This window comes from Lepeophtheirus salmonis, chromosome 6 (genome assembly GCF_016086655.4).
Source record: "Lepeophtheirus salmonis chromosome 6, UVic_Lsal_1.4, whole genome shotgun sequence".
NCBI classification, from domain to species: Eukaryota; Metazoa; Arthropoda; class Copepoda; order Siphonostomatoida; family Caligidae; genus Lepeophtheirus; species Lepeophtheirus salmonis.
Genome location: NC_052136.2, coordinates 18,988,796 through 19,277,153, shown reverse-complemented (window position 1 = coordinate 19,277,153; position 288,358 = coordinate 18,988,796). Strand labels below are relative to the sequence as shown.

Here is a 288,358-nt window from a genome sequence, read left to right as displayed (position 1 = left end):
CTTTAAAAGAACAATCGACTGTTGTTGATTGTTTGTGTCTGTGGTTTAAATAGTTTGAATCATCATGGATTCTTTTGCTATCATTAAATATGATTGTTTCAAAATTCCCTCAATGAGAAATAAATTTGAGAATTGCTAACACTCAGTTCAAAGGGTTTATTTGCAACAAGTGTTATCATTTGCCTCGTAATGGTAATTGTTCTTTATTATTTTTATGTATTTACTCTTTATAACAAACATGTCTGTTAGTTAGGACGTGGATCTGAAGGGCTTTGCAAGAGCCAATCTCATGATATCTTAATCTATTAGAATACAATAAAAGCTAACTATTCAAGACATTGACAGGTTTAGTTTTTTATTCTTTAAAAATTATTATTTACTCTATTTTTCTAAATTTCTAAATCAAATTAGTTTTTTATAAACGTTGCAAACACCTTTTGGTCACAGAAACAGTTACAACATTTGGCATATAATAGGTCCGGAAAAAAGTAATTTTGTATTCTTTACATTATTTAAATGCTTTATAAGAAGTGCTACAATCATCCGATTTAAGGAAAGTAATAATAATTAAAATCCAATTTGTGGGAAAACTACCGACAGATATAATCTCAAAATATGTTAAACTATGACAAATACTCGATAGAGTACGATGAACATTCTAAATTGGATTTGGTTGCTACATAAAGCAGCTTTATTAAACATACATGATGACATCAATTGGAGCTCTGTACCTCCATATGCTCCGAAGTTATAGTCGATTATGCATTTTCAATTAACGTACTGTTATACAATGACGTCTCAAAATTCAATAGCCTTTAACTCTGAGCATATATGTATAATCTTCAACTCAGTTTGATCAAAATCGGTCTGCAACTTTTGTCGTAATCCTTGTGAATAATAACAAACAGAGGCGAAAACATTACCTCCGTACAACTTCGTTGCAGAGGTAACAATTAGTGATGGGACGATTTAAAAAAAAATCCCGCTGCCGAAGCCTTAATATTTTATATGATAGGTTTTATTTGATGTAAACACTATTTACATCAAATAAATCCTGAATTGCTATCAACAAAATACCCTTGTTAACCCTTTGAGTGCGTTACTAATTGCACTTCTAAAAGTAACTCAAATTGATTGTCACAATTATCAATGGATGCTTTTTATTTGAAAACGTCATATCTTTTATATCAAAGAAAGGCTTACTACAGTAGGTTAGACTCTTTGTTATCTTGAAGTATAACTCTGAAATTGAAGTATATAGCAATTGACTCAAATATGTACGAGGTGTTTTCAAAAAGTAAGGCGACTTTTCAAATTTTGCAGACATCGTACAATTCGTATGTTCGCTTTTTTATGTTAGTACACTCGTCACAAACATATATTTACTGATTCAGCTATATCACATTTTTAGTTTGTTTATGGGAAGTATTTTGCGTGTTCAGCGATTTTTTGCTATTGACAATATTTGGACGATTGGGATTTGGTTTTGATATTATAACCATATACACAAGATTTGTCAGCAGTTATGACTCTTTTGAGCATATCAGGATCATCATTTACGTCTCATCGCTCATGAGCAATGCTCATCCGACGATTATTTTGAACAAAATTAAGCAGTTTCGAAACAAATTTCCCCGACACTCGTATCATGCAAAGAAAGCTCGAAATTTTTTTTATGGCACAAGCCAACTGATGTATCAATATCCTCAGCTGCATTGCTGATAGTAATTCGACAGTTTTCAAAAAACAATTTTCTTCACGCCTCAACGTTTTCATATATTTTTTATAGCCATTTTCCCAGGCATATTCAAAGTTTGTGTACCACTTGTAAGCATTTTTTTTTTTACTCTGAATAGTTTTACCGTATGACATTGTCAACAATTAAAGTGTTTTGATCCGCCTAATGTCATTTTTGACACAAAGTTTTGATGCAAATTCTTTGGTCATTGTTTTTCAATAGCAAAAAATAGCCATACACACACAATACTTCCAAGCGTTATGCCTCGCACCAACAAACTAAACCTATAACATAGCTAAAATAGTACATATATGTTCGTGGTGAGAGTACTAACATGAAAAAAAAACAAAAAAACAGAACATCCCAAATTTACCTCGTACGCAAAATTTGAAAAGTGATCAAACTTTTTTTCAAGACAACTCTTATTTAAAATATTGGCCTGTATTTATGTATAACACGCGGAATGAAAAGTCCTGGGCTTCACCAATAGGTAACACTATTTTTTTATTTATCTCATTTTCAGTGTGGAACAACCTTCAAAAGACAGTTGTCAAAATTTCACAGCAATTTCTTGATTAGTTTGTGAGTTATTTTGCTAAGTGTGAGCCTATTTAAATTGTTTTTGATCCATTGTTTTTGAAATAACAGTGTTTTAATTTTACAATCCTTCGTGATGGGGAAAACATACCGTTCAAGCTAATCAATGTGCTGAAAGGCTTATGGGGACTCCTCTCCATAAAGCGAATAGAAAAATAATAATTAAAAAAAACCCAACTTTGAATTTAAAAAAAGTACCGTGTTTTCTTTGTTAAGCCCGGTACATTTTAGCTCATGTGTTACATGAAGTAAAGAACTATCTATATTCCTTTCCTTGATCCTCGTTCGAGATTGTTTTATGTTGACACACAGTATAACGTTATAGCGTACGTCTGAGTCAATGCATCTCCGGGTAATTGAACGAAAATAAAAAGTCGTCTTTATAGGAGTATATTCCTAGTAAAATGTATCTTTGAGGTGTATATATGTCTACCTTTATGACTGTTCTTCGGTGCATGACCCTTGGGCTAACAGTGAATGTCAATAATGAGTCATCAATAATATTGACCATCGATTTTTTTTCTTCCTTTTGTTGTAAGGTGTATTATATACTTAAATAATATTCCTTTATCTCAAGAGATGGGCAACTCAAACATTTGATCATGACTCTGTGAGAAAAGGACAGGTCTCAGAAAATGTATTGTACATTAACATCACTAAGGGATAATTTTGTCCTGAAATACAAAATAAATAAATTCTTACGAGCATACCTAAAAGTGGGTTTCTCATTTTTTGGAAAATTCTCGTTGAATGGAATCCCGGGAAATAATAAAAACTGTGAGATTTAAGTATTTCTGTCTATATTTTAAGAATAAATTAGATTGGTTAAGTGTGTCTTACTCATTCTTAAAGGAGTATAAAATATGTCCTAAAAAGAGAGAGTAGCGAAACGAAGACAACATGATTGATATTAGTACAAAAACAGTTGTCAGAGCAACATTTTTTGCCCACTAGGAGCACCACAGTATAAGTAAAGTTGTATCTGAACACTTTAAACTTCAACAAGATATCTTTTATTAAAGAACAATTGAATTTCAACAAAATTAATACAATAAGTAGATGTGTGTCTGAGCTGGGATCTTTTTTCTGGGATAGCTATTAGCCAAAGAATGTTTCATTAGAGATTCAAATTCTTATTAACTAATAGTATTTAGCCATTTATTAATTTTCTAAGTTATGAAAAAAAAAAAAAAAACTGCCCCCAAAATAATGTGAAATTTTTTTTGTAAAAAGCAAAAAATTACATTTGAAATATTTTATCAAAAATTTCAATATCAGAAATTTGAATTAATCTTTTGGATTTTTTTTTTTCAAAAAATTTAATATTTGAAATTAAGTTTAATTTTTCAAATTTTTTTCTAAAACATTTAATTTTCTGTAAATGACTATGTATTTTTTAAATGTATTAAACAAAAATTTAATATTTCAAGTTTCATTTAATTTTTATTAGAAATTTCATGTGTAAGTTTTTTTTTAAAAAATCAATTTTTCTGAGAACAACTGATAATTTTGGAATTTTTTCTTCAAAAAAATTAATTTTCTGTTAATGACTATCTAGTTTTTAAATTTTTTGACAAAAAATTTAGTATTTGAATTTATTTTTTCTTTAATTTTTTAATACAAATTTAAAGTTTGAAATTTTTTTGAGAGCAGTTGTGAATTTTTGAACTTATTATTAATTTTTTTTTATTTTATGAATAGCAAAAAAACATTTGAAATTGTTTCCAAAAAGCTTAACTTTTTGTTAATAGCTATGAATTTTGAAATTTTTTTCAAAAAAAATAATATTTTGACAATAACTTTTGAATTTCCTAATTGAAAAATTATTTCATGATAAAATTTTAAATTTTATTTTTTACATTTTTTCAAACAAATTTCAAAAACCAAGCTTCCCTAAAATAGAATCATGTGGACGCCCCTGATAGTAAAATGGTATTTTTTAACTATTATTTAAAATATAAAATAATCGGAATCGGGATCTTTTTTTTCCGTCCCATCACTATTTTTAAGGAATAAATCCGCCTTAATGAATGTCAATGCCTTTATTTTTTTTGTACTGGTCAGTAGTATTTGGGTTTTGATTCCCTTCCTCCATTGTGTTGATTTTTCAAGGAAGGAAAATGATTTTTTCCCTGACGACAAAAACAGAATATATGAGGACTCCACCTTATTCTTCCTTATATGGTCCATGCATGAGTCAAAAAGCCATCAAATTAACTGTAATACCTTCTTTCTCCAATACTGGTCATTGTAAATACAATATATTATATCTATTTTGACAAAATATATTTATAGATAACTTCCCAATCTATTCATCTCAGACAGTACACACTAAGGTTTTAAATGTTGGGATATTGTGAAATATCCACTTAGAAAGTAATAAATAATGCGAAAATTATTAATTTCTGTGTATGTTATAAGAGGATATACTATATTTTAAACAATTTTTACCCACATGTTCTCATTTTTATTCTTTGAGCAGCGGGAATCAGTATAAAAGTCAGCACTGGAATCAGTAGAATCTATGTAAAAAATTTAGAATAGCCATAGCTGTAGTAATCTCTTGGCGGCCAAGTGAAGGCTGGCCCTAGGTTTGAGGACCTCGTTGTTGGATAACGGACACTGCAAGCCTTTCCCTCGAAATCCGTCCAAAAGTTGAAGTCGAGGAGGGCGGCATCAGGGCTGTAGGAGGGCCAAAAGTGTCAAAAAAGGGTTCAAACGTGTCTTGCAAAGGAAGAGATGGGTTTCTATCATTGCAGGTATCAAAAGTGGCCCCTCACAGGGCTATTTCCAACCACTTTTTTGATAGATCGGGGTTGTACAGCAACAGTCTCGTGTGCAATTTTGGGATCTCTTGCATGGGTACTATTGGACTTGAGGGGATTGACCTTGGCTGTTTTCTTTAACTCCTTGGGGAAGAGTTTGACCTCTTTAGGAGAACCCTTCATCCCCTCCAACTTTTCGAGCTTGCTGACGGTGTAGACGTTGTTAATGGAGACGCCAACTGCTTGGAGTGTGGGAATGGAAATTCATTGATCACGCTCAAGTGCCCTTTTTTCGATTTGTACATAAGCTGGAGAGCTCAGGTTTGTTTTGTTTTGCAACTAATTGTTTTTATGCTATATTTATCGATATATAAATTGATATCCATCACTCAAATTTCATTGATTATTGAAGTAGTTTGTATTTATATTTTGATGATTAAGCTAAAATGGGCATTCGGTAGAAAGCAAACCGCCACTTAAAATCTTTCCGTCTAAAAATTAACATTTATTTAAGTTAGGTTCAATTAGTTAAAAAGTTTTGTTAAATCATTTGGCATTTTTAATGTTTTTTACGACGTTTCAAAACTTAATTTGGGTTATGACCTTTATATTTGACTGGTACTTTCCAAAATATAAAGTATTTTACTGTAAACATATATAAACTTCATACAAAGTTTTTATGAAAATCTCAAAGTAACCCTTACCATAACTTTTTTCTTATATGAATAATATTTTGTGTAACATTGACCTTAAAGATTAGTTTGATCTCTCTTAATTAAATAACTTCATAATGTTAACATGTATGTAATTTTTACAGAGTTTGACCAAAATCAATCCGTTTCTGATCAATTTTTTAGAACAAAAATATTTATGCTTTGTTTTAAATAGGTCAAAATCAAAGATTTTTAAGTTTTTGTTAAGGAATTGAAAATTGTATTCTGTTCATAATTACCTGACAGACATTTTTTGCCTAAAAAAAAGAATAATTTTCTCCATATTAGATAGTATAAAATTAGATTTGTATTTTTTGCAACAGGGATTACTCATAGAACACCACAAGCGTTTTTGCAACAGTTGAAGGTCATAAGTAAGTTGTTTGCATTTTTCCTGTTTTATGATCCATTAATTAATTATATATGTATTTGCTATTGAGTTTATTATGTTTTTGAGCCAAAAAATGGTCTAAAATAATCCTTGACATGAGCAGTTTAACAATGTATCAAATCTGCTGTAAAAGTTACAAGAACCCATCTCACTAACACAAAAATATACAGTGTATCTTGTTGTCAGCTGTGGAGGATTCTCCTTCCGCTCCCTTAACTAGAGTACTGAAAGTTGATGGGTTAAAATAGAATTAGCTCTTGTTAAGTTGTGAACACTTATCATCAATAACAAAATAATAATTCCTTAGTTGAGAATGATAGGCCAAGAATTGGCTGACTTACAACTGATATGGGCCTTTTTTCTTGTTCTTTTTGTATGAAGGTTTACATGATACAATGAGCATAATGAGGTGATGGCATGTCATTTGTCTAAATAAAGACCTTTTGGTCTATAATCCGATGTTTTAAATGCATCATGATATCATTTCTCAAACTCCTCCAGTTTATTTGAGAAAAAATGAAATAAAATATTTTTTACTTACATTGAAATGACAAATTTTTGCTATGATATCAAATGAAGCGACAATATTTTCATTAGTGGCAATAATTGACATTAAAAGTAAGAAACTCGTTAAAAAAGTTTCTTTGTTTTAACAAAAAAAAAGTTAAACTCTATTTGAAGTGATATGAACAAAAAAAAAAAAAAAAAGAAGAAGATTATCTTTGATAAAACAGGGAAACTACAAAAATACACGAACACCAATTAAATTATCAAAAATTAGGCTTTCAATATGTTTTACTCATGAAGCATCTAGATTACAACTTTTGATTCTTAGCTAAACCCGTCCTTTAGAACAATCCTTGCTAAATGACGTTATTATACATATTAATCAGCAATGTCATCATTTATCAATCTTGACACATTTTATATATGATTAGTATATTTTAAAAATAATTATTTAAGAATAATGGCAATCTGTTCTTGCGCTTGAACGATTATTAATACTTTGTTTAATGAATTCAAATGGTAAACTGAAGTAATTAACTTTAGTATTAGCCTAAATTATGAGTTGTTATGGGCACTTTAAAATACAGGGTAGGAATTGTACGATTTTTAAGTTCCCGTATTAGGGACCTATTCAACCATATCGTATACATTGGAAGAATGAAACCTTGCAATCCTTCCACTAGTGGCAATATTTGTCATTAAAGGAAACAGTTTCAAAATTTTAACGTACAGGGTGATGACAAAAAAATTAGAAAATTTAAATAGCCGTTTTCACTTCTCCATATTTTTATTTTATGCCATTTTTATGGCAAACTTTTGAGTCACTGGTTTGTAATTCAATCATTTTCTACACTTTTTATTCAATATGTTCCCCTCCATTCTGAATGATGACATCAATACGGGTAGAACAGAAGCACAGCTCACCTTGATGAAGTCCAAGGACAAATTGTTCCACTCCTCAGTGATCACGGCTTTCAGGGCATCGAAATTCGTGTGAGAAGTCTTGTTCATCATACCCTCAAGATTTACTAAACAGCAAAGTCCAGTAGGTTAACATCGGATAAGGACGAAGGCTAAAAATTGTCCATTCAGAAGGCAGCCAAGTTCTCTGCAGAAATGCTGCCCTTACTTGGACGTGTGTGCCAGGGCACCGTCTTAAATAAAAACATAGTTGTCCCTGGGGAACATGCTCTTCAGCCATGGGAAGACAGGGTACCTGAGGACCTTGTAGTGGACGTCCATGTTGACTTTCTCGTTGGCATTTAAGAAGTAGAGATGTAACTTGCTGTGGTCGGACGCCACGACGCTAAGAGTCATGACCCGACCTGGATATTTGTCCTGAAGGTTAGCTCTACCTAAGTTCTTGATTCACCGATGAAGCAATCATTTATCCTGTTCAGAACTGTGTCCACTTGTGTGTGGAGGAGACCCTCTGCGTTTGGCTTGTTGTTCGAACATTTTTGATCGCACAAAAAACGCCAAGTACAAATTTGTCAGACTTTTGGAACTGAGACTAAACGGCCTCGAAACGAATTCTTATTTTTGAGTTCTCACTCTGTACATTTACAGATAAACCGGGTCTAACAACCACTTATTTTAAGGATGTCAAGCTCAGTTTTCAAACATATAATTGTAAAAAATATGAAACTTGGTTTAAAAGGTTATCTACACTAAGCAGTTGCTTTATAAGTTTACCTTCTCTGACCGCTTAATACAGGTTTGACCGTATATAGCGTGCGGTCGTAGTTTAACATCATACTTTTAGTGCCTGCAACAACTAGACATTCGTATGTGGGACTTTTTTGTAGTTGTGGAGACTACGCCAGAAGCGTTTGGCGTCAGTTTAAAAATGGCATCGAATGGCACAGTATTTATTCCCCAATCGTGGAGAAGGAAGTGTGTCCTTGTTGCGATGCACGCCAGGGGAGGCAATATTGAGATTTAAAAATTCTTAAACATAGCCAAGTCCTCTGTCTGGAGAGACAAGATCACACTCTGTACCTGTTTTCCTATTTCAAATAAGATATGTAATGACCTTTCCTTCAATTCAAAGCTGTTGTCAAGACTTTTCTGTATTTCTTATATTTCCCCTGGAATAATTTCAAACGTAGAGGTCCTTTGTTTATGTAAATATGTACAACTTTGTTGCAATGAAGGATAATTCACGTCATTGAGTTGGATACTTGCCAGGCAAGCGTCTTGCTTGATATTCAATAAAAAGTACTTGGAGTGAAAAATCATTGCACTATAGGTGTAGTAATAGGAAAAACAAATAAAAAATCGGAAATGTTTGTAAGTATATATTTCTGTATATTTTAAAAAACGAAATATTTGAGCTACAGAAATTACATTAGGAGTAAGATAAAGGTTTACACATAACATCTTCTAACACATGATCATAGCAATTTTTTTTACTAATATAGGAATATATATATGAGTGATTTACATAATAAAATATGTATGCACAATTTAAATGAATATCATTTGACTTCTTTCAAGTCACTATCATAAGAATAACTCTATCAATTTCCTAGAAGAAAATAATAAAGAACGGATATCCAGGATTAAAAAATCCTTTGTCCCTCCTCAAAAAAAAAAAAAAAAAAAAAGAATCCGCGTCATCATAAGTCCAGAGATGGGGAAGAGTCCTTCTACTTCAAGTCCAAGTCGAGTATCAAGACATTGAGCACATGCCCTTGAATATTTACTGATTTTTGAGTCCTCATATTTCTTTTGAGAGCTCATTGCAAGTCCAATATTTTAATATAAGCTCCATAGTAGCGTAAAGGCTTTTCTTGAGTTACATATAAAAATAAATTTTTGAGTCCAAACCAAGTCATAAATCTTAGATAGTGAGATCAATTCGAGTTGCACAAGACTTTGAAATATGGACTCTTGTCCGAATCGAGTTTTTATATCTCGAGTCCAATTACCCACCTCAGGAAAGAATATTATAATTCAAAGACGTCTTTTCATTTTACTGACACTCAGCGTACATGAACAGGGTGTCAATGACCAGGTTGATGTATCCTCTAATGTAATTAAACGTGGACATCTCTGACTAATAAGACTAACTGACTTCTCAGTCAATTTAACATCCCCACAATGTCTTCCTCTGATACTCAAATGTCTCAAATAATATAGAGCATCTTTGGAGACCTCAAAGACAGATGATGTTAGAGTAATGTCCTCGAGGTCCTCGCAGGTTGTTAGTTCCAGAGACTCGAGGTGTGTACAGTGAATCATGATGGATGTCCATATGTCTTTGGCTATAATGGCGTGAATGTTTAAATGAATGAATTTTAATGTTGTTGGAGATAGAGAGAGAGGCTGGGCGGGGATATAAGGCGAGAAATAGAGGATTTGTGCATTGATGGAGAGGGATTCCAGATTCGGAAGTAGTATGAAGATCCTTGTTAAATAGGGAGGATTATCTTCTCCATAGTAACAGTATTTAAAGCTCTTTAAACGATGACCGATCTCACTTAGAAGAGGGCTTAGTTTGGGATAGCCAACGTATCCAATGGCTAGTTTGTTTAAATACTCTAGCTTTGCCAAATTTACTAATCCAGAGACTTGACTTCGATGTAAAAATTCAATATTAATCTCCTCAAGGTAGGGACAGGCACATGCAAGAATCCCTAGGTAGTAGTTATCTCCATAATAATCTCTTTTGACTGCAAGACTGATTCGACGAATAGGGAGCTCTTTATCATCATGAACGTTGAGCAAATAGTCCTCAAAGATACGCTCGTCAACTAGGAGCCTTTCAAGAAAAGGCTGTGACTCAAATATGGTTTTAAGGGAGGCGGAAGTGAGGGATGTTCCATCAGCAAAAAATGTTCGTAGGCCTCTGTTAATAAATTGATCCTCAAATACGTGCGCTATAGAGGAGTCATCCACGTTCACACTAAAATTGATATTCAAATCCTTCAACTTTCGACAATATCTCATGATAAGATACATCATACTATCATTGACAACATTTGGAATTATTAGATCTGTGATGGAACAAGAGATGGAAGGAGACACTAAAACGCCATAGAGAGTCTCTTTTTCTTCATCATCTAAGGAAAATCTTTTTTTAGAATCTTTGTAGGAATCTCTGAGTCCATTTTGTCCACATGTTGACTTTTGCCTTTGGTAAAATGTGTACATATCCAAGACTAGAGTGCATGTTTGAATTGACTTGAGCCTTTCAAGAATGATCAATCTAGCGGATTTATCTCCGTAGATATATCGAGGAGTTCGAATAGTGTTCCATTTGTGACTATCAACTAGGAATAACCAGAAACGTAGTAGAGCCTTGACACCTCGCTGATGATCCCATTTCCGATAGGCTAGAGTAAAGAGTTCTTCCTTTAGGGGCTGAGGTAGATTAAAGTAATGAATGATATCCTCGTTTTGTGAGGCATCCAAATCATCTTGAAGGTGGCGGTTGAGTGAGAGTACAGCCTCTGCACTCGTGTTTTTCAAGGAACTGGGTCTCTTGTTCATTCCTGGAGTTCATCATATGTCGTGTAGTCACAATTTCAAACAAATATCTTACTGACTTAATTACTATTCACACGAGGGGGAAATATGGCAATTTCCCTCCTCAAATTGGGTAGAGAAATTGAGTGTTTGTGTGCGCGTACTCATATGTACGTGGGCTATTCCCCCTTTCAAGCTTTCATTAATACATATACGCATGTTAAACTCACTAATGACTTTCCCAGGCGTGATTGAGGGTCAAATTCCTTACCTTAGAATATTAAATTTGCAGAGCTTTCTACGAAAAACATGATGTTTCATTTTTCTTTTCTTGAGTGCTGAATAAAAAAAAAAAGAGGAATCGGAATATTTAACTATTCATTACAACCTCTCCTTCCCTCTTTATTTGAACTCAAAAAATATATATTTTCTTTAAAAAAAATATGTAGGTCTAATAATTACATTGATAGATATCAACATGCATATTCTAAAAAGAGAAATCATTTTCTTTTTACTTTTCTGTGATGATGGAATGAATTTATGTATAGTATTGATTTTGTATCATATGTATATATATATATATAATATGTAGTTCATCAACACAAAAGCAAACTAGAGTGACTTTTCTCAAAAGTAAATATGAATGATATATTCTTCAACAAATTACACTCAACTTCTATCAATTAATTATTCTAATTAATCATTTGGGTGTACTGCAAATTGTATTTAGAGTAGCAAAAATTATTTGACACAATGAAAAAAAAAATTACAAATAGAAACTGATATTCTATTTGAATGGACATAATATCGGGGTCAAATTAAGTAACATAAATTAAAGGAAGATTCTAAACTATAGTTAATATTTGTGAGTATCTCAATTTATCCCACCAATTTGAATAAAGCCTAATAGTGATCAAAATTTGTCAATTATATTATATAAGGCTATATAAAGGATATATGATATTTAAGCAAAATTTGGACAATTCTTCAAATATTTTTAATGAGTTTTCAAGATTGTTTGTGTCCTTACATAACATTTTTGTATTCTTTGACTAATTATCGTCAATTTATTAAAATAAATTGACGATAATCCTTTGGGTGTGCCGTAAACAGTTTTCAAAGTACCAAAAATTAATCCACACAATGGATTGTATGTAAAAAAGATTAATTGAACCTTTATCAATTTTAATTATTTGTGTTCAAAATTGTATTAGTCACTACATTTAACGGGTGGTCAATTGAAATATAAACATTTACTAATTCAATAATTAATGAAGCTGGAGTGATTGAAATTAACTCATATTTCATTATATTAAAGTATTATTAATTAGTTATCAAACAAAATAAAACTTAGCTGTCTAGCTTAAATATAAGTCGAAAACATTACACTTGAACGTAATCGACGAATTTCTTTTTACGCACCGCAAGCAGTTGGGCGTCTCCTTGACCATCAGCAATTCTGAAGCGTAGGGGAGGAAGAAAGGCTTTGGCAAAAAGGCCAAACTGGATATGGGAGGAGTTAAATATAACCTCCAGGGCCAATTCCCTCAAGTGCTTGAGGGTTAGGGCAAGAGATCTTGGGGTTTCACACCAGACTACCCAAAGAGATATAAAAAAATGGGTAAACAGAACCTTGTAGAGATGGACCCCCTATAGCCCTGATATCAATCTCCTTGATACACCTTGTGAGGTCCTCATAGCCACTATCAGCCAATACTGGGACGTCATGACAAAGGACTACACCAGCAGCGGGGGCCAGACTTAACACCCCACCTGGAAGCTACCATTGCCACTAAACCCTCACCTGGAAACCATCATTGCCACAAGGGGCGGCTAAATTAATGATTGAAGAGAGCTCATAGAAACATTTATTTATAATATTAATTTTGTCGAAATTCTATTGTTAATTATATCTGGTTGAAGTTTAAAATTCAAAGTGTTCAGGGTGTAATGGATCATTCGGTAGTACTATTTGAATATATATGACCAATATTTATTTTTTTACATTTTCACAATAGCAGAGTAGTTTAACAGTTTTTAACAAACATTTTAAGACAAAGAGTTACAATATTACGTCAGGGATGCTACATATTATAATACCTATCTTGGAACAAATAGGCCCATTATGAATATACATGTACCTATAGGCTTCATTCTTTAAGAATAATTATATTTCATTAGGCACTTGACTAGGTCTATAGTATGTTGTAAGCACACTATCACCTCAAGTGATAAACATACACACACGAAAAAAGAGTGCGTTCCTCGTTAAGGAGGGACTTTGTTCCATGTAGAGAAAAAGAAGGCAACTTACTTCCCTGAACACATAGGTTTTACATATATATATATATAAATGGTTCTCACAGGTAGAATAAAGAAACCTTTGCCTTCGCGTTCACGGGTGAGGAACCGAGTACGAGTACAGGGAAGCGGGTTTCGTAAAATGAAATATTAAATTGATTTTAGTACTTATTTTGTTTCGTATCGGGTCGTACAGATAGAAAGTAGTAGTTGGTTTTATATTGGTTATCTTGGACTTATTTTTATATATATAATAAGTGAAACGTCTGATCCGTTCCTTCAAACAAGGGTCATTGAAAGGATTATTCAGTCAAGGAACTTATATAATATACACACACATCATATCCAAATATAAGAAAACGAAAAAATGATTCTGCCCAAGGATCTCATGCTTGGAGGAGAATTGGTAAGTGATCTCTGACGTAACATCATACGTCATAAGTGTAATTTGAATAGCATATTATGATTCCTCTTTGACTGACGTAGTTGAATGCCTTGTTTTGAATCTCCGTTTTCATTGCAAATGTTGAAATCTGATCTAAATTATATGAATGCACGAAGAATTATTCTAATATAAAATCATCAATAATGATAAAATAAAGCAGTAAGCAGCAGCCAAGGCCACTTGTTTTTTTCTTTTTTTCTTCATGCCCACTTTTTTCCCTTTTTTTATCAGGTTCGAAAATAAAAAGTATCTTCAAGGTCTTTTTCCTTTCTTCAATATATGTATTAATAGTGTCTTGGTACCTGAAGCGCGTGTTTCAGTACCTTTTTTTTACGACTATCTATACTTACATTAGTATGAGAATAATGAAAGTTTTTTTGCCTTGCGCTGCCTTAGAAAAATGCTACCAAGCAAGTAGCCTACTTATAATATATTTTTAATATGGTAGTACATAAAAATTCATGAAAACTGCACCAGAGTTTTTTCTGCGCGTGCATTAAGACAATTTATATAATCATACAAGTTGCAACTTGTACGTCTTACTCCATTTCAACATCTGCTGTGTCAATTACTAACCATATTAGTGTTATTATTTCATTTTAAATGTATGCAAATCCCGAATTTATTATGTATTTAGAAGTTAAATAATGACTGTTGGCGTTTCTGCAATGTAAAACTAACCCATTTGTTTCGAATTATCAATAAAAAGCATAAAAAGACATAATTAATAAATCAAAATAATCTAACAAATCCTCAATTAATGCATTATCCTTTGATTACAAGTAAAACTATTCATTCGTAATTTACAATTACTCATCTAATTTTGAGCTTGTTGCAATTTGATCCTTTAAAATTACTTAGTAGGGACAAGTAATATATGTATCTTTATAACTCTGGGCATTTGAACTTTATAAAGTGCCACAGAATACTTATTAACAATGAGTGTTGTTGATTAATATATCAATTATAATATTCCTCTGCATCAAAAGTGTACTCTTCTCATTTACAAGTTGTTTCAAATTGTAGAATCTGCTTATACCAATTACAACTTCTACACAACACTAACTTATGCAATGTCTGTAGGAGTTGCAACTTGTACAAGCAAATTGTACAGGTGGCAATTGAGTTTCCCATGGGTAGTTAACTACAAAGTAGGTGGTTCATTAATACTCTCATTTCATTTTGATCCCTTACAATCAAATGGTTATTATGAATTTGTGGGCTTTGAACTTTATAGTGTGCCATATAACACTTATATTTTTATTTATTTGTAATCAAATAGTCAAAAGTTACAGGATTAGTTATTAATCATCCATGGAATATTCAATTGTTGCATCTCTCCAAACTCTTCAATTAAACTATTCATCTCAATTTTTTGTTTCCAACTTGTATAATTGGTTTGTACAAGTCACAACTTGTACAACATCGCAACTTGTACACAATATATATTCTTGTATATATTTTTTACACTTTAGAAAATAAAAAAAGAAAAAGAAATGGCCAATATTCTTCGAGGTCAACGGGTTTTTGTTGAGGAGTTTTGCATGCATAGTATATATTATTTGTACATGGACAGGGAATTGGTTGTTCGTGGGTTGACTTTAGGCATGTAGGTGGGGAGAGACTAACTAATATAATATGTAATCCTTTTCCTGATTTTATGACATTGAGAGAAGCCCCTTAGTTCCTGTTTCATGATTTATATACGAGTAAAGACCTGTATACATATATACAGGGTGTAGGCTTACAATTAAGAATTTCTTAACCCAGGGTTTCTTGGGAACCCTTAGGCGTACAGCTTTACAAACAAGTTTATCAGATTTAAAAGACAATTTTGTTTAAGTTATGTTTATGAAACGTTGAAAATGTTTTCCGTCGTTGTACGACCGTCGTACAGCGATCATTGTCGCCCTCCGTGAAACGATCATCGATTTTCTCAAGTTGTCCTCTGCCACCGTGTACAATGCGCAAAGGAGCTCTAGGAGTCTGGAGGGGATGGGACCGCAAGTAAGGAAGAAGGCAGATCGATTTGCGTACAAAATTGGCTTTTGGATAATTTGGAGAGGTTCTGGTCCAAGGGAATGTAGCCCCCTGGCTCCCCAGACAGTTCAATTTTTGAAACTTTTTTCCAACAAATTGAATTTTTAGTGAACAGTTGTGAATTTTTCTTTTAATATTTGATATTTCAATTTTTTAATACAAATTTAATTTTTCTAACTTATTTTCAAAAGAAAATCCAAAAGCCAAGCCCTCCCCCATCCAAAATAAAATCCTGTAAACGCCCCTGAACACGACACACAACAAACAAATAATTTGTCATGAACATGCTTAATATTAGTGAATCAAACTTATATTATTAAATAATTAAACTCAAGATTCCCCAAGAATTTTCCGTAGGGTTGAACACCCAATAAGTTCCGGGGAAATGGGATCACGGGATTCTGAGAGAGAACCCTAGATATGACGTCATTTGGAGTATCTCTTATCAATGCATACAATACCATCACGGCTTATCTCCTTAGCTTTTATTACCCAAAAATAAAGTGTGTTGATACAAATTATATATAAACGTCTATAATTATAGATATTCGTTATCATTACTCATTCGATATGAGTGAATCTCCCATTGGAGTAAATAACCCCCTTGGCAGCAAATAGTTCCAGGTTGAAGAAAAGACACCTTCATTTGCTTTGTCTCTTTGACCTCTCTCTTCAAGGACGTTCATGCGAGTATGTATATATCCACCTGTCTCGGTGGATGGACTCTTTACATAAAAAGATTAAAAACAAAACACAAATACAACTCGTACTATCTTAAAGATAGCCAATGAAGAATATTTATATTTAACTTATTTATGTTAAAATTCTAAAGTAAAACGATTTACTATAAATAAACGATGATTATATAATAGGTAAACTTCTTTTGACACTCTTGAAAATACAACAGATAATTCAACACATGAAAATACTGATATTGGGAAATATAAAGCAATTTTTCAAATATTTGACCCTTTGATTTATTTATTGTCATTGGCATTACTAACTTGCCACATTCCTTTTTCGACCATAATGAAGATATGTACATACTAAGACTAACTCACTAATCCTCTTCCTAGTTCCCTATTTTAATTCGTATTTAAAATATATTCTCCCTTTTCCGTTTATTCAATAATTCGTTTATTGGATTTTTAATAGCCTTTGGTGCATTTTTAAATTGACAACCTATCCTTAAAAAAGACTTTGAGACACGGGGAATCGATCTTGTTTTATGAAAAAAAAAACCAACTACTTTGAAGAAAAAACTTGCGTTCTAGAACCCAGTAATCTGGTCTGATTAAATATAGCCTTACGTACGTAACTTAAAATTCTGACATAACTTTTATTTTGTATTTGTCTCCGTTTTGGAAATAAATGTGGTTTTTTTTCAAAGAAATTAATTTTCTGCTAATGACTATGGATGTTTGAAGTTTTTTCCAAAAAAATTACCGTATTAAATTTAATTTCAAAAATTTTATATTATAACTTTTGTATTTTTTCCAAAAAATTTAATTTTTTGTGAACAGCCGTAGATTTTTGAAATTTTTTAAATAAAAATTTAATATTTGTTTATTTTTTCTTAAAAAATTCAAATATTTGATATTCAATTTTTATACTTTTTTGTAATCGGTTGTAGATTTTTAAATTTTTTCCCAAAAAATATATCAATGTCTAATTCTTTCATAGTGACGATGAAAGTGCAATTTGCCGCACACCTTAAGTAATAATAGGAATAATTATTTGTTGATAGAAACAAACGATAATTATTCATCAAAGAATACAAAATCCAGGCTGAATTTAAAGAAAAAAAACCTCAATCTTTGTTTTGTGTTGACTGACTACATATGATGCTGTGGCCCAAACATTTGAAATAATGCAATTTATGTTTATATCTTTTTTTTAAAAGAAATATTTAATGTGTGCATACAAATGTTGTTATGTAATCGTAAGTTCATGATTTTAATCTAAAAAAATTTACGATAATGATTGTCATAAATAACATCATAATACCTATCATATTCAGACAAACATCAGTAGAAAAAAGAAAACAACTTCACCACCTTTGCACAATATAACCTGAAGTACTCACACCCATTTTTTTACCCATGAGCTGCTGTTGGAAACTTGAAACTTAGACACTTTGAAAGAAAAAATAAAATAGCAAGTCATTCTTTAGTTATACATCTTATAAAAATCTTTATTAATATTTTCTGATACATAGCCAATGTCAAATTGATTTAATCTATTCGGTTACCATTGGTCTCATAGATGGCGACAAGCCTCTTGCGATAATAGATGCAAGTATTGTAGATGAAGTTCGAGTCCGAGGCAACCCACTCCTTGTTGACAGAAGCCTTTATGGTTTCAACGTTCGGGTGACGGATGCTAACGGTCCTCCTCTCTATGTACGGACAGAAAGAAAAGTCGAGATGATTGTCATTCAGAATTGTTGGGTCCACATTCTCTTGTCCATGAAAGCAAGGTTGTTAGCTAAGAAGGTCTGAGTAATGTTGGCAGTGTGAGTGGGGTCACATCTTACTGAAAGATGACATTATCGTAGGGGTAATTTGCTTGGGGCTAGGAATTGCATGTTTTATAATATTTTGTTAAAAATCATCGAAAAATATCTTTAATATAAAAGCAAGTCGTTAAAAAAATGTATTTTATATTTAGGTCATAAAAGTAATGTTTCTTTTTTTAAATAATAAAAGGTCATAAATTATGTCTTTTAAATAAAAAGGTCATCAACATAATGATCATCAAACAAAGTATTTTACATAAAAATAATGTTATTTATATGATAAATGGTAATAAAATATGTCTTTAATACTGATAAAGATATCAAAATAATGTACTTCATTGAAAAAATTATCAAAAATGTATTTGACATAAAAATAATGTTATTTAAATAATAAAAGTTTATAAAATATGTTTTATTATCTCTTTAAATCCAAAAAATTCAAAAATTAACAGTCCAAAATTAAATTTGTTGGAAAAAAATTTCAAAAATTCACTGGTATTTACAAAAATCTAAACTCTTTCCAAAATATTATTTTTTTTTTCGAAAAAAATTTAAAGCTATTTTCAAAAACAATTTCAAATATAAAATTTTGTAGCAAAAAGGAAAAAATCCTTTTTTTTTTTTGGGGGGTTCTACAGTTCCTTGAGCCCACACCCTGCGGACATCACTGCCAAAATATTAATGACCATCTCTTTTTAAGCCAATGGTTAATATTGTCAAAACAAAATTATAGTATTTCATTTCTTATACACGTTAAAGATAAATAAGTTGTAAGAATAAAGGGATCATTTTACCTGTCGTCATTGATATGAATACTTACGTCAAACACCCTTTTATTACAAGAAGTAGTATTGATATTCTACAATAATTGTAGTATTTGTTAGAAACACACCAAAAATTAGATAAAAAGGCGTGCGAATTTCGTATTGAGAGCGATATTCCCAAAATAATACACATTATTAATAATAGCACATAATTATTTTCTGTCAGTTATTGTAATTGATTCAGTTGAACAAAGTCTTTTCTCTCTCAATCCTCATTAATTAACATAACTTTTTTGCTAAGTTTCATTTAAAGGATTTGAAATATTTTTTCAAACTGGGCAACAACGTTTCCTCAATCATTAGTTCCTATCTTGAAAATCCTATTTCAAATTGTGAGGATTCAACAGAAAGGATGTTTCACAATCCTTTTGATCAAAGAGCTTCTGGAGGAGTAATACCCTACGGTCAATTCCCATCCACACCAACTGTAAGTGTGTATTTCCACACTCCCTTGATAATACCCAATTATTTAACCATCTACGAATTTGCTAAAAGATCTTTATTATGTATTATTACTTAATTGACTATTTATGTAGGATCCTCTCAATTCCAATGCATGCCACCTGTAATCATGTATATCTCTAAACCTTCTGTCCCCCTATAATTATTTAACCAACAAAATATACTTAGGAATTCCATTATTCTTTTAACCAAAGATTTTCTTCTTCCAGAGTGTTCAAGGAACTCATCTCGGAAACTTGAGCAGTTTTCAATATCATAGCAATCGGCTTGACCTGTTGTCTGATCGCACGGATTTTGAATTTGATTTAAATCTATTGGATTGTGAAGTACCAAGTTTGGAAATCACGGATCCACTCCCTACCTTGAATTTAGATTGCCAAGTTCCATCTCCTTCAGGTTCTTATGATCATTATTCTTCGTCGTCGGATATGATGAGTCCAATGATGTTTTCTCCTGGATCCACTTCCTCTATTTCATCTACTACATCCGCAATCAAGTCATCCCCAATCAAGTCGCGACCAAATCCCTATCAGAGAGTATTTTCATCTCTGGATTCTCCGTTCTCCCCCTTGGTAATGTCGGATTCCGTGAAAGAATTCAGACAATTGCAAGCATCAGTCAATGTCAAGATTGAACCCATTAATCAAATGAAAAATGACACTCCTTTACTGAGACAATATCTTATACAAGAGCGAATCCCAGTAGTGGATGAGGATGTTAAGATTGAGCCAGTTATTTCCATGGCTGTTGAGCAAGTCAAAAGAGACATTCAAGCTACTTGTAATTTACTTTGCATCGGACACGGTACTTATACTATTTCTATTAAAATATGCAATTAAATTAATTTTGAATTGATTATTTAAACTTGGTAGATCCTTGCCTCTGGAGTAAGGAAGACGTTGCACGATGGATACAATGGACTATGCAACATTACGGTATTCTAGCTGAAAATCCATTTGATTGTGATGGATCAGATCTTGTAAAACTTACAGAGAACGACTTTTTACTCAGACTACCAGAGGTAAGTTTCGACAAATTAAATAAGTGTGATGGGATTTCACAACCTTTTAATAAAATAAAAAAGTTATGTGATTGAAAATAATGCTTCTTGCATGTAGAGGAAGCAGAATCGATGGAAGCACGTCGATAGTTACTAACATACCATTTTATCTTCTCCCTCACAAACAAGAAACATTTGAAATATCTCAACCTCTTTATTTTGAAAGGGATAATTGTTGAGGTTTGAAAATTATGGCAATTTGTACATTTCCAAACGCGTTGTTTACGTCTTCATGTATGATTCATGTGGAAACTCTATTTAAAAGTTCCTTCGATATAATATTTGTAATATATATATTTTTTTTAGGGTGGGGATCTTTTATATGCCCAAATGGATATATGGCGGAGCTCTGCAGAGTATAACCGATCCGAAATGGAACAAATTCTACCTCCCCCAGAGCAATTTGTCCATTCATCGGGTAATGAAGGCTACTCCAGCAGTTCAAGTAGTATCAAAAACGAGTCAAGATTTGATATATCTGCTGTTTTGGATATCCTTGATGCAAACTCACCCTCTACAAACATGTACGAAACCAATGGATGTATGAGTGATACCACCCTGGGATCCCCTTGTTCCATGGATGGAATGAACACATCCTCAGTCAATTCCCCCTCTTCAATCTGCACTTCCCCGCCTCCGCCGTATTCAATGGCTATCAGTCAATTGAATAGAAACAATGCAGTGAATGTCGTCAAACCCGCCTCCAATATACCTCCAGAGGATGAAGGTAGATTTCTACAATTCAATTACAAATTGAATTTAGCGTAACATATCTTAATCTTATTCCAGAAACAGATGATACGGACGATGACGACATTGCTGTCAAAATCCCAACTATCAAAACCTCCACAACGAATATTCACCTTTGGCAGTTTGTTAAGGAGCTTCTTCTCCATCCGGATTTATATTCGGGTTGTATCCATTGGATGGATCGAGAAAAAGGTATATTTAAAATTGTGGATTCAGTCAAAGTAGCCACTCTTTGGGGAAAGAGGAAGAATCGTCCAGCAATGAACTATGATAAGCTCTCAAGATCTCTGAGACAATATTATAAAAAGGGGATTATGAAGAAAACTGAGCGCTCTCAGAGACTTGTCTACCAATTTTGTCATCCTTATCATTTGTAATATTGGGAAGTGGAGCATATTTAAAAAAAAAAAATCAAGTACAAAGAAATATTCAGGCGGATTTGTAATTCATTCTATCACCTTTTTTTTTCTGTATATATGTCTATAAAAAAATTTTAAATTTAGAGATGCTACCCATTGTTGGTAAGGAGTCTTTAACCTTTTATATTAAAAATTTATACAAATATTTTATCTATATATATTGTTAAGGACCAGTTAGGTCTATATGTATTTTTCAAGCAAATGTATTTAATTAATTGATATGTTACAAAGTTGACACGAAGAGGTAATTCTTTGTGTACAGACTAAGTTTGGATTGAATGTACCAAAACAAACTTAATTCATTATTAATTATTAACATGTTATTTTAAAACTTTTTTATCGAGTCTGTGTCTACCCTTTGTTAAACTTCTTCTTTTTTTTCCTTTTCAATTCCATTTTGAGAAGTGATGATGTTAGTCATGTTTGTTTTTCGAGTGGTTGCTCGAGTATCAAATACTCTTTGAGCTCTCAAATCAATTCAATGTGCCTTCATCCATTTTTCACTCTGTTATTATGAGCACTCATTTATGTATGTTTGAATAATGAGTGACTGTTTTCAAAATGGTAGTTTTTTATTCCCATATATCTAAGATATATTGAGTAGTATGTTCTGTGAACAAAAAAAAATAATATTAATGCTAATATATATAATAATGTCTTTATGTTAATGTGTTTGTAAAAAAGTATATTGATATGTATTTTGGGGCCTTTTCCCCATGTTTCTTTAATGGGGAAAGGTTGCAATCTACAATAAATGTAACACCGTGTATAATATTATACTAATTAACATATTTATTATATGTTTTTAGTATGATTTGTAGCCTTATGTTAATAGGTTGAATTTCTTTCGTTTATATTCTATCTATGATTTTGATTATATTTCTAATAAATTGTCTATTAATAAATCAAATTATATTGTTCATTCCTTTAGTCTTTTTGAACGGAGGTTCTGTATGAATAAATATTTATTGACAAATATACAATTAGTTATAATATATACTTATCATTAATCAGAATTGTATACTAATATTGTATATGGTGTATGTAGATCAAATTTAGCAGCTGTGCAGTGTTACTAATATATCATATACTACCGTTTTATGGAAATAGGTCCACAAAATAGTATGAATTATGATGAAATATATACAGGGCTTTGCATATAAATTGAGAGTTTTTTAAATGGCTATATCTCTGCTTCACTTTGAATTTCCACGGAGTCATGGTTTTTGGAACGGTCACATTTCTCAGAGGCTGGTCTTGGGATAACAGCAGAGTACCTGAAGATCCTCAAGGACATCTTGCTACCCTGGATGGAGGCTGAGTTTGGCTTTAACAATGTGATACTTGGACAGAACTCTGCCCGTTCCATACCTCCAAGACTACTCAGTCATTGCTATATGAGAGGGTTCCATTTTTTGTGAATGCTGAAAATTGGCCTAGCCAAAATTCAAATTTGAAATTCTCGATTATTATTTGAGGTAACATCCTGAAAGAACAGGTCAACTCCTACATAAGTGTTAACTCCCTAAAGGCTAGCATCACCAAGAACTACAGGATGATTTTAACTGAACATGCATTAAAGGCTAAAGCACGATTCAAGCAAAGGATCAAAAAGATTATTGACGCTGGAAGAAGTCCCATCGAATGAACAAAAACACAAGATCAACGCCAGAAACTTCAAATCTTTTGATTAGATTTGATCAATAAATATTCATCTGTAAAGTCCTGTAGAATAATATCCATTACTGTTTAATTTAAAGTTGTACTGAGCAAATTTAAAACAGATTCTTACTCAATGTTTATTGAAAGAAAGGCCAGTACTAATAGTCCCTTTTCATTATAAAAAATGTACTCTGCCAAAATGTAAAATCCCAAATTTCTGAACGAAAATTGTTGTTTTTAAGACAAAACAAAAATGAAAATGTTCTTTTACAGTGTCTATCAGATAAATTCAGACATAGCTTGACTTCATCAACATCAATAAAAAAGTAATATGGTCAAAGTTCTACGACATTTATTTAATAATATAAGTATAGAAATGTAATTTATTTCGATTCGGGTACCTTTATCCACCAATCCGCAATCAATTATTTACCCAAAGTGGGACATACGTTTCTGGCCTGAGCAAGATCTACCTTCTTGGCCTCATGCACGATGCTAGGATTTACGAAGGAGTGGGACTTGATCCAGGTCTTGTCCTCTAAGTGTCTCTAGACATGGAATTCCAAGGATTTTATGTTGGGAGAGCTGAGTACCAGGTCTTGACGTCCAATAAAGCTGAAAAATTGTCTTGGATGGAATCTTGGAAATTTTGGTGTCATGCGCCGGCATAGAATACTGTTGGAACCAACACGGGTGCGATGTTACCACCTTGTTAATCATCAGAAGAACAGTTTTCTTGCTCTCTGAGATCCACCTGTTCCTCCTCCTGTGGCTGAGGGTGTTGACGGCGAATTATTATTCTCGTCTGAGGAGCACCATGGCCAATCTTCAATTGTTTCAAGATCTTGGGGGTTCTTAAATGGTGTTACCCCTTTGGATATTTGGAGGTACACCAGGGGGTACTTAAGATTTTAAAAGAAAATTCAACAAGTACAAGACAATATAGCCCCCTCCAGCTCTGACCTAAAGTCATGGATTACTCCCAGTGGTCCATTCTTGAAAGCAGAGCCAGTGTGATCCCCAGCAAGAATTTGGATAACCTGAAGACCAAACTTGTGGGTGCATGGGACTCCATCCCTGTGATATGGTGTGTGCAGTATGCATGCCCTTTCCAGATATACTTTGGGCTCTGGTCAAGGCTAAAGGTCACCATTTCGAAAGAAAGTTATGTCACATGTTTTTGGAACTTGTGTCGACGTATGTCTATAATTATATTCAAATTATGTAATTAGTTTTATCGTTAGTACTTTAATAAACATTTAACAGAACTTTCCGTGGATTCTGTAAGTATCTAAGTATACGACAATAGCTCTACTTCACCCAGATCTACTGAAACGACTACTTGCAGTCCAAAAATGTACCTTTTTAATATTGCAGTTGAACCCCAGGCTTCCCAAGAGTAGAAAATATTGTTAAATAATATAGAAATACAGATGGCAAACTTAAGGACATTTGAACGTGTCTAATTGGATCTATTGCTCGTGACTTATAAAAGTTGATTAGCCCAACTATATTTATACATACATTTATGAAAAAAACAAACCTATTATAAGCAAGACACCTTATACTTAAGGTCACAAAAGTAGCCTACTTATTTTGATAAAATGTTTGTTATTTAGTTATTCTGGATTGATTTGAACACTTGTCAATACCTTAAGTATTGAACAACTATTATTGTACATAAATATCCACTTTTCTTTACATGATTGCTTCTGAATATATTATGAATGTCACTTATCTTTTATGAACGTCACTATTCATAGTCTAAGTCTTTATATACACATAGTCATTAATCATTATGTAACACTTGTCTCGTTACATGAAGGTTTTGAGTATGGTTATTCCCGGTTCAGATTCAGCAATTCTATCTGTTCCATACTTGGTTATTTTATTTCGCCGGTTTCGATCTCTGTTCAGCGTTATCGGTCTCGGCATTCGGTCCCCGTTCTTTTTTATAGATTATCAGTTTTCGGCCCAGGAAATGATATTGAATGAATTTGCAAGATGGAGAATTCAGGATTATTTACAGTCTAAACATACATAGTACATATGCCTCAGCTAAAATTGTATTAATGTAGGGGGCCTTGGAATAGTACAATTATGTAGATGGAATATTAAAAGGTTCTCAACAATTATGAGAATCCAGTGTAGAATGGGCATGTAGAAAAAAAATGAAACCGAAAATCAACATGGTAACCCTGACAATTTGAAAAATATTTTGGAGGAGAGAGAGAATATTGCTCATGACGTTTCATTAGATCAGCTGTGACAAGGGAGGAAGGAGAAAATTATATAAATAAGGACGTTTGGTAGAATTACTCCGATGTCGATCCTCAATTCAACTCTGAGTCCAAGTCTCCCTAACAAATCCTCAGGGTTACGCTACGTCTTTTATGAGCACAAACAAATGTTCAGTAAGGTTTTGAATATATGTAATTAAATCTATTTAGAAAAAGATGTACACTACTCAGGAATTAAATAATAATGACAGCTTCTAAGGGGAAAACAAAACAAAACATTCTGTATGTTAGCAATTACAAATCAACGGGCCACCTAAAAAACACACTGGATTTTTTAGCATTGTTTATAAATATACCAAAAATTTAAGAAACGAAAATAATCATAATAACTGAGAACAATAAATCTCTGTTTCAGTCTCACTTCGACTTTGTTGGTTCCAGTTAAAGAGGTTCAAGAACTGGAACCACTTGAACCACTAGAAATGCTAGACTGATAAGGGAACAATCTAGGTCTTGAGGGGGTAGGAATGATATATTGACTTCTGAGAGCTTCTTGGAAAATATATTTTCCCTCTTTCAATTTAATAATGGATTGAAGGGAATTGGATTAGAGGATCTGCATTCTGAATCTTACAGTGAGATCGATATACAGTCAAATCTGAATTAAGCGGCCGGGAACAGGAAACAAAGAAAAATGTTTAGAATGTATTTGAATTTTTTTTTGTCAATAGTTATGTATTTTTGAATTTTTTTCCAAAAATTTTAATTTTTTCTTTCTTTTTATTAAAAAAAAAAATTCCAAAAACTAATCCCCACTAAAATATATATATATATAATAGTGCAGATACCCCTGATTGTGGTGAAGCGCTTAAACCAGGTTGGAGTTAGACCAAACAATATATAATTTTAAGTTAGATTTTGAAGGGGATCAAGCTCTTTTGACCGTAAAGATTTAAAACGAGTACAATGGTTATCCATAAAAAAAAAGAATTACTCAAAGATTACAGTTTATATTATAATTTCAACTTTTTTTTTGTTCACGTTCAAGTGTCATTTTCTCAATTTGTGCGTAAGCAAATGAGCTTGGGCTCATTTTGTTTTGTAATTAATTGCTTATGCTTTAATATGTTGAAATATTTATTAATTTCAATCACCAAACCTTCATAAGTTTTTGAATCATTAAGTATTCAGATTTCAGTGGACCACCCGGTACATTATTGAATAATAATAAAAATGTCCCAAGAATATGGAGTTCAAACTCAGCCAATGAATTTTAGGTCATGTATACATGTTAAGAGCAGTTAAATATAAGAAGTAATAATACTTTATGGATAATTTGCTTTTTCAAAAAGATAAGACGAAAAAAAGGGGAGATAAATCCACATTTACCATTACTTTTTATTAGTTGATTGTTGCAAACTAGAAAAAACAATCGACTGAAGATATGGTCTAACACTTATATTCATTACTTTTTATATGACAATAGGTAAGGAAACTAAAGCTTTATAGGGTATAATTTGTAAATATTTAGTGAGGAGTTATTCATAGGTATAGCATGTATTTATCGACTTTTAAAAAGATAGATAAAAATTGTAAAAATAGACGTAAAGCTTTATCTATCTCCAAGTCCTGCAAATAGATTGCAGTAATGTACCCTTTCTTAGTTCACTATAACAAGTATTGTGTAGTACTATATTGCTGGCTTGTTATAAAGAATCGAATTAAAGATATTCAATCCCACTCAAATGTCGGAATGATTTAATAACAAAATATCTCACAACCTCGAATAATACCAGGTCTTCCATTGAAATCTGAAAGCCACGTTTCACCAATTTTGTGTGCAAAAAACAATAATTTTGGCTTTTTTATTTAATAACTTTAATGAAACTTTAGCTAAAAAATACAATGATGCAAAAACTAATTTACTTGGTTGGATATAGACGGAGTAATTATATTTTTTTCTTAGCAAAAATTAAAACCTTATATCACACGAAATAAACACACTTCTTTTTTTGTTTGTTTAGTCTATTTGAACACTAGATGGCGCATCAAATTTCAAAACAACGTCATAACAAACACAACAACTCATGCTCTAGGGAAAAAGCGGTTAAGGGAAAAATAAGCAATTCAATCAAACGACAAGGAAGACTATGTTCCTAACACCGACCTATAATAACGTGTTATTGCTATGACGTAGTTGCTCTTATTCTTCTCTTTTCACTAGGGGGGAGACGGCTTGGTCAAACTGGCTGTGTGTCTGGAGGAACATGTAGAAGCTTCTAATTTTAAGCCAATCAAAATTGAGAACTACTAAATCCTGCCTTCCTTGCCTTGAGTGTCCACTCTTTGCCTAGAGTCCTTCACTCCTACCTACTTTTTAATAAAATACTACTAAGCAATATCATAATACAGTAGCGAATAAAATATTGTATAGATTTTAATAATATGTAATTCATATTATAAATGGTGAAGAAATAAGATGACATCTATAATTTTCATAATTGCATATTTTGCTAGATGTCTTTAGTGAGCTATATCTCCAGATTAATAAATTGCATATAAAAAAGCTTAAGGTTAAGCGTACAGATAAAAAAAGTTAATATACATTTTTGTATTTGGTCATGCCATTTGTAAGTTAAGACGTTTCAAAATGGAAGTAAAAAAAAAGAGAAAATTCGATACATTATTCAGTGTCACAACGACCAAGGTGAAAAGGCAGAACATGCACCCAAAATATTTGTGCTGTTTATGAACCTAATAGAGTATCGAATGCAACAGCCAAGCAGTGGTTCCAATCATTCATTTCTGGTATTATGGACGTCGAATATGAGGCACAATCTGGTAGGTCAATCATCGAATATGTGTATAAAATAATGAAAATTGTGGAGTTGGACCGGATTGTTAATTACATATATATATTTAAATTAAACGTTTAATTAAATTTGTCAAATTTCAATGCAAACTTTCGTACAAATCTACAAATTGTTCCCATGACGAAATCATACATTAATTATATTTACGATCCAATCTTTCAAATATCATAGCACTGTTATTTTGTACTAAAAATCATATTTTTTTCTAGGTTTATATCTAAATTAGTAGTTTAAATTTCGAAGGTAGCACATCTCACTTAATTAAATTCCTTTTATATTTTCCATTATGAATTGCATATCAGATGGATATTAGTTAAGTAATTATTTGGGTCAGGAAAGGCCATGTCTATGGAAAATAAGTGATCTATCTGAATCACCCTACTGAAAATTTATCACATCGTAAGTAACATATATTGTCTGAGATATAGATTTAATTTCATTAAAACCATATGAAGATAAAGGTTGATTTGGAAATAATTAAAAAAAAAATGGAAATGTTTTAATGATATATGGGCATGTTTGAAGATTGGACCACAGTTTCATAAAATAAAAGTGTAAAAAAAAAATATTTAAGATAGAAAATAAACATTGAAAATTATTTAATAAGTCTTTTCTAGGGTTAAAATGTCTGTCGAGTTTGATATTTTAAGTTTCAATCCTTTATTTTGTGCAATTTAGCCTAGAAATTTGAATTTGTAACCAATTTCTCCTTAAAATGACAGCTTTTGCGAGACAATAATTTTGAATTCCGAATTTTGTAGACCTATAAAATTTACAATGTACATTAAAAAAAACACCATTATTTATGTTTGAATGAAAGATAGTGCCCAGGGCTTTAAAATAAAACTGTTTTTTCAGTTGTTTCTTCCATAACTTTTGTGAAATTTGTGATATAAATCCCTGACTTTAGGTTGTCATATCTACTGATAGAAAAGGACTAGAGGTTTGATTTACATATCATTTTATTTTAAATTTAATAAGCTTTAAATTGATATCTAATTTATTATATTTCTGGTACAGGAACGTTTAAACAAATAAAAATATAACGCCCTTTCCCTAATTTTATTGACGTATAAAAAAATACTATTATTCATAAAAATAGATTGTACATAATACGTACGAAATGTCGTATACGAAAGACTATTAAAAAACAAATGCACCAGAAGTGGCAGCGAGGGTCCGCCAATTAAAAGTAATTGGTCACACTTCAATTACCTTTGATTATTAAAAAGCAAAATAGTTGATAGAATTTAATAACGATTAACTAAGCCTTATTTGATCTTATTTTACTTCATCAAATTACTCGTCTCCTTCATTAATAATAAAGAAAGATTATTACGATATAAGCATTGTCCTGTATTATTCAGCATTCAACAATAATATTTAAATATTAGGATAAAAATTTAAATCTTTATGATATAATGTTTATTATATTTGTAGTGAATTGGAACCTGGAAAAAACTGACCCCTCATTTAAACAAACACGGGAAATAAAATAAATAAATAATTTTTTTTTTTTTTTTGAAAAATCCTCAAAAAGTTGACTTCATTATATTAAAAGAACCTAAATTTAATTTTGAACCACATGAATGGCTCTATATACATACACTTTTGATACAAAATCTATTAACTGTTTCGTATTACACAATATACTTTATGTAATCAAATTTGATTAAGCAAATCTTATACAAAGAAGGCACTGTTCTCTGAGGTAACACATAGATCAAACATTAAGATGCTAAAGTGTAATACAAGTGAGGCATCACTCGTTTATAAATGATGAAAAATATACTACAAAGAATTAAATTAAAATGATTTAATTCCACTGCACAAAAGATTATTTATAAAACATTTATATAAATTGTAGGAAGGTTTTTTTTTTAAATATATGCTGTCATATTGAAGTTCCCTATATAATATATTATATGGAACAATAAAGTATCCTGAAGAATCTTCATAACTCCTCAATGAAAATAATATTGAATCTTGACTTTTCATTGAGCTCTATTTATCACTTTCCTCGCAGCTTCGAGTTGTTCTCAATCGTTGAACTGTAATGCAAGGACACCTAAAACAATATAAAAATAGGAGAGATAAAAACAGATAAATTATTCTAAAGATAACAAACTTCTTGGATATTATGAACCTACATGTGATACAAAAGAATCCCAACTACTCCAAGGAGGTAGGATTCCACTGAGGTAACACTCTTGTTTAGAAATTTTTGAAAGTTCCAATCGTTCTCTATCTATATAGCTGATAATCTAATTAATTGCAGAGATATGTAATTACCTTTAGTATATGTAATTAGTAATGATGCTTTTAAACGTTACGGAATAACAGCCTTGATGATCTTCTCTAGAATTTTAGATCGACATTGGAGTAATTCCGGCCTATATCTTTACTACATAAGGAGTGGGGCTATGTTTATTTGCTTTATCTTACAGATCCTTGCAGCTAATTTAGTCAAATGTCATGAGAGCAATAATACTTTTCTCCGAAACATTATTCAAAAAATTCCAAGAGCCAAAAATTTGCCTACAGTCTGCGAAAACCAGAGTCTATCATATAACGTCTTGAGCATTGATGAAAATCCAACGTAGAATGGACATGTTAAAAAATAAAGAAGCCGAAAATCAACATGGTAACCCTGATAATTTGAAAAATGTCTTGGAGGAGAGAAATAATAATGCTCATAATGTTTCCTAAAATCAGCTAGAATCAGCATATCAAGAGAGATATATCAATAAAGAAGACCTGTGATAAAGCCTCAATATTGTATTCCTTTTCATTCTTTGAAAAGTTTAGTCTATTTTTTCAGAATCAAAAAGTCAACAATTTTACCTCAAACACAATATACAATATTTTTCAATAATTGTTGATAAATGGCATACACATCTTAACAAGAACTGATTCAAATGTATCCAATCAACGTTAAGAACACTAATTAGGGAAAATAAATAGAAAGACCGATAGCTGATAATAAAAAAAAATGTTTGTGAGGTAACCGAAAATATATTTATGATTTGATACACGTTACTCAATACGTCACAAATCAAAGGTTTGTCTAATTTGAAATATTTCCTTAGCTGACACATTATTAATGATTCATCTCGCAAATAATACAGTAGTAATTAAAGAGAGTTTAAAACGACTTTCAAAATAAACACGCAGGCTTTTTTTTTTTGGAAGGTTGTCAAAAAGTGGTGGAAATATTGTATTTTAAGTCATCTTATTTACCAATCACACTGTATTTTCATATATGTAGATAATCCTATTCGGACTTAAATGAGTGTATTTTTCCCCCAGTTTCTTAATCAACACTTATTTTGAGGGATATTATGTATCGATATGAATATTTGATTTTGACTTATAAATTGAGAAGAAAGTCAAAATAAGATTAATTTATTATCTACAAGGGATATAGTTTTGGCATTTGAATAAGTCCATCAAATTGTTGTATAATAAAAAACTTATTATAATTGTGTGTTTTTATTTGTTTATAATATATATTATGCTAAATGTGTATAAAGCCTATAGGTAACAAAGGCTTAGAAAGACGGCGCACTTAGTTTTACTTAGGGCATGAAAGCAAGAAGATGTAAGACTTAAGCATTCTTTTTTAACATAGTAAAGTTCTATTATTTCTAATAGACAAAGTGTATGAGGGAAGTTGTTATTTTTCTCAAGTGTTTTCCTATATGCAACTACCCACTATAATTGACAGCTAAATTAACCCAATAGCTACATTATGGAACAAGACGATTTGGAAGAGCAGGTCGTGTATCAGTCTTTACTTTCTAATTTGGAACTGCTTCGAAAACTCATCGTTTACCATCCCACGATTTCAAATTGTCTTCGACCTGAAATCCTACTTGTCATTGCTCTTCTTGTATTTATTCAGTCGGGACGGTGGGTCCTGCAGAGGTCTCTAGTGAGTGGATCTGGTGAAGGGATGTTTGGAAACTCCACTCCGGATATTTCATGGGTAGATTCTCAAGGACATATATACATACATGCAGCTCAAGGAAAACGACCGTCCATGGAAGATCGTTTTCTTACATTGGATGTGGTTGATCCGGGGGACAGTCAAAAATTTGTGAAGGTGAATGCCGTGCTAGATGGACACGGGGGTGAGGTGAGGATAATCGTATTATGTTTTGACTCGACTGATTAGTTATAATTATCAGTTTGATTTTAATCGGTAAAACTTTAAAAAAAAATTTAATAAGATCAAAAGTCTTAAATAATTGAACCCTTAAAAATTCGGATTTTGTCGGAACATTAAATTTTTGAAAGTTCCAATCGTTCTCTATCTATATACCTGATAATCTAACTAATTGCAGATATATGTAATTACCTCTAGTATATGTAATATTAGTAATGATGCTTTTAAACGTTACGGGATAACACCCTTGATGATCTTATCTAGTGGTACACGGGATATGTTTCCAATTATTGAAGAGTAAAATTTACAGAAGGTGTTTTGTGAGGGCATTTATTTTACAAAATCATCTCAAAATAATGCTTCACACAACTTTTATTCAATATGTGAGACCTCAAGTCTAATAATTGCCTCAATAAGAGGCCCAAATTCCTTGCAGGCCAAACTATGTAGTCAGACTCGAGCTTTTACCACTCTTTCTTAAGCCTCTAGGAACTGGACACTCCTTTGAGGAGTAGAAACCACCCTCTTCTCCAGATAGTTACACCTAGATAGTGTATTCCAAGAGGTTTAGGTCGGGAGAGGAAGGTGGGCAAATGTTGAGATCCCCAAAGTTTGGGAAGTTGTCCAGGAAGCCCTAGGGCATAGCAGTACTATGGCACGGAGCTCCGTTTTGAGGGAAAACAAAGTTATCCCCGAACTTTTCTCATGCCTAAGGTAGCACTTCCTTAGGCGATAAGTTCGATGTAAGGATCTGCATTAAGCCGCTTCATCATTTCCACAAAAATGGGAGGACAGACTTCGCCATTTCTGGCCACGAGTTTTTTTTTTTCTGAAGACATGCCTCACTGAAGCTGAGACATTGTACAAATTTTCGGTTTGGATGTAGCGGCTGTTCCGCTTATTCACAGTGCCATCAATGTATAACTTTGCCAAAAAATTTGTTGGGCTTGCGAAAATTTTGAATCTTATTTGCTCTTACCAGCTTGCTCTGTTCAGAGATAAAATGTGTCCTCCTCCAGGATTTTCAAATTCATTCTGGATTGAAAATAATAAAATGTGTACCACTAGATAAGATCAACCCTGTACATAGTGACATGATTGGAACGGAGTAGTGTTGATACAATACCAATATTTTCGAAGTAGTTCCAATAGTAGGTACCATTATTTTGGTACATTTTACATCAAAAATTTACCTTAAGTCCAATTAAACATCCATCTGGGAGCTGGTTCAGAGAAATGAGGATTTTTTATTTATTTAGAACAACTTCATTATTGCTAGCTTTATAAGCGTATATATTTTTTAGTGTGAGGTGAAGAGAGGCTGTTACGGTTACGATATCGGCTCTATAAGTACAGATTATAATTTCAATTTTGTATAGCACCGTTTCAAACGGTTCAATAGGCCTTTTCATACTATACAAAATAACACTAGAACAGAGTAAAACTTTCTTAATAAATGGATATCACTAGATAAATCCCATTTTTCATTTGCTATTATATTTTTTAGCTGTATTATATGCATAGTTTATCAGCTGATGAGTGATGACATGATATTGTCGAGGTCAAAATCACTTTATAAACATGATATTGGGGCAATATCAAGGTATTCCATTCATATATAATTATTTGTGAAATTCAAGTATCAGCATTCTCCATCTTGGCTAAATATTTGACTAAAAAGATCACTCTGTATTATGTATTCTGCCACGGAGATTATGCATAAGAGGACGCAATGGAGACAAGCAGCCTTAACTTTTAGAAAAGGGGCATCTTGACTACAATTCTGAGGATGAGATTTCGAAGAATTTTAATGTTGTAGTAATTGTTACTGCATTCCTGTTCGATGACAATTTAACCGGGGATATTTCATTATATTCAGATGCCATTATTCAGGGGCGTCCACAGGGGTTGGCTGCAGGGTCTCCCAAATTAAGGAAATATTGTTTTTTCCTAAAAAATATAATATTTGAAATTTAATTTTTGAAACTTTTTCCTTAAAGTTTAATGGCTATTTTATTTTATTATTTCCAATTTTTCAATAGTAAAATTTAAACGAGAGGTTTTGTCAGGACATTATTTTAACACAATCATCTGAAAATAGTGCTCCGCACAACTTTTATTCGTTATGTGAGCTCTCACCTACTAGGCATAAATCCTTTGCAGACCTTGACACTGTAGTAAGACTCGGGTTTTGACCACTCCTTCTTGATGGAAGTCCATAGAGACTAGACACTCCTGTGAGGAGTAGCACACAACCCCTCCATAAATGCGTCTGGATAGGGTATCCCAAGGAGTTAACGCTCGAGAGGAAGGTGAACATATGTTGAGGTCTTAAAAGTACAGAAAGTTGTCCCTAAGGAAGGTGTGAGCCTGAGTACAACTCTGTTGAAAGCTATAAATTTCTAACCTAAAGTGGAAATTAGTACATGTGTGGAGGCTTTTCTTTAAGATGGTACCCACGTAATGAATGCTGTTATCTTTGTGCCCCTAGGGCACAGAGATAAGGTGCACTTTAGCGGTTTTGCATCTAATATATCCTATAGGGTGAATTTAACCTTTTATTAATTAAAATATCATCATTTTGTAAGGTTGAATAGAGCCTCAATAGAAAAAAAATTATCATCACTAACACAATGTTAGGAAGCGTGCCAGACTTCAACAAGCTGAGGAATTTCTGGCATCTCTCTACTTTGAAAAATGACCAATATATGTTTTAATCACACTTTGTTGACAATTAATCAATAATTTACTATGAAATTTTTCACAATCACATCTCTAAATTTCTATGAGATATATAAGTTTAACTAACATTTATCTTTTAATTGATTCATACTCAAGATTGTTTATGTATTAAATCACCACTCATGTCGAATCATATCTTTGTTTTTTTAGTTTGCTGCAGACTTTGTTCGAAAGTACTTGGTTGAGGAGTTCACACGAAAGCTTCGAGGACTTCTCCTTTTGAGGAATTTTAAAAAATCGCAGAGCTTCCTTGGCACTCAAAAAGCCATAGAGCTACTAGAAAAATCCCAAAAACATGCGCTTTCCAAACAATTGCTGGATTTTATTGAATTGTCAGAGACGGACTATCGTAACTTTTCAGGAATTACACAGAGGGAGCAGGGAGCAGAATCAACATCACCGCTAGAGCAAACCTCAAAGTCTTCTTTGACTACATCAGAAGAACCAGTTGATTTTGGTTCCTCACTTAAAACATCCATAAAGAATAGATCATCTAGCCCTGACATAAAAAAATTGAAAGTCAAGCGAAATGCTCCCCTTCCGCCCTCTTTAAAATCCCAAAAATCCCCTTTGATTTCACCTCGAGGAAAGCCATACACTTCTTCAGGGCATGACCCCACACCCAATCAACTATCAGAGAATACTAGTTTGCTAGTTCCAAAAAAGTCACACAAATCCAAGAAGACTTATTCATCCTCCACAACAAAAGGTCCCTGTCTTATGGAATATCTTTCATCAAATAATGCAATTCTGTATGCAAAGCTTTTAAGCAAAGAGATTAATAATGTTGACTTACTTTTGCTGGATGCTTCCAAGGAAAAACCCTCTTATTCAGGTCTATTTATGACTTAGAAAGTCTTTCTTTTTAAATATTACAACTTACAATTATATTTACAGGAACGACACTCATTTTATCCGTACTGGATGAGGAAAACCTCTGGGTTGCAAATGTGGGAGATTCAAGAGGAGTTTTGTGCAATGAGAACGGAGCAACAATTCCTCTCTCTTATGACCACAAGCCCTCTCAGGTACGTAGGTCCATTGTTTTGAATCATACAGATTGGTCCATTAAAATCCAAACACATTGAATTTTAAACTTCAACAAGATGTAATTTATTAATTAACTTTAGAATTTCAACAAAATTAATACTTTAAATAGATGTGAGTCTGAGCTCTCTTAATTATTTGCTGCTTTTCACGGTAATTATAGCTGCCAAGGAGACGAGGAAGTCCTGACACCCACTGCGGATGTAGAAATTTATGAAGGGTTCCTAATGCTGACTGACAGTGGTTTTGAGGGCCTCAGAGTTTGGATAAAGGACACTGCTGGCCTTCTCATTGGCATGCAAACTAAAGGTGTAGGCATTGGCATTAGGGCAGTACCCTACTAACAAAATTGTAAAAAAAGAGTTCAAAAGAACTAAAAAGATTCATTCAAAACTAATTTAAAAGAGTCTTGTAACGGTGTAGACGGTGGTCCTTGAGACACCCTACTGCTTGGAGTGAGCGAATGGAAATTCACAGATTACGTTCAAGGGTCATTTTCTCGACCTGTACGTAAGCTAGAAAGCTAGAGTTTCTTTTATTTTGCAACTAATGCTTTAAAATATCGAAATATTAATTAATTCCAATCAATCAACCTTCATTAATTATTAAATTCATAAGTGTTCAGATTTCAATGTACCACCTGTTAGCTAACCGAGGCATTTGGACATTTTATTTTATAGCTTTGATCCTTCGATTTGATGATTTTGGCCTAAACTATACTTTTTTATTTCTAGCTCAAAGAAAAAAAGAGAATCGAGGAAGCAGGAGGTTTCGTTTCAATGAACGGAGTCTGGCGCGTTCAAGGTATTCTGGCAACATCACGAGCACTAGGTGACTTTCCCTTAAAAGACAAGAAACTCATTAATTGTGAGCCAGATATATTGAGTTTCTCTCTCCTGGAGCATAAACCTAGATTTATGATACTTGCATCTGATGGACTATGGGATACACATTCTAATGAGGAGGCCCTCAAAAGTATTTCTCGACATTGTAATACCTTGGGTGGCATCAAAGTAGGATTAAAACATTTATGTAATGATGCAATTTCTAAAGGATCCTTTGATAATATTACTATACTTGTTCATAAATTTTAAATTAATTTGTCAATATATTTTAACTTATCACAAAAAAAAACACACATTTCCTTAAAGAAAAATTATTTTTCTTTATTAATAATCATATATTACGCACAATGACTTATTTGTATAATCACAGTATTTCCTGTTGAATTTTTTGAATTTGAAAATTGAAAGAATGTTCATTAGTCAGGAATTTAATATTTAATTATTATATTACCAATTACAAATGAACGGGGCAATTTAAAAAAAAAACACCGGTTTACATCATTACCTATATCTCTAAGTGTAAAACTGTCAGAACACTTTTAAAAAAGGCAAAGCGTCTGCAATCTCCTCTACACCCGTGTCCGTTACAAAAAGGCATCAGAGACCATTGGCATCTACATCCAGTCTACCTACATAATTAAGAAATTCATTACAGCACCATGGAGCCAAGAAAAATCAAAACTTATGCAGCAACAAAATGGCTGACTTCTGACTTCCAGCTCTAACCTCAACCCCCTATACATTGCAGTGTAGGATGTATTGAGAAAAATATCTGCTACAACATTCATCCAAATTTGGATTCGCTTCGAATTGCCATTATGTCAATATTGTACCCTATGGATACGTCTTTCGGCGACAAGAGCTGCCAATCTGTTTTCAAGCATTGCTTGTGTAAGAGGACATTAGACCTATTCAATAATATATTTTTTTGAATTATGATATTTTGCCGTATTTTTTCCCATGCTTTAAGATGTGAGAAGCTGGAAAATTATTTTTTATGGATCCAAATATGTCCTGTACCCTGCTTCATCAGCCTTAAAGTTTTTCCAAAATGTTTTTCTTGATGATTTGGCGTAGTTTTTCGACAAAAAGTATAGGTAAAACAAACCATGGAATGCAAAAAAAAAAAAGACATCAAACTAAAATATAACCATTTTTGAGTACTACTTTATATATATTTTATTATCTAAGTATCCAAATTCTTCAGTGTAATGAAAGTTAAAAAAAATATCTAAGTGCACGGACGCAGTACTAAAATTGTATACCCCATCTATCAATGTCATTTTCTCTTACATTTAGCCATTTTTGTAATATTATGTACATACCTCAATTTCTTATATCTTAATAACTTTTCTAATAACAGTTTGAAAATCAGAATGGTATACCTTTTATGTTATTTTACATATTTTCTTAGAGTTCTATAATTAAAAACGTAAAATTAAGACAAGAAGTTATTGATTAAGGTTATTTATAAACTAGTTTAGCAATTTATTTGTTTTTATTAATGAATTAAGATAATTGAAAATACCTGGCAAAAGTGATTTACACTGGGAATGATTTACCCCCAAAAAATTATGAAATGTGAGATAATATGCAATATAGCTAAATTTAATGTTTTAACATATCAAAAATTGGTTTTGAGTTGACTTTTCTTGATTCGATAAAAATCCCATTTTTCTTAACAAAGTCATGCTACTGTAAGTTTTAGATTCCCACTTTCTACATATAAATTTCAGTCAATTATATGTTGTGTATTCAAATTTTGGGAACAATTTGATATGCCCTGGAGTGCTTTTACTATTGTTTTAAGCCTTAATTTTATTTATGGGGCTTAATTTAGCCCCAACATCATGGTCCCTTTTGAATGATATCCCCAAATTTGGAATTATTTCAACGGGACGATTAATTTTTGCTACTTTACAATAATCCTTGTTGATAGAAATTGCGTATAACGATTTGCTAAAGTATACAAATGTATTCCAAACTCAATTTTTGTCGGAAGTTTTATGGCTTGCCTTTGTTTTTACAAATGTCATTTTTATACGTATAAACGTCTAACTATAGTTTTTAATTTTATGACATTTACTTTATGATTAATTAAATTTTTATTCATAGGTATGTGACTTTTAGTATTTAAACATATTTCGCCAATTACTCAAATATTTATTAAAATCGTAAGTCATATTCAGGACAAGATGATGATTGTATTGAAACATTACGATTTAATGAACTACGCAATCAAAATTAATTGTCAGACACGTACATACTTGATAGTGGATTGTGACAATTGAAAAATATATCTGTTTTCTTATCGGACATTGTCAGACATTATAGTAGTACATTTAGTTCCAGGAAGCATATTTTTATTGACTACCGGCAAATTTTAAACTTTCTAAGGAAAAACATTTCCTCCAAATATAAAGTGAGTGTTGTATTTCTTTTTACATACTTTATTCTAATTCCTTTGTCCAACTCTTGGGATTTTTTATGTATGACCAAAGCAATACATATTTTATTTAGTTGGTCATTTACTAAACTCACGATCTTGTGTCTGTAAATGTTTAGTTAGTTAGTAGTGATCCTATAACACACAGCATTACTTTACATTTTATTAGCAACTGTCGATTGTTCTGCAACTATTCTTTAAATTAGTATTTTGAATGTTTTAAATTGATTGAATTCGAATTCACTCTTTTTAAGCTATTGTGAACCATTCTCGACAACTATTGAATAGATGTGACGATTCCACAAAAAAAATTCAAAAATTAATTTCTAATATTAAAACATTTGAAAAAAACAAACCTCAAATATCCACTTTCATATTTCAATTTTTTTCCACAAATCCACAGCTATTCACACAAAAATAAATTTTTGAGCAAACATTTCCAACTGTTCTCAAAAAAAAAAAATTGGAAAAAAATGTCATAAATTAAATTTCTAATATAACATTTAAAAAAAAAAAAAAAATCAAAAATTATGTTTCTTATATACCATATTTTGAAGAAAAAAAATTGAAAAAAACATTTTTATGGAGAAAAAGTTCAAAAATACATATTTATTCACAGAAAATCAAAAATTATATTTATAATATAATACTTAAATAAAACAATTTACTTAAGAATTTCAATAAAATATTAAATTTTCTAGTAAAAAGGCAAAAATTCTTTAATTTGGAGGGAAGGGGTCATTTTTTTCATAACTTAAAAAAAATAATTAAATACCATTCATAAATAAGAAACAGAATTACTAATTAAACATTATTGTATCGATTCCAGGAGAAATACCCGATTCTGATTTCTGTTTCCAATAGAAAGGAACAGAAAGAAGGATCAAATCAGTTAATAGCATTGAGCTACTTACTTCTAACTTTGGAATTATTCTTTAATAATTGTTCAGACCATAGCAAGAGCTAATTGGAATTAAATGTTCAGAACACTGATATGGAGAAAAATATGAAGACAAAATGACAGCTAAGAATAAAATACATTGTAAATTTCGTATTTAGTGAGGTAACGTCGTGATCCCCTCTATTTCGACTACCAGATTTGTTAGAATTGGATTATTGTTACTAACGAATCTTTGGTTTCTTTTGGGGTAAAAGATTGAGAGATACAATAAAGTGTCTCAGTCACACTCAACGACATGATTTGATTATTATTTATTCAAGTGACTAATTACCACAACGTCATCATTCGTCAATTAATGTTATGTTCGTTTGTGCATGTTCTACATGGATATAACGTTATTTCATTCCCTACAATTACTTAAACCAGTGATTCTTAATGCTTCGATTAGTGTGGAGCCCAATATCAATTTCAATATCTTATGGCATGTAAATATCTTCAACCAAATGTTTTATTTATTGTTCATGTAACCTCTCGCAGAGCCCTTGTCGATACACCACGTAACAAAAAGACTCCGAGAAGTACTGGCTGCTAACAACCCTCTTAGAGTATGAGTATTTATTTCCTAAAAACATGAGCACGCCCAGGGCAGGTATTAACATTTAATTTTGGAACAACTTTTGTTTTTTCAAATTTTTTGAATCCCGTCTTATTTTATAATGACTTTTTTTCTTCCAGTTTTTTCCCAAAATTGATAAATAGTCTTTCTTAATAAACTTATGACACTTGTCCAATTTTCTTATTGGTAAATTGTATAGAAATCTAGAAAATCTTTTAACCTCACCAACCAAATAAAGTTCAAGACCTTTCATGTTTCATTTGGGTCATTTTTAACAGAATAACGTTTTTGTGAAAAAAATACGACTGTTTATTTAATGGGCTTTATTCACAGAAGATAAACCCCTTTTCGGCTCCATTTTCCAAAATGAACCCTAGAAGTAATAACTTATACTAGAATATCCCGTTTTAAGTTACTCTGATACTCCATGAGAGGTGTTAACCCACCCATCTACCAACCCCTGGTACTAGCCCTGATCTTTGCACCATCATACTACTATGAATAGTAATATTATACATATATCATGCCTAATTAAGAATGCCAAATGAGTATTATCACTCCTGGCCAACTTAAGAAAAGAATGTGAGCACATGTCATGTCCTGAGTAAATATAACAAAGTTAATACTCAAAATAGCATTTTGTTAAAGAATAAATCAGCTTTCTTTTTCAAAATATACGACAATTATATCATCATAAGTATTAAAGATTTTCATATATTTTTTTGTTGACACTTGACATGATTTAAGCCCTTGACATAATGTATACTCTATTGTTGTAAGACAATTGTCACATTAATCTGATTTTTTAATGTTTACTTTTTGTTTGAATCATTTAAGATAAGTTATGGATGATAGTTTAATTTATTAAATGTATTAAGAAGTGTTATATATATATATATATATTTTAATGATTAACATCTGTTGCGTCGCAAGTCTTTTTGTTATTAAAATTTAAGAATAATATATACTCAAAATTAATTCAGGCATTCACAAATCCTTTCCTCTTACATGACGTGTTCCATAATCAGGTCAATCAATGAAACCAACCACCTACAGTTTCAACCAAAGCCTCTAGCTAGGCTCTGTATCTGGCAAACGGCTGGAAGGAAACTCCTTTTCCATGATTGCCAATCCTCAAGAATGGAAGCCTGCAAAAAGTCCGGAGTGTTACACACAATTTTATCAGACACTCTTTCGAATACACCCCACACATAATAGTCCAAGGGGTTCAGATCCATCGAGCTAGAAATTCACCTTTCCTCTAAATAAAAAATGGAGGTCTTTTGTCATAAATCTGGATCTGTTAACATCCATTTAAGCTCTCCAACATAATTATCTATGGTTTTATTTGTGTCATTAGGCACAGAGGGACAAATTAATGAGGGCACGGATTTCTGAAGAAATGTCAAGGATTTTGATAAGTAGGATGAAAACACTTTCATAAACATAGATCTCAGGGTTGCCAGATATTCAGGTCTTTACTTGTTCTAGATTAAAAACCCTAATCCTACATGTATATTTAAAAAATAAACCTATATACATGAACATTGAAATGTGACATTGACATTGTGGACCAGAATAAAAAATTCCAGTTGCATAAGGAATATTGTGTGTAGAAATTTCGTTATTCAAGTCGGAAATATTGGGATAGGGACTTGTCAGAAAATATTTGAATTGCAAGGATGACGCAAAGACAATTTTGAGCACTTTTAGCCTCCCTTTATTCCGATTAAATGTATTTATTTTTTGGTACATAAATTGTTTCATTTCCAAAGTAAGGTGAAAATGAATATGGATGGACAAACCTTATATTTGGTACATATATTTGTTGGGATACAGGACTGTAAAAAAATAAATAAAAAATAAAAGTTATAAAAATAATGAAATACATTTTTAAATAAACGTTAGGGTTTAAAATTAACCATTTAGATTCGGGGTTCCCAACCATTTTGTAATATAGCTACGTATCTCTAAATTTTAAAACTAAAAAAAGAAAGTCAAATAACCATTTGTTTTTTATATGATACAGTTTTAATGCCTTTAAATTAATTAGCATTCATTATGAAAAATAAAATAGAAAATAATTTAAAAATTAACTTGCATAACAGATATGTAAATTGTTTTAAATTCGATCCGTGACTCTGTTTTTGATTTGTCAGTTTATCAATTTGATGTTTTATTTTTGAGAATAATTGCAGTATATAAACATTATATTCAAGAGGCCAAGTCGACTTAGAAAGAAGCGGAGCTCTATCGTCAGATTGTGTAATTATAATGTACGACATTAATCCAAAGATTTATAATTATATTCATAAATTTGCTGCGCACACATTTTCATCTGTGGTATTTAAGTTGAATCAAATACATCTCTAAAAACTTATTGTATATATTAACAATATATTACTAATTCACATATAAAAATTTGAGTGAAATTGAAAATGGACATATTTCCTTTTTTTTTCTTATGGGTAAAAACTCATTGGATTATTCAATAAAATACAACAAAAGGATAAAGCAATGATCTAATAAATGTTTTTTAAAGTTCATCGATATCTTCAAAAACATTCAAAATACAGTTATTTAAAATTAAGGTAGGTGGTGTCGAGGCCAAACTTTAGAAGCCTCTAAATCCTAAACCGGAGAACATAAAAAGCTCATAGGAATGTTTGTTTTTGAATATAGATATGCTTTTAAATTTTTTTTTGGGAAAAATTTAATTGGAATATCTGGAATTTTAGAGTTTTGAACTAACATTACAATATATGGCAAATTTGAAAAAAAAATTCGAAGATGTTGATGTCAAAAATGTCTTTTTTTTTATTGATTTCACTTGGAATGGCCTTAAAATATTTTTTTTATACAAAATAGGACTTTTGATATCAATAGTTAACGAAATAGAAATATTGTATATTGATATGTTAAATTTGAAAAATAGAGATTAAAAAGATAGTTTTGTTTTCTTTTACTGAAACCTTAAATGTACCTTAGTTTGGGAAACCATGCACTATATCAAAGCCCAGCCCTTCAATATCAGCACTTTTGTCTTACAGACCATCTAAAAATAACATAAGTTTACAGCGACAAAGTAACAACCGGGAGATTATCAAGAGGTTCAAACTAGAGGTGCTGAGTTGAGAGTTTTAAATGCCGGACTTCAACTCGTCCTCCAGTATTTTTAAAATCACCGACTTTGACTCCAACTCCAACTTACAATTTCTTAATAATACATATATTTTATAGCCTATATAAGTAGTATAGAGTCATTTGATTCTGGAGACTATAAATTTAGATTTAATTTATAGCTATAGGTAGTTATTTGTTATATGTAGCAAATAATTGGAACGGGTAAATTTATTGTTTTATACTAAAAAATGTAATATTTGAAATTTAATTTAATTTTCTTTGAATAGCAATGGATTTATAAATTTTTCTCCAAAGAATTTAATATTCAAAAATTCTTTTGGAAAGTTTGGAATTCTTTCCAAATAAACTTATTCTTTTTAAAAATGGATATGGAATTTTGAATTTTTTTCCCAAAAAATTAAATTTTTTGAGATGAAATAAGGATTTTTTAAATTTTTTTCCGTATTTTTTTTTTTTTGTCAATTGCTACGGTTTTTTTAAATTTTCTTTTGAAAAAAATGTAATATTTTCAATTTTCTTTCTAAAATAAATTTAATTATAGAAATTTTTTACGAAAAATATACATTTTTCGATTTCTTTAAAAAAAAAAAAAATCTAAAAACCAAGACCCACTCCAAAATATATTCCTACGGACGCCCTTATCGTTGAGTTTAAAAATGCTTTGTGTTGGTAAGGGAGTACTTGGGTTAAATAAATATTTTAGATGTGGTACATCACAAAAAAAAAAAACGGTTGAGAGCACGTTTGAAATTTGTGAAGTTAATGAGTTCAAATAAATTTACTATCATAATATAAAAAAACGCATTATGCAGTAGTTGAAACTTGGTTATGCATGGACCTCCTGTAGCATATATAATCTTCTTACAATCTTACTTAATCTTACCAGAATAGGCCCGAAATGTAGTCCGTAATAGTGCCTACAAACAGACAAACTTCGCGAAGGTAAAACATGACTTTTGAAAAGTGCATACTAATTCCACAGAAAAAAACTAACACCTATAAAATAAATATAAAAACATATATTGCGCAATTGATTTAAAACTTAAAATAGATAAATGCTCATACAAAATAAGTTTTTTAATAGAAACAATAGAAAAAAAAGCCGTTATGTATGTATGTATGATTTTAAACATGAAGGTATCATAATATACAAATATGAATGAATAATTAAGACACAGCCTTTCACTCCACGACTACATAAATACATACCTAATTAATTTATATAGTAAATAAAATAACAATCATTTAAATTTTAAAAATTGTATAGTATACACACTGTAAGTAGGACGTCCAACTGTTTTCAAATTAACTATATACACGTATGGCTTACTATTTTTTTAAAACCCCAACAATTATATTAAAATATCACACTAGAAAGAAGAAAAAAAAATATCTAAAGTTTTTTAAGGAGAACTATAAGGCAGTGGTTTCTACTGCGGTCTCGGGTCCTTCTTCATCGTTTACAAATTCAGCATCCTCAGACATTCCCTTTTGTTCGCTTGCGAAGCGAATAAATACCTAATGGAAGAAAAAAGGATTTTTTATTTATTATAAATAATATTTAAAGTAGAATTGTATAAAATATAACCAACCGATATGCTAAAATAAAGGAAACCAAATATTTAGTTAAGTGCAGCTATACACAGACAAGGGCTTATATATATATATTATTATTATTATTTTTTTTTTTGGGGGACGTATTTGGAATTTTTTTGAGAAAAAAATTCCAAAAATCCGGAGCTATTCACGACGATAAAATTTTTTGGAAAAAAATTTGTACATGTAATATGTAACATGTAATTTGTTGAAAAAAAATTTTTTGGAGATAAATTTCAATAATTCATAGCGACTTACAGAATATTAAAAATTCAAAAATGTATAGTTATTTACAAAAAATAAATCCACAGCTATTGAAAAAAAATATAATAAAATTTAATTTTAAATGTTTCGTAATTTTTTTTTAAAAATGCACAGCAATTAAAAAAAAAACTAAATTTTAATTGAAAAAAAACTTTCAAATATTAAAATTCCCAGGAAAAAGTAAAAAATTATTATTTTAGTGGGGCTACAGCCTCTCAGAACTACCCACTACCAACCCCCCGTGGACGCCCCTGCCATATCTTTATTTTTCATAGCTGTTCGCAACTAATCTATGAGCCACCATGACAGCTAATCTGCTTCCCTCTTAAACATTCCTTAAATTGTCAGGATTACCATGTTGCTTTTATATATATATATTTTTTTTTAACATACCAAAAATTTTTTACAACTATAAATATAATCCGTATTACCTCGTCTAATGTAGTTTGAGTCAAGGAGTAGTCTTCTAACAATAAATGTTTCATGGACTTTGCTCTTTCCATTTCGTGAAAAATAGTGGACAATTTGATTGTTTTAAGAGGTATTTGATATGTGAGTTGATTGTAGTGCTCTTCTTTAATTTCAGAGAAAGGAAATGCATTTAATACAAAGTCTTTTAAAGAGTCAAGATTTCCATCTGTGGTTCCACTTCGTATGGTTAGAGAATACCCAGATCCAAAGCGACTTTTAAGATGTTGAGCAGTTCCAAGACATTTAAACTTTCCATTGACCATTATCCCTAGTCGTGAACATAGTACCTCACATTCTTCCATTGAGTGAGATGTGAGCACAACAGATTGACCTCCTCGTATTACGTCTAAAACGCAGTTCCATAAAAATCGTCTGGAACCAGGATCCATGCCACTTGTTGGTTCATCCTATAAAAAAATAAAAAATTTGTTCACATTGAAAATGTAAAAAAGATGCGCTCTATACGTGGATCATCAAATTTCCCTAACTTTCATCTCTTTTTTCAACTCAAGAAATACAATTTTAGAAAAAAACTTTTTAAATACTTACGAAAAGGTTAGAAAAATGTCTATCAAAACTATTGAAAAATCTAAAAATGACCTCGTAGGACAATGCAATTTTACATGGATAGTTTTCATACCATATGATAACTTTTCCGTACTACCCCTAATCAAAATTCGAAAAAAGTTGACAATCGAACCGCAATAATATACAATGCTTTATGTGATTTATATAAGTGAGTATATTATACAAGAAGCAAAGTATAAAATTACTAAAATCTTGCAGGGATTTTGTTCAACTAATATAAAAAAAGAAGCTGGAAGTTAAAAAAATAATGTGATTGTAGATGAGGTTTAGCAAGGATATAAAGTACTTCTTGGCTTGGTTCTCAATCAGTAATTATACTTTTTTTCTTCTTAAGGAGAGAATGTCAAAGTATTCAAGGGCGTCCGCAGGATCATAATTGGGGGCTTGGTTTTTTAAATTAAAAATATTTGGGAAAAAACATTAATTTTTTTCGAAAAAAACTTCAAAAATCCAGAGTTATTAACAGAAAAAAAAATAATTAGAATAAAATATTACATATTTTGAAAAAGAAAATTTCAAATATTAAATTTTGTGGAAAAAAATTTCAAACATACAAAAAAAAGTATATTTTTTTTGAAGAAGTTTCAAAAATCCACACTTCTCAAAAAAGTTCAAAACTGAAAGTTATAAATGTTACACTTTTAAAAAAAAATCGAAAATTCATAGCTATTTACAGAAATTTAATTTTTTTTCCAAAAAATTTTAAAAATCTACAGATATTTACAAAATATGTCATATTTGAAATTTATTTCCAACAAATTCAATTTTACAAAAAGTTTCAAAATTTAGAGATTGGAGGAGCCAGAGCCTGCAGATGCCCTCAGTATTGAGTGAGTAGCTACGTGTGCTCATGAAAGAAAGAGGGTAACACCAAGGATTTGTTGGGGTGTTATCTTCTATATTATAAAAGTGAAATTTGTATGTTCGTCGACGCCTATCAACTTCGGTCAATAACTACTGCTAGTTAAATTCTAAATCTCAAACTTTTATTATCGAAATTTCATTCTAAAGGAGTCACGAGTTATCTTCTACTTTAATAAAGTAAAGTTTGTACGTTCGTCGACGTGACAATGCCGGGTGCTACCGATATTATATTTATATATTAAATTAAGACTTACCAAAAATACAGTGGAAGGTTTGCCAATGAGGGAAATGGCTGTGCATAATTTTCTTTTGTTTCCCCCAGAATAAGTATGTGTGAGTTGGTCACAGTATGAGATGAGACCAAGTTCTTTGAGAAAATAATTGACTATTTTAATTTCAGACTTTTTGTTGACTCCTCTGAGCCTGGAATACAACTCAAGATGCTCCCGCCCTGTAAGTAAAGGATGTAAAGCATCCTCTTGAGGACAATAGCCCAAACTTTGACGACATCGGCCCATTTCGTTAAAAATACTATATCCGTTGATAAAAGCATCTCCTGAAGTAGGATTGATGTCCCCTGTAAGCATCTTAAAAGTTGTTGTCTTTCCAGCACCATTGATTCCCAATAAACCAAAACATTCTCCGCGTCGAACTCCAAATGAAAGCTTGTCAACAGCACTGTTTTTCTGTCTCCAGTAGCGCTTTGACAGTTCCTTTACTAACAAAGCATTTTCATCATTGTTAGGGTCCTGAAAATAATGTTGAATTAATCCTAAAGAGTATTGATATAGGTATGATGTGGGGATGTGTTTTGGGTATTTTTGGGGGAAATCGGTTAGACACGGATAATTGAGCTTCGGACTCGGATCAAACTGATGTTTTAATAGCCTCCAATAACTTGTAGCTAATTATAAATTACACAGACCCTTTGAGAAGTATAGAATAGTATACTATGTTACTGATAAGTGAAGAAGGGATCAGTCGAAAGAAACAACTAACTTTAGTGATTAGAATAGTAGGAAAGACGGTTGATACGCGTGCTCTTTTTTTTCTTTTTTTTGTTCATTATTTAATAAGTAGTTGCCCGTTAACATCTCCCTCTAAAAGAAGAATTCTTTGCTATCTTTGGTGTAAATTGTTTTAAAAATGCCCTAACAAAATAGATATAAATGAATTAAAATATAATGACAATATTTCCCCTGCACTAATGGTAAATTAAACTCTTTATAGCAGAAGTTCATTTTCTCTCCCCAAAATCATATAATAGCCAACTAATATTAAAATTAATATATTATTTAAATATATCAATATTATGTTTCGCTTTCACCTTCCCCTTGCGCTCTTTTTTTATAACAAATTACTCAACTCTACGGATGAGTGATAGGACCCAACAACAAGGAGTAAGGATCACACACTGTTTGAATTTCTCTAACAATAAAAAATTTGTTTCGATAATATGACGCCATTTCTATGAAACTTCTACATCTTTTTGGAGTATAAGCAGAGAGATACAATAAAATAAACAACGTTAGCATCTAGAAAATAATAATTACATCGATAACTTGTTTTTATAAGACAATTTCACTGGTTAAACTCTGAGAAAAGTTGGGAGTGTCAAAATATCATTTTTGTTAAAGGAGGAGTGTGAGACTTGATGTGAAATGACCCATATTGCAAACCTATAAACTTACATTATATGCGTTCATAACTCTTTGATATTCTTCATAAACATCTTCATCCATCACCTCATCATCTGTTTCTTTTTGTGCTTTCGTAAATGCGTCTGGCAAAATTTTTAAGCGCCATGATTCGAAAATCCTCACTTCCATCATGATATTTGCAATAAAGAAAATGACAGCTTCAAAGAATAGAAATAGATAGTTTTGTCCAAGGTAATTCCAATCAAAAGTGCTTGCCGTGGAAGTAAATCCCAGGTCTTCATATGTAATAGATTTTATGTTTTCGATAAACATTTGAAATAAACCATGGATGAGACAGAATTGAGGGAAAATCATAAATAATGTTTCCAAAACGTAGTAGAGCTTTTCATCCTCATTCACATATTTAACGAGAAGGGTAGTCAGAAAAGGAATAATTCCAATCATGAGATTTAAGTTTAAAAGTGCGAATAAGGCTGAGCTTTGCTTTTTAAAAAAGAAGCTTAAAATATACATGAGTGGCATAATTGCTAAGCTGAAATTATAAAAAGATTTTATAAATAATTATAAATGAGAGATATATCATAGGAGAACATCCAAAAATTTCAAAAAAAACGTCAACACATACCTCGGGAATAGCTATATATTTTTTTAATGTTCCTTAAATTGGTCATGTGGAGTGCACTGATTAAGTATAAGTAAACATTAAATTATTACATTTACTCAATCTGGCCTAGTAACTTTTTATTGAAGGAAATATACATAAAGTATATTTACTTCTCTTCGAACGGCCGAAACGCAAACCTACGCAGATTGAGTTCAAGAGAATAATTTTCCCTGAACGCAATAATGTTCATTGAGCTTGTCGGAGTCTATATTAATAAAGGCACTTATGTCTGTCTATGTGTACCTATGCTGAAAGGAAGTCGTTTTTAGTCTAGATACTTGATCTATTTAATAAAAGTACTACAAAAATTTGAGCATGATTAAAAAATATTTAGAGGTAGTAGTACATCTCCAAAAAATATACAAATATACTACATTTTCAATAAAATAAATATTTGAGGTGTGAATTTTATCCATAAAAAAATATTAAAACAACTATTCCTTTAAATCGAAGACTGACTATCAAAAAACTATTATAAAATATAGAAACATTATTATTAAAGCAAAGTGTCTTTTTGTCAACGCCGAATAACTCCAAACAATTCTGGGGATTCCCACTAGTACATATGAAGTCTGTGTGTCTATGCAAGCAGGGTCGTTGCTAGCTTTCATCGTTGGGGGATGTTAGCCCCAAAAGTTATCAACACTATAATATACCTATTGATATAAATAGGTTTATTTTATATATAAATTATAAAATTTTCAGAAGGCTTCAGAAACTATTTTAAGGAAGGAGCTAGCAACGCCACTGCTGTGGAATCTTGATTTTTTACAACAAGCATCAGTAGCTAAAGCTTAGCATCTAATATTAAGAAAAAAATAGTATCATAATAAGTTATAAATAAAGTATATGACTTGTTTTGTTTTTTTGTCTGTTCATCATCAATTCTGAGACATGTCGAGTACTTACGCAAGGAGATAATAAATTTAAAAAAATAAATCTAATTCTGAGATATGTGTTAACATACATTCCATTGTCATTTTCGCATAGAATGGCCCATAAATATTTGCAAAATGTTTCATAATTACCTATATAAGATAATAAGAGTAGCAAATCCATAAAAGTTTGCATCCGAAATAAGACTTGACGCATCAATTGCAATTAAGGCAACAGTGATGAAAACCAAATTTATGCAGAAAATGATTGTATCGAATATATAGCCTGTAATCCAGTATGTTGTAATTTTGACCCCATAGACAAAATGAAGATGCTTAATTTTCAAATTATTCTCTAAAACATAGTTCAATACATATGATGCAGGCAGTATGCTTAATACCAGCAAAATATTTACACTATTAAGTAAGGCTTCTACAATTCCATTTCTGTGAAACAAAAAAACAAAAAAATTATAACTTAAATATCTAATATCCATGAAGAACAAATTATTTCATTTGTCTTATAGGCCCTTTTTATAATGTAACATAACGCGGAATATACTCGTATATATATATAAAGCAAAAATTATCTTTCGTTCGGAAGAAAGTAATTTTTGATCCATGGAATAACTATGCAGTCATATAAATAAATTTCATTTTGCATGTAGTATCGAGCGTGTATATAGGGTGCACTGTGTATATTGATCCCAGATGTATATCATATTCATACAAATATTTTTGATCTACAAAATTTCAATTTAGTCCTTTTAATGAAATATCCCAGTCGTTTTGCATGTACCATAGAGTAGTGATTCCCAGAGTGAGGGTCGCTGGAAACAACAGAGGGGTAGCGACATGATTTCCAAACAAAAAAGAAAACAATTTAAATTTTGCTTACCAAACTTAAATAATTTTGAAAGTTCATATTTTGTATAAGTCTCTCCCAGATAACTTTCCAAAGTATTTCCCCAAAAAAAGTGCTCCACAAAAACATATTGAACAAGTGAGGTAAAAAAATTTTTTTACGGATTTCTTTCCTACAAAAAGCTTATTTGATGTATATCATATAGATATACACATTTCTGATCAAATAAATTACAATACAGTCATATTAATGAAGTCGGGCTGGCGTTTCGTATGTAGTATCGACCGTGAATATTGTATTTATTGTAAACAGTGCTACTTGATGTATATCATATTCATAGGTTGTTCTAAGAAATAGTAATATAGTCATATTAATGAAATTTCCCTGGCGTTTCATATGTAGTATAGAGCATGTGTAGCTATGGCTCAACCAGGTAGCACAATAGAAACTAAAGTACTCCCTGGCTGATCCATCGTAATGATATATTTATATACACTCGTGGTAACTTAATATTTAGAGGTTGCTTCCTGTTTCCTCATAATCATAGCAGCCTTGAAAAATAAAAACACCGTTTAGTCGTGACGGACTTAGAGTCTTGATTTCAGATCTGGGTAGTTTTAGTTCTTTATAAAAAGTATTAGGCTAATTGACATAATTTGAACATTTACGATAGTAGACATTGTACATTTTTCTTGATTATATTTTCTTATTATTACAAATTATATTCTTTGGTCTTTTTCAAATTGACTAGTATTAAAGATCAAATTGACAAAAGTCTATATAGACTCGCATTAGAATCTTCAGACTGACGAATGACTCGATACAGGGCTTGTTAACTACAGGTCAAAACTGCAGTTTCGGCCTTTTACGGTTATTCCTAATCATATAGAGCGGGAACCGAGTTTTGGGACATCATATATACCCAAGATGCTTCACTACTGTTTAGAATACTTACTACAAGCAAAAATCACACTCGTTTCAGGTCATATTTTTTTTAAATATCTAGCTAAAGCTAAATAAATATATATCTTATAACAAGGCGCCAATTTTTTTAAATTCAACTTACAACTGGTGATTTGAAAACTGGTCTGAAGTATAATTCATGGGATGATTGATGGCTGCTATTCCATATTTTGATGAATCCACAAGTTCATGCATTCTTTCTGATTTTTCTTCTATGGTTGCTCTTAAAACCATGTTGTTAACAGCGTTCATGTAAGACACCGAAGATGCCCATCCCTTGTTGTTGAACCAAACCCGAATATAATCAAAGGTTGATGAGGAGTATGCCATGTCAACAAGTGCCTCTTTCGCAAAAGTGGACGTAAATGCATCCACACGAGATTCATTCATATTTGTTGCCTATTAATAAAAAAAAAAAAACAAACATGGATATAGAATTTTATAAACAGACGTATTAACATCTGCAGAACATAAAACATAAACATATTCAAAAATAATTTTTCTTTAACATTGATATGATTTTGTACTTGCTTCTAGAGTATGAATATAAGTACCAAGTGGTTTATTAAGATCTGAACGCTTAGAATTTTAAACTTCAACAAGAAATAATTTATTAGTTAATAATAGAATTTCAACACAATTAATACAATGAATAGATGTGTGTCTGAGCTCTCTTAGTCATTAATGTAGACTCCCTTAGAGGCAATGGTTTGCTTCCAGGCTGTGCACCACTGCAGCGGAAGGTCTTTCACCCGCTTCGGATGCATTCATATGTCTTTGCGTCCCAGTGCTGGCTGACAATTGCTTTTAGGGCCTCAGTGTGTGGATAAAGGAAACTGCAAGCCATCCCCATATGACATACACCCAATGCTATAGGTGGCCAAAAGAGTCCAAAATAACTCATAAGTGTCTTACAATGAATAATATACGTTTTTTTTTTATTGCTGGTGTCAAACGTGGCCTCTCTATCCTTACAAGGCTCTTTTCACCCACTTTTTTTTATTGTTCTTTACACTCTGGAGTAAACTCCCGAGATCATGGGCATGAGAGGATTGGCTTGGCAGTTTTCTGTAACTCATCGTGGTCCAGTTTGGTCTTTTTGACAGATTTATTCTTCCTCTCTATCGTTTTGGAATGGCTGACGGCGTAGACGGTGGTACTGGAGACCCCATACTGCTTTGTGTGCGCTAATGGAAATTCGTCAATCACGTTCAAGTGCCATTTTCTCAACTTGTACGTAAGCTAGAGAGCTCAAATTTATTTTGTTTTATAACTAATTGTGTATGCTTTAATATATTGAAAAATGAATTAATTTCCATCACTAAAACTTTATTACTTATTTATATAGTAAGTGTTCAGATTTCAATTGACCAACCGGTATTTTTAGAGTATCATAGGCCTCAAAGATGTGCAAATGAAGAGAAAATATCAAAACAACATTTTGAGGAAATATTCAAGACTTTATGAAGTGAAAATTACAAAAAAAAACCATCATCTTTATGCTGCATATTGTTTCTTTCGCAAAAAGTTTTATTAATATTTTTATAGGTTAAAAAATGTCAATCAAAATGGTTTTATGTAACATACAGAATAAGGTTTTATTTTAATCCTAATTGTCTAAATAACTAATTATTGTCTTTTTCCACACTTTAATCAAGATGTGGGGCCTTAAAGATGACTTAATCGAATATTGATCTTTTCCATAGATTCTTGGTTTACCGCATGAAAAAAGTTAACGGAATTGACAATCCGTCTACAGATAAGGTGGCACATTTATTCACTTTCAAAAATATTTAATAAATGATGTAAAGCAAATGAATTTAGGGTTAGCATTGTATCAATTACCTTAGAAATTTTTTGAAAAGAATCTGCCCATTGATCAAAATTCCGACCTGCGAGGGGATTCAATATGCCAAACTCAAATCCACCAAACCTTTTACCTTCAAATTCAAAACGAGTTTTAATTAGATAGTCTGAAATGTTCCTTCCATTCAAATTCTGTAAAATGTCTCCAGAAGGCAGCTAAATGACAAGGAACAAAGATAATTATTATTATAATAATTATAACAAATTAGATAATAAGTTAAAAAACAATAGCCAATACGTAAAAAATCATGAAATTAAATAATCATATAAATTAATTACAAATTACTGACCTTAACTTCTGGAGGATAGTAATTGGGAGGAGGTTTATCACAGGCTTCATACATAGTCTGACATTTGCAAACTGGGGATATTTCCATGTAATCCATGGAACTATCAGGACTAAAGTTACTCGTATCCGGCTTGCCTCCTGTGCAATTGTGACTGCCACTATAACAAAGATAATCATAGATTTACTCAATGCCCTTTGTCAATTTTACAAAAGCAAATTTTGGTTCTGAGTCCCAAAACAATGCAAAATATTAGAAATTAACTCAAGGAAGTAAAAAATAGTATAAGGAAGATCGTAGAGGAAAAAAGTGATGATTTGGATGGGATAACTGGCAAAACGGTGGATGGGGTCAAAAGTAAGCATAAGATTTTCTAAGACTATTAATTTTTGCTTTTTAATAGAATTTTTTTTGGGGACAGGTTGTGAAAATAGGAGGAAAGTTTGTTTTTTAAAGATTGATATTCTAAAAAAAAAAAAAAAAAAAATCATTTGGTCAAATTACGTAGCAAAGGAAAAAGTTTAATATATGAATTTTTACCAAAAAAATTAATTTATATTTTAAAAACTATAGATTTTTTTATTTTTATGAATAGCTGTAGATTTTTTTTTTTTTTTCGAGAAAATTTAATACTTTAAATTTGCATCCAGAAATTGAATCTTTTGTGAACCTCAGTGGGTTTCTGAAAAAAAAATTTTTTTTTTGAATAGGAGTGGATTTTAAAATTTGTTTCCAAATATTTTTTTTTTGTTATATATTAATGTTTAAAATTTTTTGTGAATAGGTATGGATTTTTGAAACTTTTTATGAATAGCTGTAGAATTCTGAATTTTTTTTCAATAAAATTTAATATTTGAAATATAATCTATGAATTTTTATTTCTAAAAGTTTAATATTTGAAATTTCATTTATGAATTGCTTTTTCAAAAAATTAAATATTTGAAATTTCTTTCCAAAAATTAAATCTTTTGTGAACATCTGTGAATTTTTGGAAAAAACAAACTATATTGCTTTTTTTTTTTTAATAGGTGAGAATTTATTTTTTTATCTTTCCTATTTTTTTCAAAAAAACAAGAAAAAAAATCCTGCGGATGTCCCCGCAAATAATAACTTTTTCTTAAGCAATGGATAGTAGAACATTTCAATGCGTCATCCTGTATATATAAGTAATTTAAGTAAGAATGTACTTACTCTATCTTTGTAACACACTTGTCACCCATGCCAATTTTTGAAAGAAGCTGTTCCTCATAGCGCCTAGGCCAATCAGCTTCCTTGTGTGCATTGGAATAAAATGTGTAAGTATTAAAATCTTGCGTTATGGGATAAATCCACGGATTAAGAGGTAATTGCGGCTCGCTTGTTTCTTCAGGGTATCTTGAAATGCACATTGCACTGAGTACGATATAGAAAAATGGAATCACAATCTGTAGAAATAATGAGAATAAATGTAACAGTAATTATGGTAATTTTGAACATTAGTAATAAAAATAAATTTTTAATTGTCGGATCTTTTCTTTTATTGTTTTCCACAAAACCTCTTTTTTACTCAAATCCCAACATTTATATTTTTTTCTTGCATCACAAGATTAAATTTCTAATAATCTTGCTATATCCCAAGATTTCTATTGATATTTTTTTTTATTGGCATTGTCTTCAATTCCAATTACTTTTCTTTATTATAAACTTTTTTATTTACCTATTTAACGAATTACATGGAAATTACAAGTGCCTATAGTGAAAAGTATACATTTTTTACTATTTCTACACCTCATTCAAAAGGTTCATCGAATTCATAAATAGGTGGTCCATCAATACATAAGCAAGCTTTAATATTTTTTCGCAAAATTGACGTTGGATTGCATTTAAATTATTCGTATATTTCTGTGGAAAAATTTGCCTTATTAACCTTTTAGAGGACTTGCAAATTGGACTTGAAGTTGTACAAAATTGATATACACAATAATAGAATCAGAATTTGATATATTTTATTTGAAAGGGGCCATTTTGTAGCCAATCATTCTTTCTTAAATGAAAGTAAGGATTTTTAACTTTAGATAATATGATAGAGTATCCTAACTCATTCACAAATTAGAATACGAAGCCTATAATTGACTAAAACATGTCTATAATATATTAGGGAGTAAAATACATATATAAAGTAAAAAAAATAATTAGGATATTCTCCTTTTTTTTATTCATGTTCCAGATTGCTTTTTGGATCCTTGGGTACATTAGAAATCTATTAACCGTTAGATTTATTTCAATCGTCACCTTTAATGCTTCACACAACCTTTCCTCAAAAATGAAACTGAAAAAAGGCCCGAAATCATCTCATGATTATCCAAATAAGTCAATCATACTCATTTCTATTTATTTCTTAAGTACTCTCAGGCTATTATTGTCCTATTCTCTCTTCACAATTTTTTAAGTGAATTAGTTATATAAATATATATATATTTCATTATATTAAAATCCTGCATAGTATTTTCTTAGATACTGTTTATAATCAGTACTGGGGAGTCGATACATAAGATCCCCGACCTCGACTTTAACTCCGACATACAATTTCTTAATAATATATTTTATTTCATATTTATGTACTATTGAGACATTTGAGTCTGGAGACTATAAATATAGATTCAATTTATAGCTATAGGTAGTTATTTGTTAATGTAACAAATAATTGTGACAGGTATGAAGAAAATATTTAGAATATCTGATATTTAACAAGATGGACAACAAATGAAATGGATCAAAATCTATCTATTGCTAATACATTCTTAAGTTTATGAACATAATTCATGCACTCGTAATCAAGTAACAACAATATACACAATTTACAATGATTATATAAACAATAAACAAGGTTAAAAAATAAAATAGCATGGCTAGTCGCTATCCTCTACCCAACATAATAAGTTAGGCTCTAGAAATGTTCAGGAATTGTGATTGTATAGACAATAGAGCACGTTTGACATTTGTGAAGTTAATTTATAAATGAATTAGTATTTAATCATAAATTACTTACAGTACTTAATACCTTTAATTTACAACATTTATGATAACTTTTGTAGCCAGATTCGGAGTCGGTACAAATTTTACGAGTTCGACTCCACCAAAAAAGGTACAAACTCCGACTCTGTAGCTCTAATTATAATATTGCTATGTAATATTTAATTAAAAACGTAACAATACATTTGTATTTTTATACGCTAGCCAAAACTTCTTCATAGAAATCGTAAAATGGCTGATATATTTACGAAGAGGAAATAATAAGAAATTGTATTCCAGTCATTTTGGAAACGGGCCCATTAACTTACTAATTCGTGTATTCATGAAAAAATAAGTATAAAATAGCCGGTGTACAGTAACTTCTTATAAAACAGATTCGTATAAGGACAATTCGTATAAACCCCAACATTTGGTGTATAAAATGACAGATGACAATCAAATGCAGGGTAAATTTTTGTGATCGTGAGTTTAGACCATGGGATTTGTTTTCTCATGTATTGATATATAAAACTACAAGAATATTATTTTATTTAAAAGTAATACGCAATACAGAGTACAAAGAAAACCTCATTTTCTTTTTTTCTTTGTTTGTTTTTAACTTCATTTTACTGCCATATTTCTGTCTAATAATGGTTCCTTCATTTAGTCAGTAAAGATCTTATAGAACTTTATTAAATATCTTAACACTATTTGTAAAAATAGATCGTAAAGTACAACATTAAGCATGTAAGTGTCCATGTTTGACCAATAAAGGTTCCATAAATGAATCATAAAATATATTCAATATAACATAACGATCCATGTCGTTCTTCAATCCCAATAAACTTTCTAAATCATTATCTAATACATATTTTTTTATAAACATTATTACTTTAAATATTGAACAACACTCTTGCCATGTTTTAAGATTATTAAACTGTATATACATCCTCACCTTTAATATAGGGATACACTTTTTAAATTAGTGATAGATGTAGACCAATTTTTCTAGTGTACAATATTTCTTGTATCTAGTATTGAAAATCGTTCTTAAGCGGTTCCGGTTCTTGAACCTCTAGAACTTGAACAGAGTTCTGCAATATATGATTTATAGGTCTCGGTTTTTTTCCTTATTTTCGTTTCTTGTATTTTTTTTTGGTATATGTATAACCTTTTCATATTCCATTTGTATAAGTTTATGTAAATTAAACACGTCGTTACCTTTAGTGTATCACACAACCTTTCCTCCAAACAAAAACTTGAAAAAAAAACCAAAATCATCTGGTAGTTGGCCAAATAAGTCAACCATATTCCTGAACTACCCCCCTGCCCCCCCGCTAGCCTCCCCTCGTGGCTCCATTTTATTACCATTAAGCAACCTTAGTTTTCGGAGCCCCTGCTGGAGCTCGGGAGACTACACACTCTGTGTATAAGGTAGCTGCGGCCCTGTTTTTATCTAATATAATTTCCAGCATACCCGAATTTTCTAGCAACGCCTCTTGTTTTAAGTGCCATTTACCAAACTGAGCCTGTAAGAAAAAGAACCAGGACCAATAAAGCTATGATCGGCACCGATAGAACCGCTAAATCTGAACCGGACACAACCTTGCCGTCGACCGATTTGGTCAGTCTCATATTTTAAAACAATGCTTCATTTCTTTTATTTGAACTCAAACAGTGTATCGTCCCTCTAGAAAGAAATCTGTTTAATCCGAACCCATTAAGATTATTCATCTAATGTCTATGAAAATTATCTCTGTAAATTGGCATTGTCCTACGAGGTCATCTTTAGGTCACACATCTCATTCAGATTTTCAAAAAGGTAAAAACTCATTTCTTAGAGAATTTTGATATTAAGGAGACATTTTTAGATATTTTGGAAATAATAATTTTAATCGACATTTTCTTAACCTGTAAAAAGAGTAAGAAAATATATGTTTTCTAAAATTGTTTCATTGAACAATAAAAGAGAAAAAAGTTAGGTAAATTCGATGATATTTGTAGAGCTGGCATTCTTTTTTTTTATATTTTTAGAAAGGAAACATAATATTTTTCTTATTCTATTTTCTCTTTTTGGTCTATACAGTAGCTCCAGAAAAAAACTTTATAAATATTTTTTATGGGTTAGAATAATTCCGATCACAATTAATAAATCCAAAATCATCATTAATATTGCATTTTAATCTTTATTGACAAAATAAATAACTTTTGTCTCCTTTTAAACTTTGAACAAGATGTGCTACTTAAACATGACATTATTGAGCAATGACAATTTGTATACGTCATTTTCATAAAGTATCACAGATTTCCTAACTAACCGTAATAGAAATTCAAAAATAGTTGAAATCCCTACTGTACAAGTTATTTTACGTGCAAACGTTATTCTTCCATTCCAGAAGCCATTTCAACAAATATAATATTAGGTTCAACGAAATGCAGGCTTCGTGTTGATGCAAGCCAAAATTTGTAAAATATTTTATGTTTGCATCAGAAAATGCTTACTCTTAGGAGGGGCCTCGCTCAATTGATAGATATTCTCCCCTGCGTATGCAGTTATACAAGCTGTACACATAGCAATTTTAGACTTCATATGACGTTATGAACACGATGCTCACTATTTGGAAACACAAAGGACGTTATTAAAGGCTGTATTTTAAATGAAAAGGAAGAAGAACGATTTTTTTATGGAGCCGACACAAAGGACGTTATTAAAGGCTGTATTTTAAATGAAAAGGAAGAAGAACGATTTTTTTATGGAGCCGATCTAAACTGTAATTTTTTTATAAGATCGATCCAGATCAAATTTCATTAAAGGGCCAAAACAGTTTGGTTCAGCAAAAGTTATAACGGTCTGAGACCAAAACCCAACACTGTAAAAATCCACAGCTGTATATATATATATCTATATAATCTGCATACGCCCCTAGTCTCTGAAATCAAATACAAGTTCTAAACAATTTCTAAAATTCTTGGGTTCCTCTACTGATTCCAGTAAATTGAATAAAAAGTATATTATTGACTCAAATATGTTATGCTTAAGTAATGTTTATTTTTATTTTTGTTTCAGTCTGTTTTTAAATAGATTTATAAGTAAAATAAGCTAGTCTAACCAACTCACCGATAAATATATCAAAACTCATTACATTGACTTACCTCTGCAAGTACAATTTTCTTATCTCGTCGATGTTGATGAAATCTTTTGATAAACAAAGCTATGGCATGCTTGACCACCGTTCTTTTTTTTATTCGAGGAAGACGAAGTTTTTTTCTTTCATTTGTGCCTTTGGTATATACTTCTGGTGTATCGTCCACCTTTTCGTAATCTTCATAACCTATTCTTATATTTGTATCTAAAGAAATTGAAAAGGGAATAATATGTTATGAATGTATGTCAAAAATGGGCTTAAACTGTCCCGTTTCCGGCCTAATTTTTTTATCCTCCGGCACAATTTATTTTTCTGACAGGGAAACTTTAAAAATCTGAGCTTTGAGAAATTCTGAGGTTTGTCAAGCTATTTGTAGAGTGGTAAATGCCATTTTAGTGTGGAAAATAATTGTATTTTTTTGGTAAAAATTGGCAATTTTTACACCTCTTGTAATACGTTAACAATATGATGCTAAGAGTAAGATATTGTAGTTTCTATTTTTTTAGTATTCGATTTACTAGGTACAAATAAGTAACACCTTCTCTTAATTCATATAATGGGCATAGGATAAGCTCAGCTATTTGCGATGTGTCATAGTTTTATCAAATATATATCAAAGTGAACACAAATTGATACTTAAATGGGCACTCGATAGAGCGCAAAAACTCAGTCTTTAGTCAGATTGAGTTATGTATCTTAATTTGTTCAAAAATTATGGCCGATTATGTTTTTTTTACGTTTTGTATTACTTGAACTAGACAATCAAAATCTTAGAACTCGATATATTTTGATTGTTAGGGTAAAAAATGATGAAAAACAAGACTCTTCTTTAGACCCTTATAAATGATTCATAATACATAGTGATGAAGAATATCTTAGCTTATATTATGGAAAAGTATTCAATGTATAAATTTAAAAAAAGTTATACATCTCCAAGAATTTTGGTTCGATTTTTATATTTTTTGAGTAATCTTATTTTTTATGGGGGTGTACTAGCAAAGATGCAACTTTATCTTAATAATGTATATAGTTTCAAGCCAACAATAATGATGTCATACCCCGTAATAAATAATAATAATAAATATCACAATAATTATAGTCAGTTTACAAACATAGAGGGTGCTACAATACTTCTCTCATAGATACATTCGATTATTGTCCTCAACTCATTTGTATAAAATTCCCCCTCCCCTTACTTGATCCCCTGTGTAAAGTTTGTACCAAGTTTGATCAAAATCGAAGAGTAACTTTTGCCAGAATCCTGCTGACTAACAAACTAACTAACAGATGCCAAAACATAACCTCTGTTTAACTTGTTAACTCTGTTGGTCGAGGTAAACGTATAAAAAGAACAATTTTTAACTCATAGCCATCATTAACAAATTTCCACACAATCACCCCGTTTTCTTTCCAAATTAAAATAGCATTACCTCAAATAGAAAAAATACAGCTGCAGATTGGGATAATATTAATATTGCGCGTGCTACCTATTATGGGTTCCACTGAAGAAGTATGGGTGTTGTTCGATTCATGTTTAGGCTCTTTAATGGAATAGTTTTTAGCTGGTAAGGAGCTAGATGACGTAAGTCGGTGACGACTAGAGCTTTTCCCATCATACACAGGTTGTCTCTGTACTTCCATCGCATTCGTGTTTTTAACGACAGTTAGAAAAATCTAAAATATAAATACAAATTAAGAACCTGAATGTATATTTTTGGTGTACTTAAAAACAAAAATATATATATATATTTTTTTTTTACTTTTGTTATTTAAAATTAATAATAAGGGATGTCAATATTACCTAATTTGGTATGAGTGTAAAAACTTCACTAGTGAGATCATCATAGAAAATATAGTAACTTTGCAAGACGGCACATATATATATATATACTTAATGAGGAGCCATTCTAAATAAAATCCTGACCTACAGGTTGAAAAAGGCAACAGCAGGCCGTATGACATGATAAATACAACCCATTACTACTTGTAAGCCCGTTAAAGGGTCATTATAAATTTCCAAAATGTACCCAAGGTCTATGAACATTTCATACGTAGATTAAGGATTTTCGAAAAATTGAAATATGCAATACGTTTTTTTTTCTATTTCGGAGTGATTTAAAAGAAAAATTAAGTTGGCGGCAGTTATTCTTATCATGTTTGATCCCCTGCGGTTGACTTACCAAACCTTTGGATTTGCTCTATTGAATATTTTGTCAATTGCCCATTTTACATAATGCCCGAGTAATTTGCAAAATTCCCAATTCCCTACATTGCCCGTAACATATACTAGCTGATACGTTATAATTTTCAAAATAGAGTGAAATAAGGAATAATAGAACCCATCTCTTACTTTTATTAATAATTCTTTTTTTAAATTACGCTCACCGCAATAAAGCCAATATTCTCATCCCTTTTAATAATATTATACATATATATTAATCAGCTTACCTCCTCCATTGTTGTGTTTGATAGTCCATAACTTCGAATTTGAAAGGTTTTTAAGTGATTTTCAAGCTCTAAAAACAATCCTTCAAATCTAGGATTTAAAAATTTATATATATGCAATTAAGAACATGATATTTATAGATTTGGATTAATCCCAGGACTGATTTCTTAAAGGATCTTACATTCCCACCCTACTTTTCAAAAGACAAAAATATATTTTGCCATCATTTTCATAAATAATATTGTAAAGTACAACTTTTACAACCAATTAAGACATGTCCTTAGGATTTAGGACGGGACTTTAATACAATCATTATAAGATGGTTTAAAGTAAATTTTCTCTTTTATTTCTTTACTATGTTAATAATAAAAAATGTTTAGTCAAAAAAAAAAAAAAAGGAGATACGTTTCATTCATAGAATATTGTATGACTAAACAGATCATCATCCGTTTCTCTATTAAATCAACTTCCCTTAAGCCATTTTCTTCCTCAATTATCTAATTTGCAAAAAAATAGTGGTGACTGGAAATTCCCTATTTATCCAGGATTTTACATAAAAAGAATAGAGTAGTTAAACTAAAACAATTGTGTAAAAAATGTCTAAAGGAGTTAAAATACTGTTTGTTTATATTGCTTCATGATGTATATCGAAAGTATATTTCGATTTAAGGAATAATAATATAATCGTATTAGTGAAATATTGGAGACGTGTGGATAAAGTAGAGTAGTTAAACTAAAACAATTGTGTAAAGAGTGTTCAAAGGAGTTGAAATACTATTTGTTTATATTGCTCCATGATGTATATCGAAAGTAAATTTTGATTTAAGGAATAACAATATAATCGTATTAGTGAAATATTGGAGACGTGTGGATAAAGTAAAATATATACATTTTGATCTCCTTTCAAACATTGACCAAGATATGCTACTTAAAGATGAAAATGAAATTTTGCATAAGTAATTGTATGACAACTTTTCCGTTCTACCCGTAATCGAAATTCGATAAAATTTGAAAATCAAACCGGCCTAATATGCATGTAACATTGAATATGTAGGACTGTTTCTGTTAATTTTTCTTATTGCACTTTCATGTACCACTAAAATTATTTTGCATTTTCAGTATATGTTAATATTTGAATATAATATAAACGCTATTATGTAAAAATGAATTAATTATCACAGGCGTTTTGTATATAGCATCCGGGGAGCAGTGTTTTGTTTTTTTTGTTAGTGAGCACTCTAGAAACTAAAATACTCAACACATTATATTATTTTTTTCCTGAAACAACTTCTTATTATTCTTTGGACTGAGTACATATGAAATGATATCAATATTGAGTATTATATATTTTTTTGGGGAGTTCTCTTCTATATTATTAAAGAAAAAATTATCCTTTAGCCGACAGCTAATTACTCTGGGAAATGCAGGGTACTACCACTAGTTATTAATTAATTAAGTTCCTTTTATTCATGAAGACATAAATTACACGATTGTTTTAATTAGACTATCTCTTTCATTTCAAAACATATTTTACAAAAAGACGAAAAAAGAGTGTGGTTCTTTATAAAAAGTATTCTTTGGTTCGATCCAACTCTAACTAGTTTGATTAAAATATAATTAATCAATGAATTTATTTCTTACTTTTTGATGCTATTTTCATAATCTTCAGTTGGGAGAAGATATAAAATTTCTGATCCCAGTTGCTCAAATAATCTAGCATCAGGGATATGTTTTTGAATAAATTTGGTTAGAGCAATTGTCCTTGCTCGTGGATTTGATGAGGAGGGATTGATAATCACTCCATTCACTTTGGATACATCGGATATTCCCTCATCATCTATTAACATCCCATTAGGCAAACTACAATCATTCAGTTCTTTGTCTTCTTCCTCATCTTCAATTGATGAAAAAACCTCATGGTGATTGTCCTCTGGGATATATCGATCAATAGTTAAATAGTAGCCATTCCCAAATCGATTACGAAGAAACAAAGAGCTGCCACATGTTATCAATTTACCCTCACTTATTATTGCTATTCGATCTCCTAGCAGGTCTGCCTCATCCATGAAATGAGTAGTTAGAATAATTGTGCGACCAGTTTTATATCGAATGAGAATATCCCATATTGATCGGCGACTAAAGGGATCTACTCCAGCTGTAGGCTCATCCAAAATAATGACTCGGGAACCTCCAACTAAGGCTAGTCCAATACATAATTTTCTTTTCATTCCTCCACTCAATTGGGCAGGAAACGCGTTTTTTTTCTTGTTTAATCCAATTTCAGAAATCAGACTGTCGATTTCTGGATCATCTGCTCTGTTGTCTGTGTTTTTTAATAGTGAAAAGAGTATGAAGTGTTCTTTGACGGTTAGGCTGAAATAAAATAATACAAAATATAAGATACTAAACTATTAATTACTTTTCTAAGTTATAAACAAAAAATTGCCCCCCCCCCAAAAAAAAAAAAGAAGGAATGTTTGCTTTATACAAGAAAATTTATATATCTGAATTTATTTTTTCAAAAATGAAAGAATTTTGCTAAATACTAGAAAATTTATTTATTTGAAATTTAATTTGATTTTTCAAATTATTTAACCAAAAAATTAATTTTCTAAACTATGTATTTTTTTTTAAATTTCTCCTTTTTTTTAATAGCTGTGGATTTTGAACATTTTTTTTCCAAAATATTTATTTTTTCGGTAAAAGTTGTGAATTTAAAAAAAAAAATGAACATTAATTGTATACTTGAAATTTCTTTTCGAAAAATTTAATTTTTGAAATTGTTTACGGCAAAAAAAATATACAACTGTGGACGATGCTCATGGCAAAATGGTATTTTTCAAATATCATTTAAATATTAAAGAGTCTGAATTGGGATAGGGGTGGATAATTTTTACTAAAATCGCAACAGAATCGCACAAGGATTTTTTTTTTAATCGTCCCATTCTTAGAAATATATACTGGATTTGAGCATTCCTAAACTTTTAGGGGTGGTCAAGCCTCCCCCTTCTAAAAAAAGGGGGCTAGTGATTCTATTGGTCACAAATATACTTTTTTTTTCTAAGGAAACAACATACATGTCTGAGAAAACTCTCCTATCGAAACTAAAAAATAATTATCTGACCCTCTATTGCACTGTCTAATCGTATTAATAATATAAATTGTCTTTACTATTGAAAAAGTACGTTGTGCTGAGGACAGATACCGAGATAGCGTCGAACAGATTCCGTTTCTTTTTGGATGTCACGTCCATAAACTTTGATGGTGCCCGCACTGGGTGGAAAGAGTCCTGTTATTATATTTCTGAAAAATAAATTTACATCATGTTGTTTACAATGTTTAAAAAAATAATACTCAAACATATTTATAGATATATTACAAAATCATGTATAATGGGAAAATATTTACGCAAGGATATGTCTATTTTGAAATTATTTTATCATATTTTACTGCAGGTCAAATTATGTAAACGTCAAAGCTACAAAAAATATAAATACAAAAACACAAATTTGACACCTGCATTAACCATGACAATAATTAATTACTTCATTTAATTTTTAATTAGAAGCTGTATAATACTCAAAGTTCATTGGATATTCATAGGATGGAAGGCAGGGAACAGTTTCAACACTATTTACTTTTGGCTCAATTATCTGAAGCTTGTTAGATTAAGGCAAACCCAAATTTAACAAAACTGTATTGTATAGGACAGAAGTTGGCAAGTTGGCAACCCACGAGTAAATTTTGGCAGGCCCACCATCTTATCATCTAAAAATAGTCATACTAATCCAAAATGAAAGTTATTATAATTAAACGACACTAAGAAACTTGACATAACCAGTCTTAAAGTTTTTCTCCTGTCATAGATAAATATTTCATCTGAGATAGAACAAATATCACAAAATAAGCAGAAACAAGTGTCTTATTAAATAATGTGTATTTTTCCTACTTTCCTATTTCTTTAATATTTTATTTCTTTATAAAAATTCCTGTAGTAAAAAAAATAAGGGTATTTTGTAAATAAAATTATATTAAATCCGTTTTTTTCTCTAAACACCCAGAAAAACAATTATATATATTCAATAACATGGGTTCCACCATGACTCTGCAGCGATAGCTGTTTGATCTCTACTCTACAAAAGGTTGCCGATCCCTGGTACAGGGGGCTCCCATGGAATCTTTTGTACATTTTTCACAGGTCTAGTAAAAAAAAATTTACTATCCCTTTTGGCTAGTGGCTAATTTTAATGATTGTCGAGGCCTAGGTACAACACCTAAAATTATGACTTTGACAAACCCTTGGTCAACTATGATGAATTAATATGACAGAGTCAAAACGTCAACCCCAAAAAAATACACGACGCTTAAATATATATAGTAAATGCGAATGTCTGTGTGTGTTTGTCGGTCAATCACGCACCACCAATGAAGGAATTTCCCTGAAATTTTTGATGTAGGTTCTTAAGGTTCCAGAAACGGTTCGAGTATCAACTTTTAAGGCCTTTATGGGCCTGGGAGCCTTAAAACAGCAACGAATATTATGACTAAGAAACGACTTTTTCCTATAAAACAAAAATATAGACCTTAAGATTTTAAGAATGATTCTTCCTGTATCTCGATATGTATCTTAGCAATCTTTTTTATAAAAGGAAATTATAAGATTTAGAGAAGAAAAGAAAAAAGAGAAAATAAAACAAAGGATTTTTGACAATAATAAGAAAAATAAGCAAACAATAGATTAACTTTTTTCAGGTCTACACCTTATAATCTCCGTTAAATATTCAGAGAGAATAATTCTTAAAATTTTACAATTTTAATTTCTTAATGTCCCGTGCAACGCCGGGCAAACATACTCTATCATCTTTCAAAAAAGTGTGTAAAAATATATGCAAACTTGCAGCAAGAATCATTCTTAAAATTAGACGGTCATATTTTTTTGTTTTTTAAGAGTTCAGCATTCATTTGAATTTCTTAATGTCCCTGGCAACGTCGGGAAAACTTACTCTAGTATTATATTAAAGGTTGAATATACGTACATTGTAGTTGTTTTTCCAGCTCCATTGTGTCCAAGAAAGGATGTAATTTGATCTTCATAGAAATTCAATGATAAATCATCAACTGCAACTTTACCCTTTGGATATACTTTATGCAAATTTTGAACAGATATTCCACAAGGTAAATGCTTTGGCTCTTCTTCAATATCCTTTTTGTTTTGACTTGAATCATCCAAATTTTCTTTACTATTTGTTTCAACCAAAGCCGGCTTTGTACCCCTCCAATAAGATATCGAAAAAGGGAAATGGCTAAAATCGATAAACAAACAAAGTCATTTAGATTAATGTTTTTTTTTTTTTTATTAATGGGACAATCTATAACTGCTCATCATTTTAAAATTTTCTCATTAATTTTAATAAATTAAAGAGTTGGATGCGAATATTCTTCGAATATTTTCTGACAATTATTCGAATTCGCGCAAAAATATACATTACTTGAAATTGAATAACCACAACAAAACTAGAACGTGGTCTCGTTACATCGCAAAACCTCCTCCTAAAATCATATTGAGACATGTATCTCAATTTGTTCTAAAGTTATGGTCGATTATGTAATTTTAACATATGATCTTGAACTATTAAAAGTAAACAGTAACTTTTGGCGTAATATTGGTGACTAACAAGTAAACAGATGCAAAAACATAACCTCCGTTCAACTTCTTTGGCGGAGGTAAATATTCGAGTTATATTAATTAGTCACAATTTCATGTAGTATGACTCCAGTGTTCAGTTCCTTTTGTTTAATGGCATTTAATCAAAATGCCATTGTCACATTTAGTTTCGTTTTTACTTTGTCATAAAAACAAACAGGTTCAGTGAAATTAACAGTGCATAACTCATAAGTCAATAAAAAACTACAGACGCTCCTTTCTAATTGAAAAAAAAAGAAAAAAAAAAAGAGTTGATATACCATTAAAAAAGGAGAAACCCACAAATTATGTAGAAATTCACAAAAACTTAAATTCAACTGAACTCGAAAATTGGTATATTGTGTCTAATACGAAGTAGAAGACTCAGTAAAGAACTCTTAAAACTCAAACTGGAGTTATTTGAAAATTTGACTCGAATCCAAATCTATATATAGCGCAACTAGTAGAAATGTGAAAAGTGTCAAAATCCTGGTGGGCATAGAAAGCGTGAAATAATGTTATTTAATATGGTAACATTTAGAGACAACATATATCTTGACAAAGATAACTATAAATCAACAAGGTTCTTTGCTACTTGATTCGTTTACATTTAAAAAAATAGATAGGAATAATTTATAAGCAGAGTTGATGTATTTGTAATGAAAAAAACTAAGTTAAAAAATTTGAAAAGGATAAAAGGTTGTTATCTTTCATCTTTTTGTTCACTATTTAGTAGGTTGTCAAGGTAATAATCTCCCTCTAAAGTAAGTATGATTGCCTATATTTGGTGTGATTTAAAAAAAAACACAATAAAATATATATATAATAATTAAAAAATAATTATTATATTTTCCCGCCATAAGAATTAATTCATTCCATCCCCCAATATCATATAACATGGAGCTGATGTTAACAAAAGTATTAATTCAGCAGTACTATATGTGTCACTCCCACCTTTTCCTTGCAAAAATTTAAACTTTATAATAAGAACACATTTTGTAGGTTACAAACATCTAACTATAGGGGGTCCTTACTTATTGCGGGGTTTCGGAACAAGAACAATCTGCGTTATGTGAAATCCGCGGTGATAAAAATCGCGTTATACGAAATATGCAGTGTTAGAAACTGCTTTATATGGGAACCTTCTATTATAGTTTCTTTTTAATTTTCTTGCCAGGATTTCCACACTTTTTACATCTCTAGCTCATTAGTATCATTTTGAAATGAAAGATATAAATTACAATGGTTTTGGTATTCCAAACTCTCCTGGAAATACGTTTCCAATATACCAAGCAAGTAGTAAGTAGATAAAAGCATCCAACCACAGGAATCCAATAGACAGACCCAGTGAGAAGTTATCTGAGTCAAATGGAGTCTTCATAAAATTTGCCCATTGAATTCCAAAGCCGGTTTTTTCGTAAGCATTGATATAGTCCAACCCTGTTCCAAATGCAACATTCGAAAGCAAACACTAAAAAGATTTGAAACAATTTTGTTAAAGTTATATCTAAATCAAAAACACCATTATAATTTAAGATGTTTAACATCAATGTGGTATTTTTTCCCTACCTGATTTTATTATGGGTTTATTTAAAAAGGAAAATTAGGCTCTAACGAGATGCAAATTTCAAAAAAAAAATAGTCAAAAGTATTTTTAAATAATGCTGCCATAACAATGAACACAAACTACTAATGCAAGGGTTGACTTTTAAGCCTCTGGAACATCTGTGGCGGGTTGTGTATTTTACAGTTATTCAACGTGTTTTTTAACAAAAATCAGCTTGTTCATAAATTAGTAGATATTTTTTTTTTATTCTTTATATATCATATTTATTACAAAACAAAAGAGTAACCATTCTTTCAGGCCTCAATCAGTAGGCTAGAAATCTCAACCAAATCCACACTTTCTTGCTGATCCTTGTAAGCCACACATTTTTTCAAACGTATAGAAAAGACTATATTGAATTCGAATTAAGGTATTTTGTATGGAAAAGGAAAAGTCATATTGTATTTAACTTGAAAAACTATTTTTACCAAAATTAATAATACATTTTAAATGAGGCCTTTTTGTAGAAACATAATATTACATAAGAAGTGAATGGCTTCAAAGAGGTTTGCCATTCTTGAATCCAATAACGCCTACTAAGTTCATAAATAAGTAAATCCTTCTGATTTTTTGAGTTATTCTCCAGCTTTAATATATTTTTTTAAATCGTTGAAAATCAAAGATTTTTAAATTTTTTAATGCTAAAATCAACAGACGGACTACTTGAGCTGATGTTTATAGAAAAAATAAATGATTTTCACGATAAAGCACCTTTAAAATTTGATTTGTTATTTTATCAAAAAAAAAAAAAAAAAAAAAAAAAAAACACGTGGTTTTAGCCCTTTTTCGATGACGTAAAACGTTTGCAACACAATAAGGTCATAAAAATAAATTTGCTTTTTTTTTTCTTAAGATATTGGTATTTTTTTTTTCTTTTGTTGAATGATCTATTGATTATATACAGATTGGGGACCCAAACCTTGTAGTAACATTTAATCTTAACTTTATACCCGTTATTTTTCATTACGATGTTTCATTATGGAACCAAACGACAGTTAAAAAAAAAGTGTAGAAGTTTTAGTTTTATCCCATGTCTATTAGTGTGAAAAATTATCCGTATAATATTATAAAAGGCACTGCATGTGCCAGTGTCAGTTCCAAGAAGGCAGTCAAGCTGACAGCTGCCTACAACTTGAAGAAGTCCAATACAACCCTATGCCCAAAGAACCAACACTTCTGCGACAACAATATGGCTGACTTCCGGCCTGTCTCCATGTGGTGCTCCTCCAGCACTGACCTCAACTCATTGTCCTTTTCAGCTTGTGTTGCCTTAGAGAAGATTTTGTAATGTACTTCTCACCCAAAATTTGTATTCGGTCCTAGTTGCCATCATGACAGCGTAGTATACATAAGACATTGCTTTATTCGTCAAGAGCTACCAATCTGTTTGCCAGTGTGTCAACACTGTTATTGCCACTAAATCTAAATACAGTTTTTAAACATATCAAAATGGGATTTGAGTTGTCTTGTGTTGAATCCATAAAAATCACGTTTTTCGTAATTATGTCATGCTACTGCTAGTTTCGGGTCCCTATTCTGTATGTATTTTTATGGAATGGCATCCACAAAAATATTGTCAACAGCTCAAAAAATAGGTTTAAAAGACGCATTTATGGAATATATATATATATAAGCATATATATTACATCACTAGAATATACAAATAAGTAAGAGACAAATAATACTTATTGCCTCTTACTTAAAAACTAATTATCTTTAATTTTGGCGTATAATATACATCTGTAGGTTTTGCAATTTCTGATTGAAATGACGAAATCAACTTACTGCAACCATTTTAGTATTGAACTCTACTTTAACGTTTTTCATTAAGGATAGAGGAAAAGAAGTGACGATAAATATGATTCCTCCAGAAAATCCTGCAGAATTTGATTTTGAGAAAAGGGTTGAAACAAAGAAGGAAAAACAGATGGTGGATATGCCATAAGACGCGAAAAAAATGAAGAAAATCAAAATGTTGGCATAGTAATACACTCCTCCCACCTATATATAATGTATGGAAAAAGAAAATTAGAGTTTTAAGCATATTGTATATGTATTGTGTACAAATTGTCATAGTGTACAAGTTAGACAAGTCGATAAATGAATCCCACGTCATCAATATTTCCCCCCAAATATGTAGGCTATGTGATCACTTCAAATTAATGACATTAATGGGCAAATTAATGAAAAATTGATTTTGTTATCTTTCAAACGAGATATTACAAAAAACAAATATATCTCACTTCTGCACAAAGAAGGAAAGCAAAAGATTGGAGATTGCAACTCTAATCCTCGCTCCCCATAACACCAAAGACATCATCCAACACCTCAATATCAACCGTCACACCATCTATCGCGTTTGCAAGCACCTGGAAGATGTTTCCAGCCTCAAAGATTGTTCTATACGTGGTAAGCCACATAAGTTAATCCCTGAAGCTGTCAAACACTCTTTTGAGGCCAACTTGAGAAGAAGAAGTCCCTAGACTGGTCAAAAATAGTTAAGGCGGTTGAGAGGAAGTCAAAGAGGTTTAAGGGGATGCATTTTTGACTCAAAAACATCCGTATTACCGTATGTAACACATGGACGGATGGGAAAAAAAATTTATTCCCCCCATTTTCAGCTAGTTTTTATTTTTTTAAATTATTTTTATTTCTTTTATAAAGATGAGTCCCCATAAATACTTTTCAAACCATTGCTTAGCTTGAATGGTATTCCCCCCCCCCTCCCCAATCAAGAAGCAGTGCATAAGTAGAACAAAAAATTATTTTTTATCCATATTTTTGTAAATACTTAGCACAATAACTCACAAACTAAAGAATAGATTGTTGTAAAATTGTGTAAAATCAATTCCTAATTCAGATGGAGTAAATGTGATTCTATAATGATTACTTATACTTAATCAGAGCAACTCCATCTCACCAATAAAAGGAACATTAAAAATGCGCTATATATGTGTTAAGTCCTGGACTTTTAAGCTCATATGTTAAGTAGTTTTCATGGTGTTAGGTAGTTTTTTTCTAAAACTGTTTTGCCTAAGGACATTTTGTTTTAAACAATTTAGCCTTGGGACATTGCATCTTACAACTATTGTGCCTTAATGATATATCATCTTAATATATAATTAAATGAGGTTTATTTTTGGTTTAAGTTGATGTTCCCCTTCAATTTTTAAATCAAAATATGTAATTTTAATTGTTATAAAACGCATTAAATGGTTGTTCTCTGAAGAACAAATTATAGAATTATGCCCCTAAATTCGAATTTAATTCGTAATAAAATTAGTATAATAATAATAAAATACAAATATTACAATTATTCGAATGGAAGAAGTGCTAATCACTTCTCCATTATTATTTGACATATGGATTATTCACATTGGAAAGACTCGTGGATTGACGAACAAACATTATATGAGGTAGGAGTCTAAATCCATCATAATTCCAACAGAAAACAACAATTGAATGTTTGTAAATGCAATGAACATTTTATAACTTGATTTGAAAAGTTTTAAACAGACCTTAATTTCAACCAAAAATAAAAATTAACGACGTATAAACCTCATTTAGTAGTGTATTTAAGTGAAATACCCTTGTGGCAAAACTACTTTAAGGCAAAATGTCCTAATAAAAAATGTCCTGAGGCTAAATAATTTAAGGCAAAAGTACAGGGCCCTGTTTTAATAGATTGAAAGGATGTAATAGCAACAGTTAATCAGGGGTATCCACGGGATTATAGATATATATATTCTAAAAAAAAAAGAAAAGATGCAAATTATAATTTTTAGGAAAAAAAAAATGAAAATTAAATGTTTTAGTAAATTTAATTGTTTGAAAAACAATTTCTGATATTACATTTTTTGAAAAAAAAATTCAAAAACCTGCAGATATTCATTGAGATAAAAAAAATTAATCAATCCATAGCTATTCAGAGAAAGTTGAACTTTTTGGGGAAAAAAAATCAAATATTAAATTTTGTATTACAAAGCAAAACATCGTTAATTCAGCTCACCCCCTGCGAATGCCTCTGATAATACACTTGGTCATTAAAATGACGGCTATTGTCAATTAAATCAGGCATTATGATACGAACTAAATATAACTTGTACATTCATCTCCAACTTGTACATAACACCAAACTACTCACAGTTAACAAGAATGTTAAAATGACAACAGTTGGCCCTGTAATAAAGATACTGTCCAAAAAGAAGGACATCCAATACGCTGCACTTCCCATCCCCATTGCTTTCATTGTTTCCTTCAGACGCGCCTCTTTTTCATAGATAATGCTCTTAATCAAGCCAGAAACTGGCATTATCCACGATAGAAATATCATAGTTCTCAACAATTCCCCTATATTATCGATGACATTATTTTTGACATAGCAGGGATACGGCATTTGCTGTAATGATATTCCTGGGAGCTCTGAGGACTCCCTTCCACTATGAATGGATATGATTGCATGCTCAGTCATGTCTTGTAAAAATGCAAAGCCAAAAGTTAAATATTTCAGATCAACGGTTGGATTCTTTCTTGGGCCCAGAGAAGGAAAGCGATCTTGAATTTGTCGTGTATTATCAACAGTAACACTATTCATTCGTATTTTGTAAGTGATGAATTCCGGGAGTGTATCGTCTTTTTGGTCGGGAGGAAAATCCTGGAATACTAGGCCTGCCCATAAATTATTGTTTCCAATCAAATTAAGTCCCATTTTTTCCAATTCATACTCTGAAGAGACACCCACAAACTTATCAGTCTCAAAGCAACTTAGGTATACAGATAAATTTTCCAATAGTTCATCTAGTCCATCAAAGGATTTAGCCCAGGCTTTTGATATATCACTTTGGAAATATTCATTGACTTGTTGACGAACATCACTTGCATTCACGACATGGTACTCTCCTTCTCCATTCAAAACATCAACAATGCGATTATTAAGGATCAAATCTATAAAATTTCCTTCCGAATCATCCGTGAATAGATCCTATCATGAATGAAAGAGATAAAAGATTAGAAGTAGCTTGCTTTCACTACATTTGAAGTATAAATGCATTTTAGACAACTCATCCGTTTTCGGGATTAATAATCTCCCCCCAGCCAAAAAATTGAGTCATTTTCAGCTCATTTTTGTAAGTGTACAAACTATTTTAATCTTTAAAAAAATTTGGGATAATTTAGCAATTTTAAAGAAAGTAAGATTTGGACCAAAAATCACTAGAATCACTATTGTTCTTTTGTCAAAATCATTGAGCGAGCTCTTGCTCATAAATATTGAGCTCCGCTCCGAGTGTCGTTCACCAACCTATGGAGCATGAGCTTCGTTTACTTGTTAGTAGTTGGTTTACATAATCGAGGATAGTGGAGCCATTCTGCTTCTATGACAAAATTTAATAATTAACTAATTATTTACGCATTAATATATCAAAATATGAATTAATTTCAATCACTCAAACTGCATTAATTATTGAACCCAAAAATCCCTTTTTTTTTTAAATAAAATGACATGTACCACGCTGAAAATGGCTTGAAAGGCCTCAAAATTTGCCTAAGTCAGTTTTTATTTTCTCTCCCGCAGAAAAAGTATATGTACAGAGAGATATAAATAGCAACACGTAAAAGAGACAGTTTAATTATAATAATGATCATAGTTGATTACCTCTATAAAATTTTGATTTTCTCCGTTAAGAAAAAATGCCCTAAATTGAGAAGAATACTGATTGGTCCATAATTCCATAATTTTAATTGTTTTTATAATGGGGAAAAAAGTTTTTTCGATGGCACTAATAATTTTCCTTGTTGCTGGTGTATCAGGGGTGTATACTATTTTTCCTCGAACCAGGGGCTTCAATTGTTTCCATATTAATGCAAAAATGGGATCATTTTCAAGCATTTGCATGATTTCATTGCACTGTTTACTAGTAGTTTCATCATACAAGTATTCAAATTCTTCCTTTTTCTCCGCTTTCATACTCTCTCGAAATTCATCCAAACTGCAAATCAAAACAAAAGTACACATAATTATATATATTTTACAATCCTTTTTTCAATTTATTTTCAAATTCTAGGTTTACTTGACGCACATATCATGAATCAGTAATTAGCTTTTTTGTAACAAATAAGATTCTCGAAAATTATCAATTTGAGTATTTAGATTCATTATATAGGCTTGATCCTACATTAGACATAAGAAAAAAAATCATTAATCCAAATAAATGACAAATTTTATGTAAACTTCCGACATGGATTTTATATGTGATTATCCCATTCTAAGAAATTGCAATTTATAAGTGAAAAAACCACAACTTACTAATTCGTTTAAAAAACAACGGAGCTCATTTAAGGCGTGGGTAACTGACCTTTCATTAACAAAAGATAATTTTCTTTTAAGAAAAGGATTAGTTCAGCTGTACTATTGATTTAATTTGTAAATGTTGTATACGGAAATTACTCAAGGTTAGTAACTGATTTGTATGAAATTCCGTTATAAAATTGTACATTTATATTTGATTAAAAAATAAATATTTTTAACTAGGATAAATAGGGGAAAAACTACGGAGTTTTTTTATTAAGTAACATCCCCCTCGAGGCAAATATTCATTTGTAAATGAAAATCAATTAATTAATCAGACTTTAAATTATTCTCTTTGACTTATAAGCAAATTAAAGACATTGCGCCTTAGTTTTTATTAGGTTTGCACTCATTTACACTTTTTTTGTTTTTTTCTTAAAAATTTCCGTTCAGGCCTATTTTCTTATCAGTTTTATTTTCATTTTTTTAAATCAAAACGAGGACCACGTGATCGATTTTTGTCCAATTTAAGCTGACTAGGAAAAGATATGACATGTAACGGGACTTAATCATTTGACGTAAGCCATTTTGTTTTTCCCTTTGCAGAATTCACCAACTGAATTCAATTAAAAGGGCGAATTAATTGAAATGGAGTTGTTTCTTCTCATTGCAGACAAAAAAGTTTTCTTGTAGGCAATCAAATTTGGACAAGGATTGATCACGCAGTCTTCATTTAGCTACTAGAAAAAGAAAAAATGTACATGAAGAACACTAGAAAAAAGAAAAGAAATGAACGGCTAAATGAATGTCATTCATAAAAAATCCATTAATTGTCCAATTTTCCCCCTTCTGCACACAGGTCTATTATTGGGTTAATTGTTATTATTATTTTTTTCCCCTTTAAAACTCGGCTCAAAGTTTTTCTCAAAATAAAAATGATCAAGAAATCAAATAGATACGTAAAAAATTAGTTCCATATTTGTACTCAGCACGTCAATTAGTATAAGAATTAGATATGAAATCAAATATAGATTATACTAATTAAGTAATTGTCATATTTACAAAACCATATTAAATAATACGATATGTACCTCCATAATTATCAAGGAAAATAATACTTAAATAGAGCCTTCCATTAGCTGAATCAGTTGTGTGAATCGTCAAAAAAAAATTATTATTTAAAAAAAAACTTACTAAGATGCTTCTCCTTCCTTTGAAAAAATATTCTTGATGGATGACCTTTTACGACTGCATAAAAGTCTGTACAAAAGTGCAATTTGTGTCTCCAGCTTCATTTTATATGAAGGTTTTTCACGAAGATATCCAAAGTCAACGGACTCACTATATTCTCTGAGTATATTTGATACATCCCTAATTTATATAAAATACAAAATTGTATATTTAAATCTTATAACATTTGCACTAGCAATAATAACATGTCAATTCTAAGCATTTTCGATATTTAAAATAAAGAAAGTAACCAAAAATTCCCATGGTAATCCTGACATTTTGAAAAATGTTTGTAAAAAGAGCAGGTTATATTAGATAAGCTACAAGTAGCATTGGGAGGAGAACTGGTTTTAAAATGGGCACTCGGGACCCTTGACAAAGGCCCTGCTCTAAGACTGGGTAAAATTTTGTAATTTGTATAGATATAAACTAAGAAGAAATAATATTAAAATCACCATAATTTAGAAAAAGGATTGAACTTATTTTATGAGAAGGGCCCTTTAAAAAATAGAAAGAAATATACATGTTTTTTAAATGTAATTAAATGAAATATAGGCACAATTAATTAAAAAAAAACCATAAGAAGACTTGGCTTTATCTTTAATCACATGCGAGTAAAAGATGACTAGTTACACTGAAGATTTGTTAGCAAGCTATAAGTGAAAGTCCTTGTTGGAGCCAGGGTAGAATTAAGGATCGATATTGGAGTAATTCAGGCTTATATCACTAGTAGATAAGGAGTGGAGTGTGTGCGTATTTCCTTCATATCATAGCTAATAGCAGCTAATTTGAATATCGTCATGAAAACTAGGCTGTTTTTCTCGCAAAAATGCTTCAAATTGTCAGGGTAACCACTCTCATTTTGGGGATTATTTTAGCATACTGGTAGATTATATTATTTCTTAACCATTGCAAATCACACTTCGCATGTTGCAGAATAATTGTGGGCAACAATTACTCAGATGTCGATCTTTAATTCTAGTCGGAGTCCAAAGAGGGCTTACATATACAATTAACTACCTTGCAAATCATGTGTTTTACTCACCGTCTTTTATCCGCACATTCACTAGTAATTACTTTACTTTATATTTGAATATTTTCTCCCGTAGAATTAAAGAATAGAGATAAAAGATTCAGAAAAAACAATGTTCAAACTAAAAATTACCAAAAAAAAAAAAAAAATACATGCAAGCAAATGCTTAGAATTTACGACTCTACTTATGAACTAAATATAGATATCCTCTTGAATATGGTCAATAAGTAAATAAATGCATTCTTACCCCATCACAGACTTGAATGAGCTTTGGTTCAAAAGATTATTCTGTAGTTCTTGTACAGTTTTTATAAAAAGACTCCAATCTGTTATGTTGAATGGATTGATTTGACCATGAACATTCATTAGTTCATCAAACTAAATAATATAATTTTTTTTAGAAAACATTGAAAACAAAACCGACTAGTGATTTAAAAGTGTATAAGTATTTAAAGAAAATAGTATTTACAAAAATTATATGTACTTAGAGTGGTTTCTTTTTCAACTACTTTTTTCGAATTGCTATTACGGCTAGAACAGAAAAGTTGTAGTGTGGTCAGAAAATAACCTATGTAAAATTGCATTGTTTTACAATGTCATCTTAAGGTCGCACGTTCAAAGTTTGAAAAAATGCCAAGTTAGTTATTTAGCCAATAAACCTTAAAATAAAGCATTCTTCTTTATTTTACAGAAATTTGATTTTGAAAGATATTTTTATAACCAATAAAAATATTTATTAAGTATTTGTTTCTTCTAAAGACATCCTTTAGAGCAAACAGAGATACTAAAGCAATTAAATTTTGAGCATACTCTCAAATTTGTTCTAACGGGCACTTGCAATAAACGGTTGTTTTTTCAATTTCCCTTGTTTTATCGCTTAATACAACTTTGACTGTATATTTGATCTTTCCTTGCTAAAAATGAAAAATAAAAGATACAGGTGTGCGCGTCTAAAACTGACTACTCCTTTAAATTTTATGCCATACACATATTTGGGATTTTATTGAGTTGAAACGGGTTTATACTCCGAGGCAAGGGTATTGACTGGTTATGAACAAAACTTCAGCAAAATCTTAATAGCAACAATGAACCAACAGCCGATAATATGGAGAGACGTCGAGTCGCCCTTTTGGAAATTTTCCGGCCGGGGAAAAACTCCCACTGAAATTGCCAAGGTTCTGAAATGCAGCCGCACCACTGTTTACAGCGTGGTAGCCAAAGGGAATCCTGAGGCCACCCCAGGATCTAAGTCAAGACCACGTAGGTTGGACGAAATAGTTGATGCCGTGAAAAAAGTCTTGTCAAGGACAAGAGAGACAAGGTCACTCTTAGCGGCCTCTCCAGGGAGTTCAACGTCAACAGAAGGACCATGGACCGGCCACTTAAGAAATATCTTGGCCTTAAGGTCTACAAGAGAACCCCTTGACATACTTTTTCACGGCAGCAACCATTTCGTCCGACCTTCGAGGCCATGACTTAGATAGATCAAGGTAGTTTATAAATATTATGCCATACAAGTCCCAAAATACAAGACAATCTCCTTTCCAGCTGATTGTTGTGCTTTTGGATGCTTTGAACGAGGTTCACCAGTTGCTGTCCACTCAGATGATGAGAGAAGTGATGGATCCATGTTTCATCCATTGTCACATACCGAATCAAGAATTACAGTTTGTTACGTTAAAACATGGTCAAAGCATCAGCACGTTTTTTTTTTTTTTTTGTCAAAAGTGAGTAAACAAGGCACTCACTTTGAACAGAGCTTTCTCATTGACAAACGTTAATGAAATATATATATTGGTATCTTTACAACTACGTTTGAAGTAAGCATAATGACGTTTAATTATGAAACAGAGTCCCTATAACACTTTCCAAACCATTGCTAAGCTTGAACGGTGCCCCCCCCCCCAATTAAAAAGCAGTGTAAAATTAAAACACGAAATTGTTTTTGATCCATTGTTTTGGAAGGTTGTGCATAGGTTATCTTTGCTGAATTAGATTTTTGTAACATGAAACATCTTTACTAAACCTATATAAAGACATCAATTTGAGCTTTGTACCTTAATATGTTTGAATGCTACGGTCCATTATGTATTTTTAACGTTTTGTGCTTCCTTGAACATGACCTTTGGTCTTTTACAGTGACCCTACATAACCTTCCTGCCAAGTTGGCTCAAAATTGATTTGCCATAACTCTGGTGACTAACAAACATAGGCAAAAACATAACTTCCCTTCAACTTCTTATTCGGAGATAATAACAAAAAGTATTTTTATAAAAATCTGTATTTACTAAATAACTGATTTTTACCATTTTTCCAACTTACACCGAGATGCCCCACCTAAAGATGACATTGTAGAACATAAAATGTTCCTTATATTATTGTCTTAACGCAAAGTGTATTTTACAGCACTAGTCGTAATTGAAATTCGAAAAAAGTTGAAAAACAAACCACCCTAATCTATAATGCTTAATATATATTTAAAAAAGGATTTGAATAGAAAAACAAAAACTCACCTGTTCCATATTTATCTATGTATGTATGGAAATATGACATAAAAAGTACATAAATTATTATGTTTCAAAAAAGATTTATTGGGAAAAAAATTGTTGATCAGAACATAGTCGTTAGTCAATATAAAAATATATGATATTCACATTTAAAGTGAAATTTTCTTCAGAAAACTAACAACCATGTCCATAGAATGAACGTTTACAAATCAATTTAGCAAGATGGGATACAAGAAAACTCGCCGTAGAAAATTATTTGTAAAGATGTTAATAAGGGCTATTAATATTATTTTTTTATCGTATTATCTGAAAACTTGAACGTATTCAAGGTTTTGTACATGTGAGCAACGACTTTAGACTTGCAGTATGAGAACTTTCCGCCATTTGTGAACATTAAAGTAATGGCACATGTTCTAAATTACATTAATTGTTAAAGTCCAGATGTATTTAGAATAAAAGTAGTCAACCAAGGTATGTATAACTTTTCTTGAATATAGTAACTCATACCCAATGTTTAAATACAAGGCCTAGAATTATGCTCTGTTCAGGCAAAACACACCAACATCCACTTTCTTAAATGATGATAAAGTTGAAATTTAGAGTGTCTTTTGCAAGATATTCAAGTGTGCCCTGCCCTGCCTTCCTCATCAAAAAATTTCTGATGGAATAATTTCGTTGAAAATTTGTATTTTCAATATCAGGGAGTCTCATAAATATACAAAAGTGAAGTTTCAAAAACTTATCAGTGTGTTTCCCTTTGAATGGTGGAATTGACTCAAATAATTTTATGATATATTGGGCAGTGTGTATATTTGATATACTACTATATATTTTCTTGATTTTTGTTCAAGATAGTCTTTGTGTTAACTCAACAAATTTGTAAATGATAGACGTAATTAAACAGGTATAAAAAATAAAAATAAATACTCACCTCACGTTGAAGGGAATCTCTATTGAAATGGCCATTTGCCAAAATCACCAATTCTCGCAATTCAGACACGTTTAAATTGCAAATACCATCAAGTTCCTTCTAAAAATACAAATGAATGATTATATTATTTTTCTCATTCTATTGAGTAAGAATATTTTATAAATAAAACCTGAACACTTTGTTCTCCGACCTTCTTTGACCAAGTAAAGGCTATTTGTAGAATGGCCATAAAAAGAAGGAGGGATCCAAATTTAAAAAATCTTAAGGAATTATATGGTTTTTTTTATTAACATTATGATCAGATAAAGTTAATTGATCAACCCAAAAAAGTATTTTAAAACATTAATTACGCGATTATTTTTATTCAACTCCCTCTTACATTAAATAACAATTCTACCTATAAAATTATTAACCTACAAAGGGTGAAAACAGAAGAAAAAGAAAGAGTGCATCGTCGATTATGGTGGCTCTTATTGTGTACATAAAAAAATCATAGTTTTTATTTTCATCATCCCTCCCTCTCAATTGGTTCTAATAAGTGTTGGATCGGTATAAAAATAAAACAAAATAGACCATAGTTCTATCAGTCCGGCTATAATAAAATAAATCAGTATTTTGAGTTTTATGAGAACTTCAATAGCTGAAATAACGTAGTTAGAAACGATGTCTTTTCAGCCGTTAAAGTTTTATATTAACCCCTTTTCAAAGGGGTTAGATATTTGAAGTTTTACGTAGGAGATGTTTGGCTAGGGATCATACGTTTATGACTAAACGTTGACCAGAAAGATTTTTTTAGGATGAGAGTAAGGGAGGGGATATGGGATATTTCGGAGACTACTTTATTGAAAAATGTTCCATGCTTCACTGATTAACAAACCCTTTTCAATATGTAGTATATTAGCAGGGGTATCTGCAGGCTGGAGGTGCTGTAGCACCTCCCAAACGAAGGAATTTTTGTACAAAAAGAAGAAGAGCCGGCCTCCCCCAATATAATCTCGGGGACGCCCCTAATCAGTAGCCTTCAAGGTAATCAATATATTTGATCTAAAAATACATTGAGGGAGGGAGATATAAAAATTTAGGACGTCCAATCGGATGAGAGTATCAAGTTTTGGAAAAAACATAATTTTGTTTTACTTTTTTCCAGAGACCATAAATTTATGACACCCTAGCACGTGGAAATTACACTGATTAAGTTTAAGTAAACATTATAGTATTACATTTACATATTTACATTTGAAGTCCATTTTTACATAATGTATATTTTCTTCTATAGGAAAGGCCAGAGCGAGAACTTACGCACATTGATTTGAAGAGATTAATTTCTCCCGATTGCGTTGTCTATTATGCTAAAAACCAATCCAATATGTATTAGTTCTAAAATATATAATAGTCTCCCGAAAATAGTAACATTTAAACAGTAATCGAAGTTGGCACTTGGCTCTTTAACATTTGATTAAAATTGTTAATTTCTCAACATTTGCTGACGTTTTTATTTTTGAAAAAAATATCAAGCGTAGAAATAGTTAAAATTTCCCCACTATCGAGAAGAGAAGAGTGTACCAAATAATGGTTCGTCTTGTAGATTAAGCACTTTGTAATACAATAAATATTAAGTTATTTAATTAATGTTAAAAAGGATTAAATATTCAAAGAGCAAAAACTACTAAATCAGTAAAAGTATTGGTATAGAGTGTTTTCTGTCACGCCATAAATTGCATTATATGTAATTGAAGGAGATACCATTTTGGGGACTCAAAGGGGATATTTTAACTACAAAAATGGACAAAGTTTCAATATATCTTGAAGGAACTTTATGAAATGCCCTTAAGAAACGAAAAAGACTAAATATCTCCATTGAATCCTACTTGATACAAATGATAAAAATTGATATTTTAATTAAATTAAACTGATATGTACTACAAATCCCTTAAAATGGCTTTTTTTTTTGTTGGATTGGGAAAATAGAAGTAGGATAATTCGAAAAAAATATCTGATGCTTCCATTGTAATAAAATAAGATTGTTTAACGAAGTAATAGCATATTTTTAGGAGAGATACATGATAAAACTGGCCAAAAGAGGGATAGATTTTTCATAGACAGTAAGGTTTAAATCCTTTTATTTGTTGATCTCATTTGAACATCGAATAATTAACTATTTGCCTTAATAATAATCAAAGCAGATTTGTATTGTTATAAAATATGGTTGTATAGGCCACCAAAATGACCGGCATCAACAATGGAGATGCCACGTGAATATGCTCTATTGGCATAAGATTTATTTATCTCTACAGACGACATATAAAGTTGGTCTTGAAACCTAACGACATTAGAAAAAGTTGTAAATATCAAACTTTTTGACACCTAAATTAGCAATATATGACAAAACATTCAAAAGTGAGGGCCCCGTTTAATATTAAGTAAAATAAAAAAAACAAAAAAGTTGCAGAGCAAATTTACTTTATGAAGGGTAAGACAAATAAAATATATAATTCCTTTTTTAAGGGCCACCTTAATGTTCCATGTAAAGAGTATTCCTTGTAGTAAAATGAACCAACCTGAATTGGATTGTTTAATTTTTGACGAAAATGAAAAAGCTTTGACGTCACGGATGGTTTACACAGAACTGAAACAGGATTACCAATGATAGACAATATATCAGATCCACTAAGATTGCTAACATCAATTGAGGCATCAAGTAAAGATTGAAGAACATTTTCTTTCACTGATATATTTTTAATCTTCATCCACGTATTCATACTTCCAATGAATTCTTCTTCGTCATTCAAAAGAACGCTTAGCCTTGAAACATTAAATCCTATGGAGAAAAAAAAATTGTGTTAAACAGAAGATTTTGTCAGTTTTGTATTTAACTTGACACTCAGAATATAAAAAAAAATAAAAAATGTCATATATACGGAATAAAAATTAATAAAATGAGAAACCTTATAAAGTAACCATGTAATATCTTAAGTAATGTTTAAATTAGAATCGAATCTTTTAACATTTGAAGGTTATGGTCAGATTAACATAAACATTACACAGGTTATTTATTGGATTATTGTAATCATACATTTATAGTATATTTATAAAAAAACATTCAATCGATTAGTATTTTAATTCTTCATTTATTTTTCTCTTTTTTCTCAGACTGTATAAACTATAAAAAATTACTTGGAATAGTCTGTTGAATGAAGTATTAAGTGTCATTGTCATGACACCATTGTGTGGATATTTCACTGAATATATAATTGAGAGGATTTTAATCACACATACATAACTTCGGCATTAGGGGATCGTATCAGTAAAGGCATTGACTGTGGCCATCAACTGAAGCACAATTTAAACTTTATTCCTCTAAAAGATCATAATTTTGAATACATTCAAAATTATTGAGTTTAAAAATTGTTTATTTTTAAATGTGCTCTTGCTCAGATCTGTCACTAGAACTGAGGGATATAGTTGCAAAATAAATGTTAAATAAATTATTTTTATACAAAAAATATTTAAACAGTTCCCCATTTTTTAAAATCTGGTCATTAAAAAATTCAAGAAAAATAACCAAAAAGGTCATCCCCAGCTAATCAAAATCAATGACCAGTCTGAGACCGTTACTTTTTAGTCCTTTAAAAATTTGGTCTGATCCGTATCATAGAAAGATTCGGGTAGGATAAATCTCATCTAAAATTCGGTTTAGGCCGATTCACTACAAAGTAATCCCCAAAACTTGCAGAAGTATTTAATAACGATTTTATCTCCACTATTTTTTTACTACGAGGTTTCACTACGCAAGCAAACGTAAATATCCAAGTTTTGTTTTTATCCCATGTCTCTAAGTGTAAAAATCTGGGAAGAAAAACAAAAATTCAAACCCTTGTAAAAATTTTCACTGTGCATTTGTCAGTGCCAAGAAGGACATCTCCATCTGGACTGCCTACAACATCAAAAAGTACATTACAGCCCCACAGAGGCAAGAATAACCAAAACAAGCAACAATATGGTTCACTTCTGGCCAGCCTGCGTCTGTGTGGCCCTCCTCCTTCCTTTACCTTGAACACGTGGACTTTGTAGTTTGGGGCCTTGGAGAAGAATGTCTGCCTCACGGCCTCCATCGTGAAGAGCTGCCAATAACATACTGAATAAAAAATATAACTAAATATAGTGTTTCTACACATCACAAATTAGTATTGAATTATTTTTTCTTGATTCCATAAATGTCATGTATTTTGTAATTAAGTCAAGCTAAGGCAAGTTTCGGGTACCCACACTGTGAAAAAATTGTTAATGGGGTCAGTTATTTATCAAAATTGTAAACATGGAGCTACAATAACGCCATATGAAGTTAAAAGTGTTGCATATATCATATTGGTATACCTCATCATGGGCGTCCGCAGGATTATATTTTGAGGAAGGAATTAAATTTCAGATATTTTTTTTTCGAAAACATTTCTCAATTCTATAGCTAGTCACAGAAAATTTTAGTTTTTGAGAAAAGTTCAAAAATTAGACCTTAAATTTTTAATTTTTTTGAATTCTTTTTTTTTTTAATTAACATTTTTTTCACAAAAAATTAAGTTTTAAAAAAATTTTAGAAAAAAAATAATAACTATTGACAAAAATTAAATTTAAAAAAAAACAATTAAAAAAACCATATATATTGAGAAAAAAATTAATTTTATGCAAAACAATTTCAAATACAAAATTTTAAAATCATTCAAAAATTCACGGTTATTCACAAAAAATTTCAAATATTAAATTTTTGGGGAAAATTATTTAAAAAACCCATAGGTATTGTCAAAAAATTAAATTTTTGGTGAATAGTTGTTAATTTTCATTTAAAAAAATCAAAAAACTACACTGTCCTTCACCCCAACCCTGTCCAAAAATCATAAATGTGTGAAAATTGGTCCATAGATTTAGGAGTGAAAATATATGTCTAGGATTTGAAAACGATTAAATTTCATTTTACTCTCTGAGATCACTTAAGAGCTCACTAAAAAATAGTCAGTCTTGGAGCAAGTTTTACCACTAATAAATATCTATCCTTGGATTTAAATTTGAACTCAATGATTATTCCTGTACATCCATATAAACAATAAATCCATCATCTAATGCGTTAGATGGTTTCATGCATAATATGTTAATGTCTGTATATATAAATGGTTATTTGTCATGTACTATTTAATACCATCTCATACCGTGACTTAATGGCTCTTTCTCGCTATTCATATCGTTAAGCAGTCTGTAGTTTTGTTAATGACTTTAAAACGGAAATACAAAGACATAACCCTATTTTTATTTAACGAGATTGTCATTTGATGTTGTAATAAAAATTACTACAAAGTAAGAGGTATTTTTTGATCATATGGTTCTGGACATATCATAAAACTTACATAAAACGGTAATATAAGGTTACATATTATTTTTACAATTATTTTTTTTCCTCTTGTATTGTAAGACAAGGAAATAATCAGATTTGTATAAAATATGACTTGCCGGAATGTAAAAATAAAATTAACTAAAAATGAGCATTGTCAATCTGACGATTTGAAGAATGTCTTGAAGAAGAGAAGCTTAGCTGTCATGACGTTTTATTATATCAACTGCTAGCTGCCGTAAAAGGAAGGAAATCAACGCAAATCTCACTCCTTATATAGCAAGGACAAATAGGAAGGAATTATTTACAAAGTCGATCTCAAACAAATTATTAGTGTCTTTTATGAAATTATAATCACTATTGATCACTTTTCAATGTGGATCCTCAATTCTACTCACAAACAAATTATCAGTGTTACAGTCTTTTATCAGATAATAATCATTACTGATAACTTTATATTTATATGTTTTCTCTTCAAGAATTAGATAGTAAAGCTTTCGAAAATAAAATCACTCTTCAAATTGTCAAATACACAAAAAATCTCGCAGAGTTTAAGGTCATATTTCATACAAATCAACAAAAGTTGTGTAGCATTTGTTGTACAAGAAGTAACTTGAATAATCAAACTCTACAAGTTGAACACAAAAGGTGAAATCAAGGATTTTATAGAAATGAAGAATTTTCAGTGAATTTGGGGTATGATTTTTTCGACAATACACAGCAGAAAATCTCTTGGTGCAAACCAAAGCTATCTGTAAACTATAAAAAAAAGTGTGTAACTTTAAAAAATTAGGTTTGTAAGGACTCCAGGAAAATTTAAAAACGTCCATTTTTCAATTTTAAACGTTTTAAAACTATACTAAAAGAGAATATTTTTCAACAATACAGAGTAAGAATACATCGGCCATGCAATTTTGACGTCCTGTTGCCAATTAAATTTTAAGTACGTGCCTGAATTGGAGGTAAAAACATTCACGTAGATTTTATTTTTGCTAAAGGACTCCCGCATAGATATTTTTTTGGTGTATGCATTGATATTTTGTGGCATTATTCCATTATTTTTCGAAAAAAAAAACAACCACTATATAATGCGTTTTATAGTAATACCATTACATATTTTGATTACAAAATCCAAAAAACCCATGAATTTTAACCAAAAGTGAGCAATAAATCTCATTCACTTATATATTCAGGCGAAATATGTCTTTAAGGGAAAATGGTTCAATACAAAATTACCTATCGCCCTGATACAAACATGTTACAAAATATTCATAAAAAATGGAACACCCTAACTTATACACATTACATCAAAATTAATAGACCAATACAATTACAAACCCTGTCACTTGATTGTTTGTTTTCATTTTCTTAATAATGATAATAATTTATAAATAAAAAGATAAGGATCTTTTTAGCTTGTCTTCATGGAAGAGTGGGATTGAATGGGATGATGTGGAATGGGATGGTACTCTTCATTTGCGTGTAACTTTTCTAGAAATACAACCATATTTGTATAATTTATATACGCTTACCTGTACACATATTTGTCATTTATGGTTTTTTCTTAATCAGAATGAATGAGATTTTTATCTTCATGATGAAGGTAAAATATTAATGGCTATTACAAAGGTTCGTACCCACATACATATAATTAGGAGGTGACTCAGGGCAAGAATGTGAAAGGAACCTCCTAAATAAAAAATATATACATGTGTAGATGGATACATCAATTTTCTATATAAATGCAGCATTGTTGTTGATGATGATATACTGGAAATTATATACCCACGTCAACTGAATACATATATAAGTAATCTATGTATATTACCTGGAAATTAAGAAAAGAACAGGGTGGGGATTTTAAATTTGGAAAAGTTATGACTTTAATATGTTTGCAATAACTCTGAGATCTATGTTTATGAAGTCTGCTCCTCAGATTCAGTTGAAACAATCCCCCCAAATTAATGATTTTTCTCTTTTCCTTAGAAAATTTAATATTTGAATTTTTTTTCCAAAAATTAAATTAAATTTGTTCATTTTTTGCCCAAAAATTTAATTTCAAAAATTATTATTTTCTATAAATAAATATGGATTTTTAAAAAAATTAATGTTTCGAATTTAATTTTTGATTTTTTTTTGAACTGTTGATTTTTTAAATTTTTTTCCTAAAAAATTAATTTAATGTTTCAATTTTTTTCCCAAAAAATTTAATTTTCCAAATTTTTTTCTAAAAATTATTATTTTCTGTGAATAGTTATGGATTTTTAAAAAAAAAATTCTCAAAATTTAATGTTTGTAATATTTTTTTGAGAAACTATAAATTTTTGAAATTTACTTCCAAAAAATTTTATATTGGATTTTTTTTTTTTCAAAAAATTTAATTTAAAAATAAAATGCATTTTTGAAGTTTTTTTCCAATTTTTTTTTGGCTGAATTAAACCTTTTATAAATAAATACTCTTTTGTAATTGAAAGGTCAATTACTCACGCCTTCAATGATTTATTTGTTTTGTTTATAAAGGAACATTAAATCGAGGCGTTGTTCTTTTTCAAATAAAAACCTTATGAATATATGATTTTTTGCCTTCAAAATGCATTTTCTCAATATTGAATCACATTCAATGTAATGCCATATTCAAAACTAGCATAACATTTTGCATAGGAATGTTTGTTTTCATGTAGATTAATGAAAGTATTCCTTAGTCAAAAATTGTCTCAAACCCATATAACCGGTAAAAATACTCACAAAAATTCTCAAAAACTAAATTTGGTTCGAGATAACTAATTACAGATTTGACATTTATGTCTAGAATACGACTACTTAAAAACTGAACTTTAATGATTTTGTTTGTTCGACTTCTGTTATTAATCAATCAGTTTTTAAATTTTCAAGTTAATTATTTTGATCCAAGTAAAACTAGTTAATAAAACAAAGTACAAAGAATGCCCATTTGGACAGTTCTAGGGTACTTTGCCAAGAACTTTATTGCCGAAAGCTACTTTGCCAAAAAAGAAAATAAATGTATTTGATGATATAATTAGGTTTGGGGGTTGTTAATTCATGAACATGAGAAAATTAAATTTTAGCATCTTTTAAGTAATCTGAAAAAAAAAATTCAAATATCTGGCCAAAAAAAAATTACTTTTTCATTAATGAATGTATATTTTTTTAACCTATTTCAAAAATAATAAGAAAAACTCGCAAATGTCGTTGTCATTTAAGTCTTTTTAAGCTTAAAGCAATAGTTACATAACATTTTAAATTTAAGAAGTACAGTTTTAAGGTCATATAAAAGTCAAAGGTCACAAAAAAGGTCAACTTATTCTAAATTTTTATTTGAGCGTGTTACTAGGGTATCAAATTTTCAGGATTATCTTTAATTCTATATTTTGTTAAATTTTAATGAAAAAGTTATGTTTGTAAAGTATCAGTATTTTTTTTATATCTATAGCCATTTGAAAATGACTGTTTTTAACAGCATTCTCTATTTGTAAAAGAATTCAAAAGTATCAATTTTAAAGTTATTTTGTTTAATTTCAAAATTTTCATAAAAGTTCCTTTTCTCAAGTGATGAATAAGATCCTTATTTTTCGATTTTGAAGGAAAAAAAATTGTAGCCAAAAAAATTCTTTGGGTACTCAAAGGATCAGAAATGATCACGACAAAGTAATGTAAACTGAATTTGATTTTGATAACCCCCCCTAATATAAATATAATTTTAGTCAGAGTCAAGTTAGGGATATCGGAGTATCTATCAGGTAAAAGGAGCTTTAAATTCTAATTAATTTATTGGAAAGGTTGTCGTGTCATAATTTTTGTTCTAATAGCATTTTCAGCCAAATGTTAAAGTATCTTCATTACGAAATGAACCCATTATTAATTAATGAGGACATAATAATTTCAATACGTGGCAAGTAATTAAATATTGTATCCTTCAAAATTTGTTTAATATGAATAGGAATTATAATTAATAGTGTTGGGACGATTAATCGGAATAAAAATCGGAGAATCGGGTGTTTTTTCTGGAATCGGAATCAGGAAAATAATGATTAATTTGCGATTACAAATCTTATTTAATACCGTTATTTAACTATTTATAACCTTTCAAAGTAATGAAAATAATAGACCCCCCCCCGAAAAAAAAAAAAAAAAAAAAAAAAACTTTATATTTTTTGTGAACAGGTGAAAATATTTGAAATTTTTCTCCAAAAAATTTAATTTTGTATGATTTTCTGCGGATTTTGGAAATTATTCCGGAAAAAATTAATTTTTGGTCCACAGCAGTGGATTTTGTATTTTTTGTCCCAAAAAATTAAATTTTGTAGGAATAGCTTTTCAATATTTTTTTCTTTTTAAATCCAAAAAAACCTTTCCTCCCACTCCCTTCACCCTTAATATATAATCCCGTTGACGCCCCTGATAGCAAAATTATATTTTTTATGTATTATTAAAAATACTAAAGAATCAGAATCGGCATCAGGAATTCTTACTAGAATCCCATCAGAATTGGATTTTTGAAATAGTCTCATCACTAATAATTAAATATTAATGCATCAAGAATTATCAAAATATATATTATTTTTTTTTTTTTTTTGACAAAAGTGTCCTGTGCACGCATTTGAACAAATATATAATTTCAATTCTTTAGTATGATCAAAAACATTTTACGAAATTTCCTCAAGGTTATTATCTTTCAGAGAATTATTTAAATTTTAGGTTGATTTTGACTAATTGACGGCCACACAAGGATCTTTTCCCCCTCCATGTTAATAGTTTTTTTTAAAACCATAAATTAGAGGTAAAAGTGGATTCACATGCCTTATTTGAATGGCTAGGTCAAAAATATTAATTAAGAAAGAAAAAAACATAGAAATATGATTGCACTGACCATATTTGGGGTTTTAAGTGATTAAGTAATTAAACACTTTTAATCTTTTTTTTTGGGAAATATATTTTTGATTTCCTAATATATACACCTATATTTTTGAAATAGATCGTGTTTATTTTGGAATATAAAATAATATCGTCAACTGTGGCCGACTAACAATTGATCATGGTGAATCACCGTCCTCATTTCATAAGACATGTTTTCCTATTACAACCTACCCTGAATACTTTTTATAGATTCATTAAACATCTATTTTTAGGAGCAGAAAAAATAGAGCATATTAAAACAACAAAAATCCAAAATATTTTCTAAGAAAAACAAAAATATCCTTAACATTAAACTTTTAATAAAAATATAAAAACAAATATCAATGATACTTTATTTTTACATCGATTAATTTCAATATAGTAAACTCAGAGTAGGGACGTCGTCTACCAAAGGATACGAAAGGAAAATTCGAGAGAGTATATAAATCTAGTAAACGACACGTAGTCTTATTAAATAACACTACGTGCCATTTATTAAATAAATACATTCACTCGACTTTTTCTTTCATGTTCTGACGTAGAAAGATTTATTTGACCTGAGTCAATTGTCCTCTTTTTTGGACAATCAAAATATGGTCATCGGAATAGATAAAAAAATATGATAATGAAAGCATTCTTTAAATTGTCAGGGGATCCCCTTACATAATTGGGTTTTTCGGCAAACCGATAGATCATATTATTTTGAACTATACTCATTAAACTCCCTATGATTATTATATAACTGCTTGGCCCACTGAAATATAAATGGTGGATCTCTAGCTAACACAAAAATATACAGTACATTTTGTTGTCAGTTGTCAAATTTTCTGGTTTGTTCCTTCGTACTTAATCAGTATTATGAACGACTTCAAATTAGTTCTTGTTTTTAAGGTGGAAAAATTTCCTAATAGTTATTGAATAATAATTCCACAGTTGAGGGAGATAAATTAGCTAGATATCATTAGGCCATGAGCGATGTTTACTTATATTAGTTGGTAAATAAAGCCACAGAGGGTAGCACCCTCTTGCGGAAAAATAACACAACTCCCCGAATGATATTATTATTTAATAAAAAGTATGAGTGTATGTTATTCATTTAGCATTCTTAAAAGTATGAGCCATTTTTGCCGCACCACCTAGTGGGTAATATACTTGTGTGAAACAATAAAAGTTAATACGTGAAAGTACATAATCATATTTTGATAGTTTTTTATGATATTTAATAGCAAAGAAGTTTTTCAAATCGTTGTACATACATAATATTATTTTAATATTACTGTGACGTGTGTTTATGCGTAAATTACGGCTGCATGTGTTAATGAACAAAGCTTTAGAGGGTGATATGAAGATACGGTGTTACACACACACATACATATTATAAATGACACTTGCTTTATTCCTATGTACACAATAACATAAAATCGCAATTTGTTTATTTTATCAAAAGATCGTGATTTCATTATTACAATTTGGGCGTCGTCATCTCTGTATGTCTACCACAAACAAACATACAACATTGATTAAATTTGATTTACACAAGTAGAGAAGTTCCACCCTAAACAATCAAGGGTAATTGAAGGTGTACTACCTAAATATATTTAGAAAAGTATGCAGAGTGAAGTTCATGTTCTAAACCGTTATCAATTATAATATGAAAATAGACAAATTCCAAATGGGAGCAGTCAATTTCAAAATTGAATAAACAAATTCAAAATAATAATTGTCAAATTCAAAATCAGAATGTTACGCAAATATATGAGCGTTGTTTACTTAAATTAGTTTCTAAATAAGGCAGTTCAGAGAGTGTATTGCGATAAGATAATACAACTCCCTTAATAATAATTTATATTATCATATAGAGAAGTTACGAGGTCCCTCAAGCAATCTATTCTTATATTAACCCATCCTAAAGAAAGACACGCCACCTATAATAACCTTTTCCCTGCACTAATGCTATTTTGCATAGTCGTTCATTTTCACACCCAAAATTCTGTAGCAAGCAGCTGATATTAATAATGTTCTCAATTTAGGTGTACCATATGTGTCGCTCCAGCCTTCTTCTCTTACTCTTAAACAAAATTCCATCTATAGTTATTACCTAGGGAAACTACGAATAAGGGCTTTAAGACCAATTTAGTATAGTACCGTTTTATTCCGGTACCACTACCACTAGTACTGTTAGCTAGTATTGGTGGTAAAAATAAAAGAGGTCTGTACGTGCTTGTATTGAAGTAAGTTATAGCAAATTGCAAATAATTCATAATATTCTCTCTTTTCTCAAATCTCTATTAATACATAATTGGATCACGTATTCAAAGAAAATAAATCAATTTCATTGTACTTTAAATACACGGTTTAATTACAACATAATTGATGTAATCATAGATACATGGAAATTTCTTAAATTTGAAGATATTTATGTATATTGTATACCTATCAGAGGAAGAGATATATGTATGTAATCGACATCATAAAAGAAGAGAAAGTTACTATTCATGCTTCGATCTATTAACCAATTCATTAAATGTTTATTGATTATTTTTTTGTGAAGTAAATACATTCATTTAAACCTAATTCCATTACATGACGTTTCAAAGTAAGTACATTCATTATTTTGGGAATGTATGAAAGCCAAAAAGATATCACAGATCTAGATCTGTGATATCTTTGTTTTTTATAAGCTGCCAATTGGCAAAATAATAACTTTTATATGTACAAGTGGATTTTTTCAGTATCTCCACTCAACTTCCCCTTTTTTGTAATGCAATGGTTTACATATGGGTAAAAAAATGTTATCTTATCGTATAATATTCCTCGTCTTTTTTAGTAGACAACTCACTGAACAACTTCAACATACAAAAGAGACGTGTTTATGGTTGTAAATCTTAAGCATTTCTTAGCATGGGAGTTTTGTTGTTTTCTAAATCTCTCATCATCATTTTTTCATTCTTGAATAGATAACTTCTAAGTAAAAGTGTAACCGAGAGAGTTTGAGCTCATGAATGAAGGAGAGTAACGCTGAGGGTGGTCTAAAAATACTTCCAACATCCACGTAAAGATGGCAGCAATTGTAAATAAAAGATAGTCATATTTATCTAGCACTGTTGACAGTTACTCACCAAAGTTTCAACCATTTTGAAAGGGTAGTTGTGATGCAGCTGTCGTTTAAGTGAGTTGATGTAAGTGTATCGAGTATCGAACCTGTCATTAAATATTTGTTCTCCAAAATGACTGAAAATTTACTGAGTAACCGTTAACAGGTGCTAGATAGATGTGACTAATTGTTTCAGCCATTCAGACAGCCAAAAAAACAACCGAGAAATTTAGAGCTATACTCGTTACTCCCTTGAATAATCTGATGCATTTTGGACATAAAATTATAGACCCTAACAGTACTTTACAGTACTTTGAATCATTTTTGCAACATTTGCAAATATAAACAAGTTCTGCAAGGTTTTTTAACAACATTATTCACCATTACTTTTTTTGTTTTGCAAGTAAAAATATTGTTATTTGTGTGTTCCTTTTTACAATGCCAATAAATGTATTTTACTATTTTTTTTTTTTTTTTGCAAAATTAGTAAAGAACAATTTTTGCAATTAACTTCACGAATTTTGATTTGGTAATTTTTTGACAAAAATAAATAATGGACTTTTCATCTATACAATTTTTTGAATCATATGTTATTTGAAGTTTATAACACTTTTTTAAAACTCATCATAATACATATGTTATAATGCTCGCCCGCAGCAAAGGGATCTAAATATTAAGAAGAAATAACATTGACCATTGTCATTGTGATTCTCCGCTCCCTTCCTTGGCCCGAGCAACCCCTTTACTAGTTATTTATATAAATAGGTTTATTTTACAATATATATATGATTAAAGTTTTTCTTTTCATTTTCTACATTTGACTTTATTCCATTATTAGAGATTCTAAATTTTGACAAAATAATTTCACTTTTTGACAACAACTCTTGTCTTACACACAAAATATGTTAATCTTAACAACACAATTAATAGTTTATATGAAGTTTTTAAGCCCAGTGGGCTCACTTCTGTAGGAGAAATAGATTGACGAGACGTAGAACCATATCAGCTAGTTTTCTGACTCTCAAAAGAGTTCAAATTAATTCAAACTTATCTTCAGAGATAAGATGCCGACCCTTTGATCATTGAATCCTTTAAGGGCCTAAAAGTGTATACATATAATTTTTTAACATGCTCAAATAGGAGGAGCAGGCTCATATTTTGGCTTTTAGGCGATACACCTCCTCCAACATATTTCATTGACTCGCAACCTTGACGGACGAAAGCAAATGAAAAATTTGAAAAAAAATAAGTTTTGATGATAGTTTCTGTATCTTTTTTATTTTATTTATGGTCAACTGTTATTTATTATGTGTGGATTTTTTTATTATCATACAAAAATAAATATGACTTCATGTATGGATATTATATACAATAAAAATGGAATAGAGTCTTGGATTTATATAAATTAATACAAGAATTGAGATCTTATATAATACTCTTTTTGAATTCTTAACGCGTAGAGTCTGCTGCTGTAAATCCCTTCAAGAGTGGACTCGTGAAAACTAATGAAAATAGCATAAAGAAAAATAGACATTATCCTTGCTTATTTCAAAAAAGCGAATCGTCATTATTCTGTTACCCAGAAGTTTTATACAATAGCGGTAATAACTGACATTCCCTGAAGTAATTAGGCTTAAACTTACAGACAAATTTTGTTTTAAATATATAGAGGATAACTCAAATCTGCAGTGTTTATTAAATTTTTGAGACAAATATCGAGATTTTTGCATAAACATTTCATTCAGTCAAATTGAAGCAACTCACTGAGAACTCAAATTGTATCTAATGTTCACATAATGAAATATCCTAATTTCCTCAGTGGAACATCCTTTTAGCTTGAAGGAAGTAAAAGTTGATGGTATATAACCAAGAGTGTACGTACATTTGTGAGTACTTTAAACTTTACTTTATTAATTAAGATTTTCTTTAAATTATAAGAGTTTTTTCACGTGAAGTCACTTATCATCTAAGGGGTTTAAACAACCCAAACTTATGTATATATAAAACTTTTTTTATTAAGATTAAGAAAAATAGTGTATTTCTATTGTCGTGTATTTGGATGTCATAATGGAACGAACAAATAAATGGACTTGTCCCTATAATGTCTATCAACTATCTTTCTAACGTCTATATATCCGACCCTAATGTTCATTAAAAGTATTTATACATCTTTATTTAAATAGTCTAGGCAATAAATTAGCAATTACATTAGGAAGGATAAGATATTCTTCTCTAATTATTCTACTTTTCACGTCGTGAATAAATTACAGGCAAAATTTATACAGATTATCAGTATTTCGATATTCGGGTATCTAGGTACAGTTTCTATTATTAGTAAAACCGTGATATTAATGGTATGTTTTTCTTTGTGATAAAGTATTGTAATTTTTTTTTTTTTTAAATTTGTCTATTTTATTTACTAAAAACAACTACATGTCCCCACTTGACGTCACTTTAAATGTATTATGCATAGAGATAAAATCCACTAATGTCTTTTTTATCCACTCTTAAGCTCGACTGTCAAAAGGGAAAGGATACATTTGGTAAAAAATAAAGTAGTTAGTCTCCCTTATTTTTTCTGTTGCCAACTGTTAATTATTTTTAAAAGAATAGTTCTTAATAATTACTATAGGTGAAGTAAAAGGTTCCCAGTGTTTTTTCGCTTTATTTTGCCAATAAAATGAACATAAATCCGATTTAGTTGGTGCCAAAGGGTTTTTACGATAATCTTCAGTTCCTCTGCAATGGAATAAGTACTCACATGCCGGTCCAACTCGACGATTTCCATTATTTTATCGACATCTTTGACGTCCATATTAACAGAATGGAATCGTTGGAACCAACACTTTACTGTTGGATTCAATTTTGTATTGGGTCCATAAACAGCACAATTTTTTTGGGCTGCCTACTCCGCCTTTTCAACTCGGTTGTAGTGATACTGAAGAATGTATAGAATATTCTCTTTTTTTACTTCCATCATTGAACGCTCTAGAACACAACTGAATAGACGAAACACAAAACTGTAAATTAACTATTTAAAAGTGTAACCTTTAAGCATACTATCAGCTTTTTGAGATTAGATATAGCTCACTAAAGACATCTAGCGAAAAACGCTCATAACTTTTTACTTAACCTAATATATATTGATTTGATAATCTTTTCAATGACAAAATATGATATGACACGAATTCTAAAAAGAAGGCCTGTGATTGATAAAAATATATATATAAATCTACCTTTTTTGGGGTCATAGTACGTAGAGTCAGCTGCTTTAAATCATACAAGAGTCAACTTATGAAAAGTAATAAAAACAACTGAGAGTATAATACACTACATCTGTGTTTAATTAAAAAAACGAGCCGCGATCATCACTTTATGTTGTTTATGTCTATGGTATTAGGCCATCTCTGAGGTCATTGAATACTTATTTATTAGCATAGCAAATAAGATGAAGTGGGGAGCGAAAACACTTGTCACGTTCTAGAATTGAGAAAGAGTTTATTCAGTAAAAATATTTTGAAAATAAAATGTCAATATTTAAAGTAGTATTAAATTTGATACCTGTAATTCCTCTTATTTTACATAGGACAGAAGAAAAACATTTATACTTCATATGAAGTCCTTTGCAGAGTGTCCAGTATTTTTGCCTTAAACTATTTAGCCTCAGGACATTTTTGCCTTGAATCAATTTTGCCTCAAGGATATTTCACCTTAATATATAAATGAATGATGTTTATATGTCTTTTAGGTTTATTTCTGGTTGAAATTGCTGGTCCCTTTGAATTTTCTAGATCAAAATATGTAATATTTATTAGACTCAAATGCTTTAAATGTTGGTTTTCTGTTAGAATAGAGATAGAATTAAGCTCTTGTCTCGTATTATACTTGTACGTTTAATCCAGTAGCATTTTCTAGAAGGAATAATCCATCATGTCTAATGATAATTACTAACGAAGATGTTATTAGCAATTCTTCTATTCGAATTGTTACCGTGTTTGTTTATTTCTGTTTTTCTTTTTAATATTAATTTTATGTCTGTGGTTCGAATTCATTCCATAGTGAGGTTTTGTTGGTGTTTTTATTGAAATTTCGGGGCATGACTCCATCATGTTTCCAACAAAAAACAACCATTTAATGCGTTTTATAGTAATTAACATTATAATTTTTTTTATACGTCCCCCCTAGTTACAGGCGAGTTGTCACACTTAGTAGACCGAGAAATATTGTTGGATAATAAAATATGACTGGATAGCAGCACACTTTTTCTAGTTGACAATCTGAACAAGTTCTTATAATTTCCAAAGCTGTTATCATTATTATTTAATTGTTGAAGAGAGAAAATTTAAGTAACAGGGGGAGTCTGCAGGACTATATATATTTTTTTTTTTTTTTTTTTTTTTTGGGGGGTGGAGGTTGTTAAAATATCAAAAATTAAACTTCAAATATTGAATTTTATGGCAAAAAAATTTCAAAATTCCACAGCTATTTACAAAAAAAAAATTTCAAAAATCCATAGCTATTCACAAAAAAATATATTTCAAACATTAAATTTTTGCCAAAAAATTCAAATTTAAATTTTCTTCTAAAAAGCAAATAATATTTAACCTGGGGAGAGCCACAGCTCCTTTAACCCATCCTCTTCGGACGCCCCTGAGTAATAACTAGTGAGTGACCCCATTAAAGACGAGGAGTAAAAATGACCGTTTGCTAAGGAATTATAATTCCAAGTCCTTGTTAGATGCAAAGTTGAACATCGGCATCATTCCAACAGGAATATATGTACAAAGTGGGATTTCTGTCCATTTTTTTTCCCACTTACAACTGCTTGCAGTTGATCTAATAAAACGTCTTGACATCTAAACCATCTGCAAATTGTGAGTATTACCAAGCTTATTTTCGGTTTCTTTTACCTTACATACCGGCAGGACATATTTTAAACATCCCTGAAAAACACTTGTATTTTATATGATGAAAAATTAATTAATTAAACAATTTCTTCTTGTACTATTTTTCATTTTCAAGATAGTTTTTTTGTTAACAGAACACAAATGTATTTTACGTATTTATAAAGACTCTAATGTTAAACAATACAATAATTGAATTTGGCTTTGTATGTAATATTTTTTACTCATATACATAAGATATTGAATGGACATTATTAGAGTCAAAGGAAAATCATGGTTCTTTAAGGGAATTGGAGCATAGCAATTAGTGAGCTTTACAAACTTTTAATTATCTTAAATATAGATTGTAAACAGAAGCTTAGCCTATGTACATGTATATTCAGTTATAATTAGAGAAGTGAGAATGGGCGGATTTTTAAATCTACCGTAAAAGGAATCAACATATTCACATAATATGGCCTGCCAGTACGTTAAAAAAAAAAAGAATCAGCTGCAAATAGTAGTTAGAGGAACGAAACTAAATACAGATCACACTCCTCATATAATAACGGGATATGCAGGAGGTACTCTGATATCAATCTTCAATTCTACTCCGAGTCCAATAAGGACTTGCACTTTTTACCAGGGATGTTATTCGATAGCATTTTGAACAGATTAAAAATAAAGACAAGTCAACACAATAACCTGGACAAATTGAAGAATGTTTGGGAGAAGAACAGCTTACATGTCAAGACGTTGGATTATATCAGCTGTTATCTGCCGTAGAAGGAAGGAAATCAACGCAAATCTCACTCCTTGTATAACAAGGGCATTTACTAAAACCACTCCGATGTTGAACCTCAATTATACTCCGAGTACAGCAAGGACTTACACTTTTGGAATCCGAATAAATGAAATATAGAAGCGTTTTAAAAGCAATTCTTTGGTGGCGTAACCTAAAAGTACCTACACATTGCACAATAATTTACATACTTCTACGTAGGATTGGCTATAAGAAAGCCTAAATTCTAAATCAATAGATATAGAAAGTCAGTTTAGTTAAGAATTACATGCTATAGTGCTCTAACAAAAACGAGGAAATCACACATTTTGACGAGTTACGAGTAAACACTTTATGTACACGAGCTGAGTTTTTCATGTTTTTTTTTTTTTTCTTCATAGAACTCGAGTATCAATTAACGAGTTTTGCACACTTCACATGACTAGATTATTGACTAAAAAGATACTTTGAGGATTTGACTATTGTAGTTGGATTTCAAATCTTCACAAATAGTACTTAAGTGTAATTCTACATCTTATATACAACATAAATTCTACCAAAATGAAATATGTAATGCCGTTCATTATATCCATGCCTTTATAAAGAATAAAAGTGTTTATGTGTATTTAAAAATGTTAAAATAGTTATAGGAAGATAAGTTTTTGTGTAAATATGTTTATTCTATGTTTGTACCTAGGGTATAAGGGTGTTATCACGATGATGAAACTAAACGAAAATCACATTATGTATGTATTCGAACCATTTGGCCTCATCATGAAAAAAAATACCCTCATCATAAATCAAGTTGTTAGGTATGTAGGCACATACATATTAAAGGAAATAAGGAGTGTTACATCCATTCTACATTTAACTACTTTAAGTAAACCAAGTATTTGTTCAAAAGTCCTTATCAATGACATATTTTCTCTCCGGTTAAAAATAGTCATCAAAAAGCTTAAGGGAATATATTAAATTGTACAGGGCTCCAAGATGAAATTAGCACACTTTCTCGTATTTACAAAAACAACATAAAGTCGGTAATTTTTATTATTTTTATTTCAAATAAAAGACAACGTCATTATAGGTTATGAGGCTTACTCGATATAGTTTCCTTCAGCATCAATCAAGACCTCAATACGGCTCCTGAAGCTGGAGCAGACCTTAATGATGAGATCCTTGGGAATAGATGCAAATTGCTTCTTCATAGCAGCCGTTAGACTTGCCCTAGTTGTGTGGGGACGTCTAATAGTGTGTGACTCAAAATAGCCCCATACAAAATAATCCATCGTATTAAGATCGGGGCTGCTGGGAAACCACTGGTCCTTGGTCACAAGGTGGTATCTGTTCTCCTCAAGACAGGTAAGAGACTTATTAGATACATGACAAGGCGTACAGCCCCGCTTCTACACCCAAATGCGGTCCCTGGCCAACTGGGTGATCCAGAGGATTTGATTTGATTGATGATTTCTCCTTGATTATTAATTAGACAAATAACTATGGCGCATCTCGATTCTTCTATTGTGTCGAAATGAGACGGAAAGAATGTGTTTTGTCTGTACTTTATGAAGATTTTTTAAAACAATCAGTTGATGAGGACATTTGGCTCCAGGGCGGCTCAAAGTAGGGGAGGATTTCATCTTCGAACCCTGTATATATAAGAAACAACGAAATCTGGCACTTCAGGTTTCTGGATATATTCGGTATATATGATAACAAAATCGCACAATACTAAATTTTGTTATGAAATATAAATATATACGTTCCTTCCCGATTTTCTAAGTTTGTTCAAAGACAAAGAAAAGGACAGTCTATAACTTTAATGGTAGTTTTATTTGAACAGTAAGATACATTATGTGACAAAAAAATAGTTTTTGAAGAGGAAATATGGCAAGCATAACTCCGAGAACACCATCCCCACCGTCAAGCATGCTGATGGAAACATTTTTTTCTTTGCTAACGGGAAAGGACGACTTCACCGCATCGCAGGATGGACATATTATAACGCTAAGTATCCTGGGAATTTTGGAGACAACTTTCTTCATAGAGGGGAGGGTACTTAAAATGTGTCTTAGGTGCAGGGGCATCCGCAGGAGGTGGGCTAGAGGGGTTGTAGTCCCTCTCCAAATAAATTTATTTTCATCATTAATGAACCTTCATCCTACCTTTAAATTCTTTATTTCCTTTTTTGAGTTGTAACTTGTACAATTTGCTGGGTACAAGCTTCAACTTTTACCCAGCATAAATACTTGTAGTATTTATGTAAATAAAGTGAAGAAAATTAAAGGTAAAAAGAAGGAGAAATAACATTTGAAAAAAAAAAAAAAATGCACACCCACAGGAGCTTAATTTAGTGATATTAAATTACGACTTGAGAGTGTGTCTTTATTGAAATATCAGATTTCAAGGGTTAGACTGACTATGTAAAGAGTGAGTAAGTGAGTGAGAGATAGAGTAAACGAAGCCCAATGAATATTTAAAATAATAAGTAGACGTAGATACAAAAGGGCATTAAGATATTATTTAAAATAGTAAGTATATGCAGAGTTCAAATTAGGCATTTCAGTATATCTAATCAGTTTATCAGATAAAATAGGTTTATTATGCCTGAAAAAATGAGGAATAAAGCTTAGTTAGACAGGGTGACAAATTATGATATTTTCCCCTTCGGGTTGCTTGCAATAGTGTTGAAACTCGGTCCAGCACCAATTTTTTTTCCGGTTCGGTCTTAAGTGATTTTTTCGAGAGCGATTTGGACCTTTTTTTTGCTTTCACTTTATGGGTCAATTTACAATATGAACCGATTTTATTCGATCTCATATATTATGAGACCCTAAATTTCTTTTTCTTTTTTTATAGATCAACCTTTATTGTTTTGTGTTTTTTTTTTGTTACTATTTTTTTTAAAAAATGAGTACGCGATATTTTCTAAAAAAAATACTTCATACAAATATTCATTCGATTATTCTAGCAAATCAGTGAGTAATACGTAATACGTCGTAAAAGTAATAAGAATTCGTTTCCTTGCACATTAGTGTAGTTTTTACTTTATCATAAAGTGAACTTCTATGTTCTCCAAGAGTTCGGTCCAAAGGAAGATACTTTTAAATTGATTATCCATCTCAAGAGATGCTCAAATTAAAAATTTTGTATTCCACGAGAGACGACAAGATTAATATTCATCCGAGCTATCTCTGCTTAAGCTTGATATTACGTCATTGTACATGAAAATACATATGATGTCATACTCATGTTATTAATATTTTTTTTTTTGATGGACCGAATTAGTTTGGTCCAATAAAAGTATAACTGGTTTTCACTAGGAATGTATCGTTCAAAAAATTTTAACGACCCGTGTTAAATTTTAATAACATGTCTGAATCGGACATAAAAGTTCTACCACAGAACAATCTTTCATAAATAACGTCAACATAGATATCTAACAAATATAAATCAATCTTCTATAATCTTAATTTGTATATTGTAGACTTTAATGAGGCCTTAAATGAAGAATAACGGCACGGCAGAATAACAGAATAAGGGGGGAATTATATAATTATGACGACATCGTAGTTGTTGTTTTTTACGCTTCACTTTTTTGCAAATTTAGGCAAGAATATTTTTGCTTCATTATAATTGAAATATATAATAGAAACTAAATTTTTTTCTAATTTTCTCATTGTAGAGTTAAAATTTTTGGGAAAGACGGAATTTGAACGAATAATCAGACTTTTTTATGGAACGATTATTAACTTTTTTTAACAAATGGATTTTTCTTATCGAAAATTTTGACATTTAATAATTTTTTATTATTTTTGTTAATTTTTTGGAACAAAATTTCGTCAATTTAATTTCAATTATAAATATTTTGAAAAAAAAAGATCAAATATTAACTTTTTTTGGGAAAAAATAAAAATTCCATGATTATTCACAGAAAAAAATGAAAAATTAAATTAACTTTCAAATATAAAATTTTTTGAAAGAAAACTTCAAAAATTACATTTTCTAGTAAAAAGCAAACGTTCCTTTAACTTGAAGAGGAAAACAGCCCATTTGTACATCCACTGTGGACACCCTGGTACGTTTGGGCTTTAAAAAACTTTAACTTTTTAAATGATGACAAAAATTGAGAGCATGAAAAGATTAAGGTAGGACAAGCTTAAAATTTCTTTTTAAAATTGAATTTCACAATATTGATTACTTACTAATGGGGTCCTAATATTTTCCTGTGATTGCGTGATTTAAAAAAAAATGAAAATCTCCTGGGAAATGAGAAACCCCTGTATAGAGTATATGAATAAAAGTTTCCAATAATTTCTTTCAATACTCTAATTATATTGACTTTTTCTTAAAAAATGGAAAGAAGGGAAGATTTCAAATCCTCACCCCCTGTGTATTTATCATCATGTTACATAACTAAACACTCACTTCGATGTGCACATTGTACAATATAAACAATCATATGAGTAAGAATCATTGTAATTTGTTCTGTCCGTTTCAATGAGTAAATGTTGTCGCCAATTAATCATGTGTTTTATGGAAGAAACACCCATAATTACTCCTTAATTGTGAAGGCATTAATATTAATTATATACATAGTATCTACACAATTGAAAATAGCACCAGCACTAATAAGAATAGATATACTATTGCAAAATGTTGACTAAAATTAGTGAAGATGTACGAAAATTATATACAATTTGTCTCAAGAACGGTCAAACACTTTTTAAAGCAACAATAATTTCTTCATTCTTTCATTTATTTACAGCTAAACGTTCGGAGATGTTTTGTTGACTCAAGGGGCTTTAGTAGTTTGCTTTTATTATTCTTCTATGTCAATAAACTTCAAAGTTACTTTGAACTGTCTGAGCTATTGGGAGATTATTTAATTTTTATTTTTTTATTCAAAATGACACATTGGCTGAAAACTCCCGAGTTTAATAAAGAAAACATTTTTTTTTTTGCGTTCAAAATTGGCTTTTTTTTAAAATTATACTCGGAATTTATTTTATGATTCCTTTTCTCGAGCAAAGTCTTCATAACCCTTTTCATACCATTCTTTAGCTCAAACGATATATTTCCCATCAACAAGCAGCATGAAACGTAAACTCGAATTTATTTTGTTCCATTGTTTTAGAAATAAAAATCAAATTCTCATGAAATTTTGTCAGCTATCTTTTGAAGGTTGTTAGTAGCTGAAAATGAGTTGAATTAAAAATTATTTGTATGCAAAGCCCCGAAATTTTCTCCCCATTTGTTATTCACTGGGACTCTGCGGAGAATTCCAGGAGTACCAGAAGATGTGGTCTCAAGTTAGCGACACTGGAATGTATTTGAAAGTGGGCAATATTTACTAATCATGTCATAGTCACGCGACTTTACAATGTTATTACAGAAATATTACACTTAGTCTAAAAAAGTGGGGATCAATGGCCACTTGACCCCTACGGGGTTTTAGCGTCACTGTCCAAGTGTTGTGTATATGAGGAGAAAGTAATGAAAAATACTTAAGTTGGGTAAATGACCACATGGATATGAAGATGGGATCAAATGGGTGTACTGTTACATCTGGGAGCTTGTACCAAGAAATTGATATAATTTTCAAATGTTTTATGACTTTACAAGTTTTAGCTATCAATTTTATTTAGGGAGCATTAATTTGTGATTGAACAACTGTAAATCAAGATGGGGCACAATGTCACACATCAAAGGCCACTCAATTCTAATTACAAAGCCCATTAGAGTTTATTTTTTAAGATCTATAAATGTTTGAGTACTGCAGGCGAGTACTTAAGATTTGGGTCCAAATCTCGTTCTATTTCTAATTAAGAGTGTATATAAATGATGATATTTTTATCCTGAAAATATACATGATTATATATATAATTTCATATTTACCAAACTACTTTGTACATTTGTCATAAATGCGTACATGTTTGATTATGTTGTAGTCATAACCAGTGGTAGTTATGAGCATATATTAGAACAATCTGGGATATCACCCACACCAGGGTAAGGTGTACCTTCGACGCTGCCTAGGGCAAAGATAAATGTGTGGGGTCCTTTACTTCCTTAATTAAATATGAATATAATTTTGTATCTTTTTATTCATAAAATTATTTGGAATCCTTGTTTTTGGGTGGTCCTTATTTTATTTGCAATATAAAATTTATGGTTATTTTTTCAAATTATTTTTTTAAGGAAACTTAATACTTTTGTATACTCTTTTTTTAGACAACGAAAGATTTTTTCTTTTATCTATATAAAAAAAGTTTACCCTGTGCAAGGTACCTTCATTATCAAAATATGCAACTTTATTTGTTCCAAATAGTTGCTACATATGATGCCATAAGCACTGGTGTATAAATTGAATACTTTTTGACCAGTACATTTGGTGCCCGTGAATTCATAATCTTAAAACTATAATGGATAAAAAAGTATTAGTTATAATCAAACAAGAGATGTTCTATCTAAATTTATTTAACAAAGTATCACTCCTAGGTATTTATAATAACATCAACTGATGCTTCCTTCAATCTAAAAGGACATTCCATTAAGGGAATTAGGAGATTTTATTATTTGAACTTGAGATACAATTTAAGTATTCAGTGAGTTAAGTCAAATTGACTGAATTAAGTGAAAAATCTGTTATTTTGCAAATAATCATACTATGAACTTATATAACTTAAGAGCCATCTAGTGAGTAAAAAATAAAGTATGTTTGTTTGTTTGTATACATGTTCGAATGATATATATGAATATCATATTCATAGAAAAAAAAAATTATTTAAGAAATAACAATATAGGCATATTAATGAAATCTCGCAGGCGTTTTGTATGTAATATCGGGCGTGTGTTACTAAGGTGTCTATAGGAAGTACAATATAGACTAAAGTACTTCCTACATCATCAGTCATAACATCATTAAATTATTTGACGTAATTAAGATGATATTCTTCTTCTTTCATTACTAAGGAGATATCATCTAAGTATTGAGTAGTTACGAGTGAGTGTGCTCAAGAAAAACGAAGAGTAACTCGAAAGTTTTTTTGGGTAACTATCTTCTTTATTTTTAAGTAAAGTTTGTATGATCTACGACGCCTAATAACTCCTGACAATACAGAGTCTTACCACAAGTACAGAATCAGACATTTTTTCGTAATATTCGTTGAGGTACTTGATACATTATAAGAACTCATAAAAAAATATTCTTTGAAACCTCGACCATTAATTCCATAATTTGCTTATAACTCAGAAACTATTACAGAATCACCCCTCCAAAACATGATAGAATTGACATAAAATGAGTATTAAAATATTAAAAGGATATTTCTATCTCTGGATTGAATAAATACCCCAGAGAAGTAACGAAGGAGTAAGGGGATAATATTGCTATATAATTATAACCTATAGATAAATATATCCTTTTACTAATCAAGTTGTTAATGGTTTTTTGTTTTGTTTTTTACCTACCCCCTATTAACTATAATCCTATGTTGAAGAAGAAGTAAATCTGAATGATGGAACGAACGAACGAAAAGGTAAATCATGTACACACAAAAGAATGTTAAGAACCACTGTTCTAATTCCTTCTTAAAGAAAAATACATTATCCTTTGTCCATGGGTGAGCAAAATTTTCAGTAAAATGGGACACATTAAGAAAGTTGTAATTTTGAGAGGGCTGCATTAGGACAAACAAAATTTTTAAAGTTATCACTTATCAAAATAATAATTAATGATTCTAATAAGATTTTCCACAATTATGCCATATATTCTGGGTTTATTGTATGGTTTTATCTGACTTTATAAACAATACAGAGCAAATTATAAAAGATACAATTTTATGAGCGATACGATTTTAGGCTGATTCTAGGAATGCAATGTGTCTAAAAAATATACACTACAAAATTGACGTATGTGACAGTTACGTCAACTTCTCACCAGGTAAAAAATACTACCCAGAAAATGAAAAAGTTGGTGCCAGCTGGAGTTTTTTACAATTACCCTCGAGGCCCCAAGTTTATACTGCAAACTCATTGACCTAGAGCATATACGATAGACACTATTTGATGTACAAGAATAACCACCAAAGTGTCCTCTATCCAATCAAAACTTAACAGTATCTTAAGTTTTAGACACTAAGGGAAAGTCGAATTTCTATAGAAAAATATAAATTACTCTGTGACATCATTTTCTTATAATATAAATTTTGCATTGAGCTTGGATTTTTAACATTACACACATGTTTTCACTCATAATAATCGTTTATAATAGTATTGAGTTTTGCCACAATACTAGTGCCTTGCATCTGCAGACAAGTCGTGACGGACGTTAAACAGTCGTTATATTGGGTTGTGTGGTTTTGAAGCTGTCTTGAGGTCCCACATGGCATTTATAATAAATCAAAAGCATTCTGTCAATAATCACAAAGTAAAATTTCATGTATTATCAATTCAGCTGTTTTTATTATAGGATTTAGATTTTTATATTAATTTATACAAATTAAAGTCATTAATTTACAATTTTGGCAATTTCAAAACCAGGGTTGTGGATTCCGGTGATTTTTTGTGACTCCGACTGGACTTATATTTATTATTTAACTCTTACTCCGAGAATTTGAAATATTTCGACTCCGACTTTAACTTTTTGAAATTATTCGACTCCTACACCAACTTTTTGAAATTATTTGACTCCAACACCAACTATTTGGGATTATTGTCAAATCTGGATTCGCCATATTGAACAATATGGATTTTAATTCGAAAATACGGTCAATATTGTAGCTTGATCTATTATTGCAGGTTTCATGGCTCTCTTTTTAATATCTTTATCAATTCCGGGAGTTTATATGACATCTTAAAATACTAAAATAGATGTTGGAATCTGTTCTTTTTTTTAAACCTTTCTTTAACTCTTCCAACTTCAACTATTTAGAAAAATACATGCAACGCAAACTTTGTAAAATTCTACTACTCAGACTTCTAGCAAAAACATGCAACTCCAAAGACTTCGACTCGACAACCCCATTTCAAACACATTGAATGATTCTTATATTTGATATAATTATCAATTCGATGTATACTATAATTAATATACTATTCTCTAAATATTGATAAAGAGTTGATAATGATAAAAATGGCAAAAGGCAAGCTACTATAGGTATGTTTTTTTTAGGGTTGATGAATACCACAATAAAAATTACTATCTGATTTATTAATATATATATATTTAACACTATTTAAAAGTAGCCACTTTTAGTATCACATTTATAATGCTTCATAGAAGCTTTCTTATCAGGGAGAAGTTTATCCTACCTACTACCCTAGTCCTTTCTCTAACTTAATCATAAACTGTACAACTATACTTTTAATAGGAGTTGCATAGATAATATATTATAGATAAACTAAATAACTTAAGTTTTTTTTATCATTTCAACTTTTTGACAGCTCTTTGGAGTAGTATTTACTTACCGAAGAGGGGATTATTATCTTATTAATAATAAACTTTCAATGGAAATCAATTTAATAAATCAGTATATAAAATAAATGAAAAATGGTTTCTTTTATAATCACAAGTCATACAAATATGAAGGAAATGGTTCTATTAAGATTCTGAAATTTTTTAATAACCTATATAAAGAGTTGTAAATTATAAGTACTTTTGGTATTTAAAAAGAAATGCTAACTCTGACAAGCTGATACTTTTTGGATAGAGAACAGATAAGCTGTCATTGTGTATTATTAAATTTGCAACAAGCAGCTATGAGATGGTGAAAATAAACACAAATCCCAATCAATATCTAGCACGGACATATGCAGGAACTATTCGGACGTCAATCCTCGATTCTACTCCAAGTACAACAATGACTTACACTTATAACTTCCTAAAAAATCCTTAGTGCTAAGGTGGGTAACCACATATATCAAGTATCTACACATAATTTTTTTAGAAACTTAGCATATTATAATCTCTAAACCTCAACAATCCTCCATTTTAAATATGGAGATTCTGTTACTTAAAATTCTACGTTAGTGGTATTTAATTTATCATATAATTTTTACTCTTACTAACAAGCAGCGGTGGTGCCGAAATGTATTTGCAAGTGGTAAGCCCAAATATATAATTGTGGCGGTCTAGTATTGCAACCTTATACCACTGTGTGCTACTACAAATAATAAATATGAGGAGGGAAATTAATTCAGCAATTCACAAATATTTTGTTCTTACACGACGGTGTGCAAGATGAAGTCAATCACTTAGTCCAACCACAGCCTCCAATGTAACCCTGAACTTGGTACAGACCTGGATGAGGAACACTTAGTCCATATTGACCACTGCCTAGAGAATGGATGCCCGCAAGGTGTCAACAGTGTTATTTGCACGTTTACTAGACTCTCTTTCCAATAAACCGTACACATGGAAGTCCAAAGGGTTCAGATCTGGGTAGCTAGGAGCCCACATTTCCTTTGCTCAACACATAAAGGTACTAAAAATGTGTTGTTGTTTTCTCTCGAATAAATCCGATTCCAATCGCTCGATTTGGAAAAATCGCACCAATTTATAATTATAGAATGACTCTCTAGCATCAATATCTATGGCATTATTTGCTAGCACAATAATAGCCACAGAATGTTCGTATTCGGAGGACATCTGAAGGATTTCGTATTGTATGTTATCCAGTTTTGTGGGCTGAATTGGATGATTACTCTATGATAAACAGAGATCTCAGGATTGCTTAGATATTAAGGTCTACACTTGTTCTGGATTTAAAATCCCCACCCTGTAAGTAGGTCTAATCATATTTTATGAGTAAACACATTCGTGGTTACAATTTATACATGGATGTTCTTTCCTCAATGAACAAAGAATCATGAATAGAGTTTTGAAAGTATAAAACACTGTTCAAATTGTAACAAATGAAAATATTACACGTATGGAAATCCTTATAATTTACAACTCTATCTATAGTACACATTCCTTAATACTTTTATTGGTGTGCTGTTTCTTTCTCCATGGATCCCCCTAGTAGTTGTAGTAGTAGGCAAAGTTGTAGTGACAAATGAAAAGAAAGAAAAACTTTACAACATCCAAAGGTGTAATAGTCACATATTCACGTACTTGTAGTCATATAAAGACGCATGAAGCTATTTGTTTGTTCAATAAATATAAAAATATTAAAGAAAGAAAGAAAAGGGAAAGAAAATGATGATTTATGCAAACAGCATCCGATTGGATTATGTTAGATACATACATATTAGTGTTGGATTTGAGTATTAATCAAACTCAACTTTACCAAAGTCGACAATATTCTGAAAATTACTCAGCTCGTACGAAATATTTTTTTGGGGAAATTGCTCATTACTTGAGTTTTAATCAAAACTTAAACCATTCGAGTACTGGTGATTAGTTCAAGTTCTAACTTCATTACTTAAAAAAGGAAATAAATAGCTAAATCAAGTCACTCATTGCTTATTAAAAGAAGATGCATTAAAAAGGAAAAGAAACTTTATTGCATATTACGTGGAAATAATCAAAAAATCGACCTCCATGAAACTCGAAAAGTGAGTCTGGATTAAATTTGTACCCTTAGAATGTTTATTAACCCTCTGTTAGTCAACATATTTTTATTAACTATTCCCTTCATTGTGAAGTTGTAAATATCAAACTAAAATGCAAAAAATACTAGTAATAATAAAGAGAACATTGAAAAATTCAATCTCTATTTTAAAATAATCTTAGCAACATGAGTTTGGGTTTTCGGCAAGATATGATTTGTTATTATTCTTATAGTAAAAATATTAATCAATCTTTATTTTTTATAAAATAATTTATGAAATATGCATTACCTTATACGAATATTGGGAATCAAATTAGTACCTATCAGTTTTTGATGTGGTTGTGTGTATTATATACTATCATACCTAGATACAATATTATATATATTTTTCGTTCTACATCTCAGTCCTCACATTGAAAAAAAGAAGAATCCTCATAAAGTTAACTTCCCATACCTCCTTTTTTTTTTTTTTTTGGTGTCAACTTCATGAGAATGAAGAATTCTATTGAGGAGTTTTCCTTCTTGTAATTACAAATCGTTAGCTGGTGCCAACGTTTTCACATAGCTGTTCAATCAATACGGATACATATCATGAGTGCCCCACCAAAAACCCTTTTCCTGAAAGACGTTCTAAGAATCACCGATGATCTGTTAAAAACAGGGTCTAGTCAAACACTTGATAGAATGGGGAGTTTCAAAATTACTAATTCGCATAAGTATCAAAAAGTTGATGGTCTTTTTGTTTTGTTTTTCATACCCAGTGTGCGTGAGCACATCGTACCGTCCATACGCTTTATATTAATGGTTGCGATATGACAATGGAGGCAAAAAAGGCAACAGATTTGAGATCTTCTCTACGCCCATTCAGAGCTTCTCCAGGATGACAGGAAGTATAAGTTCTCACTGAAGACTGTTTGACCGGTGTGGCCTTTGAAATTGAAGCCAAGGAGGGGATGAAAGAGGTTATTGGTCGAAATGAATTACTGTTGATAAAAATACTCAGCATCTAGCCATAAGGTCATTGCCACTCAAGGTTGATGCAAGGAAAAGTTTAACGTTTTGTGGCCCCAACCTTGAGCCACCCATCACCAGACTGCTCGTCACTGGACTATGGAATATGGGTCTTTGTGTAGAACAAGGCCTGCAATGTCCCCCTCCACAATATTCATTACATGGAAGCCTCAGTTGAGAAGGAGTATAATTGTATGCCAATTACTACGCCATCAAGGTTTGCAAGGCCTTTCAGGCTCAGACATGGGCCTCTAATGTGGCCGCACAAGGATAACATTTTGAAAAATAGTTGATAATATTATAACTTATATTTATAATAAAAAATACTCCTGATGTAATATACATGTCGTTATTGATCAAGTTGATTAAAATTATACTATCAAAAACGGTACGATTGGCTTATTCACTGTAGTTCAGATATAAGAAAAATCCAGATAGTCAACTTTTCTTCAAACAAATACCAATTTTATTTACGCAGATTAGACTGAATTAATATTATTACTACTCCCTTCTAAACCTTTCAACCCTTTTTTCCCCTTTCTAATTGATCGACTGGAGTCTATTCTTAACGAAGACTATAATCGATTCAAGTCGACATAACACTATCTGACAGATTATATTATTTATTGATGTTATTATTCACCCCCCACATACACACATCTTCTAAACCTTTCAACCATTCATACTAGTGGTGGTAATTTCCTGATTTTCTATGTACACTAAAAGCAAAATGAGCAATGTAAGGAACGGAAGTAAGCTAAAGGCTGAAGAATTATTTGTCGCCACTTACACAATCATTCAAGTCTCCACAATACTTTACTTTATATCCGGAAGGACATAATTCCTCTTTTATATTAATATATCAGGCCCTGACTGCATGAGTTACTTAGTTACTAAGTGCATCATTATTATCCATCTGTCATATGTAATTGCAAAATTTGCAATCTAGAGAGAGATAGAGAGGGGGGAGAGAGGAAGACACATATTGACGACTTCAAGGACAGGATAAAAGTGACTCTTCTCAAAGAGTTAGAACAACACTAAAAGGAAGCGACTATTAATATCCTCCTATTCAGTTATCACGAAGCACATTAGAATAATCATAATCGCAATCTCCTCCACCCTTGTCAAAGGCAATTTTCCAATTAGCTCACACACACAAACACACTCTTACTCTCATTCTCCTTGCATCATCAATTCAGAACCTATAAAGATAACGTCATCATAAAACTAACTCTATCCACTAAAAAATATATATATGAAACCCCACATAAAAAGTATCACACCAAGAAGAAAATAAGATAAAGAAGAATGTAACAAAACAGTGTTAGATTTCGGTCTGGCAATCAAACTAAACCGTCGTATCTTTTGTTGGACCAAACCCTGGATAAGATTAGATTGAGAACGCTGATATTGCAAACGATCAACAATCTAACAGAGAGAAGTGTATATCGAAATATTGGTCTAAATCTGTCAACTAGAAAAAAAAATATTTCAGACCCAACGTAAAAATCAGTTTCGGATTGCGTCTTAACAGTACATACAAATTAGTTGTGGGTTTTTGTCTAAAAATATTAGTCCTCTGAGACAGTTATGACCTTTAGTGGAACGAACTAATTGAGTTCTTTAAAGAAGTTCGGTCAGGACTGGTATCATCAAAAACTCCGTCTAAGCCGATTCTATAGATGAATTGTTGATAACGTCATATGTGTTTCAAAATTAGGACCATTGACCTAAATTAAAGTTAGATAAGTTAAATGTGCGCCACATATCCTATTTGAACAACTCATAAATCAGGAGGTGAGAGAAAATTGGTGGTATGCGGGTTTAGAGTAAGAAAATATTTCTGCATATTGCGAACGAAAAAATCAGTCTACGATTTGAAAACTATTAAATTTTTATCTTAAATCGCTATTTGGCCGAAATATCTATCTAGGTCTATAACACATCCTTAGTTTTTTTGATTTGATTTGATTTTTTTAATTTCAAAAATTAATTATTTTGATTTTTTTTTTCAATCCAATAGCTTTTCATAATTTTTGAAATCCACACTTGTTCACAAAAAAGAATTTCAAATATTAAATTTTTCGGAAAAAAAACTCAAATTGTAATTTCCAAATTTTCATTTTTGGAAAAAACTTCCAAAAATTCCCAGTTTTCCATATCAAAATTAAATTTCAAATATTAAATTTTTTGGAAAAAAAATTTAGCAAATCCACGGTTATTCATAAAAAATTAAATATTTTGGCAATCTTTTTCCAAAATCCATAGCTGTTCACAAAAAAAAATATTTAATTTATAGAAAAAATATTAAAAATTAAATTCTTTGGAAAAAAAAATTACGCATATTTTTGCGCAATTTTTTTCCCTCCTGACGAAATAAAATTTTAACAAAAGTCCTTCATGGGGTCTGGAGGTGTAACCCCTCCAGCCTAAACCCTGCAGACACTCTAACTTTATACTTAGATGTTGTTTCTTCAAGAATAAAAGCATCAGGTTTTGTAAATTTAAAAAAAAAACACACATTTGAAGACTCAACGGGGAAAAAAAGTCGGTCTTGGACTGAGTCTCAACACTAATACAAATGTACTTTAATGATGAGTGATAATATACAATGTGATATAAATTATTTACGGTTTGGTTTTTTGAATTGTATGTATGTTTTTAATGACTTCCACCGTGCACTTATGAAGAAATAGTATGTCGTCTTTGCTTTCAAGAGGAGGAGGAGGAGATGGAACAGACATGGAAGGAATCACCAATTCAATTATATACACTTATTATTATGTATTATTGTACATTATATTGATATGAAATCAAACACAATCTTTCATTATTAAAGTTGGTGGTGTGGTCATTGTTTCCAACAATTCAATACGTTTATATTTTGAAGATTTATCTATAGATTCAAGAGGTATGTACCTACAATCCAAAAGTGGAGTGGGGCATTATTTATTTACCTTGTAAGTATTTTTATTAGACTCTTTTAGGATTAAAGTCGCAAGGGAATTTTAAATGGAGGGCAGCTTTGTCTCATTACTTATTCGTGTCAATTTAAGTTAAGGCTGTACATAGAAAAGTAATACTTCTAAGATGGTGATATTGACAGGTGACAGGTGAGAGGCCATTGGGGTTAGATATATATAAATCCTAATATAAAATTTAAATCTTTAAATAATTTTCAGACAATTTTTTTAATTTTTTCCCAATTTTTTTTTTTTTTTTGTATTTTTGAAATTTTCTCTAAAAAATGGTATATTATAAAATTTTTATATTATAACATAATTCAATTTTTTTTTTTGTAATAAGCTATGGATTTTTGAATTTTTTTCGAAAAAATTAAATATTTGAAATTCAATTTTGGAATATTTTTTCCCAAAAAATATAATTTTAAAATTATTTTGTTAATAGCTTTCGATTTTTGAAATTTTTTTCCGAAAAAGATAATATTTGAAATTCACAATTTGAATTTTTCTTCCAAAAAAATATAATTTTTGAATTTTTTTTTCCCAAAAATATATTTTAGAAATTTTTTTGTGAATAAATTAGGATTTCTTTTCAAATAAATATCCTAAAGTTAAGGTCCAAACCCCCCAAAAAAAAAAAAAAAAAAAACTACAACAACAGCAAAGTTTATATATTGAACCCTGCAGACGCCCAAATACTTCATAGACATATTGAAGTCGATTATAGGGCCTCTATTAACATTTGTGAGATGACTTAAGATAACCAATCTGTAGTTTAATACCTTTTATTGGATTCAAAAGACTTGTAAAAGCAAATTATATTCTGCTATTTATTTTATAAATACCAAATTTAACAAAACACTTTACTGTTTAAAAATTTTTTAGATTTAAAATATTTTGGAAAGGAAAAAACTTCAACAAAAATAATATTTTAATGTATAATGTGTCAAAATATATATATATATTTCATCTGAACCAACTTTTTTGGTAAATGTATGTAAATATTATTTTGATTTTGCATCAATCAAAACACGGTAAGAAAGTAATTAGTAATTAGGAAAAACATTCTAAAAATCTCCTTTTTAGATTGTACTACTTCTATGATCCGTTTTTCACATGATAAAATTATTTTCAAGCTATAGGTTTTTAGGGTTAAGTCAGCTTTAATGCGATGACGTCATAAGTTCTTGATTTAAATTTAAGTAGAGTTGTTACAACCGGGTCTATGTTTCCCACATTAAAGGGTAAAGTTAATAATTTTGTAAATTTGTTATAGATACTTAATCAGATAGTTGGATAAAACCAACACCATTTATATGTAATAGGAAATAAGGACAAGTGCTCCAGACCCCACATTAAAATTCAAAACAAATTGGACTACACAATCTATCTTAAAGATCCTGTATCTACATATTTTTATGAGAAAAAGGACTAAGATTAAAAAATATTTTATTTATTTATTATTCCAAATGCCGCTATAAATAATAAAAAAAGGGAAAAGCCCCACACATCTATCATTGCCTCAAATGGTATAAACAAGACTCGCAGTAAATGCTTCACTGGTTAACATTATTTGTAGATGCAAATAGCACATAGTAAAAAAAATATCATAAATAAATCTTCTATATATATAAGAGTATAGCTATAGTCAGTTTTTTTAGGTTATGTGTACCAATCAAGATGTTTCAGGGGGGTCCGCAGAATTATATTTTAGGTGAGCTTGGTTTTTGGAAATAAATACAAAAATTAATTTTTCTTAAAAAAGAATTTGAAAAGTTATAGTTAGTAACAAACAAATAAATGTTTTGGAATAAAATTGAAATAATCCATAGCTATTCACAGAAAATAAAAAAAATTTGGAATAGTTTTTCTCAAAAAATTTCATATTCTAAACTTTTTGGAAAATAATTTCAAATATTAATTTTTTGTTCTGCAGCATAAGGGTTATTTCTATTAAGAAGCAAAACCTTCTTAACTTGGATGGGTCAACAGCCCCTTCAGCCCGAATAAATATTATGAATATTCTTTATCAAATAAAATATGTTTGATTTCTAATATAAGTTTTACAACTAGGACTGTTCAGTTAAGAACCATTAACATATGTAAAGACTGTTCATATTGTGAAATAGGGTTGTACTGGTCTTCAATATCGAACTTAGAATCAGTCGCAAGCCTGTATTTGGTCAGTAAAAAACGTTCCAACTGTTAAAGCTCTCATTTCCAAGGCATCATTTTCTCTCATATTATAATATTCAATTAGTTGAGTATAACATTAATTATAATTAATTCACAAGAATAAAATAAACTTAACGGAGGGAAATATACTTTTTTTTAAATCAAAGAGGGAAATAAATTTTTATTTACTACATATTTTTTTATAAAATGAAAATTGGTCTTGCGTATCAGTCCTAAAACTTTTCAAATTTGGTCCTTGATTACGTCACTCAACTTTATTGATTCTTGATAATAATACTGACAGTCCAAAGGACCAGCCCCAAAACTAGATTGATCTGAGTAAATAAGGACCCACAGTATCAATGATAGCTTGTTTGTAGTAGAAAAGGTAGTCACTTCACAAGAATCAAATAAAAACGAATTCCGAAGGACTGATGGGACTGTCTTAAGGCTGGCCGTAATCGAATTAATAAGGGTTAATCCAACTCTCAGTTGAGTTTTGTTCTAGAAATCATATAACGATCTGAGGTCGTTATAACTTTAATTAATTGTTGTAAAAAGAAAAACCGATAATAACCTTGATGGAAAAAATGATTTTTTTGTACCCAACATTATGTGCAATCTAAAATATAAAAGGAAATACTGTCCACGATATTTGTATTATGGTTTATAGCTAAAGTTTTGGTGGTCTACGGTTTGAATATTAGTCTAGATTGGTCTATGAAAAATCCTTACGATCGAGGCGGGGAAAAATTCGTTCCGAAACAGATTCTCAACACTAATATTACATAAGTAAACCTCAACCTATATTATAAAAATAACCCCAGGGGCGTCTGTAGGTGTGGGCTGGAATGGCTGTTGCCCCCATCCAAATTAAGAAAGTTTTGCTCCTTAATAGAAATAACCCTTATGCAGCAGAACAAAAAATTGATTTTTGAAATTAATTTCCAAAAAGTTTAAAATATGAAATTTTTTAAGAAAAAATATTGATTTTTGATAAAAATTTCCAAAATTTTTATTTACTGTGAATAGCTATGGATTATTTCAATTTTTTTTTTCTAAAATTTTAATTTTTTGTTACTAGCTATGGATTTTTCAAATTCTTTATTAAGAAAAATTAATTTTTGTATTTATTTCCAAAAACCAAGCTCACCTAAAATATAATTCTGCAGGCCCCCCTGAAACATCTTGATTGATAAACATCTTGTAAGGTTATAAATTTAATTAATTCGATCAAACTTCGCCGTACCAGTCTTGTAGTAAAACTCGGTCTACCTAAAAAGAAATTTTTTTTTTAGAAAAGAAACTTTAGCTGAAAAATTGACAATTTTTAATCAAATATTATGTACGACCTATTTTATATATAAGGAATTCGGTGCACAATATTTGTATCATGGTCTGTAATTGAATTTTGGTAAGAGAACATTTATATATCGCTCTAGATTGACCTAAGAAAAATTTCTTATAACCAAAGCAGGGAAAAACTCAGTCTTAAACAGAGTCTCAACAAGAATATTTATGTGAGTAAACCTCAACTTTTGTTCACAACACTAATATTTATGTACGCAAACCTCAACCTTTAGTTATAAAAGTAACCATCTTGATTTATACACACTTGTAAAGTACATTCATGGAATCCCATATAAGTATTTGTATACCTACATTATATATATATAATTCCTTACAATGAATACTATATTATTTTATTTATGATATTTTTTCATTCTTTCGCCCGCCCCTCTCATGATTTTAAATTAGGGGCTTCCGGTTAGATGATGGCATGTATGTATGTATATGAAAATAAAAAGAACAATGATTTTTATCAAAGTATAAATAAAGTTTTCCATCATCGTTATGTATGAGTATGTACATTTACAGCCAAGCGTATTATTTATTTAGATATCAAATCTTATTACTTAGGGTGCCAGATCTTGATCCTTCGGCATCCTTCATCCCTTAGTTAGTTACCTGAACAATGAAGATGAAAATTTCTCATGGTAGGTACAACGATAATATTAATTGAACAAATAGTATGTTTTAAAAGGACGCTCTAATTAAGCAGAGAATGACAAAATAGGGCTGAATAATTTCTTCTTTTTTTTTACTTTTCCATTTCATACTATAACGCTCTACATATTATATATGGTTTAAAACTACATAAAGGCGATTGTAGATATATACCAGGCCAACTTTTAAAAAAACAAAACATCGTCGGCAATTCTCCCTAGGTGTTCCAACAAGATGGTGCACCGGACCACACTGCAGAGAAACCCCAAGAGTGACTCCTGGGCAATATGCACTTCTGGGCAAGAAACTTCTGGCCAGCACAGAGCCCAAATCTCCTTGACCATTCCAGTGCCTCCTAATTCACACATGATCCTTCGTTGCAACGACTTCAATACTTCGTGTGTTAAAATAGGTAAATAATAACGTTTTCCGAGTATCGTTCAACAGAATATCTTAATAATTACCCATGATGCTAATTGTTTTCAATTTTTTTAGCTTGTCCATTATTTTTTAAGTTGGTAACCTAAAGAGTTAATTTTCTTTTTCTAAACTGCTATCATTATTATGTAATTCATTTTCTACTGAACACACGCTATCATTGATAGAGTGTGTTGGTCCTTATTTGTTGAGTCGAGTCGACACCAGTGTTAGAAACAGAACTATGGGTCCTTGAGACTGGGTCTTAAAACGGTTTGTTTTTACCGAGTGGTCCATTAAAATCTGAACACTTTGAATTTTAAACTTCAACAAGAAATTATTTATTAACAATCAATACAATTTCAACAAAATTAATAATATAAATAGATGTGTGGCTAAGCCCTTTTAATCATAAATGTAGCCCGAATCCAGTGACACATCTGGATTCCAGGGGTTGGCGGTGGAAGCCCTTGCACCCACTGCGGATGTAGTCATCTGTCATAGAGTGCCAGTGCTGGGTGACAGTGTCTTTGAGGTTCCTGGTGTTAGGATAACGGAAACTACAGGCCCTCCTTTCGATATTGGACCAAAACGTGTAGTCGAGGGGGTCAGCATCAGGGCTCTAGGGGACTAAAAGTGTCAAAAAAGGACTCAAAAGACTCATTCAAAAAAGTCTTGCAATAAAAAGGATTGGTTTCTTTCATTGCGGGTGTCAAAAGTGGCCTGTCCACCCTCACAAGGAAAATTTTCCACCCACTTTTTGATAGTTCTCTGGACAGTCTGGTGTGAAACTCCGAGATCTATTGCATGGACTTGAGGGGATTGGCCTGGGTGTTTTCTTTAACTCTTCCGTGTTCGTTTGGCCTTTTAGATAGAACCTTCTTCCTTTTTGCTTTTTACAGAATGTTTTTTTATTGATTTTTTTTTATATAAAAGGTAAATTTCAACGCATGAACTTTTTTATTTCGAAGAAAAAGTAACAATTTAAAAGATAATTCTTCTTTACAAATGACAAAGATAGTTTTCAAAAAAGTAATATTTGAAAAAGCAAACCACCTTACACACACACATGCACACTTCCTTTAACAGGACTGGAATTTTGATTCAATTTCATCTTACAATCAAAGACTCACGATTTGACTTGAAGTTGAAATCTATTTATAATTAACTGAAAAAAAACCCGTAACACTATGGATCATATATTATAACTATGTACTTGAAAATACATCAAAAGGAATTTGAGGACTCTAACTGGACTTGATGAAAGTACTACAAAACAAAAACTTGAGCCTTTACTCTTGCCTGCAGTTAGAAGACTTTTTTCTACTTCTGCCTTCCAGTCTTGCAAACTTACTGGCCCATCGAAAAATGTTACACATATAGTTTTAGAGGTGTTTTATAGAGAAAATGATTTATTTTGTATAAACATCAGCAAAAACAGTTGGTCAATTATTTTAAATAAATAAAAAATCTTCAACTTCCAACCAAAAACTCAAAAATCTCAAATTGACAAATAATTAAAATCTTCATTTTCGTTGGATTCTTATAGAAAAAATAACATTTATATTTTTAGAAATGGACCCGGATTCTTACTTAAAAAATGAGAAAATTTTGTCCATGGATTAACCTAGTCTGCGTTATAGGGATAAATCAGAGTTTTATAAGGGAAAAAGGTTCATAAATATACATAATGCAAGTCAACAAGAAAATAATCTTTTAAGTTCCGTATCTAATTCCAAATGAACCCCTTTTTACTTAGTTATAAACAAATACATAAAATTCTAAGTATTATTCCTTTCAAAACAACACCCTTCAAAAAACACTTAACTTCCAGCAATTTCCTTATCAAAAACATTCATGAAGAGTTGAAAACAAATCAATGTTTTACTGAGCTAGACATTTTAAAAGCAAATACTCCTTTATAAATTAAAAACAAATTCCTAATTCTCTCAATGAATTTATAAACAAATCAAAAACGGAATCGTTGTTTCTCTCCAAAATAAAACCTTGAAAAAAACCGGATTTTTTTACCTTTCCTTACAAATATTTCAATGATGGAGCTAAATTTTGTCTAACTTTCGAAATGTAGTTTATTAATCACGGAGTTAACTCACTAACACAAAAATCTACAGTGTATTTTTTTGGCCAACTCTCAATATTTTTGCTTCTTCACTCTTTATCTGTAGCATGAATGTTGATTGGTTGAATTAGAATTAGCCATTGCTCAACAGTGATTACTATTCAACAATTATTAAATAATAATGAGAAGAATTGGTCTAGAAAAGCATAACTAGAAAATGATTTTCGGCCTTTTTCTTCCGTTTCTTTTCTAATCAGTGTTTTTAATATCATAGGCGTCCGCAGGATTATATATTGGGGAGGGGTTTTTGGAATTTTTTCAAACACAATCCACAAATTAATGTTTTTTGAAAAACTGGGATAGAAAAGGCTAACTACAAACTGATTTTGGGTATTTTTCCTTTTTATTTTAGTATAAAAGTATGCATAATATAGAAGAAGTAACGATGTGCGATATCCCCTTACGAGTTTTAAAACTATGGACAAAAAACTAGTAACAATATTCTAGCACAACGTTATTAGACTAACACGAAAGTTTACACTGTTTTTGTCGTTAGCTTTTGACTGTTCTCCTAATTACCTTTCTGAACGTTGATCCGTTGAGTTTGAGATATTTTTTGTGAAGCTGTGAACAATTTTCAACAATTATTGAACCAGAATTCCATAGTTAGGAAGATTTTTCTAACTACCAAATGATTTAGATATTTTTTCTGTTTCTTTTCATATGGAAGGTTCTGTGATACAATTAAGGTAACAATGTGTAATATCTACTTACTAGATTTAAAAATTGGAGTTGAAACTAATAACTATATTTCAGCACGGCGTTATCTCAATCACAGCAAAATTTACACTGTTTTTGTTCTTAGCTGACAATTGTTTCGCCTGTTTTCTCACATTCAGTATTCTTAACGTTGATTGGTTGGATTATAATTATCTCTTGTGAGGTTGTGAACAAATCCCATCAATGATTGTAGAACTCATTCTAGTTTGGAAGAACTATCTAAATGATTTTAGTAAATTTTTCTGTTTCTTTTACGTATGAACAGTTGCAAGATACAATAAAGGTAACAACGCGCTAGCGTTCAATTACTTAGTAAAACTATATTCTAATAATTAAATGCCGAACGTATAATAAATAATAATTCAAATGAGATTCAAATACTAAAAACTTTAAATTCATGTATAATTAATCCAAGAATCCTGGCCCACTAATGTTAGATATATGGAGTGTCTTAAACTAATCGAAATGCAATAAAGAAACTACGAAGTAGGTTGTTTTGTTATTTTTAAATATCATATCTTTTAGTTTTTAATATTTTTTTTAGTAAGTTCAAGGATTTGCTAAGAAACGTTTATGTATGAGAAAGATTTTGATATTGATAACATTGATAAAGAGGTCATAAAAAGAGAAAATTAATTTATACTAATATGTTTACACTTTATTTTATTAATTTCGTAACTTTTTATTTTTTTAACAATTAAATGGAATACAATCCTTGCTGAAAAAGGAGGGGGGACACTCCTTAAAAAAAGGTGTGGTATTTTGTACCTTTAAATTGTATTTTCTCATAATTGAATCCTCCCACAAGAAATATTAAGGTATTGTTTAAATCCACAAAAAGAATTACATGAATGTATTTCATAATTATTTTCACATAGTATTTTATCCGACACTGTATTTGAAATTACTTCGTAATATTGAATTAAAATCGTATTTATACATTTTATTTCCATATGATAGCCAAAATTTATTCGTAGAAGCAATAAGATGGCAAATATAATAGGTTGGGGAAAAATAAACTTCGTATTTTTCGCTAAATTTCAATACTTTATAAAAAGTGGTACAATCATCTGATTTAAGTTTTATTCAGTAAATTGTCGCAACAAAAATCCAACTTCATAATGCCCTTTTCGTGAAGCCTTTGTCCGTAGAGGCAAAAACTCGGGGAAAAAATTTCAGAAGCCGATATTCGATCCAAATTTGTACCCCAAGTGCGTTGGTCATAGACAAGAATAGGTGATAATCACAGTTTGTAGTATAAACTTACACCTTTTCAACCTTATCGTAAGATCCGATGTGATCAATAATGAACAAGATATATATAGCTTAAAAAAAGGTGTGATAGATACAAAATTATTTTTTCCCAACCTAATATATGCCAGTAATGTCAACATAAATCAGTCTTCTATCATTATAAGGCTGAATTTAAACTTAGATTATACATTAAAACAGAAATATGGGAAAATATTCAATGGTTTTAAAAATACTAAAACTTTCTACTAAACTAATGCAAATGATAAATTTAGATACTTTTCGATAATATTAGTAAAAATGATACCATCTAGAGGGTGCTTTAAAATTTGGGAAGTTTTTATCAGACGGAAAAAAAGGATGAGACAGAACCAATTTTTAGTTCTATATCAAGACGAGGGCGTCCACAGGGGATAGGCTGAGGAGTTGTAGCTCCCCCAAAAAAAAAAAAATATATATATTCAAATTTTCCATTTACTTAATTTTTCAATTTTTTTTTTTTCAAAAAATTTAATAATTGAAATTTAATTTCTCCAAAAAAATTTTTGTAGATAGCTATGGATTTTTTTTTTTGTTAATAACTATAGATTTTTGAATTTCTTTTATTTTTATTTTGTAAATTTTTTTCAAAGGAACTTAATATATAAATTATTTTTTAATAGAATGTATATTTGAAGTTTTTTTCGGAAAAATGTAATTTTTCATATTTTTTTTTCCAAAACTGTAATTTTTGAAATGATTTCATAATAAACATACAGCTGCAAATTTTTTTTAATTTTTCCAAAATATTCAATTTTTTGTGAATAACTATGGATTTTTTTAAATTCAAAATAATAATATGTTATCTTGCGGATGGCCCTACAACCCAAATAAAAAGTGTGCAAATACTCACAAAATTCAAACCAATAATTTCCAAATCTATACATACCTATAAGATAGAAAAAAAAAAGAATTGTAGATACATAATGAGTTTTACAATTAGAATCAGATATGGAATGTTTTTGTGAAATAAAACAGTTTTGTTAACTTGTGTAATTGTTTAGTAAAAAGAAATCCATTATTTTTAATGGATTTTTTAATAGAAAACATGTTTGAAGAGATTATAATTATATAAAAAAATAAGAAAAATAAGCAGTGTTTTGTTTTTTTTCATTAATGTTTATCTCTTTAGTAATCAAAACAGTGTTTACCGCGTCGTTACTTTTTTTGTATCATGCGATCTTTTCTTAAAAAAGATAAAGAAAAAAGACCCAAATCACCTGGTACTTAGTCAAATAAATCAATCATACCTACTTCTACTTATTTTTAAAGTATTCTCAGACTATCATTCATTGTTATATTATTTCTCCAGAATTTTTATAGGGAGTTATATTTATATATTTCATAATATTTAAATGCTACATACGATACTCCATTATAATATTTATTTGTATAATTGTAATTAAAGCGTAACCAAGAAATACAAAGTTATACCATGGCGTGTGTACGACGGATGTTTGACTTCCACCACGCTTTTTATATTGACGTCATAGTAGATGAGTGGTTGCTTGTTTTGTCAAAATCTGCCTGTCTTGCCCAGTAGTTGTTACAATACATCAGATTGAAAATTCTAGCAGGCCTGATTACATGATGGTCTAACTTTGCATTTCTATTAACCTTGAGTGTAGCTATATTTCTATATAATAGCCAAAATTTCTTCATATAAATAATAAAATGACCAATATATTTATATTATATAAAGGACGAGGGATCAACTAGAAATTGTATTCCTATCCTTTCGGAAATGGAGCATTAGTATAGAATAACTTAGTACTTTGTTTATTTATCAAAAAAGAATTCAAATGAAATAGCCATAACGCATCATGTGAGACGAAGGAATTGACAGCTGACAACAAAACACATAGTGTATTGTCCTGTTAGCGAGGTAACGCCGTGTTACTTGACCGTTGTATTCAATGATTTCCATTATTTGTTCCACATTCTTGACAATGCGTTGTAGATCTTTGATATCAAAATTACCAAAACGGAATATAGATAACAAAATACCACGGGATTGGGTGTTGCAGTATCAGGACAATAAACCCTCATCACATTTTAAGCCGTATGGCTTGCATTTTACTCTTTATTTGAAGAAATTTTTTAAAATATGTGAATTTTTCTCTTTGCTGTTGTCCATCGTATAATCGCGCTCAAATAATACCAAGTAAAACAAACACAAAACTGTGGGAAAAGTTTTTTTGGGATGAAATTTTATCTTTCTACCATCATCTATTTATAACCAATCGCACTTATACAACGTGAGATACACATTACTAGAGCCATATATTGGAAATATAATGGATCTCATTTTACTATACATGTTTTGATGTAAGTAACTTGAAATCAACGTTATGAGTATTGGAATACATAAAAGAAGGTACAAATACCCCAGGGCTCTTGAGAAAAATAGTGATGAAGAGCCTGCTGTGAGAGACAAACTATGTATACATATTACATACATAAATAAAGGTCTTCGTATAAATATATATGTAATTTCTTTCCCTTTTTGTGGGTCAAGATTTAAATACCTACTATGACTATATGAAGAATTATGGTCTCTATGCTATTAACATTATTAATGTGTTTGTCAGAGATGAATTTTAAGTAAGTCTAACAATAAGTATAATACGACCATATGTAATTTACTTGTATGTAGGGAAGACGGTTGCAACACTTCTCGTTTTGGTTTTACTACTCCAAGTTATTTGACTTGAAATTGCTTGATTCTAACACAACATACTTACATAACAAATACACTGAAAAGTCCCAGGATTCACACATAGATGGCCTTTTAATCTTTTAATTACACTACTTCTTGAGGGGAGGGGAAGGAATATATTTTAAGCTAAACATTGGCTTGAAAAGTGTTATGGGGACTCTGCTCCATAAAGGGAATCATTTTAATAAAGCAAATTTTGAACGAGAGAAAAAAACACGTTTTCTTTGTTAAGCCCAGGACTTTTTATTCCATGGGTTATGTATACTATCGATTGAGTCTATTAAGGCATTATACAAATCAGTATTGCAATTGACACACACAACCCTAGCATGGAACATTTGCAATAGTTACAAAATATCAAATTTTAGTTAGAAATTAAAAAAGTTGGATGAAGTAATAATTTTTGAAGAATACATTGTAACTTTTCATAATATTCAATGACGAAAGTTCAATATTTTAGTTTATATCATGAACTATAAAGCAGTACATATTATAGATTGGAGAAATTCATTCTTAAATTTTTTTACAGAGCCCTGCTCTGGTCAAAAAAATTAAAGTGAATTTTGTATATTGATACAATTATATCAACTGATACAAGAATAATCAATGATTCAAAAAATATATAGTTTACAGGAAAAAAAAAAAAGAAGAAAAACTTACTTCATTACAACAAAAATATTGAATTAAAAAAAAAAAATAGTTTGACTCCTCAGTTTTATCCAATATCTCGAAGAATAGAAGGAAAAAAATATGGATTTTATTTCAAAGTTATTTTTATTTTGTGATACAATTATTGTTGTGTCAATTTTGTCGCTGTTGTTTTTTTGATGTTGCAGAAAAGGGGCCTATTATAATTGTCTCTACTTTTCTTTGCTGAGTAGATCTAAGTATGAAATACAAATAAATAGATATCAATGAACGGTTGTAACAGTTTAATTTTATCGAGTTTGAGTTAGAAATTACACTTAACAATACTTTTTAATGAATAAATAATTAAACTTTTCATAATGCTAAATTATGAAAATGTCATAGTAGATAGAGGTATTATTATATTTATATTATAGATCACTCATGAGTATTTTATATTTGTAGATCGGATAAATTCGCTCCCACAAAATCTCTTTAGAGCCCTGATATGGCTAAAAAAAGCATAATTGACGTGATGTATAATCATAGTAATAGCAAAGAATAAACAATGTAAGGAAAATAGCATCATTTGATGCAACTGTCCTCTTTGGTCTGAGTGTTATCATTAGATATGTTTTTTGTAACTGTCCTCTTTGGTCTGAGTATTATCATTAGTAAGGGTGATAATTTTGGTAAGAATAGAAAAGCGTGCGAGGAGAAAAGAAGAATTACTTATGGCATCATTGATTAAATAATATACATCTTCTTCTATCAATCATGAACGTTATCATTCCCGCCTTTATTATTCAATATTAATATAATATGAGATGGTGATAGTCGATAGAGAACTGAATAAAATCCCCAAAATGACGTCGTCTTCTGTCTGGATTTATGAAAATGGAGGCCCAGGAATTTGGAAAATACTTACCGGATGAGAAACAGATGGTTTGTCGGATTTGTCGATATAAATGTGCCTTTAGTCCCCTGTCTAGAATTACACGCCACTCATTATCCTCATCTCATAACAAGAGTATGGATATTCATCTATAAAATCAATTTGACGATGAATACATCAAGTCAGACTTTAACTTTGATCTAACAACGATGCTTATTGCATGTAATATAACCTTATCCATTGCTAATCATCTACGTTCAAAAAATTTATGGAGAAATACAAGGGTAAACATATTGGTTCCCGAGGAACCATCATTAAATTAATGGAGAATGTTGGTACTGATGTCATATATAGAAATAAATATAAAATTTTTTTGAGTCATCCACACCAAATGATGATCAAGTTATCGGTAAAAAGTATTTACGAATATCGAAATGGAACTCTGAATTTTGTACTATCTCACAGTAAGTATTCAATTTTTTTTTAAATCTAACCATAAAATATGATTCTATTTTAGCTAAACATATCAAGAATTATGATACACAACTCAGTAAAGGGCAAAAACAACTGCTTAAATGGTCACAACAACGGGGGTAGTAGCTTTGGATGGTTTGCAACTAGTTTGTCTGAGACTACTTACTTCGCTTTAAGACTTGGGTATGATAATTAGGTTTTCCAATATTACATAGTCAATAAATATTACTTTTTTATCACTAAAGGCTTAGCTATGGTTGATGGGCTCCAAGAAATGGTGTTCAGAAAACTCATAAAAGGCAAAAACAACTGTTTAAATGGTCACAACAACGAGGGTAGTTACATTGGGTGTTGCATTATAATTAACAATTGTGTATATCCATCATGATAATAGTATGTTTTTATATAAGCATACCTAAATAACGGGGGGAAATCTTTTTTGATGCTCTTAATAGGGAGTAATATCGCCGGACATTACTACATAATTAGCTTTTGCTCTAAATCTTTACGATGAATTTATTTATAAAAATTTTTTATTAGTATATTTATTGTCTAATTTTATGATTTTGACATTTACTTTATTATTAATAATTAGTTAGATCTCATCGGTAGAGATATATCTATCCTGTGCACAATTGTATATAGCAACTTCCACATGAAGAAGAGGGGTGATTATCTTTTTGGTTAAACTCCACGTCTCGCTTGTGTATTGCAACCTAAAGTTATGACATATTTAACTGAATTCCGATGTCAGAACAAGAAAATATTATTTGGATCAATCTATTATTTCAATATTCTGTATTTATAATTTATTATTATTAATAGTTATATGATTTTAATTGTTTAATTTTGTATATTTAACTTAAATGTTTAATGGTTTATTTTTTAGTATGTAGATTATATTTAATTAAAGCCTTCTTTTTTAAACTTTGAGCTTCAAATATATTTCAAATACTCTACTTTGTCGTTTCATTAGCTATTATTCTGAGAATAAGGTTCATAATGAATTACAATTTCATGGAGTGTGACGTTTTCAAATCTACTGTGACGGATAAAAAACGTCGAAGTCAATTATACGTAGTATATCTTCATTAAACATTTTGCTAATAAATACATTAGTTATGCCCTCAAAAATCATAATAAAGCAGACAGATGAGAATCACATCAGTATTTTAAACAATGATACCATATGTCTTTTTTTCCCCTCCTCCTCGCACGCGTTTTTCTCTACAATATTATCAACTATGATCATTAAATATGTTTTTTTTTGTTTTTTTTGTAAAAGCGCGAGGAAAAGGCAGGAGCGATACATATGGCATCAATTAATTAATCAAATAGCATCAGTATAGGGAAAATAATATAATTATATTAAATTCATATCTTTATTTTATTCATATTATTTCTTATGCATTTTTTAAATCAATTAACACCAAAGATAGGCGATAATTCTTTTTTCAGAGAGAGATGTTAACACACACAAGACTTATTAAATAATGAACAAGAAAAAAAATAGCAGATGCATTAAACCGTTTTTCCTTTTTTTAATTACTATATTTAGTTTTTATTACATAAATCATGTCTTTAGTTATAATAACTCAAATTTTTCCTTTTGATAACATAATAAGAAATGAAAGCAAATTAATTAATAAATAAATGATAAAAGTTAGAGCTAAAACAATGAGAAACGGACTTAATAAATATTAATGTTGTGTCAGTTCTTATATATTTGGTATAGTTAAGTTCAGTCATAGGACTGCACCTATCTGTCTTTAGGACGGATCCTTAGGATAGTCAGTACTATAAATTATTAAACAAAGAAGAAATAAAGATGAGTTACATCATCAAGGACCAAACTTTATGAGTTTTAAGACGGATATGCAGGACTAAACTGGACCAGACAGAGACTGACTGAAGGAACTGTAGTTGTCAATAAAGACGGATACTAGAATAATTATTATAAATAAAATACTGATCCTTCAAATAAAATTTACTTGTGCTCCTCAAAATCAGTTTTTATTCATTATTTCGGAGAAAAGTTGAGAAAAATTAGTAGTTTTTTAATATTATTGTAGATTTTTACGTTCCAGAAAAGGGGCTCCTTACAACTCTTCCTGAGCTTCCCTACTACCCATGTGGTAACTAAATATATATATATATATAGTAATATGTTACTTAATCACGATATACACATTCTTATGTATATGAAAGCAATTATAAACAAAAAATGAAGCTTTTTTCATAGTTAGAAGTAGAAGTATGTACTTATGAGTACTCTATTTGAGTACAAATTATAATATACTTAAGCATATATAATCCCTTATTCTCTAGAGATTTATATTGAAAATAGAAAGGTACTCTTAAAGATGTCATTGTGCATAATATGTGGATATGATAGTTAATGAGAGTATGTACATATTACTAGAAGTTATCTTCGGAGATCCCGTTTTCCAGGAGGGACTTCTAAGGGGGTTAAACCTACTAGAAATCTCAATATTAATCATTTCCTAATACGAGGGTGGTGAGTGTGAAAAGCTTCCGCCTAACAAAGATATAAAACATTTTTGTCAGAATTTTTATATTACAACATATTTTCTGTGTAACTCTACACACTTCTCCCGGCTATGCTGCTCCCATCTCTGTAATCCGTCCAAATAGTACTCGGCGTTTTTCTCTGCATAATAATTATTCACGAGATACTTATTTTATAGCTCAATTACTCCGAGTTGGATTGACTTAGACGCGTTAAAGTTTAACACAACCAGCCTTTGTTTGTCTGCTATTTCAAAAACAAATATTTAATGACAGCTCCAACCTCGAATTTTTGTATTTTGTATTAGCAGTTGAGTATTTTTGAAATGGCAGTGGATTTAGGAAAACAATTCAAAAAATTAATTTGAAGTACTTAAAATATTAAAGAATCGGCATCGGGAATTTTTACTAGAATCACATCGGAATTAGCAACGGTATTTTTTTTTTTTTTTTGGAATCGTCCCATCACTACTATTTTGTTTACTTATACCTGATCTGTCCAACTCCATCGGACCAATTAGAAGAATATTTGAACAAAATATTTTTCCCGGTATCCCGCCCAAATACAATATCCCGGGAAATGTATGAAATGCTAATACATATATAGACCCTAGTTATATATACATGGTACATATATGCTTATTAGTACACACACACACAAATACTCATTTACTGCATTAATGAGGTCCACTATAACTTAGGTAAGTACCATAGGGGAAAAGATGTACGATAATAACTAGAGCAATAAGTGTAGGAGCAGACATGTTTCAATTAGACCTTTAAAATATACTACTAATTACTATTATATACAGTAAGACCTCCATTACTCGGTATTTCACAGCTCTGCGGATAAATTAAGAAAATAAAAGTACATGTCTTTTGAACCAATGGGCCAAAATAGTTGAAAATTACAAAAAAAAAAACACAAAATTTTAAATGGTTGATTCCTTACAGAAAAATATATTTCAAAAAAGTTTTTATGCCAAGTCATAAAAATCAACAGAGGGAGTCACTAGAAACTTAATTGACCATGTTTCTGTGAATCATTTATATAAATTTCACCGACTACTCGTATGAGAAAATCTCAATTGGACTCTAGTGCAATCAAGAATTATTCTGATTTCTACAATATAGCGTTTTTTGTATTTTCAAAGTTTATCAAAAGGCAAGGGACCTCATTAACACAAAAATTTATAGTGTTTTTTATTATCAGCAACTGTTGACTTTTTCTTTTATTTATCCCCGAATCTGTGTTCTGAAGGTTGATAAGTTAAATTAGAAGGAGCTCTTATTCAGCTGTGAAGAGTATTCAACAATTATTGAATTTAATACTTCAATTGTTAGGAAGAATTGGTTAACAGTTACCAACTGATTTTGGGGCTTTTTGTTAGTTTTTTTTTTTGTATGAAAAGTTGTTTAATATAATAAAGGTAACAACGTGTAGGGGCGTCCACAGGGGGTGGAATGGAGGGGCTGAAGCTCCACCTCCAAAAAAAATCAAGGATTTTTTTTCTTTTTACTACAATTTTTTTTTGTTTTTAAATATTTGAAATTTTATTTGAATTTCAAATTATTTTTTTGTAACCAGCTGTTGATTTTTGATACAAATTCTAAATAATTCAATTTTTTAAAAATAACTGTGGATTTTTGAAAACGAATTTTATATTTTAAATTTGTTTTAAAAAGATAATTTTTTCTGAGTATCTATAGATTTTTCAAATCTTTTGAGAATAACATTGGATTTTTGAAAAAAAAAATTTAAACAAATTATTATTATTATTTATTTTTTTTTACTAAAAAGTTCGAAAAACCAAGCGGACTCCCATACGTTTTATTTTATTTAAAGGTTATAAGCAGCACCGAATTTTATAAAACTCGAATGAGATAGAACCCAATCCCTTCCAAGTTATAGAGTTCATACGATACAAATACATACATCTCTCTAACTCAATTTCAACTTCGTAAAGAAAAACATTTGAATAATAATAATTAGCATACTCCGCACCCCTGCATTTCCTTTTTCTACCCCTTCCAACAAAAATGTTTTTTTTTTTTTATTTGTTCAACAAAGACTTAAAAAGAAGAAGGGCAGTGAACATATAAAAGGGACTTTCTAATTTAAAAATCTATATAAGTATTATATATTTTACTCCTTTTGATTTTAAAAGCTGTCGTTTTCCACATTACTCTCTCTTGAGAACACCCTCATATAAATGCACACAAATATGTATTTAAAAAGGAAATGTTCAAAAGATGTAAATTATACTGTCCTGTTTTTGGGGTTTATATTTTTTCTCAACTGACCAAAGACCTTTTCGAATTAAGACAATAAAAAACTGACTGTGGAAAAGTTACAGGCCTCTCAAATCATTTTTGGCGAAGTTAAGGCCTGTTTAATCCTTTTTAAATTAGATTTTTGGGGCAAAAATTGTCATTTTTAAGTATGTGCTATTGTCCAAAGTTTTTGGGTAAATGTTTTTTCTTTCCACAAGGACATTTTCTACAGGGAACGATAAAAAAGTGACTTTGATAAAGTATGTAACATCTCGAGTCATTCTTGGTGTATTAAAAGCCATCTTAATTAGGAAAAAAAATGGGATTATTTGGTCAAAATACGCCATTTCTAGGTATCTTGTACTGATCAAAGTTTATGGATAAATATTTTATCATTCAACAAAGAACATCCTTGCAGGAGAAAATAACAAAATTTGAGTTTGGTAAAGTTTGTAGGCTCTCAAGTCATTCTTGGTGAAGTAAGGACACTTTAATTAGGGAAAAAAGGGTTTTGTGGTCATAATACGCCTTTTTAAGGGGTCTTGTACTGTACTATTCTACTGGGGATAATTAAAATCAAATTTTGGAAAAGTGACCAAAAAAAATTATGCTGTTGATAGACTCAATACAGTATCGAATACAACAGCAAAGTGGTGGTTCCAATCATTCCGTTCCGGTAATATGGACGCCGAAAATGTGATAAAATAATGTAAATCATCAAGTTGGACGGGCCTATGAGCACTTATCCCATTCCCCAGGAACAGAAGATTACCCAAAAAACTGTTTGGAACCATCTAAATTGGATAATCCTAACTATGTTAATTTTATTGTCTAAAAATAAAACGACAAAACGCACAGAACTTTTTACTTCATCTATTATTTTGAAAAAAAAGGATTTTTTGGTAGAAATTGGCCATTTTTAACGTCACACAAATGATTTGTGGTTTTCCTGTTTTATCAAATATAAAAGCAAGTAATATAGCAAAATTAAACCCTCGGGGTTATCCACAAAGTACGTCCGTAGATAGAAGTGGAGTTGAAATTGCAAAGAAAAAAATAAATTACGTACATTATATCTACAAAATGCGGAGATGGGTGGAGGAAGGGAGTGCTGGCAAAAAAAACAACAACAGCAACTTGCGTAATCACTTAGTACATGACTCCCTAATTGAAATGATTGTTGCTAAACAAAAAGCAGGAACATTCTCCTTAAATAAAAAGGGAAACCGTAAATCATTAACAACTATTTTTTACTGATGAATACAATACTACAAAAATATAAAAAAGTATACTTTTTCACTTATAGCACATTATTTGGTACGGTACATGAGCCCTTGTGAGGAAAAAAATACCCCTTACATCATTAAAAGCAAGGGGCACACTATTTTCTACTGATAAATGTAATACTACAAAATATGTGTATAAATTATAATTTTTCATTTATAGCAAGGTACATAGAAATATAAGGTTATGCCATCAAGTAATAGAGCTTGCCATAATTTTCAATTCTATTTACCGTACCGACTGCTGGACCAAGACAGACATTTTTGACGGCATATAGTATAAGAGCGGTACTCTAACAGTAACAATCAAAGAAGGCGATCTACAGCTACTCTTGGTAATAATTATATTATTTAAGGTCACTATTAAAAAGCGTTGTGGAAGCCAAACATCAGTCGAAAAAGCGTTATGGATTAACATTGTATTTCTATTAACCCTGACTTATAGCATAATATTTGGGACGGTACAAGAGGCTTAAAAATGGGCAATTTTATGGCAAAAGTCCTATTTTTTTAAATTTATATGGGCATGCCAAAAATGACTAGAGAGGCTTCAAACTTTACAAATACAAGTCAGTTTTTTATTGTCCCCAAGAGGAAAAATCTTTGTGCAGAAGAAAATATACTAACCCGAATACGGAACACTCTAATATATCTATGGTATGGGTATTTGAGACAGTCTTGACGACAAACCCACTATTTTCAAGTGAGTGAGGGGGAGAGAGCAACTAATTCAATTTCCCAATATATATATACTGTATAGATATAGTAACATTGAACCCAAGAAGAGAAAGCGAGAATGATTACTTTCTTAATAAGAATATTCAATGAGCGTCCATGTAGATATATTTAGTTAGTTAGTTGAGATATAGTTATTCATACGTTATATATATATATATATATTAGTGTTGAGACTCGGTCCTAAACCGATTTATTTTTTATTCAGTCTTATTTTTGAACGACCGATATTACGCTCTAGACTGCAATATAAGACTGTAGACCAAAAGTAAATCGTTTTCATTTCGTGAACCGATTTTGTCGCTGTCAAAATATAGATCTTTTTTTTTTTTTTTTTTTTTTCTGGTATCAATCTATGGATGGAGTTTCTCATCTATTCTGATTTATGTATTCTCTCCCAAATCCATTCACCGATCACACTCAGCTTGACCAACTAAGAAAGGATCGGTGAATGCTCATATGACACGGATGTGGTTCAGTACCTCTAAAAAGGTTAGGAGCCACTGGTCTATAGTAACCTCTTTCCGCAGATATATCGTAGCTCGTATTTAGTGTATATTTTATTCCATTCCCTCTTTAATAACCGCGTTATATCCTAAATAGAAAAAAAAAGTACTACAGTCCAAACTGCAATCTCAGACAGTAGCCCATAAGTTATTTTTTTCAAATCGGGGACTGACTCTTCGCTCTCGATACATAGATCAATTTTTTCCTGTATCTTTCGTTGGTCCTCTATACTGATTTATGATTTATTGTCCATAGTAAACTCTGTCGTTTCTTATAGTTGCCGTATATTTTATGACATTTTCTCTGTTATTCAGGCGTCCCTTTATTAACACAAAAAACGTAGATATTTCGGTCCAGACCGCGATATCAGACAGTAGACAGAAATTTAATCGTATTGAAATAGTGGACCTTTTTTTCACTCACAATAAATAGATCTATTTACAGACTTACTTCTCTATCCTGATTTATGAGTTATACAAATACTACTTTTGCAACACCACATTGAACCTCATACAACGTTACTGTAAATCCATGTTCATAATTTTGAAACACAACTGATGTCAGTAACAATTCTTTTAGTGAATCAGTCTAGACCAAATTCTAAATGAGAACGATCCAAAGCGATTTAGACAAATGCAAAGATAATTTATGTAACAAATTTAGCTTCATTTATCATTATTGTTCCATGGTCTAAAATTTTGAAACACACATGATGTCAAAACCCTTTCATTTATACAATCAGTCATGATCAAAAATGAGAACGATCTAGAAAGTTATTTTTTTTCTTACCAAACCGATTCAGCCCAAATTTTTCCTTCTTTAAAGGACAAAATTAGTGCAGTTCACTAAAAGTCATAACAGTCTCAGACAGGTCTCAAGTTCAAGACCATTTTTTTTTCTGGTTCGGTCTTAAGTGATTATTTATAGACCGATAATCGGTTCAGACCGCGATTTAAGACCGTAAGACTACTTTTTTCCCTATCAATATGTAGATCATATTTATATTATGTCTAAGCTGTGTACCTATTTTTCCCCTTTCCAGATAAAAAGATGATTATGAGATTATAAGTTGCACAAATATGATTTAACCAACCGATTCATATATAATTGGCCCCTTATTGACTATTTGGAACACACATAACGTCAACAACCATTCATCTAGTGAATCGATACAGATCGAATTTTTAATTGAACCCAGTACAGACCAAACATCTTTAAGGGGGGAAATAGAGTTCGTTTTACTAAAAACATAACAGTCTCCCACCGGACTAGGATTTTCAGATCCAAACCCAACACTAATATACATATATGAATAAGCTTTCATGTGAAAAGAGTGGATTGCGCCTCCTGAAAGAACATTTTATTTGATGAAGAGACTGTTTTTCTTCTTGTCGACTAACCATGAAGTAATTAAACTCTAGGATTATTTTTTTTTTAGATAAAAAAATAATTATAATCTACGAGTATGTATGAACATGATGAATTTTTATATTTTCTCTTTTGCTAGTTGTCTTAATTTCTTAACAAAATAAGGTACCACAACTATGAAATTTACCTATGCACGAAGACAAAAGGTACACATTCCAAAAGAAAACATATTAAGTAATAGATAATGTACTCATATAGTATACCTATATGGGTATAATATATATTAGAGTCTTCTTTTTTTGAAGTAAAATTGTTTTAATTTATTCCACTACGATATTTTGTCCCAAAGGGCATAAAAAAATACCATCTGCTAAGTTTCATATGTCTAATGCCATTAATTCCATCGTACTGACACTTTAAAAATGAAAAAAAGTGGCTTTTTAAAATTAGTGTATTATTTCAATATTAAAACTAAGGGACAAATGCGTTTATTTTAATCTCTTAATGTAATAATAAATAGTATTCAAATGCATATAAAAATTTTGAATAAGAAAATTCTAAAAAATTATATATTTTTTATGTAACATAAGCACACCAAAAGAAATATCGTAGCCCTAATTCCTAAAATATAGCTGTCGATTGAATTTTCTGGAAAGAAGAGGATTTATCAATCTGCTAGTGTAGAAGAATTATATCGAATAGATCGATCCTCTGAGAAGACTACGCCTTTAAAACGTTTATGAATCCCTTCCGTTCATCCCCGTTGAGGCTATTATAATTATTTTTTAATCAAAGTGTTTTGAACTTTCTTCCGCTTTTTCGGTCTAATCTAATTTGTTCACTTGCCTTGTTAAAGACTCATTATTTTCAATAGAATCCAAACCCATTTGTTGTCTTTTGATGCACTCAAATTTGGGTCCAAGCTCCCTGAAATTATCGCTCTTTAATTTTACCTAATCTTTTTTATTAAGACGTTGTTGATATTAAGTATGTCCCAAAAAAAAAAGGAGAAATTGAAAACGAGATATCTCTTGTAAAATCTGTTAAAGGGTTCATAAGTATTTACAATTCTTCAACCAAAAAAACTATAGTGTACCGTGTCTTTTAAAATATGAAGTATCTGAGATGTATGGTTGTACATCTGAAACATTATTTAGTGTGAATATTTTGTTGTTGTTGCTGGCAAGCTGAACAGTGTTTGTTCTCTATTTTTGCAAAGCTTTTATCAATATTATTTAATTTTTCAAGAGAGAACATTTAAGCAGTTTGCTCATGAATGACGGACAACAACGTTGAAAATTGGGTACACTGGTTATAACTTCTTGATGGACTTTAAGTAGAATTGAAGATTAATATCGAAGTATTTCCTCCCCATGTCCTTGCTTGATACGGAATGGGGCTCGTGTTTTGTAATTATTTCATATCTATCATAGTTGCTTCTAATTGAACAGTGATTTATATTTTCCCAAAGCTGTTGTTATTATTTTATTATAAAGGAAAGAACATCTAAGCTTAAAGTTTATCAGTGAATACGTGGGCTCATGAATGCCGGAGAGAAACGTTGAGTCCTGTACTTCAAGTATAAATATCGGAATGGGCCTTATGTTGTGCAATTATCTACTTCCTATCAAATCTGCTTCCAGATAATCTAATGAAACTTCTTGACAGCAATGCTGCTTTCCCCCCAAAAAAATTCTTCAAATTGTCATGGTTACCATGTTATTTTTTGGCTTCTTTTCTGGTTTTACAAAGACCATAAGGCTTACAATTTACAATTTAATATATTGGACTCTATACAAACATTTTCTCTCATTCATTGGATCTTCTTACTTCAAAAACCTCTAATTTAATGAAAATATACATGAGAGAAAAACAATATCATATTTAACGACAATGAAAGCAACATATCCTTCCTCTAGATTTTGTAAAGGGTTTGTATTAAAAAAAATGTACATGTTGCAACCAATCAATGAGATGAATAATTTACAGTGCCCTTTGATGAAAATAATACTGTTATTGAATTAGCCTATGGATGGTCTATATATTAATTATTAGTTTAGTATTATTCTTAATTAATGAACATTTTTCTTCGATAAATAATTATAATCATTTTAAGACACATTACATACTCAAAGTTCTAACAGGATATAAAATAATTAAGTATGTACAGATTTTAACAAATCAAAATTAAATGATAGCATAAGTTATAATTGGTTGGTAATTAAAATGACCATTGTTACAATTAGATATGCGTTAAAACTGCAACTTATTGCACAACATATATACTTGATATTATTTGCAAAATTAGGGACGTGTACCTTTTTACTAGGGTTGTCTCGGTACTTCATATGGATATGAAAATCGGACCCATCCCTGCTATAGGTTCAAGGAAAAAGTATCATATTTTGTAACAACTATAAAAACCCTTTAGTTTCACTATTATTATACCTCAGTTTACCAATTGAATTAGCTTGGTAAGACTTTAAGTATATTTCAAGCACAAAAAAAGTTTGCATTCCTTCCTAATTCAGGGCTAATTGAAGTATTTATTTATTAGGAAAGATTGTTTATGGGCCAACTTTTTTGTCCAGTTCGTACACGTACTTGATCTTTAGGTTAGTACTCGATGGAACATTAAAATTTTTGGGCCACCATATCCCTACTATTTATATTATGTCGTTACTTCTATTGTATCTCCTAACTTTTCCAACGAAAAAGAGAGGAAAAAACCCCAAAATCAGTTGGTAGCATTAAGCCACTTTTTCCCAACTTACTCAACTAGCAGTAGTAAACGGCATTACGAAGATTTATTAGGCTTCGTCAAACAGACACACTTTACCTCATAAATTTATTAGACAACTAAGCAAGAAATTCTGAGTATTACTCTCCGTTTTTCATGAGCACACTCCCACGCAGTTACACAATAATGTTCTCTCTTCAAGAATGAAAGAATATAATAAGAACAGCTTGAGAAAAAAATATATATGAGTAATGATCAAAGAAGTACTTTAAACTATAGAGTACTACCTAGCAGATCCTTAATTACATATGTTCGATGCTACACAAAAACGCATGCAGATTTCATTGTTATTTCATAGATTAAAAATATGTATATGGTATACATCAGGGGGCTCTAGGTACAGAGTACTTTGTAGAAGCACTCTATGTTACAAGAGAAATGTCTGCAAGATTTCATTAATAAGACTTCATTAATAAGACTTCATTATTATTTGTTAGATAAAAAATACCTAATTTCCATTCAAGGATACGTACAGATAAACTTTGCTTTATTAATTGAGCTAATTAATTGTTGGGAGTTATTTCTAGCTTAAGACCAAGGTCTAAACTCAACCCATCAACGTTAAAAACTAAAATGAGGAGAGAAGAAGCTGGAAAATTGAGAGAGGATAACAAAACAAAGTGTATATTTTTTTGTTGGTGAGGAAACGTTGTGGATGTATACAGTTAAATGTACTTAATATGAAGTTGTTGTTGTTGGAGGAGGAGTACAAAGATATGTATCCCTTGCGAACGAGTTAAACTATGAAGGGATTATTGTTGGATCTTTTATCGATCTATGGCCATAGGTACATATTATAATATGTACATTCTTAAGTACATAATATATAAGTAAATATATTTATCGGATTTGGCATTAAGTTTTCATGAGCAAACATAGCACAGGAGAGTGAAAAGAAAGAATACATTTGTGGATACTTTATGATATATTATTATGAAGAAAGGGATCCTTAAAATGAGGCTCCAGGTAATATCAGGTTCTTTACTCTAATGGTGTCTGGGTCTTAATGGATCATTTTCTAAAATTTAGTGGTTCTGACCTGACTCTTCGATATGGCTGTAGATCCAGTTTTTTCTCGACCCATTTACTATAAAAAATAGTACCTACAGAGTGAAGACTCAGAACTTGCATTGGCATATAATTACAATTTTATTTCCGCTATTTTTCATTACGAAGTTTCATTAAGCACACAAATGACAGTTGAAACAAAAATAAACAAGTTTTTTTTATATTATGTCACTAACTGGAAAAGTCAGATCTAGAACAAAAACAGGTAACACGTCTGTGATCTCCTCTGCACCACTGTCAGTGAAGAGAAGACAGCAGAAACTGTTGATATTTCCCTACTACAGTGGTTTCCAAACTTTTTTGAGTTCGATCCTTAAAATATATGGCTAGATACTGTGCGACCACTGCACCTCTCACTGAGAGATGAATATATAATTTGGAGTAGATTGTATTCAAATAAATGACTTAACGGCCATATAACCATTACTACAGAAACGGAATTATCATATAAAAAAGTTGAACCAAATGGTTTAAATAAATCTAAAGCTGATTTTAGTCTTTTAGAATCAAAATCTATTTTTTAGTGTTTGGTTTCTAGACAACTAATGGTTAGCTGTAGCAGTAAACGGTACTTATCCTGTTATGTTTTTGTGGAAGACTATTTTCTGATAATTTTTTTTTTTTTAATTATCCATAAGAGACTTATAAATAATATGTAGATTTATTGCTTTTTAAAATTGAAGCAATAAATTTAAATTATAGCATTATTATTATTTTAAATAATCTCGCAATCCCTTCGTTGGTTCCAGAACCCCCACAGTGGCGGCAACCTCCACTTTTGGAACCACTCTTCTTCATCATCAAGAAGTCCCTTACAGTTCCATACAACAAAGAAGAAATAGACTTGTGCATAACGATACGGAGAACCTTTTTTTTTTAATGTTCCTTCCATTGGTCAGATGTAGTTGCGATGATCAATTATAAGTAAACATTATAGTATTACAATTACTTCATCGGACCTCGGAATATTCTTTGAGGTATATTTCCTTCTCTATGAACAACCGGGACGCGAATCAACGCACGTTGAGTTCAAAAGAATAATTTATCCCGAACGCGTTGTCCTTTGAGTTAGTCGGACTTCTATCCAATGGATATTGCAGTTTAAGGTGTCTTGAAGAATAATGTCTGCCGTGTCACTTATCCTAATTTCGATTCCCTCCGAGCTGCTATCATGTCATGGACATGATTTTCATTGTTAAGAACTACCAATCAATTTGCCAGCGTGTGTAGGCTGTTATTGAATGAAGAAGTATATATTGAATTAAAAATATAGCTAAATACTGCATCTAAACATATCCCAAGTTGGTTTTGAGTTGTCTTTTCGTGATTCCATAAAATTTACGGATATCCTAATTTAGTCCAATTTTGGGTCCCCATTGTTGTAAACTAGATTGGACCAGCTATCTGTGGATTCACTACTAGGTAATATTATGTACTAAGGTGCATAACAAGTTGTCCATGTCCAGTCACTGATCCTCATGGCATCATCTACGTAAAAGAAAGTCATTTGAAGACGAGCGTATAATTTATTTTTAAATGATGAAACAATGACTCTCATTTTAGAATGATTCAATAAAAAAGGCAATTTATTATCATGATTCAATATTGATTTGTCATTCTTACAAAATATATAATATATGTACGAGTGTTAACACTTTTTTATTTCTTTTCTTTTTCCCATTTTGATAATAAAAAAAGGGGAAACAATATAAAATGACTAAAAACATGCAACACGTAGAGGAAGCCATGGATTTATGTAGTGGGGATGAAGGGACAGAGCAACTTACAAGTATATCATTTATTCCAAAAGACATTCAACTTTTACTTCCTTTATTTGATTCTATCCAATTATACACTATATATCAATTATATTATATTGTTAAATTTGGGCTGGAAATCCTAGACCGCAATGAAACAGCACTGGTCTTCTTGTAAAAGTTGTTCATACAAATTAAATGTTTTTTATTGGAGATTAAAAAAATTTTATATCCTATATTTGTACAAAATGAAATTTTGATGTATGATTTACAAAGGTGTAAATTTTATTCTTACCCACATTAGATTAATGAAACATTTTTGTTCTAAACTTTTAACCATTTATTACATTAAAGTAGATGCATGATATTTAACATATATTGCATACAGTGGACTTAGTCAATTATGTGTCTACTTATCAGTGTCTTAAACCTTGATTGGTTGAATCATTGTTATCTCTATTTAAGGCCTGAACAATTTCTAATACTTATTCAATAATTATTCCATAGTTGTGAAGAACTAGCAAAAAACTAGCCCATTTTTTTCGAATATGAAGCCCTTTGGCCTTAATAACGCACTTCAGACGACCTCGTTAGTGAGGAACTAATACTTAATAATATAAACTGACTGTTAAATCTTTCTCTATTCCTCAGTTAATCGTTCCGTGAAGGCATCCAAATTTGATGAACGTTTAGCGAATACACAGACCTTGATTTGCTGCAATCAATTTTATTGAGGTCAGCCGAGGATTGAGGCCATAAGTGCTTCATCCAATAAGCGTTTATTGGTAGGAGACACCCTCTTGCTGAAATAGCTAATTGGATTCACCACCAATGTCCTTCATCCAGGGAATTAGTTACCTCTTAATAGCATCAATATATGAAACTCATTGAGTGGTGTTAATTGCAACTAAATATAATTTTTAATCCTTAAGACAATGATATTATATGTAGATCTGACGTTGTCGATCACAGAGGAGAAATAGGAATAAGAAATTGTCTTATTCCATGTACAGTTGACCAGAATAAAGGTCTAATTCCTTATAAATTCCACACACCCTTAGAGACGTTGGCACAAGGTATGGTTTTGCTTCTAAAATTAACTATGTATATGCCATATTTAAGATAGGGTATTAAGGAACCAAACAGGCTAGATAGAGGCCACCTAGCATTAGCTAAATTGATTTTATTAGCCAATTGGTATTTATATAATGTTTGCATGATGATTTATTACCATAGCTTTAAAAAAATCATTAAAAAAGTGTATCATAATTAAATTAACAGCCAGTGGGTACGTGTGAGGTGCCCAAGGAAATACGGGGATTCCTGGCAATCAAGAAATAGCTATCATGATTAAGATATAATAAGAAACTATGGCTCGCTCATAGAACATCCATAAAGTATATATATATATACGTAATTGAAGATAAGTTAATTGGATGGTTCCAAGGGGAATCGGACATATGGGATATTTATGTATGTGTAATGTGTATATAGGATATTAATAATAAAGATGAACCATTCATTGAGAGAGCTTATTGTAGTAAAACTAATAGAGGAGAGTGGTGTTCGTTGATAATAGGAAATTCAGTTTGTGGTAAGGATGTATTAATCCTACGCCCATTAACACCATTAATATTTTTTTAAAGATTATTGAATCAAACTTTTTCATTTAGTTAAAATGAACGTAAATAAAGGAGCAACATATTTCCAGAAAATGAACGTTATTTATCCGAAAAAAAAGCTAGATTCTTATAATCACACTAGGCAGATCTGAGTATTAATTTTAAATATATGTGACCCGTTAACAAAAAGGCAAGCTGGAATGATTTTTTCAATGCTGAGTGGCCCTTACAATAAAATAATAATACGACGTAGCACAATGGACAACACACTTGGCAGAAATTATTATTTTGAGCTCAATGTGCATAGTTCCGCGCCCAGTCGTTCCTATAGAAAGAAATATACTTAATGTTAATGGACTTGAAAGAAGATTCCAAGGTCAGATGGAATAATTGTAATACTATAATGTTTACATATACTTAATTCACTCAAAAGGTTTTAAACTATAACCAATTTTGCTGAGTATCCTAACTCATCTCACAAATTTGAATAATAAGCATATAATTGACTCAAGTATGGGGTTGGGTAGAGCTCAAATTTGAACAAATAACAATTTTTAAAGCCAAAATAAGGAAATTTAATTTTTGTTAAACAAAACAATTTTTTTTAATGAGCTAACTAAAAACATTGCCAAAATGTAGAAGGGATTATAGCCACTTGACCCCTGTGGTTACGGTATATGGAGGCTATATTATAATTATGAACTTTAAAACTGTACTCGAACTGTACTCAATGAAAATATCCAAGGACTTGGAATTGGGTGCACAGACTTGAGACTTTACTCGGACTTGGAATAGGAGAAATATGTGATTTTTAGATGACGAAATTGCAACTTCTAGAAAATCCCAACTGATACATAACATACTGTATAGTATATATATAATATCTTTTATCATTTCATTGACATTATATTATATTAACATGTGACCCGCTCCATAATTATTTAACATATTTTTTTGTATATTATATACAGGGTGGGAATTTTTAATCCGGAAGAAGTTTAGACCTCAATTTCTTAGCAATATCTTGACAACCCTAAATATATGTTTATGAAAGTATGCTCATCAGATGCAACCCACAAATTTAATATAATAAATAATACAAAATATGTGAGATGTACTCCGAATACAAACGCCATGCTGCCATTATGGTGCCCTCCGTCCAATGCACGCCCAAGAAGATTATTCAGTTTACAGAGCTGCCTAAATCAACTGTTTAAAATGTTGCCAATGATTTTAAGGAGTCTGATGGGTCGAAACACCTACAAGGAAGACTAATGGTCAAATTGGGTAAATAACTGATTTGAATAAATTAGTTGAATATATGAAAAAAGTGAATCCACATGTGGCCTGCTAGCTCTCCGGATCTGACCCCCTTGGACGGATATGTGTAGGGATTCTTGGAAAGGAAGTCCAATAAATGCATACATAACACAGTTGACTCCTTGCGGGCTTCAATTCTCGAAGCAGTGGGTAACATGGGCCTCTAGTTGAAGTTGGAGGGGGGGGGGTGAGTGATTGACTTCATTATGGACACTGTGGTGTAAGAGCAAGAGATTTGAGAATTGCTTAAGTCATTTTGGGAAAATAATTGTCATATACATTATCCTTAAATTTTCCATATTTAAAATTCCCACCCTGTAAATATAACAAAACTTTCAACATTATATTGTATTTAAAATTACTATCCATGAGTTTGTAGCAAGATCACAAATTCCAAATACATCATTAAAAAAAAAGAGCGGGAAAACAACAAAAGATGATGATGCGAGGAATCTCTGTATTACATCAATCCATTCATACAATTTATTTATCTTTCATGTTATTATTTTTATTACAACAATGTACATATTTGTTCATCTCTCCCTGATGATAAAATAAAACAAAACAAATAAAATTTGTATTTTACCTATTGATTACGAATTTGTTAATGTTCTTCAATGGATCAAATGTACCTTTTAGTGTTATCACAGTTCCTCTTCCAAAATATTTCAGTACGTTTCGACAATACTTTTTCGACTTAAACAACCAAAATGCCATAAAGGGAAATTATCTATGAACTTAAACCCGTATAACTTTTGCATTGCTTGAAATTTGAGAACTTTTTTTATATATAAGGTGTAGTAAAAAGAAATCAAATTTCTACGTTTTTGACTATTGGCCTTTTAACCTCTAAGCAAAATCAACGATACCAAAGTTATGAGCAATGGGATTTAACATTATTAGGACCATAAACATTATTCACATTTCCAGACGGCTTTGTTTTATCCTTGTTCGAAGAAAATCTGTAAAATATGGTACATTTTCTCTTTGCTGGTGTTCATCTTTGATACGCACTTAAACAATTACAAAACAGTCTCGCACAATTTAATAATCTTATCATTCTAACACAATCCGCGTAAACCTATCGAGCTTTTACATTACAAGATACGTATTACTAAATCCAATCTACTGATTAGCGTCACTGATCATTAAAATATCAGCAAATCACTAAATTGCATAAGTGTTCTGACGATGCCAATATTTTTGTACATATTTTGGCAACAAAAACTTGTATCAGTATTTCAAATATGGGGATCCAAAACTTGTAAACTGACTTACGAAAAAAGTGGTTTTTATGTAATCAAGAAAAGAAACCCAAAATCATTTTTTTAAATCTTAAAATACTATATTTAGCTATATTTTATATGTAATATGCCCTTCTTAACAATCAATAACAGCCTCAACACACCGGCAAACAGATTTTCAGCAATTGGCGATGAACGCCGTGCCCATGCCGTATATCACTGTAAGGACAGCAGCTCGTAGCAAATCCAGCAGACATTTTTCTCACATGAAAGTTAAGGTCAGGGCCGGAGGAGGGCACAAAGAGGTAGGACGGAGGTTTCCCATATTTTTACAGCAGAAGTTTTAGTTATTCTTTGGATGTAATCTATAATGTGTCTATATATGACTTCTTAATATTGTAAGTTGTTGTCGCTCCAACATTTTTAAACTTAGAGACATCAAAATCAATTTTGATATGTTAAAATATTTAGCTATATTTTGAATTCAATATGCAGTTATTCACAAGTAATAACAGTCTACACAGGCTGGTGTACAGATTGGTACCTCTTGAAGGTTACATAAGTATCGTATATATACTACACTGTCATGATGACTCCTCGCAGCAAATCCAAATTTGGATGAGAGAAGCAGCAGACATTTGATTCCAAGACACCTAAGACAGCAAAGTCCAGGTGGTTAAATTCGGAGCTGGAGGGAGGTCAAAAGTCAGCCATATTGTTGATTCAGATGTTTTGGTTCTTCTTGGCTGTATAAGGTTGTAATGGACTTCTTGTTGCTGCTGGTAGTCTGGATGGAGATGCTAAGGTTCTCTTCAGCATCTTGGGACTGAAACTGGTGCAGAAGAGATTGCACACACGTTATCTTTATTTTTATGTCTCCGACATTTTTATAGATGGCGACATGGGATAAAAACAAAACTTTGATGGGTTAACAGAGGAGTCCACAGGATCACATATATATATGTTATTTTTTTTTGGTTGTGGGGGAGGGGGCTTGGTTAATGGGAAATTTAATTTTTCGGAAAAAAATTTCAATGATTTTTTTTCTCCAAAAAATATCAAAAACCCAGAGCTGTTCACAAAAAATGATTCTCAAAAATAAAAAAAATTGGGAAAAAATTACTCAAATCAGAAAAATGATTTTTTTATTTCATAAAAATTGAAAAATTTAGTTTAATTTTGAATATTAAATTTCCTAGTAAGAATCAAAAATGATTTCATATTTTTTTTCTGCCTTCCCCCTGAAGATGCCCCTGGTTAATATAAAAAATAACAGGGATAGAGTCCACTTCGTAACAAGAATCATTTACCTTTATAATTATTATTATTTTCCTGTAAAAAGTAACATGTTCAATGTTCATGGTTATGAATAAATAAAATCTAAGGGATTTCCTCTCTTTTTCTACTTTTAAATGAATAATAAAAAAGAAGGAACATTTGTTAGAGAAAAGGTAGTTGTTAATGTCGTCATGTTGTTGTTATTGTTATTGTTTCAGCTAACCCCCGAATGAATCATATCATTTATGAACAAGCATATATAAACAGGTAAGCTTCGTTATTATGTAGATCTTTCCTTTACCTGCAGTATATATGATTATAAAACTTATAAAATATAGACGCTTCTTTTATTTTTCATGAGAATGAAATTATACAAGTAAGTTTTTTAAAATGTACAGGGGAAACATTTTATGTATACTACAATTTCATATACATAAAACATGAGGAAGGAAGGGATCGGATTTTAAAGTTTACAACAGCAATATTGTTCACAATTCACATATTATAGAGCCTTTTCACTGCAGTTACTCTTTGCAGAATAAAACAAAGGTGAGGCCATGGTCTAGGGAATCCACAGGGGGTGGGCTATAGGAGCTGTAGCCCCTCACCACGCAAATTAAATTATATTTTATTTTCTACAAAATTTAATTTTTCAAATTTCTTTTTAAAAAAAAATAATTTTCTGCGAATATTTATGAATTTTTGAAATTTTTCTCCCAAAAATTGGTAATTTTTTTTCCAAAAATTTACTTTTTTTGTGAACAGCATTGGATCTTTGAAAATTTTTTTCTCAAAATTTAATTTTTCAAATTTCCAAAAAAAATAATAATTTTCTGTCAATACCAATGGATTTTTAAAAATTTTCAAACAAAAATTTCATGATGGGTTTTTCTCCCAAAATATTAATGTTTTGCTAACAACTGTTGATTTTTCAAAAAAAATTCCCTCAAAATTTAATTTTTATTTTTTTTCGAACTAAAGTTAGTTTCTGTGAATAGCTATGGATTTTTAAAAAATTCTACAAATAATCTAATTTTTTGTGAACAGTTTTGGATTTGGAAGTTTTTTTCTTTAACAATTTAATAATTGAAATATAACTTTTCAATTTTTGTTTCCAAAAAATTCTAAAAACCAAGCCCCCCCCAAATATAATCTTACGGACGCCCATGATGTTGGACATATTTTGAATATATTTATTAAATGAATAGTGGTAATACACGAACCGACTAATTAAATTGTAATTAGACGTCGACAAACAGACAAACATTGCTTCAATAATATAGACGATAACTCCCCTAGAAACCCTTATTGCAAATCTTCGTTTTTCGATGGCGCATTTGCATGTAGTTTTTTAATACATTGATGTTCTCCCGTCAAGAATGAAAATAATAATTACAACAACTTCATAAAAAAACATCAAAGAATGGGATACTAAAAAATGCTTTAGATTCACAACTCTAAATAAGGTTTAATTCTTTTTATTCCTTGGTCCCATTTTGACATCCAATAGTTCACTGTTTTCCTTATTATTAATTAAAAAAGGTTTATTATTCTATAAAATTTGGTTGGTTATGTCTTCTTTTAAAATGGCTGACATGAACAATACTGACTTTATGTGAAAGAGCTCTATTGATTAAAATAACAATAACGAAATATGAGGGAGGTGGGGGTGTAACGCCTAAAAACCAAAATCCCTTAATAACACAATTATTCAAAGGATAGAAGGAGGATATTAAACAATATTAAAAGACTAAATAAACAGTCAATCGGTACCCTTTATGTATTTGGGAGGATTACTCCAACTTCCTTTCAACACCATATACAATAGTCAATAACCATACAACCATAAGTCGTCAGCAAGGAGGGATAGAGAATTGGAATTCAATTAAAAACAATGTCAATTTATGAAAGAAATCCGATCATAAAATGTGTATTTGTAAAAGTAAATAACAACAGTATGTACCGATGATTCTTTACATACATACATTGACAGCAATAAAAGAACCAATAGGTACTACAGAGTTATTGGTTAAATACATGTGTTAACAGGAAGAAAGATTAATTTTACAGCGTTCGACAAAACACTTTAGGTAAGAAGGTATATCTGCATAGTGTAGTGCTCACTACACTTTTAAGCCTAATTTTTATTGAGGTGGAAGTAATGATACCGGTACCCAGGGGCGTCCGCACTGGGTGGGCTCGAGGGGCTAAAATTAAGGATGTTTTCTATTTACTAGAAAATGTAATATTTGAAATATACTTTAATTTTTTCCAAAAAAAATTATTTTCGGTCTTTTAATTTTTTCTCCAAAAATTTACAATTTGAATTTTTTTTTTTTTCAAAAAATTCAATATTGGAAATTTTTTGAGAAAAGTCGTGGAGTTTTGAATTTTTCTACAAAAAATTAACATTTGAAATTTAATTTTCCAATTTTTTTTTCCAAGAAAGTATATGTTTTGGATTTTTTACAAAAACATTTCAAAAAACAAAACCCCACCCCAAAAAATATATATATAATCCTGCAGACCCCTCTGGAACCACTGAGGTCCTTTTAGCTGATTTTGTATAGTTATATCAACAAATTACAGAAATTTTGATTCTTTTGATTAAAAAAAAGGTTATTTGTTTATATTTAGCCTCTTTCTAAAAACTATAATTTTGTATCGAATAAAAAATAGTTGATTTTCACATTTGTCATTGATAAAAAATAAAACATTCTGTCAAAAAGCCCAACGTCCCTACAACCCCCCTGCGGATGCCTCTCATGACGTCACCATTATAAAATTTGCCTCTCCATATCACAGCAGTGATAGGAAAATAATGAAAGTTCAAACGCACGTCTCTATTATCGACCTTTGAAAAATTTACTATAGTACAAGTAAAAAATGTCAAATAGAGGGTTCTTTAAAATTTGCTTTGTTTTTAAAGAGCAATAACAGAAGCAGAATTGATTTTAAGTCTCATATGATGGACTGATAAAATCCTAGGTCTGAATGAGTGAGTATTAGATTTCAGTTATTTCATTAAAGGCAGTAAGGAGCTTACCAAAATCAAACCTATAGAGCATTTTCATGAGATGTGGTGTATTGTTGATGTCAGGCATTTTGGGAGTCTAAACAACCTAGTTTTATACTGTTTTTTCATTAACATTAAGGAAAATATTGAACTATTGGATGTCTAAATGGTACAAACAAATAAAAGACTTAAACCTTACTGTCGATAAAGAATCTTCTTTTGCTAAATTTTATTATATATCAGCCCCTAATATGTTTTACAAATATGTTGTTACATCGTTATACAATCTTATTTCCATAGTGTACGAGGGTCGTTTAAAAAGGCTGTGCAAAGTCCGAGAGATGGCCCTACTTGTTCGAGGTTATTTATAGTTAGTAGCATCTCTTTTAAAGACATAAACCAACTTTCATCCACATCAGTATATTTCTTTATGCATAGCATTCGTTTGAACCGAAGAAGTGGGGTTATTTTCAATAAATATACAAAAATAATTGGTGTGTTGATGAAACATTACTTTATGTAAAGGCAAAACACCTCTGGAGACTAAAAAGAAGCTTGATAAACATTATGGGGACTCTGAACCTTCGATTAGAACAGCTTATATAAAGTTTCAATATTTTCGAAGTGGCCATATGGGCACATGTGACACTGAACGTTTCGTACGCCCGGTTGAGGTACTTTTTCAGAAATCATTGATAAATCCATGATATAGTGATGGTTGACAGAAGAGTGAAAGTGTGTGAGATTGCTGTGGGAATCTCGAGTTGGAACTCTATTCCCATTAATTTTGCGACAACAACTGCTGACGTGTGAGCTGGTGCATTGTCGTGATGGAAAAGGACTTTATGTGGGACAATCGTGAGTGTTTATCTTCAGCTTAGTTTTTAAGCATACCAATAATGATGAATAATATGCACCTGTAATAGTTTTACCCTTTTCCAGATAGTCGATTAGGATTGCAAATCCAAAAGACAGTCGCCATAATATTTCCGGCAGATTTCTCGATTCCAACGAATGCCAAACAGAAAGAAGGGTCTGGTTGAAAGTTAGTGTGTGTTCTTCCAAGTGATGTTACAAACTTAACATAACCTGGATACGCACCAGTAATGCAATCTCTCGGACTTTGCACGAACTTTTCAAACGACCCTTGTAAGTAATAAATTATATCCCATTTTACTCAAACTTATCAACTTTTTGCGTCCCTAATCCATCCAAAACGGAATTTATAGTAATGGTCCACCCATATCAAAGGGATTTATAACACTTATTCATTGGATTCCATTCAAATATTACTGTCAAACATTGGCATAATGTAATATACAATAAATTTGTTAAAGTAATTGGATATATTGAAAATTTGTACATTTAATTAAAACATATTAATAACCTCCAACATGGCGTCACTTTTGATAAATTATGCAAACCATAAAATCTATAAAAAACCTCTACATATAATATAATACGAGTATGTTAGTAATCTCTTTTTTTGGAAATCTTTGTTAATTCAATTATGATGCAATTTGCAACGTCATTGAACACACTCTTATAAGAACATTGAATGATTCTTCTCATTCGTTTTTTTGTGTATAAAATATATACTACATCAATAGAAATAAGTAATATAATGGAAGAGAAGGATTTTATAATGCCCTATTATGTTAAAAAGAGATACGAGTAGTTACACGAGTATGTGAAGGAATTTTACTATTTTTTTGTAATTTATCATTTTCACTTCCAATGTCAATTGTATGTATTTTAAAATATTCATATTTTTTTGTAATAAAGTTGAATTTGCTTTATGTATGTATATATTATATATATATTTAGGATGACAGCTTCACTCTTTCACGTATAGACCGGAATTACGCACTAGGCAGTTCATAAAAAAAACACACACAAAATTACATATTATGTATATATATACATAGAAGACAACGTCCTGTAGAGAAGTTTAATTTTAACATATCTATGTAAATATATACTTTATGTACATATTGTTAACTATTTTCGTGCGTTAAAGTCCCGTTTCATTCAATCGGCTTGGTAGATGAAGGGAAATATAATTTTTATAAAACAATGTATTTATGAAAATATTTATTAGGGGTGGTGTTAGAATGTTTTGTTTCACAAAAAAATTGACGATGATTATACAAAATATTTAAGTCATTTTTTTCTACTGTTACAAGTTCTAAGGGGCCAAACTGTACCTCTTTGGTATTTCATTCATTTGTTTTTATGGATTATTTTTGTGAATGATGGCAGTGGAAGAAGCAAAACAAAGAAGAATCTCAGGCCTCCTTCACGGGAAATCATAAGTAAGGACAATACCAAGATGACGACGTCTCTCTAAAGACTCTTTACAATGTGGATAAGCCAGGCCATCAACCCTTTGTACTATCTAATGAGTCAAGTGGGTGAAACGGAAGAAGATATGCCGATTTCCTATCATGTTTGAAATCTAAAATAAAGACGGACCCAACTATTTCAATGCACTGCCAAACTAAAGGAAATGACTAGGGCATACCAAAGTTGTAAGGAATGTGTTCAAGTTATAACGTTCTATAAACGGACAAGGATTTCCAATGCAAACCCCGACATTAGTATTTGCATAGTTAGCAGTGATGTATAAAATGAATATCCAGCTACACAAATGAAGGCATGTGAGGTGATAATAAAGAAGGCTGTGAATGAAAACATAAGGTTTAAGAGTTTGGTTGGAGTCATCCCACACCTAAAAACAGCATCAGCAGTAACAATAAGAAAAAAAATGCTGTAAAATGTCATTATTCGAATATGTGGTCTCCCTCAACTCTCAATTTGTTTGTCTATTTCTGGCAGAGTGTCGTCGAGAGGGAGTCTATTTTACTTTTTACACGAAAATATATTACTTTTTTTTTTTTTTTAAATTTAGTATTTGAAATTTAATTTAAGTTATCAATTTTATTTTCAAAAAAATTTATTTTCTATGAATAGCTATGAATTTTTGAATTTTTTGAATTATTAATTGAAATACAATTAGTGAATTTTTTTTTTCAAAAGAAATTTTTTTTTTTAATATAGCTGTGGATTTTTGTAATTTTTTTCCAAAAAATTTAATTATTTAATTTTTGAGAGTAGGTATGGATTTTTGAAATTTTTTGTGTATAGCTGTAGATATTTCGAAACTTTTTTTTCCACAAAATTTAATTTTTCAAATTGGTTTTCCAAAAAATATTTTTTCAACACCCCCCTCCTGCGGACGCCCCTGATTGTTCCTCTGACACTGGGTATGGCATATATAAATCTATAAATCAATTGATGCACTTTTTATAATTAGATACTTGTGGTGTGCAATAAACCGGTACTAACTGTATTTCATTACTATGAAAAAAGGACCCAAATATTTTTTTTTCTTTTAGGAATCGTGTTACACATAGTTTTGGAGATTTTTTTTATATGAAATTCTAATAATTTAACCTTTTTTGATGCAGCATTATTTTACTAACTATTTATATCCCACCATAAGAGATAAATTTGCTTTGCCTTTTATCTTTGGCGGCTAAGGAAAAACAAATACATATATATAATAGGATAGTATCATGTTACTGACGTATTTAACTCTTTCCGGTTCAGTGGTAACTCTTGTGTCTTTTTTGTAGCACCTAAATCACTTAAGGTATGTAAGGCTATACAAAATTAGACCAAGTAATATTTTAATGTGCATTCCAATCCTAATGTCTACATTTAACAAAATCATATTTAATTTACACACAATTTTCATCCCTTTCGTCACTTATCTTAAAGAAGAATTTGTCGGTGAGGCAAAAGTAGAAGGTTATAAAATGTGTCCAAAATAGAGGGAGCTACTTCTAGTAGTTGCAACCTTAAAAGGTTTTCTTTTATTTTATTTTGTAAGGCTGTTATAATTATTATTTAGTGCATATGCTTATGAAAGACGAAGAGTTATAATGTGGGTTTGATCGGCAGTTATAAGTGTAAGTCCTTGCTGGACTCGGAGTAGCATTGAAGATTTTTAGTTTTGAGTTTGGACCCGAAATTTACTCAACTATTTAGTCCAAACTGGTCTAAGAAAATGTGGATCTTTTCTTTCTTTAGGGCAGTGTTTCCCAACCTCAGGATCACGACCCCAAATGGGGTCGCTTAAGGCTTTCTAAAAAGTTGTTGCATGATATCGAATGTCCTTGTGTTGTATTTTCGTGTTAATATCAATGTTCTCTAATTATAATAGTCAACTAAACTAGAATTTATTTGCTGAAATTTCAGATTGCCCATGATGAATCGATAGGCAAGTATTAGAAAAAGAAAATATAGTGAGGAATGCTAAAAGCATGGATTTACTTTTATAATTGAAGCAGGAATTGAAAAGGCTCAATGTGTCATTTGCAAAGAAATGATGTCCGCCGAATCGATGAAGCCTTACAAAATACTGAGCCAATTTGAAGTTAAACATCCTAACTTACCCGACAGGAATGTCCAGTATTTTAAGGACAAAGATAATGCTGTATAAAAGAACAGGTTTGATTTTGGCGCCAAATAAAAAAAAATAATATGGAAGCCATTGAAACTTTATATTTGGTGCCTCTCATACTCGCCAAGGACAAGAGACCTCATACCTTAGCCTAGAAGTAGCTGCTGCCAGCAACCAAAAGACATTTTTTGAGTTATGGTTGGATCTGAATATCCTAAAAAATCGAAAACAATATCCTTGTCTAATAATACAGTCACAAGTTAGCTCCAAAAATGCAGTAAAGGAGGATCAAATCCACTGGTTTTGTTTCTTTGGGGTCACCTCAACATGTAAATGTTATCAAGGGATATTTTCGGGGAATAATAGTGTGATACAATAAAGGTACCTTCGTGTAGAATAACCACTATATACGTAGATGTCGCTCCAGTTACTAATCAAGATAAATAAAGTGTATGTTTGATTAAAATCTTTTTTTATATAACTAGGATTAAGTATTAAGCAATACAACAATCTTTTTAAGATCCAGAAAATCCTACAGATCTTCTAAGAGTTCGGGCACCCTTAGCCGGTTCATGTCTTGGATCTTTTCAGATCACACAATTTTACTTATATCATACCCGGGTACTTTGGATCCGGGTCCAACACCCGTCCTATCACTTGTGAGGGCACCAAAAAAGTTGGGAGCCCCTGCTTTAGGCCCTTGTCCTCAACAACAAACTTGAATCCTAACACTATATATAACTTCGAGCCTGATAGATTAGTTATTCGTCCTTGTCAATATGGTAAAAAAAAGATAGAGATGAATTATATGAAAAAGAAGGATGGAAAAAAGGATGAATCTTCTTTTCTTTCTAACTTCTTACCCATATAACCAAAGGGTTTTTTATATCATTCATCACCATAAGGTAGTTCTTATATCAACATAAATAGGTATTCATTAGACAGGAAGAGGGAGAGAGAATATTATGTCCGATTATTTTTTATGTTCATATATTATCAAAAATGAATACCTACAAACCCTTACGAAATAAATAAATATCTAATATATACATTATAAAAAATGTTCTTTCTAATCTATATATATTTTCGATTCAATAAGTATTAGCTTATTACGGTATACGTACATATAAATATTTGCCTTTTTCATACATATATTTATATATATATATATAAGTACGAGTATATTAGAATGTCCCGTTTTTGGGGTGAAATTAATCTCATTTATTAGAGATAGTGTTGGATAGGGGTAAAAAAACTAAAAAGACTGCAGTCCCATCAGTCCAGTCCTGATTAATTTTGTGATTACTAGGGCCAATCTATTTTTTTAATGCTTTTTTTTTCTTTTTTTCTTTTTTTTGGTTGATAATATTTTCCCCTGCACAAAGATCTTTTATACCAGAGATTGAACTAGATAGGTCTAAAGCAACTAAAAAGGCTAAAGTCCTATTTGTCAGTTAGATTATTTTTTGTCACTCCTGGGAACGGTCCTTATTGGTCTTTTATGATAACATGGAACTCTACATACCTGGAAAAAAGACAAGCATTTCACTTTCATCTTCCCAAATAAGTCATTTTTTTTAATTATATATAATAGTACATAGAAAAAGTAAATTGAGGTACGAATATATTGTGTTTAACAAAAATTTTTAAATGTCAAACTAAAAAATGTGAGGATAGTACATTTTTTAAATTAGAAATTTCAACTATTCACAAAAAATTCGTTGACGAATACATTTCATTTAGTCAGAGCTGACGAAATTAACAGAGAAGTTCATTGGATTTCCCCATATTTAAGGGAATGGTTGAGAGAAGAAAAACTATCAAGTGCCCAGATCCAGTGAAATGTCTGGACAATCATTTAATACCTTAGGTTTTTTAACATTGTGTACCTTGTGACATTTTATGCAATCATTATTATACATTGTACCTCGTCAATCTCTTTTTACCCATGGGTGGGGTTGTGTTTTAGCTCTTCCATTATTTACCCCGTTTATTTTGTGAAAATGCACTCTTTTAAATTATACCTTTTCAAGTGTCACCTCTCTTTAATTCATTTTACCCGTTGCGTTGGCGACAAGTGTGGATATTAATATATTAAATATCTCGTAGGTAAGAACACAACAAAAAGCAAAACAACTTTTTGACCAATCGGATGTCAATTAGTGGACAAATTTCCAAAAATATCTATGTGAGCTACTTGTTAAGTGTTAACAAAAAGGCGTTTAGCCATGGTTATCAAGGCCCAGAGTGGTGTAATTTAGAATCATCCATGTTAATTTTGGAAACTTAAATCAGTTTGTGAATCATCTCATTCATATTTGTTTAATTTCCAACCAACATATTATTGTTTTCTTTTAAATCTACGCACAGTACAATGAAGACAATATTCTTATAGGGAGGAACATTATCCTTGATAAAACAAGAAAATTATATATAATTAAGCACATATTAGATTCCTTAAATTATTGAAAATAATATATATACCATTTATGGTTTAATGATAGCCAAATATTAGGTGTAGTAAAAAGACACAATTATTTTTCATAGATTTTTTTTTCTATTAATGTTTATTTCCTTGGGAATCAAAAGAGTGCTGACATGACGGTCGGACTTGACAATTTCCATTATCATTTCAATATTTTCGAAAATTGGCCTTCCAGAGCATGGTGCATCCTTGACATCAAAGTTAAAAAACGTAATACCCCGTGATTGGCTGGTACAATATCAGGACCGTAAATACTATTCACATTTTCAGGCGCCTGGCTTTCGTGTTACCCCTTATCGAAGAAAAGCTGTAAAATGTTGCGAATTTTCTCTTCAGTGGTGTCCATCTTTGAAAATCCATCAAACCATACTGACTCAAACAATCACAAAACTACTCCAAAGTTTTTTTTAATTGCGAAATCTTATATTTCCAATGACATTTATACTAAAACGATCGCACTAATACAATGCGAGATATATATTTCTAAATTCATCTATTGAACGAAATAATAGATTGATTTGTACTACAGCTATTATTATAAGATAGAAGAAGTACAACTTTTTAGACCAGGAAATGACCGATTTTGATCCAAGTCTTCCTTTTTTTTTCAAATTAAAATGGTCTGTACCACGTCAAAAATAATCTGAGAGGCCTGTAACTTTGACAAAATTTTTTTTTTTTTTTTGCTTTCTCTAATAGAAAATGCCTTAGTGCAGAGATAAATCTACATTTTCCCGGAGCAGTATAATATAAATTGTACCTACTCCTTTCTTCATTTCTCTATTCCCCTTATTTCCTATTTCTTTCTATCTCTTATTTTCCCTACAAAATACATAACTTCTTCTTGTTCTTCTTTCAAAGTATTAACAGAGGAAGAGTTATGTTTGTAATTTATTTGAAATATGACCTCATTTGAATTATGATTATAGGATTTATTGTTTTTTTATTTTAATAATATATATATTTTATTTCTACACGAAACAAAACAAAAAATAAATGCAATAAAAAAAATCAATTGTACAATAACAATTAAATTAAATTAAGTTAAGCCTTCCACTACAGCAAACGAAGGGATCAAATTACAAATCATCAAAAAGGCAGTTAGTTGAAGGTTTTATTTCTTTATTTTTGCATGTATATATATATATATATCAAAAAACAATGTAATAAAGGATGTTTGAAGTGGAACAAAAACACTTGTATAAAATAAGGATTGATCCTTCCTGTTTATACAAATATATGTTGTGCTCAAGTTAGGGTATCTCTACAAGTGACAAATTGTACAAGTTGCAATTTCTTTGTCTTCAAATTCATGAATTAGCTACAACATTAGTCATTCTTATTACCAACTATTAACTGATATTATGATTTCATTGTAATCTATTAAAATAAAGTATGTATAAGATATGTAACTATGGGAATTTGAACTTAATAATGTGCCACATAATACTTAGATTTAGTTATTTGCATTGAAATAGTGATAATTGACACCATTAATATCTATAAAGGTATTATTCAGGGGGATCTGCAGGGTTATATTTGTGTGGCCATAACATAAATGCAAACTGGGATACTTTTTGTCAATACTGAGACAGTATGATAAACGTATCCGTTAATATGAGTACTATAATATTTATTAATTCAAAAGTTCGTTGGAGATATGGTTTTTAAGGCCAACTGAACCTGATAAAAATTGTTTATTTGGTAACACTGATCATAAAAAAGATAATGAGACGTCATGAAGTTAAAATTATTTATAAAGAATAGTGTGTAAGTATTCGTAAGTATTCACGTTGCAAGAATAACAAAAATAAGAAAGGGATTAGCTTTTTAAGAACTAACCTCACCAACCGAAATTGATTATATTGATGATATCAAAATTCGATTTAAAGTTCAAATACGACACGATCAAATTGACTGAACTTTTATTTTATATTTTCATATAAAAATTTAAACAAATATCGTTCATATTAATAACTTGTTGGACAGCTTTTCAGTGGTTTAATATTGTATTTGACTCTTTAAAAGTTCCTCTTTTGTTTTTCATTAAAGTAAAAACTTATAATACGTTTTTCTCTGTTTCATCAAAAAAAAGTTCCAGCTTGCTTATATGTTATCGCCACTCATATCTCTCTCTCTCTCTATTTTTTTTTTTTGGTTATTGGATTTATTTTTTTTCATGTCTGGTTTCTTATTATTTTGTTTTATTCAAGAGCGATATTTGTTCCTAGTCCAAAACAAAAATTCTTTCATTATTATTATTTTTTTTTTTTCCTGTTTATTCATTGTTCTTTATTACGACAACTGTTTGCCTTTTTCACAAAATATACACAATTTTTTCGGCTGACATATCTAAGGAAGGTGTGACCCCTGTCGGGACTTGGATTCGTGGACGGATAAGTGGAAGTTGATTAATTATTTGAGGAAAGAACAAAGGATTAATTGGGACATTTTTCTTGAAATCCCAGTTAAAAAATAATGGCTCAAAAGTTGTACTATCTAGAACTTATTTTCCAGAATCTCGTTTTTTCATTATTTCTCGGTCTTTTACATTGAAAAGAAAATTCGAGAGGAAAAAACTCCCTGAGAAATCTTAAATATCATTATTTCAAGGAGTAAAGCTTTCTTGATTGAATTCATAAAAGGAAAAGGGAATTTCATGTTGAGATTCATTGGAGATATCGTTTTTAACGATTTATTATACCAATCAAAATGCGGTGCATCCACAAAAAAAAGATGCCCAACAAAACACATAACAAACGTACAAATGAATATATAATTATAATTTGACTCTCTAACGTAAGAAATATGAATGAATACAGGATTTTCCACAAATATATTATTGGCATGCTTAAAATAAATTATTGTACTTTAAAAAATCAATAATTAATTACGTAAATTGACTATTTCCTCCAACAATTTTTCGAGAAATTGCTGAAAGAAAATTTACTGCAATATGAGAAAATCAATTAGTATGACTACTTTGACCACAGCATAGCTTTCTTTATCAATAAAAAAAGGATCAGCATAAAGAAAAATCAAAATAGTTGATGCGTGTGCTCTTTTTTCTTTCTTTTTCATTAATTAATAGGTCATGGGGGTGTTCACATCTCCCTCTAAAAGAAGAATTATCGCCTATGAATTTAAATATAATTATAATATCTTCCCTACACTAATGATATTTTAAATGTAAAGGGTTCTCCTATTTCTAGCCGTAATTTATTTTTTCCCTCTGAAGTTATATAACAGGTAGCTGATATTAACAAGGGTCTTAAATCAGTTGTGCCATATGTATACTACTACCTATTCTTTAAAAAAATACAAATCCTTACTTATCAGTTATTTGTATTAATAGTGTTGTCTCGATCCATAAAGAAGGTAAAATCGATCCCTTGTGACGTCTTTGAGGGGATTTCCTTGTTGTTTTTCTATTCATTAACTAACTAAATAAATTATATAATTAAGTAAAAATATAATATGTTTGTTTTATATTATGTTAGGATGAAAAAATGACTATTTTTTGCAAGATCATATATCTCATTTGACTTGATAAACAATTGACGTTTATAGGGAAAATTATAAAACTTGTCTAAAGGACTAATAGTCCCAAGGACCGGTCCTAATACTGCACTGGTTTAGACCAACTAAATAAGGTCCCAAACAACATTATTATTTACATAGCAAAGCAGCTTATAAGTCAAAAATTCTCATAAGCTTGAATTTTTCCCCTGATAATTTTTAAAACGTTGATTCATGTTCCATAGAAAAATAGGCCTCTTATTATATAGATGACTGATGTAGCAACAATATCTAGGATTTTAAAGAAGTTTATATTTTTTTGACAATAAATGATCAATTATTATTTTTTAAGAAAGAATGAAAAATACAATATTTGATAGTGATATAACAAGCCCTTGAATTAGATTGTCAAAATAAAAAAGAGAAGAGGGGAAGAAAGGAAACTTATAAAAATGGCTGCTTTGGCCCTATTTTAGTTTGCAAGGAATATATTATATATACATAACTTGAAAACTTTTGATCTATTTTTTTATTTTCTTTTCCATAAAAATATTGATTATTCTTAAAGAGAAAAAAATATCGTTAGTATAATCGGCAACTTTGATCGCCTAATCATTTGCGATTATTCTTAAACTGCCTATAATAATTGGCCAATATCTTGATCGATTCATAATGTATAGATTAATATATATTATTTGTCTAATTGCCACAATTGCCTTTTTATTACATATCATAAAAATACGGATTAAATTACACATTGATAATGTTATTCACCAAATAATATGTATGTAGGGTATACAGCGTGACCCAGCGAATCGTGAATGAAATAGACAAACATTGTTTTAATAATATATAAGATAACTCTCCTAGGAATCCTCACATGTAGTTACTCAATACTTACAAATTCTCTCCTCAAGAATAAAAGAATTAACAGATGGAAAAAAAATATTTTGATTGGATGAGTCAGGGAGTAACTTTAGCTTGATGCTAAAATTCATCCCATTCATTTTTTTTTTAATATAAAGTAATTCCCTTTTTCTTTTCTTTTTTCATATGAGTTGACCTAAATGCCTGTGAGATGTCATTCATTTTAGCAAACTGTTTTTGTACAATACTGTACACATCCTCTCTTTTTTTTTTTTTTAATATGATGCACACGCTCGATTCTATTTTCATTTCTGATATCAAGTATCTGGAGTCAAAAATGACTTACTTTCAACATAGATACATACAGACAGACATACTTTGTTCATGAATATAGATTTAACTCGATATGGCCTTTCAACCATAGACATGCCCGTGACTTAAGAGAGTATTCTACAATTTGATTTTAGACGGAGGTTTTGCGCTTTACCGAGTGTCCATTATAGTTTGTTTTTTTATTATTTAATCGTTTTTCAGGAACAACAAAAAACTTTCATCTTCTTTTTCTTTTGCGTAATGCTCAATTTACCCCCCTTTAAACATTCAACGTAGGGAGAGGGACCTGGTACCCCTCCCATCCAGGCCCCCTCTGGTACCCATACACACATGTATGGGTACACCTCAAAGGACTTTCTCTATTATATATAAAATGATAAAAGGATAAAGGACACACTTTCGACTGTTTGCTAAACAGTAGAGCGAGCAGGATAAGGATATTTCATTCCTTTATAGTTTGTTTTTTTTAAATCCAACGAATGTAGTGAACGTGTATAAATATCATTCATACGTCACACGAAGCGTATCATATTCATTTAAAAACCAATACAGAAAGGAATAATCAGAGACGTATATAAAGATGGATCACATTATAGATACATATAAATGTAATTGTTGTCACCCTATCCTTCATAATTACCTTCATAAGTATATACATAATTATATAGAATTTCATATATATTAGTGTTGCATTCGAGTATTCTTCAAACTTGCCCAAAATATATATTTCTTTTAAATATGTGAATAATTCAAATTCGAAAAATATAAGTAATTATTTGTCAAATAATTATATAAGGAAGGATTAATATTGGAAGCTAAGGTGTTGTATTTTTTTTTAAACCAAACTAATATGTTCCAAGGTTGGCCATGTAGTAAAATTTGGTCATCTCAAAAATTAGTCCTATAAAATTTTTAGAAAAGGCATTCTTTATGTATGGTTTTTTTTTTTAGAATAGGAAATTTTGGTACACTTTTCAAAACGAACCGAATATAAAAATTCTGTCTGCGACATTCATATGGAAGTATATTTGAAAAAACAAGTACACGCCTTTAAACATTGTCATTGCATAGTTTTGAAAGAATGTTTGGTTCAATTTATTGTTCTTTAAAAAATGTCGAACCGAATCGTTACAGATCCACTCGGTTTGATGGTCACTTTTAGTGTTTACATTGAGTATTAGTAACCTACTTTTAATGTACTATTGCATTAAAACAAATTTGCATTATGTGCAATAATGAGATTATATATTTAATCGCTGTGGGAGGGTACAATACGTTACAAAACCTTGGTATATATTTATATAGTCTTTCTTCTACGAGATGAAAAGAACATATTTAGAAATTATGATTGATTAGAAAAATTACTTAGGGATATCAAGGCCACGAAACTTAAGCTTTGATAATGTTTAGTGATAAATATTAAACCGATTTAATAAAATATGAAGATGGTTGCTCCATGATTGTTCGATTTGAACAAAAAACTATTTCTATTATTGTCAATGAATAGCTTAGAAACAATTCATAGTTGCTTCAATTTTTTTCTTTCACTCTCTCAAAAGAAGCTCCCCATTTAGAACAATTAAATATTATTATAATATTGAAAGAAACAACTAAAAAATTACCACTAATGTGCGTATATACATATATATTAGTGTTAGTTGTCGGTCTGAAACCGTAATTATTTTTAGTGGACTGAACTACTTTCGTCCTTTTAAGAATTTTGGTCTTGAATAAAAATGTGATCTAGATTACGTTGTTAACTCACTAGCATAAAAATATACTGTGTATTTGTTGTCACATGTGGATACTATTTCATAATATATAATTTTTGATAAATACACAAAGTAATAAGTTATACTCGATACATTTACTCCGTTTCCAAAAGGACAAGAATACAATTTCTAGTTCATCACTTATCGTTTATATAGATATTATAAATATTGGCCATGTTATTATTTCTATGAATAAATTTTGTATATCATATACAAATATATAACTATTACGTTTCTAATAAACTATTACGAAACAATATTATAATACACTATGGTATAAAACACTTTTTAGAGTTTTATTATGAAATACATAGATATGTATGTATTTCATTATAAAAATTTTGAAGAATAATTTGACAATGATTGACCAGGAGTGACTAAAAGATCCATAGCAGTTGGTATCATTTACTTATTTGGCTAACTACAAAATGATTTTGGGTTTTTTTTGTTTTCTTTTTGGTGGAAAGGTGGCATGATACAATAAGAATAACGACTTGAGATTGGTCTAACAAAAAAAAAATCAGTCTCATTTAAAATTATGTCCCGATCGATTCACTAGATGAATGGTTGATGACTTCATCTGAGTTTCTAAATTGTGAACATCGATATACAATAACGTCATGTGAAGTTAAAAGTTTTGCATCTATACAATTTAAATTTGTACACCTCAAAAATCGGTCCATAGATTGAGACAGACAAAAAACGGTACAGGATTTTAAAACGCTTAAATTTTGGTCTACGGTCTGAAATTGTGGTCTAGTCCGAATTATTGGTCCAAATGTGTCTAAAAAATCATTAATATCGAATCAGGAAAAAAATTGGTCTTGGACCGTGTCTCGAACAAAAATAGCACTATATATGAGTTCACGACTTAAAAATGATTCGCAAGGTTGTTCCCATTTCAGATTCCACGTTTCTATCGATCCTGGTCTCGGTTCTTTCATTTCAACGGTTTTGGCATTGCTTCCTTTTTATACAGGCTCAGTTTAGTAACATGCACTTAAAACAAGGGTATTCACTAGAAAATTCGTACCCAGAAAAGGATATTAGATACAAACAGGGCCATAGCTATCTTATACACGGAGTGCATAGTGTCCCATATTCCAGCTGGGGCCCTGAAAGCTAAGGTTGCTTAAGACAATTGTTTTCGTAATGGGGCCGTGACAGGACGTTAGAGGGGCACAGGAAGATGGAGAATTGAGGATTGCATTGACATAATACACGTATTTCGTATAAAGGGAGCCTCAGCTAAAAATATATTATTGTAATGGGGGCCTTGGCATAATAAAGTTTGGGAAACCCTGGCTGATGAAATATAATAGTTATCAATATTTCAGAGCCCCTGCATAGCTTAGTATTAGAGCTGGATCCATAATCTACACCACCCCTTCCCTCTTTTATTAACACAGTCATGTACCTAAAACCACTTTTCCAGATCCATAAGAAGCTCTTAACTATTTCGAACTCAGATAAAACTGTATCACCCTGGTGACCTAAACAAATCATTGGAAAACGCTGCAATTGCACAATAAAAAAACTTGGACAATTGACTTATTGATTAAAGCTAATTTTTTTTGTTGTAATATATGTATAATGTATATTTTTTCTAAATGGTATATAGGAAAAAAAGCACAAGAACCAAGACCGATATGCAATACATTGTGATCTCGTTCGACTTTTTCGGTTCCAGTTCTAGCTGTTCAAGAACCAGAATTGCATGAACTGCTTGACCAATTAGGCCACAACCTTAATGATTACATTTTCAGGTAACTATCTGAGATTGTTGTCTGATCCCAGGGGTGTCTGCAGGGAGAGGGATGTAGCCCTCCCATTATTAAGAAATTTTTCATTCATACTAGGAAATTTAATATTTGAAATTTATTTAAATTTATCCAATTTTTTTCCAAAAAATTTAATTCTCTGTGAATAGCTATGGATTTTTGAAAGTGTTCTTAAAAACATTTAATAATCGAAATTTAATTTTTGTTAAGATTTTTGTTCTAAAATTTGATATTATAAATTTGATTTATGTTTAGATGTTTTAGTTTTTTTTCTAAAATTTTATATTAGAAATTTAATTTTAGATATCAGTCCAAGTGGGACACTGAAGACCGAAAGGGTTAAAAACTTCGATCTTGGACCGAGTCTCAACACTAATTCATATATATATATTGATATTTCTTTCTTTTCACTCACTTTGTCTGTATGTATAATATGTGTGTAAAAATAGGCATTTGTAATCATTATCACGAAATGTTCATAGTAGTATTTGTTCAATTAATCTTTTGTACTCATCATCTTCATCATATAAAAATATATAATATTTATTATGTTATGTATATAAATAATACAAAGAATCCTAAGAGGATGAAAAACTCTTGAGTAAACTTTATAATATTATTTTCCTTGTTTCGGATTTTTATTTGTTTATTTTTTTTTTTTTTATGTATGTTATTATTATGAATTCCATAATCCCCAAAAACAATTTAAAATTCCAAAAGGGCTCTTATTCTGCCTGCTGTACAAGTAGCACTTGTATCTTCAACTGCAATGAATGAACAAAATCATGACTTCACGAACATAAATACTCGTACATCCAATACATATAGTTGCCCGTCAACACAAAAGCAAACTTGAGTGGGGATTACATTCGTCAAATTCTTATTAACACTTTGCGTGTTCTCCAAACTGAACTTAAAGTAGCCAAAATTGATTGTCACAATAAAGAAATGATATATTGATAGATTTAATTGTTGAAAGGTGGAATATTGGGGCACATATTCCCACAAATTGACTCAAGAACACAGGTGTCCGCAGGATTATATATATATGATTTTTTTTTTTTTTTTTGGGGGAGGAATGCTTGGTTTTTTGTTAATTTTTTTTATAACTTACAATTTTTTGGAGAAAAATTTGAAAAAATTAAATTGGTTTCGAAATTTTTTCCAAAAAATCCATTGTTATTCTCGAAAAATTTCAAAACTCCTGAGCTGTTTACAAAAAAGAATTATTTTGGAAAAATTATTTTGGAAAAAATATATATTTTTTTAAATAAAATTAAATTTATTTGAGAAAAATTTCAAATATTAAATATTTGAGAAAAATTTCAAATATCAAATATTAAATTTATTTGAGAAAAATTTCAAATTAAATTTATTTGAGAAAAATTTCAAATATTAAATTTATTTGAGAAAAATTTCAAATATTAAATTTATTTGAGAAAAATTTCAAATATTAAATTTATTTGAGAAAAATTTCAAATATTAAATTTATTTGAGAAAAATTTCTAATACTACATTTTTTGAAAATAGCCCCTCCTGCCCTCCCTCTGTAGACGCCCCTGAAGTATGTTCATGAAATATTGTGCTGTATCAGAAATTAAATTTAAAATATCAAAATTCAAAAAACCACAGATATTTATAAAAAATTTGAAAAATTAAATTTCAAATATTAACTTTTGGAAAAAAAAAAATCAAAAATCCATAGGTAGTCACAGAAATTTTAATTTATAGGGAATAAATTTAAAAAAACCACAGCTATTTATAAAAAAACTGAGAAATAAAATTTCCAATATTATCATTTTTAGAAAATAATTTCAAAAATCCATAGGTACTCACAAAAACTTTAATAAATTAAAAAAAAAATTAAATTTCAAATATTATTTTTTTTTTAATTCAAAAAACCACAACTCTTTTGAAAAAATCATATTTCAAATATTCTTTTTTTTGGAGAAAAAATTCAAAAATCTATAAGTACTCACAGAAATTTTAATTAATTGGAAAAAAAATTTGAAAAATTTAATTTTTTGGGAAAAAGATTAAAATATTAGATTTTATGAAAAAAAAAAAACCACAGCAATTCATAAATATTTTCAGAAAATTAAATGGTATACCTTTATAAAAAATTTTGCTAAAAAAAGTCCTTCATGGGGGGGGGGAGTGGTGTAGCCCCTCCAGCCCACCACCTGCGGACGTCTTTTGTAAAATCTGTCATTATCTAATTCTTTTATTGTAGCGAGCAATTTTTGCTAATTCAATCGCAATTTGCTCCGCACCCATAATGTTAATAAGAATAATTTGTTGATAGAAATTGAGGATTATTCATTAATGCATACACTCAATTTGTACAAAAATCATTTTGGCTTGCTTTTGTGGTGACATACTGCATATGTATATAATAAGACAACCGTATAATTTGTGACTTGATCATTTTTCAAAAGATAAATGTTGTGGTATAATTTATTATTATAGTATGATTAATATAATTATAATTAATGAATAAAAGGAATGTCATTATTAAAATAGGTAGGATTTGAATATTTAAGGCTATAATCATCATGATAATGATTTTTACTCATACAAGTGTGCGTTTATGTACATAAGTAGGCATATTATAATATTATATTAATATATTTACCATGAAACTTCGTATATTCATTCTCAGAATGAGCGAAAATATATTAAATTCAAAGGGGGGAAAAGAATGACGATGATTTAAAAGTAAAAATAAAAAAAAATACTTGTATATAAAAATAAATAAGAAATTAATTTGTCACGGTAGAGGAGACGAAAAAGTGTACAATGTATATAATAAATATTAGGGTGAAGATGATTTTTCAACTTCGTTCAATACAACTTAAACTTTTTTTGATACTTTCCCTCTCCGGGTCAGGTTTTTAATTATTTCCTAATATAAGCTTCACATTCATAGCTTCCGATAGCTAATTTAATGAAACATCATGACTGTTATATCGGAGTTCCCTTACTAACACAAAAATATACAGTGTATTTGGTTGTCAACTGTCGATATTTCTGTTTTCTTCTTCTTCTTATAATAAGTGATCTGAACGCTGATTGGTTAAATTATAATAAACAATGGTTACACTGCGCACAATCATGGATCAATAGTTACATATTTAGGAAGAATTTGCTAACTACCAACTGATTTCGTGGCTTTTTTCGGTTTATTTTCGGAGGAAAGGTTGCCTCATGTATTAAAGACAACGACGCGTAGTTAGACAATTCCTTACACTATGGAATTATTATTCAATAACTAATTGTTTGAAATTAACAAGAGATAATTGGAATTCCATCACACAAAGTTCAGAATCTTTATCTTCAGAAAAGAAGATGAAACATTGACAGCTGACAAAAAAACATACATTATAAAAATTAGTGTTCGTCAGGTGTCACTGCGATAAGCAGTCAATTTAAGTGATAGTAATTTAGGCCCCACGGGCTTTAAAAATCCGAATCGCACACTATTAGTAATAATGATTTAATGTCAAAAATTAGAATTTACAATATATTGATAGGTTATACTTGCTTAAAATTTATTATTAAAATATAAAACAATACTTAAATATCACAATATTTACTATCAGGATTCTCATAATTGAGCGGATACCAAAACTTAAAAAAATTGTTTCCCGGAATTATGTTCAAAGACTATTTTCAGAAAATGAGAAATGCTACATTGTATGAACCTAATGAACGAATCTGTGCAACTTCATTGAAATACATTTGTATTCTCTAGTGTTGAGTTCGATCCGAGACTAAATATATTTTGGCTCGGTCAAAATGATTTTTTTCTACACCGATCATACCGATACTCCGATCAGTGAACTGAAATTATGTTATATCTAATTCAATAGACGGATCCAGACCGAAGTTAGACCCAATTATTTAAGACTATAACTCTCTTAGAGCTGTCTAGGATTTCCAAACATCAACCCAACACTTCTATTTACCTTGAGCACTTAGCCAATAATGGAATTTTGAAAAAGTGACAAAAAATTATAAACATCAGATTTTTGGGATTTTGATTCAGTTGAGTAATTTTGTTTGCTCAATATATTGACAGTACTCACAGTCCGAAGGACCATTCTTCAGACTAGACCGAATAAATAAGGACTGACACAACAATAGTTGTGTTCAATGTACATATTAGTGATGGGTTAGCAAAATCATAGACCGTTCTTAGACCATTTTCATTTGAAATAATGCGGTCCAACTTTTGCTTGGATCCGTCTTGCAGTAAAATTTGGTCACCAATAAATACAATCATAATACGTTATCTTGTTTTACTTCATATTAAGACTCTTTTAGAGGCGGATTTTAAATTATTTTCCATTAAATCTGTTCATGTCTATTTGAAATTTCAAGTCTCACATAATGGATATGAAACTCACAAAAAAGGCTTTGCGTTATCTTTCAAACTTTAACAATTAGTTAAAAATTAGGCTCACCCTAACATATATATATGTAGTATGAAATTTTTGAATAGGAATATAAAGGAAACAGCAGTAGTTTTTTTCTACATTGTAGTGAGAAGGGGAAGGAACGAAGTAAGAACCATTGGTTGTTTTCAACTATTTAATCGATTTTCACTGTCAGCAAATATACGTACGTATACATATTTATTACTTCATTAAAGAAAAAGGCGTTTATATTGGCTGGAATTGCAATTTTATTATATATTTAGTGTAAAACTCTTATAACTCGGAACGGATGGGGTTATGATCATTTGAGTTATGTAAATATACAAATTATCATTGCATTAAATTAATTTAGAATCAAATACAGCTATCAACAGAGATTCAAAACATATGAAACGCGTGTATGCTAAAAATAAAATAAACCGAAAATGAACATGAACGTCATCACCCTGACCTTTTTGAAGAACGTTTAGCTGTCATACCGTATAATTAAATGAACTGCAAGCAATTATGAGATGAAATAAATAAATACAAACCCCACTCTGTATCTAGCAATGATATAAGCAGGAATTACTCTGATTTACAACCGCAATAAAAGAGAGCGATACATAAATTATATATTTTTTGTCTATCAATTTATTTTGTAGGCAGATAACTGCATTATCTTAACTTTAACTTAACTTGATTACATTTAAGTTTAAGTGAAAATCAGCTGATATGTTGTTGAACGTGTTTCACTCCACATTAGCATCCACTGGTAGTTATCATACAAAGCAAGCTTCCCTTGCATTGTTTTTTTTCCTTCAGAATAAAAGTTTGAAACTGTATTTTTTTCTTGATCGTTCAATTGGAAGTGGAGAAAATCCCAGAAAGACAGACCTACAGAATATTCTTAATTATGTAACCTTGATAAATCTTTCAATTGACTTGAACTTTAATAGTTATTCTCAATATCGAAATTAATATTAGCTTAACCAAGGTCCGATAAGTTAAGTTAACATGTTAATTAACTTAACTTAACTAGTTAAAAAACAATAAACTCAAAATTAACTTAACTTAACTAGTTAAAAAAACAATAAACTCAAAATTAACTTTAACTCAACTAGTTAATTTTTATAGAAATCGAAATTAACTTTAATTCAACTGGTTATTAAAATATAAAATAATAATTAACTTTAACTTAATTAGTTAAAAAGTTAAGTTCACTTGCCCATCACTGGGAACAAGGAGGGTTTTCTTGGGAGTGTAAGACTTTGTTGGACTCGGAGTAGAAATGAAGATCGACATTAGAGTAATACCTACCTATATCTTTGCTATTATATGGTGTAGGATTTGCGTTAATTCCCTTACCCTAACGGCTACTTGCAGCTGATGTAATAAAACGTCGTGATAGCCAAGCTAACATTCTTCATATTTTGAGAATTACCATGTCCATTTTCGGTATTTTTTATTTTTATATACCAGCAGGTTTTATGCAACACCGTTTTGAGCTTATATACAGTCAAATCCGCATATAAGAAATTTGGATAGAATAAAAGTACCCTTACATTCAATGTTCTCTCAGATATCAATTTTTTTTCTCCATAAAATACTTCCCATATAAGAAACATGATATAAAAAGTCCCCCTAAATTCAATTTTTTCTTCCTTTTTTTTTTTGGTAACAAATTTCATAGGAATTCATGAGGATAAAGAATTATCATCAGGATTTGGCTTTTTTTATAGGTATACATAAAAGATATTATGTATGTTTATTTTATAATTTATTTGACATTACTTTTCAATCAATACAGAAATATATAAATGAGTGCCCAAGCAAAAAAACACTTTTGCTCAAAAATGTGCTAAAAAATTATCGACGATCTTTCAAAACAGGATTTAATGTTACAATAGTTTTGAGGACTTTCAAAATTAATTATATATTGCAATTTTTGTATATATTTCGGATATTAAATAAAATCCAATTGCTGTCAATCTTTTCGCCCGCGTGTTGACGCTATTATTGCTTGCAAAGGAGGCCAAATTGGAAAAAAAAAATATATAGCTAAATACAGTATTTAAAGATATCACAAATTGGTTTTGAGTGGTCTTTCCTTGATTCAATAAAAATGACGTTTTTCGTAATTAAGTCATGCTACTGCAAGTTTCAGCCTACCCCCCACCCTCCCTCAAGGTGGAATAGTTCTTATTCAGACCTGGAAAAATGATGGACGACCTCTAATGTCTAATACAAATGAAACTGGAACATAGGTAAATATATTGGCAAAAAAAAAAAAAAAAAAAGGATTCAAAACATTATGTCGAGTTATAGGTACGTTCTATATTTTTCCATAACTTGTAAAATTACAATTTGTGTAATACCAAGAAGCTATGGAGATCTTATTGTACATATAAGCATATATTATAATATATCATATAAGGGTCCACAATATATAGGTGTCAAGTGAAGGTCAATATGGTTGTTACAATGAAGAAAATAATTTCAAATTTGTCCCATCACATTGATAATAGCAAAAGAAAAAATAAAATATAGGAAAAATAATTAATCGAGCAACCCAAAAGAAGAAGCTTTCACCATGGAAAATAAAATACTATCGTTGGAATCCATCAGAGCTTTTATTGAGGAATTATCGATTCATAGCAATATATGTATACAACAATACAAGTAAACTCTTCCAACCGAATAAGATATTAGACTATGTACATATGTATGTAAATGAATTATTAATTGCTGGTGTGAACAACAAAATTGTCATTTCATTTCATCCCAAGGTTCAATACTGAGTAGAATGTACATAATACTTTAAGGAACAATATTAATACTAATACAATATATATATTTATCTATACATAAAAGGCTCGCATCATTTCAACGAAAGGGTGTAATGGAGCTAAGATTACAATACACTGTCGTATATATCGTATATATATATATATTTATGGCAAAACGTAGTTCTATAAGTTCACTAAGATACATACGACCTAACATCTGCTCATCATATTCAATATGTATAAAAAGCTGTATAAATCTCTCCCCCAGAGTCTTTTCTCTAGTCTAAAAGAAAGAAGAAGAAAAGAGAGAGAAAGGGAAGCTAAAGCTCAAAAACAATTACTCAGTTTATTTGGATGATGGAATTGGTTCTCTTCCATCTTCTTCTTCAATAATGTATTTTTGTTGTCTCTGCAGTGTAAACCCATGCTGATCTCTTCTCTGTTATATATATATATACACTCGTAGGAGTAACAATGAGTCCCCTCCCCCCGTTTTTCTATTGCTTTTGTTTCCGTGAATTTGAAGGCTCAAAGATAACTAACAAACTATATATACCTAATATGTCTGTACAAGTTTTAACTAGTACAAAGAGATTGTACAAATTACTATTTCTAAGGGGTCTAAAGGTGGGTTACCACATCTACCATAATGTGTGTATATCCTAACCATTGTTATGCGTTTTGTTATTGTTGGCAACCCGAAATGGGGTTTTTATTTTTCTAATGCTGTTATCCTTATTTTTTTACTCTTGAGGAGAGATATATACGTACTATAAACTATAAAGTGTGTGCTCATGAATGCTGGAGAGTGACGCTGAGGAGTTATAGGTGTAAATCCTTGCTGGACTCAGAGTAGAAATAAGGATCAAAAACTGAGTTATTTCTGCCAATATTCTTGCTTGATACAGAGAAGGACTTATGTTTATTTCCATATTCTCATAGCTGCTTGCAGCTAATGTAATAAAAGTCATGACAGCTAAGCTGCTCTCCTCTCTAATATTCTTCAAATTGTGAGGGCTACAGCCTTCATTTTCGGTTTCGTTTTTTGAACATACCAGTGGATAGTATTATTTTCATCTATTGTTATGATAGCTAAGGCCCTTTCCTCTCAAAGATCCTTGAAGCATGCCTTGTAACGTCACACTTATACAAATTGTTCATATTCCCATTTTGCAAAGTCTAAATGAACTAAATATACACGCTACTTTGATCTTGGACTCTATCTATGTCCTCTTTAATGCCCATGTCGCTTTTTTATTGATACTTTTTTTTTTTGTTCTTTTTTTTCAAAAACGCTGCAATGCTTGGAATATTAAGTTGGAATTTTCATTCAAAGTGCTGAATATGGTTGATATACTTGAGGAAATATTAACTAATTAACGTTTCTAAAACGATAACAGTAAGTACAGGCATGGCCAAAATCTTTTTTTTGAAAAAAAAATCCTAATTTTCTTTTTTCTATTTTAAATTTCAAAAATCCAAAACTATTCACAAGAAAATAAAAAAATTGCAAATAAAATTTCAAATTTTAAATTTATCCGAAAAAAATTTCAAAAATCGATGCCATTAAAAAAATATTTTTTTTCCCGAAAAATTTTAATACCCCTTAATTATTCCCAGAAAATTAAATTTTTTGAAAAAATTTGAAAAATCCATAGCTATTCACAGAGTATAAATTTTTTGAAACAAAATTTGTAATATTAGAATTTTTGGGAAAAAAAATTCAAAAATCCACAGCTATTCAGAAATATTATTATTTTTTGCGAAAAATTTCAAAAATCCATAGTTATTCCTAGAAAGTAAAATTTTTTCTAAAAAAAATTAAAAAATTAAATTGAAAAAAAATTAAATTCCAAAATCCATAGCTATTCACAAAAACAAAAATAAAATATTATATTTTTTGTGCTGCTTTGCCCAAATTATCTTTGTTTGAGAAAATGAATCTTTCAAAAACATTTTACACCTATTTAAATATAAAAAAAAATTTATCGTGGGAAAAAAATATTCAAGTAAAATTTAAAATTCCTTATTTTTTTTTTTTTGTTGTAGCCTTGCAGCCCACCCCTGCAGCCACCACTGAGTTAGTTTAGAGTTTAGACCTTTGTGAAATTTTATAATTTTGAAGAGGTCTAGTCACTAGTGTACGCATATACAGGCATAAATTTTAGAATCAACCAATAGGCACTTTATTTCTAAGGACTTAGCATATTATACTCTTCAAGCTCCAACAATTCTCCCTTTTAAAATAAAAAGATTATGTGATTCAAAATATGTCTGGTTTGTGGAAATGTAAATACTATGAGAAATAAAATTTTGGAAGCACAAAAATTACTAGCGAAGTATTTTCTTTGCCCCAAACAAGAAACGTTTTAACTCAGAGAACATTTTTATTTTTGAATGAAAGAGTTGTTGATGTTTGAAGATTATAATATGCAAAGTTCTTATAAATAAATTGCGTGTGCTTTGTACAATATACACGCATGATAGATGTGATAGCCTGCCTGTATAATGCCTTATATAATTATACCTAACGTCAGTCATTTTAATCAACAACTATTAACTCATATTATCATTTCATTCTGATTTGCTCAAATAACCCATTTATTATATATCCATGAGTGGTTGTTGACCATATTATTTGATGTGTGATAAAATGCTGATCAATTAGGGTATGAAAGGAATAAGAGTAACAATGACGCCCCCCTTACTTTTTGTTTGTATGCATTTAAAAGTTCAAAGCTAATACTGTTGGAATTGGGTCTGGAAATCATCGACCAGTTTGAGACAGTCATCATTTACAATAATAACATTGGGTAGGACGTATTAACATTCGCCCGCCAAAATAATTGATATTGATCAGGTCCCACAAAAAAAATAACATTTGTGAACATTTATAATAAAATGATTTTTTTTTCTTCTAATTTTGGTCTGGACCGGTCTTGTAGTAACATTCGGTCTTGATCCGGTCCAACAAAAAAGTGAATATTATTTTAAAAACAAATTTGAGAAACAAATAGTTCTTTATAAAAACAGTTATCCAACTACAGTCTGGAATATTGGTACAGATCCGTATATGAAAAATTACCTAAGACTGAATTGGAAAAAAATCATTCTTGTGTAGGAGTCTCAATACTAGGATTTTATCTCTAAGGATCCACTTTTATCGGGATTTCTCAGAGTTTACATTTTAAGGAAAATCCCCGGAAATACTTTTTTTTACAACTTTGATCTGAACTGATCTTAGTAACATTCAGTCTATATTCGCTCCGACAAAAAAAAATGAGTTTTCTTAAAAAATATTTTTGAGAAAAATTACTATTTTTTTAGAAAATGGAAAAAAGTCATATCTATGTGACTTCTTTTATAAAAAAAGATAACACTTATTAACCAACGGTATGAATTTAGGTCTAAAATTTATATTTTGTTCCGCAGTTTCAAACTGCGTCTGGACCTAAATATTGGTCTAGAAAAAAATCACTTAAGACATAACTGGAAAAAAAAATAGTCTTGGGAAGGAGTCCAAATTTTTCTTTTGATTAGACTTTATGTTTGGGATTGAAAACCGCTACTAACTAGAGGTTTTTCTCTCAGGATCCTGTTTTCTTGGGATTTATCATAGTTTTACACCTACAAGATTCGGAACAAATATGTATTTGTTTTCAATCTTTAGTCTGGAGCCTTCTAGACATAACATTCGGTTTTGATTCCGTCCAACAAAAAAAAAATAGTATTTTTGTGAAAAGAAATTTTAGAAAATAGACAAACAATAATTTATGTAACTTTTTTATTAAAAAGAAATTTGGATCTAGGGTTTTGAATTTCGTTCTACAATTTTCATTAGTGTCGGCCCACGGTTTCAATATTGCAATAAAGACCAAACTACAAAAATCACTCAATACCAAAACGGAAAATCCGATTCTCGATACTACTAAATAGCTGAATGGAATATATCGTATGCATGAATGAGAAGGGACAATGAAATAAAGAAACATTTTGGCCAATCTTTTCCTTTTGTTTTTGCTTCATTTTTTTGTTTTTGTTTTTAAATACATAATCTGTTCAACGACAAACTACTAGAGCGAATAATTAAAAAGAAAAGTGGATCATCACGGTCCTACATCAAGTATACATTTATCATATTGTATGTAAGTATTTGCAAAGTGTATTCAACTATCTACCTTGTTAAATGATGATGACATGATTTAAATATTTATATTATTATGAAGGTATTAGTGTTGGGTCTGAGGCCGTTATGACTTTTAGTAGACCGAACTCATTTGGTCCTTCAAAGAAGTTTATTCCAGATCGGTGTCATTAAAACATTCGGCCAGGATCGATCTTATTTAAAATTCGGTATTGGCCAATTCACTTGATGAACCCTGAGTGTGTTTTTCAAATTCAGCTGACAAAACTGCATAAGAAAAAATACAATTTCCTTGAGATGTCATCCGAATACGAATGCCATACGACCATTATTGTATCCCTCCGTACCAAGTGTACGCTCAACAAGATTTTGGAGTTTATGAAACTGCTCAAATAAACTGCTTACGATGTCACCAAGGCTTTCAAGGATTCTGATGGGTCGGCAACATCTGAAAAGAAGACTCATGATCCTTCTGAGAGAGAAAACGTACTCCAGGCTTCATGAAAGCCTGTAGGACAAAGGAAATGTGTCTTCCTAGCTCGCCAGAGCTGAACCCCTTGGAATACTATGGGTTGGACGTCTTGCAGAGGTCCAATGAACATCCACATAACAGTGTTGACTCCTTTCGGGCTTTCATTTTAGAGGCAGTGGCCTACATGGACAAGGAGTTCATCATCAAGACCTGTGCCATGTCAAGGCTAGGTTGAAGAGCAGGGTTGGAGCGGGAGGTGGTTGCTTGTAGTGATTGACTTCACTATTATGGACACCGTCATGTAAGAGAAAATTATTTTTGAATGCCTAAATGAATTTTGAGATTGTAATGTACATAATTCTTAAATTTCCCGGATTTAAAATCCCCTCCCTGTATATAAAATTACAAGTTGTAACTTGTACATAACAAATTGTACACGTTGCTATTTTAAAAGTTGTGAGTTATCGCATCTATCATTAGGGGTGTTAATCCTAAAAAATTTGTCTGGATCGGTGTAATTTATAATTTGGTATAAACCGATTCAATAGATAAATTTGACATGACGTCGTTCGTGTTATCGAATTATGAACATCAACACATAATAACTAGTGTTGAGACTCTGTCCAGCATCTATTTTTTTTTTTTTTTTTTTTTTTTTTTGGCTTCGGTATTAAGTGATTTTTTCTAGGCCGATTTTTCGGTCCAAACCGTGGACCGATTTATTTTTGTCTCACTTTGTAGACAGATTTTTTTTTCGGTCTCACTTTATGGACTAATTTTTTCCGCTCTCATATATTATGAGAGACCAAATTTTTTTTTCTAGATCAACCGTCATTGATTTTTTCGAAAAATCTCAAAAGTAATAGATATTTTCTAGAACAAATACTATATACATATATTATTAATTTATTCATTTCGATTATACAAGCAAATCAGTTGTAATACATAATAAGTCGAATAAGTAATAAGAATGAAGAATCCGCCCCCCACATTGTTTTGGACTTCTATGTTCTCCAAGATTTAGGACCAAATGAAGATAGACGGAACCGCAGAAAGATATTTCTAACTTGATCATCTATCGAAAGCGGTGCTCGAATTCAGAATTCTGTATTCCACAAGAGACAACGGGATTAAAATTCATCCGAACAACCTCTGTTTAAACTTCGTATGACGTCATTGTACTTGAAAATACGTATGATGTCTTGTTATACACAATTTATCTATAAAATTGGTCTCAGACCGGTTTAGGATTTCCATACGGAAACCCAACACTAACAATAACGTCAGATAAAGTTAAATAGGTTGCATAAATTATATTTGTAACAACTCATACATCAGGTGACTAAAGATTGAGACCGAACCTATTTAAAAAAATCGGTCTTGGACAGAGTCTCAACCCTAGTAGGTATATAACTACATATTTAGAAAATATTATTAAGAATGAATAAAAGGAATGTTCACATCTAATATGTAGATGTTATAACACAAAAGCAAGCTAGAATGATTTTTCTCCAAATGGAATCTGGATTATGAATCTTTATATTTTATTTGACGAATTAATTATTGTCAATCTCTATCAAGAAGGATTATTCTAATTAATCCTTTGTAGACGTGGGAAATTGCAAATTAAATTACTTAACCCTTACAGCCATACATTATATTTTTTTTTTAAATCTGCACTCTTTTTTTAAAGATACTTTAGTTAAATATTTCCTTTTTGATTTATTTAAATTTTAATTTTTTAAGTTATATGAATATCTAAATTCCTCAATATAAAAGATAAAGTTTACTTTAAGGCCTTGAAGGTACTACTTTGCCAAATATAAAATTAATTTTGGTATTACTTGTTCCAAAAAAAAAAAAAAAAAAAAGAATCATCAATCACAAACATAAAACCGAATCCAAAATAAAGAAAAATATTCATGGTGTCATTATTTACTCATGGCAACGGCTAGTGTTCTGTCGGTCCTTATTTAAAACAAAAGATTTGTTCAATCGCCCTTGTTGATCCTTAAAGTAGGTAAAATGTTGACGTCATTGAGTATGTTTTTCTTTTCTTCTCTATTATTCCGTTATTTAATAGAATGAGTTATACAATTAAATTAAAATACCTGTAATATGTTTGTATCATATTGCATTACAACGATTACAGGAATATTTTTAGAGCAATGCTCTTAATACATATATCATATATCCTATTTTGGCTTAATTAACCATCAATATTTTTAGTAAAAAATGAAACGACCCATCTTAAGACTGGATTGAATCAAATAAATAAGGGCCGATCCAACACTAACAATAGTCCTCTCTGTGAAGGTTGAGCCAGAACTGATTTTTTCAACGAATGGTTCTAATTAATCCTTTAATTAATAAATTTTATTGTCACAATTATAGATTGATAAATTAGTAGATTTTATTTCGAAAGGCCTGGATGAGTCATTTGAAGGTTCTAGACCAGGGATGTATAATATCCAATTATGATTCCAGTCTTAATAATATAGACACCTCATACTCAAACATATATTATTTTGTATCTTATAGAGATAGAAAAATGCTGTCATGTAAACTGTGGATAATTATGTTGCTTAAATACAGAATAATATACTTTGTTAATTGTATCGTTCTCATTATTGCATGGAAAAGTATATTAAAAACAGTTATGGAGTCCGTTTCTAAGTCTTGTTTGGAAAATTTACTCAAAATATAAAATGTGTTATGATTCACGATTCTTTAGAATCGTGAATCGTGTCAAGTCTAATTAAAAATGTTTTATCTCCTTTTTTGATTGCAACTTGTACCAATTGTTGTATCTACAAATTACAGCTTGTATATTAGAGCGGTTTAATTTTCTACTTTTTTGAATTTCGATTATGGGTAGTGCGGAAAAGTTGTCAAATGGTATGACTTCATTCTTATAAAAACATTTGGTTGTTTAGCATATTCCTAAGTTGACAGACAACTGCATGGCCGACGTCACATGGAAACGCACTTTTCATTATTATTCAAATGACAATGTCTAAATAATCTATTTGAAATCAAGAAATAAATTGGAGCTACCAATTCTGCATCAAAATTTCCTCTGATATAATTGGTGCCAATTAATAAGAACAGCCAAGTCTGCCACAAAAAAATGTTGCATACGACATAAGAAAAATAACAAAAAATGATGAAGTGACGAAATTTGTGGTATCATAAAAAGGAAAATCGTTAGTGAAAAAAGATATGTCAACGACCATGTATCCCCTCAAGCTAAAGAAAAAACTCACGTTTTTGAAGTGAGTTTAAAGATACAGTGTATTTTCCTTCCAGTTGTTTACATTAATTCTGATTCCAAGTAGGATCTGGAGAGGCCTCATAGTCACAATCACCTTTTTTAAATATAAATATTTAATTCCTTTAAGGTGTTTCCATGAGTTAAATCTCGTATGATTTAAAGCAAGTGACTCTACTTATTATGAACTCAAAAAAGGTATAACATAGGATTTGAATTTCTATATTAATTTGTTTAAATCATGTCCCTTTGTTCCGAATTCGTGTCATTTCAACCTCTGTCAATGATAAGATTATCAATTCAATCTTTATAATATTTAATAAATATTCTCAAAATATTAATTAACAGTTGGCAACAAGAAAAATACGGAAGGTTGGCTATCATATGTTAATTTCTAATTTCATTTTTTACTTGTGTGAGAGGCGTTTCGCTCCTTTATTTTCAGTGGTCCCTGTCTTTTATAAACAATTTCGGAGTAGGGACAAATGATCCCGAACCCCCTTCAAAACAATACTTGGATTCAGGTTGTAGAATTGTGATTTATGAATAGAAAAAGACTCAGGAATTTATTCAAGAAACTGAATAAGAGGACGATAATACTACTAATACAAAAGGATGACTCTCAACCCCAAGTTGATTTGGCAATACTTCTCGGTTGTGTGTCAAGGCTATTATTACTTATGGATGTACTTTTTCTGTTTTTGTTTAAGAAGATACTGCCAATAGGGATGAGGAAGACAAACATATCTGTAGGTATATATCATAAGTACATCCATATAAGTATACTTTTATTTTCCTTTACAATGTATGTACAATCCTATATGTAACCATAAATTATAGAAGTGCTATTAAAACAATATTATTTATTCAAATAGATGTACAATTTACTTATATATTTCAAGTTTAATATCTCAATTGTAGAAACAATCATAGTCAAGCGGAGAACAGTCACAAAACGAAGGAAAAGTATGTAAACTAGTATTGGATTTGAGTCAACATTTGAGTTCTGCGTCGAGTCGACGACTTTGTGTAAGGACAATTTACAAATTTTTGAGTTCGACAGAGTTTGATAATGAAAATCTATTTAAGGAGAAACAAATTAAAATAATAAAGTTCAGTTTATTCAACAACGGAGAACGTCACCTATCTGATATTTTTTTTAAAACTGTGTAAACTTAAATTTAAATATGTACTAGCATTATAAAACAAAGAATAAAATAAATCTGATTTATAAAAACTTGTGTTAATGCCTTTTGGAAAAAGGAAGTTATATTGGCGGACTTTGTACATTAACCTTTCTTCAATAAGAAATGAGCGTTTCAAAATGTAGTTTTGTACTGTCCTTTTAAGTAATCAAATGGAACTAATTATCATTACCCGAATATTTTGAGATTTGATTGTGATTCGAGTTGAAGTAAAGTTATTTTCTAAATAATATTTTAGACGAGTTCGAGTTAATTGTTGGCTTTGAGTCATTTACAGATTCTATGTCGGTTTTACATAGAAAAGTCAAGGTTTATATAATACTGGAATCCAACCAAATATATATAAAACAAAGTTGCACTCCTGAGAACATAAAATAACATCAATTTTTGCTTCCTTCAATCTAAAATGATGTTCTATTATGGAAATTAGAGCATTTCATCATCAGACCATGAGATACAAGTTGAGTATTTAGTGAGTTGATACAATTTGACATAATTGAGTAAACCATCTGTTTTTCTGCAAAAAAATCTACCTAATTGTCGTTAAAAAGTAAGATTGATTTAACTTCAGAGCACTGTATATAGGGCTCCCTGATTTATATACCAATACAGCATACAACAAGAAAAAAAAGAGAGTACAATACACAAGGGTCCCTGAATTAAATCTCGGAGGCGTTTAGTTCAATTTATATTTTTTTTAAAAAGGGAAGTACATTTGATAACCTTTTAAAAAATGAATGTGACTTTAGATGAGGTTTAGTAAAGAGCTAAAGTACTCCATGGCTCATCAAATCATATAATTTTTTTTTTCAGTATGTTTTTATTATTTTTTTATTCTTAAAGAGAGAACATCTAAGTATTGAGTGAGTAACTACGTGTGAGCGTGCTCATGAAAAACGGTGGATAACAACAAGGATTTGTTAGGATGTTTCTTCTATATTACTAAAGCTAAATTTGTATGTTCGTCAATACCTAATAACTCAGGGCAATGCCGGGTACTACCGCTAATATCTATATTTAAAGAAGTTTGATTGATGCCGCCTGGTTGCTACCTTTTCCTTCTCTTTATAGTGAACCAATTATAGCGATGAATTCAAACGGAGTCACCTCATATGGATGTATGTAGATTGTATTGTAGATATATGTAATTAGATAGGGGATATGGAAGCAAAAATTGGAGTTTGAATGTACAACATACTTATACTCATGCCTTTATATACATACATATATGTGAAGAAGGTAAGTGGCTATTATACTTCCCTCTGCAAAGGTAGATTGTATATACAAGCACTACGTAGGTACTTTTCATATATTAGTTAAAAAAGTAATTTTACATAAATCAAGGAACATTTTTTTAAATTAAAAAAAAAAAAAAAGACAGAAAAGAAATATAACTCTTATGAAAAAGACATGTAGTACCTTTGTCTCATTTCCCGGGAATTTAACTTTAAATGGGATCTCCTTAGTAAATAATAAATTTAACTAGTTATTTATTTATTTTTTATAAGAAATACTAAATTGTAAGCTAGTCCGACACTAATAGTGCTCAGATTTTTTTTTAGAGCCCCCAGGTCCGGCTTTTTTAAAACACCGTTATACAATCCGATCGGAAACAAAAAAAAATTGGATAATAACTTATGATAATTTTTCGTAGATTATATACAGGGTGTAGGAAGTTACTTTCATTTTTCTGGAAGACAATAAAGCAAGTTTTATATATTTGAAAAGTTTTATTTTTATTTTAAAAATATAGTACACATTACATGTTTTGTTTTAGTCAGTTTTGAGAATCATACCAGAGAGGTGACATCCCCTGTTGTTGGATAAACAGAACTTCGGATTTTTAATATCCGGTTATTCTTTCTTTTTTATTTTTTTTTCTCTCTTTAAATCACTTTTCATTGATAAGTTTTAGAAGGATAGTTTTTAAAAGTTTAAAAGGTGCAAGATTTAAACTTTTAATATATCTAATACACAGTTATGGAATATTAATTAATAAGATAATTAGTTGTGGGCCAGTTCGTAAAGATCTTCAAATAATGGTCTTCCAAGATATCCGGTTAAAATTTAAACGGATTGCACAAATAGAACCAAATCTGATAAAACCAATTTTAGCTCTCTCAAATCTAATTTGTGGAGGTTTTTTAATTGATATCTTTTTGCAAATTTAAAACTATGGAAATGATGTGAAAAAATTTTGATTCTTTGTTTTGATTTTTGAGCACATTAGAAATTGAAGCAATTAACTGATTTTTAAAAATCAGACTAATAAAAACTCAAGTGCTATATTTTAATTAGTTCAATTTTATATATTTTTCTGTTAAACCATTTTTGGGCATTATTTATTTTAAAAATTAGAAAAAAAAAAAGTAAAGAAGGATTTAATTATTCATCAATATGGGATGCAAATTTAATCAGCGCCTTGTACAAATACCATGTGTCATATGGGATTAAATTATTTTAATTTTCTATTTTATTTGTTTTATATGTTTACATGTTGATTGATTTATAGGTGGTTATAGATTTGAACAGTAAATAGGCAAAGATGCAGATTATTACAGACATTTTATTTCTCAAAAAAACATCGATACAGTTTTTGTAAGATTAAAAAAAAAAGTAAACAATTTTTTCTCAAGAAATATGGAGATCCAGTAAGGAAAAAATAAATACTGGGAAATTTAAATATTTATTTTTATATTTAAAGAAGAATTAGCATATTTTAAGCTCGTTCTACCCAAGATATATATTCAATTCTTATGTTTTTTGTATATATATTTGTTCTAAAATATTGGTCTTTTTTAAAGGATTGATAACAGGGACGGACTGGACGTGGAATTGTTCTCAGGTTGTTTAAATAGGATCATTTTTTAAAATTCCGTAATCCAATCCGTGAGTAACAAGCTAATGTTTAGTGGATTAGATACAAAAAAATGAAGCTGATATTATGAAAAATTAAATACATAATTTTACAGAAATTAACCGAAGGTGTAAAACCCCCATAAATCTTGGAAAACGGGATACCGATTCCTTGTCATGTAACCTACACATTAATAAGTAGAGTTGAGTAGCTTGTAATGAAAAAAAAAATAACTTTAAAAATTAGAAAAGGAAAAGAGGTTGTTGCGTATGTGCCATGGTGTTCCCTCTGAAGTATGTATTATTGCATTTTTTTAGTGTAGATCCTTATAAAAATTTATAATAAAATAATCAAATATATTAATTTTTATATAATTAAAATATTTTCCCTCTACTGAAACCATTAAGAATCTTATAAAAGGTAGCTGATATTAAATAGGGTCTTAACTCAGGGGTACCATATATCTCGCTCTCGTGCTCTTTTAATAAGTAAGATATATCGGTGCGTAGATATAATTCGAAGAGTGATAGATTTCATCAGTAGTTGGCCGAAGTTGCAGATTATTAAAGATAAGATTATTTCTTAACAAACATGTAAGAAAAAAAAGAACTACACAATTTTTTCAAAATATAAAAATGCAATAAAAAGTTTTTAATTACTTAACCGTTGAAATATTAAACGTCTTTTCTGGAAGTTTTATTCACCCCTTGAATAATACTTTTACGCATTGACAATATAATTTTTAAAAAAAAGGAGTTTCAACCGTTGTTTATCGAAATAAAATTATCCGTATGACCACACTGTTCGTCAAACAAATAACCTGAATTCAAAATTTAAGCATTCCCAGAAGAGAAAATATAGGATGTAATTAATCACTCTGAATCTAGGCAGATGGTTGATCTGCTTTGCTATGGTAATGAAGAAAACTATATAACTAGTTGCCAAACTGGCCATATATGGCCCTCTGTTTGTTTATTTTGGTTGGGGTCAGAGAAGTTTTATTAAAGGAGATAAAGAAAAATCGGTAGATTATTCGATGATTATCTGTATTTAATCCTCAAATTAAAATTATGATCAGTTATAAAAAGAAACCTTACATACCCAACTAGAGAAAGAAGTATCAATAACCGTGAGAGCAAAAAATTCCTCCTTACCAATATCAGCTCCGAAATTATTCGACAAATTGTCCGCTACTTTTGTGTATATTTCTTAACAGTAGTCTGCAACTCCAAAAATAGGGTCTGTTGTCTCCTTCATGTCAGTGCAGAAAATACAGAGGCTTTTCTGGCCATCAAAGAATTTAGATCGTACTTCCAGCGTTCCAGACAACAGACTGTATTTCAACCCTTTTTCTGAGGATGTGAGTTATCTGTTTTTTATTACTCGGACACTTCCTGATGTCTCTTTCGTGGTTATTCCTTTTCCTACCAAGTAAAAACTAAAGGGGTCTAGAGTGTTGGTCTGGAATGTCCTCCTAATTTGCGACGTAAAGGTCATATATGCCTCATTCTGAACAAAACTATTGGCTTTCCGGCCCCAGAAAGATTCCCAAGTCTTTTCTTAAAGGAAAAAAAAATATATCCCTTTTTGTTTCAAAAAATTGTTAAAAATGAAGCACTGGGGTTCGAGTTACTTAGTATTGTTTCGGTACTTGGAATTATATCATCCTACCGATTATCTGGAGGAATTTTATCTATCCCGATGTTATATAAAAATACAGTATAGGATCTCCTTGTCTGACTCCTCCTTTATTTTCAAAAGACGTCTCTTGATTCCCGTACCTCACAATTGTTCGGGACCCTTTGACAAAATAATTCCAACCATTCTTATGATAAAATCGATAAATCCTTTCTGGTATAGCCTACGGATGATATATTCATGCAAAAGTGTATCGAATGTTTTGGCAAAGTTTGATTCAAGTAAAGTTTGTACTGAAAAGGATACACTGTCCATAAGTATATCCTTTAAAAATCCATATTGGGAAGGGTGCAGATATGGAGTAGTTATTTTATTTATTCTGTTAACCAGAGCATACGAATATTTTTTGTATATGTAGTTTTGTATGGTTAGCAACCGGTAATTTTTCAACTGCCCATGGTTCTTATTTGGGTTAGGCATTACGACAATGCGTCCCTCTTAAGGGAATTTGGGAAAGTATCCAACTGTTATGAATTTCTCGTAAAGAAGAAGAAGAATGTCGGCTAACAGATTTATATAATTTAAAAGCAAAACCAGATGGCCCTGATACTTTGTTTGTTTTTGCATTATTCTTAATTGCTTCCATTATTTCTTCAGTTGTGATGTGTTTTTCTAATTTTTCATTATCTTCGTTGTTGCCCATTAAGAAAAATATATTTGCACATTAGTATATACGTAATTATTATATAATAATTATAAAAAGATGACAGCTTTGAGTTTTTAACAGAGCATATTGCGAATATGTAGGAGAAAGTATATCAACCTAGGTAGGTACCTGTAAAAGAGAGAGAAAGAGATAATTCATAACATATTCGTACTTCTTATGGTGAAATATGTCGAAATGACTTTCTTCTTAATTTATGAGGAATGTTCATGAGCAAAAAAGTACTGTACTTTTGAACATTTCATTGCATGACGTCATAAGACAGGATCAGAAAGCAGGCAAGGAAGGATACTTCTATTATTAATAGTATGTAGGTATATACATACATATTATAACGAATCTTTTTCAAGCTATGAGGATTTTCTTGCCTTTTTATGAATCATTAGGAAATTATGTATGTAATAAGGTCTTAAAGTAGAGAAAAGACTTGTAAGAAGGTATTAAATTATATATAATCATATCCAGAGTTGCAAATTCTAAGAACTTTCGCTATTTTAATTCTAAAATATAATTAGTATTGCAACCATGATAATTGCAATGTTTGAGAGGAGAGAAGTCCAATTTTGTTATAACGTTATCTTATATTAGTTGGGAACAGTTATCAGAGGAAGGAAATATACAAAAATCCCATCCCGTATCAACAATGACATAGGAAGGAATTACTCCGATCCTTAGTTATATTGGAAGTCCGACATGAACTAACAATTTTAATTGCTCCCAAACTAACATTTAGTATCTTTCATGAGCACACACACCAGTGGATATACTTTACTTGTAGATGTTTCCAAAGTTATAAACCAAGTAGCCAAACGAAGACCACGTGATCAATATTTGTCTAAATGCGTTAGCTTACAGACTATCATTTTGTCCACTAGGGGTGTCGAGTATGCTTGAATATTACTATATAACTAACTATGCAGCAACTTCCATGAATTTAAACTTTTAATTGAATTAATAACTATGTAGATTCTGCAAAGAAAAAAGCCGTTGCAGACGTCATGAAGGAAAATGATAAAGTGACGTCATCTGACCTGGTAATATGTAAACCGATATCTTGCGTGGGAAAAAGGATACTAATATGATAAAGAATTGACTCAAGCTAATAGAACATCATTTCCAAGCTTTAGATGAGTAGTCCCCAGTCTGTGGTTCTCGAGCCTAAATGATTAATTGATTTCGAGCCGGAATGTGTATATTATATAAAATACGGTGAAAAACATATTAAGACAGTTATATCAAATTCATACTATGAAACTAAATGTCACAAATCCCTAACTCACTCAACACAACGTCTGCAGCAGTATTTAACGTTTTGGGTTTTTTTTTTTTTTTTGTGCTCATGCCACCGTTGTTGTCCTCCCATCAGTATTGCCAAATTAGCCGATTTTGGATCAGATTAGCCAAATTCAACTAGATTTGGCCGTGTTTCTTTCAATAAGTGGCCATATTTTTTGTAAGAAAACTAGGAATACTATGTCAATGCTGGTCAAGGCTGGTAGTAGGAAGTCAAATAGGTTTGCTTTAAAGGTTATTCTTGGCTCAAAAGCATTAATAGTTCCGTATAAAGCGTTGTAGGAGTCTTATTAATGACCTCAAACATCATTGCGTCCAGCTAATCTTCTTCTCCAATAAAAAATTTACGACATATATAGTTATTTTAAGAAAAAAATAGTGTATAACTCATAATCGCAATAAATGGTAGTTTCTGAAACAATAAAATGACTATCTATAACATATTTCAAAAAATTGGGTTATTTCGTTATTGCTTATCCTAAAATGGGTAGCTATATTTGGAAGATTGGGAACCAGTGATTAGTTTTTATCTCCTGAATAATTATAACAGCTTTGCAAAATAGAAAAACACTGCTCAGATTACCAACTACACCAAAATCTCGTGCAATAGAAAATGCTTAGGATGTAAAGCTCTAATCATATCCTCACTCTCAGATCAAATTACCCATTTCTTCATCAATACATGATAATTAAATTTAATTTGAAGGTAATTAATTGCCTTACATATATTTATATTAATATGTAAATAGGTTAATTTAAGTCTTTTTTCTCTCTTTTTTCTCTCTACTCCAATTATTTTTAGTACATAAGTACATAAGTACATAAAATATTATATTTTCATTATGGCTTCTTCTGATATTTTTCTTAATAGTCAGTCATTATCAAGTACACATTTATAAAAGTACGTAAGAGGGGTGAACAATTTACAACATAATCAAAACGTTACTTTTACGAATTGTATTAGCGTTGATTCCAAGAAATTTGCATTGTCGTTTCTTGGGTATTTTTGACGATTCTCAGGAAGTTTTTAGACTCTTTCAGAACTCTCATCTTACAATTTCTGCATGTTAAAACACGTATTTTATCAGAGGTCAGTACTTGAACTCGAGATTTGCGACTCGACTTGATATTACAATCAATGAATGATAATTTGACTTGGACTTGTAAGATACTTTATACTAAACTCAAGAAAACCCTTAACAGGATGGGCCCTATATTATAATGGTGTACCTGTGTTAATTTCGTCAGCTATAACTAGACAAAATTTATTCGTCGATTATTAGACGAAGATTACACAAAACCATTTATTTTTAAAAATGTTTTGTATGCCTGAAACAAATATCTACGAAATAAAGACGAGATTTAATCTGACAAAGAAACAAAGGAATGTAACAGAATGTGATGAAACAAGGCAAAAATTAACACTGTAACCTACTAAAAATGATCTCAAAAGAAATATGATGATTTGAACTGGAATATATAAAAATAGTCAAGGATTTGGACTTATGAGGAAATACTTGTGAATGGACTTGGACATGCAGAAAAAAGACTATTTCTCACATCTGGTTTTTATTGATTGACGTCATCGTGAAACATTTTATACACGTCATACAAAATTTGTATGAGTGTGAATATTTGATTACGAAAGTGGTTGTTGATCTAATGGATTTTGATGCATAAGATTAAAGTAGTTGTCAATCACTTGCAATAATTGTGTAAAGAGACTCTTTCAGAAATAAAAAGTGTATTTTGAAGTGAAGTGGAAATTGAAGTTTTGCTAAATAACAAGCTTCAACTTCAAGAACTTAGAACTATATAAACAACCTTAAGGAAATTTTAAAAACTAAGACTACTCAGAAAGTATGAAAATTTCCTTTCATACTGATAATATATATATATTTTTATTCATGGTTTTTATAGTCAGACTGGGGATGTGATTGTTCAAGATAAAGTTGATGTAGCCTTGAAAGATGGTCTTTTAACAAGTCTGACTACAGTAACTGAGCCAAAGCGCAGTTTTTGATGTCTTTAAAACAAATTTGTATTCTTTGATAGTTAAATTTCATAGGAGTTAGGACGGGATTTGAAGTCCCATATTAAATATCATTTTCCCTAATGCCGTATTCTACCTTCTCTTCATCTTGTTAATTCAGTTAAAAGGGTGGATTCATGTGTATATACAACTAACGAACTTTGCAATCGATTATGAGACGAAATTATTATTGCTTAGCTCATGTTATGAACAAATTATATTATAATAAACTGAAATACGGGAATATTGTGACATACAAAAAGTCCCATTTTACGATTTTTTGAATTACAAGTTAGAATCTAGGCAAAAAAATTTGTATTGACTCTTAGTCTTTTTTTTTTTCAAGATACGAGATCTTTAAAAATTGGAGACGGCCCCAGAGACGCATAAGGAACAATGTTTTGATGTTATTTCTTGTTCCTTTAATTTACGAGCTTCGTACTACGAGTGAATTTAACCAAATATCTCAAAGTACAAAGTCGATAATTTTTCCATGAATCCCCATATATTTTTAGGTGCTATGACAATTATCGGATTCCTTCAAAATATCCATAATTTTGCAAACCTAGTTTATAACCAGGTATATTAACATTGAAGGACACTTAATAGTCTATGAGTATATTCAACTCTCAATCATTTAAAATAATACCTCACTCTGTAGGAATCAAAATCTTGACACAAAATGATAATAATTAAAAACACTAAATATTTTCTTCTTTTTTTTTTTTGTAAAAAAAAAAATAATAATAAAACCCTCTCTTTCTTTCCTGAGCCTAAAGTGGGAGAGAGGAAATGAAAAAACATATTATTTTTTTTTGTATATTGACGACGCTTTTCCCCCTCTTTCAAACACACTCAATATCTCCGACGAGGGACCGCAAAAAGCAAAAAAAAGAGAGAAAACTTCTCTCTGTCTCCAACCAAATTCCGCACTCTTTTTATTTCATTTTTTTTTTTAAGCGTCAGTCCCTTTGAGGAAATTCTAGATTCGGGGTTGTACATTTATTTCATTACGTGAAGTTTTATCCAAGAAGATTCACAGTGTAAAAACCTACTATCTACTATATAGCTAGTATATAGTAGAAGAGTTACTGTTTGTTATTTTATTTCATATCTGTGATCATGTCTCCCAGATAATCATGAACTTGGATGATAAATCCTTTACACATCCACGCGAACCGTCCTTACATTGTCAAAAAATGCCTTACTTAAGAAAGATATGCGTATATTATTGAGTGTTCCTTCTCATAGCTAAGAAAAAATAGAGAAGAAGTGGAGGAGGAATCAACATGGATGACGTATGGAAAGCAGCATGCGAATGTATGTAGTTTGCAATCCTAACCAATACCTATGAGGCAATAACTGCATTACGCATGAAATTAGTGATGAAAGCAATTCTCTTCTCAATGACGTGAAATGTGTTATTTTGCCTACCCCTCCTTCCCTTCTTAACTGACTGCAAAATCCTATTTACTTATAGTTCGTAGAGCAAAGAGAGAACCTTTAAGGCCAAAAAAGGCCTCCTGTAACTAAAACAACTACTTGTTTCTCACAAAGTATTATTTTTCTTTTTGTCAGAACTACTAGGCCTTGAAAATCCCTCAAAGAAATGCAGTTTGTAAAGACTATGAAGTGTACAACTATATTTATTAAAACCATTGAATAATGATATTACTCCGAGTGTACCCCCTACCATTTGTATACCTAATAGTCACACTCTTGATCTCGAATTTGATTAAGGCACAAGTTGAATTTGGAGAAGAAGAAGAAGAGTTTGAGGCGATTCGTGTGGTCGGAAGTTCCCCGCCTGATGGCACCATTGTCAAAAGAGGATATGACATTCGATTATCCTGTAGAACATCCATCAAATGGTTTTTTTGTCTGTGGAAGTCTCCAGATGGAAATAAGCAGTGTGCCATACAGGAGTCATCTCCACGGAGTGTTTGCTCACCCGATAAACGAGTTGTACTCCAAGGTGGAGCTAATTTTTGTGAATTGCATTTGAAAAATTCGAGTGCCATTGATGACTATGGCTCTTGGATGTGCACTGTTAGTGATGCTGAGACATTTGAATCAGTTAAGCATTACATCAATCTTGAAATTGCTGTTCCAGCAATTGTTGAATTTGATCCAACGTTTGGAGAGGACCGAGTCTTGACCATTACGGAAAATGAACAACAATCCGTAAGTGTTTATTTAAATATATATAGATAGTTTGTACAAGTTGCAACTACGATAAAGAATTGTACACGTTGCAATTTCTTCCCCTTGAAATATAACTACGGGCATTTCAAACTTTAAAACATGTCCCAGAATACAGGTTTAACAAAAAATTACAGCATTAATAGTTTGATCACCCATTGAATATTCAAGTATTGTATGATTCTCATCTCAAATACTGTAACTCCTTCATTTAAACTAATTAATCTCATTTTTTGCCCTACAACTTGTACAATTTTCTTGTCCCAGTTGCAACTTGTACACACCATCTATCAATAGATTTTAAAATTTAAAATATAAATTGGTTATGTTCGATTGAATTCATATTTGATTTGATCATTTCCTCCCTCAATTCTTCTTCCTTATAGATCAATTGCAAAGCTTCAAAGGCACATCCCACTCCAATACTAACATGGGAAGGAGATGAATCCTTAAGCCTTGACACAAATGCGGATCCATTGATTTTTAGGGATGAAGCAACTCACAGCTCGGAGGTGCAACATACCTCAGTCTATAAAGCCAAATTAGAAGACAATAATAGAATAATAACTTGTGTTGCCACACAATTAGATCACGACGGTCGAACAGTGCTATATGAGACCTCAGCTACGTTAAAATTAAATGTGGAAAAAATCATTTTACCAGTAGACTATGCACTTCATCAGCGAATTGGAATCATCTCAGGAGTGCTTCTTTCCATCATATTTATTTTATTACTCATCGTGTGCCTCATTATCTTCCTTTGCAGAAAACGGCGACGACGTGACACTCCGAATAATAAGCGATCTCGAGCTTCAAGCAGTCAGCTCTCAATTGCTACTTCTGGAGACTTGAGTCCACCCTCTCTTAAACCCATATGGACAGTCAAGCAGGGAGATCGCTATAAGAGAGATGAGCAACTCATCATGGCTAAAAAGTATGAAATTAAAATAAGTCCAACCAACATAAGACGACCCGACAGTCAAGTTACATATTCAACCATGGGTAGTCGCGAAGGTTCTTGGATAGAAATCGAAGAGGAGAATAGATCTATTGGAAGCGGGAGTATTATACACACCCAGCCAACCGGAAGTGCTCCAATATCTTCTTCCCCTATCCTTTCAACTTCATCGCCAAGCGGTCCCCCACCGCCTCCTAGAGAGACGCACTTTGATGAAAGTATAGAAGAAGATGACTTTTCCTTTGATCTCCCTCGCCCTGTGATCTTTCAACAACCAGCCGGCACTAGCCAAAACTATCAGAATCCCTTTCATCCGACTCCACAAACCACTACTTCACAAACGCCTTTATCTTATCTTACTTCATGGAGGCCTAACTCTGCTACCAATAACACAACAACGTCTGAGCCATATTATCATTTTGGCTATGGAAGTCAAGCAGCATTAACCTATACGAGGCCATCCTCCGCTCTCAGCTACCCCAATTCAGTAGCTGATCCAACAAAGCCTATTGAACTTTTTTATTACAATTTCCCTGCCCCCAAAAGACTTCCTACTCCTAATGGAATGATCAATACTAGTGGGGTATCTGTGTTTGAATGTGATTTAGGATGTTTTAAAATCCCTCCCGAATCTTCTTCAACTCATCAATTAGAGGAAGCAAAAGAAGAGCCGGAATTTGACTTTAATGATATAATTACAAGAAATCAATCCAAGGATTCTTCGGAAGAGGATCCAAGAGATGTTTAAACACATAAATACATACATATAAAATAGCTATTATTGAGTGCCAAAAATTATTATTAATATTACCAGATTGAATTCATTTGCTTACCTTGCATTGATAGACCTTGAGCAAACCGCTTCTTAGCTTTATTCGACAGTTCTCGTATTGAGGATATGTCATTGATAATTTTTGAAAATGCAGCTGCCCTTTCTTCGTTGAAACTCTTGTATAGTGAATCCTCCAGGTCCGAGAGTAAACGATTTACACTAATCAGAGAGATACAAATGTTATTTTTTCATATTATCTAGTCATATTTAATCCCTTTGAAAAATATAGAAATATATATTTTATGAAACACTAAAAAAAAAAGATATTTTATAATAAAAAAAAATTGTAAGCATTGCTCTGCCTGTGTTGTTGTATTTTTTTTCTTTTTTGTTAAATATACAAATAATATATGTATAATTAAATAAGTGAATTAATTACAAAGTCACGTTGTAAGCAGACATCTTGCTACTATCTCGTGGAGGCGATTCATTACACGTATTTTTAAATCCACAGAAAAAACTTTTGATGAAAAGTTCAGGGCCCATTGACGGCATAGACTTCTCTTCAAAATGGCCTAAAAAGGAAAGTTAGTATATTAAAACAAATGGAATATATTACATGACTAATTTATATCATTAGATATATCAATATGTACATATAAATAAAGTATTTTCATGTAACATCAGCTTTGTTGACGTTGCTTACCTTGGTCGCATGAAAAATCAAACTTTATAAGAATAAAAATCAATTTGGTTCAATCAGATTAAGGAAGTAATTAAAATAGTGAACTACAACCGTCTTGTATTTAGCACGCGTTAACTTTATTTTATCACGCATTTTCCCTCACAAATGAAATAGAAAAAAAAAATCAAAATCATCTGGTAGTCAGCCCAATAAGTAAGTTTTATACTAATGAAACCCTGTTTTTCATTCATATTAAGGAATAAGGTGGACCATTGGATGTCAAAATGTACCATTCTTGTCGTTTAAGGGATTTTCAGTATGTATTACATTGATTTAATTCAAATGTCAGTATTTATCAGTAGTATTCAATGCATATAATAAGTCTTTTTTTTATTTTTAAAATCATTTGATGAAGTTTCATCAAGATGTATTGGAAATTTGTTCTTTTTATGGAGTAAAAATATCAACCTTTAGGAAGCAATCCCTTCAACTATGATGCAATTCATCACGTCTGTGAAAACGCTTTATCTAGTGTCACTTTCGGTTTATGATGCAATCTATGACGTTGGTGAAAACGCTTTTTCTTAGTAAAGAAGATATTTTAGGCAGGTTACAACACAGCGTCTTTTCGTAAAAAAAAATATTATTGTGTTGTTAGTTTGTGGATGTTTCTCCTTGTTTCCCTCTAATAAGTTTTCTGAGAAACGCTGACTACGTTGAGGTGATGTGAACACTTCTCAATAGTTATTGAATAATAATTCCATATTTTGGGGATTTTGTCTGTTTGTTTTTTAGGTATGTAAGGTTTTGTGATACAATAAGGAGAAGGACATGTGGAGTTATTATTCAATAATTCTAGGAAATTGTTTTCAACTTATGGTGTTACCTTGCTAACACCAAATATTACCCTATTGTCATCTCTAGATGTTTCTGCTTATTCTGTCCTAATCAGTGTTCTGAACAATATTAATTGTTTGAACTTTACTTAGCTGTTAATTCTCAATGAAAACTTCACAATAATAATTCCATAGATGGGGAGATAAATTTGCCCACATCAAACTACAGGAACATGTGAAATTATAATTTGATAATTGTTGGAAATTGTTCATAACTCATGGTGTTAACCCGCTAACACTAAAATTTACACATTATATTAGTGATGGGACGATTAATGGGGAATGGGGAAATCGGTTGCTTTTTCTGGAATCAACATCGCGAGAATTATGTTTAATTTCCCTAGCCGATTCTTATGTATTGTTATTTATAACCGGTATTTAAGTATTTATTACATTTCTAACATATGGAGAAAAAAAATCTCACCTTTCGAAAATTTGGCTCGGGAAAGTTTGCCATAGGATACTCATCCTTAGAAGCTTGCCTTGAAAAAAGCTCACCGGAGAGAGGAATTGCCTTCCTTTATTAAATGTAAATATCATTTACATCAAGGTCAATAGAAATACAAGGTTATGCCATCATGTAATTGGATTGCTAGCATTTCAATTTGATGTACCGTACCGACTGGTGGGCAAGACAGAAAGTTATGACGCCATAGAGTATAACGACGGTACTCTAACAGTAACAGACAAGAAAGGGGATATTATATACTTTTGGTAACTGTTATACTCTTTGACGTCACTATTAAAAAGCGTGGTGGAAGTCAAACATTTGTAGGAAAACCGTTATGGTATAACCTTGTATGTCCATTAATCTTGATTCACATTAAATAAGGGAAGATTAGTTATTTTATCAATTGTAATTCTTAGAAATTTTACAACAAAATGGTTTTAGTAGCTATTATTTAAAATATTAAAAATAAATAATTTTTAGAAGAATAGCATTGGAATCGGCATCAGGATTTTTTTTTTTCATCCCATTACTTTATACATTATTGTAACCTCTCAATGTTTCTGCTCCCCCACCTTAAATTTGCCTACTACAAACTGATTTTGGGCTTTTTTCTGTTTCTTTTCGCGTGAAGGGTTGCATCATACAATAAAGGTACTATTATTAATATTATAGTAAAAATCCCTTGGTGTCATTTCTTTTAACCACTCTAATTTCCTTGACTAAATACAAAAGATAATAGGGGGTGTTTGAAACCCCCCAAAGTAATACCTAATGCAAGTTGACGTGTCATAGAGTGAAACCTCTTTTTCCATTAGTGTAAAATACATAGTACAATATTGTATGTATATACTTAGATATATGTACATATAATATGAATTGAGATAGTACTTATTAAAGCCTCTTAAGAGAAGTAATAAGTAGTTAAAGAAGTAAATGCAAGTATAAAATTACACTTACAATGTACATTATTTATGTAAGTATATGTAGCTAGTAGCTGCATAAAGTATGTATAAAACACAGTTAACACACAATACAATGGCGCTTGCTCTAAAGTAGTGTCGCAATGACAAAGTAAGTATCGTAAGGTTTGTGTAAAAGTGACGTAACAGACAAAATCATATTTTATACTTTTGTCTGACTTCATAAACAATACCGTACACATTATTAAGATTATTTATTATCAAGTTTTTAGGCTAATTCCACGAGTACAAAGTAACATTACTGACAAGGTCTCAAAAATTTACCTTGAAAAATTGACGTCAATTTACAGCACCTACACAGAAAATAAAAAAAATTCCTGCAAAATCGACGTAACGGATACAGTTTTTCAAGCAGAAATAATTATTGACTATTGTTACGTATCAGGACGTATGGAAAGCTTGACAAATCTGAATCAATATACTTTCAACAATCTTATAATGAACATGTCTTGGATTGAGAAAATGGTCAGTTACTGAGTGGTCCATAAAAATCTGAAAACTTTAAATTTTAAACTTCAAGGAGATATAATTTAGTAATTAATAATATAATTAACAAAATTAATACTATAAATATATGTGTGTCTCAGCTCTCTTAATCATTAACGATACCATCCTTAGGGGCTATGATGCTTACAGGCGGTGCCAGAAGGCCTGGCACCCACTGCGGATGTGGTATTCTGTCATGGTGTCTAAGTGCTGGATCATAGTGGCTTTAAGGGCCTCAGTGTTTGGACCAAGGGCACTACCTGCCTTCCCCTCGATATCCACCCAAAAGTTGTAGTCTATGGGATTGACATCAGGGTTGTAGGGGGCCAAGAGTGTCAAAAAAGAACTCAAAAGAGTCTTGTAACAAAAGATATAGTTTTTTTTCATTCCTAGTGTCAAAATTGGCCTCCCCACGTTCATAGTGCCTTTTCCACCCACTTTTTGATAGCTCTGTGTATGTTCTCGAGTGAAACCCCGAGATCTCTTACACGGACCTTCATGGACTTGATGGGATTGACCTAGGTTGTTTTCTTTAACTCCGCCGGGTCCACTTTTGGGCCTTCTTCCTGTCCAATGTCGTAAATGGTGGTCCTGAAGACACCCAACTGCTTGGAGTGTACGAATGAAAATTCGTCGATCATGTTCAAGTATAAAATATACGTTTAAAACAGTATTATACAATAATTTAGGGATTACCAACAGGTGGTCCATGGCTAAGCCCAGCCACAAAGTGCATTTCATACAACCCGTAAAAATTATTTTATAACAGTAATAAAATATATACATTTGATGTTGGTATAATTAGCCTAAATTGTTTTTTATGTCAATATAATTATTTCTAACGGTGCTATATTATATCCTTCTTTTTTTCATCATATCCCTTTACATCAACCAACATTACCTACACACAAATTACTCACTAGTAAAATTGATCCAACGACCAATTTCAGTGTCTCTTATTTTGACCCTATACTTATAATTAGTAAGGATGCAAGTCTGTCTTCTCTTAGAAAAATGTGGTGAAAAATAAATATAGTACTAAAATCCCTCATGAGAACTTAGATAAGATAATGAGGATTGTCATAACCAATCTGGATGCAAATTTTAAAAAGTTAACTCAGAATTCAAGAACAAATTCAATTCATAATATGGGTAAATAAAAATATTATATTATTATGTTGATATTATTTGAATTAATTTTTTTGAATGTTCCTTTAATTCGTCGTATAGAGTTACACTGATTAATTATAAGTAAACATTATAGTATTACATTTACTTCATCGGACCTAGGATTCTTCTTTGAAGTATATTTGCTTCTCTAGGAACGATCGGGCGCAAACCTACGCACAATCAGTTAAAGATAATAATTTCTCCCTTTGGAATTGTCCATTGAACTCCGTCGTTCCATTATTATTTAGAGTAATAATTAAAATTAAATTAATGATTCATTATTCTGGTACGAGAGATAATCTCTTCATCTCATTTTGGCCTAAAACCTATAAAACTTCTAGAGTTGATACTAAAAACAGCAGCTCACGAATGTGCTTACAAGTGGGGCTGGAACCATAGAGACCAAGATTTTAAAGTAATTGGGATGATGATAATGCAACAATTTAAATTTTATGGTTGAATGCTGGAATTTTGGACTATTTCAATAAAAATTACCAAAATACAAGTATTCTGCGGCACAATATAAAGTTCAAATGCTTAGTTATATTACTTATAAATACATAATAACCGTGTCATTTTAGTAGATCAAAATGAAATGATAGTATCAACGATAGTTGGTAATTAGAATGACCAATTTTGTAATTAAATAATGCTTTTGAAGACAAAGGCATTCCAACTTGAACAATTTGCATGAACAAGTTGTAACTTGTACATATATGTATATATAAATGCAAACTTGGACAAATATTTTTTTTTTTTATTGTAGAGTTAAAACTTTTGGAAGGAATCAAATTTAAACGAAGCATCTTTAAATTTGGACATTTAAAATTTGTTAAGCAAGACAATTGTATTGCATTTCTATAACTACAAAAATTATTAACAGACCCTATGGTTCTTGAGCTACTGACCTGAACAGATATTTAAAACGTTACAACGTCATAAAAACATTGATAGTGAAAAACACTCCAATTTCTGAGGGTCTCTTCACCTCACTCTAAACATAATTGTCATTTATCACAGTGTTACTTCGCTAACACACAATTTTTAGTTTTCTCCTAATCAATGTTCTGAACGTTGATTGATTGAATAAAAATTAGCTCTTTTTAAGCTGTGAACAATGATTGAATAATATATAACTCCATAACTGGCAAAAATTTCCTAACTACCAACTGATTTTGGACTTTGTTTATTTTCCGACACGGGGTTGCGTAATAGAAAAAAGGTAATGAAATATTATATAACAAACAAGAATGAAAATTATTCTTTATAAAAAAAAAAATAAGTGATCAAATTTATACTCCCACCCAAACAAAGAATAGCTCTAAACGGACATTTTTAAATATATATTTTTAGTAGTGATGGGACGATCGGCTGTTTTTTCTGGAATCGGAATCGGGAAAATAATGTTCAATTTGCAATTCCGATTCTTATTTATTGCTAGTATTTAACTATTTATTACTTTTCTAGCCTATAAAAAAAGCTCCCTCCAAAATTAAGGAATTTTTGTTTCTTACAATAAAATTTAATATTTGAAATTTCTGTGAGTAACTATGTATTTTTGAAATTTTTATACTAAAATTTTGAAACTTAAATATATTTTTTAAACTAATTATATGAACCATTCAATTTATGAATTTTTTCTCCTAAAAAATTTAATTTTTTAGAATAAATATGGGTTTTAGTATCATAAATTACGGAAATAACCGATACGTATTTTTGTACCGGAAACCATACAAAAATATAAATATCGGGACTATCAATTAACATATAGAACTGAAAATGTGCATAGGGATGCAAATTTTCTAGATAAAAAATACAGCTGCAATGTGGTTCGTTTATGGTCATTTTAAAAATTATGTTAATTCTTTGATAGATCGTTGTGGTGAGAAGAAGAAAAATGAATGAATTCCAGCCTATCTTTTGTATAATTATTTTAATAAAATGGTAGGTAAAATTATAATAAATATATGTAATTATGTTATTCCCCCTGCATTAATTATATTTCAAATGTTGAAGATTCTCCTCCCCTTGGAGCTGTAATGCATTTTTTTTTCCTGATCATTTAACTAGAGATGTAAAAAATCATAATCTATACCGGTGCAAGTAAGGCATTATTAAAACAAGGTGTTTAATAGAGCACACCTACCTTTGTTTATATATATATATTCGTAATATTATTGAGTATAAGTTGATCAATAAACAAAATAAAATTTGTATTAATATTTTAGGAACACCTGCATTCAGTTGTTTTTTAGCAAAAGTGTCTTGAGTAAAAAAAATTAATGTCAAAATGGGTAAAAAAAGAAAGTTTGGTCAAATTCACCCCCGGCCCAAAAACTTGCAGATTAAAAACTCCCCCAAAAAAATGTTTCTGTACATCTCTGTATATAACAGCCAGTTGAAAAGCTTACGTACATACTTTTTGCATAGCCCCTAATAATAATCCAATATCATTGTTAGAGAATCGTGTGTGTCTCGCTTCCCCATAAGTTTCTTTTGTTCATAACCATTAAGCCTTATATTTTAAGATTTCTTGACAATTTTTTGGGGAGGAATGACATTTTTTTAACAACATATATGTATAGGCCCGTCTCCTTTTTTTTAAAAGGAATATTAGTTATTATTTATTTAATGACGGATTCTTTTAGAAAATAGTTTTTACCGTCAAAACTGTATTAAGCGGTCAGAATTTGTCAAAGAATACAAATATTTCTAGTTACTTTAGTGTTGACAGATCACACAAATGGAAAAAAATCATAGAGCTTGATATTTTGAGGAACTTAAGAGAAACCGGACAAGCTAGTTTTATATTTTTGTTTCTAGCATAATATGTACGTATTAGGAAGTCAAAACTTATTTCATTTAAATGTACATATGGAGTGCGTCAACATAAAAGCTATCTTGAACAAAAATAAGGAGAATGAGGAAATCCCTCTCCATACAGGGTGTTCCAGATAAATTGAGAACATATTTTAAAGCTTATAACGAGCAGATGGTCCTTGGTATTGGTACCATATTTTTTATTATTATTTGAAAGCTACATTTAATGACATTCAATTATTCATAATAAGATAACCTTTGGCAGGCCTGGCCAACCTCATGCAGATCCAGGTTTGCAATTGTACTGGTTCCAGTTTTGCACTTTTTATTTACATTCCCTGGATGGATGAAGTAGTCAAAGGAACAAATTACACCTTCCAAAAAGAGAGTGCACCGACCCAAAAGACAAAAAAAGTGCAGTATGTCTTGCCCACAAAATGTCCTCACTATTGGAGCACATATTGTTGTCCTGCAAACAGCCCGTACCTAGAGGCATGCGATTTTTTCTCTGGGGGAGGGTCGAGTATAATTCGTCTGTAGAAGCCCAAAATAAATCACTTTCCTGTTGAATGGAAAATCTGGATCCGTGTGGCTGAAGTTATCAAGAGAAGCGGATCTCATTATAAATAATTGAATTTGATTAAATGTAGTTTAGAAATAATTACAAAATGATAGTTCTTCTACCTCATCTAGTACGTTCGTTATAAGCTTTTAAAGATTTCCCCACTATATCTGAACCACCCAGTACAACACAATATTTCATATCCATATTTGGAAGATTATTTATTACTCAAATTTGTGGAAATACTTTATTAGATTTTAAAAGATTTATATTGGCCCTTTTTAAATAAAATCGCTCAATTCCTCATTTTTTATTGTGAAGAGGACTTTTAGCTATTTTAGGTGAAATTTGCATACAGCCAAAGGGTTACCAAGAACCCATTTGTTAATTGATAACAAAAGTAATTCACATTTAATTTTTTTTAAAAAGCTTGTTTTTGCGTTGATTACCACATATTATGAATAGTAGACAACATAATATTATGAATAGAATAAAGCTGGATATAGTTTTTACACATGCAACGTAAAAACAAAAAGTTTGAAAGGAAGACTATAATACTTTGTTTAGATTTATTTATCCTTAAAAGTATGAATGTAAGTAAATAGAAATTGAAGATCACTTACAGCTGGGAATATTTTCCATTCCATTATTACGCACAACAAACACCAGTAATATAAAGAGGGCGAGAGGAAGGAAAATCTCTAATATCGTACGAGTCTGTAATATATAAAATATAATAATTATTATAATAAATTAGTAAAAAAATCAAAACATATAAAAGTCAATAAAAATATATATATATATGTACAACACATAAGTATTAGGGTAGACCGGGAAAAGTTAAAACACTTTTTTTTCATAACTCCATTCTTCTGTGCTGGTTTGTCTCTAAACGTTGCGAAATTTAACACAACATAACATACCTTAAATGGAATATAACACCCTTTCCTCACTCGTTGATCAGTAGGTTGCTTGAATAAATAATCGGCTTGTGATATGATTAAACTTCATACTGCTAAAAGAAACTTCCGCTGGTATTTTTTTCTTTTAATGTTTTTAAAAGTGTGAGAGCAATTTTTGGGATCCACATTGGACTTAAGAGATTTTTCATTTTGAGCGATATTTCGGTACAAACCCCAATCTTGGACCACAGACCGAAATTTAATCGTTTTCCAATCGTGCACTGATTTTTTCGCTCTCAATCTATGGATACCCCTGATTTAAATGTTGTACAAATATGTTTTATGCAACACATTCCATTTGATATGACGGCATTGAAGGGATAATGTTCACAATTTTGAAACACTACTGACATCCTCAATTATTTAACTTAAGAATCGATGCAGACTGAATTTCTCATTGGAACTACTCTAGTCAGAATTTTTGTATGAGACCCTTCCAAGCCGAATTGCTTTAAAGGACAAAATTAGTTTGCTCCACAATAAATCATAAAAGTCTTAGACCGGTCTGGAATTTTAAGACCACAGCCCAGCATTTATTGATAAATTTATCGGTTATTGTTAAAACATTTAGTGCCAGTTGGTATTTTTCCCACTAAATGAATTTAAATGCGACTTGTCAAATGATGAAACTCCCTTAGTAGCTAGGGACGGTTGAAACACTTAAAAATATCGAATTTGCGAAGAAATATTAAGCCATACAATGAAAATTTTAGCACTTGTTGGAACGGTCTTCTTCAAACTATGTGTTACAATAACTAAAATTTATCATCACTGTGTTAGTTTAGAATATTAATACAATTATAACGAGTGATAGTAAAATGATTAGTTATTAAAATTATATCATTATCATGGAAAACGAAAATGGACACTCTGTAAAGCACAAAACCACCATAGAATGAAATTGAGTTATGTATCTTAATTTGTTCCGAAGTAACAAACCAACTATGCATTTTTACGCTTTGTATTAATTTGGTTTTGACCTCTAAAAATTGGATGGTCTCTAAGTGGGGTATGGTCAATTATGCATTTTTACCTCCACAAACAAAGTTTGAACGGAGATTATGCTTTTGCCTCCGTTTGATTGTTTGTTAGTCGCCAGGATACCGTCAAAAGTTACAGATCGATTTTGATCAACTTGGTACGAACATTATATTTGGTCAGAGTAAGAGGCCATTAAATTTTGATAGCTGAAGGTCAAAGTCAAAATAACATAAAATGCGCAATAACTTGGAACAAATTGAGATACAGTACACAATTTCATATAAAGTGAAGATTTTGTGCTCTATCGAGTGTCCATTCTAGTTTTTCCGGATAATTATATAGTTTGAGTAGTTGATTATTTAGTTATCACTCTGTATAATTGTATCAATATTCAAAAATAATGATTTTTGAATATCTGTGGATTTTTGGGGAAAAAATCCTCGAATTAAGCCTCCCCCCCCACACACAAGAATAAATATAATTCTGCGGACACGCCTAACAGTAAATGTTACAACATTCACTGGTCTCCCCTATAATAGTGAAGTTATTATAAAATATAATACCCAGAATTATTGAACACCATCAAAACCTAATTAGTACTCTGAAATTTATGAATCTTTTTGGAAATATGAAACACCTGTATATTATATTATTATATATGCTACCTACATACATTAATTATAAAATAAATTATCCTCAATTTGGAGCTCACTACTACTTTAAACATAAATTATACTTACATATTTCAAAAAACACAAAAACGATTAATGCATCTAAAAGCAGTAGTTATTCATGTCTGTATAATATTTACATAGATTGTATGCTGGTTCAAGTATCAATGTATGCAGATCAAATGACTCAGATTGTACCTTTTGGTGCTGTTTGGTATAGCAGTATTATAGTTAGAGATGTAAATCCTAAGTATTTTTTAGTGGGCGAGCTTTTTTCTAGTTGGCCACCTGAAGAGTGTTATATTTTTTTTATTTTCTAAAGCGGTATATAGAGTAATTCCTACCTAAGTATCCTTGCAATATAATAGGTGGGACTTGTATTTATTTATTTCATCTCACAGCTGCTCGTGGGTAATTAAATAAAACTTCATTACGCCTATGTCACTCTTCTGGCAAGCATTCCTTAAATTGTCAAGGTGACCACAATTAGATAAGTCAGATGACTCATTTGTTTCTCCCTTGTCTGGTAGTTTATCAGGCGTTTAGCCCAACCATCATATAAATATACAATCTCTGACTAAACAATTTTATACGCTTTAACTTTTTATGACGTATTTTCTAAATGTGTCGTTAGAGAACAAACTTCAACTGTTCCGGTTGGGCTCAGAGTAGAATTGAGTATAGAAAGACAGAGTAAATCCAACTCATGTACTTACTTCATGGTGAGAGGGACTTCTGTTAATTTTTTTTTTTCCTTTCATAGCTGCTAAATGTAGCTAATTTAATGTAATATCATCACAGCTCAGCTACTTTCCTCTAAAACATTCATCAAATTATCAGGGTTGCCACCTTCATTTTCGGTTGTTGTTTTTTTAAATACCGAAAATATTTTCAATTTACAAACCTAGACATATCTTCTAACAGGGATAACTATATATCAGTTATGCCTAAAATATGTTGTGCAATATTTAAAAATAAAAGAAACCGAAAATCAATGTGCTAATCCTGACAATATGAAGAATAATACCGAAAATACTTACAATTTACAAGCCTAACTATAGTGGTACGGAGATACTGATGCATTTAAAACGGTATAGCATTAAAGGAAGATTGTAACCGATAATTACAAACCCATTACGTTATTAATAATATAACACCGCACGTTTCTAAACATTTCTCCTCACTGCCAACCAAATTTTATAAAATTAACATGAATAAAAATTGTATTTTTATAGAAAATCGCCATCAAATCTAACCCTTATCCCAGAAAAAAATCTTACAAACCCCTGTAATTAGTGCCGTAGTCATCGGGGGACTGTTCCCCAATAATTATTTCAGTACTAGTATTTATAGACTCTAGTAATGGTGATTCCTTCCAATCGGTCCTACTACAAGGTCCTCAGGTACCATATCTTGCCACAGTTGAAGAGCACGTTCCCAGGAACAACTATGTGTTTATCCAAGACGACACCCGGGCACACACGTCCAAGAAGGTGCAGTATTTCCTTAAGGGAGAATATGGCTGCCTTCCAGATCCTCTGGACTTCATCAAGGTCAGTTGGCTTCTGTTCGTCTCCGTATTGAAGCCATCATTCAGAATGGAGGGGGAGTATTGAATAAAAGTTATAGAAAATTGTTGAATTATCAACTTTTGTTTCAAAAGTTGGCCATAAAAATGGCACATAATAAAAATATGTTGAAAGTGAAAACGGCTTTTAAAATTTGAGTCTCTACCCTTTATGCAATATTATGGAAGTTGTATTCTAGGATTGGAACTTTTAAAGTGTACACGACATGTATATATATGAGTATATAGCAATATGATTTTATTAATAAGAAATTAAATACCTATATAATATTGAGACAACAAAAGTATGTCATTACAATTTTCTTGCGTACATGAACTTGTATCAATTAATCTTTAGCGAGTAAATAGTGGGCAAAAAAATGCTGATCTATCTCATTAGTTATAATACGGAAGACCCCCATCAACATGGTTAAAACTTCTTCTTTTTATTAAACAATGATTTGCTTTTAGGTATTTATATACCACATATTATAAATAATTAGATATATAAATTTACATGGTCGTGATGTTTAAATAAGTTATTAAATTAGTATTTGAAATTTTATGGTACAGATATTTTACTAAGGTATTTTTTTAAGGTCAAAACTGAGTATTTATAAATTAAAGCAAAGAATACAGAAAGATGCTGCAATTTTATATAAGATAAAATCCTAATAACATGCCGCCCCTCATAGCTACATACATTTTTATGACAATCTCTAAGGTGATATTTTTAGACTCGTCGGGATTCCACAATCTTTGACATATATAACACCTCAACATAAAAACAATCTTGAAAAGAAAAAAAATTAAAGAAAATGAAAAATTTCAATTAATTTTTTTGCTTAATAGTTACGAGGGTGGTCTCAAAAGTTTCGCCCATTTTGGATGTGCAGTAGTCATGTAACAGTCGTTTGAGTGAGTTGATGTGAGTATCTTTGTGAAAATGGAAAAAATCGACGAGTATCAAGCTGTCATTAAATATTAGTTTTGGAAAGTGTAGCCTTTAAATAGAACGACATACAATGGCTTGTTGTGTTAAAATTAGACACGTCTATGTTAATCCAACTTGGAAGTATTGAGCCAAAACAAAAAGTGTCTCGCGAACAATCTTTTCGCAGAGAAAAACGCTGAGTATTATTTGCACGGGTTATAAAGATGGGAGCATTACTTGGAAAAGTGCGTAGATTTTGTCTTAAACCATTTTGATTCAAGATATTTTGCCTTAAATCCATTTTACCTTCCAGGATATTTCATCTTAATATAAAAATGAATGAGATTTACACGTTGTTTTTATATTTTTGATTAAAATTGATATTCCCTTGGAATTTTTTTAATCAAAATATGTAATGTGTATTATTTCTCATTTAGTAATTATCATTAGATATGATGGATTATTCATACTAGAAAAGACTCTGTATTAACGAATAAGCATAATATGAGGGAAGGGCATAATTCCATTACTATTCCAAAAAAAATAAAAAACACATTTAATCCATTTTATAGTAATATTTTGATTTCAAACAAAAATAGACAATAACGATGTATAAACTTTATTTAAGATATTCATGCAAAATAGTTGATGAGAAAATTACCGTACACCTAAACAAATATTTATATATATATATATACATAGTTTTGGGCAAAGGAAGGCATGCCTCCTTCAACACCTGACTTAAATCCATTTAATTATTCTTATTACGGGCAAATGTATGTAGAATAAGGCCCATGGTATTAGATATTCAAATATTTTATCTTAAATAGTTATGGAGCCAATTATCAACGAACATCAAGTATGTAGATATGTAAAGTGTAATTTGTACAAAGATGGAGCATATTTATTACGCTAAATTAACTCTTTATTGTATTATTTTAATTATTTCGATTAGTAAACTTATCTTCGATGAAATGCTTTATCTAGATACATATTTATGAAATGATTATAAGCAATGTCTTAGAACTCTTGACTCACCTAGTAGTTGTTTGCTATACATACAGTAATTACTCCACATACAAGCTTAATTCTTTCCTCAACGGAGCTCGTAGTTCAAAGTAATTTAATCAATAAGAAATAACTATAAAAAATTACGATAACAACCCTTTAAATTTATTGTACCTCGCAACCTTTCCCTCGAAAATAAATAGGATAAGAGGCTCAAAATCAGTTGGTAGTTAGCCAATTAATTCCAAATAGGGAATTATTATGTAATAATTGTTAGGAATTGTTTACAGTTTAACAACAAGAACTAATTCAAATTCAATCAATCAACGTTTAGAACACTTATTAGCGGAAAGGAATTAGAAACATTGACGATGTGACAACAATGTAAAGTGTAAATTATTGAATGAGCAAAGCAGCACTGTGTCGAAGTGGGGCTCTTGCGTTCTATCGCTGACTATTCTTCAAAATTGGCATGTCAAAAAGTAATCTTGTATGCGACTATAGTTAAACGCCTTAGTGCCGACAAAGTATTTCACGTAATAATTGTCAACCAATCAACGTTTGAATACTGATATGAGGGAAAAGAAGTAGAAACATCGACATTAAACCACCAAAATATAATTCATTTTATACAAGTGAAGTAGCGCAATAAATAATATCCTTAACATTAGCTGCTGATATATAATTTCGGGGCATCATGATATTAGATACACAATAACTATGGAACATATATCCTAGACGCACACAGCGGCTATAAACTCCATAATTCCCTATCACTATCAGGTGCTTCTAGCTAAGGATGGCGACTGTATACCTTTCAGCACAAACCCCAAATTTATTTTTTATAAGGACCATGAATCTACTCCAGCTAATACACGGGGTTTGGCACATTGTTTTAAAATGTCAAATCCTAATCCTGCTCGTATCTTTAAAAAATTGTATGGTGGAGCATTCGTATCTCAAGGGTTTACTGTACATACATATACATATATATAATATGTAGTTAAAATAAGTAAACTTCTAAGTACGACATAGGCATTAAAAAATATCTATGTTGTATATTTGTTTTCCATAAGCATTAAAGAGACTTTTTTTAGTATTAAACATACATAAATAGTGCTTTCTTTCTTCTCATGTTAATGAAAATTTACAAAATTCAAATAGACGTTCAAACTATGACAAGATTAATTATTCATTCTGGCTACAGGGTCATTTTTGACCTATTTTAATCAAAACTTTATTATTACTTTGAATATATATAAGATATTAATATATGTGTATACTATATAACTATGTAATTAGTGTGGAAAGTGACTCGGTTATTTTATATTATTATTATAGAGGCAATTATTTAATATTGTTTGTTTAAATCAACCAGGGTTAATAACCTCTCTCGTAAAGCGCAAATAAAAATATGTGTGGAATGGTTTAAAAATCGCAGATAATATTCCCAACAGTAAATCATGGCTCACCTACACACAGGTAGGAATACAAGAGGAGGGTTTTATAAGGGTAATACTGACATACATACTATACACAATATAAAATAACAATTAAATAGGTATTTACAATATGTATGTAAATTTGGGGATTTAACACAAAAACAATCTTGAACAAAAATATAACGAATAAGAGAAGTTCCTAAGATTTTATACTTAATAAATTCAGGATAAAGATAGGACGGATCTACATTTTTTAGAAGCCGGGTTGGTTTGGATCCTTAAACGTAAGTATTCGAATAAATTACATGAACCCAAATTTTTGGATCCAAATACAAGACCAAATTTAGGCGGATACTTGCCACTAATTTTATGAGCATTTACCGGAAGTTCCGACTTATATAAGATAGGATACGGATTAAAGTAATATTTTTACAGATTACTGCAGCCGAAACAATGAATAAACCAATTTTATTACATTTAGAAGATAATTATTAGTCATTATTAGATTTTTTTTATAATAATCAAGCGATGCAACTGTAAATTTACATGTATGTCCCTCCCAGTACAAAAGATAGTACCCGGATAATACAGATTTACCTATAGCGTAGCTGCGTACTTTAGATACAGATTTAAGATCCGTCTTACTTTTATTCAGGAATACTATCGGCTTTTTAAGGTCTGGAAATTCCCTCGGATCTTTTTTAAGATTCCAAAAAATTTGAGTACCCAAAGCCGGTTGGGATCTTTAAAAAAATTTGGATAATACAAGTTTACTTATACCGCACCCGTGTACTTCAGATCCGGATACAAAACTACTTATCTCTAATGCAAGGATGACCTTAACTAGTGCAGAGCGTTAGTATCGCACAGGAATCAAATTGTAATCTGGGAAAATGAAAATTAAAAGTGATAACAATTGATCATCCCATCATTAGAAAGAATTATTAAGTCATCTTGAATACGGATCCTACAAAATGTATCTAATCATACAAGAATCTAGTGAAATGAAGAGTTAAATTCTGAAGCTAATATTTTTTTCTATTTTTTGACATTATAGCTAAACTAAAAAATAACCCTTATATTACAAGCAAAAAAAAAGATTTCCTTTTTGTTTTTTGCATTACTTTTAATTGTCTTATAGAATATTTAACAAATAAGAACTAAAAGAAGGTTGCATGAAATGTTTCAAAGTTAAAAATATACAAATCGATCAGATAACTTAATCCGTAATAAATACCAATTTGATATATTGGATATAAAAAATATTTAAATTTGCCTCCAAATATTAATTACACATTACAGTTACTCAAATAATGGACTTAATTATAATTAATTTCGGAACATTTTCTTCACGCAACCTAACATTACTTATTTATGAAATATTTTATAAGAAAATTAAAACTTAGTCTGAAAAAATCCATCCCATTTTAACTTATTTTAGTACCAAACGCCCTTCAGCAAGTTCAAAACATTGGGGCCCTTCTCCAATCTTTCAAAAAAAGTCAAACTGGACACAAAGTAGTTAAACGTAACAGGCCAACCAATCTCTTCAAGTTCGTGAGGGCCGATTCGAGAGATCTCGGGATTTACCACCAGACTGTCCAGAGAGATATAAAAAAAGTGTGTGGAAAGAGCCTTGTAAGGGTAGAGAGCCCATTTTTGGCACCAGCAATGAAAGAAACACAGAGTGAATTTTGAATGAGTCTTTTGAGTTCTTTTGAACTCTTTTGAGACTTTTGGCCCCTCTATAGCACAAATGACTACAACTATTGGGTACATCTCAAGGAAAAGGCCTGCAGTGTCCTTCATCCGAACATTGCGGACTGCAAAAGCACTGTCCGCCAGCACTGGAACGCCATGACAGAAGAAAACATGCGCAGCAGATTCCCGCCTGAAAGCCATCATTCGGCTAAGGCCGGCTACATCTATTATTAAGAGAGTTCAGACACAGATTAATTCATAGAGTATTAATTTTGTTGAAATTTTATTGTTAATTAATAAATTATATCGTGTAGAATTTTAAAATCCAAAGAGTTTAGATTTCATTGGACCACTCGGTATTACAAGTACACTAATAGTTGTTTGTTAAGATTAACTGGTTGAATTTTTAGTCCATTATAGATAAAATAAATATTGTGATTAAGGAAAATTGTTATTTCTTCTTCTTGAAGAAAGGAATGCTCCAAATTCCGTTCCTTGGACTGTGAATAAAGGTAAAAATTATTTAAAAAAGTGAGAAATATTTTCAGGAAAGTCTGTATGAAAGTATGTTGTATATCCCTTATCCATCAAATATTATATGTATTATAGTAGGTACATATAGTCATTACCCTTACAAATATATACAAGTACTAGGTATACAATGTAAATACTATTTCATGCAAATATCAGATTGATGATTTAGGCCATGTATATTTTAATATCAAGCCATCATGCTTTATATACATATACAAAAGGTCCCGCATAACGCAGTTTTAAACTTTGCTGATTTTGTTTAACGTAGTATTTGAAATTATTCTGACTCCCCGTACAGTGCAGTATAATCCCATCATAACACGTTTTTTTTTTTTTTTTTTTTATGATAATAAATTATAAAATACTAAATATTGGTGTGAAGACAAATTTATGTAATTGTTGATAAGTTCGCTCAAATTATCTCATTCTGTGTATATATTAAAGAAAATGTGTGTCATTTGTGCGTGCCCACACCGTTGGACCTAGGATGGTAAAAATTTGCATGGGTCCCTCTTTTGAACCTAATCAGGCTAAAACGGAGTGTTGTTATTTTTCTGGTTAAATCGGTGAAAAATTACAATTTCGGTTTTTTTTTCAGGTGCAAAAAAATGAACTTCAAATGAAATATTGGATTTTCATGTATAAATATGAAATGTGTAAATTTGTCTGCAGATTTGTTTTCATATAAATTTCACTCATAAAAATTGATGTTTAACTGTCATTTTCTTAATATTTTGTCTATTTTTTTCATCAGAAGTCAATTTTGATTTTTTTTAAAAGAAATGCCACAAAGCGATACATTTTGGACGTAAAATTTAAGACTCCAACTTAATTTTTTAGTATTTCGAAATTCCGGAACATTTTATAATATAATATTTGCAATATCTGCAAAAATGAACCAGTTATCGAGGGTTATTATTTCGACAACATTATTTTTCATAACTTTTTTCTTTTTTGCAAGTATGAAAAAAATATTGTTAGTTTGTGTTCCTCTTTATAATTCAAATAAATTATATTTACAACTTTTTTCGCAAAATTAGTACAAAAAGGTTTTTTTTATCAATTTTCTTGGCAATTTCGATTTGGGAATTTTTTTTTTTAAGTAAATAAAAAATTGAGTTCCCATCTAGACAATTTTTTCATGCATATATGTTGGTATGTTATTTGAAGTATACATATAACACAATATTTTTTTTATATTCATAATACTACTACTAAGGTTACAAGGGCCAATAATAAGAGTTGTTGTTTTTTTTTGTTTTTTTTTTTGGGGGGGTATTGTTGTGCATTACCTTACTTAACTGGATTGCTATAGTGTGAAGAATCCAAGAGAATTAGAGTTACCAGGATCTTTTTCGACAACAACGAAATATTCATATATATGAAGTATATAAAAGTATTTTCTGAATATTTTTTTTAATTTTCTCAATAAATTTGAACATATTCCATTTGACTTCCCTCTTCCTCCATGGCCCGAGCAACGCCAGGTAACCCTTTGCTAGTATGTTCATTTAATTGAACTGCATAGTTTTTCATAGGGGGGAGTGTCCTGTAAGTATTTGATACCATACCTTAAAAAATAAGTTTTCCAATACTACAGACTTTAGTACTAAAAAGCCCTGATACAACACAGATTATTTTCATTCCGTAGAACCGCGATAACAGCCATGGAAGCGACGCGAAGAGTGACTTATAGGTGAACTAGCTCGATCAGGAAACGGCGCCGGAGCTACCATCGACACCACCGGGTACCCAGAACTACCATCTAAAATATATTATAAAGCACTTGAACAAGTACGGCCCCAAAGCCTGGAAACGGCAAGAAATAGGTCTCGACGTTCTTGGCGAGCCTGAAGAAGTCAATTGAGGCAACTCCCAAAAAAAACTCATATTGGACTTAGTCCAAGGTTCGCTCTGTGATCACAATTATGGTGAATAGTGCAGTCAAGAACTTGGGCCTCACATCCTACGTCCAACGCCCACAGTAACAAGATGAATGACAGGCGGATCGCAAAGAGCAATCCGCTTGTTGTTCCGAAGCAGAATATTAAGCACTCTTGCTCTATCATCGTCCTCGGTGTCGTCTCGTGTGAGGGGGAATTCATGTCCCCCCCATTTTTAATATTGACTATTTTAAATCTTTTATTTTTATGCAACAATGCAATATATTATACAACTGAAACTTATAACTCCCAAACAAATCTTTAGCTTTACTGTCCGGCATTCATTTACAAACACACTCGTGGTTACTTAGATGTTCTCTCATCAAGAATAAGAGATTTATGATCACAGCTTTAAAAAATAAAATAAAAACGGTTAAGATTGCCAACAAAAATAAAACTTGCACTCTAAAAAATGCATTGGATTTACAATCCTAGATATGTCATCTCTCTAATTTACCTAGTTTTTACGATATTATCTCAGGCCGTGTTTCTATGGTCACTGCAATTGAGACAATATTATCATCCAATCATCATATACTCAACTAAATAACTTAATTTGGGGCTTTTTTGAATGACTATAAACGAATATTCGTATTAAGCCTTAACACTTTTATTGAGTTCCACTATATAATGTTAGAATAACATATTTCAACTATAATGGGCCCTCAATAGCGTGCAAAACCTCCACCAAATCAAGTTGAGTTATTTATCTCAATTTTGTTCCAAATTTATGGCCAATAATCCATTTTTGACATTGACCTCTCAAAATTTAATGACCTCAAATTTGATCATATAAGATTTTCGACCAAGTTCAATAAAAATGGATCTGTAACTTTACCCGTAATCCTGGTGACTAAGAAACAAGCAAACAGGGTCATCGTTGGGGAGGTAATAAATATAAGGGTCTGAGATATAATGTAGCTAAATATTTATACGTTTTTGATATACAGTAAAAGTATTTAACTTATCACTCCAATTTTGACATCCGAATACAGGGCAGTAGTTCACCATTTTTATTCCTTAATCATAATGCAAAAATGTATTTTTATTCCTATACAATTTATACGGCAAAATGACTCACTTTAACAAGGCTGACATCACAGGAAAAGGCCGTAAAACAATGAGTGAAAAAATAGATGAATAGAATCCTTTTGCTTCATCATTTTGCGTAATAGCATTTTGCAAATAAAAATAATCTGTGTATACATTCCTGCGCAGTTTTAATTAATGTTAGAATACATTCTACATACTTGAATTACCCTTTTTTCTTTTCATTTTTGTACCTTGATAATAATGATTTCCTTATCTCATAAATAGAAAGTGGACTACTCTGTTTTGAAGCATTAAATATGTACATGGGTATTTAAGTGAAATAATATTAAAATATTCGATAAAATTGCTTCACTCATTTGTTGCACCTACCATTGTTTGTGTATATGATATTTGCCACAACCTGACATAGGGATATAACCGACGAGTATATTCAATTATTATCTATGTAGGTACATCCTCTTAAAATTACATTATAATTCATTTCTATGTGAAATTCACACTATGAATACCTTACAAGTTCAAATCCTTAAAAAAATTCACATAGAGTAAAGTACATAAGTACTCTACTTTAAAACGTGACACTTTTGTGTCAAAATTGGTCAAATTGGCCCAATTTTGTAATCTTATTGCTGCATAGTTATTTTTCTAAATACGTAAAATATATTAATGTTGTCTACGCCGTCAGCATTGTTGACTAGAACAGTTTGATTTTGAACATTTTTCGAATTTCGATTAAGTTTTACACAAAAACAAAAAAATATTTCATTAATATTAAACAAGTTGTTATCTGTACATTTTTATTGTATCACGCAACCTTTCGTTCAAAATAATGGGAGGGGGAAAATGTCCAAAATTAGTTGTTAGTTAGCCATAAAGGTCAATTATAACAACCGCTAGCTTTCTCTTAAGGACTCCCAGACTATCATAGTCATATTATTTCTCCCCCATTTTGAAATGAATTTCATATAAATGTTGTGTACAAGTTGCGACCAAAAAATTAGATGAATAATTTTAAATATAGTATATAAATTATAAAGATATTGCCCAAATAATATTTGGGCATTTTTTTAGGATTTCTTTTTTGAAAAAAGACAATTCGATCAAATTATGCTGTGGCGAAAGAGAACAAGTCTTCTTCCCCCAAAATATAATCCTGTGGACGCCTCTGAAGGGAGATAGATTTTTGATAGAAAATCAGGTTTAAGACCTTTTATTTATTGGTAAATTTAGCATTTTGATATTATGAAAGATATATGTTGTATATAAGTTGCGATGTGTGTACATTACAAGGTTTGTTTTTCAACCTGTTTTATACAAGACGTCTGAAAATGGAAAATTTGGACCGACAAATTATGACTTATTCATCTTTAAAGAGCCATTACCCTGTTACAAATGGTATGAGTCCCTTCTAGGAGAAAAGACATTAGTGCAGTTTTTAAAAAGTACTACCTCAAAAACAGGAAATTCTACATTATTGTACATATTTGATGAGTAAATTTGCGTAAGGTAAAAAAAAACTTTCATTAGCTAAGAAGTGGATAAATGAAGATTACGAGTATATGTACTCAGGGTGGAGTTATTGAATGTATGTATGTACTACTAAAATATAAAATGCTTAAAATAAAATATAAATAATGATACGGAAACAAAGAGGTCTTTGTTCAATACAACCCCTATTAAGCTCAATTCGATTTAAAAAAACTATGAGAAGAATACATTATATTTATTACTAATTTTTCAATATGCAATTGAGTAGAAAAATATCAAATCCCATTTTATGGCAATTTTTACTTTTAAATTCAATATTTATACATTATTAGTGTTGAAACTTGGTCCTAGACCGAATTTTCTTTCAGGTTCGTACTTTAGAGATTTTTTCTATACCGATTAGGACAGATATTTAGGTACAAGCCATTACCTCAGACTCTAGAGATATATATAATCGTTTAAAAATCCTGGAGCGATTTTTTATGTCTCAATATTCAGAGTGAGGACTCAAAACTTGTAGTTAATATAATTATGATTTCATCCCTGTTATTTTTAGTTTTGGATGTTTAATTACGCAACCAAACGACAGCTAAAGCAAAAATTAACCAGTTTTGTTTTTATGACATGTCATTAAGTGTAAAAATATTGGAGCAACAAAAAAGGTAACACGTTTGCGATCTCTTCTGCGCCGGTGTCAGTGCCAAGAAGGCTGCAGAGATCGTTGGCATCTCCACATTGACTTGTTTACAACATCAAGAATTCCATACAGCCAAGAAAAACCAAAACTTATCCATCAACAATATGGATAACTTCTGGCCTGCCTCTATTTGGCCCTCCTCCAGCTCTGACCCCCCTCCACCTGTACTTTGTTTTAGGCATATCTTGGAAAAGAATGTCTGTCACATCTCTCATTCAAATTTTGATTCGCTCGGCGCTCCCACAATGGCAGCGTAGTACACCATGAATACGGCCTTTATCATCAATAGCTGTCAATCTCTTCACCGGCGTTTTGCGGCTGTAATTGCTTGTGAAGTATTTAAACATATCATATATGTGTTTTGGGTTGTCTTTTCTTGATTCAATCAAAATGACGTTTTACATGTAATGTAATATGATTCAACAAGAAGTAATAGATCATTATCATATTTTATATTGAAATCTATTTCCTTAATTTATAATAATATAATACAAATTAAGATACAAGATATCCCAATAATAGATTACAAAATATACCAATAGGTACATGGAGCAATTTCTTTTCTAAAAAATTAAATGGGAGATTTATACATAAGAGTCTAATTGCAAATACCAAGTGTAAAATTATACATTTAAGTACATACCTACAGGGTAGTTCAAAATTAGAGTCTGATTAACCAGAACGTCATAAAACTAAAGGTGGGTTTGGGATATTACATCGATTATACGTGTAAACAGTAGATCTATATACATATGTACTAGAATGTTTCTAGAACTATCAATAGACAATTTATTTTTATAACTTTGCATATTATATTCCTCAAATCTCAACAATTATCTCTTTCAAAATAAAGAAGTATATAATAGCGGCTTTTTGAGGTGGTGCAATTGTTGACAGTACAACTCTGAAGGAAGAGTTTGGCCATAGCGGAGCAGCTCATAGTAGATTATTCACAGCCAATCCCACCAAACACACAGAAAAATTTTCCTGACCGTTAATCCTGGCTTGGTCACCGTTTGCACCGGCTCACTGCGATTGGATCACAACCGTTTTCGCTTGATGATATTGTAAGTGACCCATTTTTTATTACCAATAATCATCCACTTCAGAAATGGATCGATTTTGTTACGATTAAGCAGGGATTCGCCGATAGAAATTTGAATTAACTCGTGTGTGACCCTACATTTAGCTTCTGTTTGAATCCAGATTTATTTAAATGTTCTAAACGGTATTTTGTGGAAAGTTTAGCTCTTGAGTAATTGAAATAGTCATTACATGATGGTCGGTTTTGACTATTTTCATAATTTTTTCGATAATTTCGATAATTGGACTTCCAGAGCGTGGTGCATCTTTGACATCAAATTACAAAAACGGAATAGGTGAAACCAAAATTGCGCATGATTGGCTGTTACAGTAAACGGGCCATAAACATCATTTACATTTTTAGCCACCTGGCTTGCGTTTTCGCCTTTATCAAAGAAAAACTGTAAAATGTAGAGTCAAGCAAGGATAAAATTGTAGTGAAATCCAGATAAATAAAGCTATTTATCCAAAAAATAACGGATTTATTTTTACTGGACCTATTATATATGTATATAATCCTGAAGAAGCACCTGTAATAATTGTTGTGATTTTAAAATTATAATATACAAATAAATTGTGGGCACACGCATGACAGATTTGTAGTTAAGAAAATGGTGTGTATTTTGGGCATATTGAAAGAAAGAAACCAAAAATCAACATGGTCACTCCGACAATTTGCAGAATGTTTTGGAGGCAGGAAGCTAGAATCATCTCTGACAAAGTAGGAAGAGGAGAAGAAAATAAACAAGGATCGGGGCAAGAATTATCCCAATTTCGATACTCAATTCTACTCTGAGTCTGATATGAACCTACAATTATAAATCCGCAACAAATCCTCAAGGTTACTCCCCGTCTTTTATGTGCACACATGAATGTTAAATATGGTTTTGCAAATGATATGCAAGAAGGGTATAAATATCATTTGAAACTACTTTGGTCTCCTTCTCAACCCCTTGACTTTGAAATGTATGGGAGATACCAACATAGTTTTATAGCTTAGCAAACCGTGGAGGCCAAGTGGGAAAACTTAATAAAGATACTATGCATACTAGGTGCAAGTAAGTGACGAGACGTCTCCGCCAAGTGGTTCGAAATAAGGGCAGGCATATTGAATGATATATTGGTAAAGAAGGGATCTTTGTACAGAAAAAAATTAAGTTCAGCGATTAGAGAAGGAATAGCGGTTGTTGTGTGTGCTCTTACTTCCCCGATAGTCTTAAGGACCGGTGCTAAGGATAAATAGGAGCAGTACTAAGACTGAAATGGACTAGAAGGAACAAATAAGGACCGACACAACACCAGTAACACCATAAAGCTCGCTCCTGCCATTGGTCAATATTAGGACTAAAGTAAATTTCATGTAAAAAAGTATTGATACATATTCTAATACAAAACATAATCTGCGAGTAATTTAATTTCTTTGATGATACTCTAATTCTGGACCATAATTGTAATGTATTAGTGTTTTCTTCCCCCTTCTTCTCGTCTCAAAAAAGTTATTATTAATGTATAATTATACTTTAAAAATTTATATAGTCTGATAATTGCACTCATTAATTCAAATATATATATATATATAACTGAAATTTGAACCTCATTTCAATAAATCAATTTGTGAGCACGCCATCTAACGTGAAATAAAAACAATAAAATGGGTATTTAACTAAAAATACCATTCTTTCCCTACCTGTTCCAGTACCTAAATTGGTATGGGTATTTCGATATTTTATGCCTAAAAATACTCTTAATTGCAATTCACAAGAACTTACTATGACGTCCCCATTTAAAAATATGTTTACATAAATGAGATTATTTATATATGATTGAATATCATTAATTGAGTTTATTAAAACATCAAGCCATATAATACTTATAAATATTAAGCATTTAAACATTAATATAATCATAAGGACATAATTCAAAATATACTTTTCATACCAAGTGCGGCAGAAAAAAAGTAACACCATTAATTTTTTTTATTTTTTGTACATATATATTCTTCGCTTTTAGTAATGTAATGTTCTTGTTTCTATTAACTCTTTAAGGCAGCAAGACTTACTTATAGGGTTAAAAATCGAGTGAATTTTGGCATAATAAAAAAAAGAAACCGAAAATCAACTTGGTAACCCTGAAAACTTGAAGACTGTTTTGGAGGAGAGCAGCTTAGCTGACATAACGTATCATAAGATCAGCTACAATAAGCTGTGGCAAGTGAGGAAAGTGAGAAGAAAATAAACAAGGGTATTGCCAAGAATTGCTTCAATGTTGATCCTCAATTTTACTCCAAGTTTAACAAGGACTTGGAATATAACTCCAAAACAAGAAATCATTAAGGTAACTCTCTGTCTTTTATGAGAAGACCTTAATGTTCAATCAGCTTTTGAATAAAATTGATTCTAGTAGAAAAATAACTGTACTACTCAGGAGTTAAATTATAATGACAACACCTAAGGAAAAGAAAATTCGTTCTTCATGTTACCAATTCCAAAAAAAACGGACCACGTAAAAAAATAAACATGATTTACATCACTAATAATGTTAATAGCTAAACAAGAACGTTAGCTTTTAAAAATTTCAATTTTTTTTTTTTTGGAAAATTTAATGGAAAAAAAATTTACCAGCCCCCTTAATAGACCTAATCAACAACACATAATAACAGTCGTGAAGATCACATTTCATAGCTGACATGTATGTATACATATTAAAGATATATTCTTCTTTTTTTGTTGATAAAATTAAAAGGAAATTTATATTCGTTTACATATTGATTTTGGTTTGGAAAGTCATATCATTAATTTATTCTTAACAATAACTTACACATTCAGAAATATTTTATTTTTTTAGAAAGAGAAGTGGTCGTTAAATGTCCTTAGCTTCCGTGGACAGATACCCCAACAAATAGACGTTGACATTTACATATTTATACGGATTGTGTGAAAAAAATGGACTTTAAAACTTGGGATCATATGTTAGTGAGTTTGTATTTGCGGGAAAAGTTGTAGACTTTTCTTTTCGGACCCGTCCAAGGAGGCAGAAGGACGGCTATTGGAAGAAATCTTTTGAGCCAAATTAACAAAATTATTATGGTCTGTAAAATGGATGGAGTAATCTACTGCCTAGTATTTTGATTTATTTTCTTGCACAAAGTGCAGATACATTTGGATAAAAAATAAAAAAGATAAATTACAACATTCGACACAATCTCTAAAGTACCCAAAACTTGATCAAAAGCAAATCATCATAGGTTGACAAACACGTCGTAAACTCGTAAGCAGGATTTTTTTTTCCCCGTTAACTAAATAGCAACTTTTTTTTTTTTTTTTGTATCGAAGTGATGTTTTTAATGAGTTTTTTCAATACAAAAGCAGACAATATTGAAAAAAATTTCAAAGTGTTACAACAGTCATAATATTTTCAAAAGAAAATAAAAATGGAAGACATTATTACTATAAATGGCAATTATTTACATTTTTTGGAATTGAAAGTTTCTTTTGATGTAAAAACGTATACAATTTAGTTGTTGTTCAATATTACAAAAAATTGACAGGATATTTTTAGTCAAAAAAGGTATACTACCCTCTCCTCCCTTTCCTCCACATCCCATAGCCCCAGGCCTGATTGACTAACGAGCACACCTCTTAGCAGCAAAATTTGTACACCCTTAACCTTATAACGCTATAAGTACATATTCGATACATGAGTTTTTGAATCATTAATTTAAACAGTTAAGACAATTTTTTGACACAAAACTTCATGAATGGAGTTGCACATAATTAATTGATCATTCAAAAAAATGCAAATTTCTTGCTTATGACCTACTCTAGTGTTCTAAAAGTATTGCTTAATCAAAATAATGCTAAAGTCACGTTAAATGGACTTTTTTTTAAAGATTCATCTCTAATTTGAGGTTTATCATATTAAATAAATTATATGGAATGACATAGCTCAATGGACAACATGTTCCGGAGAAGTTATTCTCTTGAGCTCAATGTACGTATGTTTGCGGCTCGGTCGTTCCTAGAAAAGGAAATATACATAATATACCTGGACTTCAACGGCAATTCCTAGATCAGATGGAGTAATTGTTATACTATTATGTTTAATTATACTCTATCAGTGCAACTCTATCTGACTAATTGAAGAATCATTTAAAAAAAATTACTTTCAGTTAATAAATTTGTGCATTTCTAACCAAAAAATCAAAAATCTTGATTTGTATAAAAATTTAAATCTTCAATTTCCACCATTTTTTTATAAATAAAAAAAAACCTTCGTTGTTAGAAATGGAAAAGGATTCTCAATTAAAAAAATTAGACAATTTGAAACACTCATTAACCTAGTGGTCGTTATAAGGTTAACTTCATTAAAAAAAAGAGTTGCTGTTTTTCTGGCGGGCAAAGTCTACATATATATTACATTTTTTAAAGGGAACCCGTTTGCCCCTGGGAGTGACATTCCCAACATCCTCTGGAAAAAGGAAGTCGACTTGTATTTTATCGAGGTGACATTATTCTTTCTATTATAAGGCTCATTCTTACATTTTCTCCCCTTAAATATCAATTTTTTTAAAACTAATTGCACTTTTTTATTTCGAAATTAGACACATTTGAAGGTATCCCATTTCTTGTTACAGTAATATAAAAATGACCTAGTGTGAAATATTACTAATTCTGAACACAAACTTTTTGTCAAGAAAGTTAATTTGACCCTACCCCATAATCACGAGCCTGATTGACGCACCTCTTTGCAGCAGACATTGCTCATGCTTAAGTTCATGCATAAAAGTTAAGGTTTACAAACAAATAATTTAATTTATTTTAATTATTTGCTCTAAAACTATGGACCGATTTTCTTCCAGATTCCTTTGAATTATAAACAGTAAAAATATGATTTAGACAGGATATTTAACTTCATATGACGTTATTGTAAGCTGGTGTTCACAATTTTGAAACATAATTAACAATTTTTCTAAAAAATCTTCGGCGCCGAATATTAAATGAAACACATCAAGACAGATTTTTGGTCAAATTACTCTGAGCTGGTATGACTTAGACTCGTTAAATTAAATGCAACGTATCAATTAGTGTTTAAACTCTTTCCTATACAAAAAAAAATACGGTTGATTCTTAAATAATTTTTTTAGATCGATTTGGACGGACATTTCGGTCCAGACAACGATCTCAGACCGTGAACCGAAATTTAATAGTTTTCAAATACTTTACATATTTGTTTAATCCAAAATCTATGGAACGATTTTCTCCTTGTTCTGATTTGAGTTGTAGAAATATGATTTATACAATACATTTAACTTCACAGGACGTAATGGTATTTTAAAAACAAATGACGTCATCATCAATTATAGAATTGGTTCAAAGCGAATTTTAAATGATAACGATCCAAACCGAAATTTAAATGAGAACGATATAGACAATTTTTATTTTAGATCGGGCCAGACTAAACTTCCTTAAATAACAACTAGTAGTCTCAGATCGAACACCAACACTAACTATGATGTTACTTTATCTTTTAGAGTCATATGTTTTCTATTGAAAATTATAAATACAGATCCATCATTCAACAAGTTTGCACTGTTATTTACATGGAAATGTATATTTATTTACTTTATCATACATTTCAGCCACATGTGTCATGAAAAAAAGAGAAGTAAAGCAACTTGAGAATATTTAATGGCACAAGTTCTTGTTTAGAATAACGTTTCCTCCATACTTAATTCAATAAATCCTTCCAATTATAGTCATATTGAACATAAACAAAAGTACCATTTTTATCAATAACCTAATTAATTATGGGTATTAAGTAGTGTTGAGATTCTGTTCGAGATTGGGCTGTTTTTCGTATCGGTCTAAAATGATTTATTCTAGAACGATCTGGACTGATTACTTGTTGTGTGAATTTTACTCATGTTGAGTTTCTTTATCCAAACTCAACCTTGACTAAGAAAACGTAAGGTAATTAAAAAAAACATATGGTAGTAAGCCTAAAGGATTTCTCTTATTACCAACTCTTAAATATTATTGATTAAAAATTATGAAAATCCATTGTAGAATGGGCATGTTAAAAAAAAGAAACTGAAAATCAACATGGTAACCCTCACAATTTGAAGATTAATTTAAAGGGAGAAAGAATAATGCTCATTACGTTTCATTAGATCAGCTATAATCAGCTGTGACAAGGAAGGAAGGAGAATAGGATATAAAAAATATTTTTTGGGAAATTTTGACTATAGTTGAACTCGAATAATCAAAACAAACCGAAATATTCGAGTAATTGTAATTAACTTTTTATACTCAATAGGAGAGTAAAAATCTAAACACGTCCGCTACTTTTTTATTCAAAGAAGAGTTGATGTAAAAATTCTAAAAAGCTTGAACTCAACCAAACTCTGAAATTGGTATATTGTTTCAACTAGTTTGTATTATCTATAAATATAGCTGTAATCATTGAGGGCCTATTTATAGGTTCTATTTAGGGATAATCATCTATAGTCATCTTAAATCAGCCTCCCACCTCAATAACAAAACAATGATAATGGCACTGATAAGACTACAAACTTTTGTTAGAAAATGCGTCCCATGGGTTAGTTTATTTCATAAATGCACCCCAGGATTAATTAATTTAAATATTGTTCCTGAAACTAATAATAACATGACAATGTGTAACATACGTACACCTACTGTAATGCTAATTAATTATTGGTATTTATATATATCCTACACTGCTCCTCAATATATGCAAAAAAGTACATAACGGCCTAACAAAGAATAACCAGGCTATTTGAAAGTAAATAAGACAACAAATGCTGTTTAAGACTGCGCCTAATGAGTTTGGTTATCCCATAAATACGCCCCACGATTTAGAAAAAGTTTAAGAAGCACATACCTAATCCATTACAAGTAATTTGTATAAAAAAATTGTTGAATTTGATACGAACGTGTGATTATGTAAAATACGTAAAAATAAGTTTATTGTACATGGTTTGTTAGATAAACAACATTCACAGTAAATTTACCACAAAAGGCGTTCATCAACGAGTGATTCATTATATATGAAACATATCCCACGAAAACATATACTCATACTACAAAATTGGTAATTTGGTTGCATAAACAACCCACAGTTAAGGTCTCGTGTGTAAAAATTATTCATAGACGATGCGATAACTCTACATAAGTATGGTTTTTTGCTTTAAATATGAGTAGGTCTAAGCTAGTGGTTTCCAACCGGATATCACGAAAGATTGCATTAATAATTAATAAATAAAACATATAGTTGAGTATATATTTTTTTAAATATGTGATTTATATAACACTATAGGAGACAGTTGGAAGTCAATATTTGGTATTTTCTATGATAAAATATTTAAAAAAATCTCATTAAGAAATATCTTCCAGAAAAATATTTTTTTAAATAATGGCAGTCCCAAAATTTGGGACAAAATGAGTTCCCCCCTCTCATAAAAAATAATCATCTCGAGGCCTATGGGTTGTGCTGTGATGAACACAGAGGCTGCGCAATAGGGGCCATGAACTCTCCACTTTTTTATAATTTACAATTATCATATAACTGCAAAAATAAAATTATTCAGTCATTGGGCCCCAATTTCAAAAACGGTGCACAAAGTCTAGAAAATGATAATAATCACTTGTATAACCTATGTTATTATACCCTCTATTACCCTCTGGTCACATGGGTCTTAAGCCTCTCCCACTAAAAAAATATCATATCCTACACCTATGGGATCTGCAGTGCTGAAAACATGGGCCATGGACTTCCCACTTGATAATTTACTATTATCATATAATAATAAAAATTATAATTATTATACTATTGGGAGTAAGGGAATGGGAATCACTGGTCTAACCTATGTCATCTACAATTTGAAAACATAAATGTTTTTTTCTAGACATTTTTATTACCTTGTGGGTATATTGTACTTTTAATAGCAATTGAGGGTCTCATACCTATGTATGTATATATATATATATGAAGATCTTAGTGATTTGAATCATGTACCTTTTCTCGACTTCTTTTTTGAAATTTTTCCATAATAATAGCTTTGTGTGGTGCAAGTAGAGCATATTGATGATCACGAGAGCTATTGGCGAATCAAATACATATACAACTTAAAGGTGACGGAATGTGGATGGATATGTGTTGAAGTATCACTTAGCACAATTTTTTTAAAGGAGAGAGAAACAGAGAGAGGGAGAACACAAATCCTAGTTAAATGTATCTTCCCTTTGGGATATCATTGATATCTTGATGATATGCGTTGTAATTTTGAACTGATGAGCAACGTTGTAGAATTACTTCTTTTTAAAAATATTTTCTGAAAAAAAGGAGAAATTATTTGTTTAGATTTTTTCTTTAAAAAAGACACATTAAATCAATGTTCTCATTATACATATCTATATAATGTAGTGTACAAGTTGTAATGCTGTACAAGTTGTAACTTGTACAAGTTGAATAAAAAAAATGTTAATTGAAAGTAGACTTCTGATAAGGATGACCAAAACATTAATGAGGTAATTTTATTATTTTGATAAAAATGACTAATTGATAAGACATATTCCGTGACACATTATAGATCAAATACTCTCTATTAGTATATATTACTGGCAAATAAATAAGTATTCTTAATAGATCAACATGAAGTGATAGTATCAATCAGCGACTTTGGAATGTATTTGTAAGGAGGAGGAAGTATATAATAGGGACGTCTATTCACTCACCTGTTTTAAGCGAGTCACTGCGTGTCCAGTTTGGCGGGGGTGCGTTGGAGGGGCTTTTGCAAAAAAAAAAAAATATTTTTCCTTAAATTTAGTTTTCAAATTTTATACTAAAAATTTTAATTTTTTGATTGATTTTTTTTTAATACAAAAGCCGATCCCCCCCACCTAAATATATATATATATAATCCTGCAGACGCCCTTGTCTTGACGTATATCATTGCTACAAAATAAGAAACTTGGTTTAAGAATTCACTTGCACTAGGAGGTCACTTTTTCAGTTTTCATTGCCTGACTGCTTAATGCAGGCTTTACTGTAGGTATATAAGCAGGTTGTGGCTGAAAAAAAAAAAGAGTTTTTCAAGTGCAGGGTGCCCTGTTTCGCAAATGCCACATACACTGAGGCAATATTGGGTTCAAATCATAAGTTTTACCTTGTGACAACGTCTCATATGTCGAATAGACATTGGAAACAAATATTAGGGTTGATATTTAAGTCAATCAAATTTCTAAAAGTTAAACCTTATTTTAAAGCAAAAGTACCTCTATAACAAGATTAATAGAAATAGAAGGTTAGATCATCATGTAATCGGGCTTACTAGAATTTTCAAATTGATGTATCGTACCGACTGCTGTGCAAAACAGGCAGATTTTGACAAAATAAGCAATCACTCATAGTCCATGACGTCAATATTGCTAGAATTTTCAATTTAATGTATCGTACCGACTGCTGGGCAAGAGATTTTGACAAAACACACAACCAATCACAGTCTATACCGTCATTATTCCTAGAATTTTCAATTTGATGTATCGTACTTACTGCTGAGTAAGAAAGGCAGATTTTGACGTAACACGCAACTACTCATCTACTATAACGCCAATATTAACAGCGTGGTGGAAGTCAAACATACGTCGTACACATGTTATGGTATAACCTTGTACTTCTATTAACCTTGCTCTATACTAGTTTAAAAATAATACAATATTCTTAGTAAAAAAATGACTAGTCCTCTGGGATATTGGCTATTTTTAAGAAACGTCGTGCCCTGTATATAACTATTCCACTTTGTATAAATAAAAAGTTACGGGCAAATTGCCTCTGTGGTTCCCGCCCAGCTGGTATCAATTAAAATAGTTACTCATGCAATTCACCAATGTTGTAATGAAATAGTGCATATTCAGACGAACAAATTGCAACTTGTACAATTTGTTTATACAACTTACGACTTGTACACAACATATACATATATGTATATGTTGTGTAGCTCATGATACAAAAATTACTACGTACAGCATAGAAAGGGGGGAGAAATAATGCAGCTGTGTCATTTATTTATACTAAGAAAAAGACATATATATATATATATTTATAATTTAGGGTGATCCAATAAAAGAGGTACGAAGCATCAAAGAGTAAGGAATTTTTATTCTCATTAATTAATCTATTTGATTGACTCAGAAAACAATATCAGCTTGAATATAACATATTTAGGGGTATCCAAATTTATACCTAGTCTTTTGGCATTATATTAATGATATTGTTCTAGCCAAAGCCTTCCGCTTCTCCTCAATGGACTTCACCATCTGGCCTAATATGCAAGAATACATAAGACAAGTATTTCATTTTGTTAACTCTATTACATCACGCAACCTTTCCTATGAAAAAAGATGCCTAAAATCATTTTGTTGATAACCAATTATTCTCCCCAATATATGGAATTAATATTCAAAAATTGAAGGGAAGTATTTACTAATTTATGAATGTTGAATATTTTTTTGTTTCTGAGGTAACACTGTGATTTTATTATTCCGTTTTATAACATTTCTGAACTTTATGAGGTCTGTTCTCTGCCCAATATTAAATTACTCTTTTGTAGATTAGGATCGGTCCTAGGACTTATATCCTAAACAGTCTTTCCCCCCCCCCTTTTTGTCTATTTTTTTTTAATTGGTCCGATCTTTTCACCCATTTATTAGCCCTAAGAATCGATTAGTCGTTCCCAGGTATATTTATAGTTGTTCTTCACTCATAGCTAGAATTGAATAATATTAAACGAAGAAAATAATAAATGATAGCTAGAACGTATAATAATAGGTTATAGCCACACCCCTCTTACTATAAACTTCAGGTATCTTGTCTCTTTAAAAGAGGTTATGCTAAACAGGTGAAAAGATGTATTTAGTAACTACGTTATATCATAGGACATACAAATTTTATTAGGACTGAACTGATATGACTGTTTTTTAGACCGATCAGGGGCGTCCGCAGGATTATATTTTGAGGGGACTTAGTTTTGTTTGTTTTTTCATTAAAAATTTTCCTTTGATCAAATGACCTTTTTTAGGAAAATAAATCTTTTATAAAATCCATGTTCCCATTTCAAAACGTTTTCTTACCAAGCCATAATTTTCTCGAGACCCTTAATTTTTGTTGGAGGAGGATAATAGATTTTGAAGAGGAGGGATATTCTAGCATGAGGAACAAACAATTACAATGGTCTTTCTTTATGGAACACCCTAATGTACATACATTATAATCCAGCCCACTCTGTAGATATGTATGAATTCTAAAAATCATGAGCAGCTCAAAGGTCAGGAAAAACACTTAGCAATATTACTTACTTCGGTCTTCTTACTCTTATGTCAAGTTTTCTTCTCTTTTATAAATTTAATATGTATGTATATAAAAGAAAAGGTTTAGCACTCAATATGGCAATCGTTATTAAATTTATAGGAAGGAATCATGTACATGTATACAATATCATTTACTCAATTTTGACCCAGTTAACAACATCAAATTTGAGACAAAATACAAAGTGCATTCTCCTCTCCTGTATCATGTTCAACTCATATATTATTTGGAGTCAAGTAACATCACATAGTATATGTATAGACTATGTAATCCCTGTTTGAAGCAAAGTGTGTTTATATAAGTTATGTTCAATAATATATGGTTAAAGCGCGTATTTTAAACTGCTTTCAAAAGGAAAGTTACATTTGATTATAATATGTACAGTGCACCTTCAAACATATCTATTTAAAATAAGTGGAAATAATGTTGAAAATTGACCTTGAAAGTGTATTGTACTACTTAGTGTTGCCATGTAGAGAGTGTTGTAAAATTTGATGCGTTTTTCAAGGACGGGAAGTGGAACAAGACTAGCTTTAAGCCTTTTAAAAAGGTGCCCAGGAGCGTCCGATTTTTTTTTTTTTTTTTTGGGGGGTATTTTCCAAAAAATTCAATGTTGGGATATCTAAATAAATTTTCCACTTATTTCGCCAGTAAAAGTATTTTTTTTCTTTATAAATAAAAAAATGATTTTTGGGGATAATTCCCCCCTCCTACGGATGCTCCTGGACTGCTAGATTTTTGACTACGAGGAGAGAATATGGAGGGGTGCTACACCCCACCCGACTACTATCAAAAGGACAACATGATGCAATATTATTAACAGTGCTTTATCTAACATAGTTTTCTTATCCCCTCTCAACATGGGCTGACAAAAGTGAAAGAAAATAATTGAGAAAACACATGGTAGCTACGCTTCTGTATTTATCTTTTTGCCAAATGTTAAATTATCAAGTAGCTAAGTATTATACACATTCATTAAATCGATTGAAATTACAGGAATTCTGAACGAAGGCCATTTATTGATATAAATTAATATAAAAATGTTCTACCTCTGTTACATATGGCTGAAAAGTCACCGGCTTCACAAATAAATGGCGCTATTTTTCTTTTTTTTTTTTTCTTTTTTTGTTAAGTCACCTAAAATTCAGTTAGTAACAACCTTCAAAAGACTCCTGTCAAAATGACATAAAAATCCGTTCTTTAGATTGTGATTTATTTTACAAAGTGATACGTTACTTTTGTTATTTCCAAAACAATGGATTCGAACAATTTTGTGTTTTAATTTTAAATTGCCCCTAAATGGGGGAAATACCGTTGAAGCTAATCAATGGCTTGAAAAGTGTTATGGGGACTCCACAACATAATCCAAATAAAAAATAAATAAATAATTTTTTTTTTAAACTAATTTTGAACGGAAATAAAAAAAATTTCTTTGTTAAGACCGGGACTTTTTAGCCCATGCGTTAGTTGGACCTCCCTCCTTGGAAGGATAAAAATAGTTAGATAAAATGAAGGTTCTAGTGGCAGATTTATAATTTCCGCTGTATGTTGTGTCAACTTGAACAAATATCGATTCGACTTGCATCGATGACTTTTTCACTTGACTCAAATTGTGGAGAGTCAATTTTTTAAATTCAAAAAATTCCAAGTCGACTTCACATTTTAATTGATATGTATCACTAAACCTCAACAAATGATATTTAGAGTTTCCTAACGCTGTTCTTTGTAGATTATATTCAAATCAATCACAATTACTAATGTGATTGTTGTAATATCAGACTAGACTTGGGTATACCACATTTTTGTATTGAATTGTACTATTTCAACGTTACTTTAAACTATTAGATCTTTAGTCCCTTGACCTCAAACTATTTAGTCAAAAATTTGGAAACCACTGTTTTATCAAATTGTTAGTTTTATTTTCATCGTTTCAATTGATAAAAATTTCAGACTTATACTACATTGGAACATGTCTAAATCAACATTTGTTAATTTTCCTTGAGAAATCATGTCCAATACCATTAATCAAATTTTGAAGGGTTATTTCTGCATTAATGCATACAATACATGCCAAAAAAATAATTTGAAGGTTCAATTATCATTATTACATAATACATTATAATTTTGAAACTCAATCATCAACTCACTTCTTTGCAAAATAAGACTAATATAGATTCATACATACAAATATGATGACGTGTCAAATACGTGTTCATTTTAAATTTATATTTAGCCTAAACATTGTATTACACTTTTGTGTCTATATTACAAACATTATCAAACTTGGAATGCAAATTTATATACTTTTTAAATCAGTAACACATTCAATATACGAACATAATCCGTGTGATCCTAAATGTAACTGTAAGATAACAAGGACAATAACTTATAAAATAATTAGGGTGAACAGGGTCGGTTTTAGGGGTAATAATTTCGGAGCAAGAGCAGCACCCTCTTAATTGTAAACTCCGCTCTGGGTAGAATTTTCTTTAAATTTAAATAGATATTAACACAATGTATTACTAGAAAACTCCAAATAAACGTTCAAGCTCGCCCGCTACAAATGGAGTGAAAGAAGTAAGAACTGAGAAATTATTACAATGACAGAACATATTTTATGAAAAAACGCCCATTTATTAGATTAAAATAGTCGAAACCTATTACTAAAAAGGAGGCTTGTGGCAGACTGATATTGGAATTAAATAATTTCATAGAAACTGTTATTTATTAATTTCACAGGGCAGATTTTTTTTATATAGGGATATGTTTAACTATTTAAATTTAATAAATATTTTTTTACATAAAAATATGACAAATGGTCGACAAATGGCCTTTTGAACTAATGTTATTTCATTGTAGTGATTTCTCAGTTCTTCCATCACTTTTGAATCGGGCGACTAACACCTGTTCTTTTCTATAGCCAACGCGCTTGGCGGTACAAATTTAACCTCAATAAGAGCCTGTAAAAATTTGTTGTCCGAGTTTTTTGGCAATAGGGAAAAGGGCATTATGAAGTTGGACATTCGTTGGGAACAAGTTATCTAATAGAAAGGGGCAAATTGGATGTTTATAACACTTCATATAAAGCATTGAAAAATACGAAATTACTTTTTCCCCAACCTATTATAATTGTGGACTTGAAATAAACTCCATAAAAATATTCAAGAACTTGTACTTGAATTGTACCTTTGAGCAATGATTAAAGATTCGACTTGGACTTGCAGTACTATAAGGAAGTTTTCTGAGATGCAAGTCCAAGTTGAGTTGCAAGTAGGGATTATAATTATGAAAAGTGATGTAGGAAAAATATTTATTTATCAAAAATGAAGTAATATCATCTTATTAGCCTTACTGCACCTTAATATTTGAAAGAATCAGACAGAGAGCTTTACACATACAAATTAATATTCGATGACGTAAGTCATCAAATACAAGTTTGGGTTATTACAATCAAGTGCAAAACAATTCAATATCGTATAGATAAGATAGGGGAGACTGGGTAAGTTAAGCAGTGCGGTAAATGGCCTTTACTCACTTCCTTTACATATTTTTTAAGTAGTCTCCCTCTAGGGAGTCGTCCATCCATGGTATTATGATATGGTTTTCATTCCTTCTTTATGTTTACAAATTATTCAAAAGAACCTGTGATATGTTAAATCATTGAACTTCAGTTATGTTACTTTATTTTTTTATGTGTTAGTGTTTATACGTTTATAGAAATACATTTTAGAATACTATATTCCTTTTCTTATGGCATTATAATTATATTTTTTTCCATGTAAAATGTGGTGTTTTAGCATACCACAGGCAGAGTTTAAGCCTAGCCTATTCTCCAAATTAAGATTTTTTTCCTTTGACAAAAAGATCTATATTTGAAATTTAATTAAATTTCTTTAGGAAAAAATTAATTTTCTGTGAATAGCTATGGATTTATGAAATTTTTCTCCAAGAAATTTAATATTTGAAATTTTTACAAATAGCTTTGGATTTTTAAATTTTTTGAGAATTATATTTTTATATATTTATATTTATATACCAATTACGTTACTTTTTAAGAATGATCAGTCATGAGGAAAGTTGAACATTTTTACATCAGTACGGAGATATTATGTATATAGTGCGAAAATGTTTATTTTGATTTCGATTTTAACAGAATATACATATTCCTCAATTAACGTTTTAATGAATTTAAATGAACAAAAAAGGAAAAAAAAAAAAAATTAAGTGCACTGTGAACCTGCAGGTTAAATATCTCCTAAACTGATCCCTGTCTCCCTTATATAAGGATTTAATTATTTGATAGACATTGTAGAGTGTATTCCAACACTCCCATTAAAATTATTTATGAACGGACTTTACATAGGGTGTATTAAAAATTAATCTTTGTTAACTTTGTTATTTAAACGAAGAACTATTAATAATACTCAAAAATATTACGAATAATGATATTAATGTATCATCCTTTTAAGTCATATAAAGTGTGGTTCCATATTATCATACTAATTATGATTCCATATGATTCAAAAGGGTTATTTTTAGCATTTAGTTATGAATCAAGAATAAACAATGAGGGAGTTAATCAATACTGAACATTTTACCATTGCCATGGCTACGATATTATTAAATTAAATATGAAGGCGTTGTGTAGATACAAGCTGTAATGTCTGTACAAGTTGGAATTCCTTCGTCTTAAAATTAGTTATGGACGATTAATCGGAGAATCGGGTGTTTTAAATTAAAAATTTAATTTTTTGAAATTTTTTTTCAAAAAATTAATTTTTTAGAGAACACCTGGAGATCTTTGAAATTTTTGTAAACAGCTCTGGATTTTGGAAATTTTTCCAAAAAAAAATTAATTTTTTGTAAAAAAACTATGGATTTTTGAAAATTTTTGTAAACAGTCATGAAATTTTTTGAGAATTTTTGAGAAAATTTATTTGTTTGAAAACACTTGGGGATTTTTGAGAAAATTTATTTGTTCGAAAACACTTGGGGATTTTTGAAAAATTTCTAAACAGTTGTAGTTTTTGAAATTTTTTGGAAAAAAAATTAATTTTTGTTGAAAATTTGTGATATTTAAAAAAAATTCAATACCAAATTGTTTATTTGAAATTTTTTTCAAAAAATGTAATATTTGAAATTTTTGAAATATATGATCTTGTGGATGCCCTGATAGCAAAATAGTATTTTTTAACTATTACTTAAAATATTAAAGAATCGGAATCGGCATTTGGAATTTTAACTAGAATTGCATTGGAATCAGCATCGGGATTTTTTTTTTTTTATTGTCCCATCACTACTTAAAATGTGTTATTTAATTAAAAATTTAGTCACTTTATCTACCAACTAACAAAATGATGCGATCATCTTATTTTGATAAATTCAAATAACATATTAAATATGTTATTTATGAGCTATATAACTGTGGGTATTTGAACTTTATTATGTGCCGCAGAATTTCTTATAAAAGTGTATTTTTTATTAAAAGAGTAAAAAAAAAAGTATCATTAATCGACCATACATTCAATTATTGCAATATCTTCATCAAAACTGCTCTAAATTCTTTAAATAAAATTATTTATATCATTTTTAGATTGCAACTAGTACAATTTGCTAATAAAGCGTTTTCAAGTGACGTCAGAATTGTCGGGTGCCTTAACAACCAAGTTTTATAACAATGAAAACATTCTTTTTTTTTTCATTCATATTAAGGAAAGTTGTAAACTTTTAGATCATGTCAAAATGGAACCAACAAATAAAAGGACTTAAACCTTAAGGTCTATTAAAATGTTATACCTTTATTGCCTAGTTTGATTATATATATCTCCCTAAAATGTATTAAAAATATGTTATTACATCGATTGTAAATGGAAAAATAAGATATTTTTCTATATCTATCCTACTTTTCTCGTTGCAATTTTGTACATGTTGTAACTTGTACAGATCATTTTTACCGACGTCTTGCTTAAATTGCATCATAATTGAAGGAGACGCCATCTTGGGGACTCAAAGTTGATATTTTACAACATAAAATGGACAAATTTCGAATAAATCTTCATAAAACTCACTCAAATGGCTTTATGAAAAAAACAGCAGACCCAACAAGTACAAATTTTCAACTGATACAGGATAAAGAAATTACGAGACAAGTGAATTAAATACTAAAAGAGGGCGCTGTGAGCGAAAAGAGAGAGAGAGGGAAAGAAATCAAAATGACAGTTGAATCGGCACAGCAGAAAAACAAAACACTGTCATGGTATTGTTAATTCCCCAAGTATTCTCTAGCTATCGATTAATTTATCGTGTAAAGGCGCTACCTAGGCACATTAATAAATAAATAAATCATGCAACATATTAATAGTTAATACGGAAATTATTGACTTACATCTTATAATATATCACATCTATCAAGTGATTGTAGTAAACACACACGATCACGAAACCTCTCAAAGGAATGGCGAATATGATTATCTGATGAAGAACCACTATTTATCACACCAGGATCATCAATTAACAACTGTTTCTTCTTTAACTCAACTTCATAATTTGGTCTCTATTACACGAAGCGTGCTCGACTTCAACGTACTGCTTACCTCTTCTTTATGTAACAACTTGGGGGGGGAATTTTTTTATCAAAAAACAGAGTTGCATGTTGACGAGTTTTAAAACGTATTCTTTTCTCTACTACCATTAGGAACAACAACAGCATTGCTGCTATTTCAAAACCGGATTTATTATCACTAACAATAAGTATATTAACCTCCCTACGATGAAGGTCATATGGATGTCTACTTGAGAATGTAAAGCAGACGAGCTTTTTGTTGCTGAATAAAACTCTTTATTTGTTTATGTCGAGTCGTATTCATGACTGATATTTATTCGAAAGTCATTTTTCCCTTCCTTTTAGTTAAGGAAGGAGAGCTGCTAACTCTGACAAGGAATAAGGAAAGTAAGTGGGTTGAATAGCGCCATCTAGTGATACATGTTTTAAATATTAAAACTTTACTCTCACGCACAACTATCACTTATCAGTCCAGTCCATTATATAGACAATACAATAGGGTGGACAAGAGGCAGTTACAATACTTTTGGTTCAATTACTTGGAGTCAAACATAGACACGTCAAAATTTAACACAATATACATCTATTTACAGATCAAAAAAATATGCAGTTTCTCCTACAAATTGTAATATAATACGACTTGTCAAATGTTGCAACTATACCCATAGCCAAGAATGGTTCTTTGATTATGAGATGAAGTCAAGTCTCAAAACTGAAAAATACGGGTTAAGGAATAAATACGGAGACTTTACGATGTAGTAAATTTTCACTTTCAATATATTCTAAACGCATTTTGATACAAAGACACTTTGATTCACAAATAATTTGAAAATAGAGTGGGTATGTGCCCCTTTATGGGGGCCATTGAACCAAGGAGGCTGAATTTTGAACTTGATCAAGCTAAGAGGGAACTGCTGATTATTATTATTTATAGGGGGCTTACTCCATTCCTAAAACACGAAAACTGTTTTTTGGAGCTCATGGAGACTAGATAAGGGATTGAGTTATTATTCAAAGGATAACTGGCATCTCAAAAAAACAGCTATGCGAATAAAGATTTTTCTAAATTGATTCAAAATCAAAAATTATGGTCAAAATAAGAAATTGGTGAAAATTGCATTTTTGTTTTTTTTTTGTTTTTCAAGTGCAAAAAAATACAAAAAGAATTTGGAATTGTAGATAATTAAAATTTGTAGGAATTTCTCTGGAATTTGTCTGTTTGCATTGCCATATTTTTTTCTCATTTTTTCATGTTAAAGTAAATTTTTAAGAAGAAATACCATAAAACGGTGAGTTTTGTAACAAAATTTTAAATATTAGCATAGAGCTAGTGTATTTTTAATTTCCAGAATATTTTATTACAATATTTTTGTAATATTTGCAAAAATGAACCAGACTGGCAATTTTTTCCACGACATTATTCTCTATAACTTTTTTGGTTTTGTATGTTTGAAAAAAATGTTGGTAGTTTTGTGTTTTAGAATTTCTATAAATTCTATTAATTTTTTTTTTTTTACAAAATAAGTGTAGAAAAGTTTTTTTGCAATTTTTTTCAAGAACTTCGATTTGTCAATTTTTGACAAAAATAAAAAATGTACTTATTTTTTTGTAGACAAATTTTTTCATGCTTAAATGTAATTGGAAGTTTGTAACACATTTTTTTAAATTCATAATCTGTATTTTTATCAAATAGAGTTTAAAAGTTTGAGTTTGGGTCTTTAATGGATACCCACACCCTTGAACTTAGGCTGGGTTATATTAAAGAGGGATGAAGCACGAAGATTGAAGCCTCTTGTTTGCTGTGGGGAAACTTCAATAAATAAATTTTGGATATTTGGCATGATTTGGAGACAAGCCATGGAACAAAGTGAAGTAACATGATATACCTAGATGGACTTCAATGAAACAACATCTATAATGTAGAATATAATTTATTAACATTATATAAACCTATTCAAACCAATAACTTTAGTTTAAAAAAAATACGTATATATATAAATTTGGGCGAATAAAAATAACATTTCACCCTGAATACAAAATAAAATACATATTTACTTGCGCGGCAACAGTATTATAGAAACAATTATAATATTAAACACAATTATTTTTAGATTTAGACACGTCAAATTACGTACATTTGAATGTGCTTCACTACATATCTTGCGTTTCCTATTTTCTTGCACTTTAACAAAGGAACCATAGCTTTTAACTATGAAATGAAACGTTTTCAAAGCTATTTATTCAATCATATAAGTGTCCTACGCACATTCCACTTCAAAACAAGGTCTATTGTATATATTAGTCTTCCTTTATTCTTATCGGATCGGAGTATAAAATTTGCAAATTTTAACTAATTGGAATAACCAGAAGAAATCAATTTCTCAACTTTCGTAATCCTCTCTTTTGGTTCCACCTTATAGTCTTCCTACCCAAGAATAACTTCTAAATAAGCTATGACGTTATGAATTGCATCAACAATCTTAACTTTTTATGGCTTCACGATACATATACAACCTTTGACACTGGAAGCTTTTTATGATTTTTATAAGGATAAAAAGTAAACTTTTGCTCTAAACAACCTTAATAGGATATCTGACAAATTTTTGAATTGATTGGAAGAGTGAAATGCATCTATTTGTTCATTGAATAATTCCAACTATTTGCAGCGTCTTGCTTCAGAAGATTCCACATTCGTATTTCATGTTTCGCAAGATTAAGATGTTTCGGGTAGTAAGATTGATGGAACTATATATTTTTTAGTTTGCTTGTTTTTAATATGACATGACATTAGAACAGCAAGATTTGTTATCCCGAAAGGTTGCAGGGGCATCCGCAGGATTTTTATATATATATATTCAAAAAAACGAATTACCTTTTTCTTAAAAAAATTAATCACTTTTTTTTCTAATTACTTTTTTTTGTAAAAATAAATCCTTTAATTTTGGGCTGTAGCCCCCCTTGCAGACGCCCATGGATAGTATTCAAAGTCCTTATTAAAAATGTTATGAGTCCACACTTGAATTCTAGTATGTCTCTTATCCTTTCTATAGATATCTTTAATTCATAGCCTATTAGGTTTCGAAGTGTCAGTTCACTCCTGCAGCTCACGGCACAGCATTAACCAGAGTAGGGAAAAAGTTCTTATACTGCAAGTCAACGTCCAATCTCAAGTCATGCCCAAGTCTTTGAATATTTTCATCGGATCGTCATTCAAGTCCATAACTATAATATAGGATCCATAGCCTTAAGGCTTTTCTCGAGTCCACAATATAGTAACTTTGGAGTCATAGTCCAGTCACAAGTCTCGAGTCCAAGTTCCCACCAAAGGAAAATTAACCAATTGACTTTATTAATATGAGCCCTCCAGTGTTCTTGATGTATTTTATAACGCAGAAATCACTCATCTCAATCATATTTATATCAATTCCACTTTTAAGTTGAACTTTGTGATATACAGACTATACGGATATTTATATAACCTGTACACTTCAATCTCACGCCTGATTTCTTTATTACTACTAAGTATATTTTGTCATTGGAAAACAACTGGAATATTTATGTCAAGCGAGTATAGATTTCAAAATCCGTCCTATTATTAGTTGAAGAACTATTGTTGGTCTGTGTTACTAATATATATATATATATCTAGAGATAATAGTCAAAATAGGCTTATTCAAGGCATCATATTCGGGTATGTTAGTAAGATAATTACATTGAACTCTATATTTATTATATTCAAGATAAATAACAATTATCTTATTTTTAGTTTATGTTTTTCACATAAAAACTTCATATCTTGTACATAATATCCACTTATTCTTAATGTATTATTAATTTGATTCCTAAATGATGGTTTTTTTAATTATAAAATTATACTAATAATAAGAAAATGATGTATCTCCCCTATGTAAAGAAGGTATATTGAAAAATACTTATAAACGACTTAAACGCAGTCGATCAGTTACAATGTAACTAATAAGTTTTTTTTAAATAAGATATAAGCAAAAAATGGTGGATTTACTTAATGTATACAACTCAAAATCAAGGTAGATATATGTTACAGGTTTTTCCAAAGTAAGCTTTAAAAACTTTATTTAACTAATCATTTAAAATTATGAATTTGACCTTCAAAAATAAAGTATCAACTTCAGGTCGAGTTTGTACAAGATCCTTACGTATTAAATTTTATTCAAATAATTAATTAATATGAAATATTATTCTTCGATTGATCTTTGAATTCTAATGTGATTACTTCAAAAGGTCGATAGAATCAGGTGTATGTGAACAATGCGCCAAATAAATATAGAGTTATATAATTCAATTGGTTGGATTTAGACCCAAAATCACAAAATATTATTCCAAGCTATAAGTTAAAAATAGTTTATCTTAAGAGGTGTGTAGTTTAATGAAATAGTTAATGTTAATTTATCCTTTTAGGGACTGAGAGGTTAAATTTAATTTTTAGAGTATAATTAAAATAGTTTCTTCAGGCTGGATTTATAATATTTAGAGATCCTGCCTACAAATCTGCTGCTATTTTCAAATTTGCAACTCCAAATCCTAGATAAAAATATATATTTGATATTCTCTGTGTTCCAAACCAACTCCTTGAGTAAATAAAGACGACTCCCGGATTACTCATTCTCCGTAATTATGAATTTATGGGAATTAGTTATACCTAGTCATGAATTTAGAAGGATTAAAATAATCTAATTTTAAGTAATAAAATTTAATTGAGCCGGGAGTTTGCAAAGTCGCATGTATTTACGCACGAAGTTAATTTGATTTGGAATTAGATTAATGTTGCGTTGATAATCTAATTAGTTCTTTGGAATAAACAAAGTTCTAATGTTTGATTCCGAATTTTTTTTTAAATAGAAACATCTTACTCATTAATTTCATACATCTTCATTCATGAGATTAAAAGGATCAAAATAATGTAATTATTAGAAAATAGGTGAATTTGATTCTCATGAAGTAATAACCAATGGCTGATCAGTGAAACAAGTGTAACATGTATTTATGCATTAATTCAAATGGATTTAGAACATAGAGAATATATATATTTATTTATGATTTGGAGTCACAAAATTTCAAATAGCTGGATTCGGAGCAGGGATCTCTAAATATTATAAATCAAGGTCGAAAAACTATACAAATCAGTTCTTATGAACGGACTATATTCAAAGTTAATAGTGTTAATTATATTTTCAGACAATTGGAAGTTTTAAATACCATGGGAACGTCACTTTGAAGAAAACCACAAAAACATTGCAGAGAAAAGGGAAATATATGCATTTTAAAAAATAAATAAACGAATATTAGATATTTTCCTACTCGGTCGTATGTATAAATATATTTTACTATCTTGAAAAATTTGGGCTTGTGTATGTCTATCTATGAAGAGTCTTATAATTACATATCAAGCTTTCTAATTCTATAAAAGAAATAAAGCAAGAACCACAATGGAATGTTTTAATCTTCTCATGAACAGTTTTAATATGGATCTTCAACTTTCCATAGGCTGTATAAGAACTAGAGCAGTAACTACATTTGAATTTTATTATCCTACAATATGCTTCTTCAAGTGTCCGGATGATGCAAAAAAACTAGAACTAGAGCAGTTACTACATTGGTATTTTTTTATCTTATCATGAACACCTTCAATATGTGTCTTCAAGTTTCCAGAGTATGAAAAAGAACTTGAGCAGTACCTACATTGGTATTTTTTTTAACTTCTCATGAATACCTTCAATATGCTTCTTCAAGGTTCCAGAGCGTGAAAAAAGATCTGGAGCAGTCACAACATTGGAATTTTTTTATCTTCTCATGAACAGCTTCAATATGCGTCTTCAAGTGTGCAGATTGTGTAAAAGAACTAGAGCAGTCGCGACATTTGAATTTTTTTATCTTTTCATGAACAGTTTCAATATGCTTCTTCAAGTTTCCAGAGAGTGTAAAAGAACTAGAGCACTGACTACATTGGAATTTTTTAATCTTCAAATGAACACTTTCAATATGCTTCTTCAAGTGTCCGGATTGTGCAAAAGAACTAGAGCAGTCACTACAATGGAATTTTTTTATCTTTTCATGAACACTTACAATATGTGTCTTTAAGTTTCCAGAGTGTGAAAAAGAACTAGAGCAGTCTCTACATTTGAATTTTTTTATCTTTTCATGAACAGCTTCAATATGCTTCTTCAAAGTTTTAGAGAAGGTAAAAGAACTAGAGCATTCGATACATTGGAATTTTTTTATTTTCTCATGTACACCCTCAATATGATTCTTCAAGCTTCCAGATTGTGTAAAAGAACTAGAGCAGTGACTACATTGGTATTTTTTTATCTTCTCATGAACACTTTCAATATGAGTCTTCAAGTGTGAAGATCGTGCAAAAGAACTAGAACAGTCAGTACAATGGAATTTTTTAATTTTCTCATGTACACCTTCAATATGATTCTTCAAGCTTCCAGATTGTGAAAAAGAACTAGAGCAGTAACCACATTTGAATTTTTTTATCTTCTCATGAACACTTTCAATATGCGTCTTCAAGTGTCCGGATTGTGTAAAAGAACTAGAGCAGTAACTACAATGGAATTTTTTAATCTTCTCATGAACACCTTCAATATGAGTCTTCAAGTTTCCAGAGATTGTAAAAGAACTAGAGCAGTAACTACATTGGTACTTTTTTATATTATGATGAACACTTTCAATATGTGTCTTCAAGTGTCCAGGTCGTGTAAAAGAACTAGAGCAGTCCCTACATTGGAATTTTTTTATCTTCTCATGAACACCTTCTATATCCGATTGTTCAGAGTGTGCAAAAGTACCAGAGCAGTAAACATATTGGAATTTTTCAATTTCTTCCTGAGCCCCTTCAATATGTATCTTCAAGTCTTCAGAGCTTGTAAAAGAACTAGAACTCATTTGAATTTATAATAAGACCGTTTATAATAAATAACGTAAAAAGAAGAACACAAAACCAAGATACTTAATTACGAGGTGGGTAGTTTATAAATATCAAAAACAACCAGCACTAAGATGTAATTTTTCTAAAACGAATATTAAAATTATTTTCTCAAAGAAATAAATGAAGAACTTTATAGTTTATTTATATCCTTTGTTCTTACTCAATAAGTGACGTCATTTCGAATTTTATGTTTATGTTAGTTACAGTGTGTTTTTATACCTAGGCAATGAGTTTTAATACTATCTGGAGGAGCACAGCTCCAATCACTCAACCTCTGGTGGTGAAAAACATCACTATGATGATAAATTTTACTTGGTTAACTCATATTAACTTTGTACAATTATAAGGTTATGATATTTGTCGTAGTTGTAATTTTATATATACATCACGTGGTATTTTAAGCAACTCTTTCCTTATAAGATAATATTTAAAATCCTAACAAAATGTTTTTGAGGAAAAATGGTAGATTGGCTTAATGTATAAAGCTCAAACTCAAATTATATATATTTTAAAGGGTTTCCTATTGTAAAATTTAAAAAAATATTTAACTAAACATTTAAATTGATGAATTTACCCTTCAATAATGAACTGTCAACTTTAGATCGGGTTTGTAAAAGATTATGTTGTAAGTTTCATTCAGTAAGGCTAATTTATTATTTATAGGAATACATTTTGGGTATAATATAGAAATACAAATTTATAGCTACACTTTCAGTATCATTTACTTAGCAATATTATAATACAATATAGAATAAAATACTATCAAGATTTTAATATTACGAAATATATATATATATATGTAATTAATTTTAAAAATGGTGAAGTAATAATATAATCGTGATCATTTGAGAGTACATAATAGATATAGGAGTTGGTAAATCGGATTTATTTAGCTAATTAACAGATGATTTCAGGGCTTTTTTCTATTTGTTTTTTTTGTTTTTTGGAGAAAAAATTGCACAAGGTCCAATCCCCTAACTTGTTGTGGAAAACATCATTTTTTATGACAAATTACTGTTAGTAAACTCTTTATGATCTTTGTATAAAACAGTAATAGTTTGTCGTTGTTGTAGTTTTATATCAGCATTACGTGGTATTTTTAATTAACTCTCCCAATTAAGGGGTAGCATTTCAAATCCTCAAAAATTGTTTTCGTGGCGAAAATGATTGACTCCCTTCACATTTACAGCTCAGAATCTAAATAGATATTTGTTACTACTAGAAGTAGTCCTTGTTTTAAGTAATTACGTTTAATTGAGCCGGGAGTTGGTTAAGTCTCATGGAGTTGAATGGATTTGGAATTAGAATAAGTTTTATTCAAATTTGAAATATTCCCCCATTAATGTTGCATAAATTAATGTAAATAATTGGGATAAAAAAGAATCTTATATTTGGTGTCGAAATAGAACCAATAGAAAACATCAGTCGGACTTTATCGATTTTCTATATCTTCATTCATGAGCTTAAAAGGATATAAATAATGTAATTTTTAATAACTATTTATATCTAATTCTCATGAAGTAATAATTATGGCTGATGAGTGAGCCGGGACTCAGTAGAGTCACTTGTATTTATTCAGGGCCTTCGGTTTAGAACACAGATAATATGTAAATTTATCTATGATTTGGAGTTGCAAATTTTAAAATAGCTGCAGATTTGGAGCCAGGATCTCTAAAGATTATAAATCCAACCTCAACAAACTATTCGAATCATACTTGAGAAAATAAATTTAAATTATTATTACAATAGTAAATTAACTTTAACAATTTCATTCAAACTACACACATTTCCAAATAAATTAAGTATTCTTAATTTATAGTTTGGAATAATTTTTTTGAATGAAACTTACAACATAACTAGGTCAAACACAAACTAAAGTTGATATTTTTTTTTTAAAGAACAATTCATTAGTTTAAATAATTCGTTTCATAATAATTTGAACATTTACAATAGAAAACCAGTTAGTATAAATCTACTTTCTACTTTCAATCATTTTTTGCTAAATTTTTTTTTTTAGGATTGCAAATATTATCTAAAAATGGAAGAGTTGCTTAAAATAACACGTCATATTGATATGAAATTTCAACTTCGACAAATATTATAGCTTTATAATAGTACAAATTTCATTTGATTTCACCAAGTGCAAGATTAATAGAAATACATTCTATTTCTAATAACTTTATGCAAAAATGATGTTTTTCACCAGAAAAGGTTGTGTGATTGGAGATTGTGCTCCTCCAGATAGAACACATTGACCTTGGACAATATAAAGGAGGAATACAACTTCTTTTTGACTTACAAAACCTTTAGACTCTAGTAAGTTTAATAGAAATAATATTTCTATTAACCTTGGACTCTAGAAGGTACGACTTTCAATTCAATTCACCATTAGTCATTACACAGCAGAAGGAGGGAAGTGGGAGAAGTGAAGAGTTGGAACTGCGTGGAAAGATTCATGGTCATTTGGATGGATGTCTCCTATGTAGCAATCGGATGAATGGATATGCATCCATCTATCTTTCCCGTTCCTAGGAATATCCAATTCACACAGCTTCCGATACTCTCTTCCATGACATGTTCTGTTCAAGGGACATCGACTCTTAAGGTGAGATCCCTTGAAAAAGTGCTTCCCTCGGTGGATCTCGTCTCCTTTAATGGAACGATCGTTGATTGAGCAAGTTTCTATTCATGTCAAGGTCTCTGATCTAGTTAATTATTGTCCCTAAGCATAAATTCCTCCAGATCTTCTACGGAATCATCGTATACTTCTACATATAAGAACTAAGGAGTTCCATAAAATGACAGAAAGACCCAATGAGGAACAGAGAGTTCTCATCCTCCATCCACAGCTCCTTCTTTGAAATCTTAGAAAGTCAACTCTGCTTCGTCTCCTACTCTAAGAAAACTATTTCATTAATAAGAGTCGTTCAGTGCTCTTGATGTATTGTATATAAAGTAGAAATCACTCATCGTAATCCGATTTATATCAATTCCATTTTAGGTGGACATTGTGACATACGAATAACTTGGACACCTCAATCTCACGCCTTATTTCTTTATTACCACTGAGTCTCTTTTGTCATTGGAAAACAAGTGCAAGATAATTCTAGAATCTTAAATATAATATGTCTCGATATTTTGGTGTACAATGCATATTCTATTCTGATATTACATATAAATAGTTATTTATAGATAGAGTTCCACGAAAAGAAATAATTCCCGAATTAATTACCTAGTGAGGAACAAAGCATTATCATTTCCCATCCACAGCTCCTTCGTTGAAACTCTTGAAGCCTGTTCCTTCCTAAATTTGACAATTTCGAAACTTATTTAGTCTTAATCATCTTTTAAAAAACTTAATTGCTTATCACCATACTGAATATTAGCCCTATGAAGATTTGGGATCTCCATACTGATAAAAATTATTAATAAATGTTTCCCATAACAGTTCTACTATTTAGTTATTAATTATTTTAAAAATACTCAAGATCTGAATGAACCACTTTTTTAGAGTAAATCCTTTATTAAACAAAACAAAATGAAAATTCAAGATTTAGAAGATAAATAAGTAATTTTTTTCTGGAACTTGCACCATGATAATTTGACCTTTTTTACACAAGTGTATGCTATTATTAGCCTCAATTATGATAGATATGCTAGATATATTAAAATATTTAAATCCAACTTGAGCAATGTAATTTGGAAAATGGTGTCTTTTAAACTTCAATCCAATGGGAACATAGGAATCCCCCGTTTCTAATAAATTAATAAATAGCTTTGTAAAGTGTCGTCTTAGATTGGTCGACGTTAATAAAAATTGTCGAGTTTTGGTCGCTGAGAATATCATATTGTAAAGCTGACTAGCATCTTATGTAGTTATGTATAATAAATCAGAAGCCCTTTGTATATATATAATTTACATTTGTCGCTAATAATTTGTTAAATCCATTTGTAATATTTATAACTTCTATATCGTATCATTTGTCATTATTGATTTGTTTGATTTTCTATGTATAACTTCTATTAAAATTTCTAATTAATATTTTTTTGTAATAGTTAATCGTTATTTCATTTTTTTATTTTACCCATACTTTTTTAACTTAATATCACAAATATACGTTATAATACTTTAACTTATCAATTCAATTTACTACGGTGTAGTGATGGCCATTAGTTTTTGATTACTCATTGACAATATCATATTAGCGACTTTAGGGGAAAAAATTTAGAAGATCTCAATGTTAATAAATCTATGATATAGAAATATGAAAGTTATTTTCATGAGTTTCCCGAAGTAAATCAAGTATTCTTGAATTTGAAAATTTCAACTAATTTTAGTATTATCTGTTCTAGTGATACTTGAAATAATAAAAATCACATTTCTATAGCAGAATCACGTGATATTCTATCCTCCAAAACCATAACTTTAATCAATACGCATGGCATCATTGATTAAATAATATACATCTTCTATCAATCAAGAACGTTATCATTCCCGCCTTTATTATTCAATATTAATATAATATTCGATAGAGAACTTAATAAGATGCCTAAAATAACGTCGCTTTCTGTCTGGATTTATGAAAATGGAGGCACAGGAATTTGGAAAATACTTACCGGATGAGAAATAGATGGTTTGTCTAGAATTACACGCCACTCATTATCCTCATTTCATATCAAGAGCATGGATATTCATCTAAAAAATCAAGTTAATGATAAATACGTCAAGTTAGACTTTATCTCTGATCTCACAAAGATGCTTATTGCATGTAATATAACCTTATCCATTGCTAATCATCTACGTTCAAAAATTTATGGAGAAATACACTGGTAAACCTAACCCTTCCCGAGGAACCATCATTAAATTAATGGAGGATGTTGGTACTGATGTCATTTATAGAAATACATATAAAAATGTTAATCCACACCAAATGACGATCAAGTTATCAGTAAAAAGTATAAAATATTTACTAATTCGAAATGGAACTCTGAATTTTGTACCATCTCACAGTAAGTACTCAATTTTTTTTTAAATCTAACCCTAAAATATGATTCTATTTTAGCTAAACATACCAAGAATTATGATACACAACTCATTAAATGGCAAAAACAACTGCTTAAATGGTCACAACAACGGGGGTAGTAGCTTTGGATGGTTCGCAACTAGTTTGTCTGAGACTAGTTTCTTCACTTAAAGACTTGGGTATGATAATTAGGTTTTCCAATATTACATAGCCAATAAATATTACTTTTTTCTCACTTAGCTATGGTTGATAGGCTCAAAGAAATGGTGTTCAGAAAACTCATAAAAGGCAAAAACAACTACTTAAATGGTCACAACAACGGGGGTAGTTACATTGGGTGTATCATTATAATTAGCAATTGTGCGTATCCTTCATGACAATAGTATGTTGTTACACAAGCATAAATAACGGGGGGAAATCTTTTTTTGAATAAGGAGTAATATCGCCGGACATTACTACATAATTAGCTTTTGCACTAAATCTTTACGATGGATTTATTTGCAACATTTTTATTATTAGTGTATTTATTGTCTAATTTTATGACTTTGACATTTACTTTATTAGGGTGATTATCTTTTTTATTAAACTCTACGTCTAGCTTTTGTTTAGTAACTTAAAGTTATGACAGATTTAACTCAATTCATGTCAGAACAAGAAAATATTATTTGGATCAATCTATTATTTCAATATTCTGTATTTATAATTTATTGGTATTATTAGTTATCTGATTCTAATTGTTTAATTTTTTATATTTAACATAAATTTATGATGGTTTATTTTTTAGTATGTAGGTTATATTTAATTAAAGCCTTCTTTTTTAAACTTTGAATTTCAAATATATTTCGAAATACTCTACTTTGTCGTTTCATTAGCTATTATTCTGAGAATAAAGTTCATAATGAATTACAATTTCATGGAGTGTGACGTTTTCAAATCTACTGTAACGGATAAAAAACGTCGAAGTCAATTATACGTAACATATCTTCATTAAACATTTTGCTAATAAATACTTTCGTTATACCCTCAATAATCATAATAAAGCCGGCAGATGATAATCACATCATTATTTTAAACAATGTATTATAGCACATTAGAAGAGGGCCTTGTTGCTTAAAAACACAATAGTGGTGAGGTTTAAACCATCTTGGGGGTTAGCACTTCATCTGCACAACCCGTGATCCGGGGTGTATTTTTGAATATTGCAAAGGTCCTTGATGCTCAAGGATGCGGCGGTGGGGGAATTTATCTGCTTTAAGGCCAAGCACTCCACCTCTACAACCTGTGGGACGGGGTGTATTAAAGCATATTAGAAGAGGTCCTCGATGCTTAGAAACGTAGCGGGGCTGAGGTGGATTTTAAACTGCCTTGAGGCTCAGCATTTCAACTTCACAACCCATGGACCGGGATATATTTTTGGAGTTTACAAAAGGTCCTTGATTCTCAAGGGAACGGGGGCAGGGGAATTTAACCTAATTTAGGACCCAGCACTTCACCTACACAAAAAATTAAACTTTTGGAAAAATATTTCAAAAATCCAATGCTATTCACAAAAAATTAAATATTTTGGAAAAAGTTTATGTTTTTCATTTAAACATGTCATGTTTTTCACGTAATATCCACTTATTGTTAATATATTATTGGTTTCCTCACTATATTGATGGTTTTTTTATTATAAAAATATACCTAATATTAAGAAAATGATGTATATCTCCTATGTAAAGAAAGTTTATTGAGAAATACTCATAAATAACTTAAATGCAGTCGTTCCAAGTTACAAGGTAACTAATAGTAGTTTTAGTAATATAGTCCTGAGACATATTATATGTCCAAGTATAGCCCCAGCATCACTATGCATTTTCTCCATAGACTGTATTTATTTTTCTATGATAATTGATGAGTTCTAGTTGAATGAGTTCAATAATATCTGGAGGAGCACAAGCTCAAATGGTGCAGCCTGTTATGGTGAAAAATCATATGAACTTTGTACTACTATAAGGCTATTATATTTTGTTGTAGTTTTAATTTTAAAACAACATCACGTGTATTTTAAACAACTCTTCCATTTTGGGATAATATTTGAAATCGTAAAAAAAAAAAATCGAGCCAAAAATGTTGGATTGACTTAATGTATACAGCTCAAAATCAAAGTAGATATATGTTAAATGGTTCTCTAAAGTAAGCATTATTAGACTATTCATTCAAAAGGATGAATTTTTCCTCAAAAATAAAGTGTCAACTTCAGATCGGCCAATGAGTTCTAATACTATCTGGAGCAAGGTCTATTTAATGTGTACAATAATAATCCTATAAAATTTGTCGTATTCATTATTTTATTTCAACATCACATGGTATTTTAAGTGACTCTTCCATTGAAATCCGAAAAATTTGTTCGTAAGCAAAAATGATAGCTTGACTTAATGTATACAATTCAGAACCAATGTAGATTTCTATTAAAAAGTTTTCTAACGTAAATGTTCAAAATATTATTGAACTAATTATTTAAACTGATGAATTTGACCTTCAAAAATAATGTCTCAACTTCAGTTCGTGTTTGTACAACATCATTATGTAGTAAGTTTTATTCAAATAATTAATTAATATGAAATATTATCTTTCGATTGATCTTTGGATTCTAATGTGATTAATTCAAGAGGTCGATAGAGTCCAGTGTTTGTAAACAATGCGCTAAAAAATATGGAGTTGCATCATTCAAATGGTTGGATTTAGAGAAAAAATCACAAAATATTATTCTAAACTATAAATTAAAAATAATTAATTTTAAGATCTGTGTAGTTTAATGAAATTGTTAATGGTTATTTATCATTTTAGAGACAGAATTTAAATTTAATTTCTAGAGTATGGTTAAAATAATTGCTTAAGGTTGGATTTATAATATTTAGAGATCCTGCCTACAAATCTGCTGCTATTTTCAAATTTGTAACTCCAAGTCATAGATAAATATACATATTTGTTATTCTATGTGTTCCAACCCGACTCCTTGAGTAAATAAAGATTACTCTGCTGACTCCCGGCTTACTCATAATTCATTCATAATTATGACTTCATGGGAATTAAAAATATCAAGTCATGAATTTAGAAGGATTAAAATTATGTACTTTTAAGTAATTACATTTAATTGAACCGCTAGTTAGTGAATTCGCATGTATTTACGCACGAAGTTGATTGGATTTGGAATTAAAATCAGTCTTATAAAAATAATATGAAACATTCCCCATTATTGTTACATTGATACATAGTTAAAATGTAGATAGTTCTTTGGAATAAATAAAGTTCTAATGTTTGGTTCCGAAATTTTAGAAAAATGGAAACATTTTATTCACAGTGTTAATTTCATACATCTACATTCATGAGATTAAAAGGATCAAGATAATGTAATTTTTAGTAAATAGGTCAATTTGATTCTCATGAAGTAATAACCATGCCCGATCAGTGAAACAAGTGTAACATGTATTTACGCACAATTTCAAATGGATTTGGAGCATAGAGAGTATATATATTTATTTATGATTTGGAGCCACAAAATTTCAAATAGCTGGTTCGGAGCATGGATCTCTAAATATTATAAATCAACGTCGAAACACTATACGAATCAGTCCTTATGAATGGACTATATTGAAAATTAATACTGTTAATTTTAATTTTCAGTAATTGTAAGTTGTAAACACAATGGGAACGCCACTTTGAAGAAAACCACACCAACATTGAAGAGAAAAGGGAAATATATGCATTAAAAAAAACAAAAAAAAAACGAATATTAGTTATTTTCCTACTCGGTCGTATTTATAAATATATCTTAATATCTCGGAACATTTAGACTTGTGTATGTCTAACTATGATGAGTCTTATAATGACTCATCAAGCTTTCTAATTCTGTAAAAGAAATAAAGCAGGAACCACAATGAAATTTTTTAATCTTCTCATGAACACCTTCAATATGCGTCTTCAAGTGTCCAGATCGTGTAAAAGAACTAGAGCAGTAACTACAATGGAATTTTTTTAACTTCTCATGAACACCTTCAATATGTGTCTTCAAGTGTGCGGATTGTGTAAATGAACTAGAGCAATAGCTACATAGGTATTTTTTAATTTTCTTATGGACACCTTCAATATGAATCTTTAAGCTTCTAGATTGTGTAAAAGATCTAGAACAGTAATTACATCTGAATGTTTTCTTCTTCTTATGAGCCCCTTCAATGTGTATGTTCAAGTCTTCAGAGCTTGTAAAAGAACTACAACTCATTTGAATTTATAATAATTAATAACACTGTTCGAATAACGTGAAACGAGGAACACAAAACCAAGATACTTAATAACGAGGTAGGTAGGTTAAAAATATCAAAAACAGCTTTATCAAGGACGTTAAATAGTTTCCCTTAATGTATAATGAGTGTAGAATTTTGTTCACACCAAAACAACATTTATTTGTTGAAAGTACTGAGTTATTTTTTATTGCATTTTTTCTAAAACGAAGATTGAAATTTTTCTCATTCCTACTAAATAAGTGACGCCACTTGGTATTTTGAATTTTATGTTTATGTAGCTATATAAACATAAAATGTATTTTTAGATAGGTAGATGCAAGACATAGAAAATATTTAGAGAGACGAATTTTAGTTGATGGTGCTGCAGTTGGGGATTATGAGTCAGCTGTTGTCGGGGGCAAAGTTAATTTACTTATGAATTTGTCTTGTTAGTTATTAACACTTATCGCTTATTAGTTATCAACTTATCAGTAACTACTAAAATGTTTAAATATCGCATAGATTGTTATGCTATGCTTATGCCATTTTTTCAGATGATTGATGAAACATTTTGTTTGAATAATCTACGTTTCAAACAATGACTAAAAGTACCGTTTCGATAATGAATACGATTATTCGATAATTGAATAATACATACTTAATGTTATTTATTTTTGTATTTCAAAAAATGCTTGGAAAAAAAGAATAATTAATAAAGTTGTAGCATTTATATAGAGCTACAATTTAAAATAAACAAAAATATTTTTACCCAGTCCTAGACAAAAATTACTGATTTGTTTGAATGGAAAAAGATGATATTATTATGTTGACAGAAATAAAGGATTAAATATTGCATAGATGGTTAATGTTATCTTTATACAATTTTCGTCAAATGATAGATGAAATATTTTGGTTTAGTAACTTATGTTTAAAAATGAAATATTTAAAAATTAAAATGAATTTTTTACTTATTAGTTATTTTAACCTTGAAAAATATCACCTTTATTTTGGGGAAAAGCCAAAAGCAGCACAACTATGAGCCATTTTGGACACTAATTTGAATTATTTAATGAAATCATAGATGGATAAAGGACTTCTTTTATAATATCCGGGCAATATAAAATTAAATAAGTAAATTGATAATAATAGTAAACATAAATGATAATTGCCTCCGCGACCTCTTCATTCAAGACGATAATGCTTAGTAATCATAACTCATATGTACTTTATACATAAAGTTGTAGGATTATTATAAAAGTATTAAGCATTGTATGATCCCTTCATGTTTTCTTGCCTTAATAGTAATAAATTTGATTATTTTATTTCCCCCGACAATAGCTGACATGAAATGCTGCGACGACAGCGCCCTTAAGCAATCTATAGTTATCTATGATGCAAGGTGACTTAGATGCAATTTCTATGTGTTAAAATACTATCTGGAGGAGCACAATCTACAATCACGCAACCTGTTGTGGTGAAATACATCCTTTTTTTTGGATAAATTCTACTTGGTCAACCCGTAAATTTGTACAATTAAAAAGCTACATTGGTCGTAGTTGTAGTTTATATTAATATCACGCGCTATTTTTAGAAACTCTTCCATTTTAGGTTAATATTTGAAATCCTAAAAAATTGTTTTTGAGCAGAAAATGATGGATTGACTTAAGGTATACAACTAAAAATCGAAAAAGAATTAATTATCTTACAGATTTTTCTAACGCAAATTTTCAAAAAATTACTAAATTAAATTAATTACTGAAACTGATGAATTTGTCCTTCAAAAATTAACGATATTTCATGTTTGTACAAAATCATTCTGTAGTAGGTTTCATTCAAATAATTAATTAATATGAAATATTATTCTTCGATTGATCTTTCAATACTAATGTGATTCATTAATGAAGTCGGTATAGCCAGTGTATTGCACAATGAATCAAATGGATTTGGAGTTCAGTTGACACTTTATTTTTGAATGGCAAGTTCATCAGTTTAAAGGATTAGTTTAGTAATGTTTTTTTAAAGTTTACTTTATAAAACCTTTTAACATATATATACTTTGATTTTGAGTGTTTAAATTAAGTCATCATTTTTTGCTCAATTATAATTTTATAGGATTTCAAATATTACCCCAAAATAGAGGAGTTGCTTGAATTACCACATGATGTTAATATAAAATTGCAACTACTACAAATATTATAGTCTTATAAGTTATAACTGTACTAAGTTCATATGAGTTAACCAAGTCGAATTTCTCAAAAAAAAAAAAAGAAGAAGTTGTTTTTCAAAGCAGCAGGTTGCGTAATTAGAGCTTGTGCTCTTCCAGATAGTATTATAACTCATCAGTCATTGCCAAGGTCTGTAAAACACTAGATCAATGAGTCCTACCAATATCTGGAGTGAACCAATAAATAACATTATTAATTCAGTTCAAAAATGTTGTCTTGGTGGAAAATGTATTAATTGTAGTACGTAACTTCACATAAATTTTAAAAATGGAGTAACATTGTAGAAAGTCAAAATTATTCTAGGAATCTTTCTGAAGAACAAGAAAAACTGAGGCAAGGCGACGAATTAGTGGATTCCTCTTAGTAAACGAACAGTTCTCATAAAAAAATGCGATGAATTCACAAATATAAAGTTGTTTGGTAGAATAATTAAATAAATCACTACCCATAATCTGATGAAATCAAAGAGTATATTCATAGAAAATTTTAGTATTCATACATTTGTTCAAAGTTTTTTTTATGTAAATCTATATATTTCTTGAAAATGCATGCACATTCCATCTATTGAGTGCTCCCTAAAGCTTCAAATAAAAGGGAAATATCAATGAATTTTAAATAATAAATTATATATTTTCTTACTCAGTCGTATGTATAAATATTTTTTACTATCTTGGAAAATTTGCACTTGTGTATGTCTAACAATGATGAGTCTTATAATGACTCATCAAGCATTCTAATTCTGTAAAAGAAATAAAGCAGGAACCACAATGAAATTTTTTGATCTTCTCATGAACACCTTCAATATGCGTCTTCAACTGTCCAGATCGTGTAAAAGAACTAGAGCAGTAACTACATTGGAATTTTTTTAACTTCTCATGAACACCTTCAATATGAGTCTTCAAGTGCCCAGATCGTGTAAAAGAACTAGAGCAGTAACTACATTGGAATTTTTTTCTTTTCTCATGAACACCTTCAATATGAGTCTTCAAGTGCCCAGATTGTGTAAAAGAACTAGAGCAGTAACTACATTGGTATTTTTTTATCTTCTCATGCACAGCTTCAATATGCGTCTTCAAGTGTACGGATTGTGTAAAAGAACTAGAGCAGTAACTACATTGGTATTTTTTTATCTTCTCATGAACAGCCTCAATATGCCTCGTCAAGTTACCAGAGATTGTAAAAGAACTAGAGCAGTCACAACATTGGAATTTTTTTATCTTCTTATGAAGACCTTCAATATGCTTCTTCAAGTCTGTAGAGCTTGTAAAAGAACTAGAGCAGTCACTACATTTGAATTTTTTTATCTTCTCATGAACACCTTCAATATGCTTCTTCAAGTCTGTAGTGCTTGTAAAAGAACTAGAGCAGTCACTACATTTGATTTTTTTTATCTTCTCATGAATACCTTCAATATGCCTCTTCAAGTGTCCAGATCGTGTAAAAGAACTAGAGCAGTAACTACATTGGAATTTTTTTAACTTCTCATGAACACCTTCAATATGCCTCTTCAAGTGTGCGGATTGTGTAAATGAACTAGAGCAGTAACTACATTGGAATTTTTTTATCTTCTCATGAACACTTCCAATATGCGTCTTCAAGTGCCCAGATTGTGTAAAAGAACTAGAGCAGTAACTACATTGGAATCTTTTAATTTTCTCATGAACACCTTCAATATGTGTCTTTAAGTTTCCGAAGTATGAAAAAGATCTAGAGCAGTATCTACATTGGAATTTTTTAATTTTCTCATGAACACCTTCAATATGAGTCTTCAAGTCTCCCGAGCGTGTAAAAGAACTAGAGCAGTCACAGCATTGGAATTTTTTAATTTTCTCATGGACACCTTCAATATGTGTCTTCAAGTTTCCGAAGTATGAAAAAGATCTAGAGCAGTATCTACATTTGAATTTTTTAATTTTCTCATGAACCGCTTCAAAATGCCTTTTCAAGCTTCCAGATTGTGAAAAAGAACTGGAGCAGTAACTACATTTGAATTTTTTAATTTTCTTATGGACACCTTCAACATGGATCTTTAAGCTTCTAGATTGTTTAAAAGAACTAGAACAGTAATTACATTGGAATTTTCTTTTCTTCTTACAAGGCCCTTCAATATGTATCTTCAAGTCTTCAGAGCTTGTAAAAGAACTAGAACTCATTTGAATTTAGAATAAGTAATAGCACTGTTGAAATAACGTGAAACGAGGAACACAAAACAAAGATACATTGTCACGAGGTAGGTAGGTTACAAATATCAAAAACAACTTAATAAAGGACGTTAAACAGCTTCTTTTCATGTATACTGAGTGTATAATTTTGTTCACACTAAAACAACATTTATTTACTGGATAACCACTAATTTATTGCACTTTTTACTAAAAAGAATGTTGAATATTTATTCATTCCTACTCAATATATGTTGATTGTGGATGCTGTGTGTTATTAATCTTCTGCCATACTGTGATAATAAAGAGGGATGAAGCACAGAGATTGAAATCACACAACCTCGTTTTGGATGAGGGGAACCATCAATAAATAAATCTTGGATATTTGGCATACTTTAAAGACAAGTCATGGAACAAAATGAAATATCTTGATATAAATGGAGATTATGTTCTTAGAACAAGTAAAGGACTTCAATCAAACAACATCTATAATGTAGAAAATAATTTATTAACATTATATCAATCGAAAAATCGAATTTCTATTAACCTCATTATATTAACCAATAAAAACTAACAAAAATACATTATAGACCCCAATTTAAATTCGTAATTTACCTTTTGCATGATTAAGGAGTGTTCGGGTACAGTGATTGATGGAACTATATCTTTTTTAGTTTGCTTCTTTTTAATAGGCGATGACATGTAGAACGGCAGGATTTGTTAAACCTTAAGTCGTCTTCAAAGTCCATATTCAAATATGTAATGAGTCCACACTTGAATTATAGTAGGAGTATAATCCTGTCTACAGATATCTTTAATCTATTGCTTCCAAAAATTTTGGATTGTCGGTTCCACTCCTGCAGCTTATGGCACAGCATTAATAAGAGTAGGGGAAACGACCTTATACTCTAAGTCCACGTCGAATCTCAAGTAATATCTTTACTTTAATATTTTCATCGAGTCCTCAGATGTCATTCAAGCTCATTTCAAGTCCATAACTATAATATAGGGTCAATAGTGTTAAGGCTTTTCCTGTGTCCGCAATATACTAGTCCAAGTCAAGTCTTGAATCTTTGATTTTGAGATCATCTTCAAAATATGTACTCAAGTCCAACTCGCGTCACAAGTCTCGAGTCAAATTTCCCACCTCTGCCAATAATTGACCATTGTATCTTAAATTATACATTTATTATTATAATAACAATTAATAAATCATAAATGTATCCTCTTCTCTTTGGAGTTAGGTGGGAAATTTAAAAAAGGAAAAATCATAGAATAAAATAATTTATTCTTTCCCCACAGCAATTTTAGAGTGTGAGGCGTGGTGCTTCATCCCTCTTTATTAGATCCCAGGACTATATAAAGGACTATATATTACATCTTATCTTCATACTATACCTTCTAAGTAGGTATAGAAGAAAATGAAAGAAGTATGAATGTAATTATATCGTAGCATTGAAGGGATTTATTATGTCATTTATGAATATTTTTCAATACTCTTATTTTAATTAAGAGAATATATATCATTATGTTAATATTACGTATATATTTTTAATAAATAAAGAAATGAATTTATACTAGAAACTTAAGAATATTAAATGAAAATCAAGTAATAAGCGTGGATGTGAAAAAAAAAACATCATTCAATTTGTAAGTACTGATCCAATTGTTCCAAATACATATATTTATTATCAGTTTTTCTAATTCTAATTTTACTATGGAAGAATCTCGAGCAAATCGATTGTTTTATATATCCGGATACATTGCCTCTTCCATCATTAAGCTTTTCAAAATTAAAGATTGCGAATGCAAGACCTTTTTGATTTATGAGAAATAAATAACTCATGGTGTTGACTTTTCTGGTGAAGATCAATATTTCATAGAAAAGTTTCAAGATAGTGTTAATAGGGATGGTATTAAAAGGGCTTCAGATTTATTATCTTTAACTACGTAACATGCTAGTCAGCTTTACGATATGATATTCTTAGCAACCAAAACTCAAAATATTTTATTGACGTCGACAAATCCAAGACAATGCTTTACAAAGGTATTTGTCAATTTATTAGAAACGGGAGATTCCTATGTTCCTATGGGATTGAAGTGTAGAAAACAACATCCTTTTGCTAATTATATTCCTCAGGTTGGGTCTAAATATTTTAATATATCTAGCGAAAATCTCATAAATGAAGCTAATAGTAGCATAGATTCGGGGTAAAAAAAGGTAGATTTCTCATGGAGCAAGTTCCAGAAAAATTACTTAGTTATCTTCTAAATCTTGAATTTCCTTTTGTTTCGTTTAATAAAGGATTTACAATGTTTGCAATCTTGGAACTCCTTCATAAGGAAGGAGTCGAATCTGCTCTCTTGAGATGGATGATCATGTTAGAAGTAATTGTCTTCGATTTCCTCTATCTGGCTTAGGTCTTATGTCCTGGAGAACATATCTGAAGAGTTTCCCTATTTTCGTATCCTCAAAAATGTAGGTTCTGGTTTTGTAAGTTAAGTTGTATCTGGATTTACGAATAACGAAGGACAACTGACTGAATGGTCTCAAAGGATTACCGTATTAGTTTCAAATAATGTGCAAGGTGTTTGTCTAACATCTGTTTCTTGGGGTCATTTTTAATTTGTTTGATTTTCTATATTTTCTTTTCAGTCTCCGAGCTTCCACTATAATTTTGTTTCTCGCCAAGAAAAGGGTCTGGAATCACTTAACAGAGAATTTGAGGAAATGATTAAGGATGATTTTTCGCACATCTCGGCTCTCCCTAAATATTCTTTCCACGTCAGTGAAAATGCTACTTCTTGATAATTTAGAGCTCGCTCCGTCCCTCTTGCTCTCCATGAATAAGTTATTCATGAGTTGAGTAACATGATTGACCGTGGCACTTTGTAAAAAGCTAGCTCGTCTGACTGGGCTTTACCCATTGTTACCGTGTCTAAGCTAAATGGTGCAATATGGGTGTGTAGTTATTTTACAAAGACTCTTTTTCCTGTTAGAAATAAACAACTGCATTCTCTCCCTCACCCTGAAGAGCTGTTTGCTGGTCTCAATGGACGCTTATGAACGAGTCCACGTCGACTATGCGAAGATAAATAAAAATATTTGTTTAATCTTAATGGATACTGCTTCAAAGTGGATTGAGGCTGCCATAATGAACAACACTTCTACTCAGTCCACTCTCTCCCATCTCTTATCATAGTTCACAAGATATGGTTTTCCTAAGCGTATCGGAACTATAGGAAATACTCTCTGGACTGTGAAGATTGGTTTCGAAATCAGAACAAGACATATTAATCAGCTTCGCCCTCGCAAGTGTTTATTAGGGGAGGGTGATGTAATATATTTTCATTATTTATATTACACTACTCATAATATCAAGGATTAACTGTGCAATTGCACGTTACATTGTTTGTATTTTTCCCTTTCAAATATTATTATTATTCCATGGTCTTTCTTCTTGCAAGTCAATGTGATCATAAATATATTAACGATCATTATGGTCAATCTCTCGTAATCATTCCAATCCCTTGCTCCTCTATGCCGTGAGCGGGTGGCGACAACTCTAGATATAAATGATTAATTACCTCTTCTTACCGAGGTACGTGCAATAGTTGTAATCCACAACAAAGAAGAATCATTCATTATTTTCTTAGCTCGTGTATAATATACTCCAATCCTAGCTATGACTGAAGAAAATAAAAAGATATGTAGGACTGAAAGACCGATGTATCAGTCCTTAGGACCGTTGAATGGTAAACAAGATTGGACTTATAAAAAAAGACTCAAAGGGGTGGTGGAAAAAGACTGATAAGCGATCAGTCCTAGGTGTGTTAAAAACATAGATGGCGCTCAAACATTTTTATATTTTTCTAAAATATTTACTGTAAAATAACAATTAGCCTAGTTATAACAATTGGCTGATGTCAAGAGGTTAATAAAGTATTTTTAGACATATCATTTTATGAAGTATATTAATATTTATTCGAATTTTTAAATTTTATTTAGTCATTCAAAATATTAATTATGTATTTTCGAGATTATTCTGACTATAATTTAATTCATTAAAAATCGAGAATTAATTATTTTTAAATTGAATAAATTAGTTATTTTGATTTTAACTTTAGTTCCTTAAATCCTTACACTTTTACGTTTCCTCAAATTATATAATTTTATGTCTGCGTAAGATTTTGAAATGGATTTAATTACTGGGAATATATGTTTGATTCAGAGATGAATCAGAGACATGATCTTTAATAGATTGAAAGGTCCAATTATTTTTCTTAAAGTCGATATTTTTTACAACTGCTATACTCAATGATGAAAATTCAGTGTAGAATGGGCATATTATAAAAAAATGAACCGAAAATCAACATGGAAATCCTGACATTTTGAAAAATGTTTAGGAGGAGAGAAATGATAATGTTCATGACGTTTGAATAAATCAGCTACAATCAGTTGTTACTAGGGAGGAAGGCGAAAAGGATATAGATAAGGACATTTTCTGGAATTAACTCCTATGTAGATGCCCAAATCTACTCTGAGTCCAAGAAGTACTTACAACAATAGCTCCACAAGAAATTTTAAGGGTTACGCTCCGTCTTTTATGGGCACAAACGAATGCTCAATCAATTTAGTAAATGATGTTCACTACTCAGGAATTAAATGATAATGATGACTGCTAAGGAAAAGAAAATGGTTTCTTTATATTACAAATCAACGGGCCAGCTAAAAAACACACTGGATTTACTGATTAATTTGGAATTAGTAATCTGAACAATGATTTTTTTTCCCCCTTAGCACTTATCATTATAATTTAATGAGTTCTAAAGCATTTGAATATTTACGTTCTAGAAAACTTGTTGCTTTGCCAAGTCACCTGACTCAAGATCTTTTTTTAGAAGATTTCAAATAGGAGCCTGGTTTTCTCGAAGATTCCATTAATATTCTCTCTAAAAAAATGAGCCTTTCAGAATCAAACTATGAAAACATCTTTTTTTTGACGAAATTGAGGTTAGAAAAACCTATAAAATTTCTTTTAAAGTTATTAAAATATTTGGACCTTTCAAGAAAATGCAAGTAACAATTGTTCGAGGACTTTGTCATGCATGAAAACAATCACTATTTGCACAATTTGATACTGTTATGACAAAGGAACTGATGTTTACCATCATTGAAAGAATTGAACAAGCTGGTGTTCAAATCAAAGCAATTACTTTTGATTTAGGAAACCATTGACTGATATGCCAGCTGAAAAAATCTTCAGAAATATTTTCATTTGATAATCCTGTGGACTCAAAACGTCAAATTGATACATTACCAGATTGTCCTCAGTTGCTTTAGCTATTTAAAAATCATTTGCTTGACCAGGGCTTGAGCTTTATTGACGCCAATGGAAAATATGCTAAATTAACAAAGAAAGACTTTCAAGGCCTTCTTGATCAAGGTAGTGGTCAATTGGGGATAACTTTCAAGGTTACAAAAGTGTCACATTTTGAATGCTCTAGAAATGCTAGGCAAAGAGTAAGAACTGCAACACAACTTTAATAAAATACTATATCTGAAGCATTTTTTTATGTCTATTGGGAACAAAAGATATCATTGTCAAGAATTATAGAAATTGTCAATGATTGCAAGTACTATTAACAGCAAGACAAAACATTCGTGTGGATTGGGTTTACATTTTGAAGAACAACTCCATGCCTTGAATGAAATGGAAAGATTAGTTTTTGGAAATGAATATAATTGGTAAATCTTATCAGCTTCCACTTCAAAAGGGAATGTTGATCTCAATTAGGTGTATGAGAGCATTGAAATGCATGAAAAATTAAGGACTGATCTTTATTTGAACTACAAACTTAGATCAAGAGTATCCTGAGAATATTTTCTCTCGAATTCGTACCCTCACAGGAAGTATTGAGCACCCGTCTCCGGTTGAGGCTTTTAGAAGATTAAAAGTTATCATGATTGACAAAAATAATAACTTAAAAACTCAGCAATTGAGGAAGAAGCTAATGAAAATGATCAAACAGCTTTGAGAGATGATATCCAAATTGTTACAAAATCTTTGACTCATGACTTCTCTATGTGTACAATTAATCAGTCTAATGAATCGCGTGAAGAAATATTAGATGGAATTGAAGGTTAGGAAGTTTCGGAACATTCTGAAAATTTAGAGACTTTTGGCATTCACAAAGACGTCAATAGAACAGAAATACTTCCACAAGAATGTTTCAAAGCTTCCAGAATTCAAATCTTTATATCCACATCTTGGACAGAAAACAAGTGAAAATACCATTATGCGCAAACATCTAGTTATTGGACTATGTTTGTTTCTCGGGGAGGCCTTACCAAGAATTATTGAAATTTTGCCAATAATTAGAATATAAATTATATGAATTTCACAGTATTCATGAGGACGGCATTGACAAACAGCAAAAGTTTTTAAAAGGCTCTCTGATCTTCTTGTTGAACTTTATCCTAGTTGGCCTAAGGAATTGATTGTTTCTTTTGTAAAAACTAGGATAAAAATAAGAGTAAAATACTTAAATCCCAAACTTAAACTAAAAAATGCAAGTATGAATTTTGGAAGATTGAAACGAATTGTCCAATTAACGAATTAGTAATTACAAATATATTTAATTCATGAATAGTACAAAAAAATGATTTTAATGAGTGAAGGATTGTGTTTAAATATTATTGATTAAGTATATTTATTTTAAATTTTCTTTTCTGACCTATTCTTCATTAAAATCAGCTTTCAATTCATTTAAAAAAAAGGTTTTTTGTTGGAGGGAAAAATTTACACCAATAGTATTGTCTAATGAGAAAATAAAATACTATATTATGTATTAATACAATTTGTTTTATCAAATTTCCTCCTTTATGACGTCATCAAATAACCAGTATAGTTGTAAACAAAAGCAAAGAAATCTCTTATCGACACATCTAATATATGATCTAAATCACATGGTATTTTATGAAACTCTTTCATTTTTTTTTTGAATGATATTTGAAATCCTACGAAATTGTATTTGAGCAAAAATGATAAATTTACTTCATGTGTCCAACTCAAAATCGAAGTAAATATATGTTAAAAGGGTTTCTAAAGTAAAATTTAAAAAAACATTTTATCGCACTAATAATTTAAAATGAGAAATTTTCCTTTCAAAAATAATGTGTCAACTTCATATCGGGTTTGTACAAGACTATGTAGTAAGTTTAATACCAATAATATGAAATATTATATCCTTCATTGATATTTGACCATGTAATTAATTCACAACGATAATTATGTAATTATATGTTATTTGCCTAACAAAAAGGGTTATAAAACTTCCTTCAAACAATATCGATTACTCATATGCCTAATTCTTGAGTTGAATGGATTTTGAATTAAAAAAAGTTTTATTCAAATAATATTCCCCACGTTATTGTTGCATTGATAATTTAATTAGTTTTTTGGGATAAAGGAAGTTCTAATATTTGATGCTGAAATTTTAAAAAAAATGGAAACATCTTACTCACGATATTAATTTCATACATACACATTCATGAGATTAAAAAGATCAAAATAATATAATTTTTAGTAAATAGGTAAATTTGATTATCATGAAGTAATAACCATGACTGAGGAGTGAACCGAAAGTATCAAGTATTCACACAGGAATTCAAATGAATTTGGAGCATGGAGAATATGTATATTTATTAATGATTTGGAGTAGCAAAATTTCAAATAGCTGAATTCGGAGCCGGGATATCTAAATATTATAAATCAACGTCTGGAAGCTATAGAAATCAGTCCTTATGAACCGACTATATTCACAGTTAATATTGTTAATAATATCTTTAGACAATTGGAAGTTGTAAACACAATGGGAATGTCTGTCCATTTTGAACAAACCACGCCAACATTGAAACCAAAAAGGAAATATTAATGCATTTTAAATAATATTAAAATTTAAATATAAAATAGATATTTTCATACTCAGTCGAATGTATAAATATATTTTACTATCTTGAAAAATTTGGAATTGACTATGTCTAACTATGATGAGTCTTATAATGACTCATCAAGCTTTCTAATTCTGTAAAAGAAATAAAGCAGGAACCACAATGAAATTTTTTAATCTTCTCATGAACAGTTTCAATATGGCTCTTCAAGTGTCCGGATTGTGTAAAAGAACTGGAGCAGTCACTGCAAGGGATTTTTTTAATCTTCTCATGAACACCTTCAATGTGCTTCTTCAAGCTTCCAGAGTGTCCAAAAGTACTAGAGCAGTACATACATTGGTATTTTTTTATTTTCTCATGAACTGTTTCAATATGCTTCTTCAAGTTTCCAGATAATGTAAAAGAACTAGAGCAGTCACTACACTGAAATTTTTTTATCTTCTCATGAACACCTTCAATATGCCTCTTCAAGCTTCCAGAGTGTGCAAAAAAACTAGAGCAGAAACTACATTGGTATTTTTTTATCTTTTCATGAACTGTTTCAATATGCTTCTTCAAGTTTCCAGAGAATGTAAAAGAACTAGAGCAATCACAACAATGGAATTTTTTTATCTTCTCATGAACACCTTCAATATGCTTGTTCAAACCTCCAGAGCTTGTAAAAGAACTAGAACACTCACTACATTTGAATTTTTTAATCCTCTCATGTATACATTCAATATGTTTCCTCAAGCTTCCAGATTGTGTAAAAGAACTAGAGCAGTAACTACATAGGTATTTTTTAATTTTCTCATGGACACATTCAATATGAATCTTTAAGCTTTTAGATGTTGTAAAATAATTAGAGCAGTAACTACATTGGAATTTTTTTATCTTCTCATGTACACATTCAATATGCGTTTTCAAGTGTCCAGATTGTGTAAAAGAGCTAGAACAGTCACTACATGGGAATTTTTTTATTTTCTCATGGACAAAATCAATATGCTTCTTCAAGCTTCCGGAGTGTGCAAAAGAACTAGAGCAGTAACTACATTGGTATTTTTTTATCTTCTCGTGAACACCTTCAATATGCGTCTTCAAGTGTCCAGGTCGTGTAAAAGAACTAGAGCAGTCATTACATTGGAATTTTTTAATTTCTCCATGAACACTTTCAATATGCGCCTTCAAGTGTCCGGATTGTGTAAAGGAACTAGAGAAGTAACTATTTTTTTTAATTTTCTCATGGACACCTTCAATATGCTTCTTCAAGCTTCCAGAGTGTGCAAAAGAACTAGAGCAGTAACTACACTGGTATTTTTTAATCTTCTCATGAACTGTTTCAATATGCTTCTTCAAGTTTCCAGAGTATGAAAAAGAACTAGAACAGTAACAACATTGGAATTTTTTAATCTTCTCGTGAACAGCTTCAATATGCTTCTTCAAGTCTCCAGATTGTGTAAAAGAACTAGAGCAGTCACTACATCGGTATTTTTTTATCTTCTCATGAATACCTTCAATATGCTTTTTCAAGTTTCCAGATTGTGCAAAAGAACTGGAGCAGAAACTACATTTGTATTGTTTAATTTTCTCATGGACACCTTTAATATGCTTCTTCAAGTCTCCAGAGTATGAAGAAGAACTGGAACTCATTTGAAATTATAATAATTAATAGCACTGTTCTAATAACGTGAAACGAGTACCACAATACAAAGATACATAATGACGAGGTAGGTAGGTTATAAATATCAAAAACAAATTAATTAAGGACTTCAAATTGGTTCCTTCAATGTATGAGTGTAGAAATTTTGTTCACACCAAAACCACTTTTATTTGTTGGATAAGGACTAAGTTTTTCTAACTTTTTCTAAAAAAAATTTATCATACCTTCTGAAAAAGTGACGTCACTTAGTCGTTAGAAATTTATGTTTATATTGCTAGGTAGATACAATATGTTCATTAGAACATATTAATTCTATATGGAGGAGCACAAACTCTAATCACGCAACCTGCTGTATTAAAAAACATTATTTTTGATTAGAAATTCAACTTGGTCAGGGTTAAATTTTCTCAAGGTTATATAGGTTATTACTTATTACCTATATAATAACTGGATATTGGATACTCAATAGGCAAGGAAAGGGAGAGTCAAACGTCAGCTGATATTTTATGTTATATCTAAGATACTTAGAGTCTCTAAGTATCTTGATTATATCAAGCTATGTAATAAAAAAATCAAGTAGTATTAGTATTTAATGTTGTAGTCAAAAGCTCTTTTCATGGTTATTATTAAAGATTCATTAAACGTCATCCTTGAATGTTCTTTCAAATAGAAGAGTTATGCTTGTATCTCAGGTCTAACAATGATTAGATATACTTTTTAAGCACTACCGAATGCGCAATGTAAGGATGGGTTTGATGTTCTCTAATTATATTTGGTATTACGAGTAATAAGGAAATTTGGAGTGAGGCTTGAAGTATTCAAAATGTATCATTGTCCATATTTGCAGTAAAGCACAAATTCAAACTTATTAATGGAATTAATATTTGTCATAGAAACTGTATATAGTAGTGATTCGTGCGTTATAACTTATAGGCATTAACGACACTAAAGGATTCTTAACAAGAAAAGGGTTTACTTAAAGTAGGAGGTGACTTTAGGAAGATTGAACACTAAGAGTTTCAATGAAAGATTTTTTGGTGTATAATATATTTTTCGTACAATATATTTTGTCTTACATAATTTTACAAAATATAATATGTATTTTTATATAGTTATTTGTACGGAAATTATATATCCATAATATATAAGACATCCCTTAGGATGATTTTTATTCTAGGGGCTCACACATTACAATTGCGTCATTCATAATATGATACTCAACTTCTTCCTCGCGAAGTAAAAGTATTTCGACCAAATCTATGACTATTTCTCCCTTAGACTTAGATTGTCGTCACAGATTTTTCTTTATCTAAATGGTTTTACGTCCCCATGTATTTGATGAACATCTACAGACACATGCAAAAATTATTATAGTTAGTATTTAATTTACACACATTCTATTTACGATTTGTTATATCCACCTTGTATATTGATATTCGTAACCAAAGTTTTATATTATGGCAATTAATATTTAATACTATTTGTATCATATAATAAATTATAACTGACATTAAGACATTTTCTTGATAATATTATTTTGATTAAATAGTACCACGTAAAGCTTCTATATGTAGTAAATTTTCAAATAAGTTCTAATGTTAAAAAAATCAACATTGAGATATCTTATAAGTATGTTCGAAATTACCCATCGGCCATCAAGTATGGTTTATGAATAAAGGGTTGTTTATGTCCGAAAGAAAACAGAGGCACCAGATAGTTGAAGTTGTATTTGCGGGCGCGCTTGCGCCAAACACGATTCACACAACCAAGGACTCTTGTAAGCGAGTCCTTCCCACAACCCTGCTAGTAAGTAAACAAAAACTAAAGGACTCTAGCGAAAGAGCGGTTCAAGGGAAAAATAAACAATTCAATCTAAAAACAAAAAAGATTATGTTCCTAACACCGACCTATAGTATTGTGCTATTTTTGTGACGTAGTCACCCGTATTCTTCTCTTTCTATGTGGGGGAAGACGGCAGTTCAAACTGTTTGCGTGCCTGGAGGAACATGTTCCAGCTTCTAATTTTAAGCCAATCAGAATTGAGAACTACTAAATCTTACCTTACTCGCCTGAAGTATCTAATCTTTGCCTAGAGTCCTTTAACAAAAACTTTCAATATGAATTATGTTCAGGACTCACGCAACCTCGATCAAAGAATATAGAACATAAATACCCTTCATAGATGATTAGGGGTATGTATTTTTGTTTTAAAATATATTTTATAATTTTTTAGGGCATACATATGATTCCGATTCCATGAACTATTGGTTTAGTTCATAGTTTATGGTAATGGTTCATTTTAAAGAAAAATACATAACCCTGTCCGAAACAATGACTTGTATTAAATTTTATATGATGAATTTTAGTGAAAAGACGTATGAACAATTAACAGCACAAGAGATGAAAAAGTGCATGTACAATTTTAGAAGAATCAGAATTTGAGATAAGAAAAACCCTTCTTGATTGATATACATGACGCCTCTTTCCCTTATAGTCTCTTTAATATTAATTAAAAATATGTAAAATAAGAGATTTATATAGTAGACCTAGTTGCATGTCTACTATTATTATAAGACTATAACATAAATTAATGATCTTTCATTAGGATCCTGCAAAAGTATTAAAGATCCTCTAGATCTATGATACAAATTCTCAGATTCCTCATAAACCTAAATAATAAATTAGTACTACTATTAAAATACTTAATGAAAAAAGCATATATTTTCCTTGTGGGAGTTTCCTCACTCTCTTTCAATTTCATGACCCGTTTCTTGAATCGTTTCTTACTGCATTTTTATTTGTATACGATAGCCAAAATTTCTTATTAGAAATGAAATATTAATCACCGTATTGAACCCATCATTCAGAATGGAGGGGACATATTGAATAAAAAGTGTAGAAAATTGTTGAATTACCAACTTTTGCGTTAAAAGTTTGCCATCAAAAATGACACTGAATAAAAATTGCTTTTAAAATTTCCTAATTTTTGGTGTATATATATAGTCCCAGGTTGAAAATGCCGACTTTTGTGGCCTATAATTGTATCTCCAGAGGGGAAACTTATACAAAATCTTCCAAATATTGGAACAATTCTCCGATAAATCGTCTACGTTTATTCTTTTCTTGTATTTTATTGATGTTCTGAAACGGGGTTTTGGTTAATTGGTATGATTGACTTATTGGAATAACTACTAGATAATTTTGGGCCTTATTTCTGTTTCTTTTTGGAAGAAAGGTTTTGTGATATACTAAAGATAATAACGTGGAAACGGAGCAGAAGTGTAAAATAACTAATTGCTTCGTTTATTCATCAAAAAGAATAGATTACGAAATATCCATGACGTAGCAAGTAAGAAGAGGGAATCCACAGCTGACAACAAAATAAATAGGGTATTTTTGTTTAAGCGAGGTACCGCCGTGCTTTGTTTTCGTATGTTTTGTTCAACTATCAATTTTCACTTGTCTGCTGTCGCGGCGTCAAAGGATTTCGCTTGTTATTGCCCAGTATCGTCACTTTATGTATTTTATCTCTATGGTCCCATTACAACACTTGTTGCAATAGACGCATTTGTACTAAGGTTTACGTATCCCAAATTTATTTTCAATGAGGGAATTTTGATAAAAATATATCAACTGATAACACAAGATGATTCAAATGCCATAATTTACCCTAAAAATAATGACTCCATTATTTAAAATATATTGCTCTTCTACAAAAAAAAAAAAAAAAAAAAAAAAAAAAGGATTTCTGCACATCAAAGTCATTTTTTATCTAATATTTCGAAAAAGAATTGACAAAAATAATATATTATTGCTCACAATAAACTACGTTATACAATAAAATTTTCATAACGCAACTTATATTCATATATTTAACATTACATATTCATATTAACAATTATTAATAAACAAAAGTTACTTACTTTAGTAAATAGTATATTGACTTGAAACAAATCACACTTATTTTCACAAGGAAAGGCTCTAGATAACTACATTATATAATAAGTTACCTACCCACCAAAGAGTTTGATATCTTATCATTAATGAAGTAATAATCAAAACAAGCCAAATTTATTTATAAGAACCCCACAATTACGACATTTTATTTTTAAATCTTCTGATAGCAATGCATATGTCAATAATGAACTAATTGTAATGACCTCAAAATACTTTTCAAAATTTCCTCCAGAATAAAATAATAGTACACTAAAGTACTTTGTTAAGTACATTGGATATTGTGCATGATAGTGCGTTTAAATTATATTTTTTTCAAACAAATTTCATAATTTAAATTTAACTTATTTTTTCAAATTTTTCAAATTTTTCTTCTGAAAATTTAATATTTGAATTTTTTTCCAAAAAATATAATTTTCTATAAATATCTATGATTTTTTGAAATTTTATTCAAAAAGTTTGATATTTGAACTATTTTTCCGAGAAAAATAATTTTTTTGTTAACGGCTAACGATTTTTGAATTTAAACTCCCTGCAGTATCATTGATAAATAATTGATATGATGAAAATTTCAAGTTATAATAATATGTAGTCTCTTGATTGGAATTAGGAATTAGCCTTGTGTGTAACTACAACTTTAAAGTGGGGTGGGCAAAGATATGAGATAAGAAACAGAACCAGTTTTTTATGGCCAGTCGTGTCCGTAGGGTGTAGGCTGGAGTGGCTATAGTCCCCCAAATTAAGGAATGTTTGCTTTTTACTAGAATTTTATTTAGTCAATCGGGTAAATTATGCAAGGGAGCATAAAATTGATTATCTGAAATTGTATGTGAATAGCTATGGATTTTGTAAACTTAAGGAGAGCAGCTCAGGTGTCCAGACGCTTAATTAGATCAGCTACAATCAGCTCTTACGAGGGGGAGTTGGAAATGAACAAGGAAATACGTTAGAATAACTCCAATATCGATCCTCAATTTTACTCAGAAGTGCAACAAAGACTTACAATTATGACACTGCGACAAATTCTTAGGGTTACTCTCCGTCACATGCAAATGTTCAATCCAGTTCCATATATATTCATGATAGAGTCTGTCAAAAAAGTACCAGGAATTGTTAAATAAAACATAAATTTCACATTTAATCATTAAAATTTATTTTGTTGCCTTCAAAGTAATCTCTATTGGATACAATACGCTTATGCTAAAGTGTTTTTCAGTCCTCGAAACATTTTTTATAGGCACTTTTAGGAATGACCTTTAGCTCCTTTCACAAATTTAGTTTTATGGATTTAATAGAATAAAAACGGGTTCTACAGATTGGCAATTTTTAATTTGAGGAACAAGAAAAAGTCACACGGACCTAAATCAGGTGAATGTGGAGGTGGAGCTATTGTATTTAGTGCGTGTTGGCTTTGATTTAGCTCACAAACGTGGCTTTATAAACGTGGTCGTATAAAATCCACGAGTTGTTCTTTCATAATTATGTGCCTTTTTACGAATTTTCTCACACGAACGCCTTAGTACGCCTAAATAGTACTCTTTATTGATCGCCTTTCCTTTTGGAACGAATTCATGATCCCCCAGACTGTAGATATCAAAGAAAATAATGAGCATCAACTTGACTGTTGAGCGACTTTGGCATGGTTTTTTCGAATTTGGCTCGTTTTTCTCCCTCCATTTTGATAATTATTGGCTTCTTTGCATGACATACTCGTAGACCCACTTCTCATCACCAGTTATAAAATTTTGTACACAACACAAAATTTAAGCTAAATTATTTTTTTAATAATTTCTTTCAATGTAAAAATCGTGAAACACTAGTGAGGTAGAATGACTTATCCAGCTATTAAAAGCAAATTTGTTTACAGATCGCGTTCAAACTTAGCATCATAATGAGAGACAGTTCTGCCGACCTAGAAAAAAATGTTTTTTAAAACCCTTCAGCGTGGGCAATTTAAATTAACAATTTCTGTACTTTTGTGACATAATGTATGTTTCATGTAGTGAATAAGGAAGTTAACTCCTCAGAAATTAAATAATAATGACAACAATTTATGAAAAGAATATTAACTCCAGAGTTTGCTGACTCAAAAAAACAACAAAAACAAATAGCGAATTTAAAAATTCACCCGATTTTCATCACTAGTCTGGAGACTTGCTAGGTCACTCCATGGTTTTAATGTGTTTCTTTTGGAGTAACTCCTTTGTAGCCATAAGCGAATGTTTTGGTTCATTGTCATGTTGGAAGACATATTACACGACTCATTTTCAGTGCCCTATCGTAAATAAAGGAAGTTGTCTCCCAAGATTTCCAGGTTACATAATGTTCCCGTCTATCCTCCCTTCCATGCAGTAAAGTCTTCATTTCCCCCCATGCAGAGAGTAGATTCCCACACCTAAACCATAATTTTTCCACTCATGCTTGACAATGGGGACGGTATTTCGGGTTATACCGCTGACGACGGAATATATTTCTAAGTGGGGATGGGGGGAAGCAAATTATATAATTGATATGTCATCAGGGAAGCCCACAAAAGCTTTTTAGAGTTATAATTTTCTGGAAAAGACTAAATTTGAACGAATAGCCTTTGAAATTAAATTATTATTTTTTGAAATTTTTTATAACAGAGGTCATTTATAAAATTCTGATAACTATAAAATTCTGTTTAAGTGGGAGGCCAATGGACCCTATGGTTCCGGCACACTGGGTTATACTTACCATTTTTCTTCCTCCAAACTCTTTTTTGTTCATATAATGTCTATCACTGTGAAAATAAATCTACCATTAAAATTATAGACCGTTATTAGTATAAAAAAGCGTCAAAGACCGTTGATCATTACTATAACGACATCATAATTGATTTGGACTGTCATAAACCTCCAAAAATATATGAACTCGAAACGAAGCCATATAAAAAGATATCAGAGACAAAGTATATAAGGCCGAGGATGGCAAGCTGAGGTGGAGGAGGCCCAGGAGAATGGATTTGGATATGGGAGTTGAGGAAAGGATGAAAAGAAGAAAAGTATTTTCGTGCTGTGGAAAATTAGTGGGCCATTTTCCTTTACCCGGTTGGATAAGAATATCCTCAAGTGTTGTGACGAGAGTGCAGAGAGGGCCCATGGAACGAGGAGATATTTAGAGCCACCATTGAAATGTTTCAGTATATTAATAAAAAAATGCGAGTCTTAGATCCCGTGGAATATGGAGGGTGGACATTAGTGGGACATTTGAAGCGTGGTGTGTTATAAGTTCGATAGCCCATGGTGAGAAAATTGAGGCTGGGAGAGTTGTGAAATCGTGCAAGAGTGTAATTCAATTGACCCCGGACAAAAGAGGAACGTGGGTGCGTCATTATCAGTGGAAAAAGACTGGCAAAGAGTTTCCGTCGACGTTTACTCATGTCAGATACAATAAGTTCTTAACCATCGTAGATTGTTGGGCAAGTAGATTCGCTATATGGAGAGCGTTGGGAAGCAAAAATGAAGTGGAAGTGCCCCAAAGAATAGGTGAAGTTTTCAATCAGAAGAAACTCTTGAAGAAATTGTTTGTGATAACGAAAATACAATATTACATTTAGATGCACATACAAACCTTCAGGTGGAATTGTGAAGAGTAATCACAGAACTATCAAAGCCATGGGCGTAAGAAGTGGAACATCCATCTACTACTGCGTATATTGGTATAACAGTACCCCGGAGCAAAGACAGTGTGTAATCCCAAGCAAGAAAATGAGGGGTGTTCCGCGGTGTGTTGGATACCTAAGGAGAAGGAAGGGTTTAGAGTCAGACTGTATAGCAACATCCAGAGAGAATCAAGCGAGCCCTAGCAACAGGAGAACGTCAGGAGCAAAGAAGAGGCCTAATAGGTTCGGTGACTTTTTGACTGATATGAGAGATATGGATATCATATCGACGCAAAAGTGCATCGAAATTGTCAGAGGATGCCTCAAAAATAATATTAGTCTTGTTTTCTTTTGAATTAATTAATTACCCCCAAAATAAAATTAGTGTATTCAAACATACCGTGTCAGGAGGATTCGCCTGGAACATTGTTGCCTTAAACGTAGCTGCCTTGTAACGCTTTCACCTTGCAACGTTTTTGCTTTGAGCCTTTTTTGTCTTGGATAATAATAGAGCGGGAACAATGCTTCTTCTTAATTATTTATTTTTTAGTTGCTTTTTTACTGTTGTATTCCAGCTTTGAGAAATTAGAAACAAAAAGGTACACAAGATAGATAATTTCGATCGTTAATACGTAGGTTTCAAAGTATATTGGAAGGAATCATGGAATGCTACTGCTACGGTCCATTGCGAAGAATAATTGGTATTCATATGCAGTCCATTTCTTTATCAAAATGCCATGCAGAGATACTCTACTTACATCAAGGATTGTACTAGAGTTATATATCAAGATGGGGACCTCGTTCGTGGAAGTCTACATGTATATGTGAAAATATAAATATATGATAAAATTTCTAAGGAACTTAAGCAAATGATGCAATTGATCTGCTAATCTTCCTGAGGCATCAAGAGAATCCCCCACAGGATGCTGGAACCGGAGATAGCTTTGATGGGCAATAATTTATAAACTTATTTCGGACAATATCATCATTCATCAAAGTTCCTTTCCTCAAGAGATACAGAAGGATAAAGTCATCAATTTCCATCTCACTAAGTTCCTTCAAATAGAGAGAGGGAAACTAAACTTAAGACCAAAACTGGGATCTGTAGTTATATAATAATAATTATATTTATTACTAAATCGCTATAAGCTATCTCATTTAGTCTTTAATATTTTAGATGGATTGCAGATATAACACCGAAAATCTTGTTAATTATTGATGCATTAAGTTAGATTTATTCTTTAGTTAAGTGCACTAATCTAGAACTTACGATATTTCCACGCAACGTTATTACCCCAACCTTTATACCACAATCATTTAATAATGGACCCAAAAGTTTCACAAGACGAAAGCGTTACAAGGCAGACACGTTCAAGGCGAATCTTCCTTGAACCTAACCATACACCCCTCGTAGCACTCTAGCATAATTGATTCTGGAAATATTTACGTTTAAAGAATTTCAAATTAGCAGAACATTACTTGATGAATGATTAGTAGCTTTTTGTTCCATCTCGACAACTGTCGAAAAATGAAAACAAACAAAAGTTTATTTTATTAGTCACTTATCCTCTTACAAGAGCAGGGGAAAAAAACTCGTACGTGATGAAAACCGTGTGTATTTTGGCATGTTTAAAAGATAATAAACGGAAAATAAAAATGGTAAGACTGACAACTTGATGAATGTTTTGGAGGAGAGCAGCTTAGCTGTCATGACGTTTCATTAGATCAGATACAATCAGCTGTGACAAGAGAGAAGGAAATAAACAAGGACATTTGATAGAATTACTCTGATGTCAACCTTCAATTCTACCCTGAGTCCAAGAAGGACTTACAATTATAATTCTGCAGCAAAACCTCGGGGTTACTCTACGTCTTTTATGAGCACATATGAATGTTCTATCAGGTTTTGAAAGAATTGAATGTATCAGAAAAATAAAATTCGCTACTTAAAGTTAAATAATAATGACAACAGCTGAAGAAAAGAAAATGCATACTTTAGATTACCAAATCCAGAGAAGCGTCTCAGCTAAAAAATACAGACGATTTATACTCATACGAGATCGGGATGAGGTCAAAGTTTGTTGCAATTGCAGTCCACGCCTCTGTGCTATATTAAGATTTAAATATTTTATTTGTTTTTTTAAACAATATTTTACAAGTATTCTTTAGTACATAATTTTTTATAGGTAATAGAAAAAATAAGAGATAGTTATCAATAAATATAAAAATGTAAAAAATTTATATGAAGGAAAGGTGATGACTAAATCTCTACCAAAAACAGTTGAAATAATTATTATTTAACGGAATGGATATGTATTAATACAATAATATAATATAGCTTTTAGAATTTATCCTAGATTTTTAAGTATAAAATTATAAAATATCCATTATATTAAATACATTTAATTTATAATCTAATAAAACAAAGAATACATTTATAATATAAATGATATAAATATTATCAAAATTTCCTAATTCGTTACGTAGTACATACAAATGATTTGAATGTGCATAGGTATATAAAAAGATAGATTTCATAAAAATCATTTTGTTAAAATGAATTTAACTACACTAAAAGTTTCAATAGATAAACATTCAATACCCTATTATACATGAATTATTATTTTTGTTTTAAATATTTGCTTTTAGGTCTAATTTTCATAGTTATGGGGTAATCTTATCGCACGCAAAATTGACCAAATTGGGATTTATTTTGTATTATAAAAGTTCAAACACTTAACCGTTCTAATGGTCAAAAAGAGCCTCTTTCAAAAGTACAAAAAGGATTAATTCAAATCGCCAATTGAATCTTACAAAATCATGTATTTTAATCAGTAGGGGAAAGATATCAGTCTTTAAGATTAGTTTTTATAAGAAAAAAAAAAAAATCCGAAACCTTGTCTGGATAGTTTTTAACGATGAACGTTTAATATCCTTTACTTTTTGATTTCATATATATCTTTGTGACTATCAATAAAAAAGTATATGTTGGAGAGAAGACCAAAGATGGAAAAAATGTCTAAATTCTCGTGAGTGTAAATGCAGTTTACCTCATAAATATACACTTAGACGTGTACACATACGATAGACGTGGTAACTCGGCCTTAAATAAAGAAGAAAAGTATATGTTGGTAACTTTGATAGACGACATATCTACTAAAAAATATCACTAAATAAAGTATAGTGCTTGAGAATATGTTTGAATTTTCAAAATAGGGAGAAATACTTATTAAAAGCACAAGTATCTTTCAGATTACAAGGCTTTACTTTTTTTTTAAATTGGGGCTCACGAATCTTTCGACGAGTCTCACATCTCTAGTAATCTTACAATAAATCTGTTATCGAATGTAATTTTTCCTACATAATTTGATCACAATTCATATTACCCAACTGAGTAAAGACAAATAAAAAATTGATTCCTTTCGTGCGAATCCTCTAAAAATATCAGGAACAAGTAAATTTAAAACTGTTAATATAAAAAAAAAAAAAAAATAGAATTCTGTGAATTTTCAGCAAATTTTTTTGATGGTGGGGTAAAGATGGAAAATTATACAAAAAATATATAATAATCGAGCATGTTCATCAAATCGGGTATTACAAAAAATAATTATTTTTTAAAGTACAAAATAAATTAATATTCAATACAAAATATAGACCATTTTTATAATTATTAAAAGAAAAAATCAAATATATAGAAATACTTTTGTAATAAATATTTTTTTTAAAGTTTCCATATATTTTTTTCATTAACAAACAGATATTGAAAGTTGACTAAAAAAGTGTTTAGGGTTGATTCCTAACCTTTGCTTTTAAACATTCACTTTTATTTTACTATTTTTAGTGTTTTATGTTTTATAATCGTCATTTTACTATTTTTTTAAACTTTTTGTTTTTTTAATAGAAATTTTAATTTCTATTGGAGAGTTAATTTTACTTCCATATTAAAGGTACATAGAGTCATCCATAGGTTTTAACTATCACAAACATAATAAACCAGGTAAAATAATAATAATAAATATTAATCATCAAACATTTTCAGGGGTCCTTTACTCAAATTATATTCGAGTGAGCGGATTACTTAAAAAAAACAAAAATGATTCAGAACATTGAGCATAAAAATAGATAATAAAAGTAGAACAAAATTGTGCCAATTTAAATCAGTATTGCAAGAGTATATTATGAGGATCATCCCTTGAAATAATTGACAACACATTCATCACCTATTCAGTGGAATATGGAATATTGGAGGAGGGAACGATAATCTTTGGAATTAGCAAGGGAGGAAAAAAAATATTTATATATATTACTGATTAGACTTCGATTGTAAAAAAAAGTAGCACAGATCAAAGTCCTATTAGTTACGTAATTCAATACTAATAATTATCATTTTCTTCAATAAAAATATGAATGTTTAACGTTTTGGCACAAAAAAGTCTCTGTGTTAAAATTTTAAATCACTTATTAGTTTAAGCAAACAATGATATAATATTTTCTGCATTAAAACTAATAATAAAGATGGAATTTGAAAATATCATCATTGCTCTTAGATATTTGTAGGATAAGTAATAATTATAACAAATATTAAAAAAAAAAAAAAAAAAAAAATGGCAGTGTTTTTAAGATAGTCGACAACACGATTCAAGATTCAAAATACAAATGTAACTGTGAAATTAAGATAAACATATTCAGTCAGGTTCTGGTAAAAATATGAGATTTCGATTCATAACTTTTAGATGATCATCTTTCTTTGTTTGTGGCGGTTATATATGTATATTAAGATCATGATTCACTGATCTAATTAAGTCAGCCAATAATAAGATCTACAATGCTTCAAGTAAATATGCTTATTATAAAGTTAAATACTTTTAAAAAAATATTGTGATTTAACATTGGACTTTGGATTAGACTTATGTATAATATAAAAAGAATTTGTAAAATGTTCACCTGAAGTTATGCACACGTAGGGAATTATAATAAATACAAAATTTGAGCCATAGTAATTGTTTTAAATATCAGGATATGTTGCATGAAGGTAGGTCATCTATGAATTTAACTATAAAATTGAAGAAAATCATCATCTCTTACTAATGAGGGATGATTTATAATTTAGCTAACAAGAGGTAATGACTTTTAGGTAAATATCATGCTACTTCCATTTTAGTAGGTGGTGAGGAACTTGATGCCGGTTTATCAAAAAAACCTTCGTCATCGTCGCAACTTTTTGGACTCCTTGCATCACATCCGCTACCACTACTACTAATTGACTCGTCTGCGCTTCCATCAGTATCTAAAACGTCTTCTTCATCAGAAGAACTTTTTTTGGACTTTTCATTAGTACCTTTCTTTTTACATGTGCCACATGGATTAAGAAATCGGGGATCAATAACAACCTCTCCATAAGGTCCACGGAATATCGTTCCACAACAAACACTTTGCCTGATTAAATAACAAATACAAATTTCAATGAAATTAACTCAATAAGATAATAATAACTACCAACCTTTTCCAAATGCTCATGTCCAAAAAATCAGATACTGAGGGGGAATCCTTTCCAAGATCTGGTGAAGTGTTTGGTTGAATGTGTCTTATATCAAGAGTACTTTTCCTTGAAGAAGAAAAACGCTGCTTTTTGACTATAGATGTCAACACGGATTTCGTATCTAACACACTCTCTTTGTTCAGTTGATTTGATTCCTTTGCTTTTTGCTTAAGTCTACTCGCTCTAGCTTTCGATAAGGACTTAATTCCAGGCCCACTCCTTGCATCAACAACATGATTCCAATGACGCGTTGATCCGGCTGGGAGTTTAAGGTAACGTTTGACTAGAAGGACACAAGCATTGCAAATCTCACCAAATCGTTTTTCTTCCAGGTTGAAACAGGTTTGGAAAACTGATTCATACTTTTTACTATCCGTGAATCTTGAACTAAGAAAAAATAGAAAAGAAACAGATATATATTTATTGATATATATATTTTTTAGACAAACAAGCAAAACCTCTTACCTACTAGACTTGGCCCTGCAGATGCAACATCCACTTATTGATCGGAATACTTTTGGTTTATGAAACGCAAACATTTTTGATCATAAAGTAAATAATTAAAACCTAATAAAAACAAAATAGAAAATTCCTAATTAATAAAGGATTACACAAATAGAATGCTTTTAAATAATGTCTTTTAAAAAATCGACTTGTTGGTCCCATTGGTTACATTTGTTTAGAACCTCAGACGGGCAAAATGTTGCTCCATTTAAAAAGGAAAGCCTTGACCTAGTTTTACAATATATATTTTCAGTTGCACCAAAATTCAAAATAATGTTGTTATTAACTAAGAGTTATTGTACATCGTACAACCTTGGCAACATTAAATATATTTATGAAGCCTCATTTGTATACATATATATAAACAAATTATATCGAAATGTAGACATTGAATGCTATTTTGGCCAATGGTAAGAGGGAGGCACGAATGAATGGATTGAGAGCTTTCTCATTTCCCCCTTCTTTGATTGTATATCTCTGTTGCTTTAAGATGAGGCCCCACGTTTTGTGAACAAAGAAATTAGACTAAAAATATTATGAGAAATAGGCAATAGGATCTTGAGAAGAAAGGTGCAACCTTGAACAAAAAAATTTGTCGACCTATTAAGACTCTTAACATTGACACAGATAATTAATAAACAATAATATATGAAGTAAATAGATTGTTCTGATACTTTGAAATAAAAACATAAGCAAGTACACGTGCACTGAATCAAAAATCTAAACTCAGGATCCAATAAAAATATATTTGAATATAATAAAAAAGAAATGTAATTACTTAGTAAATTATATCTATAATGATTATCGTTAATATTGAAAATAAGGAGTATGTCACTCACTCTACGAAGCATGGAACTACTTTCAACTCAAATATTAAAAAGTTAACTAACTAAACACGTGTAAACGTTTGTGTAATACCTCCCCCCCCCCTCCTTTTCACAGGTTAAAAATGCTTCTGTCATAAAATTTGCTACACTCGTAAGATATTATAGGAATAAATACCCGAGATTTGCAGGAAATTTATTGTAATTTACATTTAAAAAAAGTCAATCATTATTTATTTGATAACTCCAATTACTATAATAAAATCCCATTCTCTGATTAATAGTTGAACACATCATCAAGGATGATAATCTTGATTATAACTTAGCAAATAACAGATAGAATAATACGTTATGTCTCTTTTTTCTTATCTAGAAAAAAATATAAGAATTAAAATTTTAAAATAATACAAAAGTTGACACTTGATCACAGTTTTTGTGATGTCATAAAATTTAAATATTTTAGTATTTAAATAAAGTGTATTATTCTATCTAGCGTATAAAAAGGAAGTCAAATTCATGGGGAAGACAAAGCTGCTTATTTTTTAAGTTTTATGAATGCTGAAAAGGCAGATGGCATCACAATAAAAACAATTTTGTACACTTGAACAAAATCAAAAGGAAACTACTTGCTTTGAATTCTATAATGTCTAATAGTGAACGTCATTCTTACGGTTTTTAAATATCTATGTAGGAATTATAATTGAAATAAAATGAGTTTTAAAATAAGGTTATGATTCATTTCTATAATATACATTTATTAATAGACATTAGAAGTGAACTGTAGTCTTGTAGAAGCCTGAGAGCATTCGCCAATTTATTAAGAAATAATAAAGAATACCGGTGTGCCAAGCCTTAGTTCTTATAAATATATATATATATTATCATCTCTTCGTCTTAATTCAGTATTTTTTTTTTTTTTCATTTCCGGGAATTCTATTCTTTGAAACCTTTTTACAGCCACTATGAATTTGTGGAGCAAATCTTTAACGAGATATATAATAGCCCAACGGTCATTCAAGGCTCACGGAGGTGCTTATGCGAATATTTCAGGCGTAGAACAGCTTAATGGGTATATATATATATTATACATATTATATCCAAGGCGTTTATTCCATATTCTAAATAAAATATTAATACCTAGACCTTGAGGAAAAGAACCTTCAGATCGCTTGTCCTTGAACACCTCTTCAAAATGTTAAAGCAACTTATTAATAAATGGAATGAACTTACGGAGAGTTAATTGATTGTTGAGTATCCTCTTGGTAATTAATAGATTGTGATTGTAGAAATCCTTGCTCACAAATATATATTGGATGATGACGTTGTCCCGAAGAGTCAAGCTCCTGTTCCTTTAACGAATTTAACGTAAGTAGTACCAGGAATATTATTCTTTACATTTTCCACTTATTCGTTTTTCAGGAGGAGCGAATCAAGGCGCAAAAAAACGCTTGCCTTTTTATTCAAAGGCGTGTAAAGGCAGGATTTGGCTGGTTGGATATACAAGGCAGAAAAGGCGTTTTTATATGAGGAGGACTTCACAACCTGTCAAAATAATAATGTGTGTCGCCGTTAATTTTTGTTTCTCTTTCTTTTTTGTTTGACAGAAGTTTACTAGGAGTCTGCTTTACTACTACGACTACTATGTACTACCACTCACTTACCACCACCACTACACGTACCACCAATGAGAAGCAATATACGTCATAGCATTGTTTTTTTCTTATTAAAGAACCGTTGCAAGTTGACCACGTTTTTTGTCTGTCAAAAATATAGGTCATATTATTATTATAAGAACTAAATAATAGTTAGATTTCCTTGCGTATCAAAAAAAGAAAGTATGCTACTTGAGATTTGTGAGTTTGACACTTAGATTGATAATATATGCAGGGATAGAGCAAATAACATTATTTTAATCATTCATTTAGAATATTATTAAAGGATGAAGGCTTAGATCCATAAAAACGTACATCTGTTCCTTCACTTATTGTTAGCGCAATAGTATTAAATAATAAATAAAATGAATGAGAGGGGTATGACGTCAGCAATGTATGTCATAGCTATGACGTCCATAAATATAGAAGCACATTCTATTAAGGCGAAAGTTTATTATTTCTTCATATATGGTTGAGGGCGATAAATTGAATTATTCATAAATCAAACTGACGTAGGTAACAAACTTGATGAATCTATATGATTATAATACTCTGTTGTTTTATAAAGAAATAAAGAATTGTGACCTTGGAGGCCTGGACCTTCTCTTTTTTTTAGCAATCCCTTTATTTATGATGAACAATCTTGGCCTTGACATAACTGACATGGAAATAATATTAGTAATACTCAAGACATTCTATTATTTAAAGAGCTAGACAGACATCCGTCGTCCTATTGACTTTAATAATAAAGCTTTATTATGTTATTTATATTAGAAATATATGTGGTGTACATGTTGCAATTTCTTCGTCTTTAAATGCATTATTTAATTACAACATTGCTCATTGTTATTAACAAATAAACATTGATACTATCATTTTATTCAGATCATTTCAAATTACGTAGTTATTATGTATTTATGAGTAATATTGCTACTGTCAGGGGCGTCTGCAAGAAGTGGGCTTGAGGGGCTGTAGCATCTCCCCCTCCAATTAAGGAATTGTTCCTCTATACTAGAAATAATTTCCCCCAAAATTTAATTTTTTGTGAATAGTTATGGATTTTGGGAAAAAAATTCCAAAAAATTAAAAATTTGAATTTTTTTCCCAAAAATTTAAATTTTATGGATAACTGTGGATTTTTGATTTTTTTTGTTAATTTTTTTTTCAAAAAAATGTAATTACTGAAAGTTAATTTCTTAAATTATTTAGGAATAACTGTGGATTTTTGATTTTTTGTAAATAGCTCTAGATTTTTGAATTTTTATTAAAAAAAATGTAATATTTGAAATTTTTTACGAAATATTAAATTTCTCAATTTTTTTTTTTTTTTAAATTTTTTTTTCTGAAAAATTTAATTTTTCTAATTTTTTTACAAAAAAAATATATTTTCTATGTATAGATATAGTTTTTTTATTTTTTTTCTGAAAAATTTATTTTTTTAGGAATAACTGCGGATTTTTATTTTTTTTGTGAATAACTGTAGATTTTTGAAATTTTCTAGAAAAAAATTCATTTTTCAACTTTTTTTTTCTGAAATATATATTTTTTCTAATTTTTTTATTTTCTGTGAATACATATAGAATTTCGATTTTTTCTTAAAAATTAAATATTAG

General features: G+C 30.5%; 6 protein-coding genes and 1 long non-coding RNA gene across 15 annotated transcripts; 4 read left to right on the top strand and 3 right to left on the bottom strand.

The window, feature by feature from the left end:
* The first annotated feature begins 13,575 nt into the window (after nt 1–13,575).
* On the top strand, nt 13,576–22,925 carry LOC121119635 (transcription factor ets-4). Of its 2 annotated transcripts, none has more exons than XM_040714357.2 (5): nt 13,576–13,891; nt 19,984–20,578; nt 20,647–20,795; nt 21,141–21,561; nt 21,624–22,925. In XM_040714357.2, exons 1-5 carry the CDS (start codon nt 13,853–13,855, stop codon nt 21,959–21,961), a joined length of 1,542 nt encoding a protein of 513 aa, XP_040570291.1. In that variant the 5' UTR covers nt 13,576–13,852; the 3' UTR covers nt 21,962–22,925. The 2 variants fall into 2 exon arrangements, with proteins under 2 accessions (XP_040570291.1, XP_040570290.1); XM_040714356.2 differs by lacking the exon at nt 13,576–13,891 and adding an exon at nt 17,991–19,739.
* Nucleotides 22,926–32,068: 9,143 nt separating this feature from the next.
* On the top strand, nt 32,069–37,908 carry LOC121119837 (uncharacterized). Its single transcript, XM_040714638.2, has 4 exons — nt 32,069–32,916; nt 35,839–36,523; nt 36,586–36,716; nt 37,470–37,908. Exons 1-4 carry the CDS (start codon nt 32,530–32,532, stop codon nt 37,827–37,829), a joined length of 1,563 nt encoding a protein of 520 aa, XP_040570572.1. The 5' UTR covers nt 32,069–32,529; the 3' UTR covers nt 37,830–37,908.
* A 7,783-nt stretch (nt 37,909–45,691) lies between these two features.
* Nucleotides 45,692–240,722, bottom strand: LOC121119214 (phospholipid-transporting ATPase ABCA1). 4 transcript variants are annotated; one of them, XM_071889681.1, is made up of 29 exons: nt 240,238–240,722; nt 230,505–230,820; nt 207,030–207,123; nt 198,796–198,931; nt 198,418–198,575; nt 86,069–86,328; nt 83,511–83,609; nt 82,586–82,600; nt 80,320–80,450; nt 79,004–79,180; nt 77,177–77,510; nt 75,668–76,504; nt 73,309–73,524; nt 71,159–71,388; nt 69,271–69,537; nt 67,406–67,537; nt 65,876–66,607; nt 64,237–64,324; nt 63,276–63,462; nt 61,796–61,992; nt 56,843–57,075; nt 55,655–55,811; nt 55,344–55,520; nt 53,602–53,897; nt 51,824–52,117; nt 50,162–50,663; nt 48,725–49,219; nt 46,979–47,425; nt 45,692–46,205 (listed from the first exon to the last, which is right to left on the bottom strand). In XM_071889681.1, the coding sequence occupies exons 2-29, from the start codon at nt 230,535–230,537 to the stop codon at nt 46,101–46,103; spliced, it is 7,029 nt and encodes a 2,342-aa protein (XP_071745782.1). In that variant the 5' UTR covers nt 230,538–230,820; nt 240,238–240,722; the 3' UTR covers nt 45,692–46,100. The 4 variants fall into 4 exon arrangements, with proteins under 4 accessions (XP_071745782.1, XP_071745783.1, XP_040569768.2 ...); XM_071889682.1 differs by lacking the exon at nt 240,238–240,722 and adding an exon at nt 239,921–239,973; XM_040713834.2 differs by lacking the exon at nt 82,586–82,600.
* LOC121120392 (uncharacterized) lies at nt 195,359–198,711 on the top strand. The gene is made up of 2 exons (XM_040715261.2): nt 195,359–196,608; nt 197,013–198,711. The coding sequence occupies exons 1-2, from the start codon at nt 196,090–196,092 to the stop codon at nt 198,330–198,332; spliced, it is 1,839 nt and encodes a 612-aa protein (XP_040571195.1). The 5' UTR covers nt 195,359–196,089; the 3' UTR covers nt 198,333–198,711.
* Nucleotides 240,723–249,665: 8,943 nt separating the features above from the next.
* On the top strand, nt 249,666–251,517 carry LOC121120396 (uncharacterized). The gene is made up of 3 exons (XR_011780982.1): nt 249,666–250,330; nt 250,386–250,525; nt 250,577–251,517. It is a non-coding gene; the product is annotated as an uncharacterized lncRNA (long non-coding RNA).
* Nucleotides 251,518–259,500: 7,983 nt separating this feature from the next.
* LOC121119478 (uncharacterized) lies at nt 259,501–263,531 on the bottom strand. The gene has a single exon (XM_071889684.1). It carries the CDS (start codon nt 261,046–261,048, stop codon nt 259,591–259,593), a length of 1,458 nt encoding a protein of 485 aa, XP_071745785.1. The 5' UTR covers nt 261,049–263,531; the 3' UTR covers nt 259,501–259,590.
* A 17,560-nt stretch (nt 263,532–281,091) lies between these two features.
* LOC121119734 (SIN3-HDAC complex-associated factor) lies at nt 281,092–286,543 on the bottom strand. Of its 5 annotated transcripts, none has more exons than XR_005864833.2 (5): nt 286,324–286,543; nt 284,231–284,332; nt 283,727–284,152; nt 283,208–283,662; nt 281,092–282,888 (listed from the first exon to the last, which is right to left on the bottom strand). XR_005864833.2 is itself a non-coding variant. In XM_040714492.2 (4 exons), exons 2-4 carry the CDS (start codon nt 284,302–284,304, stop codon nt 283,368–283,370), a joined length of 795 nt encoding a protein of 264 aa, XP_040570426.1. In that variant the 5' UTR covers nt 284,305–284,332; nt 286,324–286,539; the 3' UTR covers nt 281,092–283,367. The 5 variants fall into 5 exon arrangements, 2 of the variants coding, with proteins under 2 accessions (XP_040570426.1, XP_071745781.1); XR_005864832.2 differs by having other exon boundaries at nt 281,092–282,922; nt 286,324–286,531; XR_005864831.2 differs by having other exon boundaries at nt 281,377–282,922; nt 283,171–283,662; nt 286,324–286,516.
* Between the last annotated feature and the right edge of the window lie 1,815 nt (nt 286,544–288,358).

What these genes read in the sequence shown, in the direction of transcription:
- LOC121119837 (XM_040714638.2), top strand. Translation starts at nt 32,530, where the DNA reads ATGGAACAAGACGATTTGGAAGAGCAGGTCGTGTATCAGTCTTTACTT. An exon ending in GGAAAAACCCTCTTATTCAG is followed by an intron (nt 36,524 to 36,585) that starts GTCTATTTATGA and finishes TTATATTTACAG; the next exon opens with GAACGACACTCATTTTATCC. An exon ending in ATGACCACAAGCCCTCTCAG is followed by an intron (nt 36,717 to 37,469) that starts GTACGTAGGTCC and finishes TTTTATTTCTAG; the next exon opens with CTCAAAGAAAAAAAGAGAAT.
- LOC121119734 (XM_040714492.2), bottom strand. Translation starts at nt 284,304, where the DNA reads ATGTTTGCGTTTCATAAACCAAAAGTATTCCGATCAATAAGTGGATGT. An exon ending in TGCAGGGCCAAGTCTAGTAG is followed by an intron (nt 284,153 to 284,230) that starts GTAAGAGGTTTT and finishes ATTTTTTCTTAG; the next exon opens with TTCAAGATTCACGGATAGTA. An exon ending in GACATGAGCATTTGGAAAAG is followed by an intron (nt 283,663 to 283,726) that starts GTTGGTAGTTAT and finishes TTATTTAATCAG; the next exon opens with GCAAAGTGTTTGTTGTGGAA.
- LOC121119478 (XM_071889684.1), bottom strand. Translation starts at nt 261,048, where the DNA reads ATGAGTTCTAGTTCTTTTACAAGCTCTGAAGACTTGAAGATACATATT.
- LOC121120392 (XM_040715261.2), top strand. Translation starts at nt 196,090, where the DNA reads ATGATATTACTCCGAGTGTACCCCCTACCATTTGTATACCTAATAGTC. An exon ending in CGGAAAATGAACAACAATCC is followed by an intron (nt 196,609 to 197,012) that starts GTAAGTGTTTAT and finishes TCTTCCTTATAG; the next exon opens with ATCAATTGCAAAGCTTCAAA.
- LOC121119214 (XM_071889681.1), bottom strand. Translation starts at nt 230,537, where the DNA reads ATGGAAAAATTTCAAAAAAGAAGTCGAGAAAAG. An exon ending in AAAATCAAAATTTTATAGAG is followed by an intron (nt 76,505 to 77,176) that starts GTAATCAACTAT and finishes CATTCATGATAG; the next exon opens with GATCTATTCACGGATGATTC. An exon ending in CTTTTCAAAAAATTTCTAAG is followed by an intron (nt 53,898 to 55,343) that starts GTAATTGATACA and finishes TTTTATTAATAG; the next exon opens with GCAACAAATATGAATGAATC.
- LOC121119635 (XM_040714356.2), top strand. Translation starts at nt 19,665, where the DNA reads ATGTTTCACAATCCTTTTGATCAAAGAGCTTCTGGAGGAGTAATACCC. An exon ending in AATTCCCATCCACACCAACT is followed by an intron (nt 19,740 to 19,983) that starts GTAAGTGTGTAT and finishes TTCTTCTTCCAG; the next exon opens with AGTGTTCAAGGAACTCATCT. An exon ending in TATACCTCCAGAGGATGAAG is followed by an intron (nt 21,562 to 21,623) that starts GTAGATTTCTAC and finishes ATCTTATTCCAG; the next exon opens with AAACAGATGATACGGACGAT.